This window comes from Tauraco erythrolophus, chromosome 17, assembly GCF_009769465.1.
Source record: "Tauraco erythrolophus isolate bTauEry1 chromosome 17, bTauEry1.pri, whole genome shotgun sequence".
NCBI classification, from domain to species: domain Eukaryota; kingdom Metazoa; phylum Chordata; class Aves; order Musophagiformes; family Musophagidae; genus Tauraco; species Tauraco erythrolophus.
Genome location: NC_141481.1, coordinates 2939914 through 3228271, shown reverse-complemented (window position 1 = coordinate 3228271; position 288358 = coordinate 2939914). Strand labels below are relative to the sequence as shown.

The 288358-nt window shown below is 38.8% G+C and overlaps 2 protein-coding genes across 2 annotated transcripts; both read left to right on the top strand.

Annotated features, from left to right (window-relative positions):
* Window positions 1-25790: 25790 nt before the first annotated feature.
* Window positions 25791-30300, top strand: EMP2 (epithelial membrane protein 2). The gene is made up of 4 exons (XM_009984505.2): window positions 25791-25868; window positions 27947-28040; window positions 29388-29534; window positions 30116-30300. The coding sequence occupies exons 1-4, from the start codon at window positions 25791-25793 to the stop codon at window positions 30298-30300; spliced, it is 504 nt and encodes a 167-aa protein (XP_009982807.1).
* Window positions 30301-78603: 48303 nt separating this feature from the next.
* On the top strand, window positions 78604-252607 carry GRIN2A (glutamate ionotropic receptor NMDA type subunit 2A). The gene is made up of 12 exons (XM_086622012.1): window positions 78604-79008; window positions 176820-177412; window positions 190832-190946; window positions 203421-203626; window positions 205067-205235; window positions 205358-205511; window positions 209901-210026; window positions 212647-212876; window positions 219405-219565; window positions 236690-236877; window positions 249020-249258; window positions 250820-252607. Exons 1-12 carry the CDS (start codon window positions 78604-78606, stop codon window positions 252605-252607), a joined length of 4374 nt encoding a protein of 1457 aa, XP_086478138.1.
* The last annotated feature ends 35751 nt before the right edge of the window (window positions 252608-288358 follow it).

The following is a 288358-nucleotide window of genomic DNA, read 5'->3' as shown; positions in this document are numbered from 1 at the left end:
TTAGACAAATACATCTCCTTTCTCAACACAAGTATGCGCAGATCAGGTTGAAACACCAAGTCCCGAACACAGCTACTACACAAGTCACGAGTCACGCAGATCAGTCCACTGAAATCTTTCTGCTTCTACTCAAAACACCAGATTATGCCCTTAGCTGTTGCCCTCCCCATCTTTTGTAGGCACGTATCTGATGCCTCTTCAGTTATCTGAAAATCATTTGCATAGATTCCATACTCTGCCCCATCCCACTTCCTGAACATCCTAATGATACCCTCTCTTACAAATTAAAAATAAAAATACAGCTTTAATAATTACTACTTCAAATTTCTAATGCTACTCCTGCCTTCAACAAGTCCGTCGTCTTGATCTGAATCCTACCACTGTCCAGTTACTCCTAATGATGCTGTTCCAATTGCCCAACTAATTCATTACCTATAATGAGGGGCAGTGTTAGTCCTGGACAACTGACCAGCCTGGTGGAGCACACTTAGATTTCTTTTTGACTTACGTGTATGTATTTCCTTCCTGTGGAAACAGGGAGTGGGTCAGAGGGAAAGGGAGGAGAGCTGTACACATGCAGCTCTGCAAGCCCAGTACAGACAGACCTAACTCTCCTATTAGTACTTTCCTTCTCAGCTTCAAATCTTCTTCCACTCATTAACAGTCTCTTTGTTTGAACTAATCAGTATCTCTTGCTCATTCTCTTTATATCAACCTGGTTTTTAGAGCCTGTTGCAACACTGCAACATTTTCTTTCTTCGCAAAGTTTACTTAAAATTAGAATACAGATACAGGTCCCAGCTATTACAATCTAGCTTCACCTGCTTTGTGGAATTATTAGTATTTTTTTTATTTGGACAAAGATCCATATGATAACATCTTAGTTTGGCAAATATCTACATTCAAAAAAACATGATTCAGGTCACAATACATTTTATGATTGGCTTAAAAAATTATAGATTTAAAAAAATGAATTTTAGGCTTCCTATAGATGACAAATATATTTTCTTCCTTTTTTTAAATACGAGGGTAAAAGGCTTTCTCATATTCCTAAGACTGTCTTTGAAAAAACATTAAATGCCTTGAGACTCCTAATGTTGCAAGAGTTACAACACACTGCTGTTTCCTGATACCCTTATACACTGTTTATGTAGTAGGATATGTAAAATTTGTAAGATTGGTTAATACTTCTAATTTATGGTTTTTATTTAAATGGCCTGTAATTCACCAAAAACTTTGCTCTTATTTATGGCAGGGCTAATGCTGTGCCCATTTAGAATTAACGCTTGCAATTACTATGAAAACAATTTCCACTTTAAGAGTACACAGGGCCAAATCCTGCCCGTGGCAACATCTGCTTAAGTCAATGAGATTGAAAAATGCATATCTGCAGGCAGAATCTGGTTCATTGCCATGTCTGTGTCTCATGCAGCATCCCAATGCTCCCATGAAGAGTTAAATGCATATTCCACTGACTTTAGCGAGTGCTAAAATCTGTAGAGGCTGAGTTTTCTTCCTTTTCTGTAACACTTTTTCTGTGAGATTTAGTTAAATGATAATCAAAATACTTAAACTTATGTAAGAATTCAGTAGGAAAAAAAAAATATTGTGTTCTTCTAGTGGATAGCCTTAGAAGGAGCTAACACTTACATGCATGGAGACATATCATAACAATAAAAAAAGACAATGAATTTCCAAATGGTGTACAGAATAAGAGCCTTTGTACTGTGTGTTAGTCCTCAGAAAACACGCTAATCCAAAAATTCTTTTCAGACGACCCAGTTCCTGGAGTTGAATTTTTATGTGTACATATTTGGAAGCGCACATGTGTACGTGTGCACAAATTTACATGGAGAGAGGCGTATCTGCACAGCAGGCTTGCTATGTAAGTGAGAGAGCTGCAGGAATGCTGTGGTTTGCTCCACGGGGAGGGCAGCACGACCATCTTACAGATAGGTCAGAGTCTAGAGCTGGTTATTTACATGTGTGTTTTGCAGAACAGGTTCACGCACAAAGACAACGTCCTCACTGCTGGAACTGTTTGTCACTCATGTTTTGCTGCAAAAGGGTGACTCTCCTTACATGTTTGGACAGTAATAAGAAATAAAAATGCTAAGTCACTTACTTCCTTTTACAGATCAGATGAAAATGTGATTTATTGCTTTCTTACATTCTCAATGTTTGATGTTATTTGAGATGTGTTGAGAGTGAGGTCTCCTGGGGGAGGAAATAAGCACATTTTCTAATTAACTCTTACTGATTTGTGAGTGATTAAAGATTTGTGCTTTTTTTGGATGACAAGTAACAAAACATACTATTCCTCTAAGCAGTACAAGTGGCCACTTTCAAAATAGTGTCTTCCTGTAGGGCACTTTGACCTTGTTTTGGATTTTGTTTGTACAATGAAATCCTAGTCCTACCGTTTTAACCACACACTCCCGTGGATTTCAAACAATGGTAAGTTTTCTGTGGCCAAGTCCTTATTACCTCTCTTTAATAACAAGATTTAGTCTCCTGTGTTCATATCTCTAGCAGAGTGACCGGTTAGAAGTTGTTTTCTTATGTATTTGATTTGTAAAGCTATATTGTTTTGGCAGGATGGTAAGCAAGGTACAGGTTTATTTGCAATGTATTAAGCCCTTGACATACTGTACTGTACTTCAGAGGCTCCACAATTTATTTTTTGTTGCAGCTTGCCTTTAGTCCTTGCCAATTTATTTCCTTTCGTTTTCCAAGCAAAGCTAGGTTTGTCAAATCCTAATGTTAAAGAACTTTAATAGCTAGATCCAGTTACGGAGCTAATTTTTAATTTACCATTGTCCATACAACTTTTGACTAAATAGAAATGGGCTGCATATGGGCTAAAGAGACGTGACCAACTAGCCAACAGCATCAAAACACTCTCCTGACTTAAAGGCTCAATGCTTTTGCTACCACCATCCACAACCATTTTATGAAATACTGCTTTTGAGAAGTTCTCATAATGAGATCACTGCACTGGAAAACAGCTTTGTCTGATCCAGTAATAACTTTTCCAGGGGCAGCAATACAGTTTGTCTTGGCTAGTTTTTGCCAGAAATTTTTATTAGTTTTCTTACAGTAATTACAAAGTTAATACAAAAAAAAAGCATTTTCCAAGAGAATCCACAAGTGTGGGGAAGACACAAGGAGAGAGAAGAAAGGAAGGGTAAGGTCTTCCTTTTCATTTATTGTCTTCTCCATAGATTTGCAGGTCCTGCAGAACAGCAGGGTAAACAAAAATTTGAATTAATATATCCTATGTATGTTTGCTCTATAAACCATGGAACGTAGCTCCCTGACATGGCGTGCTGTTTATGCCCAAGTCTTTCACTTGTTTCAGCAAAGCCTTACTGCAGCTAACCAAAGGCATTCATTTTCAGGGATGTTTTTTGATCTGGGCATCTTTTGGTTTGGAAGATGACAGCGAGATAACAGGCAGTGGAGAAGTATGCTAACTGAGATGGAAGCGGGCAGTAAGAAAAAGGAACTATCTTCAGATCCCTCAAGATTCTGTAAGTTTGCCAGAACTCCTTCTAATCTCTTTGATCTAGGCTCGGCTAGCCTAAGCAAGGCCTTCAGTTCTGAAGGAGTTAAGGATTGCTGGGAAGCTGCTGCTCTTACTTAACCTCATCATGTTCCTTTAAGGGGGAGAAGGAAACGTTCCCAAGGCTGGAGTGGGAAGGGGTGTGTGAGTAAGGCTGTTTACCAAGGACACACTAAGGTTCGTAAAGATCAGGGACACTTTTTATGAGTATACCAGAGATGAAAGCAAAGAACCCTGCAGAGGGGAAGGAGAAGAGAGACAAAGCTGTGAGAACTTTCCTGTGCCTCAGTGGTTTTTATGGTGAATAATGAAATGATGTTCTACATTGGGCATGGCAGCTCCCTTTGTATGGACTTTTAAAGAACCATGAGAGAAGAAAAGTACATTTAGCTCTACTTTCTCACTGTTTTCTCCATTCCTCCCTTCACAGAGCTGTCCAACAGCGGAGTTGTTCTACAGCATACTTTCTAAGGTCCACAGGGAGGAGGAAATCATGTTCATCTGGATTTTGAGCTTTAGCAGAGTGTGAATTTGCTCCAAAAGAAATTATATATATTTAGGCAAATTGAACGGTATTCCTGTCTCTCTGTCCTTAACACTATGTGCATCACATGATAAGGCATGGATGCTTCCCAAGCAAGCAGTTCAGGAATCTCAGCTCCAGATTTCCAAAATATCCAATGCTGAGCATTTACTGTTATGTTTCATGTTACCTTTGAACTCTCCAGGCCCTGTTTTATAGAATTTCCTGTAAGAATTTTTAACTTTAAATAAACAAAATATAAGTCTCACTTTAGTATTTCTGCAAAGCTTTTTTGCTTGTCAGACCTTATGTTAAGAAAAAGTGATGGACAGTGGAAGGATAAAAGCTGCAGCATGGGAAGCTCAGTGGACAACAGCTCTATAAATTGTGCGCAACATTTTGCGTTTCACAAGAACTACTAGACAAAGTATTACAAATGATTGTTCTTTTAAAACAGACACATTTATAATTTGACCTTTCAATTACCTACAGTAGGATGCTAATTTTCCCCATGCTACTGTGCCTGGTAGGTACTGATGGAAGAAACACATGACATTTCTTTCATCAGTGCTCTTTCATGAATGCTTTGAAGTCCATTCTATTCCTCCTTAAGTATTTGGCAACTACTCTCTCTCCATGTGAAAAACTAATAGGGAAAAAACACAGCTCAAACAGGAGTACCTTCAGTCGCAAACAGTGGGGTTTTTTGCAGCCAGAGGAAGCAATGACTGGGGTAACTCAGCATCTATCCTGCTGGAAGACAGAAACAAAGAGAAATTTAGCAACCTACAATCTACATTTTAGATAACCACTTCCAAAAAAATATAATGGCCAAATTACAACAAAAGGGTTATTCTCTCACTCATCTGAGTGATTGTTGCCCAAAGAAGTGGTAGAATCTACCTTACTGGTAATACTCAAGACTCAACGGGACAGGATCTTGGATAACCTAATCTCAGATCCTGCTTCCAATAGAAGGCTACCCCAGGTGATCTCCAGAGGTATCTTTCAACCTAGACTTTTCTGTCATTCTGTATGTGTAAACTTCATGGGTGAAAATGAAAAAGATTCATAATACTGTTCATACATGTCATGGAATCATAGAATGGTTTGGGTTAGAAGGGACCTTAAAGATCATCTAGTTCCAGCCCCTCTGCCATGGGCAAGGACACCTTCCACTAGATCAGGCTGCTCAAAGCCTCATCCAAACTGGCCTTGAACACTTCCAGGAATATCATGGAAAGTATATTATTTATCCCTTCACACTGCCCTTAAATTATTAAGGAAATTTTTCCATAAACCAATGAAAAAGACAAGCTATTTTTAAAGAAGAAATAACATTGGTATTTTATTACAGTGGAAAACTGAGCAATTTAAACTTCCAGTCCCATTTCTTTTATTAATAATGCATTATGTCTGAAAGGCCTTATGGAAGTTACTTCAGCTTCCTATCTGAATGCTAAATTAAGGCTTCTATGCCCTTGTTCTAATCCCTAGATTGAAATCAGTTGTGCCTGCAACTAGTCCTGTTTTTTTTTCAGAAGTGTGTAGTTTTGGGGCCTTCAGCTTGCGAGCCTCATTTCCTGATCAGTGGCAATGAGCAAAATCAAGGCCTCAACTTTCAATCTTGCTTACAGAATACATACATCCATATCTCTCTTCCTAGCAGATTAAGAACAATTTATTAAATAATAGAAACGGCAGCACAGCCATACAAGTCTACATTTGAACTCAGTTTCATTGACGAGACCTCTTACCATTCAGCACTAGCCTTCTTGGAGTCACTGGCAATCATGAGGTTCCTTTCTTGCAGGTTTCCTCTTATTTCTGTTCAGATAAATCACATAAATGTGTTTTTACTTACAACCCCTTACTGCACAGCAGAAAGCATGCCCTGATGCCTTGTAGCTGCATAAATACTGAACTTGTTTGCTAATTTTGATAGATACATGATAAGGCATAAACGGTAGCTATGTAATCACTAAATGTAGGGAAAAAAAAAGACTTACTATTCCACTCCTGCTTTTACAAATTAATGAGACCAACACTTATACCACTGTCCTATTTTGCACATCTGCAAATTGTCTATACGCTGTTCCACATTGAACTTTCAACATTCAATGCACACACATATGTCACTAAGATCAACATTTGTGCCTATATTTCAATTATACAGTCTCTCTTGGTCATGATGGCTACTTAACCTGCACTTGCAGACCTTGCTCTGAAAGCTCCTCATGTATAAAAGGGAATTATAATACTGGAAAAAAGGCTTATCTCAAATAGACAGGCAAATTGTGTCCACTGTATCACAGCTGGTAGTGGGAAGTAGGAGAGAGACATCTGTTCATCTATGAATTCCATCTGGTTTCAAAGATACAGTCTAGGATATGGCAAAACAAGCAGGAAGAGCTGGCATGGAACGGTTGTCTTGTGTTTGCCCACTATGAATTCTGTTGTCAGGAACTTGGTAACTCTGCTTATCTCTCAAGATAAGCTTGCTGAGGTAGAACCAGGTACTTGGATATGCCACCTTTTCCTTCACTCCGTCATTCTTCACGCAAATGAGTGAAGGAGGAGGCAGGAAAAAGGTCAACACCACTTTCAGACACTTAGCATTGCATTAAAAATCCCCTACCCTCACTGAAAGCACATCAGTTCAACACAACTCTGAAAAGCAGAACCTGGATAATTTGTTTCCAGGAAAAGCTTGAAGTCATCTGGCAGTGTTGATAAAGCTTTAAAAATATTTACTCTTGGCTTCTAGCTAAGATAAAATATGGATGACAACTATACGACAATTAAAAACACAAGTAAGAGAAATTGACGGAGAAGAAAGGAGACTATTTTTACCAGTAAATGGTTTCTTATAGGGACAATATTATACACTTATTAGCAAGCAGTGCCTTTAATGCAGTACATGATGAAGTAGAACAGTCAATTTTCCTCTTTCTAGTCACTTAAGTTATGAGCAACAACCTCTTTTGTTTAAAAATTAACTGCTCTGTTTCATATCACAATTCCACTGGCAAACGGAGCTCTGTCTGAGGGGAATGTTTTAAGTGACTTCAGCTCTAGTGCTTCAGCCCAGTGGAAGCCAGGCTGCTCGTGCTTACAGTGGCTGGCGCAGCCTGAGGTACCACTTTCTTTCCTGAAACGCCTGGAATTGTCAAGCAGGGCTGCCTCCACCACCGATACTCCCCGATACTCCCAAGCTTCTCACTTGTGCTCCTTCAGCCCCAAAGCTATGAGCATCTCCGCTGAGAGCCACTTTGAATTCCTGTTCCAGTCTAACCATGAGGCAACTACCAGAAAATAGGTGATGTACAAATGAAGCAGCTGCTAGAGGTCTTTGCCAGTCCCTCCTGCCCAGAAACTTGGAATGTATGAGCATACAGAAACCTAAAGTTTTAGTGAACAGTGGTGACTGTTTATGGCACTGGATATTCTTGTGTATGATTCCAAAGTGATTTATGAACACAGGATTTTTTTGACATTTGATAGTTGTAACAGAGCTAAAGCTAGTATCAAATAGAGTGAAAATGACACTGTACGAGGGATTATCATGACACCAAATGCCACTTACTCCAGTTGCATTGCTTGTAGTGTTTGGTGGAATTGGTGGCGCTTAGACTGCCAAAGCAACTCTTTCAGTGTTTCTGTAATTTTGCTTTTTAGCAACACAGGAGATTCCTAACAGCTGACATGGCCATAATGCTGCACTTCAGAAGGCGTGAAGGTGCGATGAAGTGAGGTCATACTACTAGTTTTTGAGTAGTAACCAACACGGTGTTTTGCTCAACAAAATAGCAGCTATTTGTGCAAAGACTTTAGGAATAGGGAAGGTGTTGCTGGAATTCACTACAGTTCTTATAGGACAGGTAACCTCTGGGATTGGGAAACACTTCTCATAAACTTGCATGTATGGTCTGAATCCAAAGATTCATGGCCCAGTTGATTTTTCGCTAACATCCAGACCAAATGTTAACAGCAACTTATAGAATCATAGAATCATAGAATGGTTAGGATTGGAAAGGACCTCAAAGATCATTTAGTTCCAACCCACCTGCCATGGGCAGGGACACCCTCCTCCACTATACCAGGTTGCTCAAAGCCTCATGCAACCTGGCCTTGAATACTTCCACGGATGGGACATCCACAACTTTCCTGGGCAACCTGTTCCACTGCCTCACCACCCTCAGAGTGAAGAATTTCTTCCTTATGTCTAATCTAAATCTACAGAAGATAAGACACAAAAGAAAAGAAACATAAAACAGGCAGCTTGACAGTCCCACCAGAACAGCCAGATTTCCTCGCTGACTTTACGCAGTGGTAAGAGCTACTCCTGAACAGCAGGCGAGACCTTTTGGCCCTCTGAGCAAGTGAAAAGGCTGTACCAACACTAAAACCTGCCAGGCAGCCAAAAACCTGAATCATAGTCTTCACTCTGCTTGCAAGTAGGAGTAAATAGCATCACCCAGCTGGTGGTGGCCCTTATTTCAACTACTTCGTCACGTATTTTGTAAAAACTGAGCTGAAAACGGACACGGTTTATTACTGATGCTCGCTGGCAGTGATGGTGGTCAGGAGAGACGGCTCGTGAGGCGCGAGCAGCCACCCCCGGGGCTCACCTGGGTGCGTGGAGATGGCTTTAGAAACACCGCTGTCCGCAGCTCGCCACGCACCGGTTGTTCTCCCTACGGAAAAGCACCGAGCTGCAGGGCGCCGCCGCGGACCGGAGCCGCGCACACCGTCCCACGGGGGCGGAGGAACCCACCGCTCCCCCGCCGGCCGCCGACCCCCGGCGCTGAGGGAGGGGAGGCGGCGCGGAGAGGCGCGTTGCCTCCCGCGGCGGGCGGGTGACGCCATCCGCGGCGGCAGGAGCGCAGCCGGGAAATGGCGCCTTTCCTCCGCCGCCCCCCGCCCGCCCGGCACAGCGCGGCGCCGTCCTCCTCGCCGCTCGCTCCGGGCCCGCGGTGCCGGGACAGGGGCGTTGGGAACGCTCCTTTCCCCACAGAGGGCTCCTATGGGGGCTCCGCCCTGGGCTTCCCTCGTCTTTCCCGAGGAAGACCCTCGCCCTGCACCGTCCCCTCGCCCTCGGTGACAGGAGGCTGGCAGGCGGCTGGCGGGGCACCGCCGCCCCTCGCGGCTCTCCGGGACGGGTGCGCTGAGGCGGGACGAGCCCGCGGCGCCTCACGCGCTCCGCTGCCGGGTGCGGAGCGGTCACTCCTCCGGCGGGGCCAGCGCCCGGCCCGCGCCCGCCTCAGCCGCCCGAAGGGAGGGCGGGGGCCGCCCGGGGAGCGGGACAAGCGCCCGCCTGCTGGCATCCCGTGCGGCCGGGGCTCAGCCCGCCCTGCCCAGGCGCCGCGACCCAGGGGCGCCGCCGGGGCAGCTCTTAGGGGACCAGCCCCGGCCGCAGGGGGCGGCGGGCCGAGCGCCCCCGGGGAGGGCCGGGCAGCGGCGCGCCTGGATGCCCGCCCGCCGCCGAGTGGGAACGGGCGGGGAAAAGTTTCTCCCGTCCTCGCGCCGTCCCTCTCTCCCCGCGCACGCACACGCACACTCGCACTCACGCACTCACACTCACGCACTCACACTCACACTCACGCACTCACACTCACTCGCGCACCCACCACCCCCCCCGCCGTCGCGGGCGGCCGAGGGGCACTTTTGAGAATTATTTTCTTTCCACACCCAGTTCGTTTCTGACATCATTTCGGCAGGAGGGCGGGCGGGACGCAGCCGCCGCCAGACGGTCGCAGCCCGCGCGGAGTGCTGCTCGCCGGCCGCGCGCCCGCCCCGCGCCCGTGAGTAGCCTCGGCCGGGCGGGGGGCGCGGGCTGAGCGGGGCGGGGGCCGCCGCGGCGGGAAGGGGGATGCTTTGCCGGGGGGGGGGGGGAGGAAGAAACCGCAAAAAAGGGGGAAAAAGTAAAATCAAGGGTTTTGTTTACAAAACAAACTTTATTTCGGCACGTCGGCGACCGCTGTGCCGAGCCGTCTCCCGGGGCTGGGGGACTCGCTCTGAGGCCGGCCGGGGAGGGCGCCGCCGCCCCCGGGAGAGCCGCCGTCCCGGCCCCGCTCCCTCGCCCCGCCGCCCCGGGCGCCCGGGCGGTGCGCTCGGCATCGGGGGAGCAGGACGGGGCGGCGAACTGGGCTCATCGCGGGTCGCTCAAAGGCCGGAACAAACCAGCAGCAAGTTCGTTGTCTCCGCAGGATAGTTTGTTGGTTGTTTCAGCGTACTCTAAGCGGGGGGTGCCCGTGCTGCCGTAACGTGCGGTTGGTTTTGGCGGCTGACCCCCCCCGGTGGAGGGACAATACACTTACGTGTAATTCGGTGCAGATTTCGGTTTATGAAGTTATTGCCAGTGTTAAACGTTTTCCCACTTGAGTTGAACTACAGTTTTAATAAGCCGGTCTGTCTTTCTCATTGGTGTTTTTTTTTATTATGTGTAATGTCCGACTTACACCCGGAGGTTATGTGCCAGATACCAGAGAGGCAGCTTTCAGTGGCACCGGTTGCTTTCAATACTGAGTATTGAATTTCAGAGGCCAGCTCCTTGTTTGGACATCCCTAGGAGAATAGTGCACTGCTGTCCATGCAGACGTACCCAGGGCTTGCTCCTACTCCACATGCTGCCACCAAGAAACCTGCAGTTTGGCCTGTCCATTAGTTTCTTGGCAGAAATACTTTATTCACATGATGCAGGAAGATCTTTTTTTCCTCCAGCACCTGGGAATAATATGTAAATGATCAGTAATTATTGCAGTTCAGCATTGTAGCAGTATCTTCTGACTTGATACAGAGCTGTGAAGAAACCCACTGAATAGCTGTAAAATACACACTGGATTTTCTTAGAGTTTTCTTTAAGAACTTTGGAAATAAACAGCTGCAGTTGACTTATCTCCATCAAAAAAGAAAAAGTAGCACTTTCTCTTCGCTTACTTTCAGACTCTGTACATACAGTGCTGATATGTTAACTATGTAAAATAGGTCTTGCCTGCCTGAGCAGATGTTTTTTGTGTCATAAAAAATAGTCTGTAATGACTCTTCCATCCAGACCTGCTCTCTGATGTTGATGTTGAAGGTTTTTCTGTCCAGTCAGGGTAGAGTAGTTCAGGAAAGGAACTATGAGGCTGGACTGCCAGGACTGAGATGGCAGGTGGCTGCAGATGTGGACGGTCAGGAACCTACGTGAAAGGTGGAGGAGTACTGGGCATGAGTTTCAGTGAGGGGAGAAATGTTTATTGCAGTTTACTGGAGAGTCCGGCTATTTTTTAGTAAGAGAGTGTGTGATGAATTAAATGTCATGCTAAGGAATGCAGCTGGAGCATAGGTACTTAACCACAGCTGGTAAAATCAAAGTAGGAGTAGAAACAAAGGTATAAGGAAAACACATTCACCAGAAGCTGATGTGAGTTTATTCAGTGTAAGATGCAAAGGCTTGACCGGTTACCTTTGCTTCAAAGACATTGAAAGAAAGAACTCTTGCTATCCTCCGCATCCCTTTGTGAACTTGTAGAATAAAGAATAGACTGTTGGGGTACCTGAAGGAAGATTCATCCTCCATGCTGAATAAAAATGTGTACAGATTTTATCATGTCAGGTGCATAGCTGACAAGGATGATACCTGGCCAGCTGTCTGCCCAGCCAGGAAACCAGGAGTTACTCTGCTGATAGTCATCAACAGTAACTTGAAGTGAAGTGCAGTAATACCATGAAAACTCTTAGAAGGTGATCAGTTTCTTGTTAGTGTGCTTGTTTGGGAAAGAAAGGAGTCTGTTAATATCATTTAAAATAAAACAACATAGTGTCAGTAGACAAGACACTACTGGTGTTGTAGTCTTTATTTGTGGTCTCTGGAAAGACTTCTATCATAAGCAACCAAACAGTGTTGATTATGCTGTGGATGTGCCAGTGAGGAAAAACAGTGTATTCTATTTGCTTACACAGATTTGAAACCTTGTTAATAAAGGAAGTGGTTCAACAGACTGAGCAGGTCAAGACTGAAGGCTGCTGCAACATCATTCCCTTAGACAAGTGTTCTGTCTCAATTCTTAGGTGCTGTAGTTATTGTTTCTGGCCAACATTGCTTAAAAGAAATTAACGTCTCTACCTTCATCTTATACCTGCTTTCAGTTAACACACTCTTCACCCCTTGATTTATTAGCATCTCTTGCTTCCTGGTTGCCTTGTATTTTTCTCTTACGTCCATCATCATGGCCTTTCTTTTGTTGCTTTGTTTGTCTCAAGGTTGTTTCCCATCTTAAGTTGGACGTTGCTACAATGATGAGAAGAATGTTTTACTGATGAGTCCCATATGGATATTTAGAGGAGCAAGACCTTCCTGCACTTTCGCTAAGTATATTAGTCGTAGTCTGTCTCCTTTCATAATGCTGTTTCCTTGTCCATTTGAAAATGAGATGGATGGCAACACAAGGAGACTCTTCCCTTTTCACCTCAGTGGTTTGTGTGTATTTGGGTTTTCCACTTCATGTTCTATTTGTGTCTTGAGCATCATTTAAGACATGACACCACCACATAAATCAGTAGAAGAATGTCTTTAATTAAAGAGATAAGTCGGTCTCTGGGGACAAGATCTTTTATATTGCTAGCTGGCAGAAGATGTACTTTCCAGGTCCTACTGCCCTGTTCTGATTGGAAGAAGACCCAGCAGAATGAAGCACTGTGTTATACAGAAACTAGTAAGAGAGATTTACTCTGAAGTGTACTAAACGCTTGATATGAAATCCATGTGATACTTTAGTACAGCCAAATTTGAAAGTAGAAAGGAATGCACAGCTGTAATTGAAATCGGACTGGTCTCAGAGGGAAAACAGGGGAAACATAAGGCCTGCACTAAGGAATTCCATTCATGGAGCTGTTCAATGTTTGTTAGGGTTTGTTTTTCGGAAGCTCAAAGCAAACCAGTGATCTTTGTGGTGGGGTCTCAGTCTTCACTATTTTCGTTTAAAGCTTTACTATTTTAAAGAGAAGATAGTTTTGTAAAATATATCTCAGTATGTCAGGTGATGCTCATGACTTCATCAGGAAGATAAGCATCTCAATTTTTTGAAAATAGGTTTTGCTGGGTGGGTTTCAAGAGAAAGCCTGATGGCCTGAATTCGTCCATCAAAGGAATTATTATTTCTTCACTGAATGGGGAGAATGTAATTACGCCTTTTTATTTTGCCTATGAAGTTTCATGGGCAAGTTTAATGACGGTATGTGCATGCCAGGTGAAGCCTTATAATTTGGGTGTGACCTTAAAATACAACCCTCTGGCTGTGCAGAGATGTTCACAGGAGTCTGCAGGTGGGGCAGAAAGTGGACTGACTTAAAGACCCCTTAGAGATGGCTATAGGATATATATTTGTGGTTTACTTCAGTAATTCTTAAACACTGTGCTGTGTTTGGAATTGCACAGGCTGCACACAGCCGAGGTGGGCAGTATCAACACTCCCTCCGGTGTTTAACGCAGGTATTGTGTCCTCAAATACACCAAAATTATGGCTTTCTTCCAGGCAGAAAGCGACCTTCCAAGGTCCCCAGATATCGGTGTTGAGATGCACGTGCTGATGGTGGTCTCTGCAGTCAGTCTTCAGGTTCATCTGGTCTGTAAGGCTGACGGTTCTCAATCCACAGAAGCACTTCAGCAGCTGCTTAATTCAGACACAGAAACAAACCGCAGTCTCAGGTCTGCAGGAAGAGTCTAACATAGAGCTGAAGAGAGTGGGCTGAGCCTGCCCGTTTGTCACGTGCCAGCATGCTTGATGGGGCCTTTACCTGGCACTGCGGCTGGCATGAAGAGCTGTGGCTCTGCAGTGACCCAAGCGTTACACGGGTCAAGGTGGAGCCATAGGGTAGGGCAACGTTGGCACAGGTAGTAGCAGGAGGTGACAGGGCTCTGTTTCCATGGAGCAGCCAGAGCGTAGAAGAGCAGTGCAACTAGGGTGCTCGACTGCGCGATGAAACAACTGTGGGAAGTCCTTCTGCCTGAACTGGTAAAGTTCACGTGGCGACCTTTTAAGTTTCACTTTAATTGCTCCAATTGCAAATTAGAATGTAAAAATGACATTCTGAAGGTAGGCTGCATATGAAGTCCAATCATATGCTACAGTATTCCTGTGAAACAAAATAGTAGTAGTTGTGGACAAGTTTGCTCTTTTTATTTTGTAGCTAACTGTTGTGCTGTCAATGGAGATGTATTTTCACACTCGTGATAGATGATGTGTAAACTCTGAAATAACTAAACCCTAAATTTCTGAATACAGAGCTAGTCAAAGCCAAATCAAAACAAGCAGTTTGAAAATTTTACAACAGTGAATGTAACACATTTAATTGCTAGCAATTTCCATAGAGCATCTGCCAAAGTTAAAACGGTATCAGCTTTCATTTCTACTGAATTAAACGCGCTGCTTTCAATCTGGAAAGACAGACCTTTTCTGCCTTTGTTTGTTGGTTAATCACGTGGAACAACATAAATCACTCGAGCTGTTCTGTTGTATCTGGAATAATCTCTGAATAAGCAGCAGTCTGTAGTCAGTAGAGCTCAGGGTCTGAGATTTGCTCTCAGAACTATACCGATGTCTAGAGTTAATGCTGCAGGTGTGCTTTTTTTTCGCTTTTCATTAGGTCAGACTGAGGACACATTTAATCTGTCAACCTGGTTAGAAGGTCTGGTATACTTGGTCCCTGCCCTTGCGAAGTATTGAATGGGAACAACTCTGACACCAAAATGTGGCCACACAGTGATTGAGCAGGGGTGAGGCCAGGCCACACCTCAGTTCAGTTATTTGCTTCAGAAGCAGGTTCCCAGGAGGCTTCTCATAGCTTGAATAGCTTACTGGTACACCTCCATGTCATTGTCCCTGCTCCATGAAACGTCTGTCTGATTCTCTGAGCCAGAGGCAGGGCTGTGCCAGTAGGCTGCTGTGAGCTCTGCGGTTCCTGACCACTGCTCTTGAATGTTGGGAGGCAATGGTGGCCCTTAGGTCACCTTCAGAAAAGGGGACAGGCCTTGCTCGCCCTTTGTAGCTTTATCACCTGAGAAGTTAATCCTTCCTTAAAGCTGATTGTGTGTCATCAGTCCTATGATCACCACTGGTACTACTCCACTGTACAGATCAACAGTCGGCTTTGCTCTCAGCATTACCTAAAGTCTTTGAAAGATAGGAGGGAATTCAGCAGAGTGCCAAGGGCATGGGCATCATGCAAAAACATGTTGCAAAACGTGTGGAGACCTCAAAGAAACTGCTGGGATAATCTTCACAGGAATGCAGAACTGGAGGGACCTCTTGGGTCGCCAGGTCTACTGCCCTGCTAGCACAACCACTGGATCACATAATCTCTTTTTTGTGGAGGCAAGTCTTTTTTCCTCTGCTATGGTGATTGTAAGGTTGTTCCAGAACCTGACAACTCGTAAGAGTTGTAATTTCCATCCTAAATGTGCTCACACCTGATTTATAGCCATTTATTTTCATCTTTAGGTTAAGCAGTTCTTCCTGCCATGTGTTTGCCTTGACCTTGCCTTTGCAAGCAAGTGTATCCCCAGTTCTGTCTTCATCTTTGAAAATTAACAAGTCAGAACGAGAAGTTCTTGTCTTGTTTAGCTTAAGAAAACAAGCTTTCAGTACTTCTAGGCCAGCTTGGTTGTTAAGAAGGTTTTAATGTATACCACAACTTTGTTTATACTGAGGTGGTGTACAACTTAAAGCAAACTGGCTGAACAGAGAGGATGCATTGAACGCCTGAAACGATGTGTGCTTTTTTTCAGTTTCTAAGTGTATAATTAAGCTCTATGCATACATACTTCAAGTTGCAAACGTTTTGTAACATGTTTTGCAGATGCCTCTGTGAAAGCTGAGAAATACATTCAAGTTTTGTAAGAAACTAGAAACTACCAGATGCAAGCAGTTTCTTCTTTCAAATTACTGCTCAATCTTCTCAAACAATATGTGCCCTTTGAGAACTAATCTCTTGAACAGATTGCTTCCGTGGGGTATCTTTCAGTAAAGACCAGGTTTTGTTAGTGTTTTTCCAAAGCTGTGTGAGTCTCAGCATAAACTGAAGGTGGACGAGCAGACGATGGAGGGCACAAACAATAACTGTGATGGGAATTAGAGATGAATTGTAACCATTTCAGGTGTTATTTAGTAATGAGGCAGTCTACCTTACACCAGTGTGGCTTGTGTTGGGATTTAGCAGCAGACATAGAACAGGTTAAATGTGAGATTATGATTATCTAGTGCAAAAGTGCAGATACAAGAAAAAGTGCGTTAGGGAAATAGAAGGATATATAAAAGATTTACTTCTGAGGAGGATGCTGGTTTGTGCTGCTAGAGGAGGACAAACATTGTCTTTCTGCTGAACACACAAAAATCTCTAAGGAGCAGTTTTGAAAAGATGAAGGCTTAAAGACTGTTACTGAAATATGCCTGTAGTCAAGGGTCTGTCGGTGTAGGTAGCTGGCTTCTGCACCCTCTAAACTGTCTTGTCAACATATAGTGGCTGTTAAGCTTCTCTTCCAGGTTTTGCTGAAGTATTTCAATACAGCTGTCTTGAATCTTTTACGCTTGAGACTGTTTTTTAGGGTTTTCAGGTAAGACATCACAAGGTTCATTTTCCCTGTAAGTGCCGCTTCCCCACCCCGCGACAGGGCATTGTGTTCATGTTTTCCTATAGGTCCTGCCTGTTTTCTTTTGCTCAGTCTGCCCACAAAGGCTTCATGGCAGAGTGACTTCCCTCTGCAGTGCACACAGTAGGGCCATAGTGAAAGGAGTGGTAGGACAAGTCCAAACCCAGCCCGAACTTGTTTGCAAATAAATGACCAACAGAGTTACAGAAGTGGCAGCAATGCTGGCATGCCTAGGTCAAAACTTTTAATATTAAAAGTGTTCCTATGAAATTAGAAACATCACCTTCTTTGGGTCCCAATGCTCAAAGCTATCACTTTGCATTTTTGGTGCAAATTTTTTTCTTGTTTTTGTTTGGAAATGTATGGGATAGGGTGATAATTTCCCTAACTTCGGAGTTCTGGTTTAGTAGCATAGATCTAATGAGGAGGACAGGGTGAGAAAGAATGGAGGAAGTCCAGGGAAGATCTGCAAGTCCTAACTGTAAGCATGATCTGTTCTACTTTTGGTAACTAGGTAGGATTTCTGAGCAGGAGCTAAGATTCAATGTTTGTGAAATAGATTCAGAAAGATCCGAAAGGGTGCTTCAGTATGCTCTGACACATAGGTGATAGGTAGGCAAAGCACTTGAACTTACTCACTGTAAGTTTACTATTGTTCAGGCAGTCCCACACAGTACCAACAAGATGGACAAACACCCAACCGCCATATGTCTTTATCTTCATGCACACAAAAAGCAGACCTCAGGGCTCTGGTTGAAGGCAAGATTTTCTGAAAGAAGCTGGATAAAAACTAGGTCGTACCATATCTTGCCATTTTGTCTCCAAGCCCCTGTATTTCACTATCAGAATATATCAAGTGAACTGCTTTAATTGTGCTGGAGTTTGCTGGGTCTTAACAGGCTGCTGCAAGGGCACCAACAAATCTGCATAAGGCAGAATGATCATACTTTAATTTTCTGAGGTTGAGTTAAAAAAGCATAAACATTGTAATTCAAATAGAGCTCTAGAAAATACTGTGGATTAATTTTTGCTATATTGTTGAGGGTTTTTTGCCTACATATAGTGCTTGTATGCAGGGAACATTGTTTCATTTCCTTCTGATTTCCTTGCTTTGTGATAAAGGACTTTGAAAAGCAGATGGAAGTGTAAGTGAGAAGCTCCCTCCCTTCCACATAAAATAGGTAGCATAAAGAGCTATGGGCTTGAGTGTGTTCTTAATTAACCGATTGCTTATAAGCAAAAAGAGCTGATGGTGTCTGTGCCATCTAGGGGCTGGCAGGACACTTAGCCCTCTTGATTCTCAGTCCAGTGTCAAGCAGGGGCCTGAAATTTTATTTCTTGAAGAGAAATAGAGCATTGTTCTTTCATTCTAATGTTCTAAGCATTGTTCTTCATGCTTAGCTTCATACCTGGAAAAAATTGGGTGGGAGCCTGTCTGCTGTGTACTTTTATTTTGCACTTGCCTCCTGGGTGCCCATGCAATATTGTAGAGGTCTAGTCAGAACCGACTGGCCCTTCTTAGAGGTTTGCTAGCTGGCTAGAGAGATTACTGGGTGAAGAAGAACATACTGGTTCTGCATTGACTGTTAGCTCTGTAGTACCTGAGCATGAGAAGAGGTCAGAATTTGAATCTACACCTGAACACGAAGAACAGGTCAGCTAGGGTCTAGTTCTACAATATATTAGATTCCCTGAAAACAAAGAATATGTGAGCATAAATGCAGAGACTTCCACATCTGTTGGTAGACCTATATTTTCAATTACTGAAGACTTAAATATAAAAGGGAGAACTCAGTTTCTGTGTAGTACACCTGTGAGCTTTACGAGTAGCAGCTCACTTCATGCACCAGAGAATTATTAATACATTTTTCAGGGATTACTGGCAGCAAAACCTTTGCATACAGTCTATAAATCTACATGCAATGTTAGCTTCAACATTAGCACTCCTGTCCTATGAAATGTTTAAAGGCTCGTTCCTTAAAGTAAGGCTCCCAAGTCATCATCTAAAATAGAACTAGATTCCTTCCCTTCCCCTTCCCCTTCCCCTTCCCCTTCCCCTTCCCCTTCCCCTTCCCCTTCCCCTTCCCCTTCCCCTTCCCCTTCCCCTTCCCCTTCCCCTTCCCCTTCCCCTTCCTTCGTTTATGCATTGATGACACATGAAAAAGTAAGAAAGGAAGGTACAAGGATGTGCTTATCCTTTCCAGACTCCTTGCATGATAGAAGAATTTTAGCTGATGTGGAAAGGATCCAAATGTGTCACAGCTGGGGCATGTGCACAGCAACACACAGGGGTTTGCAGAAACACTGAGGACAGTGCGGAAGGGCTGCTGCGCTGGGCACATGTGTCAGGCCAGCCCTGCAGCTCGGGCACGCGGCCAGGTTAACCCTGCAGCATCAAAAATGACAGGCAGGTGATCCAATGGAAATTACTGGAATGATGGATTGATGCACAGATACCACAGACTGTGAATAGGGTCAGAGCAATAGTCAGCTTGGAGAACACTGGAAGGGCAAAGTGCAGAAAGAAAGCGTAAGAGTTTGGATATTATCCGCCTCATTTTAAGCAATATCACTCAGTAAATTGTATCTTATAATGTTGGTGTTCCCAACTGTTAAATTAACTCAGACAGAAGGAGTAATGTAATTGAATTAAGTTGTTTCAACTAGTATAATTATTCTCTTGGTGTTAAATTTCCTGATTTTCTTGTCCTTCATTTAGTCATTACAGGATTGTTGAAATCCTCAAAGCTTTTGCTAGTTTGGGAGAAACTCTGCTGTCTGAACTTACTTCACTTTTGGTTCCAGTTCAGAGAATCACATGAGAAAAACAGAACCCTTCATGTTGGGTGAAAAAAAAAAAAAAGAAAAAAAAAAGAAAAAAAGAAAAAGTAGCGGTATCGCTCTCTTCCTTATAAACCAGGGAATTTTATGCAAGCTTAGAGACAATGATATGGGCAAAACATAAGCCAACTCCTGAGTTCTCTGTCATGAGACACCATGAGATGTGGCACAAGAACGCTGAGCAAAACTAAGTCATTATCATGTAAATCCAAACATCTTATGATGCATCACAAGATGACAGACTTCTCATGCCACCAGTATACAAGCTTTTTTCTAACTTCACATAGGCAGAGTTAATTATAGCACCAAGGGGCAGAAGAATTGATAATGAAGAAGGCTTACTTTGATTCAGTTTTATGTCAGTGACCTCAAGAAAGTTCAGCTGAATTGAATCTTTATTGATGGCCCAAAGACCTGCTCTTCTAGTCGCAGTGAAAAATCTCAGTGCAGAGAGCTGCCGGTATGGCAACTTGTTTAGCAGGATCCTCTACGCCTTCTTTTGGGTGTGTCTTTTCAGCACACCAGATGTGGGTGTCGAGCAGTCTGCACACCTCCAGCCTTGGTCTGTACAGAGCAGGAGCTGTTCTGCGGTGTTTTCTGCGTGTTTCTGGGAGTATAGACCAGGATTGTCTGTGTTGAGGTTTTCCTCATACGTGGACTCAGATGAAGATGATACAAAAAACTGACTTATCTTAGGAAGTGAGAGCAGCAGACACTGTTGCAGGATAAGCTTTAGCCTTCTCGATGCAAATGAGCACAGGATAAACATACTGTACTATGTACATGTTTCTCTGGTTGCAAAAATCAAGTATGCACAAACATGAGAAATAGCCTGGCAGAAGAATTTAACTGCACAGGAAGAAATGAAAGCATGGGTTGCGGAGATGACATCTGGGCTGGAGAGTAGTGATAAACCTGCTAACAACTGACAAGAGTTTTCCTTTTTGCTTGCTAGCTGCACTAAACAACAGAAAAAAATCACATAGGCATGTTTCTTTGTACTGCTGGACATTAAAGATAAAATTTATCTTAAACTGAGTGGTTTTTTGCGGGGTGTTGTGGAGTTTGACATAGGGAGGGAATCCAGTTTTGTAACGTGTTTGCTTCCTGCTGTACAGAAATGTGCGGAACTCTGGACTGGATACTTTTTTTTTTTACAGTGCAGTTCTGTGATTGTCCTACTGTTCTGTCTTGTGAAAAAGGTACTTGCCTCTGCATGTCTGGACGATTATAGCAGAGGCCCTTCTTAGCCACCTCTTGTAAAGCTCATCAGGCTCTCATAACGAAAGTGCAGATTACTGCTTCCAATGGTCTGTGTTACTGAAAGAATTAGAGATAAGTGTGTCTGCTGCATTTATCTTCCCTGTGCAAAATAAGGTAGCGCTGGAGGATTACCCAGAAACGGTTCTTCTGCACTAATTGAAAAAATCTTTGTTGTTAATATAACTGGCCTTCTGTTTTCAATGTGTTTTTTTAAGTGTCCTGCAACTTAACAGCAGTTGTGGGAAACCCTATTACCACAACAAATCTGGATGTGTTCAGTAGGATTCTCATAGCTTACTCTTTCTGAATTTAGTGGCAGTCTGCACTTCTAACTTAGCCTACCTGTACATTTCTGCCTTACAACATACTTTGTAAAGTGATATTAAGTGATGAGGCTTGCAATTGAAGAATTCATGTTGACATCCCATGTCATTCTTACTATAACCCGAAAATCTTAGTTTTAATGTCAGGTGATGAGCTAAGTAAAGTTTTATGTTACTTTTTGTCAGAATTTAGCTGGAGATTAGTACAGGGAAGTTCCTGAAACAGCTACAGATTGACAGGAGAGCAGAGCTGGAAGGGGCTTCTGGAGGTCTCCAGTCCAGACTCCTGCTCCAAGCAGGGAGTTAGTTCGGGATGCTCTGGGCCTTGCTTCGGTCAAGTTATGAAGATGCCCAAGAATGGAGATCCCATAGCCTCTTGGGCCCTGTTCCAGTGCTTAATCATGCTCATTGAATATAATGAATACATTTTTCACAATTGGAATATTCCTTGTTGTAACTTATGACTGTTGCCTCTAGTCTTTTCATCACGTACTTGTGAGAAGAGTTGCTCCATCATTTCCATTAAAAGGCTACTATAATGTGTCCAGAAAGCTTTGCTTTTCTTTTGTGTATGTGTGTGTAAAAACTATTGAAAGAATTCAAACCACTTTGGGGAATGATGCACAGTATCTGCTGCATCATCCCAGTCTTCATCTGTGCCTGAAGGCAGTGTACTTAAAAATCATAAACACCTTGACTTGGAAGCATAATGCATATTACTTCAAATTATAGAAGGTAAAAAATGACTCTGCCCAGGAATCTGTTTTTTGATCGATACAAATATTCTTACCTATAATCAAGAGACTAAAACAGAGGAGTTGAACAATGGCTCCTTTAAGAGCAAGGCTCCTGTAAGAGCAAGAAACCTTTTCATAGCAGCATGTATTAGCACTGATAACAGGGCAGTGCTTCCAAAGCTGCAAAACAGCACAGAAAAAAATACTACAGAATCATCGCATCACATCACATCACATCACATCGCACATTGATACCAAAGTTTTACTTGAAGAGTCTGATCATTTCTATACATCTTAATATAGTTGTTTTCAGACTCTTGTTCAGTGCAGTAGTACGAAGTACCAGAGTACCAAATATATGTGATTTAAAATTGCATTTTCTGTTCTTGTTAACAAGCCCTTTTAAGCAATATTTTCTTGTGGCTGCATACATTAATTATGAGAAATGATAGGACTTTAATCTAACCCAAATTGCTGGTTGTTCTGTTGAGCAGAATTAGTTCAGCCAGGTTAAACAGTAGTGCTAGCTTACTTGTTCTTGCACGTACCCTCCATTTTGAGAGAGCGAAGCAAAAGCTGCTGCCAGGTGGCACGCTGTTGGTTTGGCAAGCTTTGGCAGGGGCTTCAGCTGCTGCTGAAACAACCAGGAACTACTGTGAACCTGAAGAGAGCCCTTCAGAAACAGTTCATATTGAATAAGAAACAAAGAGGACTATAGCTAGTATGCAGAACAGGATATTAGCAAAGTGTTTGGTTAGTAATAAATTATTAAAGTAAGAACTCTGAGTGTTAATGCAAACACTGTTCTCAGAAATCTCCACATGAAAACGTAACTGAGTCCTTCCCTTGCTTATAGAGAGGAAAGGAGCTGCCTGCTGCTAGAAGAGTTATCTAGGCAGGCTGTCCTCATTATTGCGGAAGGAAGACCTTCTTGCTGAGAGAGTGAAAGGATCTTGAGTCTCTAAAATAAAACTTTTGAATTCCAGCATTGTCTGCAGTGGAGGAGGACAGGTTGCTAAGAGTCCCCGCTAAGAAATGAAGTCCATAATTTCTGCCTTGAGAGGGATGCAGATACTGTGGGAGCTTCTGTGTCATTGCTGGCTGCATCTTAGAAGAAGGGAGCTGCAATTTGCTTCCTGCGCACAGATGGAGTTTAGCTGGAAGACCCTCCTCCTCCTATTAGTCCTTGTGCAGCCTCGGATGAACCAGAGACACTCCTTGGTCTCCCCAGGGAGAGAAAGTTGCTAGGAGTGATCAAAGACCACAGATCTTTCTGTGCACTTCTGGGATCCCTGCTCAGGCATGACAGATTGGGTAACAAGTTCGTGTTGTCTTTTCCTGGTATTAATTACTTGGAATTGATCTGTCTCCTTCCTTTCCCCCAGCGTGTTTAATTCCCATGCCTGTGTATAGCTGTTGTAGCACTGTGTGCACAGAAGTTGTAGCAGCTCATGAAGGGAGCCATTGCCAGCAAGTCAGGAGGAAGTATCTGAAAACGGCTGTTACGAAGGTTCTTCAGAACAGAGACATTGAACTGTTGTTACTGTCCTTAATTTTTTTGTAAAGACAAAACAAAAAACTCTTTCATTTAATCTTGGCTTTATTTGGGTAAAACATAAAATATCTTCTCCTTGTCACCCATACACGTTTCTCCATCCTGTTTGAAACACTTCTGTTTGTGGCTGAGAGCAGTAAAACAAAAACATTCACTTGATTGAAGATTAAGTGAATTTTTCTGTGCTGGCAAGTCTTGATTTTGCAGGATTGGTTTTAATTAGGTTACATTTTTCTGTCTCTCTTACTTTATGATGCTTCATGTAATAAGATGAAATTGTATTGTTATTCTTAAAATAATACCGAGTACAATTTGATTCTCTTTCCTTATATGGCAGCTGCCTGTTGCATTGTCTGCTTAGATACCATCTGTGCAACAAATGAAACTCAGAAAAAAACCCAACCACAAGACAAGAAAGTGCTGTGTGAAGACTGGTACATTTCACAATGAAAATATTTTGATGTGGCATTATACAAACCCACAAAATATCTTCTTTTCCTTCTTCCTCCCTTTCATTCAAGAAAGGCTCGATAGAGAGCCATGAATGGCATTTCTAGAAGGAGAACTAGGTTCAGAGGATCTTGAGTCACACAGCAGAATCACCTCTTTGGAGGAAATTACTACTTGTGTTCACTGTTGTGGCTGAGAAGGCAAAGTTTAACAGTGAGAAAATGGGAAGGAATAAAAACTTGAGTAACTGCTTTCCTTATTTTAGGATTCGACTTAGCTTACCCATACAGTCATTCCAATTAGATAGAGATGTAAGGTTATCTGATCATTTTTCATTTTCTCAAAAGCACTTTAATACTGTTTGGCTTTGTGCTTGTTGTAACTCTGTACTGCAGTGAAACACTATACTGCGATGTAGATGTAAAGGATTAATCTGGAACTTCTAGTCCCTATTCAGCATGTTCATATGCTGTCTGTTACCTTTTTGTTGAAGTTTTGCAGAGTAGTTGTGTTTTGGCCTGATGAGAATGCTAGTGGAGCTGCTCTAAAAATGCTGTCGAAGTAGTCCTTTTATTTTGTTGAATTCTCCATGTGGTTCATGATTCTAGTAAATGACAGTAAGAGACTAGTAGCTAGACATGAAAAAAATCACCAAAGTCTTAAAAAAAATCATAACTTCCTTTTCTTCTGGGTATTTGCTGTGCTACTTGAGTGGGATCATTTGACATAAGAGAATGTGTCCAAAGCAAAGGAAGTGGAGAAACATACATTAATGTACTGATGAGTGGTAACAGGCAGATAATGCTACAGATTGGTGCAGATTAAATGCAAAGAAAATATCTGCAAGACTGCAGATTCCTTATAGAATGTAGTATATATTAATTGGCAAGCATTTTTACAAAACAAGAAGAAAAAGATAATAGATATACCAAGCAATTGTACATTTCTATGGATTAGTAACAGTAGTTTTAACTAAACTATTTCTTCTGTGCCCACATAAGATTTCCTGGGGGTTCCAGTTCAAATACAGTTTGTGGTTCCGTTGTACATAAGAATTTTCTCTTTTTTTCATTTGAGATGTGAAATGATAATAAATGCATTGGTAAGGTATGAAGATAATAGGTAGACCATACAGGGTATTAAGTGACTGAACATAACTAACTGGATTATTACATGACTAATGGGTTTATGCAACCCTATAGAGAGCAGTATATTGGAGAAAATGGTAGCCTTAAGACATTCATCAATAGATAAAACTTGGAACTATATGCACAAAGGACAACCTATATGAAACCTAAAGTACAACATAGCTGTTACTAAATCTAGGAGGTAGTTCTTGATGCATTTACTTTTGTTCTACAAGCATCCTTTTGAATTCTGCATTTCTTCCTACTTTGAAAGCATAGTTGAAACAAGACCTTACCAAAGCCAGTGGAAATTCTAGCATCACATGCAAATGAAGCTGTAATTTGAAAAGTACTCTCAAAGTCAACACGAATGAGTGTTTTATATCCATGCTGGAGAAGCACACAGAATGGACTGCAGCCATCCCACTGGCAGGTTGCAAAATGCACCTCTTGGCTTCCTTTCAAGTTGTGATTCAACACCAGTGATGCTAGTTACGTATCACATATAACAAACAGAAAGCTGTTATGCTGATGCAAAATCTGATTACATGAAATCTTTTCTCTCCAGAGAAAGAACGTGTGCTGTGGACTCGAACTGTGAATGATTTTCCTGACTCTTAACACCACATCGCTCTGAAATACGCTTGCGCTGACCTTGACTACTCACTGCTACAGTGAAATAGAGTAATGATGGTGGATCAGCTTTTAAAAACTGATCATGTATACTTGTATTTTTAACAGGTTTATCTCAGACTAAAGCCTCCACAGATCAAGGATGTTGATTCTTCTGGCTTTCATTATTGTGTTTCACATAACCTCAGCAGCACTGCTGTTCATCTCAACTATTGACAATGTAAGTATCATTTATTCTGTTTTTCTCTCAAAACACACCAGTGTTTCTTTGCTTCATGAAAATGAATTTGATCTTATCTAGTTGTCTTCAACTTGCTTATTGAAAGCATGTAACTTTGTTAGGCACACTGGTCTGCTTTATACCTTTTTGTAACAAAAATCCCTTGAATATACATGTTGCTGGTATACCTGGATAAGGCTATAGGAGTACATGCCATACATTTGTATGGCATCATGTTATAAGCCCACGTTATGCAGCTGATCTTCTTCCCTGTGAGATACTTGGCCAGGGAGTATATTTACAAATACTGCAATGCTTGCAGGGTGGAGCTATGGGACTTGGTTCTGCTAGATATGAGGGAGGGGGATCCATCATCCCTTTGTGTCAAGTACATGAAGTCAAATAGCTCATGGTTAATGCGTGGGATAGTTTCAGTCAAGGTGTGCTTTGCCTCAGAAGTGGTTGTCCAAGATGCCAAGCAAATCATGAAAAGAGACACCATAAATTTGTCTGTTTCCATTCAGTTAAGCAGTTTCAGCACAGTCAGAATAATTTATGTTGCATTCTTTTCAAATTTCCTTTTTATTTTTGAGATGAGAAAGAATTTACCTTTCAGTATTTACATCTAGATCTTAATTGAATTTGCTCCTTCCAGAAGAGCCCACTATCCAGATTGGTAATCTTAACTGTGCATTGGAGTCTTTCTTTCTCTAATAGATTCGGTGTATGTATAGGCTTTTAGGATTATAAAAATTGTCTGCTGAAAATACTTTACTGTACTCAGTGAAGCTGGTTTGTATCCCATAGTCTTTTCCAACACTGTGCTCCAAATGAAATGATGTGTTACCCACAACCTCTCACTGCAAAATTGTACAAACTCAGATGTTATTTCTCAGTCAGCTGGTTGATTTGTTCCACTGAAGTAGGTCATTAACTGAGCACTAAAGCAGGTTGGCTTACCCCGCTCCTTTTAATATTTATATTTAATATTTAGAGAGCTAGAACAGTGGACAAAGCAACTTATTCTTAGTTCAGATCTGCTATATAAATATCAAATTATTATAGAAATAAAACCCCATACTCTGATTTGTGTCATTAGCTACTTTTAAGCAACTATGAACTTAAACTGTGTACTCACCTTCTATTAGATTTTATCATCTTCACAGGCTTTTTATAGTCATGAAAATAACTATGCCTACTAACATAATATGTTATAGTTTTTATTGCAGTATTGTTCGCAAAGCTGTACAGTGAGCTGTGAGGTTTCTGGAACGTCTGTTTAAGCAGCAGATGCTACCAGGAGCCATATTTAGAAGTCGTATTTTTCCGACTTCAGTCAAAACAAAGGCCTGGGTAGCGATTGGAATGGGAATGGGTTTCCTGAGGAAATGCCACTTGTGTGGAGTGCTTGCAGCATTTCCCAGGCTACCGTAAAAATCTGTTCGGTCACTGTAGAACTGTTCTGCATTGAATGTCAAAATATCAAAACGGAAATACTACAGGAGGATCTTAATTTGTTGCTAGGTGCTTCCAGTCAGATGCCATAGTGTATGTACTGCATTTACACATGGACAGCACGGCTACATTAAGTTGAGATTAATTCAATTCAGTGTCAGAAACCGGAAAATTTATAAAGGGCTTCTGTTTCATAGATGTATACCCTGCTGTTTCCTGCAAATTAAAAAATGCTGTGCCTTGAAAGAGTTGTGCAGGCTAAACAGAGTCTGGATGAGCAAAGCAGATACTGTCTAGGTATCTTAAGGAGTGAGCAATCAATGACTATCCAAAATTTCTGCCGGAACATTGGAAAATCCCTTGTGCTTTGGGATGTTTAAGATTGCCAATTATTCCCTTTTCTACTTTACACAGGCTTAAAATGAAAATAACATGTGAATAATGATATACCCTTTATTCCAAAATGCCATTAGATCTCAAATTTAGTCTGAATGGTTAATTAGCAAAACCGAACAGAAATTTGTTCCAGCTGATGTATCTAATCAGGAGACACTAAGGAGTTTTGTGGTTTTGGTGTGTTTTTTTTTTTTTTCCTTTAAAAGCCCTTTACTTTTATTTTGCAGGCCTGGTGGGTGGGAGATAATTTTTCTACAGATGTCTGGAGAATGTGCGCCACGAATACGAGCACCTGTACAGCTATTACTGATCAGTTCAGAGGTGAGTCTGCGTCCGTGCCTATGTCTCAGTTCCTTTAGCAGGAGATCTGGTGAAATCACTACAAATTTGCAGGGGCAATAATATATTTGTTCAAAGAGCTGCATGCTCTAACTGCTCAGGTCTTCTAAAAACTTTAATACTAGAACAATACTGTTCCAACAGTTTCTGTGAGGAAAACGAGGGAACTGTCAGGCGCACTAGAAAGCCCAGTGCAAGAGAGTAAATGCAAACAACTAATGAAGGGTGCTAAAGAGTTCTTAAAAAATTAGATCAGGTAAAAACAGTGAAGTCATCTGAAAGTGTGGCTGAAGTGATAAAATTTGTCTCAGAATTGAACTTTAACTTCCGAAGAAGGACTTAAAAATACTGGCTGCGTTCAGGGATGGGGAATAAAGTGGAAGAAAGTCAGAACACAAGCTTAAGTTTTAACAAAGAGGACTTAATAGACAGCACAGCCTAACATCCTGCTTTACGAAAACTAAAAAAAAATTCCAAATGTTGCATTTACTTTATTGCTATACTTTCTGTCTTTGTGTATATCAAAGAGGTAGATGATTTGAAGAGCCATGTATCCATAAAGTAACTTTGCTTTCCAAGCATCAGGTTGGTTTGGAGCATACCTATGCTGCAGGGAGATGATCCATTTAGACACAGGCATATGTAAGCTAACACGAATTTAACGAATTTGCATTGGATATCTGCGTCTCTATGCATTCATTAAATTAGGTACCCACTAGCTAGATGGTGAGTAGCTCAGGTGTGTCTGTTGTTCACAGACCTACTAACTGCAGTCTAGCCATGCTAGGGAGAGGTCCTGTGAGGAGGTCACCTATGTACCTTAGCTTGGCCATATCATTGCCGCAGTTACACAAAGCAGCTAGCTACATGTAGCTTCAAATTTATTGGTTGCTTTAGCTCCTAGTTATACAGAAGTAATCCATAGGATGAAAAAACCTGGATCAAAAGAAATCTTGTGTGGAGTGTGGATGTCCTGTCTGGTTACATCTTACTGGATAGAGCTGTCTCCAGGTCTGGTGAGAAGCTTGGGCCTGCATTTCCAAGTCTTTTGGGACACCTAGCAGTTTCATTGTGCTTCTAGTATGTAGATGGCAGCAAAGGATGTGGTGTGGGAGAAATAGTCTCTTCAGTCTTTTTATTCAGTTTTATGAAAAGCTTTTAAAAGTCCTTAAACCACTGGCTGTATTAATACTAAGGAAGCAGAGAACCACCGTGGGCGACGCATGCACAACTGGTTTGCTGACTCCTGCCTACAGAACATAGCTCATTGCAGGAGTAGGCAAAGAGAGAAACTGTATTTTTTAATCAAGGTTGCTTTTGTTTTTGCAGAATATCAATCAATTCAGGCTGTTCAGGCCACCATGATCCTATCTACTATTTTCTGTTGTGTGGCATTTCTGATTTTCATTCTTCAACTCTTCCGTCTAAAGCAAGGAGAAAGATTTGTGTTAACGTCTATTATCCAGCTCCTGTCATGTGAGTGATTTTCAACACTTGTGACTTTAATGGTTTACATGGAAGTAGGAAAGGGAAGGGGAAAAAGGTCTCGAAAAGAATGAGTTGCATGAGAAATTTGTAGGGCTCTTTAGGTCATAGCTTATCCTTCATGTTTGTTTAAACAGTAAACTGCTCCTTTCTATGCTATTTAGGCAGTTAAAACATGGATGACATCACTGCTCTGAAAAAAGTAATTTAAACTTTAAAGGGATAGAATCTGAGATTCTGAACTGCTTGAACAAATTAAATAACTCTGTAATTGTTACAGGCAGGTACTTCTTTAATTTTTTGTTAGTGTTTAAAACTATCCAGATGTGTAGAATCATTTTGTGTTCATTGCAAATGACATAAATACACAACAGCACTTCAGATTGAATCCATGCCAAAGAAACTGAAAACATGTCCTGAAGTGCTCCCAGTTTAGTTTGAGGGTGGAAAATGAGTGTCTGCAAAAAAGGACATTGATGGAAGCAGCTGACAGAAGACAGAGAGTGAACAGTCGTTATGCATATTGCTAATACTTTAAGATGCTAAACTTTACTATTTTCTTCCTCCTCCAGGTCTGTGTGTTATGATTGCAGCTTCCATTTACACAGACAGGCATGAAGAACTACACAAGAGCAATGAATATAGCTTTGAAGTTTCTGAAGGCCGATATGGCTATTCCTTCGTCTTAGCCTGGATTGCATTTGCCTTTACTCTGATCAGTGGTGTTATGTACCTAATATTAAGGAAGCGTAAATAAATGTCAGTTATTTCTGTCACTACAGTACAAAACCAAATTCCAGTAACCATTTTGTATATAATCATTTACATGGTTTTGTAGTAAAGGTATTGTTTCTCTAAAAATGTACTGTGTTCTTGATATGAAAAAGAATTTAAAAAAAAAAGGCAGGTTTTAAGGAATGCCTGGCACCTACAAGTCCGGGGTCTGAGCAGGAAAGAGCCAAATTGTTTCTTTTACATATTTCATCATCATAAATGGTTTTCCCTTTACTAGACATTAACCTGGCCTCTAGCAGATGACAAAGCCCGTGCAGATTGATTTGTAAGCAATATGCTAACTCTGTTTCTGGACCAGATGTATCCCTTTGGGATGGAATAAATACAGGGGGAATAAAAAATGAAGCCCAGATCACAGTGAAAAAGTGAACAATTGTAAGAGCCCAAAGCTGCACTCAGTGTGTCTGTTCTGGCAGAGGACTAGTGTTCTGCTATTTATACTGTGCAGTAAGTGTCATCAAGCTTTTATTAAAACCACTTGCTTTGCAAAAGTAAACAACTCCTTTTTGTGTTCCAGCAAATGATTCTCTTGATTCTCTTTCACATTTAATTGAGGCATACAGAGCCTTTGGCAGGAGAATTTCCAGCAAATTTGCTGCACAACTTGGGACCAGAACAGTCTGAGCAGTAAGAAATACCCCCCTCAAGTCCTCTATCTCTTTATTTTTGCATTGTGCATAGTCTTTCTGGAAGGAAGGGCAAGGGAAAAAAAATACATTACCTTGTCTACACCTGCAAATTTCTAAGCAAATTAGTGATCAAGCAATGCCAAATTTAGGTTTTTACAGCCAAACTCAACATGTTTATTACACTGGGCTTTTATTATATAGTGATTTCACAACTAATATATCATTTACAAAAGCATCTCCTGAGTCTGCCCGTTAGGAAATTGGCCTTTAAAAAATTAATTCTAAATTCCTTTGTGGATTTTACTTGCACTAAACACTCTACTAAATAATGAATTCCAGGATAGTTTTTCACGATAAAATGACTTGATAATTTTTATTTTTCAGTAACTCTGTGAGATAAATCTGTACTGTAATACCAGGCATAACTGCTCAGCAGTGTTGTACTGGCTTTGGCTGATGGTGATTCTGGAGTTGGGTGATCAGTGTGGAGGATCAATGAAGCGTCTTTTTCTGGTTAGTCACAGCTTTGATGCTTAAATATAGATTTGACTTTGTAAAAGCACTAACCATGCGTTTATTTCGGTATATTCACTACAGCTGGCCCAATACACAGGGAATAAAAAGGTAAATAGGTTTTGAATGAGGTTTTACACTTAATGTAGGACAAATTCATTTTTACAAAGTAGCTCTACTAAAGTTGATACTGCATTATACATCAGCTGATGGTCTGACCCATTCCTTCAGATAATTCATCCTTGATTTCTCCCAGAGTGAAAGTTCAGGTGCATAACTGTATAGGAACTGTCTCCAACAAGAGTAATAAGTCGTGTAGTTCTGTCTCCATTCCTTGAACATCCTAAAATGCTTTGGCATGTACTACTTGTCTTTTGAGAGCAAAGAAAGCCCAACAAGACTCAAGAAATTAGACAAGTAAGCAGGACAACACATTAGCAGTAATAATTAGAAGTAAACCCCCAAATCAGTGTGAGTAAAAAGCATTCTCACCAGTCCAGCATGATGCTAGTATTTTGCCAGTTTTTTTTTCCTCTTAGTGGGAATACTCTGAATTTCAAGAATTATTACCCTACTTTCTAAAAAAGTGTTTCTGCATTTTGCTGAATACAGTTCAGATTCAAAACCTGAATTTTACTAGTAAGCAGAATTTGTCTTAAGCAGATGCAGGTTTAAGGTTGAAAGCAGATAAGACTACTAGCTAGGAATTTTGCTAGTTTTATTCAAACATGAAGTAGTAAGGGAAATTCTTAGGCAAATATAGATTAAGGCTATCTTATATCTAGAAGACAGTCCTGTAAAATTGTAAGTTAAGCTGTTATGCCACTGACTTGAAGAGATGCTTCTTCAGTTACTTGCCTTGATGATGCTCAGGCTATTTATAGAGCAAATATTTAAAATAAAGATGTAAATATACATGAACACACAGCTTAGTTCCACAGTAAAAGATCTGTCCCTTTAATTAAAAGTGAAAAGCACGCACACCACAGTGTACAAATCGCAGCATACACATGATGCCACATAGAACAGAACAGATGGGAATGTTCTGCGTACCAAGAAAAGAAATGCCGAAACAGTTTGAACTAGAGTTTTAACAGGACAAACATATTTTAGGATATTCTTTCTACCTGATATGCCTTTAAAATATACCATTTTCTATGTTCTATATATTCTGAAAATGTACATGAAAATAAAGTTAAAACAAATTCTTGTACTGTAATAGAAAGCTCAATACATTTAGCGATCTGACCTTGTCTATAAGCTTGGGTTATATTTACACAATGTTGGATGAGAAATAGTTGAGTATTTGTGTGAACAGGTAAAATTAAATTCTTCCTGCCTGTACTAGAACCACAAGCTGGTTATTTTTGTCCTTTGTTGAAGACCTCTCAGGGTAAGCAGATAAAATACTAGTGTATTGAACATTTAAGTGTGTGGTGTCAGAAGAATAGCTGCTGAGTAATGCAAGATCCACAGATGCTCTGACAAGTAGTTTACTTGTAAGGTGTTTTTTTTCATCATTCACAGAAACAGCTGGGTATTTAAGATTAGGTTGAGTGCCTTGACTGTGTCAGAAAATAATGTTAGGAACAGGCCAGTGACTTCTATGTCTGCTCCAGTCCAAGCTTCAGGTTTACACTGAGATGATAAAAATACAGATGGTGTTGTATGGATTGATCCAAAACTACCCCATCAAGTCCTCAGAAACAATTTCCCAAATCCCATAAAACTTCTGCCTTCTAATCATAGCAAACAAGAAGTCCAAACTATTAAAATATTCACTAGCAGCTGTGATCTACCTTGACACTTTTTTTATGTGGCAATAAGCATCTGAAAGGAAGTACAGGAAACAATCTTGGAAAACAAATATAGAATATTTATGTCAATATATTTAAAAAAAAAATAAAATGTGTATTATTTAATGTATTCCATCCAGGACGAGAGAGTGAAGTTCTGCACTACTTTGCTGTAAGATATCTTTAAAAAAGTAATGCATTGTAGGTGATAGGAAATGTGCTGCTTAGGCATTAGCTATTTCATTACCGCAGCCACATCAACAATTCATTTTACATGGATCTTAATGGCTTCAAAATAATGGAGGGACTACAGCAGCGTTGTCTTATCTTGAGCATTGTGGAAGCTTGTGCCATTTCACTTAACAGACAAAACAAAAGAATCTTTCCTATGATTTCTAAAAATAGAAGTGAGATTTGACACTACCTTTCCAAACACGAAAGAGAGCTAATATCCCTAAAATCACGGTTCATCAATACCACTGAAATTAAAAAAAAAAAGCTGAAGATTTTATTATGTTTTTCGCTTCTTTCATGTAGGCACTAATCCCGTCAGAAGTAATAAAATGGAAGAAAGTGAAATGTGGAAGTAAATTATTTTTAAAAAGACCTAGTTTTCAAGGCTGTAGAAACAAGCTGACAAAATTAACGGAATAAAGTTCATAACAGACTGTAACAAGTAGGAAACAAGGAAATTTATACTGTCTGCAGTACAAATAATGCTTTGACTGGGAACTCACTGCAAGTAACAATATAGTACTTAATAGTGGAACAATAGTAGACCACTTGTTAAGGTAGTCTGGGTCATCTAAAGAGTTTTTTAAGGAGTTAAAGATTGTATATCGCAAAATGGTCTGTAACATCCACATACATCTTTTCATTGAATGACAAAGTAGTACTTCTTTGGGATGATAACCTGTGATAAAGAGCAAGCCATCGAAAGTGGCAAAGCTCTTATTTGTGGCTTATGTGGTGCAGATTTTGGCCTATTTTACTCCTGTTTCTTGGAGAAGCAAGCTCTTGTTTCATTTCTTTTCAAAAAAAAAAAAAAACAAACCCAAACCAAACAAACAGTGAAAAACTATTTTTCTAGAATAGCAGTTGTGTTGCTGTCATAAATGCTAAGGTTCAGAAATTTCCATTTAAATTAGATATGCACACATTGCTACAAAGGAAGGGTGGGAATATAACATGTACATTGCTTCACAGACTCAACCTTCTTAATACATTATCAGCAAGAAGTAAAAGTGCCATACTCTCTTTTTCTTGAGAGGATGTTTTTATATTACTTTATATATTTTTGTTTACTTTTTAGTAAAATATTTTCAGCAGGAAAAACCTTACTTATGCTTAGAGTATCTGTATTCAAGAATTAAAACTGGTTTGGAACGTAAGAGCTCATAGGGTAGAAGTTTAAATCCTGTTAGCAAATGATGTTTTCACACGTTTTTAGGCATGACAAATTTGGAGGGGGAGGGAGAGAAAGGAAGGAAAAAGACAAAGTAGAGGACAAAGAAAGGAAAGGACGACTGGGAAAAGTTTTGGGGTTAGGTTTTTTGTGTGTTTATTTCTAACAACGGTACCTCCTTGCAGTACTTACTGTCTGTCTTCTATAGAAAAATGTTTTGCTGTTCCAATCCTGTTGCAATGGAGCCTCCCCGTGGCGAAAGAAAGCTCTACTGTTTAAACACTGTTCTTTTCCCAGTCGAAAAGGTCTTTAAAAAGTCTAACTTTCCATCCAGTTCCAAAACATCCTGCAATATGCAAATCCACAATATGAAAACTGTTGTCGTACAAAAATTGAATAGAAGAGTACCTCATCTGATGTTTCTTCTCTCAGTGTTAGGAACCCTTAATTGAGGTACGCTGGCTTTGAATTCTGTTTGTTCGATAAATATTTCTGATATTTTTCTGTTCTGCCTGCAAACAAGATGAAAGCTTTAAATATTATTTTTCTACCTATCAAAAGACAGCTTTGTTAAAATCCTTACTTCGTATATGAATGATTTTTCTTCTCATGCTGTGGATTTTTTCCCTATTGTGAAGTTTGTTAAGTTCTGGCTAACACTCTTAGCTTTACAAAACAATCCACCAAGTGAAATTCTCTTGAAACTGGAAGACTGCTTCGGTTTAGTCCAGCTGGATTAGCATTAAGTGAAACTCGAACAGAATGAGTCCATCTTGAATTCTTGTAACCACTGATTTTCATCTTTAAGTCACATAGACAACAGAAGGATAATAATTCATCCCACACAGAATTAGCAGCAAATTTCTTTCACTGACAAAAGAGCTTTTAAATTTCTCTCAAAGCTACATACCTGTTATTAAAACTGTGAAACCAACTGAATGGCACAATACTAATGGGGCAGTTGATAAAAATGATAACTAATTTCAAGTAATGTAGTAATTATCAGATGGATTTAGTAACATTTCTTCAAATCAGATATTTCATGTCACTGGATTAAAAAATTGATAAGAAATGTGACCAGTAGTGATTACAAAGAATCAGGACTCAATTTTAAGGACATTAACTACATTTTATGATTCAACTCTAGATACATACCTTATATATTCTGAAATGTGCTGAAATGAAACCAGTGTAAGGTGATAGCAAAAGTGTATTTGAGGAACTTGTTGGTATATTTACGATATCAGGACAGAAAGCAGAGGGTCCAAGCTGGTTTAGTACTGTATTTTGATAGTCTGCGCTTGGAAGCATTGTCTGACAAAGGAGGAAACAAATACTTCATTGTCATAAAACCTACGGTATAAACCTGGTCATATTTGCAAAAAGTGCTAAAGTAATCAAGCTGTACTTAAACACAGTAACAAAAGAAAATCACATTAAATCCACAGTAATACCAAACGACTTTTTCTTTTATTTTTTTTTTTCCCTTGAAGCTTAACTTGTTTTTAGAAACCCCAAACACTAGTTTAAATTTTGAGGCTTGTAAGCATCTTTCTTGACCTTATGCTGTTGTATGCTTTTTTAAAGTTTTTGGGAGAAGGCCAAGACGATATGAAACTAATTTTCTAAAACATGCAAAAGCCTTTAACAAAAAGACAAGATTGCCTGTTTGTCACATGCAATTCTTTTATACTGTTAGATATGAAAGAGCAAAAAGACTTAAGACTCCAAAGACTTCTTTTAAACAAGGATATTTCTGTAAAAGTAAGTGAGATTTTTTCATGAAATATACAGTCAGCGTGAAACAGGAGGCTGACAGTTCACAGAACTCCTATAAGATTAGCTAAAAGAATTTCAGCACAACAAAATATGATGATGCTAAAGACATAAGAAATTCCTGTTCTTCATAAGAATCAAACATCCCCACCAAAACCAGATGTTTTCTGATCTTATCATTTTAGTACTAATGTATCAATACCTCCCATGAAGAATGCTTATGGATTAATAGCTATGTTACTAATGTTTTCATTTACTCTATCATATTTTCAATTTCATTGCGTACGGAAGAGGTTTTCAACTTGCAGTTCATGGACCCTATGCAACTGGTGGACTATAGCTAAATGCCTGATGAAAGGTAACTCAAAGAGGCAAGTATGCTGTAAGAACATCTTGTAATAAAGAAGTCTGACCCTTCACTAGAAAAATCCCAGTGGCTCTCCAATAGGACGGCATAAAGCAAAAGTTGTCTACACATGGTTGTTTCTACTCCCTGTTTTGAGTTTGTTTGATCATGATGACTGAGAACTCTGTTGTACTCTGAAACTGAAAAAAAAATTCTCAGAAGATCAACGATCTTAGGAGCTCTACATAGATTTTTTTCTTCCGTAGTGCAAGCATCAGCAATGTAGCTGTCGAAGTTGCCAGGTTTCAGTGTAAACATCCACAGTCATCTATTATTTTACAAATAGGCATTAATGCCTATATTAGCATCTGCATCTGCATCATACCTGATGAACAGCCATTTTTGAGAACCCTTCCTCTTGAAATGCTATCACAGCATTAATAGATCTCAAGTTTTGATACTTTCTTCTGCAACAGAAAAGAAGGACAGCATGGATTAAGAAACAGAGTTCACCAGAATAGGGAAGTTATATATTATTATCATATGAAGAGTAGACAGCGAAACAATTTCAATGAGCAAAGGCTAAAAATAGAACTATTACTAACTTATCTTTATGTTACACAAGATGAAAAGATTGCATACTTTTGGGGTCTTTCTCCAAAGTACCATGATGGTCATATGTGATGCACATGCAAAATACAGAGTTATGCGAAGAAACTTAATAAGAATGTTTCAGCTATTTCTTTGTGGGTTTTTTTTTTGTGTATGGTACTTCTTCAACTCTTCTATTTAAACTTTCTAGTTTCTGATTAAAGAAGCCATTATTTAAAATATCCATCCGCTTACAAATCATGTTTGATGTATAATAAAGAAAAGCTGTATTTCAAATCTAAAAATCTGAAAACATTGAAATGACTATATAGACACAGTGCTAATTTTAAAATTTAGGAAAGTTTCAAGAGAGTAGGGTCATTTTCTTTCTATTGTCTATATGGCATTTCTGGCAGGTACAAAACAGAATTTTGTACCTTGGCACTCTCAATAGGACTTAACTTATTTTGCATACAGGTGTCAAAACTTACCTTACTTCTAAGGTGGCCCATTAATCTGATTGTAGATGTCACAATGATGTTATTGACTTCACAAGAAAATATTAGCTTTTAGGGTGACACGGATTTTTGGTGTGCCATCCTATGTGCAATGCAGCGTAAACTAGGATGAATAGTTACAATTTGTATAAAATTTTGCTGAACTTGTTTCCTTCCTTGTATATATACGAGGAAGTATGTAACTGTAAATGTATGTAAAAGATGTAACTTTTTCAGATTTGGGAGTCTCTCTATGAAGGAAGTTTGGGGATTTTTTTTCCCCGATGATAAAAGTAATTGTCAAACGTTTCAAACCTAGGTCCTGAAGTTAGGATTTAAAGTCATTTTTATGAAGTTAAACTGATTCTCAAAGGCCCCAAGACCAGCAGTTCATTCCAGAATTGTGACACATTTATAATGGTCTGCCCTGCTCTATAGGGAAAAATAGAAACAATAACAGGGTCAATTCTTACTGCATGAATTTGATGGAAAGAACACTTCAAATAAAATTGAGTGCAGTTTCTGAATGCTACTATAATTCACCTATGCTGAAAAAAAAATCCTGAAACAAAGAAAATTAATTTTACAATAGTAATCACAGGTAGTTTTTAACATTTTCCAAATCAGTATTAAAAATATGAAGTGGTACTCGAGGTTGTATTCAATTACTTTTCATCCGGAAAGACACTTGCAGGTTGCCTGCAGAACAGACTTACATAGAAGGAAAATGTATGATTCTGGCTCCCAATCGTAGACAGCTGTGGTGTCTGTCTGGGTGACTCTGAATGGCCACTGATAACAGTAGTTACGGAAGGCTCCTGAATGACTTAGGCTTCATAACTGAAGTTTCTGAAGTAAATATTTATTTTAAAATTGAATCTTGCAAATTTGGCTGTCCTGTCATTTTCTGACTAATGCTGACTGTGGTACTGGCACTTTTGGATTAAGTTCTTTGCTCTTGTCAGAAAATGGAAATTTTTATCCTCCCCCTTCCTCACTCTTGGATTTTGATGTTAGTTGCTTCAGATTCAGGAGGTTGCTTGCAATACTGTTGACATTGGATAATTGATTTAATTCTTAGTTTGTGAAGAGGTTACAGTCTGAGGACCTAATTTAATTTTGGTTAATTTACTGTGGAAATAGATAAGCAAGATATGGCTGATATGCTTGGGTCCACAATACTTCAAAATGTTACTGCTTTTTGAACAGAAAAAAACAGCTACACAGGAGTGGTTGTCTGCTGTGGCTTCAGTTATATGGCTTTTCCTTCTTTGTCTTTGACAGCAGAAACAGACTTGGTTTGCAACAGGGAAGAGCAGATGAACACTGTGTGGATATCTGGAGTAGTGCTGTGATGTGGTATTTACACACAGATCTGGAAAATTTTCCTTTACATCACATGAACTTTCTATTCATAAATCAGGATATAGGATGTCTGTTCTTCTTGACTTTTACTTTTTAAATGCAGGTCATGGTATTGTCTTGTCTTGTGCATGCCTTAATACACAGAACTTCCGTACTGCATCTTTTCATGTGGCAGAACACGTGTGCTGTGCTTCAAATTCAAGTTAATTGACTACCAAATGTAATGACAAACTGGACATCAAGAGTATAAGCAGTATCGGCTACATGCTATTCTGTACATATCCTTCTATTCTTAAGTTAAGTTTAGTTCAAAAATTTTCTGAAGCCATGTTTAGCCAGGCTAATAATTGGAGGTAAGTTCTGACCTGCTCTTAGGAAAAATCTGCAGAATAATTGGGATTCCACTAATAGATCCATCAGGTGGTGCAATTGCTGCATGGGTTGGATACAAGACTTTTATTCAAAGGCTGGGAGCAGGGAGTAACAGAGTGATCCTCTTATTTTAATGAAAAACAGCTGAAAATAAATGCCACCTTGCAAAGAGTAAAATACATTTAATCTCTCATATTGGAAGCACTAGTTCTGAAACAATATTTATAGCAAAAGATGATCTTAACAATCAGGAATGCACTGGCCAAATGGCCCCAAGATTGAAAGTAACTAATAAGTGCCCTGTTTCAGGACTGAAGACAGCATTCAGCATCCTGAAAGAAATACAATCACTCAGATGAACCTTTATGTCTTACTTTTCCCAATTCTTGTGCTGAAATTAAAAATACTGAGGTGTTTTCTTGTGTGGGAGGAAATAGATAAAATGGTAATAGAATAGTTTTTTTATAGAGGTTATAATTTTGTGTAGCTTTCATTTAAAAAAGACACTCAAAAAGATACATGAAATAGCCTAGTATCATTTGAGACTTTTTCAAAATTATCCTAAAGAAGTTCTCAGAGCTACATTATGCTAAAATTTGTCATTGTCCAAAAGATTTAAATAACCCCTGGAACTAAGTAAAATATTCCTAAGACCTAGAGAAAAACTTATTCCTCTGCAGCACAGGGCGATAAACAACCAGCAGAAAATAAAAGCCTTTCATGCAGGAAATTTGGGAACTCTTCTTCCCCACAACTCCGCATCTCTAGGAGAGGGCATGACATGCACTTCTGCTTTTAACTGTCATGAAGTGGAGACTTTGGTGTAGTAGTAGAGAGGGTGATCAGCCATTGATTCTGAGTGCTACCATATGAGCTGCACAAGCGTGGATGACACACAAATCAGATTAATCACATCCACTTACGGCTTGTGTTTTTTAGCACTTTACTACATAGTGTCTGTACGAAGAGTCTATGTGGCTGCCAGCATCTATATGTCAGAGCAAAAGTAGATGCTTAAATATGACTAATAACCGTGTATCTACCCAAACTGTAAAGAGCTAGCGGATATAAGACAAATATATGCAGATTTATTTGGGAATATAGTCTCGTTCTAAAATTAGGAGACATTTGAACTATTGCTAAAAAGAAAATATCCAGCTGTTCTCCTTAACTGTAACAAATAATTGCACTGACTGCAAAAGTCCAGTTCAATGTACTGTGAATCTTTGATAAGAAAATGTATTTGATTTTTCCTCCTTACCTCTTGGGGAGAGGAAGATGGAGAAAGAAATTAAACTTTAAATGTTAAGTAGAGAAGTAGAACTTGAATTGCGCAGTAGCCCAGCACAGACCTTTACATAACGCTTTTGCCTATCAAGTATCTAAGTTAGAATTAGTGCTGCTGTTTCTAAACAAGTAGTAAGTGTGCTATAGTAAGCTGAGAGGTGGGAAATGAAAAGGAAATAAGTCAAGAGGAGGTGGCAGAGTGCTGATAAATAATTTAACTTAGCTACCAACTCTTAACTTTTCTGTGTGAATTCTTAACATAGGTCTGGATACTACAAGTAGATCTAAGGGAGATCTAATTGAGAAAACTATATTGATTAGCCGATTAAAAAGTGAAAATAATTCTTTTTAATAATTAAATTTCCTATATAAATCTGTAGAGTATAGAGTATTTGTTTCAAAACTTTGGAAAACTTACTGAATTAGAAAGTTATCGGTCATATTAAGCAACCTTCCTTGAAACTGTCCTATTTCATAAACGCTCAACACTAAACTTCTCTCCAGTTTCCTTCTGGAAATAATCTGGAACTTCCCTAGTTTTTTCAAGAATATAAATAGTTCATGGAGCTCTCCAACATATTCTTTAGATGTTCTGTGGTGCATACTATCTCATTTGGCACATTAAAGTCTTTAATGCCTTGGTATTTTTTTATCCTTCTTGTCATGAATATTGTGTGCCGTTATCATGCTAAAATATGAACTTCTTGCATGAAAGGGGCTTCAAGAACTATCAGTTCTCATGTGGAAACTTGGATATACTCTGTAACTGCTGTATTAATCTGCTTCTTTTGCCTCATGCTAGCTGCAGACAGCAGCCAGACTTAACCAAATAAACATCAGTAGTTTTTACAGTAAATTTACACCGTAATTTTAAATGCAAAGTGACTCTTGGATCTCACTGCTATTTTTTTTTTTAAAAAAAGACTAGTTCATTGGTTAAACATAGTATGGAGTATTTGACAATTACTTTTATTATCAGGGGAAAAAATCCCCAAACTTCCTTCATAGAGAGACTCCCAAATCTGAAAAAGTTACATCTTTTACATACATTTACAGTTACATACTTCCTCGTATATATACAAGGAAGGAAACAAGTTCAGCAAAATTTTATACAAATTGTAACTATTCATCCTAGTTTACGCTGCATTGCACATAGGATGGCACACCAAAAATCCGTGTCACCCTAAAAGCTAATATTTTCTTGTGAAGTCAATAACATCACTGTGACATCTACAATCAGATTAATGGGCCACATTTTCCTGATGCCACAAAAGGCATTGTGCTGGGTTCCTGCATTACAACATACTGTGGACATGCTTTCATTCTTTTGTGCATGTGAGAAACAAACAAAAATACCTTTTCAGACCTATTCCAGTAAAACATGTGTGTTTGTTTTTAATGCCAGGAATCAAAATATCATGGAAGAGGGATTTTGGAACTGTAGTATTGCATAGTCAGAATTAACTGTGCCTTAAAATTGGTGCTGTCTGAACCACAAACTTGGGATCTCAGTATAAAAATAGCTGAGAGCTCATTGTGCTGTTTTTGTTGACCACGTGCCCTTCCTTGAACTGCAGTAATGAACTGCACTGTGCTAAGACTGAATGACTATAAAGAATACTAATGAAAATTATGCAAGTGTCTCATGATGCTATTATGTCAATTTAAAAAAAAAAAAAGTTTTATTCTCTCTATATAATTCTGACTCCTTCATGTTCTATTTGGGCACTCCTTGCCTATAATATGATAAATTATTTTCCTCATCTGTGTAAGTGCACTTGCATCACTTTTTGTACATCTTCCCAAATGATGCCCTGAGAGCTGTTGTTATACCAGTAGTGGATGCTGGCATGCTCCAAGGTATACTTGTTTCTACAAATCTGTCATTCTTCTAGGGACCAGCTTCCAAGCTTTTCCATATGTTTTGTTCATTTGTTTTGTCTTCTTGCAACATCTGTTAGTGTTGTGATAGAAGCAGATCAGAGTATGTTTGCCTTCGTTTTGGAAGTATCAGTAGGCTGTGATAAAGACACATGCTACTCAGGTGCATAGATTTCAAAACAGCTATACCTTTTCCATCTACACTGGAGTATAATCAGTAAAAGTGTTTTAAAATATGAAGTTTGGGATTGTTTGGCCACCTTCAATTGGAGGCTGGGTATGCTATCTTTATACAGTAGAGGTGAGAAATAACCACTGAGAAGTGGCAGCTTTATTATGGAGAGGACTTGACACTGTTCCTCAAAACCACCTGCCCAGTGTCTTGCTTAAACATCTCGGTTCATGAGGATGTTGGCAGACTGGGGAAAAGGCACCAGCTTTTGAGGTCCTAGCAAGTCTTCAAATCATTTTGGCTTAAATGGTCACAGTAAGAATTTGAGTCTTATGGTCTCTGTCTTAGGTTTTTATGGCTGTCTTCCTTGGGGAAACCTAACACTATCCGATGTACTCCAGGCTGAAGAACTTCTCCTGATCCTCTCATCATTTTCTCAAGTTTTCATATCTTTGATTTATTGCTGTAGCTGTTTCCTCTGGGTCATCTAATCTTTCAGTCATTAACTTGCTTCCTCTGGCAATAATATCTGATAGCCATTTAAAACTTGGGGCTTCTGGTTTGGGAAATAGCAGAAAAAACACACTTTTCTTTAAAATAAAGGCCTGAACTGAAAGACTTGTGCCTCCTCTAGAAAGCACAGTGTAGCTTGTCCTTAATACTGTAAGTTAGGTAACATGAAACACCAAGCCTGAGGGCAGCCTAAGTGCATGTTGAGATCGTCTGTGCAATTTTTGTGTATGCATCTGGTCTGACAGAATCCGATACATTCAAGTCTTTACTTTCTAATCACTTTAAGCTATTAAATAAGTAGTTATACGTGCTGTTACACAACAGCTTAAACTAATTCAAGTCAACACTGCTGCGGTTCTGCCTTTCCCCATCCCTCCATATGACGCAGTCTCATCGTCTTTTTACAGGGCATCTGTATAATCCATGCAGAGCTCATTCAAGGAGCTCACTAACAGGATGTGCATTGTGCTTTTTTTTCCAAGTCAGCTTTGTTGGGTCATTGTAGAGCCAGCGCCCATGTGATGGACAGACCGATAATTTAGGCTGTGGTCGTGCTGACTTACTTTATCATAGCTGTTTTGGAAATGCATGACTGGCTAAGCTGATCTAATAGCTTGCTGCGGCTAGGAGGAATGAAGGAGTAGTAGTTCTCCTTTCCTGTTCCTCAACTAGACAAAAACTTGGCTATGTTCCTTCTCTGATTTCAGTGTTAGTTCTGGAGTCAGTCTGATGGTGTGATGTGCTGATGAATTTGCTCACAAGGCAGAAAAGTAACCTAAGATGTTAAATAGTTTGCTCTGTGTTAGCAGGGTGACATGGTTCACCATACATTTGGATTAACTCCAGAGGCAGTGCAAAAAGGGAGGAAGAAATGGAGGCAACAAGATCATACCTCTGAACGAGAATGATTTAATAGGTAGAGTGTAGTTAAGAAATGTATCTGAACTTGAGTATGGCTGGTCACATCAGTGACATTTGGCCTGTGGCTTTACAAAGCAGTTCAGAGTAAGTCTCAAAGCAAGCGAAAAGATCTGTTAAGCAACATGAGCAAAACCAATGTGTTACTGTGAAGTCGAATCTCAAGGCAATAGTCTCACACAGTGTTATTAGATGGGACTACTTGCTGCTCAAAAAAAGTCACTCTGTCCTTTGTAGGATACATGTGATTTAGGCCCCTTTTTTTCTCCTGTTTGCCTTATTTGCTTTGACCTTGTGCAATTTAGGGCGAAATAAATTTCTAGCATCTGAAGGCTGGGCCTTGCATGATGGGGAAAAGGCAATGTGTGATTCTAGAGCAGTTAACTTGGTACTTTATACTCTGTGTTCAAATAGGTTCAGACTTGTATTCTGTCTGTTTATTATGTTTAGGGTGTTCCATTTTTTGTGTCTTGGATCCCATGTCTTTTCCTCTTGACTAGACATTCATGCCAGAAGTTGCAGGTTGTGGAGATGTCGGTCCGTCTTTCCTTGTGTAGGCTTCCTGAGCAAAGTAGAACCACTTTGTGTGTGTGGGACCTTAAAACAGGGATGACTTTATGGGCATAAGCCTCAGGATTTATGCTGGAGTCTGCCTCAGGTATAATTTGAACCCATTCAAACTAGGATGTTATTATATGAGATAATTGTCAAATTATGTCTGTTGAATTTATATAGATTGAAATAGCATTGAGGCTTTCAAAACTGCTTGAGCAGTAAGTTTAAGAAAAGGTGAAATGTGAATTCACTCAGTTACTATTTAGCAGCATCTTTCGTTTCTTGGAATATAGTATAATGTATCTCAGACTTGGAAATGAGAGAAACTAACTTATGTTAACAATTGGTTATTTTAAATAGTGAGAAAAAAATCCACCTACTGTGTATTTAGCATCTGAATTGGTATTCAGTACTAAGAATCAGTGGTGCAGGTCGCTCTTAGGGGTATTATTAAGAGTGTCCCTGAAAAAGGCTATTTTTAAGAAGAGGCAAAACCAAACTGTATTTCACCTGTGCATTAAGAAGGTCATTTTCCTATTCAGCAGATATATTATTAGGGAGGATGGGGTAAGAAGAGAAAGATGGAGGTAGCTGTAGGCAACAACAGCAATGGACAAAAATATACATGTAGGGGAAAATAGAAGATCAGAAAAGGATAACAGGTTTTGATAGATGAAGAGTGAGTAAATTATTGGCAAATAAAGTGCAAAATGGAGCAAGCAAACAGTATCCAGGACAAACTTAAATGCAGATGAGTCAGAACAAGCTGACACACCAGAGTATGCCATAGCTGCAATATCAAAGGCAAAATAAGATTCCTATCTTTGCCTTATTTTAGAAGGCATGCATTCTTCAAAAGGAAACAAGTAAACCAGAAAAGAGGAAAGCACAGGTTTTAGAATTGCTATTTTAATTGTTGTTGTCGGGGCCCTGAGGGCACTAATAAGTCTTAATGGCCCTGACCAGCTTCACCTGGGACCTCCACGAACACCCATGGGCCCAGACCCCATTTAAACTCAGCCTTCAGCCCATGCTTTGGTTGTACTGTTGGGAGTGCTGCTCTGTAGCTTAGCCATGATTGTGCCCTGCCTGGCTGTTACTGACCTTGGGTGCTGTCACCAGGCCTGATCTTGATGTGTGGACTGACTTCTTGTTTGACCTGAGACCTGTATTGTCACCCTGGATTTGCCTGATGATCTGGGCTCTTGGCTGAGCCTGCCCTGCTCCCTTGCTTGCGTGCTGGTCTTGACTGGCAAGGCCCTTGTCCTGTTGGCTGTGCTGCTGTGCTTGGCTCCCTGTCCTGTGGGAAACAACCAGCCCTTGCTGTGCCTTGACAATTGCTTTTTTGGCTGGAATATGGGGGGCTCAAGGGAAATTGCTGATTTCCATTTTATTTACTCTTTCAAAGTACTAGGTTGGCAGAGGGGAATCTATCCATTTCTAGAAGCGAACTGCTTTAATGGATTTTTATCTTTCCAGTAATTCCCTGTATAATTAGGGAAAAATCATATTTGAACATGGTAATTTTCACAAATACTGGTATTCATTTAAAATAATCACCTGTTCTAGGTCTACAGTTCTGCTAAAATGAGCCATTTTTTTAATGACAATTTATATGACTTGGTATGTTGTTGCGATAGCTGGAGGAATCTAATGGTAGATGTTTGTAGAGCAGTAAGCAGAAATGGTACTGTAGCCCATGATCTTGGATCAGAGTTTTCAAATATTGAGCTTTATGACAGCTTACTTGGTATTTTAAACTGTGTTCTTAATGTTCTTAGAGCTTTCAGCTGCAACTGTATAACATATTATTAACATGTTAAGTCTTTAAGCACAAGTTACATTAATTTGGAGTAACTTTAGATCTTGAGACATAGTTCATTCGACACTTAAGTTATACAGAACTCTTCTTGCCAATGATTCACTGCTATAGTCTGATCTATTGTTGTAGTAACATGTCTTTTCAGCAAGGAAGACTTCAGCCTTTGTAAGTACTGTTACCTTGTAAAAATCTTATTGTATTCATTTATTCTTTATTTCATTAAAAGAGCTAGCCTTGATATTACATCCCATTTCCTTCCCTGCATTTACAGTGTATCTCCTTTCTAAAGGAAGTGTGCCTGACTTTAAGTTACATGCTTAACGAAATACTTCAGTTGATTAAGATATGTTCAGTGTATTGTCTATTGCTTCTAATTACACAACACAAAAACCATTTCCATTCCCCAGAATAGTTTTTTCTGCTCAGCTTCTTCTGTCCAAATGATACATCAAGCTGTTCCATTAGCTAGCCTGCATTAAAGTAAAGATAAATGGTAAAGCAATAGCAGAGGCATCAGCCATGACCCTAGCCTTTTGCTGGGTGTGCAGGCTTTGCCTTGCAAGTCCTCTATTTAGGAGACTAGGATAGAGCACGGGATTGCAAATATGATAGCTAATACATGTTCTTAAGCATTTGTTTTCTATATAGGCATTGGTTAAATTGCTTTTACTAATTGCCACCGTTTCTGACTTCGCAAGTGCCAGTACTTCAGAATATCACTTCTAGAATTCAGCTTGCTTTCTAGCTCGGTTGCTATTAGCTATTGCTTAGATCTAATGGTAGCTTTATCTGTAGTCTGACCTTGGCAGTTGATCTTGCCCGTCCTCCATTCGAAGGTGCAGTGTGTGCTTCAGTTGTTATGAACACGCTGCCGAGATGAGCAATTACTTAAATTATTTGACTTTAGCTGCACGCTCACTCATGAAACTGTTTTAATCATCTTCCTGTGAGATATGGGAGGGTGGTCTGAGTTATATAGAACTTCAGATCTCCAATAGAGAATGTCAGAAAGTGAAATAACACTATAAATGACTTGGTCTTGTGCTGGTTTGGGAGGCCCTTTAAAAAAAATAAGCCAATACAAGGGATCGTTTTCTTTCAGTTGTGTAGATGCAATAAGCATTTCCACTTTCCAAACCTCTTTGCTTAGTTTTTCTGAATAATAAACCATATGTACTCATATTTACCAATGAGTATTACAGTGGAGGGGGGGAAAAAACATAGAGCAATAACAAGGTTGTCAGCTGTAGCAGAAAAGAACTTGCCTTGTGCAAGTTAGAATTAGCTGGAAGTGATCAATAACGTATTTTATCAAAACCAGAGCTCAAAAAGTCAAAATAGAAACAGACTACCTGGGAACTGTGCTACTACCTGGGGAATTTAGCCTTGTATCTTAAGGATTCTACAGGAAGCAATAATGAAGATAGTCTAGTTAATTGACTTTTGGGCTGCCAACCTACAAGAAGAAAACCAGAGCCAAACTAATACACCATGGTCTTAGTATTCTTCTGGGATTACTGTCCTGGTACAAGACCTTGAGCTCAGATTGGCTTTTGTGCTTGTTTTGGCTGAGATGAAGTTAATTTTCTTCACAGTAGCTACTCTAGGGCTGTGTTTTGGATTTGCGCTGGAAACAGTCTTCATAACACAGGGATGTTTTAGTTACTGCTGAGCAGTGCTTATACCACCTCAAGGCCTTTTCTGTTCCTCACCCCACCTCACCAGCGAGTAGGCTGGGGGGGCACAAGAAGCTGGGAGGGGACACAGCTGGGACAGCTGACCCCGACTGACCAAAGGGATATTCCACACCATATGATGTCATGCTCAGCGTATAAGGCTGGGGGAGGAAGGAGGACACATTCACAGTGATGGCATTTGTCTTCCCAAGTCACTGTTAGGTGTGATGGAGCCCTGCTTTCCTGGAGATGGCTGAACACCTGCCTGCTATGGGAAGTAGTGAACAGATTCCTTGTTTTGCTTTGCTTTGCATGCGGCTTTTGCTTTACTTATTAAACTGTCTTTATCTCAACCCATGAGTTTTCTCACTTTTACTCTTCTGATTCTCTCCCCCATCCCACCGCAGGGAGGGAGTGAGCGAGTGACTGGGTGGTGCTTAGTTGCCATCTGGGGTTCAACCATGACAGCTTTCCTTATCGATGCTTTAGTGGTTTAAGTAACTTGCAAACTTGTTCTTAGCCTTCCTATGTTCTTCCTTGTATTCGCTGCCCTTTGTGAGTACAGTTGTTTCTTAAACCTTTAGATTAACAGTGGAGAGTTTAAGTTTGCAACCTTGCTCTCTTTGTGCTGCTGAGGAACAGGGAGCCTTTTGTGTTGCTTTCTAGCGTTCTAGATTTTCAAGTAGTACTGGATCATGATCTTTTGTAGGAAGTTACCACCTTAAAGTCTTTTTACAATGTACTAGTTTCATATTGCAGAGAATGGAGAGTTGTGAGCAGAATTACATTAAATACAATAATTTCAGTCACTCTGGAACAAACAGCTCCTAAAGAAGATCCATGTGGAGTGAAGGATGGAAAATGTTTTCAAAACTCAGTATTTTGGTCAGTTGCAATGGAGACACAACCACACTAAGATTACTGTGAAAAATTTACCATTTTTCTCCCTGTGAGATGAAGCATAGCAAAGACTGAAAACCAGATCCCAATTTTACTGAAATGTTGTAACATTGATAATGTAGCTTAAAAACTTGAAGTGTCAGTTCATTACATATCATCTGCTGATAAATAAAAGCTACTTCAGATGTGATTGCAGGGATGTAGTGACTTGCCACTGAATAGTTGGCTGATTATAACCTCTCTAAAATACTTAAATTAACTTGGTCATGAATTATTGAAAGTATATGATAACGAAACATATTTCAGTAATATTTTCAATGTTCTTTCCTCCCCTCATTTAATCATGTCACCTTTTTACTGTGGCTGTTCTCCATAGAGCTAGGGAATAATGCAATTTTGTTGTTTTCTTGTAGATCTCAGGGTGAAGTATTCCATTATCACAACAGCTGATCTAAAAGCTTGATGTCCCTGATAAAAGGATGTTCTCCCTCCACCTACCACCTCTTCCAGGTATGCAGTTCCTTTTTTTTTCCCAGAGTTGTGCTTTTAGACCCCTTGCTGAGCCAAATCAACTAACTGCTGCACAGTCAAGAGAGGTGAAATATTTTTGCTGGGATAGGGAGTTGTATCAATTCAGCAAAGAATCTTGGGAGCAGAAACAAGAGGAGCTGAGATCATTTGCTTTTGGCTGTGATGATGTTAGTTTCATCCTCAGTCATCAGTCTTCAGAGTCCTTATATGATTTGCTGTTGCAAAGAATATCTGGCTGGCTTTCTTTTGTTGACTATTGCAGTTTTCCTAATTTTTAAAAAAGTCATAGTCAAGATTGGCGTTGTGTTACTTGGAGTGAGAATCCAAAATATGGAGGCTGGCAGCTTCAAAGGCAGTGAGTGAAACTTTATTTTTGTCTTCAAAGTAAGGATTTAATTGTTTCTGCTTATTCCTGAAATTGATATGAGTCAAGAGCTGCTGCTTTGGCCACTTGTGAGGTGCTACATTGCTGATCCAGGTAGTGAGCAGCATCTTTATAAGGGATGGCAGCTCTCGGTTCTTCTGTATTGGCAAGCTTGGAATTCAGGGGGAACAGGAAGCAAGAAGCAGTTACCTCTCTCAAAAAGATGCTGCTTCCAACTTCTGGCATTGTTACATGAGCATTGTCCTCTAATTCTGTCCTTTTCCCATAAGTTTTAGCAACCATGTCTTGGGGGTTTTTTGTCTATACCTTGCTATGCTTATTCATCATTCTTCATTACTGCCCTTCCTGGTCTTTTTTCCTATTAACAGTGTTTTCATTTATTACTTTCCCTATTTTTACTTATCATTCCTGTTCCCATAGCTTTGGTTGCTGAAGAACATTGTGTGTGAGTTGTCATGTTACTAAAAATACAGTTTACCTGTCCTGCTTAATGGCTGTAGCTTTTGGAGAATGTGCAGTAGTTTCCAGAGATTCAGGTGAAACTTAGCAGCTACTCTATTAACTGCAAATTATAAAGAAGTTTAACAGACTCTTTACTACTGTGTAGCTTGTAGTTTAGTAGATGAAACATTTGCAGACAGTGAAGATGATTTTGACTGTGCTAGTCAGATTGACTTCCGTTATAACAACAGTTAAAGTAAAAAGGGTTAATAAAACTCCATTAGTATGGATTTGTCACAGCCCTTTTTTACATTAATATAAGACCCAGCACAGAGTAATCTAGTTCTTTACATAATGCAGTTGTCTTAAACAAAGATTTATGAATCCTTCCTCAATATACAAACATATAAGTTTGACATGGCATTTTTTCTGTCAAAATAGTTTGGTCTGTCCTAAATTTGGACTTAATGTCTGTGGGTGAAAAGAGAGGAGCCCTCCTTCCTTTCTCAAAACCTCAGGCTGTGTGGCAGCTCCTGTACTATAAGACAACATTGTGCAGTCTGTCATTCATCTAGGGTCTGTATTTGCACTTGTTTGCTTTGTTTTTCAGCAGGTTAAACTTGAACGTTAGTCTGTGTCAGGAGAAGTTAAAGGTGATTGCCTTCTCATCCTACTTTCAGATGCTTACAGATATATATACTTACTGTTCTAGGCAAAAAAAAAGCTTTTCTATATGGAACAATTACAGAGCTATGGGATTATAGCTATATGTATGTATACGTATGATCCTGTCACAATGTTCTTAAGGCTTAGGCGTTTTTGTCTTTTTTTCTGTTTCTGGTCAAATTATCTCATAGCATCAAGATAGTGAATACTTTTAAAACATTTGTTCAAATGTATTGGTGGTGCTACCTTGCTTGCAATTGCTGCACCTTGGGTTTTTGTGATCTATGCTGCAGTAGCACCAAAACAAGAAAATCCTTCTGTACTTATTGTACTCATAGGATTTATTCTTATTTCTGAATCTGTCTCTGGGCTTAATCGAGTATTATAAGGGATAGGATTTCCTGAAGTATAATTGGACTCAGTACCTTGCTCGGACAGTGGTGGTGGTGAAGGTGTAAACCAGGATTGTGGCAGGTGAGAGAAAAATTCAGTAAACAAAAATAAATGAGTAGTCATTTGTGAGATAAGGGAACATCTTGAACACTGACTAGTAGGACCTCTGCTACTTAGGGTGTTCATTAACGTTGATATTTAAATTTTAGTACAATTTAGAGTGGGAAAAAAAACCCACAACAAAACAGATGAATGTAATTTGAACTTTCTTATATATCTTTTCTACCCTCCTCTGTTTTGCCCTTTTTCCTTACTGGTTTTTTATGAAATCTTGGATGGTAAGGTAAGGTTTCTGGAAAAAGAATCACTGAATTGCAGAACATTTACATCTTAATCAGAGAGTGGGTAAGTTAAGAGATCTCTACTGTCTCTGATCAGGAATCCTGAACTGCAGGATTACCACTGTAAACTACCCAACTATGTTTTGTTCTGTGCACTGCAGTGTCTGGGGAGATTCAGGATGTCTTTGGATTTTGCAGGATCCCAGTATACTCTTGAAATCTCTCATCAAAAGGCAATACACTGATTTCTCAATTGCAACTAGGCAGGGGCTATGGTGAGAAGGATATCTTTGTGCTGCATTTCATGGCTTCAGATGGTGACAATAGATTTAAGGAAATCTGTTCTTTAGGATTTTGTATGTTTTGAGCCTTACCTCTCCCTTTCAGTTCTCAGCTAAGAATATGTTGACCAGTAGATGTGATTGAATTGGTCTGAAGTCAGGCTTTAATGATGCTGGCAGAGGGCAGGTGCCGCAGCATTTCAGTTGTTACTGCCTATTCAATGATTTTTATGCAGGAAAGAGTTCAAAATAGTTATACATAAATAGCAAATTCTGTAGCATCGTATATAGATCTTTCTAAAAAATTTATTGTTCTTTTTGGTAAGGGCAAATTCAGGGACGTTTTTTTGGTTTGTATAATTTTCTTAATGCTATTTAAACAAGAGTGCTGAATACTAGAGTCCTGCTATGGCCATCCAGTTCTTTTATCCACATTTTTAAATCTCAGTGATTTTGTGGTAGGGAGTATCTTGACTCTGTCAGCAGCTTTCATGGACTAAATCCTCCTTGCATTTGACAGTAGTTCCTGTTTTGGTTAAATCTGTATGGTTTTCTTGACTGTCTCTGCTGTGGTCTTGTGAGTCTCTAAAATGAGATTAGAGCTTGTTTTTCTGGAGAATTTGAAAGGCTACATTGCACAAAGAATGCCTCTGTGATGCATAAGATACACTGAAATGTCTGTGTTATCCAGGTAGTTTGTTACTGATATTTGAACAGCATAAAATAAATATAAAATTGTTGCTTATCATTCTTGTATTTCATTTTTATGCTTGGTAGTATAAATACTCACGTCAGCACAAACTCATATGTATGCTGATCACTTCACTATTATATCTCAAACAGTAGGGACGCCTACTCAAAGGCAGAAGACAGAACAATTTTGCTAGGTATTTCAGCAAAAGCTCTGTGTGTTTTTTCAAGGATGGTGTTACTATTCATTACCCACTTTTCAGATATCAGTAAGTCACTGGTTTTCTGAGAACTTTTTGGGAGGGTAAGAAACTCAAGAGTTACTTAAGTGTAGCTCCAAAATGAGTACTTTATAGACATGTGGCTAGGGAAGTAAATTAACATCAATTTTTCAGTGTCTTCACTTCTTCACTGCACAGCTGGTATCAGATTTTTTCATTTAGAGATAAATAAATGTTAAATCAGTTTAATTTTTGTGATAAGCAGTTTCTTTACTTTTTCTTGAGTAATAAGAATACAGCTCTTTAATAACTACTTTTAGATACCTCATTCATATGCAGAAAAACCTTGAAATTAAAACATTTATTACCAGTGATACAACTGTTTATGAAGTTATCTCTTTTTTGTTTATGACAGCTTAACTTGAAATTTATGAGCAGGCTTTGAAATAGGAGCTGGCACTCAGGGGTTTCCCCTTTTGAAATTGTTTCTTCTGGTGTGCTTTTCCTCTGGCTGCATGAATTGTTATACTGCACCTTGTGCAGCTTGTGGGCTGAAGAAACACTTCATATGTAAAGTCAAAGCCAGGAGTTTATTGTTAGCCTAATTAAAGTCTTAACAGTCTAATGGAAGAGTTATTATTAGTCTAGAAATAATTATTGCAGAGAAAGAAATAGTACTGTTGTAGAAAAGGTCTCAGTCATCATACAGTTAAATTTATTATTCACATACACCCTAGTGTCTACCCTTCTTTCTTCCTTGGTGTTATATTCATCTATTTGCCACCTTTCTGTGCCCTAAAGTCAACAGTTGCAGCCTTCCTCAACAAGGAATGGGGAGGGAGTTACAGCCTGGAAACTTTTCACAAAGAAGACACTGATGGTGATTTTTTTTGTCTTCTAGAGCCCACTTGAGACTATTTTTTTTTTCATACCTTACTCTTTCTTCATATGTCTGGAATTCCATGCTACAGCTGAATTTCCCAAATGTAAAAGATACTGTATACATAGGTATATTGAATGCTATTTCTTTTTTCTGTTATATCTGGTTTTATCCAGCTCCCAAATTTGCATGCATTTAATGACCAGTAATCAAGTATTCATGAGTTGAATATAGCTGAGAGCTCTCTTACTTTCCTGTTCTTGTACTTTCAAGCCCTTTGCTGTCATCCTACACCTGAAGTACTCTACCTTACATTGTTATTCTAGGGTTGTAAATAGTTTATTCTGTGCAGAATAACTACTTGTTGTTACACTACATTAATCACAAGTATCTCGTGATTACTAACAGTAGGTTGTGCACCACACAATTGCACAAAGCTAAGCTGAAACTAAACCAAGGTGAGCAATAGCCGCCTCCTGTTTGATCTGCAGATAGACCAAGACAAGTCCAGACAAGGACTGACAGTTCCTGAGGTTTGCAAGGGTGAGTTAATACAAACCCTGTGACTAGCAATGGCAATAGTGTGCTGCTTTTGCTACAGGCCTACAGAATCTTGCTGAATAATGTTTTGAGTTCAGACCAGCCTACAGCCTGGTAGTGAAGTGCTCCCATGGCAGGTAGGAGATGGGGACTTCATCCTCACAGCTTCTATTTGCTGACTGACTGCTCTGGTGGGTGCTTTTCTCTACCTGTCTGGGGCTGGTTGAAGAGGAAGCACCTAAACTTAGAGGTTAATTTAAGTTTTGATGCATATGTCCATAATAGGAAAAAAACCCAAACATTCTCTAATGTGGGATACAGGACACAGTAAAAGTATCTTTCCCCTCAACTTCTGCAGGGAAAAGACAGTCTGTAAATGGTTTTTGCATCCTCTTGTTCATGCTTTTGGTTTTCTTGACATCTCCATTCTGATCTCTCTGTTCATTTAGTCTGGACACACTACAAGCTTTTTGAAAAACAAGTTGTGATTCTTCAGTGTGTTTGTTTCTTTGGAGCCTGTTTGCAGAAGCACTAAAAGGGATCTCAATTTTAGGAGAAATCCTGGATATCTTATTTTTCATCTCTCATTACAAAAACGCTAACCACTTTTGAAGATCTTGGCTGTGCTTTTGATATAAAGTTAATTATATGCTTTCTCAATATGCTGTGAGAGGCGAACAATGATTTAATGTTTGTGGAAGAAATGCAGATACTGTCTGAAAAACTAGTAGTGAGGCAGTTTTCCAAAAATGTTCAGTATTACAGCTTGGTGTTTGTAATAGGCTAATATAATAAAAGATAAACTTCTTTATAGGATTTAAAGCTGCAATTAGTAAGTGCACTGTTGAAGATTGGGTCAGCTAAATGAGTAAAGTGGGTATTAAAATTCCTGTTGTGTTTATGGGCCAATGAGAAACTGACTGCCTGCCAACCTCCTTGACTCATCTTAATGGCTCAGAATTAACATAAAGCCATTAATTTGTAGATTAACTTGCTCAAAGATTGAAGCTAAGGGTTGAGGGACTGATGGAAGATTAGACTGAAGCTTTGTGGTGAAAATAGAGAGTTGCCATGCATCAGGAATAACCAGTTCATGTTTCCACAGTTCTGCTTGGACTTGAGTGTACTAAAGATGGGATTGATTGCTACATCTACTTCAGAGCATGGGAGCATTAGAGCTGATTTGATTTATCAATGAAATTTTCTCCCATCCATTTTATTTTCTGGGCAGAGGGTTTCAAAGCATTGAGACGTCAATCTCCAGCATTTTTTTACACTTGGAAGTTGTTCAAAGCATTGAGAGTTCAGCTTTTGGCCATTTTTTTCCCTACTACTGTCCTTTGCCTGAGTTCTGATTTTGCTATAAAGACGTGGATGTTATTGGCAGTGGTTGTGGAGTTCACTATTTTAATATAAGTGCTTTTGAGATTAAATAAGAACTGAGGCTTTACTGTTGCACAACTTGTGATGGTTTTATTGAGGATTCTGTATACCAAATGCCACTGAGGCTTTCTACTTCTGGATACACTATGCGCCATCAGATGTTGGAAGCTTACTAGAAGTATCTGGGGCTTTTAGGTATTTTTCCACTTTTTTAAAAAACAAAAAGTACCAAGGAAATTTACCCTATCCAAGTAAAGGAAATCTAATCCCCAAAATCTGTGTGGTGCACCTTTTTCCCTTGGTAAGAGAGCTGCTTTTATGGTATTTACAGACTCCAGAGAGTTTCTTGAAACTGTGGGCACAGGGACAAGAGGAGGAGGTTTGTGAAAGATGACAATTTCTACCCTTTAGTACAGGTGACTGAATTTCAGAGCAATTAGCTAAATATTTATTTTAATGTATCCTAAATTACGTCCCTTTTCATAGTAATATAAAGCATCTGATTAGTTCTGGTATACAGAAATCCATTGCTTTTGTCTTGTGTAAATCTCATGAATGTTTTAGATGAGGCACTCATTTCTGACATGCTTCTTAAAGGTCTCTAGATACAGCATTTGGAAGAATGTCAATTTGTAATTAATACTTAAATGTTGAAAATTGCTAAGCTGTAACTTGCAACAGAATGAAGCATGTGGAAAAAGGTAATACACATTAGAATGAGGCAAATTACTAAATTTAGATCAGCCCTCAAATTTGAGGGCCTAGCCATAAATATGAATTATTACTTAATTTCTTTGATTTTGCATGGGTATATAATCATTGTCTCTTGAATATCGGAGTTCTTAACTGATTGTGAATCCAAGCTTAGTTAATTCTTGAATATGCAGTGGTGGAAATCCTCACTGTTCCCTTTATTGGAGTAGGTGAAGGTCAAAACTCCAAACCACATCTAACCCTTACCCCAGGCCAAAAACAATTAAAAAACATCACAAATCTAATAATGATCGAAGTAGGATATGGGCTGAAAAACATAAAATCCTATCTAGTGAAAATACAAGTTGTGTTTCCTAGAAAGGGTACACAGGAATGTCAAGGTGTCACATTTCAATTGTTACTTCTTCAGGTGAAATTATATTGAATTTGAGAATCTCTGATTTGAAATGTTGAGCTCTACTGCCTCAAATGGTACATGGCAAAAATATAAATGCTCTGTTAAGTGCAATTCCTAACATGTCTTTGTCTGGATGGGTATGGGGCTGAGATGTGTACTCAGATGTCTTTTGCTTTATCAGTTATTGTAGAGCAGCTTAACTGTGGAAGCAGTAAAATTCATTAACCTTTTTCAGTGAGCTTGCTTTATTGGTACCTCTCTGTATAGGTAACCGTATCCAAGTGAGAGGGAGAGTTAGCTAGGGAGTAAAATCCTTGGGCAATGTGAATCAATTTCCTTTGCTTTATTACTTGTCCTGCAAATAAAATAGAGAAACCGCCCATTAGTCAGTGGTGGTTTACTACACGTCCCTCCCATTGCAAGGAAGTAATGTGAATTCAGACGGAGCGTGGTCTGTGATGTGAATCATGCACAACTGAGACACTCAGCACCATCTTTTATTGAAGGTCATTATCCATTTTTTATTGTAAAACATAATTTCAGCTATGACCATAAGGACAGGATATTGGATATAGGTTGGAAATTACCTTTTAAATTAATATAGAAAAGCTAAAGAAACCATTAAAAAGAACTCCTATAGACCTGGAAAATAAACATCTGAAAATGTTTTATCTACCTTGTAGTGATGAATAAGTGTTAATTAAAATGGTTCACTATAGCTGTTTCACAACTGCTTTAGTGGTAAATAAATGTGTTCTACTGCTGCTGGATCAGTACCTATCAGAAATGTCTAAAGCAATCACGATTATCTGAACTGACTTCTAACCATGACGTTCATGCCCTGCAGTTCTGAAGATCTGAGCATTTAAATTTTTAATATAATAATTAATCAATTTAGAGAGACAGGATGATTTTTTGATAACAGAACAGTAACCTTTTTCATTTCTTACATGAAACTGTTTAAGGTAAAACATTTTACTCTTTGCTCGAACAATTAAGCAGAAAAATCAAGCTCATATTTTGCAGTATAGGGTATTACTATTGATCTCAGATCAAAATTCAGCCGGAATTCCTTGCTTGATGAAGAGCATTAGTCTGTGAATCTGAGTTTATTGGTCTAATGCCAGTGTTAGTGGTGTGAATGAATGTGTGCTGGCTATTTTTAAACTTAGTCTTAAGGGGTTTAGTTGCATGTCGTTTAATATTGCATGGAATTGGGCTGACAGCCCAAACAATGACAGTAATGACTTTGGTTCTAAGTGGGTGACAGATTTGTTTGAGGGCAGCTTCTGATGCAAAATGCTAGAGTTGGGAAGCAAACATGGAACTAGTGGTCTGCGGTTTGTTTAGTATATTATATATATTTATATTTGTATATTAACTTCAGAGATGTGTGTTAGAAAATAAGTTTCTGCTTAGGAAAATTCGTAAAATACACGGAAGAAATAAATACAGTGCATAGAGTAATAGGAGAATAAAGTAGGCAAGAGTGGGATTATAGGGAGACTCACATGAGTCATTAGTGAATTCTAAATTCTTTATGGCTGTATTGGTTACGAAGAATGCGCATTTTGATTACATGCACCCCACCCCCCGTGCCCTGGTCTCCTTTTCTCTTTTCTTTTTGAATGACAGTTAACTGTTAGTATAACAAGATAAACAGCTTTTCTCATTTTGTGTAATTTGGTTTCAGACTTTGGTACGTACTTTTTTCTTGTTCCGCATGGAGGTAAACCAACTTCTTCCGAAGATCTAGAATTGGGAGCCAGTCTCTTCAGCATTGTGTGAATTGAGAGTTTTGAGTCAGGAGTTTTGTATTTTGGGTGAGTGTCAGTAAACTGTTTTCTTTCCTGGGCCAGTTTCTGTTTCTGACTGGAAATTCAGCAGTGGTTTTTTTTGTTGTTAGAGCTCATACTCCCTGTGGAAACATTTATTTTCTAGAAAGCAGCCTGTTGAGAAATTTTTTGATGTGTTCTCTCTGTTATGAAGTGAGAGGGGTAGGTAGATCCTGAGAATACCTAGGAGAGGAAAACAAACTAGAAAAGAAATGAAATTGCGATTACCTCATAATGAAAACAAGGAATGGTAAGTGGTGGTAGGGAGACTGAAAGAAACGTGTCTAAGGAAAACATAGCAAAAAGATGGTGTTCAAGTGGCAGATAAGGTATTTGAAGAAGCTGGACTGATGAATTATGAGGTTGCACATCTTGAGAGGAAGAGTTATTTCATCTAGAACTGCAAAGAAGGTGCAAATAGTTGGAATAAAAGAAATACAAAAACATAGAAACCGCTCTTGACAGATAGTGCTGGCTGGTTTTCTGCATTGCGAAAGACTATTGCCTCTTGGCTTTTATTCTTGGACAATTCAGCTGTGGGACCTGCATAGCTGAAACAGTCTCTTCAGTCACATCTGTGTTGAGTGACAGAAATCTCTTCCTCTCCTCTGTTTGCCTGTGCTCAGTGGATTTCAGGTGCTCTTTCACTTAATGCTGGTACATTTCAGAAAGATGAGTGAGTTGGTTGGAACTGAACAAATGATGAGATCCTAATGACTCCTGAGAGAGCAGGTTGCGCTACCAGCTTGCTTGTGTCCACAACAGAAGGCCACAGTTGCCTTTGGCAGATCCATCAGAAATTATCCGTCTTCTCGCCCTAGAGGATGGCTGCTATAGGTTTTTTGTTGAGAAGAAATGAATGAATTGGCCAGAGTCACTCTCCAATTTTTTTTGCAGCATGACATTTTCTGACTTAAACAGATTTAAAAAGCAAACCAAGTAACATTTAGTAGAATAAACATGCATACTTGAAGGATAAGTAGCAGTTTTGTAGTGATTTCAGTGCAATTCCCAGAAAGCGAGTCTGTGAAATAAAAATAAAATAAAACCCCATGATTAATTCCCTCAGTGTGTTTAATTTGCGAGATGGTGAGTAGTTTTCAGTCAAGTGAATGGATGGCACCTGCTGTTTGCCAGTTGTGCTGAGGCTGCAGTGGCAAAACATGTGCTGTCTTGGCAAGGGAAAAGTTTTATAGCTTAATTCTGTTTTATCCCTTTTTATCCTTATCCATAATGAACAAGATAAACTAGAAGAGAATAGACGCATTTCTACTACATTGCCAAGAAGCAGGTGTCTCTACTCAGTTATTTATAGACCACAAGAATGCATGTCATGGAAATGGGCTGTGAATGGCCAGTTACCCATCTGTTTTATCTGCTGGGTATCGTAACTGATTGTGTGGAAACTGACTTATTTCAGCTTATGATGACTCTGTTTCTGCTATCCTGTTAGCCTTGGAAATTAGTCATATGTGATTTAGGTTTAGAAAACAAAGAAAAGGCCCTTACTGTAGTCCTTTTCTCATTCCTGCTGAACAAAGAGGTTTCTTGTATCTGGCCTTGAATGAAACATTCTAGATTGTAGCCATTTAGTACAATTGGTTTATTAACTGATTTCTCCCATTGCTTCATTATGGTTCTAGTGGTTTTTGTGTTTGCTTGTTGCCCCTTTCAGTTTCAGACTTTTAGTGGAAAGAAATGTCAATACCCACTTTCCAATACTTCCCTTCCTCCCTGCATTAATCTAAGCTTGTGTCCTGGAATTGTGGCTGTCACTGAGAATACGTAAGCTCTGAATTCTAGCTTGGAAATATCCTGTTTCTTCAGATCTAGGTCAGAAGCCGATTCAAACCTAATAATTTATAATAATGAAACTAGGGCAAACCAAAAAAAAAAATAAATGCAGCTTTTCATGTATGGAGAGAGGGGAATAATCCATTACAAACAAAAGAGCCAGCACCTCATGAGTTGAAAAAACAAATTAGTGCTAGTGCTTTTTACCAAATGAAGCTGTACAGACCCACTCAAGCAGTTTTCTTTAGTAACCATTGTTAGTTCCTTACTGCTTAGTCTTTCACTTTCAATTTGTGCACAACAGTGACATCTACAAATATTGCTGTAACTTTCAAAGAGCAGAAATGAACTTGGCAAAGAGAAACTATCTGACTTCCTTTAATGCACAGTGGTCTACACTATAAACAGTGAAAATCTGCTTGTCGGTAGATTAATTTCTTGTGATTATGCATTAAAACAGGTAAATATTTTTAAATGTGTTGATAATATCCATGATAACATTAATAAATCAATTCTGTGCCCCCTCTGTAATGACTAGATTATTACATCTTAGAGTTGCTGATATTATCAGGTCTGTATTTAAAGTATAGCTATTCTGGGTAAAATAAAATGCTGCAGAATTTCTTTTTGCTTTGCACACTTGTTTAAAAATTTGAGCTTGTGGCAGTGATGTTGCTTCTGTTGCTCTGAAGTTATAATGTAGATCTTGTCTTCTATTGAAATTCTGTACAAGTTATGCATTCCCTCTGTGGGACATGGGATCTGTCATATTAACTTGAATTGAATTTATTGGGGAATATTTTTATGATTTAAAGTGTAAGTTCGTTCTACAACTAATATATGTGTGCAATTTTGTTTATTTATTCTCTCTGATACCAGAGGCAGTGTTCACAGGGCATATTATGGGTTAACATTCCCAAAAATGCCCTGGTGGAGAAAAACTTATTTGATAGTTGGTGCATAAAAAGCTGCCCTCCCAGCAAGTAAGACTGTAAGGTAGGTACTATGGTGTACTTCTAGTGCTTAACAGCCATTAAACCCCTCTCTGATCTGCTCAAAATACTTCATGAGGAAGACGCAAGAGCCTTTACTGGAGGTGCTGGGTTTCTATAGGACCAGCAGTTCTTTTGAGGGGTTAGGATGGATAAAGGGGCACACAAAGTGAAAAGTTTCTAATGTGTTCTACTTATGGGTAGAACTGGGCCATGTTTTTCTGGCCACTTATTTTTTTCAGTAGAAAATACGGTTTTGGGTAAGCCAAAGGTATGATATTGCTGTGTAATCCTATTGAATTTGTCCAGTTGTTACAGAAATAGTTTTGACCTAGTCGTTTTGAAACAATGTTATCTATCTTAGATATCCAATTAAAAGGTTAATATGCCAGCATTTCCTTCAAAGTAAAGTTTTGATTTAAAGTCAACAAAATTGTTTTTCTGTCTTGGATTAACCAGTGAACTGAAAATATCTTTCATTCACACAGCAATATTTCAACGCTTCTGCTGGAGGAAGCTGCAAACAATTCAAAGCTTCAAAGTAAATCTGCTTTAATGTGTTTAAAAAACATGTGAGATATTCCTTGATGGGAAACAGAGCACTTCTATATTATTATGTAATATTATGTAAAGATAAAGAAGCTGAGGAAAAAAGGGACTAAATGACTCATCACCAAGAAAGCTGATGGAAAAATATTTGCCCTGTTTTCTCCCTCATAAGTGTGCTGTGGATAACCATATTAAGAGATTGTGAGATGCTGAAATACAACAGGTGGGGGATATATCTCTAGTTAGAGAAAATCCCACACATTATTTTCTCTTCCAGCCTGACTTTTCTGCAGAGGTCACTTAGGTTATTTGAGCAACAAATTTTTCAAGTTTTTGAAAGGCAGTATAGATTTGATTCACAATGATTGCATATACGGAAATGTTAGTATGCTGGGAAGAGAAACAGAAAGGTTAGTATGCTGGGAAGAGAAATATGTGATGTGGAAGAGTTAGGATTTATAGGCCAGTTATGTTCCTGGATGTGCTGCAGCATTTCTTTCCCTTCCATTTAGTGCCTTTTCACCTATTTAAAGTGATGGGAACAGTCACGACTGAGATACAAACTCAGACCCATTGAAGCGAATACATGGTCCCAGTGCTGAAGCAGTGGGAGGAATGTTGGGATAGAAGTGATTAGTAAAACCATTCTTCTGTCTGTCCTGGCATACAAAGCAGACAGAGTTGGTTTTTCACAAGTGATGGTACTAACGCTTGACAAAAAGTTGTGAAATAGTTGAAGCCTGTGCTTCAATGAGACCCAGCTTGCTTTGCCTATACCTTAGGTTCCCTTCCAAGTCTTTCTTCAAAATCTTGTAAAGGGAGAAACACCTGAATTTAAAACTTGTTTAGTGGAATGAAAGTACAAACTCAGTTATGATTTGGGAATGACAGCCAAAACCCAAATAATCTGATCTGAGCTCTGTGTGTGTCTAGAGGAGGGAAAAGGGATACAAAGAGTGGTATCTGCTTTCTGTCCTTTGTTTTGTTTCCCCTCCAGACATTTCCAGGCAGGCTGGAGCAGAGATGTAGCTGTAAACTTTTAAAGGGAAAGAAGCTATGGTTCCACTTATAAATTTGGCATGCTCTTAAGTAGATGACCAGGGTCAGAGTATGTGCCCACAGCCTTCACAAACTAATTAGAAGAGCATCAGGAGAAATAAAGCAACCCCAGTGCTGTGTTTGACAAAGCAAAAACCCTCAAATCTCCAGGCAGTGAACTGAAATGTTGGTCTCTATTCAGAAAGGTTTTGAGACTTGTTTTTTTACCTGGGTCAGGGAAGAAGGGACATATCATCTGTAATTTGTTTCGCCTGTGTTTATGCTCCGGAGTAGCTGAAGGCACTGCACATGCACATATGCTGTGCCTGCATGTTTGTTGTGTTCTATAAATGTTCCCATGCCCCAAGCAGGTTAGTCTGGTCAAGACCTAAATAAGGGAATTTCTTCAGTGGCAGCTATGCTCTGGCTAATTTATGTTTGCTTTTGCTATTTGTTGTGACCATGTCTGAAGAGTTAAATGTGCTATTCTTAGCTCTATCTCTTTCTTTGCCTCCTTGTTTCACCTCTGATGCAATGCAGTGCTGGAACTGCAATGCATTGTCAGTTTACATCACATTACACCAGTAACAATTTTTAAATCAGCACAAGGTTACATGATTTGTTTTCCTTTACTGTGGTTAGATGCCTACTAAGTAATCGGGGCTGCATGCTAACAACTCAAGTGTAGTTACAGATCATACCTTGAGAAAGTAATTTGATGTGGACAGTATGTGGATAGGCTCTCAAACAGTTTTTGTGTAAACAATATAAATATAGCTGTGCACTGGAAATGTTCAACCCAGTTTTGAATGTAGTTTCCGTGCAGAAACAAACTAAAATAACTTGCGCTGTTTCATGCAGGATGAACTTTATTTTGCAAAACAATGCAGTTGGCTGGAATCAACTGTTTTGCTCTGTGTTCTGTCCAACTGATACTCTGCAAATATTAGTACAGCCTGGGGGAATTCTTCTACTTAGTAGCTATAATTTTGCTGTGGGAGCAAATATGCCCCAATCATATGTTTGCTATCCTTCTGGACTTGACTTTTTGGACAGTTGGACAGGACCACAGGAATTTTTGCTTAGCTGTGCAACAGGAATTATAATGAAGTATCCAACCAGGAAGCTGTATGGACTAGAGTCTTCTAGATCCAACTGAGCAAACTGCAACACAGTTGCAGGCCTGGATTTTAAACCTAGTCTGAGACAATTTTAAGCATTTGGTTTGAGCACAATTTAAGCTTTTCAATACATCATTTCACTGCTGCCTGCACAAGTGTAAGAAACTTGAAGACTGGCATTCACACCACATAAGAACAGGAGTTATCACTGAGCGGAATTAGTACCAATGACTCTACAAGCAGCCTGAACAGTGCACAGTTTTAACAAGCTTAGTCATGCTTCTGCTGCAGTTGGAAGGCATGGTAACTGCTGAAATAGCTGTTTTCATGTTCTAAGTTTACCTTTCCTATAGAACAACGTGCAGCATGCAGTTACTTTGTACTTATGCAAGACTGCTGTACGCCAGTGACGTGCAGCATTCGTTAGGTAATTGCCATTCAAGACAATGTAGGGAGTTGGTTTTTGTCCCTCTGAGTAGTTCTAATGTCCTTTAACTTTTAGGCCATCTTTCTCTCCCTTTTAAGGAGTGGATTATATCCTGCTGTTCCCTTTTCTTTTCTCAGAGGGAGGTTGAACACTGAGATGCTGTTCAGCTTGATAAGAGTAGTCGTAGTGAAATTTTGGGATTTAGCCAGAGCTTTAACTATTCAGAAGCCCTTGCAAATGAAGTAAATTATTCTGAGCATATGACACTTTAAGAGGAGCACTTATACAGTCGTATACTTGATACTAAAAATAGACATGGTTTCATGTACTTAGATTAACAATTGCATGCTCTGAAGGCGATACATACAGAATCTGTTTCAGTCTGCACGTGCTTCTTGACGAGATGCAGTGGGCTCAGTGTTCTCTGTAGTCACTGGAGCGCGTCTTTGCGTGACACTTGTTAGTGGGTTTCTTTAGCTGCAGCAGGGCATGGTTTGTTGAGATATGGCTGTATAGGCTGCATCTTGGGACAAGTGAGCAAGTGTCAGGTCAGACCTTATTTTAAATGGTAAATCAGGTTATTATGGTCCATAGTCGTCTTTTACAGGAACACACGAAAAATAATTTGAATATAAGAAATATAAGGGAAACAATTTCTTTCTGCAGCAATCCCTTTGGTGCAGTTTCTTAGTAAAATACCTATGGTTTATAGAGGATTAATCACTTTGCTCTTTAGAGAAGAAATTATTGATTACCTTTTTAGTCTGTCTTCTAGAAATTGAGTGTTTCATTCTATAATGTTTATAAGTTCAGTTAGAATTTTGACTTAATGGTTCCTCCTATCATAAGCTAGTGTCTTTTGTGGATCTCTATACAAAATCGAAGGTTCTGGATCTGTGCTGATTTGTCAGATCAAGTGTGTGTTTATTATTTGTACTTAGAAAATTAACTTATTTGGAAAACAGTGTGAATAAGAAGATACTATTCACTTATCCCTAGAAACTGAGCTTTATTCCTGCCCATGCTCTTCACTCTCAGCAATCTAAGTGTCTTAATTGATCATCTTGAGATGAGGTTTAACTCAGCAGTTAATTGAGCTTCAGGGAGCAGAATACACTTTTGTTTACAAAAGTGCTATTGTACCTGTGAAAGTATTGGACCTGCCGCTCCTCTGCTGCATTGAGTTAACAATTCACAGGCAAAATATAAACCAAGGTAAGAGGCATATTATCTCAAAGCTTATAAGAAGAAAGAAATACAAAATCTGAACATGTACTTCATGGACCTATTATGATTGACTGGAGAAAAGAAAAATTGTCAGTTATTCAGCAATCTTGCCTGGTGTGATGTGATATATTTACACTATATATTATATACTGTACATGAAAAGATGAATTTTGAAATGATGTATAGCTGTTTTATATATGGATTATGTAGGTGATTTCTTAAGGAACCAAAAGTCTCTGTCATTAAGAGGATAGCTGAGTGTGGGTTGGTTGTGTTTTTTTCTTCAGAATATGCCCCACTAAGATTCTTGGAGGACATCTCTTTAGGATCAGAATTGTACATTGTTCTCAAAGGGGGGGAAAAAGATTTTATTGGCTACTTTCTTATAAATTATACAGTCATTATTTGTGTTCCTTATTGCCATACACATTGCTCTGTTTTGTGATTTTTCAGACTGACTCCAGACTTTCAAAAAGGAGATGTAATAGAAGGCAAATCTGTTTCTTACCTTGCCCTGGGAAGGTGACTTATTGCAGAAATATAAGTCAGATGGTCTTCAGGTTTTCATTGCTTCTCTTAACTAATGTACTTGCTAATAAGATGAGTGGAAGGTTGTAGGTTTTTAATTTGAGGCTAATTTGGTTATTCTTCTACAGATACAAAGATGACAATGTTCACTTTGTTGTAGAATAGTTAAGATCTAAGAAATAATAATCCTCTGAAGAACAAGAAACCAGAGAGATAGTGCAGACTTGAGGCACCACTTCAGTGTGGCAAGAAGTGACAATGGTTTGAAGTTACACTGCACGATATTAGTGAGAATGTTTATGACATTTCTGTATTTGATTGGCATAATCTAAATAAATCATAATTACGTGAGGCAGCTGATGATAGAGGGAAGGGCAAAAGTATATCGCTTGGAATGGTAGTAGGTAAAAACCAGGATGCTTGGTTTACATCAGAAAGCATATTGAAACAGTCTCTTCCCTGTTACCTTTGAACTTGTTTTTGTCACTGATATTAAAAACTTTTATTCTGGAAAATCTTTCTCTCCATCCTCCTGTACTCTCTTGAGTAACACTGCTCTTGTAAATTCTATCTTTATCTTTCTGAGTGCCTGTGTAGTTCATGGTGGTGATGTTTTAATGACACTGAATCCAAAGGAACTGGCTATGTCAAACATCAAAGTTCTCATGATCGTCAACATCAGGGAATTATGTCAACTGTGAGCATGTTTCAAATGCCATAATGTTAGCAAGGGCAAAGCAACTCGAGTGAGTGAAACAGATGTCCTAAATGAGCTCAGATGAACATCCGTAAGTCTGTTCTTGTGCATGTATACATGCTGATGGCTAGTGGAGCTGATGAAGGCTTGAAGAAGGTAAAAGACACTAAACAAACCCTTGTAAATGGTAGGAAGACATTTTCATGATAATGAAGGGTTAAAATGAATTGCTTAAAAAACCCACTCCATGTGTCCTGTTTAAAAACTGAGCCAACTCCTACTTCAGAGCATTAAGAGGTTCCTCTCCCATCCCCTACATGGGGTTATTGAGGAAAAATTTCCTGCCTATCAACTTTATAATTCACTCCTGGAATAAACAGCCAGTCTATGAATTAGGGTTATTGAAAAGATCATTTTGTTCAACTGGGCTAAAAATGAAGGCTGGAAAATCTGCAAAGACTAAACATGGAGTCTATCTTTCAAAACTTTTGGTTTTGAACCTTAAAGTGTTTGTCTAGGATGAACAGCTTTTACACCTGCATTCAAGGATGAATGTTGGTAACCAGTGAAGATGAAAAGTCAATTGGTAGAAAATATGGTGTTTAAAGTTTTTCAGACTTGAATCAAGGAGAACTTGGAACCATGAAATAAATCTGTGAGGGAATAGGACAACAGTGATATCAGTGAGGTCAAGCTTTAACACTTGCATAGGAGTGAATATAAGTCCAATGTGGTTTGCAATTTCTTAAAGAATACAGCTATTTTATATTAAGTATCTTTAACTTGGCATGCTGCAGAAGGACAGGCTGTTTCTCCTGCAATTACTCGCATATTCTGTGGATTTTGATATGGGAGTATAATCAAATATGCCAAGATAAACACAACAGCAGGTAAATACAGATGGATCTCATGAACCCTTGCCCAGTGTTCTGCACCTTGGAAGAGTGCATTGTTCCCCACTAGCAAGAAGGTCTAAGAATAAAGTCTTATCTTTTGGGTTATCATCTTCCAGCATTTTAGCATTCTGGCTAAAATCAAGAAAGTGAGAAATCTGTTTGGTTTTTGCAGATGAAAGATAAGATCTGGCAGGCTTTAACAAGAAAAATACTCTTGTTCCTACATATATCACAGTTATTTTGGAATCTGTGTTATAGAAGGGACTGATGGGAACAGAAATAGTTGTGTGAAAGCAGATAGCATACAACTGTCTGTCAAGTGAGATTCCAGGTAATTGGCTTATAAAAATTAAGTGATTATATATTAATTTCATAAAGCAGATCTGGGTCCATTTTTTTCAATAGATTAGTGAAATACCTTCAGATGTTATATTTGTCTAGATGATTCCACATCTGTAATCGTTGCCAGAAAAAACCCAACACTGCCTGTATTTTAACATGATTGAACGCGTGCACAGTATATAGATGTCAGGTAAAACAGAACTGAGGATATTTACAGTTCAAAATATATACTTGAGTCTATCTTATGAGTTCAAAAAGAGGCTTAATACTTGTGTTTGTGTATCAGTGCTATTGTTTAGCAGATGGTATTTCAAAGAGTAGTTGAGCTCAATTTAACGAATGTAACATAAGCAAAGATTTCAGTCATATCCATTTAAGTTGCTACAATGAGGTCATGATCATGAAGTCATTCCAGTAAATCATGGAAGGCTCCTTATTTGGAAAAACTTACTTTAGTTTTGCTTTCAGTTTCTGTATTTCTTAATGCCTATCATAATAAAATTTATCAGAAAGGAGGCACCTATGTGTATTTTAAATAAAAAATGCATTTGGGCAGATAGGTTCAAGTATGAAAACAACACAAATCTTTGTGCAAGTGATTTATGTCATTGAATGTGAACAGAGCTATGTCTTGAACATTGAACCAACTTGGAAAGATCAGATCATAGCAGTACTGCAAGCAAAGTCTGCAGTCAGCAGTATTCTCCCTTGTGTAACTGAGGCTCCCAAGTATTGGATTCACATAAATCTCAACCTCTGAACTCCACTTCCTTTTCAAAGCAACATAGAACTGTATTGTGTGATGTCTGGAGAACTAGGAGCTTCCCATCTCCAGTCAAGTGTTTAAAGCAATAGCGTGACCTTTGAGGTTTAGAAGTAATGATGTATAAAAACTAGAAATGAGCCTGTACAGTCCTTGACCTCTCTTTGCAGAATTCATACAGAAGTGAATTATTTTTCTTTTGTCTCCTTAGTGCAGGAGAGGAGGAAAGAATAAGAGTGTCAACAGTAACTTTTCTGGGAAAAAGACCTATTTAAACCTGTAACTTTTGACAATACAGAAAGCACCATAAGCAAAAGCCATGTCTCCTCAAAGTTAATTCCATATGAGTTACCTTGCAGGTAATTGTCTGCAAGAAAGCAGACAATTCCTGTACTTCTAGCAATCTGAAAATATTCCTTGAATGCTTCCTTCTTCCATCCAACTTGACCTCCCTTGCCTTAAGAAGCAGAAGCCAGTTCTTTCAGGCTTAAGAGCTACTATCAGTCAGAAAAAATTTTAGAAGTAGGTGAAATAACATTTGCTTTTCTCTGGGGAGATTCCAGAACTATAGGAATGATCAATTTGGATATCAGTTCCTAGAAATGTGGTCATCTGGGTAAGCTAAGTCTCCATTTTAGGTAGGAGACAAATGTGTTCTAATATGTTATTTTATTTAAAGCCCTTTTGTCTTATTCGTTGTTCCCACCAGTGAGGTTAAGCCATTCAAGTTTTGAAAATGCAATGGAATGAAACTAATTAAATCTACTAATAATCACAGTTGGTGTAGAGAGCACTGCAGCCCAGAATTCTCCCTGGGCAGGAAAAAGCAAGAGGCTTCATTTCTATAGGAAGCAAGTAATGGGGTTGCTTAGACTGAAGCAGGAGCAGACTAAATGCAAAACCTAGAAGAATCGTGACAGTCGCACTTTAAAGAAAACTAATATTCAAGTGGCTCAGTAGTGTTCCTGTGTATGAACAAAAGCCATGTAACACGTATGGCAGAAATAGGTAACAGAAGGCTCTGACTCATCCTGTGGAACTGTAATTTAAATCCAAGGGGGATTTTTCTATCTTGGATCTATTCCTACTGGCTCAGATGTCTCATAAGCCTTTAGCACCTAGTTTTAATAGAGCTAGTGCCTACAATCGAGAAATAGGTTGGATGCAAGGACCAAAATACTACTCATCTTAAAAATATCTTCCAGCTAGAGCTGAGGTAACTTTGTGTTGGTAAGAAGCTTCCATCGAACTTTACTAAATTTGATTTTCTGGATTTAGAAAAGTCTCAACTCCCTAAGCAAAAATTTGCTTACTGAAGCACTGAGAAGCAGATGCAGTGTAGGCATCTTGGTGCTTCCCACTCAGTAGAGCTTTCTTTTAGCAAACAAGTACCACCAATGAACAATGCGTGAGAGGTCCCTGCTATCTCTTACCAGTCATAAGGAGTAATTTGCTTTGTGTTAAATTAAGTTTTAAGCAAAATAACTTCAAAATATTCCGTGAAAGCTTGTTTTACAAGTAATACTAATATTGGTTAGACTAGTAGCTAAGATTCATAAGGTATTTTTGAGTGATGTTTTCAAACCTAATAAGTCTTTCCAGTCCCTTGAATATGTAATACATATGTACTTAGGGACTAGACTTTAGAACTATGTATTGTTTCCTCAGAAGGTCAGAATGATAGTGATCTGTGACTTAAAACAGATTTTTGGTAAGACTTTTGAAAATATACATCAGGTATATACGTAGGGGCTTTTTTAGGTATATAAAATCTGTATAAACGTAGATTATCGCAAATGTAGAGACACACAGAATGTTCCATGTAAGGCAAGAGCAAAACTACTGTCCTTATAGGTTTCAAGAATCTGAGCATCTTTTAGACAGACTAATACAAGCTAGTAACTACTTGGCTAGGAGGCCCGCCATCCTGTCCAGAAATAGGTACACAAGAGAGATTTGTATGGTTCAGGGGGTGAGTGAAAAGAAGACTTATAGTAGTATTTTAAAAAATTCTGATTCATAAATGCCTGTCACTCACTGAATTCAGTGGGGATTAGGAGATCATATTTTGCCCCTAAATAAATAATGGCAATTTTTAACTGCTCTTCTGCTGAAGCTGTACTGGCTATGCAGTGGTCAGGTGTTTTCTTGGGTGTTCCTAGAAATCTTTACTAGAAATATACTGATATTTCACAATTTCTTATTGGGAGAAGAGCAGAGAGGGAAGAAGTCTTAAACTAGGTATTTACACCTGATGCAATTCTCTGAAGCCCAGACCTCGCGCAGGCAGCTGGATGTGTAACGGGATTGTTACTGATACAGGACTGTGTTGCTGTGACACAGATTTCTTTGTTAATAGGGCAGCTTTAATTAAAAAGTACAGAGTTCACGACGAAATTTTGGCTTGACCCTCAGAGTTAGATTTGACTAATTGAGTGATTTCCCAGAGAAAGATAATTCCTCTTGGGAACTGCATAGCAGTTTGGAAATAAAGCTAAAGTTTTGTTTGATATGGGAAATTGCTTACCAAAGAGGCAAAGACACAATCCTGGTGAATCTCAAATAACTATGGTAATCGCAGGTGTGGTGGGAAGGAGGAACTCCAGCTGGACTGTCCCTGGGGTGTTCCTTCCCTGCCAGGGGTTGTTTGTAGAGAAGCTGAAGTGCTGTAACAGCCTCAAGCTCGGTTCAGTGATGTTGTCTCCTTTTTTTTTTTTTCCTGTGGCAGCCAGCTCATGTCCTTTGCAAAACTGAGAGTAGCTTAAGGCCATCATTTCATGCATGACTTGGTAAATTGTGCAAGAAAGGACACTGCCAAATGAGGAGCTAAGCCAGTTTTCAATAAGAGGGCCATCTGTGACCAAATATTTCAGTAAATTTGAAAACAATTGAGTTCTTTCCCACTTTTACTTTGAGTTCATTTAACATGTACATAACTTTGCTGCCCCCCTGCCCCCCCCAAGAGTAAGTTTATGTTACTGTATTGTTTGCTATGCACTAAGTTTTTGTTGAGTCAAGTGGTTTCATTTCAGACTTGATCCTGTGTGGTACTGAAAAAGTGCTTTGCATCAATGTTGCTTTCGATTCTTGCTGGAGAGTTTTCTCAGAGTAGATGAAATTCAGATATTTGTGACAGATAAGATGCATGTAAATATCTTGCTACTTGTTACAGCAATATTTCCTAAATGTAAGAGGAGTTTATTGCTGGAACTAGAAACATTTTAAAAGTTGGAATGATTTCTAAGTAAGCCTCTCTCCCTTGAACTAGCCAGTTACCTGTAATCTCTCGTCACCGTTTTGTTTCACAAAACATATGAAGTCTTGTGTAACGGTGTTCCCATGTAGCAAGGATTACTGACTCCGTCTGCAATTTCTTTCAGAGATCTCTTGAATCATGGCTTAGACTTTGGCAACAAAGACTACCTCTGTTGAAAGCACAGTGGCAATAATTTGACTTCTAATACGTTAAAGTATTTCTCTTGGCTATCTCTGGTGTCATGACATGAGAACGAGTTCTTTTTAAAAAGGGTGATTGTACTTAACACTGCTCTTTCTAAGAGCAAGAGGAAAATAATGGAGTTTTCCTGAATCTGAGAGTTAAATCTGGCTTTTAATTCAGCTGTCTAACATGTCTCAGGTGAGCATTTTACAGCTGGTAAAGTAAAGCAAAGGGAGAGAAAGTAACAGACACAAGTGTCACTGATTGGTCAGCATCAGAGACAGAAATCCACCTTGTGCCAGACCATGAGACCCCGCTGCTGCTCTTGCCTCCTTTGGAAACATTTCTTGTACCTGATAATTTGGCTACTTGTTTCTCTTGACAAGTGTGCTCTGCAACAGGTAATTTTCAGAAAAGGGAAACCTTCCTGTAGTTTGATGTTGCTCTGGAAAGGAACTGAGTAAGAAGCAAGTTTCTGACCTTTAACTGTGGTTTTATGTAGCAGGCAGGAGGTAGGGAAACCCCAGCTGGAAAATACTCTCAGAAGAGCAGGATTCCAATCTTCTTGAAGTTATCTTGTAGCTTCTTCTAGATAAGTGCGCAGCTGTTTGTGTGGAGAAGGCAATCAGTTACGTATCAATCCATCTGCCTTTCAGAAGAAATGTTCTCCAGGAAAATATTAAATTTGTAACTTAATCTCCCAAGTGCAGGCGTGGTAGTGTTTGCTACATTGCTTTTGAAGTAAGTGTTCCCTTTTTACACAGAAGTTACAAAGATAGGTTAAAGACACTTAAATGCAAATTTTATTTTCTTGTTTCTGCTGAGTGAAGTTGGTTTCTTACGATGTTTGCAGCTCTTCTCTTTAATCTTAAATTAAACTGTGCAAATATACCTAGAAAGGGACTATGGATGTCAATTAAAATAGCAGTCTAGTTTTGTAGTGTTTAATCAGCTCTGTAGGCAGTGATCTGCTTGAATTTCGTGAGGCTGTTGAGAAGACTGTGTATGTACTACCAAGATTTGGGCAAACTTTTAATAATATGCTTTATTTTAATTCTAATTCATAAATTAATTTCGTCTAAGTTTTAATGTGATATTTCACAAAATTTGTAAGAGTAATCGAGGAAAGAATATTGAAATAATGTTAAAGTATGTCTAAATTAATGAAAATCATACAGGTCTATTAAAGCTAGAAAACGTGGCTATTGCTTGTATTGGTCTTTCAAACCATTAAATTCAGTCAATGTATCATACACAGCATATTGTATACTAAGTATTTTCCAAAGACACCATGTCACTTTTAATATTTTAAATATATGCTCATATTAAAGCCAATTTTTTTTGCCATTGTAAATTTAACTTGCATTTGAGGATCTTGAATCCCTGGCTTTGCTGCTGTTCCAATAAATCTACTGCACGAAAACACTGAAGTAACCCTTACATGAGGATGGATATGCAACCTCATCTCTGGTAACTGTGACAAACATCGCTGTAATACTTATGGGAGAAAAATGTGCATCAAGGGTGAAATGCAAAGATGCATTAAAACATCAAACTTTTTTAAAAAATGGCACAGTTGTAGCTGCTTAATTGCTTTCCTTAGGAAGACTAATGCAATATCTAAGGAAGTAATCTCTAAATAAGTTAGGAGATGAGATCTGTCAAAGGTAAAAAAAAAAAAAGGCATAGACCTATTAGGGAATTTTATGAAGAGACTGTCAAGAGCAGTAAAGCTGATGCAGTGTTAAATGTCTTAGGGAGTGAGTTGTCAGTGTTTCGTGTCTTAACGTGGTAAAAAGCAAACTTCAGCGAGTGGACACTTGACATTATCCTATTTGAACCCAAAGGTTTCCTCTGGCATAGGTGCCTTGTTGAGTGGGTCTGTCAAAATGTGTGAATTTGCCTTAATCTGAAGTATTCGGTGTAGAAATACATATGACTGTAAAGGATCGAGGACAAAAGAGGACATCACCTATGTGGTAGTTAGCTGGTACATTCATTCGTGCAAAACCAAATAAGTTGTGGCAGCTGGAGCAGGATGGTGGAAAGGGGAAAGCAGAAAAGAGAGGGAGGAGGTGCGGCAGTGTGCGGTGAAGGAAGGTAGTGGTGGTGTGGGGTGTGGGCAAGGAGGAAAGAGCTACTCGCCAGCAAGGTGGGTCTGACACCGGGGCTGTGCCAGATGAGTGGGAGGTGGAGAAAAGGGCACAATGCTTTGAAATGCGGGATGTCGAATGGGGGGGATGGAGCAGCGGGGATGCCCAGATGGAGCTAATTTCTGCAGAGTATTTTGTGATATTTGCCTGCGGTCTGGAGCTTTTAGAGCTACTTTTAGTGTGGAAGCTGCTGCTCCACATTTGTTCCCCTGAGCCCATGGCAGGGATTTCTGGTTGACAGCCCCTGCATCAAGAGGAAGGAGAACACTGGGGTTTCCCGGGCTACCAGCCTTTCGCTGGGGCTGTTAACGTGGGAAGACTGCTCAAGTTTGCCACTCTTCTGCCCCAAACCCGGCGCTTTCACCGTTCCCCCAGATCTGACACCCCCTCCCCGATCGCCTGGGTCTGACTCATTCGCTGGTGCCTGTGGAAGCGGAACGGGGCGGGTGGGGGTGGGATGGGGTGGGGGGAGCCTTCAGATCAGCCGCGATTGGTCTCGGCTTGACAAGGCGCCCGTGAGCTTCGCCCCTGCAAGGGCGGCGGGGCCGGGGGCGGCGGAGCGGAGCGGGCCGGGCCGGCAGGCGGCCCCCGCGCGGCGGCGCCGGGTGGATCCCGCCGCACCTCCAGGCACCGGCGCTGCCAGTCCCTGCCGCTTCCAAGGAGCTGAGAGGAGCGCGGGGGCTCTGAGGCTGCCGTCCTGGGGAACTGCTCCAGCGATATTGCAATTGCCCTTTAAACAACGACAAACAAGGAGGGATAAAAAAGAATGAAGACGCTTAGATGCCTCCTGCCGAGAGTGAAGAGCGAAGCTCAGTTGCAATGGCTCTGCTAAAACTTGATCATGCGGGATTTCAAGCGGTAAAGGGCTGCCGGGCTTGTGTTTACTGCGGTGGGAACAAGTTGCAGGATGAAATCCAGGCGTTAGGGGACCTATTTTCCACTTCGTTGTTTGCAAAGGAATCTACTGAAATGACTTTGAGGGTCTTAAAACTGGAACTATGTGGAGGGAGAATGCAGTAAGTATTGCCTTTCCGGCGAGCGCTAATACGCGCCCAGTAGTTGGGGATGGGCTCGGAGGCACCGGGCGCCGCGCAGGGATGGCAGCGGCGCCGGATCCCGCGGTTTGATGCTTGGCTCTTAGTTTCCAGGCAGCACCGAGGACCGGTCAGGGAATGCCGGTTGCCTTTGCCTGACGAGCCAGCGTCCTACATTTAACTGTGATTGCTTGAAGAAGTATCTTTATACGTATTTACTGGAAATAGTGAACGAAAAATCGAAGCAATCCGAGCTTTTCATGGAGGGATGTGCCAGAGTGTGTCTCCCTGGGTTTGTTTATGATAAATTGAGAATGAATCTGTTCCGTTACAAGATAAAGAGCTTTATCCCAGACCAATTTAGCTGTTTTCGAGATTATGCTTGTTTTGAACCTGTCAAGAAAACTCCTGGCCTTGATCATGTGAATTAGTTTGCTTCTGGCTGCTCTTTCCAGGTTGGATGTCTCTTCCCTTAGAGCTCAAACCCGTGCGTTTCTCTTGGAAGCAAACGGGCAGTTAGGAGCCCGGGATTTTCCTGACCTGAATAGGACGAGGGACGTTTCCCGGACGGCTGCGGGCTCACGGGCACTGCTGTTAGGAAGGAGCTTAAATTTATTTCTAAGTGAACGAGGGGGCGCGGAACTTTTGAGTCTAGTAACTTTATTTAGGTTCACATGCCTCATGAGGTGGAAATATGGTTGTATGTTTGTTTTCTTCCCCCACCCTGTTAAATCTGCAGCCTGACTAACGGCTTTTCATCGTCTCCTTTCTTCCCCTCCGTTGTCCCGTCCCGTCCCACCCGCCTCTCCGTGTCCAGCCCCCCTTTGCCTGTCTCCATGTCCGCTTAGCTGCCCTCCCGGGATGCCATGTTGCTCGCAGGCTGCGGCGGCGATCACGCGTGCGGCCAGCGGCGCGGAGGCCGCCCCTGAGCCCGGGCACCGAGGGGCGAGACATGCCCGCGGCCGCGGCATGCCCTGCACCAGCACCGGCACCACCAGCACCGGCACCACCGGCAGCCGCCGCCGCTCCGTCTCCTGAGGCGCTGGGTACGTGGGACGGCGCCAGGGGGCGCCATCGCGCCGCCGCGGCGGGGGAGCCGGGGGCGCTCCCGGTGCGGTACCGCCGGTTACGGGGACCGAGCTGTGCCCGGGGGGGTGGGGGGTGGGGGGGGTGTGGTGTTTCGGGCTATAATCGTTACTTTCTGGGGTCCGAAGGAAGCGGGAGCTGCCTGGGGTTTGCGGGCGTTTGGGTGTCTTCCCGCCGCTGTCCGTGCTACCTCTGGCGCTGCGGCGGTGGGAACCTGGCCCGCGGCGCAGTGGCTCGGGAAGCACTGGGGCACTAATTTGCAATTAAATGGTCTCTCAAGTGCTCGTCTCCTTGTCTGCCCCGACAGGAGGTGATGATACAGCGAGCACTCGTCTTGGTGTGTGTTTCAGCAGCAGATGATTCTGATTGATGATGGAGATAGGGCTGGCAGGACGAGAGGGGAGATCTGAAAAATGCCACCCCTGATTGGACAGCCCTGCTCGTGTTTTCTGTGTGACGCTTTGCAACAAGCTTGGCTTTATGTGGCACAGGGACTCCCTTCTTGCAGCTAGCAGAGCGCCAGCTATGGGGGTGGAAATCCCCCGGGGCACAGAAACGGAGGGAGATCTTGCAGAGTCAGACCTGCTCTCCCTCTTCTCCCTCCTTCAGATAGTTCGGATCACTTATATGGCTCATCTCTCTCCCCATCCTACTCTGTCTATATTCAGCCCCCTACAGAGATTCAGTGAAGACATAAAATAAACCAATGCAGTGATGCTCGGTTATGGAACACCCTCTCCTTCGACACCAGTGACAACTTTGTGCCTGAGATCAGCAGTTCTGAGATGCTCAAGTAAATGTCACGTAAGAGGAGGGAGAAGAACTAAGATAGAATATTGTGCTTCTGAATTTGTTCCAGAAATGCAGTAGACTCTGCTTGAGCAGCAGCTGCCTAGGAGAGATCTTCAGAAATGAAACAGCATGGTTCTGGGATACTGTGAGATGTGGAGAATGTGGATGAGGGTTTTCAGCAGACCTCTGGCTCGCCTCTCTCATTTTGAGCTAAAGCACCTCTTCCTGTTAGACTGTGACTAAATTATAAATAGACGTTCAGGACTGCAGAAAATAGATTTCCGTGGTTTACCTGTTTTAGGATGGCAAGGATAAAGAGAAGGATGATAATGTCTTTTTTTTTTTTTTTCATGATGTCAGTCATTTTAATTTTGTTGGCCATCCAGGAAGAAATTTAATGGGTCTTTCCTCTGAACTTGTGCTATGTTTTTTTGCCTTGCTTGCAGGAGACCAATTGTAATACTGTCATTGGCAAGCCAACTTTTCGAGGGGGTATTAGAAGCTTGTATTGAAACTGAGTTGAAGAATGCATTATAAAATGCTGCTAAAGTTTGCATTGTGTCTAGAAGCTTTCTGTTTAAAACCTCCATTGGGCACGTACAGTATATATTTTTTCCTCTCTGTCGTTTTTCTCATACAATGTGATCGCTTTTACAGGGGATAAAGCTGGCAAAGATGAGGAAAATTGGCTGTGCTCTCCTGGTACTTCAAGCTCTTCTGGCACCTTTGGATCTTGTTCATGGAGCAGAGAAAAATTATCCCATCCTGAACATTGCAGTGATTCTGGGAAGGACCAAGTATATCACAGAGAGAGATATCAGAGCTCTGTGGACCAGGGAAATGTCAGCAGACCTGACTGTTGATGTCAATGTAGTGACCCTTCTGGTGAACCAGACTGACCCTAAAAGCATCATAACACATGTTTGCGACTTGATGTCAGGCACCAAGATCCATGGAGTGGTTTTTGGAGATGACACTGATCAGGAGGCAGTAGCTCAGATTTTGGATTTTATTTCATCTCAGACTTCTATTCCAATTCTTGGAATTCATGGCGGGGCCTCCATGATAATGGCGGATAAGGTAGGAAAATTTATTAAGAGCTTTTGCTAGTCTAATATACTTCACTGTGTTTGTCTCTATTGTGAGTAGTTCAAAAAGGATGCTTCTATTTGTCTTTCTGTACTTTAAAACTGAAAAAAATATACTGAGCAGTGTCCTCATTGATCACTCATTGAATATTTTGAAATATTTTGGGGTTCATGCCTGAAACTTAACTTTTTGTCCATTATAAAAGCAGTCCTTATGAAATTTTACTCTGCAGCATGCTGGATGCTGGTCAGTTTAGAAATTTACTAGCAAGTATGACATATGACTGTAAACGCCTCAAAATAGTAGGTCAATAAAATGATTTTAAGCGTAAGATGTAAAATTATAAGTAGGTATTCTGCAGTACTTATAAGAAATAGCAAGCGATAGATGTGAATGTATTTGAGGACAATAGTAGCAATAAGACAACCATATTAAGCTGGACTTTTGTGATCCACTACAGTCTATAAATTAAGTAGTCTTGCAAACTTGAACCAGCTCTTGTATTCACTGTAATTATTAAATTAGATTTTTGCTAACCAGATACTTCTAATTTCCTACTATAGTTCATGAAAATCCACAGTGGGATTGTCTGAACTCTGGAGATAATGACCAGTTATTTTGTTGGAAAACATCTCTTTGTAGTCTGTTGTGAGATTGTGGAATGACAAAAGTGACTCAAGTACCCAGCTCATCTTCCTTAACATTGTAACAATTCCCCAAAAAAATCCTTCCTGGCACAGCAGCATGATCTTGTAAAGTGATGGCTGTGGTCTCTGAACCAGTGGGTGCTTAGCACCTCGCAGGACTCAGCTCTCTGGCACCGACTGCTGCTTGGCCTGAAAGTCCGAGAGGAGCTCCCACTGCGGTGTGAAACAGGATAGCTGAGGAGGCAGTTTGAGTGTGGGAAGTCGTTTACTGGTTTTCCAGCACACGAGCCTTTTCAGTGTTAATCGTAATGTACTGATATTTGTACCATTTAGAGTTTCTTATTCGTTAAATCTTGTTGTTCCTTTTAAGTGGCTTTTGATTAGTAAAGAGCTCTTGGAATTCATCTAAAAGTGAAGCAGTCCAGATATGTTGTTTCATAACTTGAGGGAGGGGAAAAGAAGCAGGAAAGAGGCAACGATTAGTTACAATAGAGGAATGGGCTTTGAACTTTTGAAACTTTTTACCTCTGGGAAAGTCTTTTTCCACTGGGATAAGAGATCTGTCTCTTGGCATTTTCAATGGCTTTCCTTTAAAACTTATATCATACAAGGGGAGGACAGTAAGTGCTGAATTATAGCAGAAATTCCATAACAATGGGTTTGACATCTTGATTTCTATGGAAAGATCATTGCAGTCAATGCTACTATCTTAAATGTAATTGCAGTGAACAAGTTGCAGAGGCAGTTATTCCAGGTGCTTTTAAATTACTGTACAGATTTACCTGCCTTTGTAAAGCTGGCTTTATGCATAGTTAGCAATTTTATTTGATACATATTTCACTCAACTTTCTATGCCGGTATAAGAACATTTGAAGATCCCAGTGAGAGCTGAGTGATGAAACACTGGCAGAAATCCTTACGGAATCAACTTCACGCTCAGCAGCAGATGCAGGGTGTTACAGATACAGATTTATTTTTTACTCTTATGTAGGAGCCTCTAGAAAATGAAATAGATTGTATTTTTCTTGTCTCAGTAAGTTAATTCTGTTTTCATTGTATGCTAATATTGTCATTATTATATCACTGTCTTTGATTTAAGGGGTTATCACAGTTTGCTAATAAAACGTTTTTGTGCTGAAACTTGGCTTCTAAGATTTCCACTTGGGAAATCAAAACTGTTCTTTTGTGTATTAAGGCAATCTAACAGAACTGTCTTCGGTAGCTTGAATTGGCTGAAGGAATTGTTTATTCGTGTAACTAAAATTGCCTTAATTTTTGACTTGCCTTTTGCAATGTGCAATGTCTTGCGACTGGGTTTGGGACATCGCGGTAAAGACTTGCATGTGTCACTCAATTAATCCTTTGCTTAGGAATGTATTCCTGGGAGTTGAAGGTGAAATTCACAGTGACGTCATTAAGGCAGAGGAGACAAAGTCTGAGGGAGAAGGACTGCAAATGTAAAATCTGCCTTCCAAGTCGGTGTCAGAATTTTAGCTGAAACACATGGGTGTTGGCTAAGTTGTGAGGTTGATCAGTGTTGGAAGCCCTCTGTTTTGTCTCCTACGTTATGATGGCTGGATATGCAAAGAAGGTGTTTGGTCCCACTCCTGCTTGTGGATGTAGTTCTCTGGCACTCTAATAAGGCCATTTCATTTATATCCTTATTGTGTGGCTCTAACAGATATTTCCTCTGTGGCTTTATGCTGGCACTGTGTTTTAGATGACTTTTACTTCAAAATGTGTGTGTGTGTGTAGTACCTGCTTGTTTGCAGTCTACCAAGCATGGCTGACACAAAGGCGGCACAACAGTTCAGTGAATTCTGTGCCAGGTAGTTGTTCTGTGGTGCTTAACTGTCCTAAACATGAACTGAACTGAAGGCACGCAATAAGAATTCATCTATACTGCTAAAGACTTTACTGGAGTGACTCAGAGTAGATAAGCTTACCATATTCTTTATGGCTAATAAATATTATGCCAATGTGAATCTCACATGAAGAGCCATCTTTTTAAAAAGAAAAAAGGTTGTTCTGGGTTTCTAAATATGAGATATGTACACATTTGGAGTATGCGTGATTAATGCAGGACATAGAGCTTTTGAAGTACTGAGTCCCAGTGCGAACATCTGCTGCGAACAGTGCGTAGTTTAGACTGCCTCCTCCGTTGGCCCAGCTGGCTCTACTCTCCTGCAGTTTGGTTAAAGTTTGCCCGCACCAGCTGAGGAGATATGTTACTTGGTATAGACTCTGAAAATTGGCAGACGTGCGAAGCCAACAAAACTGACATGTTTTCTGAACCTAGCTGATCTGCCTTCACCTGACACCTGCTGTCAAAACCCTACCAATAAACCAATATGACACTTAGGATGTATGGTACCTACCCAATCCCAACTGCACTGTAGAGATACCCTTTGGACAGTGCCACATGCTCTGCCTCCAGCTGATTTTATCACCTGCTGTTGGCAGGAGCTCTCCTGCCAATGAACTGCTCCTTGGCGTTGGTTCCCAGTGCTGCCACGGACTGAAAACATACTCAGATGTGGGATAGTGTACTGAGACAAGATGAGAATTGTGTCTGGGGCATCTGTGCCAACCTGCTGTGTGTCAGCATCCCTTGGAGGATGCTGAAAACAGACTGGCTGTTTATTCATCTTGTATCTGTTGACATTCAAGAGATCTCAAACCAAACATTACTTAGGAACTGTTTCCCAACTTGAGCATTTGGTTTTAAACTTAGTTAAGCTTGTTTCACTACATGCTGTCATTATAACGTTAGTATTTATGATACCTTTCTAAAACAGAACATCATGGTTAGTTCTGTGGCAATAATAAAATATTTATTTCCTTCACAAGTGGGGAAAGGCCCCTACGTATTCTAAATACATCCAGGAATACTTAGTGTCTTTGAACCACACCGCTTTGGCATATCGCAAAATTAAGTCTTTCTAACTTCTCATTAGAAACCTTTCTGAAAGACATAACCTGAAGTGTTATTGTTGAGGAAGTACTGACAGTTTCAATGCACAGCCAAACAGCGTTAAAGGCTAGTGTAGTTTTCCAGAAGGGCTATTACAAAGTGATGCTCCTTTAAACAGCTCTGGAAATGTTATGCAAAATAAATCTTTGCTTTTCCAAAATTAAGTATTATATATGGTTAAATTATTGTTCTTCATTATTCTTTCTGCTGATAATATTGGCAATAAACATTTTTCTTAATTGTTTAGTGTAAAATCCTTTTTGCATCTACCACTACCTTCAGCTTTCCTTTTTTACCTCCATCCTCCTCCAAGATAGTAAACATAAAATCATAGAGCAATTGAGGTTAGAAAGGATGTCTGGAGGTTGTCTAACCCAACACTAGCTCAATGATGAGCTGCCATCATAGTCAAATAAGATCATCCAGTCAAGTTTTGAATGTTTCCACGGATGTAGATACCACAGCCTCTCTGGGCAATCTGTTATAGTACTTAACCTTTCTCACCATGCAAATATTTTCATCATATCTCATTAGAATTTCCCTCTGTACTGTAACCACAGGCTCTTGTTCTTTTGCTGTGAGTCGCTGAGTCTGTCTCTGTGTAGTTGTAGACTGCAATTATTCCCGTCCTTGCCTGACCCTTTTCTGGGCAAGAGAGTCTACTTAGTCTTTTCTCGCACCTCCTGCGCTCCCGTCCTTTGGACTCACTTGAGTATACTGGTGTCTTGTATGGGAAAACGCAGAATTGGACAGAGGGCTGCAGACATGGCCTCGCAGTTCCAGAGAGGGGAACAATCCCTCCTCTCGAGCAGCTGGCTGTGCTCTGGCTAAGGCAGCCTGGAGAGGCTCTGTCACCGGAAGGGTGCACTGCTGGCTCATGTTCAACTCACCCGCCAGCCCCCGCCTCCTGGAGTGCTGCTGGGATACTTATTAAGACATCTAACTGTGAATAAGTAGTGAGAGAAACTGTACTTTTAAATCTTGTTCATTCTTTTGGTGGATATTTTGCAGGTATTTTACTGAAATACTTGCAGATGTTTGCATTACCTGTCATTTTGAGCTCATTATAGACACGGCTGGAATTGCTCTGTTTTTCCTTCTTCCTGAGGTACAAAAACGATACTGCACTTGTGCAAACTAGAACTGGAAACCCAGTCTTGTAACTACGATTGGAGCACACTCAGACTTCTGGCTCTGGTACTGAGAATTTACACTCCCTTATCCATGTGCAGCTTTGTATGCTGCTCTTAAGGTTCCTCTACTCATCTGATAACTTCTTTGCCATGTGTCCTCATAGTGCAGTAATCATATAAAAAAAAAAAGGAAAAAAACCAGTTCAAAAGCCATACTTCACATTTACACTATACATAAGCGTGCTTCAATTCTTATGCTTTAAAAATTGTTGTGATGGGTGTTGGGTTGTTTTTTATTGTAGAATCTTTTCTGGAGATCATACTTCATGGAGTGTGCTCATCAATTTGCATGTCTTCCATATGCTTTTTGTAGATTTCTGTCCAGCTCATCTAGTTGGCTCATAAAAGCAGTCCTGTATTTTTACAGAAAATCTTTAGTTTTTGTAACTTTTGATTCCTTCCCTTACTGCTAACTGATATTACATGTGTACGGCACTATACACCTGAGCATGATACTAACTTTGGCTTTGGTTGGTTCTGCAAAAGACTGGAAGATTAAACTGTAGTTTAATAAATGCTTTAGTGCAAAAATACCTGTATTCATGTAACTGGTGTTTTGGGTCTAGATACAGTAGCTTGCACTATTCCATTTGCAATATTTCCAGCTTCTGCCTCTTTTAAAGAAGCAGGTGAATTTGACTTTCTTTCCTTCTGGCTGTACTAATGCTGCTATAAGAAGCATAACTTTCAGATATTCTCACTTTTATTTTGAACTTCAAGAAAAATGTAGCATTGACCTTCTCTTGCAAATCTGTGTTTACTTGACCATATCCATAAAAGTCCATCCACGTGTAATTTTTAAAACTAAAGTTGTTTTGCACGTCGATAAAGATTTTTAAAACTAGGCTCATGATCTGCAGTCGCACCTCATGCACACGTGCCACAATCACTGTTATTAAATGGTTAAAGACATGCTTGGAATGTCTTACCGAAGTGAATGGATACAATATCTTGTGCTTTTCTTCAACAGGAGGCAGTGCTGTGGGAGCGTGAGGTGGTGATGCTACAGCGTGCTGGTTGGCACTGCTATTCCTGTCCTGTCATTGCTGTGAGAAAGCAAAGCTTTAACAGTGAGAGCTGCAGCGTTTGCTGCTTTGAGCTGTGTCTCAGAACTTGAAGGAGCATTATATTAGTGACATGAGCCTTGCTTTCTTGCTCTCTCATTTCCTAAAGGATTTTTCTAGCTGGTTCTCAGATTATTGTATTATTCCTCATTCCCTTGTCCACACAAAAGTTTCCCCTCTTAATTTAGCTAAGGAAAGCATGGGGAATTTTCTGGAATATCATGAGAGTAGACTTGAGCTGTCACTCTTGTGGGTTTGGAGGGAGGAATATTCGGTTTAATTTTCGTTAGTAGAAGGAAGATAGTTTTGAGGAGATTGGAAATTTCTGTAACTGATAAGCAAATTGTAGGAAATGGAAATCTCCTAGAGTTACTTGATTTTGATGTAGCTCAGGTGTGGGTAAGTTACTATGTTATTTTTTTAGCTTACTTGAGCTGACACAGCTGCAGCTGAGCCCAGGGTGCAGGATGGGATCCTATAAACCACTCTTATTTAGGAGACAGGAGCGTTTGGCTTCACTTGGGTCTATCTGTTTGCAGTAAGAGCAATGTATTTTCATCTCAAAGGTACTGTTTTCATTCTCTTCAAACTGTCTGTTCTTATAGTTCTTGAAAACAGAAATACATAAGTGTCTTTGTTTTGAGCAACAACATTTTAAAAATGCTAATAAGTTACTGTTGTGGATCATCCATGCAATTTCTCCAAACTATTGCCTGCCTATAGGTAATTATAACACAGTGTATTCCTGAGCTGTAAGAGTAGAATGCCAGACCTTCAGTGTAATTTTCTGCTCACAGACATTCCTGGTGGCACCTTTAGAATTTTTTTCCCAAGTACATTCTCAAATATAAAATCCAATATTATTCCCTTTAAGCTACGAAATAATGATAGACTATTATAAAGCACATAAGGCGTTTCTGGCAATCAGGATATATCCAGAAAACATACCTGAAAATATTCATCCTAATAAAATTACGCAGTGAAGAGAACAGAAGGGCCTTGATATCATGTCAGACACATTTTTCATGTTTCATCTATTATTTTGGAGAGGATGCTTAGATTATTTGAACAGACAGTTTAATAGTATGTTCTAATTGTCACTTATTTGAAATAACAATTTAATTTGAAAAATTTCTTTATAAATTTTTTGGATTTGCGTGGAAGATATCTGGGGTAGATCTGCCTACGTTAGTGATGGTACAAAGAGCTTCGTATAGATGAACAGAGACTTTTCAGTCTGCAGTTGTTGTTATTTGTTAGAAATCTGTGATCATCTGGGCCAGCTTTGCATGTACTCTTTTCTGTCCCTCTTCCTCTTCCTCCTCTGCTTCCCCTCTTTCCTGGAGCTATGAAGTTGTGTAGATTTTACTGAGGGAGCCTGGCCTGGATTGTCTCCACACCATCTGTCACCATATTGTTTGTTTAAATCCTTGTGATATTTTCTTCTGTACTTCACTGAAATAAATAAATAAACCTGTAGCAGCATCACTGCCTATTTATATTAGATTTAGACTTAATGTCCTTAGGAGAAAAACCCTGTGCTTGCAATTGAGGTGCATAAGCTAGCTGCACAGTTTGTAACAATGGATGTGGTTTAATTTTCCCAGTGCAGAGCTCCAGACATGCTGCACTTTCACCCTCCAACTGAGGGCCTCTCTGGTTTCTTGAGATGGAGACCTAGCTGGGGGTCACATGGCCCTGGAGAGGCAGGGCTGCCTATGGATTATGCTTGGGTCTCCCTCTTGTTTCCATGGAAAGGTTTTGCACTCTTGTATAACTGCATAGCAGCTAGCAAGCATTTCTTTTTTAGTATTTGTACTCAAAGAAGCTGTGATAGAAGTCCCATGGTGAATTTTCTATCCTGAGACTTGATATATTGGGTCAGGGAAATGTTGAGACTCACAGTAAAACCAGAACTGGAAGTAAGATGAGTTAGAAGGGGGAATGTTTCAGAGAGAAATTAAAGTGTGTAGAAGAAATGAAATATAAAAGCTGAAGAACCAACAGGAAAACAAGCTGGTTTCCTGATACAGAAATGTGACATTCTAAGTTGCAGATGGAGGTTAACTGGTGTCCAGCAGCTGTAAGTTTGTGGTAGACAGTTAATGTTGTCTCACTTTTCCCAACAGCAATTTCCCTTGTACTTTCCATACACATGAAGCTTAAGTGATCAAAAGCCTGAGTGTTTGAAAGAAGGAGGTCCTAGATGTATGAGTTATCTTTTATTAGGGAAGAGCAAAATTCCTCTAGAGAAAGGTCTGTACCTTCTGGGACTCAGGCATGAGGAGACTATTGCTGCCTAGTGGAGTGGGCTGAGGAGTACACAGGGTTCCCTGATCAACCTTTGTGATGGATTTAAACCTCCTGATAAGGAACAGTTTCTAGTCCAAATTTGTGACTAAGGTTTTGTTTAAACTTCACCTACAGATTAAAGAAATTCATAAATGTATCTATCTAGACAGTTTGTGTGATCTATTCCTACTCCACTCATGTCCTCAACAGCCACAGAAGCTGAACTAAAACTGAACTAGGAAATTCAGCAACACTTCTGAGGTCATAAACTAGTTGTAAACTTTTAGAGTATGGGCAACACTGAAACATCTCCATTTGATCATGCATTTATAGAACAGAGAATACTTAGCAAGATTTACCTATACTTGGACAGGGGCAAATTCAAAACAAAAGTGCAGTCCCTTTTGGCCGTAATACACTAAGCAGCATATTGGAGGGCTGTGGATATTTGATTAAAACACTGTAATATTCTGCATACAGCTCCAAAATGACTTCAGTTTCTTTTGAAAGTCATCTTTTGTTTCACATTTAGGCATGATCAGGTCTGATAGAGCAAGGTCTGAGGTCTGTTCTTCTGGTATATGTGCAGGTTCTTCTCCCTGCTTTCCTCCAGATTCCCTTGCTGAAGGCAGAGAGGAAGGGTGGGAGAATAAAAGGTTGTCATTTTCATGCTTTTGCTATTTTTCTTCAAGTTCATTGATTTACCTGCTCCTCAGGATGGAGCCTACAAGTAATAGTGGCTTGGTGTGTTGAATTGGCTGAAGGCAGTGTAATTCACAGTAGGATCAGGTACATCTTGGAGTAGCCTGGATAAAGTAGGTTTTTCCAGATCGAGACCATGTGCCTTTCAACTCTAAAATTATGTATTCCTTTATCTAGTTTTTGACTAAGCTCCCTTGGGGAGTTGCTTGATTATCAGATGACTCTTCAGTCAGTGTTTTAAGCTTTCTGTCTCCATCATAGGTTTGGGAAAGCAATTTCCTTTTAGGCTTTTAATGAAGACAGGCTGGACTGTTTCTTTGTCACGAGTTACCTGCTGCAATGTGACTGAGAACACCATTGCTAGTCTTACCCTATGGCCTCCGCTCAGTGTGTGTAACTATAGCCTGCTTTTGTGCATCTCGGAGCAAGATATTTCTATAAACATGTTTCATTCAAGGGATTGCTAGGTGGGAAGCTGCTTATCTTTTCCTTTTCTTGACAGTGGTGGTGGTGGTTGTTTTTTTTAGTGTCCCGACTTTTGATGCAAGATTTCTGCCTGTAATTTTGTTGATGCAAAGTTTTGTCTATTTACACTGACCAGCTTGCCTCTCCACATGACTGGAATTAACAATAGGGCTGCTTTGTTTTCACTACATTGATCTCGTGTCTAGCGGAAACACACTGCATATGTAGAACCACTATGACAGAGGAAAGAGCAGGGATTTTATAAGCACCTTTCAGCTCAACACAATTTACAATACAATTACGAATGACAGTTATAATTGGATAAACAGAAAATAAAATTAACGTAATCCATTCTAAGTGCATGACATTCCTATAATGAGTTGCTTTTAGGAGTTACAGAAACATGTAATTACCAGACAAATTACATGTTATTTTTTGGGTGTGAGGCTAATTAAGAGTTCTGGGTAAATTGTGTTGGCAGAGTTATCAGAGCTATATGAAGTACTTAACCGGGACTAGATAAGGTTTGTGAATTCATCGTAAGAAAACAGATGCAAAAACCCTGGAAAGTGTCTGTATTCTGGTCAAATACTGTTTAGGATGGTCTGGTTTATTTTCAATAGTCGTATTACCTTTGTAGTAAATACCTTTGTTTCATTTTGATCTGTTTACCATCCCCTCCACTCTGCTTTCTCCATCTGCATTTTAACTATTGTTATCTGAGAAAAGGCTGTGGAATCCGATTTCTAGCTAAAAATGTTGTGGATGGCTCCAATGCTTAGAATGCAAAACATTGAGCTCTATTGCTTAACTATGTAACAGCAAATCAGTTTAGAAATTGTAAAAAGAAACACTTGCTTCCTTCGCGTTCTCTTAGACTGCGTTTTTCTTATCCAGTCCATTCTATATGCAAATCTCCTTCCACCAAGCAGCTGCCTCCAAACAACCTCCTGTTATTCTGTCTTCATCTGCATGACATCTATTTGCTATTTCTACTTTATACTTGAGTGTCACCCTAGTGCTAGAGTCAGGGTAGGTTTGGTGGTGGTTTTTTTTTCTATTTATTGTCTTAGTTCACTTCTAGCAGAAGCAAGGTTGGCTAGGAGAGAATATATCAGCTTAAAGTTATGTATCCCTTAACGTTAGGAGTACTGGGACTCTTTGAGCTTACATAAAGCACAGATAATAGTTGTGCTAAAATAAGATTAATTGGAGCAAATAAAAATTCTCTGGAATCCCAAGAAGAAAGTAAAAACTGTTATGACTTTAAGCCAAGCATGTTTATATTTAGTAAGCAGAAAATAGGGAAACGATGAGAAAGTAAACCAGGTGAGCTAGGGTGATGTAGGTGGAGAGCTGAGGTGGTGATAAACCAGCAATAGGAATTGCTGATGAAAGCGATCTATTTGTGAAGAAAGAAATATGAGAAAAACAAAAGTATTCAAAACTCCAAACAGTTTCCATCTCAGTATCTCTTCAGGGTTCATGGCCTTGGGATTTTGGGCAATTCTTCCTCTGTTCCAAGTAATATCTTCTGCATTCATTGACCAGCTTTATGTACAGGGGGACATTTGGTTTTCCTGATGCGATGTAGAGAGTCTGGGCTGTAGTTAAGTATCTGGAAATTGATGTATTGGAGTCTGCATGTTTCTCTTCTAGTTCTATTTAAAATTTCCCTACTGCTTTTACTTTTTTCTTTAGTATAACCTCTGGGACAAGGTCAGTTTATAGGCTTTCCTAAGTATACAGCCCTCCCTTTATTTTGCTATGCATTTGGCTGGCTACTATGTCCAGCACTGATGTCCTGCTATGTAAACATCCATTTCTATAGACAATGGAAATGTATTTTAATAGTTCTCTGATTTGTAGTAATACGTGTACTTTTTTCTATGTATGTTCACTTTATTGAGGTGCTTTGTGGGGGTCCTTGGATTTTTAGGAACTTTCATTTGAAAATATGTTTATGATTTCCTTTTATAATTGATTTTCAATTCAGTTACTCTGAACTTCAGATCTCCCATTATGGGCTTCAGTATACCTGGAAACAGGACAGACTGACAGTTATAATATATTGAAATAAATTGCTTTCCACAGTGTTAGGTGGCTCACTGAGTCTGCAGTCTCCTCTGTATGTGAATGTGTTTTGCTATTGCTTTAAACTATTATTCTGCGACTCAGGTTTACTGGCACTTATAGCTTAAATTGTAGTTATGCGCACCGAACAAAGTTATGGATCGTGAATTCCGTAAATGCTGATGTCGTCTAAATGACTGGTTGTGTCATGAGGTTGAAAATGAGCAATGTCTTCAGAGAGTAGAGCGTAGGAAAGTGTCAGATAAGGATAGCTATGACTCTTTGCAGAGTAAACTCACTTGGAGAGAGAAAAATACAAGTTTACATTATTTTTATCACACAATCACCCCAGGCTGGCTAAAGTCAACAAATGGTCTTCATAGCCATTTCCAGGTGTACTCATCCTGTCATTTTTCCAGTCTTAACAGTTTAAAAAGTTGTGTCACATGCTTTCCTTTTTCTAACCTTTTCCAGGATACAGGCTTCTGGCTACAATCTTTTTCACTTTCCCATTGTTGTTCTTTACTATCTATCACCATTTTATAGCATAAGAGTTACTAGAATATTTCTGATGGTCAGTGCATAAGTGAAATGACACTAAATAGCTGATTTAGGACAGGCGTAAATAATAAAAAATCTTCACATTTAAAATATTCTGAACAATTGCTCAGTAACTTCTCACTATATACAAGTATTTTCAGATTTGCAGTTTCTCATAAAAACACATTTCGTGGTCTCTGTATTAAAATTTAAATGAACATGTGGCAAGTCAGCTGTCACCTGTAGCATGTGTGCCTTTAGTGGTCATTGAAAGACTTACCAGTCTTTTCTGTGTGCTTGCTTAAGTTGTTTTCTTTGTGTTTAAGTGTGGGCTGGTTCTCCTCTTCCTTGTAGATGACTGTTGGCTTGAGAGGAGCTGTTTTGTGGTTTACCTTTTTCACAAGGTAGAGGTCGAGACCTCAAATAGTGAGTTACTCCATCGCATAATAAAATGTAACAGTCCAGCTCATTAATCCTTATTCCAATATAAGTCCTATTAAGCTGCAGTGAACACCTCGGTGGACACTGCCTGAAAGCAGTGAAAAACTTAAGCCAAAATAAGAATTAACTTTGCTCATTTCCCACCCTCTAATGCTTTTTTTACTGTCTGATAAGTAAGTTATAGGCATGCAAAAATCTTTGTTCTAAACTTATGCTGAAAACAATTCTCTAGGTCAGCAAAGGCATTTCTAAATGCCGAGGAGTGTGCTGCTTCTAGGAAAGGATAGCATCCACGCTTACAGCATCCAGATCATGCGTGAGTCCCACACGGAAGGCAGAAATCCTGCTTGTGGGATCCCAACTGCGGCATGATTGATTTCATTGTGAAGTAGAGGACCAGGAGCAAGTGCAAAATAAGCAAATACTTCAAACATATAGTCCTTTAGTGCCTACTTAAATGCTTTACCTGAAGATTTGAATGCTGCAATGTAAAGAGAAGATGGAGGGTTTTTTGCCTTTCTAATAAGGGGCTTAATATGTTCTTTATATAAAAGGCATAAAGATGCAGACGTAGCCTCTTAATATCCAAGGTGGAATGATTTGATATGTTAAGGGCTGTAATGCTATTTGGGTCTTTCAGATGACATACTGGACTGCTGGTAAAATATCTTGTTGACATGCTACCTGCCTTTGCTAAAGTTAAACCTGATATTCTATTTAAACTCCATTTTGGTAGTTAGATTTTTGTCTTACCAGGTCACCTTAAGGTTTCATTTGCATGTTTGACCCAGTTAAAAACTCTGTTATTAAAACAGTTTTTCTGATTGAGCTCAGACAGTGGTATATTTTCCTTCTTAACAAACATTCCAATGTTGTACTGAAAAAAAAATTCTCCCTCCCTTAGCTTCTTTTTAAATCAAGTATGTACAATAAGTCTGACTCCCTATTGAGCTGGTTTAATCATTTGTTTTTCCATCTGCAGAGAGCCAGTTTCTAAAGTAACTTCAAAGAGCCTTGCCTGAGTAAAAGCTTCCAGCTTTGGAGCAACAAAGATTACAGAAATATGCTTATGCAATAGCTTGAAACCTCTGGCTATGTTGGCACGGAGGCTAAAGCTGAATATTTGCCTCTATTATTCTGTTACTATAAACCTTTAATGTTTGTAACTGAAAGTTTTAGTGCCACTTTGCTTTTGCCTCCCATGGTAACTGTGCACAGTGTGATGTGTTACACAAGTACGCAGACGTGGCATTTGTAGGCTCAAGGGGAGCACTGGCTTTCTGGGTCTTGAGGTGATCGCATGTAACTTCATCAGAAAAACAACTGTAAACTTCAGGCTTGACATAAATTGTCTATAGACAAGACTGAAGACTTGCAGCAGTAAATACAGAATATTTGTTATATTTTAGACTTAATCCAGCCTGATCCGTGCAGGCTTTAATCAAATGATGAAGATGCTCCAAGGGAAATGGCTCCTGGGAGAGTGGTATCTTCTCTTCTTCATTTTTAAAATTTTCCATGCTGACATGTGTAATCTCTCAGCTTGCTAAAAATAAAAACAGTCCCCTGCCCAATACAGATAAATAGATACAAGATAAATATTTTATATCTGGTGTGTATGCCATGTTTTTAAGTACAGTAACAAATACAAAGTAGTTAAAGTTGCCACTAGGGTGTTTGTGAGAATCTGCTTCATAAAATTGCAATATAAGTAATTGTCTTTCTACGGTCTTCCTAACTGAAGGCTGGGTCTTATTCACATTCCAGTCTAGCAGTTGTCATTATCATTTTTGACAAATGCTGATTTTTTTTTTTTCTTTTTTGACAAAACACCTATCTGAAAATCAGGGTGTCTGAGATTTGTCCCAAATAAATTTCCTGTGAAAGAAGGGCTATGAGTTTGGTCTCAGTGCAATGAGACTTCTGGATTATAATATCTGTCAGTAGAAATGCACTACTTTGATTCTAGCTGAAACTATTTCAGACTGTGGACAAGATCTTTATTTTTGGCTTAATCGAATCCTTACCACAAGCGAATCTAATTCTGGCATACTATTTCAATTGCACGAACTTTCAATTCTGACTAAGGATTGGAAGGATTAACCCAGATTTTAGCAGTTCTCTCCGTGACCGGGTGCATACGATTAAAATGTCCATGCTGCTCGTTTTGGCTGTTTATTTCAGTTTTTTAATATCAGAGTTATGTGTGCTGACCAGGACTGGAAATCATGGAAATTTTCTAAGAGCAAGAGTACAGCTAAAGAACAGTATGTTGAATTCACTGAATTGCGTCATATTTCAATTTAAAACCCTCATGCTTTGCCTATTTACAGGAATGCAATATATAGCATTGATTGTACTCTAGATTCAGTTTGCAATATTAGTGCATTTATCAGCTTTGAGACATTGTAAAAATGGATATTTTAGAAAAAAATAGAGGGATAGAACAAGAATGGGATTAAGTATAATAGGACCAAATTGCAATATCTTGCTAAGAACTGGTTGCATGCAGCAAATTTTCTGTGCTGATGAGGGCCAGAAGCTGGCAGGATTTTTTTTCTGTTAGTGCTGCTATTAGAAGTAGGCATAATTTCCCTCCACTGTGCAGGAAATTGAGGAACTTCTGGAATATTGTTTGCAATTAGTCTCCCACATTCTAAAAAGCCCTGACTAATCTTGTAATGGGATAAAACATTGGTTACTTCAGTGACTGGGGAATGGAAAGGCTCACCTGCAGGAGGTGAGGTGAGTTGGTTTTGTTTAATCTAGTGAAAATGAGCCTGGGAGGGGAATATGGTAGCTGGACACAGAGTGAAGAAGAACTGATTAAACAACATAAAATAAGTTGACAGGAGGACTGAAACTAAGGTGGGCATCATTTGGATGGGAAATTGAAAGTGCTAACTAGTATCTAGAGGAAAATTAAGATGTTCAGGAATGGCAAGAAGCCAGCTAGTGTTATGACAGAAAGTGGTCAATGAATGAAGAAGGATGAGGACTTGCAGCATGAGGTTCTTTTTAATCCTACATTCATCTTTAGATTTATAAAAACCTTGAGATAACCATATGATACCATAATAAGATTGTCTCCAAATCTAGCCAGGCTTATATAAATGCTAGATTTGGTGAAGATAAAGTAGGATACGTAGAATCCTGATGTACAGGTGATCATAAAGTCAAGGACTCTGCTTAACAGCCTTGGAAAGATGGAATGGCCTTGGTATCCTTATAGGAATACAGTAAACTATGTTCCAATAATTTCTCAGCTCCCAAAAAAGAATATACTTTTTATTTTGTGGGGAAAAGTTAATTTTACCTTTTTATTTTAAGATGGAGAATTTATGGCTATTCTTTGGGGTTTTCTGCCTTTTTGTATCTTATTCTCTTGTGCCTCAAGTGGCAGCAAAATTCTCGAGAGATGTGAAGAAGACATACTCTTGACTTGGAAAAACAGCGCTATTTGCCACATATCATCTTGCTGTATTAGGGGAGAAAGAGGACCTGTTAACAGCTATGGAGCTGCATGATTGGAAGCTTACAGCATTCATAACGGTGAAAACTTTGTGAGTTCTGTGGCCTAATCTCACCATAATCTACACTTGTTGGCTGCATGTCAGACATGCTATGTAGTAGTTTGGATTGCATAAATTTATGGGCAGTCTGGGTTGCAGTTGCAGCTGGACACCCAAAATTCTATAGTTTTTAATGGGTGTGTTGGACATTGATTGCCATTCTGTGGATTGATGACACAAGTGGGACAAGCATGAAAAAATCTGGTATTTTACTTGATGGCAATATGTATATGATTATGTAAAAATCAGATACCCATTGTGTTTTCTTGCAGTAGATGAGAATTATTTTCCTTTGGAAAATCAAGCTATTAGTACCCTGTTTGCATGAATTTGTTTCACAGGATGCTTTAAATTTTGTTCTGTTTGGTTTCTGTGTTACATAGGCATATAGAAGCCAATCATAAACTGTTAGTTTTTCATGTTCTTGCAGATCACCAGATTTAACAAGTTCCTCACCCCTATCCAATTGCTTCTGCCTGTTATCAGTTACTATGATAATTTCTTCCAAATATCTTAATTCTGTGACTTCCAAATACTAGAAAGATTTAAAACCTCTTCATGCTCAAATAAGTGTTTTCAGGGTCAAGTTTGTGGTAGTATTTCTTTCTCTTTAAATAATCAAGAGTTCTAGACTAACCAACTGCCCTTAGTACTGAAAATTGACTTGCTGAATTTGCTGACTCTCTTTCAAAAGTTTGATTTATAGAGCAAAATCCATTAGTTCTTTCTTGTGCTCTAGAGAAAGGGTTTCTAGTGAGTGCCGTGACACTCAGGGCATGTGTTATGCGCCATAAGCTAATTTGTAAGTAGTGAATATAGAGAGATGATGATAGTGTGATTATTCTAAGTAACCAGGTCAAGGAAGTAGAAACTGCTGTGTAAGTACAATGATTATTATTTTTTTTTAGTGAGGGAGAAAAGCTGATGGAACAGTGTCTGTGAAGAGACGTAGAAGAACTGGATTTCTTCGTATCTGGGGAAGGATATACTTTTAAAAAAAAAATCTAGATGAATGTGCAGATCAGCATTTTCCTGGATTTTAGACACTTTGTCATTTCATGTCAGGGTCCTGGTACCCGCTCCCTTGTCTGGCTATGCTTTGTTGGTGTAATGTCACTCCTGAGACTGTACCTGGAACAAATTAACTAATGCCTTCCAGGTGGAAACCTGAGCATGAAAGGTAGGATAGGTTGCTTAGGGTGCGCTCCTTGCAGGTGACGTGTGTGTAGCAGATGTGCTCCCCTGGGCATGATGGTGAGCACAGCCCTGGGCCTGGAGGCCAGCATTTGCCCTGTGGTCCAAGAGCAGCAGTAATGCAGGTGGTGCCACTTCTGTGGCTGACTTAAGCTGTGAGAAAGAGTTTCAAAGACTCAGTGAGGCAGAGAATGAGAGCTAGAGATATTGATATATATCCTTTTAAACTTTGAAAATATCTCCTGGCTGTTTCCCCTGGGCTACTGTGATTTTCTGCATAGCTGTCCTGAGGAACTGATTATTTCAGGTGTTTGCTCACAGAGCTTGCGAAGTCTTCAGCTGTGAAGGGTTCCTCAGAGACAACATACTTCATCTGGCCTTGTTAAGCAATTGGAAATGAGTGTTACTATCACTGGGAATTTGATTTTATTATTGAATAGCTCTTAAAAAAGGCTACAGAAGGTGATACATTTCAGAATCCATAAATTTTGTGCAGATTCAAGCTGGGTGAAGATGTAATCTCAGTACCCAAGATAGGCTCTGCTCCGAGGGCAGGACATGATATATACATATACAGCAGAACATTAATGAAGGAAGACTGTGAAAACATTAGTTATGCTGCATTATTTGTTTACCATTCTGTGCGGCTGTGTTTAAAGAACTGAAATGGTTTCCTTGCAGGAACGAAATATTCTTCATAAAATACTTTAATGAAACAGTCAAGGTCTTTACTGATAATTTACTGTGGCTGGAGAGGAAGGTTAAAGCGATGTGCTAATGAATGCTACGTATGGTCTGCAACACATGGCTAATAGTGTATATAAATAATTTTTTGCACCAAAAGAGGCTGAACAGCAACTTGGATAAAATTCTGATTCAAAGTGACCAAGCCTGTTTCTTCCCTGAAGCAATTCAGACTTCTTCCAGACTTCATTAATACTGGAATTATCATAATCTGTTTACTAGTTACAGCTGTTTCTTTTCCAGGGACCTGCAGAAGCCAATTATTTTGTGATAAAGTGCTTATTAATGAAAATACATGGCCATGTGGAAAGAAAAGGCCAGTGCAGGTGTAAAAAAAGTGCTTCAAAAAGTTTAAGGCACTCCTAGCTGTGCTTTTGGGAGAGAAGGAGGAAAAAGTTAGTGCAGCATCCTTGGTTTTAGTGTCGTTTTGTTGTTTGTGTGATTACCCTTGCTTTCTTGCAGTGAGAGTGAGGTAAAAAGAAGGATACACCTCAGTTTGAAAAGAACACAGATGTGTGTTCTGTTTGTTTGTACTTATGTCATTAAATAAGGCAGTATGAAGTGCTGAAAAGTTAGTGTAGTTTTGTGAATTCCTTGTCGAGGCACAAGTTCGTGGATTTCTTTTTGAAGTACATGGCTTAATCTCTGGGTTAGTGAACCCAGTATCACTTAGCATTTCCATTTTTACTGACTTACCTAACAGAAGAGAGTCATGAAACAAAGATGTGATACTAGCACAGCCAAAACTCCTGGAACTGCCTCTGTGTGCACCAGCAAAGCCAGTTCCTCTGAGCACCCAGGGCTTCATTCCCTGACTCTGCAGGGCGGTTGATGTCTTTCTGCTATGGGCATTTCTGTTCTACCTCCCCACAAAAGCATCTGCTTCATGAACTTGAGCCCACATGTGATTTTCCTCATAAATGTAGTTCTAATGGCACAGTAATTATTTGTGTAATGTTATAGTTCCCCTGGTTCTTATAAACAAGGTATTGGGAATGCTTTCACCATTTTGGATATTTTTTTTTCTCCACTTCTTTCCTTAATCAGTCGAGGCTTAGGTTTTTGATTTTGAGATAACCACCATCTACTTTCAGCTTTATGTTCATATTAGTGGTGCCTTGATTCCCCTCTTCCTCCCCCATGCTGCCACTGTCTTTGTGTTCTAGACCTACTTCTGCTGCAGATACATGGAGAACTTTGGAAAGGTATTTTGAGTTTAAGTTGTCTTTTACATTCCTTTGCTCCATTGCTGTATCTGATTTAGTCTGACTGGCACACAGAAGCCCTCAGGGCCTCAGCTGAGTTGCCTATGGCCTGCCTCTGCTAAAAGTGAGAGTTGGCCTCCTGCCTCAGTTTCATTGGAAATGCCTTGGAATGGCAGCTGTGCTTTGTGTGCTATTTTGGACAAAACATTTGCAGAATTCACCATGTGCTTTTTCCAAAGTGATGATCAAGATGCTGCAAAGAGAGCAAAAAGTAAGAAACATCTAGCAAGTCAGCAAATGAACAGTCTAATCTCTTTTGTTCAATGGCATTTTTGGAAAAAACCCATGCATACATAGTTTCTGATTTTAGTCATAGTAAAATATGCACTCAAAATCAGACCCTGATTTTCAAACTTGACTGCTCCTGAGTAAGCATTTAAGTTTATAAGTAAGTACCTAAGTGCCCAAATAGACATGCAGGAAAGTTTGTAATCCTCAAAGGACATAAATACAATACAAAGGCAGATACTAGTGTGCAAATAATTGTTGCTCATGTATGAACAACTGATAAATGAGTTGCCTTCTGTGATGTCTTCTTCTATTGATGTATTTATTTTCTGTTGCTTTTCTCTAAGAGGTGATTAACGAGTCCTGATAAGTGCAAAACTTGCAAAGTGCTGCTGCTAATGAAGAAATATTTCTGTGAGGAGGAAGGAATGGGAAAGACTGCAGGCATGATTCCTAGAGAAGGGTATGTGGGTCAGGTTCCTTCGCTCATGTAGGTACTGAGAGCTCTGAAGTTCAGGCTGGCACTTTGTCCGAGGATTGGTAGATCTGTTTTCCCAAACTTCATCTGTGTGTTGGGAATAGCAGCAATTTTTGGTTGTTACGTTAAACTTGGACTGTTGAACTGTGCCGCAGTGTTACCCTATTCCATGTACTCTCTGCTCACAGACAATTTTTGTGTGTATTTGTAATATCTTAGGGTTGAAGTAGTAGACATTAGCAGACACACAGATTTGGAAGTGATGAGCCAAAGCATTATGACAGAATGAAGCAGAAGATCCTATTATTCACAAGTAATTTCTGCCAATTTTGTGATCTTAGTCTTTTCTGGGGGGAGGCAGGGGGGAAATCAATAACCCAACATACTTTCCCTCTCTGGCACTTGCTGTTCTAACTTTTCCCGTTTTCTCCAAGTTAGTCTTGTGAGCACAGTCTCTTATTGATTCCACCAGGTAGGTGAAAATCTGTATTTTCCTCTGACATTTAGAATACCTGCCATGTTGATTAAAATCCTGCTGATCTGTTTCTCCTTGGGAACTGCCTTGGTGAAGTTTTAAGTGATCAACTAAGAACTGCCTGATGCTGCAAAAAGAGCATCACGTAACTAAGCTGGAAATCCCGACTGAGAACAAGTGCCCTAGTAGGATACTGGGTCTGAATATTAATTTTGCATTGTCAGGTATTCCCAGTAGACATGTAATCCACTAGCTGTTTGAGTAACCTGATTTTCATGTCTGAATAACCAGTAAGACAACAAGTACCTATGAAATAACGTGTGGGTAATGAAATGCTCCCCGGCTATAATGTTTGATTGGGCCTTTCATTGTGGACAACATAGCTTTTGATTACTGGAAAAGACAAACAAAACAACAAACCAAACTACTGTTTATTTCTGCTTAGCTTAACTTAGCATTTACATGGTTGCATGTGCATTGAGAAGAAATCTAGAAAATCTAGACGCACCTTACTATGGTAGATCAATTCAACTAGAGGTACCTAGAGGTATATGCTGAAACATATTGAAATATTATACCAGTATTGATACTGTAAGCTATTAAGCAAGTGTTAGCATGCTCTTCTGTGAAAATACTCTTGATGTGTGGCTGCATTAATCCACTGCAAGTTAAGTTACGGATATGCCATATGTCATATGGTAAAAGAAGAATAGTACCTGGAATCTTGAATTATACTTTTCCATTTAAAGAGTTTATTCCTTTGTATTTGTAAGAGTATTTATCTCTGTGCCACTGACCTATGAAAGACTATAAATATATCCTGTCCTTGATCTTCAGTTATCATTATTGTTCTTGCATAACACCAAAAATTTACTGAATTGTTTAGGGCAAGTTCATAACATTGTGTGTGACACTAGCTAACGTTAATCAGAAAATTTTACATGTTAATACCATGCAGACTCTAACACAGTACCAAAACACTCAGGTTTTGCATTGTATCATTGAATCTTTTTCTGTTAGTTACTTTTTTGGGAAGGGTAAGCACAGCACAAGAGAACCACTGGGCAAAACACAGTGTGAGGAAAGATCAACTCTGCTTTGAAATCTGAAACAAAGCAAACAGCCTTGAAAGGCTTAATGAACTGAAGTTGGCTGATGCAAGAGTGGATGACTGCAGTACTAAAAAGCAAGCAGAGCTGTTTGTGCGCTGGCCGTGTCTCTCAAGGAGAGACAATTTGTGTCCCATCTGTGAATAATACCATAGTGTATCTGTAGAAGATACCCAAAACCGAGGATTTTTGCAATGTGACAGTGTGCAAAATGATTTAGTCAAGAAATAGATATCTTGTTGACTCTTTTTATTGTCTGAATTATACTTTTCTCTTAAACTTGCTATACCTTATTCATGATAATTATTATTAGTTCACTCTATCAAATCAAAGTTAAAATGGTAGCATTGGTGAGATGTGAAAATATTTGGCTATGGGGCAAAAAAAGTGGGTATGTGAGGTAGTGTTGTAGAGGGAGAAAAAACACTGACATTGTCATATACATAAATGCATTTTCTGCTTAACACATGAATAGATGTTATAAATACTAAGAGAAATGTGCTTTATATAGTTCATGCAATGAAATCTTATTTAACGTAGCTGCACAGTGTATGCAAAAACATTACAACACAAGCAGTGCTTCTTATTTTAAAGGAGTTTTCCTCTGTGTCATGTTAGAAGAAGGTGAAAATGGACCGTATCTACATAAAAGAGCAATCAACAACTTCTTACCAAATAAGTTTCTAAACAGGGATCTCAACTGATCCCTCCCATTTGTGTGCTTGTAGCAGATAATTAAGGACTTTACAAAAGATTGTTCTTGTTTGGGATACCCTTGAAGGGGTAGGTAGAAGAAACTGTCCCTCTCTTGGAATATGGAATATTTTCTTTCTTAAAAGAAAGAGGAACAGTTCTCTGTTTAAAGATAACTGATAGCTTGCCTCCTTCAAATTGTGAATAATGTCAGGATCCCCATCTTGGCATGCACTACCAAGCTATTTTCAGGAAAGTGCAAATAAAAGCTATAATTCCCCCTGGCACATCAGGGGTATAATGGAGGTGTCTGGCAGCATTTCAGTAAAGCAATTAGGTTTAGTGAAAAGGATTCCCTCTTGGCATGACTGTCAGTCAAAGTATAAATAGATGGTGAGAACCTACTACCCAGCCTTGGTAGCTCCTGGACAGAAAGTTTCATGCCCTTGCCAGGTAGCACAGGTGATATATAACTCTTAGCCTAACATTTTTGGATTTATGACTACTTATGTATTGACAAGCAAGATTGAACACGCTTGAAAATTAGATAACATGTACAGTGTCTGAGATGGGGCAGGACCTCAGACATTTCATTGTTCTTAATTTGTAACAAGGTGTACGTCAAGGGAAGGCAGCTGAGATGTGGCTAAATCTCTGGAAACGCTTCCAGAATGATTTATTAAAAATAAGTTTTAGGAAGAGATCTGAAACAATAAACTCTATTTGGCTTTGGCCGTGCATGCGCATGATAGCACGATGATTCAAATGCTTTGTGTAAGTTGAAAAAAGTAAAAGCACTTGACGTTTGTCGTTTGCACATCCAGAGCTCACTGCAGGGAAGGTAAGGAGTGTTAAAATGACGTGCAAACAGGTATTTGAACGCTTCTTTGAGGAGACACCACTAGGAACAAAGTAACAACAGGCCAGCGGTTGTTTTGTTTCAAAGCTTTTACAATAAAGTGTTCTTCTGTGAACATAGTGAAATTTGCTTTCTTTAACTTTCATTTCTGGCGATTCAAATTGGTGACACGCCGGAAGTGCACCTTACAGTGACATGAATGGTGACAGTCCCTCCAGAGTGGTTGTCACCTTTAACAGAGTGCAGACAGGGCTGGTCTACCTGGGGCTGGCCTTGGCGCAGCTGTGCACAAGCTGCTGCTTTGTACTTGTGATGGGTATCGTGGTGACTTCCATTGCTTAATTATTTAAAACATGTAACAAAAAAGGGAGATTATTACATTCCTAATTTAACTTGTAAAATATAATATGCGAGACCATCCTCTTCGTACTTTGTGCGTGGGAGATAGCTTTTCAGATAGGATGTATAGAACAGGGCATGAAAATGTGGGATGACTTTTTCTTCTTTTCATGTTAGAGTGACTTTCCTTAAAATACTTCTTTTGCATTTCTTGTTGCAGCATTAGAAGTTTTCATCTCCCCTACAACATGGAGAGCCTCAGGGCTCTGCACTTCACTAGATTTCTCTGCCAAAGCGCTTCAAAGTGGTGAAAATTCAGATATTATTTCCTTGCAGTTAGATTCCACCTTTATCTCTGACTCCAGTATTTTTGTTTGCCATCAGTCATGTTTGTGCCTGCCTCCTGGTTACACCAAGGCTGCACCTGAGGAGGTTATCTGGGCAAGGGGTTCCACTTCATTATCTCCTTGTAGTCTCCTGCAACTGACCCTCACAACATGGGGGTTTTACCCTCTTGCTCCCTCCTCCCAGGAGTTTGCAATGACAGCTCTCTTGGGTGTAGATCTTCTGCAGCAACATCTCCAAAATTCAAGCTGATCTTCATGACTATGTGAACAACTGGTTGAAGCTTCAGGGTCCCAAATCCAGAATGTGGCATGCTGTTTCATTCTGGACAGTTACAGATTGTAGAATATTTAGCTGATGTCTTGAAGACAGACTCTGTGAGAAAGCTCTTGCATCCTTTAGATCACTGCTAGAGATTACTGAGTGAGATTGCTTTAAGCATGTTGTAGTCAAGTGTTTTACGTAATGGTGAGTAGAGGGAAGACACGCAAGCATCAGGAAAATAAAACTTTGGATTGGAGCTTTTTCTGGTTCCTGTTTCTTGGAAATTTCAACCTGTTTTTTAATTCCAGAAGCCCATTTTGGAGCAACTTGTCTGTGATGTATGGGACAATTTCTCTGGGTGCTCTGTTTTTCTGTTAAGATATGTAAACAAATCTTGCTTTTTTCATATGTGGCTACCCTGAAGATTAGCCAGGTATATTCTGTGGCAGGTGTAGTGTTTCACTTTTAATTTTAATGTGAATTAAAAGCTCAGAGAGGTAAAAATAGACCTTTTTTTCCTGGTGCATCCTACAAATTTTCCTAGCTGCACTGTGTGGTAACAAGCCTGTTTTCTCCACTATCATCTGTTTCCAGAGTTTGGTTAAATGCTGATATAAAGTAAGCACGTTTCACCTGCAGTCAAGGCTGGCTGAACAGAAGAAGGTTTTTTATAAAGTATGCAAGTTCCTTTACAGACATGTTCAAGGTTTGGGGCAATCTATCAAGGTGTACTAAGGTTTGCATTCAAGGGGAGAGAGCGGATTTCTGCAAGAAAGTAAATAATGCTTTAATTCAGAGGAAGTACTTTTGATTTAATAAGTATCTTCCTTTTGTCACATTTAATGTACATCCTGTACACTTAAACAATTGAAATGGATATTGAGGCTGTGGAAAACTAACATTAAAAATAACTAAACATTATGGATCAATTTTAAATTTATTTTAAAATAGGCATTTTAAAATTGGAAGTGGCTATGACTTTACATTTAATGTCATAATTTCATGCTTTACCTCATATAAACTATTTTGGTATGAATAAATCTCATTTATTTGATGTTTTCCATAATTTTGGTTTTCTTTGTGCCATAAATATTTATGTTCAGGCATAACTGCACCACTGAGGAAATAACAAGTGAAACTGGAAGCTGCAACAGTCATCTGGGAGATTACTTAAGCTGTGGGATAAGCCTAATAGTTGGGTATATTTGCTAGAATGATCAGTAGTGATTGGAAGTTACAATTCGAAAATGGGAACTGCACTTCCGAATGATCCCTCCGAGATAAGTAGTTTTGATTAACTGATCTTCTGAATATTCAAGAAGGTATTACTATATCATTTTACATCTGCTTGATGTATGTAAGGATGGCTTCACTGGTATGATGCTAGCCATAAAACTCCTTACAAAAATTGAAATCTGGAACTTGGGTTCAGTATTTTGCAGAAGATGATTTTTTTCTGTGCAGAAGAGTTCCTTTTGCTCTCTGTTTTGCATCCTTTTTTACACTGAAGGTGAACAAAAGGAATTCCCTGGTTTATTACAGTGAGGACTTATCTTACATGTCTTACAGTTAATTCTTTCGCAAATTGCCTGAGAGCTCGCAGGTGTGTGACCATGATGTTGCAGGAGTGCTACATCTGCGTTTCCTGCTTCTAAAGACGCTGACTTAGCAGCCACCATTTCTCTGCTGTAGCATCATTTGCTGCCTGCGTGGGGCTTTGAGATACAAACCTCAGGGACTGTCAGAACTGCTTGTCTCGTGGAAAAACTAAAGCACTATCCAGTAGAAACATCTGAATTAGCCTGTCTGTATGAAGTTGTTCCTACTGCAACCATAGCTGCTCTGTACACTTAGGAGCCACTGTGCACCGTTGCTGTGCAGTTGATCTGGTATGTGGGTCTCGTGTGCATGTGTACGAATAACACTAAAACAGTTGTCTCCAGGTGTGGGACCTGTACTGGTACTGGGCAGAGACACGAGGCTTCAGTGTTGAGTAGGCTGGATCCATCCACCACTGGAGTCTTAATGATAATAACTTAAGTGCGTGTTGGGGTAGGAACTCTGTCCCTGACAGCAGGGCTAAAAGGGAAACTTGTTGATTGGTGTGTGTACCAACTCTTGAGGGTCTCCCAGTTGTTTCTAAAACTGTGTGATTCATAACTTCATTGGATCTGTACCCACAGGATTAGGAATTCTCTTGTGTGGGAGTGTGCAGAATAACCTTGGGAGGAATTGCAGAGGTTTTTCATTTGTTTGCTATGAGTAATGAAGTAAGAGGAAAAAGGAGTTGTAATCATAAGTTATGTCTGCTGGTTTGCTTTGCAATTCATGGCCAGTAAAGTGCACCTTTGTTATATAGGGCAAACTATGGGTTGTGAAAGGACAATGCACTCCCTCGTAGCATTGGTTGTTCTAGGTCAGCATTGATGTGCATTGGATTTCAGCATCTATGAATGTCAATCTGCCACATCAATAATGTTTGGGTTTATTTTTAGGTTTTCTAGTTGAGTAAACTTAGAGCTTGTGGAGGTGCTATAGACTTCAAATGCCCAGGGGACAGAATGTCAGCAGTTGCAATCTTGTGCCTCACTAAATAAGTATCTTTCTTGGCAGAGTGTCGTGACTGTATCAAATGTTTCTGCTCAGAATTTGTTGCTGCTGAATATCCTTTTGTCCTAAGATCATGAATGCAGTTCCTGCAGACTATTACAGCAATGCTGTTTGGTGCAGAGTACATGTGGACATCCCACTGACAGAGTCACTGAAAAATAGTAGTACTAAATGATGCCTGAAGGTACAGGGGTTTTGCTGAGAAGGAGTTAATTAACTGAGTATGTATCCCTACTTGTTCAGTTGCTGGGATACTTGCCAACTGAGGTCATGGATCTAAAAAAAAGAAAAGGTCAACTGTGTCCATCCCAGAGTAAATCACCAGCACCATGAATCTTAGCTGGATTCGCTTTCCATAAGCCTACCAAACCTGGGATGTACATGATTCTCCAGTATTATTTCAATGTTTTCTACCACACATGCTTGGATCCATAGTCCCTTCTTGAAAGTTCTCTGGCAACCATGTAAGTGGCATAACATTTTACTTTGTGAAGGTGGGAGACAAGACAACCTGAAGAGAGCTGTGGGGATTTTGGATTGGGTTTATTCTGCAAGCTATTTCGGTGTGGACTGCCACAGGAGAGCCCCACATCCTTGGTTTTCCTCCACCCTGGGTAGCAGTGAGCTCAGGGAGGAAACGTGCTGTGTGAGCTGCAGTGAACCTGCAGTGGATGCTGGGACTGGGATAGAGAGGAGAAAGCCTCATTGCAAGGCTTTTGGGAAGATTGCAGGGGACTAGATAATGAACAGCATGAAGGAAGTGTCTGCTGATAGTTGGGACTGAGACTTTTTTGGAGTGGGGCAGAAACAGAGGAGATGGTTAGGGTTGCTGCGTATGATGAGAGGAGTGCTGTTTGAGACAGCCCACACAGTGGAGTTATATGTTCATACAGGATGAAGGGAATGAGATAGGTAAGGAGAAGAGGAATTAAATTGCTTTTTTTTAAAAAAAAAAGAGTTCCTGGACTGCTGAACAAATGCTTTTCTTCTGTCCTCCTCCTGCTTTCTTCATTCAGATCCATTGCAGTTCATACCTAGAGTCTTTTTTTCCCCCAGCTCCATCAGTAGCTCTTCTCCTCAGTGACCCTTTTCCCATGAGAGGAGGGAGAGCAGCTTGCTGCTGCGGGAGGAGAGCATCTGTGAATAACGTTTAGTCACGTTCCATTCTGAAAAATCCATACAACTGGGACATTTCAATCTGAGGCAGTATGCTTGTTTTCATCCACAGTTCGCATGAAACCTAAAATTTATGTGCATATTTCCCACACAAGTTCCCATCTGCTACCTTAGATTGAGTTTTCATATGTATAAATAAACTTAATTTGCAGTTGAGAGAACATAAACAATTACCTATAGGCTCTGTAGGTATCTCGAGGGTTGCCTTCTGCAGTAATGTGATGAAATGAAGACTGTTCAAGAATTAGTATTAATGTTAAATAGTAACTCTTGTGATCAAGGATTGACTTAGATTAAGCATTTCCCTTTGGAGGCATGTTTTCATTTTTCAGAGAAAAGTTTGATTTTAATTTAGCCTGTTAAAATGGCTGAAAAAAAGATACTTGAAAAGCAAAACTTTTTAAAATTACTTTTTTGGTACTTTAATACTATATATAACAACCCAAAGTTTGCAGAAGAGGAAACATTGCAGCATTATAGTCAGCTATATAAAAAATAGGTTACACCTTGTTTCGAGTGTAAATTATTATTGGTGTTTCCTAAGTACCTCATTGAAAGCTTCATTGCTGTCATATTTCGAGACGAGAAGGCAAATGGAGCAAGTCTAAATCAATTCAAATAAGATGTTTATTAAATGGATCACCAGAGAGGTTTTGTTTTGAAGCTTAAATTAAGAACAAGATTTTTAAGAACATCTTAGTAACTGTGGCTTTTGCTGAGAGATTGGAACCAATGCAAGCTGATCTTCCTTGGCTTTAACTTCCTATCTGGCCACACAAATGTATAGATACCTATTCGATTACTACAGTTGTGCTTTTCATGTGCAATTTAGATTGCAGGTGAAGAGGATCCATAGCTTTAAAGGACTGACTGCAATTCCTTATTAAATTTTTGTTTTACAAACTCCAAATCAGTATGATGTCATGCATGAGAAGTCACCTCCCTTCAGTTCTCTCACAAAGCTTTCCTGCATTTTCCTGAAAGATTCTCACATTATTCTTCTGTTCAATATCAGTGACTTTTGACCAATAACCAAGGGCCTGGGATACTCACCTGGCATGCAGGAAAGCGAATTGGGAACTAACTCTACTTGTTTTTCAGAAAGGCATCAGCTCCAGGCTAGGGGCAGGGCTGGGTGGGCTTCAATTAATCACCTTTTCCGGTAAACTCTTTAATTGAGCTATTTCTACAAGCAGATATGTTTTCCCTGTCACTAAAGGTTTATGCAGTACTAGTCCTCAAAGCCTCTTCTGTTCCATTTGGATGGCTCAAAGAGTCTTGTCTATGAAAAAAACCCTGGTCATCTTTATGTTACTTTTAACAACAGTAGGTAGTATTTTTCTGAAGTAATGTCATGGTAAAGAAGACACCCTGTTTTGCTTACTACTCTGACTTCAGCTGTGCTTGACAAACTTGTGACTGTATCAGCTATAATCAGGCAATATCCCAAATGCTGTACCGCACACGCCTGTACCCACCTGAACTAGAAAGTAGTTCACTTGGAAAACTTACTGGGATTGAGAAATAATGACCCATTTTGCATGAGAGAACAAGTAATGAAAATTAATGTGCAGTGAATTTGTCAAAACACATTAATAGGGGAAGATTGTGTGTGTTGGGAAGCAATTAAACCTGAGATGATGAAAGTTCACTGTACTGTGAGTGAGACTACCTGCCAAATATGCTTATGCAAACAAAATGTACATTGTAGAGAACGTTTCATGTCATAGCCATGACCTTGAGTGATATTTTTAAAGGGTGTTTAATAATAAAACTCATTAGTTTGTGCAAGTTACTCCTGAGTTTTATAAAGATGGTTGGCTTTGCAAGCTTTGTTGAGAACTAACAGAGAAGTGACACAACCAGGTTGAAAACATCCCTTTCCAATAATGTCACTGAACATGTAGGGTCCTATTGTATAATGAGTGATCTAGATTAAAGTTGCTGACATTCAAATAAATGCACCCAGAGAGAAAATCCCAACAGTTCTCTCACTGGTTCTTCTCACACTTCTAGAATGTATTTTACACTTTCTTGAACAGATGAGTTTGAGATTTCTCATAGTGTTTTCTTTACTGTATCAAGAAGTGTGAAGCAGCCATCTGTAGAGAAATAGGCCGGAGTCACTAGAGGTTCTTTGACACATTCTCACAATCTTCTCAATTTTCATGACTACAACAAGAACTCCCATCTGATGCCTATTTTAATAAATACGAGCTATGCATTTTAATTTTAAGTAATGGCTTCTTGCAGATGAAATACACAAGCAACTTCATAAATATAGCAAAGTGTTATTTAAACATCCATCAAAATTGCCACCTGGTCCTGCATAGTTTCTTAATGTAGACAGGAAAAAAGATATGAAGACTGCTAGCTGTGAGGCTGCTACAATAGGTATTGAACCCATGGCTCTTCTGATTATTTGTTGCCTCGTAAGCCTCTGCAGTTGTTTGTGGGATTGTGCAGTATAAACTGGATACTAGTCAATGGTGAAATGGTCAGGGAAGAAAAGCTCCGAGTTCCTTGAATAGCTTTTTTTTTTCCTTGAACTGCTGTCTAAAAATAGACAGGAAAGTATGCTACATAGTGGTGTTTTTTTTTGTCTGAACCTAAATTCCCCATGTTTTAGTTTTCAGTGCAAAATTTCAGCATGATCATTTGAAGAGAGTGTTAGGCTTCTATATTTATGCAATGACTGAGGAAAAAGAATTTCTGACAAAGAAAGGCTCATATCTTTGTAGCAAAGGAGCTTATGAAAGTCTATCTAGGAAATTAGTTTAGATCTTGCCTGTAAATAGAAATTGGATTTTTCCATGAAGTTTTGTTTGTTCTTCCCTTTGCTCCCTACTTTTGAATGAGACGTGAGTCAACCATTAATCCACTTCTGCTTCTGAGTTCTGAAGATAAAAGAATACGGGAATAATTTGAGTGGTGCAAGGAACATTATTTATTCTGCTATTGGATCTACTGCTAAAGGTAGTTTATCTAAGTAGGTCATCTCAACTGGTACACATAAAAATCCCATTTCTGTCTATAAACCTCATCAGTGATACACACTTCCATCTACAGAATATGGTTTAGTAAGCTAGGTAGAGATGCTACTTTCAGACTGAAATTTGCTGGATCCTGTGTGTGTGTATGCAAATATATTTGGGAATGTGTGAATAAGTGTCACTTGTCCCATGTTATTCTAAGGAACCTGCCTGTATCCAGAGAAACAGAATTGCCCAGCATTTTGATGTTTGAAATACCACCCGTATTTCTGATAAATCCTGTATGAAGAAAGGATCTTTTCAAGCTTCTCAGAAGCCTTTCTTTTCCTTCTGTCTTGCAATTCCTGCTTATAATCCCTTCTAGTCCTTATGCCTTAGACTGGCTTTGTACTCACCAATTCACGTATCTGCACAATGAAGGCAAGAGATCTTGAAATCAAGTAAGCCTTCAGTACTAAAAAAAGATGATCTAATTAATATATACTATTTGCAGTTCCTTTAGTTATTTTGCTTGTGCTTAAGTTAAGAATTCATGTTTCCCAAAGAGGTATTGAAGAGTAGTAGGTCATTTGGTGGACTTAAGTCAGATTTTGTGCAGTGTCCATGTAGGAAATGCAGCTACTTAATGTAGACGTTTAAAATGGTTATGTAAATACCTTTCTGTCCTGACCCATTTTACTAGAAAATGTGCATATCATTTCTACTTTGTATTATGAGTTTAGCTTTTAATTCTGTAACTGCATATAAATGCAAACCATTTCCTTTCAAATTTGAGTCCTTAAATGATGTTTTTCCAATTCAAATATCATGATAAAATATATTCCCTCGGAGGCTTGGTTCTGTGTGAAAATGTGCGAGTAATGGATGCGTGTGCATTGTACATCTTCCTACCAGATGGTACTGCTCAAATTTATAGTGTGTTGCATAATCACTTTAGGGGAGGCTGAACGAATATGGTTAATTTTAAAATTACTTTTGTAAATGTTAAAGGATTTTTTGAGCAATGTCTGATGCTAGTTTCATCTCCAATTTTGCCACAGCACTGATCTAGGCCACAGAAACCTGAGTTAAAAGAAAAGTCAGTATTGTTTCTGCTACCAGTTGGAGGGCAGGCAGCTTTTGATTGTTGAAGAACTAGTTTAGCTATTGATTTTGGCATATTGGTAAAATAAGACTTTTTGCCTATAGAGCTACAATTCGCATGAGACTATGCATTAGTATAAGGAATGATTTTGATTCATTATTGAGAACAGATTTAAATTAGATCTTAGGAAGTAATTCTTCAGTACGAGGGTGGTAAGACTCTGAAATAAATTGCCCAGAGAAGTTGTGGATGCCCGCTCCCTGGAGGTGTTCAAGGCCAGGTTGGACGGAGCCTTGAGTAGCCTGATCTAGTTGAGAGGTGTCCCTGCCCATGACAGGGAGGTTGGATTAGATGATCTCTAAGGTCCCTTCCAGCCTGTGCCATTCTATGATTCTATTATAAGAAAGCTTGGTAAGGTTCTTTTGATTACTGCTTCCCTTGCCCCCAACCTTTACATTTCTGTTAGGACACATACTGAATGTCCAAGCTGTGACCTTGCATACCAATTGTTAGAGTACAGTATTTAGTTATTTTGGTGCATGTATTTCCTCATGTGTCAGAAATTACTGTGGAAACTGAATGATGTTAGTGTTGGCTTCAGATGCTGTCTTAATGAAACATACACTCTTTCAAATGCGCTTAATGAATTCAGAAAAATTCTTATGTTTCTTAACACTATGTTAAATGTAAAGAAAACCAGTGCAGCGATCTGATAAAAGATGCTTGCAAAAGTGTGCTGGTTGAGTCATTTTGTATAAGCAGATATCTTCACTGCTAAAAGAGAAGGCCATTTGTAAAATATGCCTTTGTAGAGATGGGAATTACCAGGCTTCTGCCAAACTTGACCTTGGACAGAATTCTATATACGACCAAAAATCTGTTTGCAAATATGTCTGTGTGTAAATTCTGTTTAAGAGCAGTTTACTTTGGAGGAGGACAGAAGCAAACCTGAAAGGCTTAAGGTGCAAGCAAAACGTTTGTATCTTGATTTTCTGTGTGACTCTATCTGCTGTCTTCTAGTGGAGTAGAACAAAATAAGACCTTATTTCACCACCTGTTTCTGTCCAGCTTTTAACTCAATTTTGATTTTAACAAGAAATTTCTTAAACATAGTGAAATATTGTCTTTGGATTAAAGCCTTCTGCCTTTTACTTGTGTTTCAGGTTATTGTGCAAAATTTTTAAATTTTCAGCCTTGTGTTTAGTATACTTTCCTCTCATTGAACTTGTAATCCATTTTGGTTTTGCTTTTCTGTATATTTCTAGTATCACTGCCACCACTTGTCTGAGACTGAGTCAGATGATCTATTTAAAATTCAAGTAGAAAATTCTAATATCTAAGCATTAGATAGTGTCCATCTGGTTTGAAATCTAAACATGATAGCACAACATAGTGCTAGACTAGCTGTCCTGAAATTCTGCTTGCTGCTGAATGTTTTGAGAAGCTCACAGCATCTTTTTAAGTTTCCTCTTCAGATGAGAACAGGATGTTTTGGTTGGTCTGGAAAACCTTTGCACAATGACCACGCAGTCATGGTCAGCTATGAGCTTGTTTCCAAGTGGACTGTGACTCACCAAGAACCTCTTTGCAAAGTTAGCTCTTTGCATTTCACCCTTAGTAGCTTTTGTCAGGAAACTTCCTCTGCTGTTGAAAAACTCCACTCGGCTTCCATCTCAAGAACTGCGTAACAAAATCCCTGTCATAAACTGTGCAAATATGACATTAAAGATCACTTGGTGTGCACAATATTTCTTTTAAAAGGACGATGTTTGCTAGCCTCTTTATTCTCATAGTTAGACGCCTGCCTTTATTTTTGAACCTAAATTTATTCAGGGTTACCTCATATCCACTGTGACTGCAGAAGCTGCATTCTTAAATTTAGACATCTCTTACACCTTTCTAATGTTCCTCACACTTTTCTAATGCTCCTCTTTCATCCCATTCACACAGCAGACAAGAGTCTCTCTGTCAGTCTTCACGTTGCCAGGCTGTACCAGCCTGTGATGTGTTCTTGATTTACCCTGTTATCACTATAGCCTTTCTCTCTACTTGTACAGTTTCAGGTGTCTTTCCTGAATGTGGGTTACAAGAATTGTACAAAATAATAGTATTTTGGATGATGGTTCACCAGTGCTTTGTCAGCTAGCACTAGTAGTTCTGTAGCTGTGCTGCAGACACTGTCCGATGCATCCTGAGACGAACTTTTCTTTCTCAGGACCATGTTACATCATGATCAGTGATTAATAAAATTCATGACAGCATATACCTTTTGGGGATAAAATAGTGCACTATTTCAGTGATAGGTATGTGAGGTATCTTAATATATTTTAACCTTGTCTACAAAGACAAATACTGTATATTTATTTCTGCAATAAATGTTATTTACCAAGAGCAGCTTTTTTATCACTTAAAGCGTGGTTTTTCAAGGTTAGAGAGTGCTGAATGCACAGCTCTCCTCTGAATTCAACATATTCTACAGGAAAATGCTCATTGTAAGAGCCCGTGATTTCTTTTATTTGCAGGGAGCAAAGGTGGGATCCAGGTTCTGCTTCAGATTGTCCTCCTTTTTCTTTGCTTACAGCACAGTTCCCACACTTAATTTGAAAAACCGAACATAACTTGTTTCTGTGCATTCAGAGTGCTATCCTGAAAACTCAGTGTTTAAGGTAAAGGCAGCCTGCTTTCCCCAATTAAGATGAAGTAGCTTCATGGTACCTTCATGGTTCTAGCTGAACATCTGCAATAGGACAGTGATTTAAAAGTGTTAAATGGTTTGAGAGCAATGAAGTTTTTTTTATCAGTTTCTTATTATAACTTCTGAAAAATTTCTGGGACATTCTCTTTTCCATAAGACCCGTGGGCTTGTGCAGCAGAGAATGGTCAGGGCTATATAAAATAGAAGTCTTGTTTCTGTCCTCCCTTTTCTAGATGATGAGGGATAAGTTCATATTATTAAAAAAAATAGAGAAAATGTATCAAAAACAATGGACTGTTTTGTTCATTAGAAAAATAGCAATCTATTTTTAAAGTGATATAAAAATTATTTAAACTTTATCAATTTTAGTGTGTCTTATCAACAGTGTGCACTGAAGTAAAATATAATTGTTTAAAAGGATAATGCTGACAATTTTAGTTCTAAAATATTAACACAAAAATAATAATAACTACCACTGAAAGGGGCGAAATATGAATTTCATTAAAAACACAGTGATGACAGCACTGATTACAACCACCACCTTGCTGCAACTAATTTTATGACTTTTTAATACAACAGTTTCTTATTTTCAAAGATTTCCTAGAGAAATCTTGAAATTTCAAAAAAAAAAAATCTAGGACAGTGTAAACGCAACAAGGAAGAAAGAATAAAAATGGATATAGCTGCTTTAATAAGCCACCATTCATATTCTGGTACAGACAAGATCTGTGAAATTAAACAGTCATTAACACCAAATTAACCTTTATGTTAATAAGTCTCTCTTTTGGTCAAACTGTGTCATTGGCAGTCGAAATGCTACTAATGACTGTTTACTAAGAATGGGACTATCTATCTTAGAACAGTTCTGCAAGTGCCAAGACATTTTTCCTTGGTCTTTCCTGCACTCTGCCAGTTGCAATTATACCTGTCATTCAATTTGTCTGTATTTTGGTAATTGCGAAGCTTGCTGAACTTTGTTCTGAATCTGTAATTATCTATTTCTAGGAGAAAAATGAGTTGCTATTCTAGTCTACTCAAGATTTGTAATAGACTAAATTTGGATCTTCCAGGAGTCAGTATGTCTGTCTGTATTTTAGCCCCATTTATAATAACTTCATGGAAGACTGATCTTTGCTTTGTACTTCATGGCCCATTGTGCTCCCATAAGGTTAAACGTAGCCTACTTTGTGTAACTCTTATAGATCTAAAATAATACAGTTGTTTTACTGATGGTTAACTTTTAAAAGTTTCAGATATACTTCTTCCTGTACTTACAGCATATGGGTTTCAGACTAAAAGGTTCACACTTAATTATATTCCATTTAATAAATCTTGCAATCAAACCATGCCAAGTATAATCGATGTGCTGGCAGTGCAGCCAGACTGTCTACAATACAAAGTGTTTTAGAGAGAATAGCAGGACCTTGGGGGGGGGAAGTCTGTACCATAACTTTTAAGCTTTCAGATGCAAGATTTATATTTTCACTTTTTTTTTCCTTTTTCAGTAGAGGGGAAAAGGAATGATGTTTTGTTAGTAGAATAAGAGGTAATGGGTTTAGAGGAAATATTTTACAGCTGCACAAGAAGAGTAGGTTACGTGTATTAGTTCTAGTAGCAACAAGACCATGCTGGATTTCTGTATGGCCCTGGATATTTGTGCCTAAATTTCCTATCTGTAAAACAGATATTGAGAAAAATAACTTTTTAAATGGATTTTTCTCTTGCAGCAGTGTATAATACTGTTAATTTTTTGTGTCTCCTGCTCAAAATTGTATGGTTGGATGGTTCTTCTGAATGACAGAACCTTCACTGAGTTTTATCCTTCAGAATATTACAAAATCCCCTTGTTAGTACAGAGGTGCTATAGTCTAATCTAAGAGCAGTAAAAACTAAATAAAGTCACAAGGAAAAGCATGTACTAAGAATGTGACAGTTTCCTAGTGAAATAATTCACCAATTTAGTAACCTGAAGTTGTGCACTGTTTTGATGAGCTCTTGTTCACAAGTTGAAGAATGTCTTGAAGTAGTAGAAGAAAGGGCTTGGCACCATTTGTTCTTTCTTCCAGACAGTACTGGTGACAGTACAGGTTACATCTGTTTGTATGGACGTGTGATGCTGACTAGTGATGACTTTTTGAAGTCTGGCATATGTGTTAAAGCAAAGTGGTGAAGTACTGAACAAGGCCAAACTATTTAAGGACTTTGGTGTAACCTGGAACAAGTCCTGGAGTATTTTGCCTCTTGGCCTGTGATAGATCTGTTGAGTAGATCTGCATCTCGATCAGCATTACTGAATTATGAGAGATCCAAGAATAAAATAATAAAAACCTGATCTCTGTAAAAGGCTATAGGCAAAGCTATTTTGATGGAGAAGCATTTAGAGCAGCTGTGATGAAGGGAGAAGCATGGGGTGGGATTGCAAGTAATGCTGTGTACAGTGTGGGGAGGCAGATGGCTGTGAGAAGCTTCTGCCCTTCCTCTGCTGCAGACTGACGTATGAGTCATAGAATATGAGGTTGGAAGGGACCTCAAGCATCATCTAGTTCAACCTTTCTTGGCAAAAGCATGGTCTAGACATGATGGCCCAGCACTCTGTCCTTCTGAATCCTAAAAGTGTCCAATGTTGGGGAATCCATCACTTCCCTGGAGAAATTATTCCAATGGCTGATTATTCTCATTGTGAAAAATTTTCCTTTTGTGTCCACTCAGAATCTCCCCAGGTGTAATTTGTACCCATTACCCCTTGTTTTTTCCATGTGACTCCTTCTAAAGACGGAGTCTCCATCTTCTTTGTAGCCACCCTTTAAATACTGGAACATGGTGATCAGGTGTCCCCTAAGCCTTCTTTTCTCAAGGCAAAACAAACCCAGCTCTCTCAGCCTTTCGTCATATCGCAGACTTCCCAGTCCTTTGATCATTTTTGTGGCCCTTCTCTGGACCCTCTCCAGCCTGTTTGTTGGCTACTGAATGCTAGGCATGCTGCAGTCCCCAGCCTGATGCTGAACCTCCTTATAGGGAAACGGGCATGAAGGCAGAATGAAGTGTTGCTGGAAAGTATGTACAAATATATGCATGTAGATACACACACATATGCACCTAAAAAACCCAAAACATGACTTTATGACAAGACATCCAGAAATGTGACTGTTTCCTTTGGAACTTCCCACTATAACTCTGCCAGATTTACAGAGGGAATATCCAAGTCAACCTGAGGCAGAAAAATCAAGAGCAGTTAGTTTCTGGCTCAGTGGAGCATACTTCACCTCTTCCCCAAGGGGAAATGTAGAACATTTCCTTATAATTCAGGTGTGTAAATGAGAAGCACTCCGGGTGCATTACATCAGTCTTCTCTCGAGGCTGCAGCTTACAGAATTGTTTTTTGAACAGTGGTATTTATTCTGTGGTCACTCTTATTATAAAAATAATTTGGTGGTTGTGATTCATTTGGAGCTGATTTAGATGTCAAATAAGGAATGTAGGTTATAGCATGCTCATTTGCATAGTTTCACACATTACAGGAGCATGACCATCAGCATATAAAAGACATTTTTGCAGAAGAATATCCTGTCTATGAATGCACCAGCTCTTTGTTTAGACCACTGCACTGTTTAGTTAAATTAACAAAGATACCTAATTTATTAGATAACAAAATACTGTTGTTGCTTACATTTATAAAGAATCCTGTAAGGTATATAAAATGTGAGTTTTGATCCAAGTTGAAATGACAGCACTGTCCTTCCCTTTTATTCATTAGATGCTTTGAGGAAATAGCCTCTGACACATACACCTCCGAACAAATGTATTTTACCATATTATTGACAGACTAACAGCCCTGTATAAATCAGTGTTTTCTGCAGTTCAGCTGTTAGCTTAATTTGCCCTATGAAGTTGCCCATGGGCTGAGATTGCTATACAGAGCACTGATGATTCCTCGTTCTGTTCTCTTAACATGGCTTTCATCAGTCATAGTTTTGTTATTTCAATACTGCTGCACCATTAACCACAGGGCATTCATGGAGATGCACATGGGTATTTGAAGGATTTGCTGGATCAGTGAAACAAAATCACAGAATAGTTGAGGTTGCAAGGAAACTCTGGAGGTCATCTGGTTCAGCCCCCCTGCCCCAGCAGGGCCACCTAAAGCAGATTGCCCAGGACTGTGTCCAGACAGCTTTTGAATATCTTCAAGGATGGAGACTCCACACCCTCTCAGTGAGAAGTGTTTCCTGATGTTCAGAGGGAACCTCCTGTGTTTCCATTTGTGCGTGTCACCTCTAGTGCTGTCACTGGGCACCACTGAAAGGAGCCTGGCTCCATTCTTGCACCCTCCCTTCAGGTGTTTATATGCATTAATAAAAAACAATAGGAAACTTTAATAAGAAATGCTTGGAAACAAAGGTGGAAAGACAGATGAAGCTGGATAGTGCTGTCATACCACTCGCAGCTAATTCAGAATGGGCGTGGGAAGGTTTTCAGCATTTCAAGTGATATAAACATTGCCTGCCTTGAGGTCTTTATCTGTTTTTTTTTAGTATTTGGTATTTGATACATACAGATGGCAACACCTTCCTTAGAATTTAACATAAGAACTGAATGTATTTTTATCTTTTCCCTGTTCTGTTTATATGGAGATTATGATATGGGAATGATCAAGTGTTACAGTTGTCCTAGTTTCCTTGTCTGAGCATTTTCAAGAATGATAAGCTTTCAATGATAGACAGAAAAACAAAGCAAGGATTGAAATACAGTGAGTGCTGCAAATCTATTTACTTAAAAGTCACACAACTGAACGCAATATTAACAAGGAATGAGTCCCCCATGCCTGGAATAAGGCATGTGCATTCACTTGCTACTGTTGCCTGAAACAATCTTTCCTCCCTTTGTCTTTCAAGCAGTTTTCTTTGAAAATGGTTTTATAGAGAGCAGAAATGTCAATATGTTGGGCTGCAGGTGACTTTGAATAAGAATTGTATGAGTCCTGCAGATATTTGCTTATTTATTTATTTACTTTTGAGTTTTTTAATAGACTTTTTATCCATTTGAATTCTGAGAACCTTAAATTGGCCAGAAAACTTTTCTTAAATTCAGTGTCCAAGACAAAGTTAGACAAAACTGATTTATATAACAGTATAGACTGGGTCTTGTTTTCATGTCCTGTGACAAAAAGTGAAGAATTACAATGCCACAGGGGATAAGCTTATAGTTTAAAATTTGAGGCTCTAGAGCATGAAATTAAAAAGACTGAACAAAAAGTGCAAGACTATCTGATATTTTACTAATAACTTAATCTAAGTATATTTTTAAATTTTAATCTTACAAGTGCTAGAAAATAAAAATTCTAGGTGAAGATTATATAATCTCTGAGAAAAAATGAAGATATAATAACAGGTAGCCGCTCAGGCCAACTCACTACTCCAGCTGGCTCTGCAGGATATTTCAAGGAAAGATGGTCTGCATGTATGTGAGTTCTTGTAAACAGAAACATTAAATAAAACGCTACTTCCTTTGACTCCATAAAGACCTTAAACCCCCTTTTTGGTATGGTAAGAAATTGCTCCAATACAGCCTGTGAACTTTCCTCCTTTCTCTCTGACCTCATGTACAAGGTGATATAGAAGTTTCCTAAGCTGTAAAAATCCATGGGTTCTGGATATATCTGGTATGTTTTTAATAATTTGGAATGTGTGAAAAGGTAAATGTATAAATAATCTGAATCCCAAACATATCTCTAAATTTTTTGAAAGCAGTACATAATAGGAACTCAGTGACTGACGTGTGTATGAGTGTACTTGATTACTGAAGCACAAAGAAAATCTAATAATCTATTAGTGTCTAATTCAGTGTTGTAAAGTTTTATTATCTGCTAATTTTAATATGACTTCAATTAAATTAGTAGTGGAGGTCTTAATATCTTCATTTCTCTGTTTATGATATAAATGCTTTTCTGCTTTCCATTGGTGTATATGCTGCTTGAAATTATTTTTCTCTTGCTAGCCAGGATTGTTTTTTGTGACAGAAGGATGTGTTTTTGCAGCATTGATTATGATCAGAACATATTCAGAGAAGATCCGTTCGATTCTGTAATGTAGTACGTGAAGCACACAGATCTGAAAAGCGGTTAATCAAATTTTATTTCACCCTCAGCCTTTTTATTAACTACAGAAGTATAAATGTGTTTCTTTAATATATTCCTCATAATTTAATTTCTTTAACCATTTAAGTAATTTTCTGTCCTTTTTTTTGTCTGACACTTCTACCACTGAGTTTTGAAATGGCAGACAGTTTTATAGGTGAAATTTTAGCAGTGCCTCACAGATTTTCTTGATTTGTGCCATGTCTATAAAAGTGGCACAAAATGATAATGGCTTTCTCCTACCTTTGGTACATTCCTTTATAGCTGATTGAAAAATAGAAAGATGTTTAAGCAAGAACTTATCTCTGACTGTCATTAATATTCAGATAATTCCTTTTTTGACATGTTCAGTGATAGTTTTCTGATGGGCCACCATTCAAAATGGCTTAAAGCTTCTTATTATGACAATCCAAGCTCAGTATCTTGTTTTCTATTGCCTACTGAATTACTCTGTTTTATGTTTTAATCTCACTGCTGTCATTGACATTTGACTGGATTGCTCTGTAGCTGTGGTCTAGCCTCTACTGTTCTGTTACTGCCTTTTAATGTTAGATCTACAAGGTTCCTTGAAAGGCAAGGCTTGAGACTCTACTGTTGACTCTGGATCTAATGTTAAATGGCTACTGAAATATTTCCATGTTCAAAAAGCCAAGATTGTTTAATCTTCTTGTAGTGCTGAGAAAGCAAGTGGTTCAATGCATAGCTGTTGGAATAATAATCAGGATCAACATTTGAGTCCTAGACCTTAAACAAAAGACACATCCATTCTCTCTATGGAGCTTTTTTACCTATCTCGTTGTCCATTCTGTAAATTTCTCTCTATCTTGTTGGTCAAAAAATATAATGAAGTCCATAGAAAAGTTTCAGTGGCATATCCCTGAAGAGTCCTTTGCTTAAAAACGGTGACCTTCTAGCCCAAGAGCTATGTTGAAACTTTTGTGACTGGAAATGCATCAGAAGGTCTTTGGTCTGATGTGAAACTTGGAAAAAAGCTACGTTCTTAAAAGTTAAATAGTCCTTAAAATGCATAATAAAATGCTGAGACTCCTGACTATACTCAAGTCATTGTAAAAATTTGACCTTTTTTTTGTTGTTGTTGAGGCTAACGTAAAGAGCTTTTTTTAGCACTGGCAAAAATGTATTTGATCATTTTGGATGTAGCATAAGATTTGCTTTTGTCATCAACTGCAGAAATACCGGCCAATGTAAAACCAACGCTGGCAGAAGCCAAATCTCTAGATGGTTTTCCAGGACATTGTCCGACATGAGAACTCAATAATCAGCTGTCAAAAAAACCTCCCAGTTCTAGTAACTCAAAAAGTTTGCAATTCATTTTAGGGAATTTATGTAAGTTTGTTTCCCAGTGCTGGTAATCCCATGATTCTGCAGTGTTCTCATTTAACTTGCAAGTTTGCAATCTGCCAAAGACTAACCTCTCTGCAACAAAGGTAACAACATCTGCCAATATTTACATTAAGAATTGGGAGAAAATTCTAAATGTACAGATAAAATCATTTTTCAGTCGCAGAAAGGACAACCATCACACGTACACAAGCACACGTGTATGTGCACATGCAGCCAGTTATGCAGAAGTGTAGTCTCCATTTATGAAGATGTCATTACCCAAAGTACTTCCCAATGCAATTTTGCTTAATATTTAAATGTTCTCTTGAAATTGAAACATTTAACCTCTAAAGCCGCTTTCACGTGGAGCAATTCAGTAGAGATTTACCTAATTGTTCACAAATGTTAGTCATTACGTTTAGCAATGCCCTTTAAAGACATGGAAAAGGATATGATTTATTCTGAAGCAGATGCAGTTCTCTTACCATCCTTTTCTGATAGCTTCTAACTTTTTTTCATTTTCTCTGTTGAGAGCTTTGTCCATCCCAAAGAGAATTCTGACAGGAAAGATTTCCCTCTTCTGGATGTACTCATTGATATTGAATTTTTAAAGTGTTGTCCATTTTCATGGTACCTGGGCAAGCCATGACAATTGACATGTCAAATATGAGTGCAACACCTGCTGTGTGTCTAGAGCACCTGCCACAGATGGAAGCACACTGAGAGTACCTAGTGATAGGTTGAGGAAAATATCATACATTTCATCACAGAATTTAGAGAAATCTCTGACCCTTCCGTAGAAAGATATTGCTGCAACGTCTCCTGACAAGGGAGGAATCTGGCTCAAGATATCTGCAGCTCCAAGGAAATTCAGTAATACTTCAAAATAATGATAAATTAAATATGACATATGAAATGGAATAAATTCCAATTTGTATTTGAGTTGGAAGATCTGTGGGCTGTAGTCTGTGGTCTGTTCACACACACAGGAAACACGATGAGATAGGTATGGTCCGTGGTGAGATAGGCACGGGAAACATCCAGTGATCCTTTCTTGTTGGACATGAATGTGCTTTCTATTGGAGAATGCATCGTTTCAGACACATTGGTGGCTTTTAATAGCCTTGTGTATAAACCCTAGGTGATAGGATATACGCTGTATGGTAATCCATACAAAAATCCTTAGGGCAGAGGAGTATTTCCACAGCCCCTGACTACTGGCTGAGAAAAAGAAGCATCAGCAGTGAAAGGTTTCTGTCTGCTTCTGTCATATGACAACCTTGTGACCCATATGCTGGGTGGCAGCGAGATTGTGGGGCTCGCAAGGGGTCTGGGGGACATGTTCTGTGTCACAGGCTGTTGTAGCTGTATCTGCTGTACCATTTTTCTCTGAAAAACAAATGGAGTCTCTATGGAATCAGAAGGAGGAAGCAGAATTTTTTTTTCTGCTTTCAAGTCACGCAAGACAGCAGGCAGCCATCACTGCATATAGATAAGCCTTCTTTGGAAAACCTTTGCTGCTTTCTGGTTTGGGTTTTGTTTTGTATTGACACTGCTCACTCCACCCTTGCCTCTCATGCCTTTGAGTGTCCGGTATAGTTCGATTTCTAAGTAATAATGAATCAAAGGCTTAGCATTCGACTAGCAGAGAAATACAGGAGGTGTTTAAGACTGAAGGGTTTTGCAGATTTTTAATCTGGTTCAGGAATTCAGTGATATGATTTTCATATTTCAAGACTGAACAGTAGGAACAAACTTGTCCTCATATTATTCTGAACCTGTTGCCTGCCCGGGCAGTAGAGGTGGATGATTAAGCCTCATCCACAGTGCTAACTTGTGGCTCTCTGCCATGTGTTAATATACAGTGCACGCGCTCGGTGATGAAATATGAAAACGTTTTGATGGTACTTAGGAACAGGACAGAGCAGTAAAATTTGCTTTCCATTGTGGTTTACTGCTGTCTCTCGAGCAGCATATGCTAGTGCTTTGCTTGTTTGCTTCATCACTGCCTGTGTTGTTGGGCAAACAGGTTGTCACAGGTAAATCTGCAGATGGTTTTCTTAGCTTTGATCCAATTTATCTAATTTGTAGGTTCCCTGTGACTTCCTGCTTCTCCCCTAACTGTGAGGCGTAGCAATATTAGAGCCACACAAAAACACTGTGCAGCTCATTTTCAAGTAAATTACCCCGAGCATGTAATTATAGCTATTAGTGAAGCTCCCTCTGTCTTTCAGCATTCTCCAAAAAGCACCTTCTTGGGCAAGTTAGGTAAAAAGCCCACAGAGGTTAGTAGCTAGACAGTTAGACAAGTCACTCATTTAAGAAATCTCTTGATGTGACCAGGACAGTTTATTGCATGCAATAAAATCATGTCTTGGCTGGGCAAAAGATCTGCTTAACGATACTGTTTGGAATTCACAACTGGAGAAAAATGAACTCTTTGATTTACAGTTTTTATAGTTACCTCTTTGCAGTGTACTCATCCATTTCAGTAGCGGGGGGATTTCATAAACACCACTGGGGAGCATTCAGGATGTTACAGAAAATATCTTTCCAGAAGACAGCCTCGTTCCAGGTGTGGGTTTTTTTGTTTGTTTGTTTGATGGGTTTTTTGTTGTGTGTTTTTTCAGGCTTAATTTAATTTAACTGCCAAAAAGCAGAATACTTAAAAAGAATTAAATATATGAACCACTGGGGTTTAAATTCTGTAAGGAAACAAGGCTTTTAAAGCAAAATTTATCTTTCTTTTTAAAGCAAAATTTATCTTTCTTTATGATTGATTCCATAGTGCAGTGGGATCCTTCTCACTGTTGGCTTAGCTGACAGTCCACATGGCTGTGTCAGAGTTCAGCGCTATTGAGAAGTGGCTCGATCAAGCATTCTCAAGAAGACCACTCTGTGCCCCAGGAAAAATCTGTCCAGCACTGGGGAGAAAGCTGAGAACACCAGAAAATGCAGCCATGTAAATTACTTCAGCTGAAGACATTTGTGTTATTTTCAGCTTTGCCTCCATGATGGCATGATATAAATGGTGTACTCAACTCTTTTGAACCAAATCTGTAAGCTGTGGGCATTGTGGTGCGCTTGTGAAGTGGCTGCTCTGCAGCATGCTTCTTGTGGAATTCAAAGGTTTGAAAGTGTTGCAGAGGTTACTGGATGGAGAAGTGGTGACTTTCTCTCACATTTGTACCTCGGCCTTCCCACCTACTTCCAAAGGATTTCAAGCAGAGGTTTATACTGAAGCAGATTTCTTCCAAACTCTTGCCTTGCCTTATGTGTCTTTGCATGAGATGATAGGGAGTGGGCAATTATCTTCTGAGGGATATTTATATAGATACTAGCTCTGTTGCTGCATGTACGCTAGTATATATTAGTTCTTTCTTTTTATAGGCTGGTGATCTGAAATAGAAGTGACTGGCAAAGAGAAATGTCTTAAGGCACTTGGGCATCTTAGCAGAATACAAAATGCTTCATGATATGTATTTACCTACTTAACAAAAAACCCTTTTACATGATTCCTCTCTTAGGTATAAGTGGAATTATTAGTCGTTCACACTGGTCTTCTCTCTCCTGATTTTACTTTTCTAATAATTTTTTGCTTGTAAGTGTTCTCAAGACAATCACTACATAGCACAGTTTCTTTAGTATATCCAGTATTTCAAGAAGTGTTTCTGCAGTCTACCAAGCCGTTTGTTGTCCTCTGCACTTGGGCTGGTGTTTATTCATGATTCTTACTTTTTGAGCTCAATCTTATAATAGCAAAGGTGCTAGTCTCTGGAGGTGCAGAGGTTCACTTCCCTCAATGGTAGCAGGGTGGTGGTCATCATAGCACACTTGCTACTCTGGAGTATGGTGTGGAATATGAGCATGTGGCTTTTCCAGAGGGGATTCTTCGTGTGGTTTAAAGAACCAGAAAAGAATATTAAGCAGAAAATAGAATCAGCTACTTAGGTTAAAAAAATGTTGTCTGTTTAACAGTTAGAACAAAGTTGGCCATGCTTTGTGTATGCAAATAACAACTGTGTGCAAGGAGCTTAGGAACCAGACTTTTTAGTTTGTAGAATAGTGAAATTAAGATGATGTCAGTGTGGAACAAGCTTTTCTGGAGCAGTGCACTTGCTCACAAGTTATGAGCAAAGTCTTTCCAAACTATCATTTTTTTTTTTTTTATTATAATTTTGGTCTGTGAGGTATCTGAATTCAACACAAAATTGAAGTATGTACTTCATACGTAGTGATGTTAAAATGTGAAATGTTAAAATAAGGACCATGTTTGAGCTGGAATTAACTAAATTAATCCCATGAATGAATGATGGATAGCAGGAGAGCAATGAACTACTCTGAACAAACTTTCACAGCATCTAGAGTGCCAAGTAACATTTATCAATAACCAGATTAGTTTCCTACCAGGTGCACTGTAAATCTTACTTGTTGCAGCAAGACCCCTTGTGAATCCTGCAGCTGGAAAGGCAGAGTTAATATGAAAATCTTGCAATTGCTTGAGAGGTTTGAGTCTAGTAAAATCAGATACGATAAATAAAAGTCTGTTTCCGTGCAGACTGTGTAATTTCTTCTTTTGCATAAGAACTACACAGGAAATACTGCATTTTTACATTTCTCAAAAGTACTGCTAAGCCTTCTGTGAGTGATCAGAGCCATATACAATTACTTCTTTCATGGATCTTTTTAATTTTTAAAAACATTTGTTTCTGGTAAAAACAAAAGGGACTTGATTCAGGGGAAAGGGGAACGTGGAACTAATTTTTGAGTCCTTACTTTGAATCCTAACAAGAACAGTCTTCACCTGCACTTTTCTCTTGTTGGGTGGCTTGAGGTTTCCATCACAGTTGCTAGTCACAGGGGAAAAAAAAATCTTCCTGCAGTTCAGATGAAGGTGGCGTACTGTTTATTTTTAACTCTAAGAATGGTTTCCACACTCAGATGTGTTGCAAAAAATGGCAGAAATATAAGTCTAGAAACCAGACTTCTGTGGTTTAGCTGCTATATATGTGCACATAGCACAAAACCCTGGAGTGTTGCATTGGTCAGGCTGTGGCAATTTTAGAATAGAACAGAAGAGACAGTTTCAGTTGGAAGGGTCCTACAACGATCATGTAGTTCAACTGCCTGACTGATTCAGGGCTGACCAAGTTAAAACATGTTATTAAGGGCATTATTGAAATGCCTCTTAAACACTGACAAACTTGGGACATCAGCCACCTCCCTAGGAAGCCTGTTCCAGTGTTTGACCACCTTCTTGGTAAAGAAACGCTTCCTGATGTCCAGTCTGAACCTCCCATGGTGCAGCTTTGAACCATTCCCACGCATCCTGTCAATAGATACCAGGGAGATGAGCTCAGCATCTCCTTTGCCACTTCGCCTCCTCAGGAAGCTGTAGAGAGCAATGAGGTCACCCCTCAGCCTTCTTTTGTCTGAACTAGAGAAGCCCAAAGTCCTTAGCCACTCCTCATAGGACATTCCTTCCAGCCTTTTCACCAGCTTTGTTGCTCTCCTCTGGACATGTTCAAGGACCGTCACGTCCTTCTTAAATTGTGAGGCCCACAACTGCACATGGTATTCAAGGTGAGGCCACACCAATGCTGAATACAGTGGGATAATCACCTCTTTTGCCCGGCTGGTTATCCTGTGTTTGATGCACCCCAGGATGTGGTTTGCCCTCTTGGCTTCCAGGGCACACTGCTGACTCACATTAAGGCTGCTCTCAACCAGCACCCCCAGATCCCTTTCTGCAGGTTGCTTTTGGTTGTCTGACTTCAGTGAAACCATGTGGTTAATGTTTGACTGATCTGCTAAGAACTGGCTTTTCTTATTTGCCCAGGCATGGCCCCTCACCCTGTGTGTTAGTCGCAGCTTTGTTTGCCTGTGGATTGTTTCCCCTGCTTCTTGACCTTGAATGAGAATTGTGCTTCTGCTGTCATCATGAATGTTTTTGAGGGAGTACACATAACCGTTTCCTCAGTGTACTCGACCACGGGCAGATGCTTCTTTAGTGTAAACCTTAGTGACCTCACCAGATCTCTGTCTTTTTGAATTCTGTTTACAGTTGATTGTTTTGGTCTGTATTAACATTCTCTGTATCAAAATAATAGTAGGATCAAGTTATTCAATAGCTGCAGTGTACTTGTCTTATACAAACAGATGAGAACTGCACAGAGGGCCATACAGAATGTTACACAGATAATACAAAAGAGGTGGAACAAGAATGAATCCTCTGGATGCTTCTTCCTCTGGTCAAACCTGTAAGTACTTCACTAAAATGCTGGTGCTTAATCTGCTGATTAAACACATAGAATGTACTGTAAGAGTAATTAGCAAGAGATTGCTGGTCCAAAGTTACCATAGTTATTATTTTACATGTTACTGTCAGAAGTTAAGGTGTTTGTATTTTAAGACTTGAATAGAGCTGAGCAGATGGAATCTTTAAAAAAAAATAGGAATTTAATAACAACATGAGTTTGTTTTTAATGTCACCACTTACTGTGCCAAGTCCTATGGCTTTGTTACATACATATCAGCTGCTGTGACAAATCATTTTCTTTGAATATAGAGTTATCCCAGGGCCGTTTGTCATCTGGCCAGAATCCACCTGTGACAATATAACTAAAGAATTCTTTGAGTGGCTGATCATTTATATTATTGCTTTCCTCCTGGAAAAAGTTTCTGTTCTGCAATGCAGGTTTCCATGTAGGGCTGCAGCAAAGTTTTCCTGTTCAGGGTGATGACATCCACACTAGTGCAAATGATGCTGTTGTGTTTTTTTTTTTAATGTAGTTTACTGGTGTGACCTCTGTTAGAAGACCAAAACTAGTCATGCTGTGTTTGATTCATTGCAAATGTAGTGACAGAATTATAACTGTATGATTTCTTACTTTATAAAAAATGGGTTGCTATTATATATATGAGTATGACTGTGCTTTGTGTTGTGACTCCAGATCTTTAAAATCGTCAGAGAAGACATCAAGGTTTGTGCTCAATTTTGTCACCTGACAGAGGTGAGAGAGATCTTTATGTTGATGTATCAGTTTGTGTATGTAGGAGAAAGTGAAGGGGATGATATCAAGGAAGGCAGGGAGGGAAGAGGGCAGAGTGTTCATTGAGACTAAAACCAGAACTCTACTGATTGGAGTTTTCTTCCTTTGTGAACATGAGCAAGTCGTTCAGCTGTTGTGTATAACTGCAGTTGTACGAGTCCAAGTTATTCCCAACCTTTGCAGCAGACCATGACTTGCTGGATCTGTTGTTCAGTAATCAGTTTGAGCCAAGGATGTTGAAAGAAGTCTGCTTCGTTTAGTGTCCGCTTCTCACAGATCAATATTGTAGATCATGAGCTTCTGTATCACCTATCAGTCAGGAGAGATTCTTCTGTCAGTGAGCGCTCTCACTGGCTTTAAAAATGCCTTATAAATGCTCAAGGCTTTAAAAATGCCTTATAAAAATGCAGCTGCTGGACATAGATTTGTGGATTATTAACTTGAAATTGGAAATATGAATCTGATACAAAACAGAGATATCATTGCCAAACATCAAAATACATTGAAATAATTAAAGTAGTAGAATAGTAGTATTAAAGTAGCAAGAAAAATTTATGGAGCTTCTCTCCCAAAAATCCATGGCATGTTTGTACAATAAACTAGAAAGTTTGTAACAGGAATAAATTAATGATTAAACATTTAACATTAGAAAAATTTCTGCTTTAATAGAGACTCTTTTAAAAATACCTATAATTAGGACTACTTTACATACAGGTTTTCGATGTCTTGTTTTAATCCATAAATCTTATCTTGCTAGAATTGGAGCATCCAGGATGTTTGCCCAGGCCAGCTGGAAATCCTTGTTATATCCACTGAATTGGGCAGATGACCTGTTCCTATACAGTAAATTAATCATATTTTGATGTGTTAGATTTCCTGTCCAGATGAGTAACCTGTATAACACATGTACAAGTTTCTCTGGGAAATTCTAGAAAATAGTATCATCTCTATGTTGAAAAAATACTGTAAAAGGTTAGTGGATGTTATTATCCCTTTTTGCTAAACTGGGAGATGACTGTCTCTCATTTCAAAGATAGGGTTGCATAGGAGTTGTTTTTCTGGCTGCTCTCAGTTCATTCTCACATTTTCTGAGATACATTAAAGATCTGTTCAAACAACTGTGCAGATAAAAATGCACAAGAGCTATTATACAAACTAAATGTGGTATTTAACTATGGTCTATTACCATTATACAAAAAAAGATACCATTAAATCTTCTATTTTCAATGAATTCATACAAAGGTGAAACACTGGAAATTTCTTAAAAGTCAACACGAAAAATGAGGGCAAATTTTTATTAAGTAACCAAATATTGGGGAGAATACCCAGAGTTATTAATTATGAAGCACTTCTGATAACCTTGAAAGTTGGGAGTTTTGTTTTGTTTTGTTTTTTTTCTCCTTGTGATAGAAAGACAGAGAACATGGTTATCTCAGAAAAAAGAAATGATTAGACAGGCATGATCAGAGATGAGGGAGCACCCAAGGGACAACTTCACAAGCTTTTCCCGTTCAACCCTGCAATGAAGTGCAACCTTGTGGAACAAAAGTCTCCCGAGAGGCAGAGTCAAGGCATGTCCCAAACTTGAAAGTCTCTAAGTCTTCTGTAGGTGCAGCTCCATGCTAAAACACTTAAACATTACCTTAGATGCAAACTGTGATTTGTTGCTGAACTTGCCAAAGCATATAAATTCTGCATGAAATCAAATGCATTTTTATTATAGCACAAAGATGCAAATATATATATATACAAGTAAGATAATTGCATTTCATTGCTCTGGCAAATGAAAGCAGGCAAGGACTGGTCACTTGTCTGAGTTTACGTTATCTCTGACAGCTTACACGGATCACTTTATACAGTAAAAAATTAAAAGATCACTTATAGAAGATGAAACATACTTGATTTGGCTATTTTCTTTCTCTCTTAAAATAAATTCTTACTAATATTTAAGGAGCTGGAGACTAGATCAAATAGTCTTTTTTTGGTTAATGTTTCACATAAACCCCCTCAAACTATTTTCTGATCAGAAAGCCTACTAATATTGTATCTATTTAAATAAATGAAAGGCTAGTGCATTGATAAGATCTGTGGAAATATGACTGAATACTGGCAAGTGTATTTTTATAGTCTTTGGGGAAGTGGGTAACATGAATGTGACAATGACTTACAGACTTGGAGAAGTGGTGGTTCAGTGATTACTAGTGGGATCAGACTGAGTGATTCAAGTGTTAGTTTCATAGATCTCAAGGGTGCAAGGGCTGCTCACTCACTGCAGTGAAACAAACGGGTCTGCTGCTTTTTGTGTGGGCAGTGATCCTAAAGTGAGTCTTTGCTTAGGTGCCTGTATGTGTGGAGACCTTGAAGGAGTTTACAAAAAAGTGAGAAGGATTCAGTCTTACCGAACTGATGGGCAGTGATCCCACAGTCAGAAGGAGAACTGGGACACGTCCGGCTCCAAGGAAAAGTTTCAGTGAGTATCAGAAATGAGAGGGAAAGTATTTGTCATAATGCAGTGATTGCGTTACAGATCCTGGGTTATGACTGAGCAATTATAGGTGTTTTGCACTGGATGTCACACTGAATCCAGCAGCCAGCCTCAAATGGCAGCAAGTAGCCAGCTTCCCACTGAAACAGTCATGATGTTACCCAGGGAGCTACAGAGGCTTTTCTGCAGCTGGCATCCCATGCACGCTGAGGGAACGGAGCGCCTCGTGGTGTTGGATGCTCACCTCACTGTGCGTTAGCCATTTCTGTGTAGACTTTATCTCTGCAGGCAGATGGTAATTCAGTGGTGTCAGAGAATTCACTCATTACTTGGTGCTGATACTTAGTTTCCTGAAAAAATGACCATTTAAATTTATTTTTAAAAATAATTATGTGCAGATTTTTGCTACCTGCTTGACATGTAGTGGGTTGTTTGATGGTATGTATATCCCATACAGGTTTGGGATTTTGGAAATGTTTAATAATACATTTTAACTACATTTTATAATGTATTCTGTTCCTGGCTCCTGCATTGACTAGTGTACCCAAAATGCCATTGGAAATAAAACTAAGGCTCAGTAAGCAGATCAGAGTAACATTCAGTCCAGACATAGATTTCCGTAACTGTTGGGTGGTTCTTCTGTTCCAGAGCTTCAGCAAAAACATCCGCTTTTGCAGCTTCCTTCCCAATTTTAGTCTGGCATACAGATGGAGCTAACTGACTAGACTTTGTGTTGTAAGGCTGTTAGTAACTTTTTAAATTCATGTACTCAGACCCTTTTAAAGGTTAAGAAAGATTGCACGTGTACTTGCATGGAGGGGTTGGTGTTTGCTCAGAGGGATGAACTGCCAGAGGGCATCGTTTGCAGTAAAAGTGAACAAATGGATATGATAAGGCATACTTTACCAGTGGCTTGGGTAGTTAGATCTATCATTTTGTTGTCCATTGTAGTTGGAGAATATAAGGAAAAGGAAAGCTGCTTCCCCTTGGGCTGAGTATATAGAACAGTGCCTGAATGGTTTTCATTAGACACTCTCACTTTTAACATTCGTGCAAGGAGGCAAGTATGTAAGAACACAAGGAAAAATTACATGAAGGCCAATAAAAAAAGATGGAGTGAATTTTTACCTAGAAGTTTCTTCTAGCAGTCTGTTGTGTATGTAACCATCTTTGCTTATGGAGTTGGCAGCAAACTTCACTACTTGTCATGACCTTTTTAAAACATTTGGCCCTTTCATCCAAGTGATGGCTGCATGCCTGATGAAAAGTTCTGACAGCTTTTCTTCTTACATTGATTTTTTTTTAGGCAGGTACTTGCTGTCTACGAGAACCTGCTGGTGAAAACCTTCTAATTAAAGCATATCCTCCGTGCGGGTAATTTCAGAGCTGGCCTAGCCGGTTTTGCTTTCAACAGATTTTGTATTTTCAGGCTTAAGATAGGCTGCCTAAATCTTCGGCTTCTAGATAACTGTCGTCTTAAAAATAAAACTAAGTATTTGAAATTCATATGAAGTTAGAATAGAAACAACTTATCTCCAAACTATGATTTGTACAAAACTTTATGTATAAAATTAAAGCAAACACATGTTTGCTCGTTTAAGCTTACTGACACGTTTTCCACATGGTGCCCAATACATGCACAAGGGAGAACATTTTCTGTGCTCCACAGTTGCTTGTGTTCTCACAACCTTCCATGGCCTGGTACATCATGAATGCAGGGGAATGAACTAGAAATGGAGGTCGAAAGGGCCTTTATTATCTTTCCCCTTCCCTGAATTTCTTTCTCCAATTTTTCTGTAAAATGGGCAGGTTGTTAACTTCTGTTCAGAGCTTGCTCCATGTTGTGGTAAAGTGGAAATACATCTGTGCATATCAGCTGGGTAAGTGTTTATGTGTACCTGCACTGTGCTCTGCAGAAGCATCTTCTGCACAACCTCAGGTTTGTGATGCTACAGCCAAATGGTAGAAAAAAATCAGCTGGTAGACGTTGTAAGTATTATTTTTGCTAGAAACAGCGGGATGATATTGATGTCCAGTGGCTCAGCATGTGTGACAGCAGCATTATATTTTCATGAGTATGTGTACCTCAGGTCTCTAATCTACAGCAACATCTCATTGCTGTACCAAAGTGACTGGAACATTACTGCCCAGTGGCTGAATTTTGTGAATTACTGAGCATGAGCTTTGAAAGTGTACAGTTGTTAATGCCACCCTTTAATTGACAAGTTCTATTTTTGAGTGTAATTTACTGGAAATGCTGGCCACTGTCAGAGGGCATATGTGAGCCTGTGAAACCCACTGTGGAGATCATGCACCTGCATGCTGGGTTCACTAATGTCATATGTTGTAGATACTTCGCTTACATTTTCGTAAAATAAGGTACATGTGCTCATGGCAGCACCCTGATGACTCCCCTCTCGGAATGGGTTGATGCTCTGTATGGAAATCAGGAGCTTCAGCCATGTATGCAATAAATCCTATGGGTATGCTTACAAATGATTGCTATCAGATCGTCGTCTACTTAAGATGCCAGTCAGAAGAGTATGAACTTGCTGGAATTAAAAAATATATGAGTGAGGAGCAGGCATGATGCCCAGGATTTGGCTGAGACTTTTGGCAGATCCAGTATGATCCTGTGAATATGCATCGCGATGATCGCGTTAGATCTTGAATGCAAATATCCCTCATGGTGGATGTGTGGGAGGTGGTTGGTCTGGGAAGAGCTGGGAACAGGGAGAGGGCTTGGAAAAGGCAGGGCCATTTTTCCAGAGGGATCTTCTGGGCAGGAGGAGCCATTGGTGGGAGAGGACAGATGGCCGTGCCGCAGGGGAAGCGGAAGCTGTGGAAACAGCTCCGCCAGCACCAAGCTCTTGTGGTTGTGCTCTCCCAGCAACCTTCAGAAATGCTCTGTGACAAAGGCTTCATTTTCTTTCCTGTTTTTTGACCTGTTGTGGCAATGTGTGCAGCTTGAATAGCCAAATACACTTTATCAGGAATCTCACACACAGAAGAAAATGAGTCCTCTCTGCGTTCGGTTACCGTGTCTGTAATGGATTGGCAAGGTGTTGGAGCAGGGCCAGCTCTCTCTGCCAGAAGAAGCAATATTTCTGGTCCTGTGGAGCTAACCTGGCACTGTATATTTTGTTAAAGGTTTAGCACTGGAAATGCATGAACAATTATGACTTCATTTCCTAACTGGAGTGCATTTTGTGATTGCAGAAGAGAGCACACTGAATGGGATTGAATGTATTTGGGGCTGAAACGTGATCTTACACAGTGAAACCTGCTGTTCACAGAAGAGCTGACAGGAGACAAGACAAAGCAAAGTTTTCACCATAATTGTACCTTCTAGAGTGAGATTTATCTATACTAAAGAAAGCTGCCTGTGTTTGTAGTACATATAATTCAAAACATCCTTTCAAATTGTATAGGTTATTGTCTCTATTTTAAAGCAAGATAAAATGTTATTGCAGAGATAATTTTATCTACTTTCATTTGTACTTATATATTATTTTTTGTCATATTTTTCACTTAGCTTTTTCTGTGTAGAGATTTGCTTGTACCTTCTGAAAGTTGGAAATGGTGGCATTAAGCATTTGTAGTGGTAGAAGAAATAGAAATGTTATATTTTGAGATAGAATGCATTTATCAGAATGAATTATTTTATTCATATTTATTTACTTATCTCTTTTTCATGGATAAACAAAAGAAAGGTGGAAATGTTTCTGGATACACTGAAGACTTTTTTAGTTCAGCTATTTACGTGCAAATATTTCACTGCTCTTGCTTGGTTTTTATATTCCCTATAAACTGTTGGAGTGAATGGTGCATTACTAGTGCAGGTGACATTAGCCACAGCAGCGTGAGTGGATGTGACTGTCTCTGAAATTGTTTGCAAACCATTGTTATCCCTTTGCTCTTCCTCCTTCCCCCTGCTACCCCGAGATAAAAAATGCATAGAATATAACTCTATTTCGGACTGCTGCAAGTAGAAACTGAGATGGTGTACATTTGGTTTCCAAGCAGTTTATTATCAGGCAATGCAAAATCTCAAGGTCTTAATTAAAAAAAAAAAAAAAGAAATTCTTTTGATATGGAGAAGCGCTCTGTAGATGGCAGCATTGATGAGGCCTTACTTGTTTTTGCTCTCAAATGAAAAGCAGCACAAGAGTGGTTAACTGAAGGCGTTTTCTTAGTAGCTTTTTAATACAAATATAGAAGTAGCACTTGGCATTTTGCTTACATAATAAATTGAAGTTGCTTCATAGTCCAGTGACTTAAGGTTGATTTCAAAGCTATAACTAGTGTAGGTAGAAGTTTTTTGATAATTTACAACCTCCACTTTTAGTGGGACACATTTTTCTCAAACTGCACGTGGTCATTTTATTTGTGAGACTGGAAGCAGACATTAGCCAGATTAGTTCTTGGTCCTCTTATTTGGTTAGATATTTTATAAAAGATTTTCTGGCTTAAACTCTTTGACCAGTTCTACATACTGTAGATGATCACAGGCATCATTATTGTTATAACAACAATTATGTACACTGAAATTACAGGTCCTTGCAGCAATCCTAGTTTCTTAACTCCTTGCCTGCCTGCATTGAACCTCAGCGTCTATCTCTGCTGGTGTTTCATGAAGCAGCCACAGGTTTTGTAAAAGCACAAGGAAAGTGAGGTTTTAAAAGAAGTTGCTTAAAATATGTTGACTAATTAAATAGATATTTATTTAAAAGGTATATGACACTGTGAGATGTCTTCTTTGTATCAGTCGTATTGGCTTTTTCATTCATCTCAAAATCCATACTCAGGACTCCGCTTGGGTACAATGTCAGTGGGGCATCCAGCATTTAGTGCTGGCAGTGATGAACAGCAGACTGAATTTAGTCAGTTTTCCTGTTATCTGCTTGTAAGAAACAGTTATATTCTTGCTTAGTGTCATCCATTTCTGTCTATAGGGTAGGGAATGTTCGATGTTTTTTGAGTCATCTGAATGCTACTGTGTTCTTAATAGTATTTCTGGACTTAGTGAGATTATCAAAAACTATAGCTGCCTCTGTTCTTTTGGATGCTTATAACTCCAGAAAGTTGCACCCTGAACTGAGTGTTGGAAAAAATACAAATGCTGAAAAGATGAAGCTAATTTTTTTTGTGGTTGCAAGCTTCAAAATATGCAACTGCTTATATTCACACAGTTTTATTTTCAAGAGAGTCTTAATTCTTGTGCCTTGGCAGTTACACTTGCTATAAAGTGTCAGAGTTGAGAATGCAAATGAAATAGTACTTAATGGAGTTGGAGGTAGGAAAGTGGTCAGGGTTTTATGATTAAAAAATTGTCCCTTGGCTGTAAAATCTTATATGCATTTGTAATTAATTTGATTGTTTTTCTCAATAATTTCTGAAAACTGCATGCAAAGTCTAAACCGTAGCTGGAAGTTAAGTATTCTGTCAGTTCTCCACGTCTGCAGTCTGGACTTTAGGCCAGTTTTGAACATGATTGCATGTTGTTCAGTACATCGCTTTTCCTCCTTGAAAAACAAAGATACTTCTTATCTTGCAGGGTCTTGAGAATTAATTTATTCATATTGGTAAATTACTCTGAAATCCTAAATAGAAGTGTCAGAAGACTTTCAGAAAATTGAAAAGTATTAATTGTTTTTGCAATATAAGCTTTAATACTTTGATCACTGATTAAAATGCTTAGTGTGAGACTCCCTGAGAATGAAGTAGGAATGTTCTTGGCTTGCTAGCGTATTAACATGCTAAACAGTCTGCTTATACCTTCATTTACAAGTGAGGCAGCCTAGATGTTAGCTTCAAATAAGCATAAACTTATCTGTATGACTTTTCAATCAATGAGACAAAATATAGATATGAAGGTAAAATCAGTATAGTAGCAGCTGCTCTGCCGCAGAATGGACTGAGTGTAGTGGTGATGTACAGAGATTAAAAATGAAAAGAATTTTCTTCAGATATGTAGAAATCACTACTACAAAAGGTGTTAATGAAGTAGTATTAATAACAAAACAGGATTTAGGATTTCATCCTAGTACTGCTTTGATGCCTACATGGACTTTCTGACAGTAATTTTGAGGAAAGATTTAACTTAGAGTGACTTTTTTTTTGCCAAATTAGATCTAACATGATTTGGTAAGTCATAATATCTTCCAGTTGAGAGCAGATATTGGATGGATACTTCATTCGCTGTTCCATTTCTATCAACTGCAATGAAGTCATATTATAGACTCTGCTTAGTTTCTGCTGTTAGTTTCTGAATTATGCAAACTACTAAAAAGCCATATGAATTAGGGAAGAACCTTTTATGTACAGTTGAAGTGACACAAAAGCACAATCCAAAAATAAATGAACTTCGGTTGCTTATTGTCATGTTAACTTTTTAATTTTTACATGCTAAAATCTAAAATGTTTTATAAATAAACTCTATTTTTTGTTAGTCTGTTGTGTTCATTTTAGTTAGCATAAGCCTTCCTGGCTTGGACAGCAGAGGTTTTTTAGGTGATGGCATGCATGTTGAAGGAGAACATTTGCATTCCTGGCCTCTTCCTCTGAGACTGTGTGTTACCCTGAGTATGTTTTGGAGCGTACGTTGGGAGCTGGATTTGTCAGCTTAAAAAAGAGCTAGCATCACGCACTCTGAGTACTGAAGTCCTCTTGGTATACTGTACAAATACAGAAGACACATTAACAGGCCATATTTTCTTATCCAACCCTGTATATTCCCCTGAAGTCTGACCCACAGGACCCTTTCCTAAAATTTCTGAGATAATAGTATCTGGTAATAGGTCCTTCAGTTTTGGACCTTGTATCTCTTGGCAAGAGGTGTTCAGCCCAAGGGATTAGGTGCTTGGAAGTGCATTGAGAACTTCAAATTTTTCCAGTGGAAAGTTCTGCTTTAACTGGTTGTCATCAAAAATGGTTTATTTTTTTGTGCAATGGGCTAGTGATTGCCTTTTTCTCAGACAGTTTTTATAGTGTGACTTTCTGCCATGGTTTCCTTAGTGCTGTATCAGTATTATGCGTGCAAACAAAGCCCCTTTCACTGTGGTGATGCTTGCCCTTTGCAGTTTGAGCAATGTGCAGGGGCTGTGAATCACCTGTGTTCTGTGGGGCAGCTTTCGCAGTTTCAGTTTGCCTCTCCCGAGTTGGACCTGCATTATTTCTTTTTTCATATTTCCTTTCTAATCTTTCTACTCTGACCATGTTTTACATCATATGCTTCCATGTTACTTTAGATATTTTACCATCACAGTGATTTAATGGACTGCAGTAGAGACCAGGACCAAGAGGCATTACTCTAAGTGACACGGCATTAGGATTTAGATCTAGATTTTCAGCTCAATACTCAGTCTTTTGAGTCACTGCTTCTTCTTGAAATATGGCTTAAAACTGCTATCAAACAGGGAACAAGGCAGTTAATGTAGATATTTAAATTCCCTGTGGAATGATGGAGAAAGAGGAAAAAGGAACTTGGGGCTCTGTGATGGTGCGTCGCTCAGTGTGCCACATTTCCCATGGGTAAGTTCCAGCAAAGGGCGGCTGACGCCCCAGTGAAGGACTGTTTTGTCACAGGGCATGTGACTACCATGACAGAGCAAAGGTTTTCTCCATCTCTTTGTTGTTGTCTCTGAAATAAATTGGAAGATTATGGACTTTTACACTGGATAGGGAAAGAGGTATAAGAGAAAAACTAAATTTTCATTTGTGTTTCATATTACTTTTTTGTCACAATACAGAGGAGGACTTTTATGCCAGAAAGCCAGACAGCCATTTCTCAGACTACACAGCTTCTCTCAATATAAAATGATGCATGAAAATGTTATATCTTGATAATGGACTCTACTTAAATGTGAAATGTGTCCTTGGAGCTCATTTTTATAGTGCTGTATTCTTTCTGTGCAAGAAATCCTTTTGTAAAATAGCTCAGGTTTCCATTAGTGCTTCTGGACCTTCTCTTCTGGAACAATTTTTTTATATATATTAAGCCCTACTTCTATGGGATGAGGGAGATGTGGGATACCTTCACTTTTAAGTAAATGCCTTAATACACTGACTCTTGAGTTTAGAAGTTGATTGAGGTTTAAGTTGTTGTTTTGCATCCTGCTTAGTAGTTTTCCTGAGCACTACCTATTGGCATCTGTTGGAAAAAACCCCTGAAATACTCAGTCTTCTATTTGAACAGCCAATACAGGAAGGTAGGCATTGCCATGTTTATGCCACAGCACAGAGAGCTGAAGGATGTGTGGGTTTATGTGAAGGTCTAAGTCTTTTGTGTGTCGTTTAGAACAAACCCGCTAAAAATTGTGTCTGATAGCGAGGAAGGGATAATATAATATGATATAATAAGTTGGTCATAGTGAGTATTTTATGTTGTTAGTTTCCATCATCCCTTTCTGTTCAGCTGGATAGCAGTAATGTGTAGAAGATACACAGTAAGAAACTACTGAAGCTCATTTGTTTTTAAAGGCCTCATTTTTCTTTTCTTACTTTGGCTATATCCTTGATGCCCACACTTAAGACAAAGACACTCATCAGAACTCATCTTTAATTAGCTTGTCAAATCAATGGGGTTCTCACTACTCACAGCAGTGCAAAGAAGTAGGTCAGAGTTTGCATGGCCTGTCAAATGCCAGCATGAATTGTATCTTCATTAAAAGAATTAAAATTTTGATGGGTATTACTCTGTAAGAAATGGACAGTTGATTTTATATGTGTCTTAGATTGCAGATTGCATGAAGTAACTTGGAAAGAAGAGAGGACCTCTGAGCACTGAAGGAGCTGAGGTTCTGATCTTGTCCCTGTTCTGGATGTCCTGAGAAAGAGAGAGATGCTTTAGCCTGCCCATGTAGTTCTGTGTGCTTGCAACAACATGTTTGAATAACATAACAGGAAGGCAAATAGCAACACAGTGGCTGGGTTCTCTCTTGCTGGTGCCTTCAGACCACTCTCCAGTGAACAATTACTATATCTCTTTCTTCTGGGATTTGAGAGCTAGATAACGATGCACTTCTTGATGTCAGTACTAGACTTTCACGTTAGTGAGTCTCGAAAGGACTTCTACTGCAAAGCTGAGACTGGTGAATCGCTTCCAATTAGAGCTGATATGATGTTAATTAGCCTGATGCTGCTTGGTAAGCTGTTTAGCACTTTTGTCTCACCTATAATATGTGCTAGGGAACTGTGACTTTTTCCTTTAAGTAAGACAGTGAGTTTCTTGAAGTAGTAGAACTGCCTTGAGATTGTCTGATTACATGAGGACTGATTTCAGACAGGCAAAACTTCTCCTCATTGGGTATTTTGCTTGTAAAGCCCTGTAATCCATAGCAAAACAGCCCATTGTTTATAATCCAAGTAAAAATTTTCTGTGAAATTGTCACAAAACACTAATGCATTTACCTACATGTTCAGTCTAGAAAAAAATGAATATGGAACCGTGTATGCAAAGTAGCTGAATTAATGCTGTTTTCATTCCAGGTTTGCTGTGCTTTTAGCTAGGTGAGCTCAAGATAGCTTTAATTGTTCTATGTGCAATTTTGCATATATTCATTCTTTTATAGAGGTGGTGGAGATCTTGGAGTTGGCACTGGCACTTAAGATGTTGTTACCTACTGGAAAAAAAAGTGAAGTGTCTTAAATATTAATAGCGTAAGAGAAGCTTAAACACTTACACTGGTTGAAACTTTCCATGGTGCAGGGTTTTAAGGCAAATAAATTACTAAGTGCTTGGATGGCTGTTCTGTCAACTTTAAAGTGCTACTGTTTGGCCTGAGCGAAGTCATAAGATTACTCCAAACAGAGAGCACGTGCTTATTCACTTATGATTGCCTAGAATGAATCTAGGAAAATAATGTGTATATTATGCTGTGTGAGCCTGCTGTCTGAAACTAGACTGATACATTGACACACATTCCCTAACTGAAGAAAAGAAACAAACTTGAATTCCAACTGTGGCTATTAAAAAAATGAAAGTTTCCCCATCCTCATCTGTAAAATAATAAATGTCTGTTTTTATATTCTCTGTGCATAATAGCCAATAGCTATTCCCTATCTTTAATAGGCAATATGTGTTTTGTTTGGCTCTTATATAGGTATTATTAACAAGGCAGCTTCGATAGTTCACCTGTTCTCTTCATCTTTCTGGGAAAGTGTTTGACCATACTGTCTTCTGAACTTTTTGAAATGATGCTGGAGTTTTGCTCGGAAGTTCAGATAAACTTACACATGAAGCAGAAACCTCATGTGACATGTCAGCCCTGGAATGGCACTGTTATATATATTTTTAGAAAGTCGTGCATGTCTGAGGAAATGTGGTTTAAATATTGGAAATTTTTTTCTGGTCATCAGCTAAATCAGTACTATTTTATTTTTAATAGATAGATGTATACAAATCAAGGAGTACCTGTTCATTTGTTAATTCATGTCAGTTTGTATATTTACATGTACTTTTAAAAAGTTTGGTAGCACGTTATTGGAAAAGGTTCAGTAACTAAGCACGGAAGCAGCATCCTCAGCTGAGCACTGAGTACAGTAAATGTGGTGGTTTCTATTTAATTAGCCTTAAAAAGTCTTTGCCTTGAGGGAGCTGTGTAAGATCCAATAAAGATACGTACTTAGATTAATAGAGCTCATGAATTTTGAAAGAGAAGACATTGGTCCTAGGGTGCCTTTTTTCTTAAAAAACTTTATTAAATACCCAGGAATGGTTTTGTAGCACTGACAAAGTAATTCAGTCAGTTTATCCTCAGTAGAAATGTTTGTTTGGATTGGTGTGTGTCTTAGTTTAGGCCTGTCACAAAATCTCCTGGTGAAAATGAGAACTGACATGTCACACAACCGTACTGATAACTGTGACTATAACAAAACATAGATCTTGGCATTGCCTCCTTTTGAAAAAAGAAATAATAATAATTAAAAAACCCACTCTAAAAGTCTTAGAGGAGTATGCCCTGCTATTCAGCAGTCTAAGATTATAATTTTCACAAACATTCATGCTGGTGATCAAAACTCTTAAATTGCAGGCATCCAGGAGAATGCTGTGGGAAACAGTGTCAAAGGCTTTACTAAAGTCTGGGAAGACAACATCCACAGGCTCGTTCTCATCCACTGAGTGGGTCACCTTGTCATACAAGAAGATCAGGTTAATTAAGCAGGACCTGCCTTTCATAAACGCATGCTGACTGGGCCTGATCGCCTGGTTATCCTGTACATCCCGTGTGATGGCACTCAGGATGATCTGCTCCATAACCTTCCCTGGCGCCAAGGTCAGACTGACAAGCCTGTAGCTCCCTGGATCTTCCTTCCAGCCCTCCTTGTAGATGGGTGTCGCATTTGCTAACTTCCAGTAAACTGGGACCTCCCCAGTTAGCCAGGGCTGCTGATAAATGAAGGAAAGCGGCTTGTTGAGAACTTCTGTCAGCTCCTCAGTACCATTGTGTGGATCCCATCCAGCCCCGTATATCTACCCTTGGGTGGATCCCATCCAGCCCCATAGACTTGTGTGTGTATAAGTGGTGCAGCAGGTCACTAACCATTTCCCCGTGGATTATGGGGCTTCATTCTGCTCCCTGTCTTCCAGCTCAGGGACTGGGTACCCAGAGCACAACTGGTCTTGCTGTTAACGACTGAGGCAAAGAAGGCATTAAGTACCTCAGCCTTTTCCTCGTCCTTTGTCACTACATATCCGCATGCATCCAATGAAGGATGGAGATTCTCCTTAGCCTTTCTTTTGTTGCTAATGCATTTATAGAAACATTTTTACTGTCTTTTACAGTGCCCTTCCTGCATGCCCTTATGCACCAACTGCCACACCACGTGCTTGCTGATGTGCCACACCGTTTGCCTGCCCTGGTCACTAGTGCTCCCCAGGGGATTCGTTTAAAGGGGGGCAGCTTGGCCACCGACGCTCCCGGCCCTGCCCAGGTCTTGTTGGTTGCTGTGGCATGAGCTGCAATAGAGTGATTTTGTTAAAACAGCCTAAAGGGTGTTACTCATGTTTCTGTAAAAATCTTGAATAATTGGGAGTCTGTAGATAAATAAATACTATAAGTAAACTTTGTGGCGTGGCAACAGCTAAATGTGCTACAGGCCTGGTATACCTGCGTTGAGGATGGGCGCTCAGTCTCCAAGCTTTATTAAAAGGGAAGCCTGTGTAATGGGGAGATGCTGACTACTGCTGTCAGATTTGATGGCCACTGCTGTAAAGAGCCAGCCGGCACGGAGCAAGGAATGGTTAAAAATGTGGCGCTTTGGGGAGCTCCTGTTTTCAAGCAGTCTTTGTTGTTGGCTGGGCAATTCTCTAACTGGCATGGCAGTTTTTAGTAGCAGAGTAGAAAGTGAGATTTGTATCATATCAAGTCACATCAGACTCTTCTGCTCAGACGAAGTTGGGGAAGACTCCAGCATGACAGGTGTTGCACAGATTTTATCAGGGTCTCGGTATAAATAAGCTGGCATTTGCTGGTAGGTAGAGACAAGGAATAAATAAGGATAGCGAATGCCCAGAAATACTCTTCTCAAATTAAATGAAGTGAACAGTATTTACTAACTGAAGATGCTGAGAAGCACAGAAGGATATCTGTTTTAATCGCCTGTTTTCACCCAGGCGTGGTTCTGTAGGTCTCCTGCTGTCGTGTATGAAACATTCGAGTGGAGCCTGAACGCTGTCAGCGGATGTGTCCTGTCCGGACCTCGCGTACGCTGTGCTGTGGAAGCATCATCTCTGCACCAACTGCAATCACAAGATCGGTGGCTGAGAGAGGGACATGTCTTAGTGCAAAAAAGGCACAGCAGAAAAGAGGAAAATGCGAGATGAGCATAAAAGGCCCATTCTGATAATTTGCCTAAGAAATCATGTCTGATCTTCATCTGTGTTTGTAGCCAGAGCAGGTGTCTTTTCAGAGCATTGAGGTGTTCAGGTATTTTTGCAAAAACTTGTTAATAGTTTACAAGTTGACTAAAAGGAATTTTTTTTCAATTAATTTTAGGCTTGAATGAGTTTGGATGTAATTTCTCTCAGTCCTATTATTCTTCTTTTCTATATTAAGAAGTGAGAAAGTCAATGTCTGGTTGTTTTATACCGGATACTTGCCACGACACCATCTATTCAGCATCTCCAAGACTTTTTAATTACAGCAACACTTTTAGACATCTTTTATTACAGTATGCAGCCAACTATTTTTCTGAACAAATTGCTGTCAGTCTTTCTGGAGACAATTAAATGTGTAATTAGCAGAACCTGGCTTACAGGCTGCTATACAAGAGCTGCACAGTACTCTGCACCAAAATGATTTGTTAAAATTAGGAGTTTTGGTGTATTTTCTTTATTAGGAAAAAAAAAAGTGCTGCTTTTTCTTTTGGGAAATTTCAGTTGTGAGTAGCAGAAGCTGAGGATGGAAAACCCAAACACTACAATAATGGGTTTATATTCTTGATTCACCACACAATACGAGAACAGTGAGAATTCTCAGGTCAGGTCTGAATGAATCACTCGCAACCCCTGAAATAATGAAAAATTAAACACTTGATGTACTGTATAACAACTTTATTAATGGACAAAGGTGCTGAAAGGATAGGAGGAAGAGAAACACAGGATTGAACTTCAAGATGTTTTCTGCTCCTAGTTAGGTATTGGCCCAAAAATGAATATCTGGGCAAAATAAAGAAGTTATTTGTACTTCAGAGGAAACTTTGTCTTAAAGATGATAAAGCAGTAGTAAAAGTAGCAGTATGGCAGGTGTAAGTAGAGACTACAAAAAAACCCACATAAAGAAGGGAAGTGATAGCTATTTCTCCCCACCTTCCATCCTCTAAATTCCACTGAAAATGGCAAAGTCCATCTCTGTGCTGACGGTGTGGCAATGCTGTGAGCTGGGATAGCTGACAGTGCTTTGTCTCAACAGGTTTCCTGAGGCAATTATGAACGTTTCAGAAATATCCAGACAGACCATTTATGCACTTTCTGCATAAATATGGTTCAGTTTAAATAACTTTTATGAATATTAGTTATATAAAAATGGAATGTGTGACAATTATGAAAACAGAGCACTTCTCCTTAACTGTGTTTTTCGGTTGGAGTGCTCTGGAATTTTGAGATTAGTTTTCCATCCCAATTTTAAATTGGGTTTTTTCCTCCCCTCAAGTTTTTGATGGACTGGGAAAAGTGTTTCTCACTCATCTGTATGTTTTCAGCATGTATTTTATTAGTCTAGGACCAGCTGTTTTCTGGGCATGTCTGCATAGTGCAGTACCACAACATGAAGAGAGACCCTGGCTAATGTGTCAGGCGAGTAAAACTACTTCAAAAACTTTCCTGCCCCTCCTTGACAAGGTCTTCCAGGCAGGGACTCTACTATGTTTATTCCTCCTCCTTCAGAAGCTGCTTTTGATTTATTTACCCTTACAACTGCTGTAGTAATTACAGTCAAGAAGATATGGAATATTTTTAGAGTCTTCTATCATTAGGAATCAAACACATGGTTTACAAGACATGGTTATTCTCTTAGTGGCTACTTATAATTTACATGTATTTTGCAGAAAATAGGTAAGAAGTTAAAACCAGAAGCTTTCATGGTGTAAAGCTGTAGTCAGCCAGTACAGTCAGGAAATTATCAAAAGAGAATAAAAAGCACTTTGTGTAAACAACACGTTTTATGCTTGAGGGCGCAGAATAATTAAATAAAGGCATGAAGTTTGATAACTGAAAAATATTTGCACTTTCTGGATCTATCAGAGGTCCGATTGTATATAACTAGCACCTGAAGCAAAGCAGAGCAATGAGTTTCCTGCCATTTGACAGTGCAAAAATCCTGTGCCATGTTCACTGAAATACAGGAGTGTTTTTATGTAGTGAAATAGTTTACATAAGAGACAGGACCCTAGTCATGAGGGTGGTGTTAGTGTATATAAAATACATCTAAGTTTTATGAGTGGAAATCATTCTTAGTTTTTCTTGTGATCAGTGCATGTATGGGGTCCAATCAGTTGCTTCTGGTGGACTTTGCTTCCAAGAGATTCACCAATATTTCATTTATGTATTTCAAGTTTGGGCATTTAAGCATTCCAGAAATAGAAGTACAACACTTTATGTTTTAGGTTAAGGAGAAAGTAATTTGCACCAAACTTTCTGCTGGAGCTGATTTCTCTGTAGATGGTTGTTTTCTTCTTTTTCACTTAGCTTGTCATTGTAGGCAGGCTGGATAAGTGGGCTGTGTTTCTTTTTTCCCCTCCAGAGTAATTTTTTCTCTTTTGTGGTCAGCAGTCCGTGTATCAGTAATAAGCAGTTTTAAGCCATAGCTGATTAACAGTATGTTTACCATTATATGTGTATACTTTTCAGGGAATGGACTATGTCAGCAATGTGTTTTGATGCTGGGGAAATTCACAGCAGCTAAACCGTTCCCTGAGCTGCTTCTGCACCCTGTGAACAGTGGCAAGTTGACAGCAAAAAGATACATGCTTTTCTATACCTTTTATCCACAGAAATTTGTCTTTGAGATGATCATACATTGTAGTTAGCCCTACATTTGGAGTAATTGCACAGAAGACTGATAAAAATGCATCTTTTATATAAATCAATCTCAGCGTAATCAAAATAATTAGGTTATGAGTACAATTGTAGTATTTTAGGGGCACTCCTCTGTCTGAAAGTTGGGACATGCAGTCTGAAGGAGAAATGGCAGAAGTATTCAGAAAATTTTTCTCTGATTTTGAAAAATAAAATAATCAGGTGAACTAATTCGCATAATGATAATGAATTACTTACCAACAGCTATTCACAAGCTACATAGCAGTTAATAAGAAAATATTTAAAAATATGTAGCTCCACATATCTGACACTTAGGAAGTGAGAAAGGAGTTTTCTCTAGTGTTAAAGCTGAGGGATTTTTTTGTTTGTTTGTTTGGTTTTGTTTGTTTGTTTTTAATAAATTGTGGAGAACTAAATATGTACTAGAGAGGGCAAGAAGAATGACCTGGGGATTTCTTGTCTCAGACCTACATCAGTTCCATGTGAAATAGTGGAACAGCTGATATGCGACTTGATTAATAGAAATTAGGAGAGTAACATAATTAGTGTCAATTACAGTGAAAAATAAGCTACTTTTTATTTGTAATGAGATTAGAGGTAATAGTATTGATTAAATATATTTCTGCAAGACCTTTAATTTGGTTATGCTTATTGAGTTTTTGATAAAAGTTACACAGTATCCAGCAGTCATATGTTCAGTTGACTACAATATTGATATCCTACAGACATCCATGACAAAATATAATTCCAAATGAAAATCCATGTTCAGTAGATGTACTTCTAGCAGGCCTGGGACTAAATATTAAGCTGGACATCTAGAACAAAATTATACGCACGTGTTCAGAATGGTGACTTTTTCACTCTTAAGACAGTTTACTTTTGTTGATTATCCAATGTTATGGGTGAAAGAACAAATACAATCTTACGGATGAGGGAGTTCTGAGTAGGAATAGTGAAGCTGTTCCTGGCCAAGGATAGCTGCTGTAAAATATGACTGTCCAGTTCTGGCGATAGTAATGAGGAAATCTGTTGATGGAAAAAAGCAACTAGCCAACACCTTTCCCCCCCACAAGAACCATGAGAAGACTTACAAAAATTGGAAACATTGCTTCAGCAAGAAATTAAAGGATGTTATTTTATTTGCCAAGATAAAGCGAGTTGGTGTCTTGACCACTGTAAGTAATTAAATGGACAACAGAGCCTTTTGACTAACAAAGATTTGGGATGAGAGGTATTTGAGCTTAAACTTACAGATGATAGGCAATTTTTCAACCCATAGTGATTAATTATTGGAAGATTTTACTAATCTGATGGATCAACTGAGATGGATACTCCTTCACTGAGAGTCTAGGTTCATCTCCGTCCAAAGTAAGTAATGTAGTCACAGTAGGATTAAATTCAAGGAAGGACTATGCCTGCCAGAGAAAGCCTGCTAGGTACCAGTGGCCTTTTCTGGGCTTCAGATTGATGTGTCTTTTACAAAACAAAAATAGCACATTCTTTGGTCCAGTTTTAGAACCCTGCTTACTATCAGTGTTATATAATAGATCTGTAGTCAAATCACTTATGTGCAACGTTGTCAAATTTTTTGGTATCATGTCTATGGCAGTGCTTTTTCTTTTGACTGTAATGATAGGATAGCATTTGGATTTTTTTTTTTTTTTGGTAGTGTAGCTTCTTTTCATTTAACCTAATATTTGGAATCTTCTTAACTGTCAGTTTATTATCATTGAACAATAAAGTCTTTGCAGAAAATGGAAGCTATTAGAGAACTTTTGTTTTACTTCTTTGTGTCTGTAGGGTGTTGCAAATTTGTCAGATGACTTCATCTTGGGTTTATTTGTATATTGTTTGTAGATGGAGGCTATGGCTTCGTGGTAAGTTGGTTTTGATAGCAATACAACATGAAGCATGCCTGTTTCCTCACCTTCCCCCAGACATCTGTTGTGCCAGCACAATGTTTGTACGACTGTGCTGTGAACCAGATCAAGGAACTGATCTAGCTTTTAAAACAACCTTATAAAGACTGTATGATATTTGGCCTTTTTCCAAAATGTGAATGAATTTCAAAAGGCAATGACTGTGGAAGAATGTGCCTATATAGGTATTTCCTGTGTACGGAATGAACTTGTTCAGGATCAAAATGAAACCACAAGTTCTTCTCTTCCAGAAGCATTTCAGACCTCTGCTTTAACTTCCTGGGAGAATTGGTTAACGTTGGATGAGGATGCAACTGTCGATGAATTCATTCACTTTTACAAGAGGCTGCTAGATGATTTTGAGATGAGAAGAGCGAAGATGACCCCATGATTTTGAGAAAATTTCTTGGAACATTTTTACGCTCGCAAAAATAGATGTTCACAAAACCCTAATGCCAAAACCCACTGATGTCACAGGGTACTGCCAGTTCCTAAATTATCTGTGCGGGAAATAGTTTAATTTTAGATCTTTGAGTAGATCAGTAGATTTTGACACTCCCCCCCAATCCCTCAACTAATCTAGGTTTCATAGCTGAAGATATTATAGACAGAACTGTTGTTGGAGGTTCTTGGTTTGTGTAACTTTCGGGGTATGGGACAGTCATGGAGTTTTTTGTGTTGTGTTTTTTTTTAATATATAGCTAATATGGGAATTGATCATAGACGCAGTGTAATACTCTTGTAAATACAGCCCTTAATTTATCAGAATATGCTGGAGGCTTCCCCTCACTTTCTCATCTGTTTAAGTTTTTACTTCATTTTCCACTATAATGGATATTTTCTTTGTAAGAAACGTATTGAAGTCCTTAGGTGTCCTCCCACACACCTAAAAACTCATTTGGCAGACCGAAAACACTTTGACAGTTGGCTTTTTGGGTCAATTAAAAGTCATGCTACATTGCTAATGGTAATTTCCTCTTTACCATGCCTGGTAGGATCCAACAATCCTGAGGGGGCTGGTGTCTGAATGCTACATTTGATTTTTCGTAGTGGGTTGTTAGATACCATTGCAAGTCAAATCGACTGTGTTTGATCCAGCCCATGTTTTACTTGGTTTAGAAATAGCATTTTCCTACCACTTCTTTCTCTACCACTGACTCTCCTCAATGCTATTAAAGCGTTGCTGCCTTGTAGCTCTTTGCTAGAGACAGTCTCCTTCTGTACTCCAAAAAGACCTGCTTAGACTTTTAAAATCAGCCAGACAATGCTTGCTTCTTGGAGTCCGCAACTGCTCTGCTGTCACTGAAACGAGTTTGATTTCTGTTTTCACATGCTGTTTTTCAGTTGACACCAATGCAAGGGAGAGCCCGTGGGCAGCCTCTGGGCTGCCCGGGTGCGCTGGGCTAGAACAGTTCAGTCTACTGAGCTGGAAGGGGTGAGGCTGGGTTTAAGGACCTGTCACTGAAACGTTCACTCGTGTGCGGCTCACGTGGGTAAAATCCTGTGAGAAAGGATCCCGAATGCATCAGGTTGTTCGCTGCTTTGATCTATGCCTGTGTTTCTGTGCCTCTGCGTCTGTAGGAATATTTTAAGAAAAAGTAATTGGTTTTGAACACGATTGATATTGATACAATGTATTCAACAGTTATGGGCTGTCTTTGCAGATCTAAGAACCGTATTTTAATCCATTTTGCATTCTCAGCTAAGTTGTGTGGATTTTTTTTCTGTTTTGCCTTATGAGACCTGTCTCAGGTATGGTTCTATTTTTCCTTTCAGTGATTTTTGGATGTGTTAAGCCATTTCTATCATCTGCTGATGGGTGAAATACTGTGGGCTAGACACCATTCAATAATTAAGAGGTATCTGTGCATTTCATTGCTGTCCTGGGGAGTTGAGCAGCCATTTTTATTATAATTGCTAGACTTTTTAAGTAATTCTCCTGATGGTGCCTCAAAACTAACTGGGACTAAGGCTGGAAGAATAGAGCTTTGGAAGCTATGGAGGCACATATCTGTAAAAACTGCATGAGGAAATCTAGTATTTTTCAGCCAAATGTAATAGCCTTAGTCTGTAGGGACTAATCATCTTTCAAGCTTCATTCTGTGTTGGCATTGCAGATGATTGCTGTATCGCTGTGAAATGAGACAGGAGCACCAACCCTCTCAGAGTTGTGGAGGCTCGTGTGTCACCTTAGTGACAGGAAATTTCTGCAGAGAGCTTGCATGCTGCTATAATTTTAATTTAAATTTCTGTGCCCTGAAAAGACTTTTACACATTTAACTTGACAAACTAGCTCAACTCATAGGAGTTATGGATGATGCCTCACTTCTTGTTGGTACACACTCCCTTTGTTAAAATAATTTGAAATTTGAGTGTAACATAACGACTACTTAGGAATTATTCTGAAGTTGATTAAGAACTGATCTTTCTTGTACCATCTGCTGAATGGTTCTGTGTAAGCACGCTGCAGTTAGCCACCTCTCTTCTATGACATAAATGTAAAACTGCATCAGGTGTCAAAACAGGGCAGCATTCCAATATTTTGAAACAGACTACCGTGATGACTCAAGACATTTGTATATAAGCCTCCAAGTTTAACAAAATTCCGTTAATCACGAAGGGTTTTCTTAGTCATTAGGGAGCTTAATATATAGATTGAACAATCAAAGAAAAATTCAGCTTCAAAAGGGCCTCTGGGTGTCATCTGGTCTGATCACCTGTTCAAAGCAATGCTGACTTGGGAGATCAGGTGGTGTGTGCAGCCTTACGTGGCTTTACTGTTTTATCAGGTTCTCTTTGATCTTCTCCATCTCGATAGTTACCCAGGCTGTGCTTCCCTTTAAATATCTGCTTCCCTGCAATCTGTCCATGGCTCTGACTGCAGTGATCTCAGTGTTGTGACATTTTTCCTTCTTGCATAAACGAGGACGATTGAGGCTAAATTGTTCACTGAAGGTTTAGCAGAAGAAGCAGGATAAACACTTCTGCTCTAAGCATCCAGCTGTTAGAAAGACAGACATTGGGCAGATGAGCTCGATTTTGTGACACTTGTAATATCAACTTTTTATTCCACTGCAAAATGGTCTATTTAAGACTATTTATAATCACAAATGCTCCTTTTATGCACAATTTATCTTATTGAGGATAATTCAATTTAACATCTTGAAATATATGTGAAGAATAGAGGGAAAATTTACACCTTGTGCAGTCAGCAAACATTTGTACACTGCATGACAGTAAATCAGATGCATCGTACTATTTCTCCTTTTCTGGTAAGTTATGAAGAAACAGGTTAAGAAGCGTTGACAGCCAGCATTGCCTTTTAGACCTACCCGTAGCTGGTAATGTAGTGCCTGGATTCTTCAGTTCTTGCCAGGGGAAAGAAGTAAGATTTGGTACTGTATTTGATTTGTGCTGCTTTAAGTTCTCCACTTTCTGCTGAGGGAGCGGGATCTCCTCTTTGTTGTACATCCTGCAGCCTGGTAACAGCTGCTGCCCCAAGGATCTAGAAGTTTGAGATTTTAATGTTTTATTCTCCCATAAGTTTCATGAAATATTAACCTCCTTGTGTGCTGCCTTGTGAAAATACTGATTATCTAGATTAATGTAACCACATAACCTCAGAACCTTTTAAATACCAGCACTAATAAAAGTTAAGCAGAGATGAGGTGACTGACTGCGACGTTTGTTCAGGTAATGTTCTTCTACCTTGCTGTTCTTAAGCACTCCTGCATCTGACTCTTTTCAGACATACATTATCTCCTGCTTAGGAGAGAAGTCCTAAAGTGGCAGGTTCAAAGTTGTTTCCCCCTCAGCCATATGCTGCTTTAATGGTGGCAAGTGGGAGTGAGGAAATATGCCTCTGTTGCAGTGTTAGAAAATGCATTAGTTTTGGGTGTTATGGGCTTTTGTTTCAAAATGTGCTTAGCAAAAAGAATTAGAAAATCCAAGAAACGGGACACATGGATGATCCACGTTTTGGTATCTCTTTCATCTTTAAGACTCCAGGGAACTGCAATGAGATAATAAAAGCTTCAAGTTGTTTATATTGCTTCCAGAGGATTTATTCTGCCTGGTTGGAAAAGGTGTAATTTAAAGGTCTACTTTGTGGTCCTGGCTATTTAGTCAGTAATGTCTATTCTGCCTCTTTTCCGATGAGTCTTTGCACATGCTCAGAAATGTGTGTATCTAGTGACTTGATTCACCTTTAAATTGAAAGGTTACCTTTCCATTTAAAATTTAGCTTATAATTGTTGTTTCAAGCATTTCCTTTATTTGAACAGGAAATACTTCTTTTTTCTTTTGATTTTCTTGCAAGAGAAATTTCTGGTTTTTATTGGGAATGATTTTTAGTAAGATTCTTAGAGAGAAATCCATTTATAACATTTTGGAGCCCCTTTTCCTTTGCCTTGTCTTACAAAATGGAGTCTTTCATCCTAAAACTCTTTTAGGATACCGATGAACAGATTGTGCATTACGGCATACTTAAATCTGTCCCTTTAGTGGCAGTAACACTGAAGCCATAGGGCAGTAACGGTGGTGGATTTGGCTGAGGGTGAGACATGCCTGTATGTCTAATTCAAACGAGTAACCTCCAAGGAGAGTGTAGAAGCCTCTCTAAGATGATGTAGATACTGAGTTAGCCATTTCTGAACTTTCACAGAGATTTTTTGTTTAGGTTTATTCCAGGTTTTCCCTAGGGTTTAGTCAGTGCAGAGGGTGGGGGAAGGAGGATGAGGCTATAAATACAGGTGTTAAGGACTCTCTGATGGGGTGGACTGAGAGATCTCAATATGTGTTTAGGATACAGATCTGTGACAGTGGTAGTGGAGGAGACTAAGCAACGGTTTTCCAAAGTATAAACTGCTATTAAGGTTCAGAAGCTTGTGATTCCTGCTTGTTGGCAAAATTTCCAAGTGTTCAGATGGGTGTGGAGCGGTGGTGTGCTCACAGAACTGCATTTAGAACAGCCGATACTTAAGGTAAACTTGAAAACTTAGTGTTCCTGGTGTCCCTCCTCTCTTTTCCTTTTTTACTCCTACTCCCCCACAAACTCCTGTGCTTTTTGTACACGTTAGTGATTATTTTTCTATACAATTTTCATGGTAGTCTTTTGGAGGTTGCTTGGCAACTACTAATTCACATTTCTGAGGAGTTTGCATACAACAGTCCTGGGCTTTAAAGTGTTTATAACAGTCTTGGAAGAAGAGAGTTGTGTCCAGGAAAGAATCCTGACTTTCATACCGGCAGGCTTACGCACTGGTTAGAAAGGCTCTTCCGTGAGGATTCCCTTTAGGATAACCTCTGCTGACCAAAATGGTTCTTGCGAAGATGAGGATACGTTTTCAGTGTTTAAAATAATGATTGCAATGAAATCACAGGAGTTGGTAAGACTCCTTGCATAATATGGGGAATACTTGCATTCTACTCTCTCACTCTTCAGTCCGGTAGCACAAGGAAATGATAGAGATTTGGCCAGCACAGCCATGACTCAATCTTCTCTTCAGTAGGGGCTTTGCTGACTGCTGGGAAGAGACTATGCCCTGCCTCTGGCTTAATTCCAACCTTCTGCTGAAATGTTTCTCCCTGTGAACAGCTCTTATGCTTATTCTGTTCCTATAAGAGCAAGAAATGCTACTTGCCACTTGTTTTAATAGTGAAGGATTTAATATGAATTCAGTCTTGACATCAAAACACTATACTATCAGTTTCCTTGGTGGAGGTAGGAGGTCTTGGTACATCAGTTGTCTGTTCTCATTTACATCCATCCCTCTCTGCAAGTGGTCTGACTTCCACCCAAGTAGGCAATGATGAACTAAGATGATAGGATTTTTGGTGGTCTTTGGAGACATCTGCACAACACATGAATGTTGTTTGCTCTCTATACACACCTATTAATTGTGTCAGCTTATGACTGCTGTAATTCTGAAGCTTGTGCTTCCTTGTCTTGCAGCTATACTCTGTCATATTTGAAATTGGTTTGAAAGTTCCTTGGGGCAGTACAAAACCACCTATAATTAATCATGTCAAGCATCTAGCACATATCCAGTACAAGACAAATGGCAATGGATGGTATCAGTTGGCACTCATGGATGTCATGATCTGCAAAGCTATGTGTGTGAGAGTGTGAGAGTAAAGAATAGGCTGGGGGCGGTCAAAAGCAAAGTCTACAGATACTGATTCTGCTTATATCAGTCTCTCTTCTGAAGTTTCTAAGGACCTTAGTTCTTAGTCTTCAACTTAGTTCTGCAGTTGCCATTTGGCAACTTTCAGAAATGCTTTCTCCACTACAAAAGCAGCCAGCTCTGGGATTCACCTAGGAATACGAATATTCACCTTTATGTGCTTAATTCCTTGGATGCTGCAATGAAATCCATAGGATGTACAAGCTGTCACAGTTATTGTGTTTTGTTGGCTCTGTTGAAATTATATGCGTAGATGATTCTAAATAACTGTGATATTTCTCCCAGAGGAATACTAACAATTTTTAAACAGAGACCACTTTTTGAAAATACCATCTGTGTTAGGAATATACTAAGGCATGGATTCCAAAGGAATTTGGGCTCTCATCTCCCTTTGAACTTAACCAAACTGGGCACCTGCCTAAATATCTTCAAGAATTTGAGCCTTGAGCCCACAGGACGTTTTCCTCCTGCAGTTCATGTAGCCTTGGGAACAGCATTTATCTTTCAGAGGAATTCCAGTCATGTAGAGTGAATTAAACTGAATAATGTTTTGTTCTTGTAAGACACTCTTGTTTCCTAAAGGAGAAAGAATTTAAAGCTTTTAGCAGTGCACAGAGTTAGAAGTATCAAAGGAAAAAGATAAGGTAGATGGTTTCTTTGACAGTTTTGTCTCCCTGCTGTGCCAAGTGACAGCCAACATCTTATTTTAGAGGAAAGCTTTCCATGCTGAAAATGGTAGCACAGAAATTCTTTTATTTGGTCTAATCCAAACTATGGCTGATCCTGGTGAGGTGTCATGCTGATGGCAATTTAAAGCATTGTGGATCCAAAGATAATAGGATTTATTCAAAGGCCATCATAGCCAAGTGGGGCCAATGTGACATTTCCCTTAACACTTTAAGTAAATAATGCTTTGAATTATTTATTTACATGCTTGTTATTTTGAATGGTATTTTGTGAAACAGAAAGTGAATATGGTCTTAACCTGATTCTGATGGACAGTTTGGCTCTAACACTTGCTGTCTAAAATTACAAAGCTGTTTTAATGGCTGCATTTATTCATGGAAAAGTTAGATGTAGTTTTAGAAGAGCACAGCAAAAAGCACGCCTAATGAAATTAAATCTCTGGTCTCATCTGGCTGTGTATCTGGAAAAACTGCTAAATTCAGCGTTTAGTCATGAGACAGTAAATTATTCTAATTTTATTTATTGATTGGAGCAATGCTAGGTTAAACTAATATCATATTAAATTCTTGCGCTGTTCAGCATTCATGTAGCATTTTGCAAAAGCACAGATAAATACGTAGGTGTCTTCTGAAAATCTGAGAGATCGATTTTTAGACTGTTTTACAGACTTTGCAAAATTAATTTATGCAGTCATAAAAAATGTTCGCAGGTGCACTATTCTTTAGGACTATCGTAGAAGGTTTCAAAGTTATAAAAGGATACTTACTACCTGTTTTTAAAATCTATCCTCTGTCATTAGAATTTTTTTCATAACGAGTATGTGCAGGGAAGGATTATGTATGCTTTGAAGTAGGCAATATTTGCTAGGGGACTGTTAGAAAAGTCCATTGCTGAGTACCGTGATTGAGACCCTGAGAGAGAAATGGAGAGAGCATTACAGAATAGCTGTTTCCCACATGTGACAATGTGGCAAATCAATAACTCTCCAACTGGGTTTGAATAAAGATATGTGCTCATAATGAAAGTTTGATGCAACCTAATTGTTTTTGTGTGCCTGTTTCCACTTCTTTTTTCAAGCTGATGTACAGAATCTTGAATGTTAAATTGAGAGACCAATTTGTCAGTCACAGTTTTGAAGAGGCATGTACATTCATAAAATTGTGTTTTCTTTGTAGGGTTTACTTTGCTAAGTGGCAACATCTGCTTATTTACTTGGACAACCATATTCAAATACACAGAATCATAGAATTATTTAGGTTGGAAAAGACCTTTAAGATCATTGAGTCCAACCGTAATCCTAATGCTGCCAAGATCACCACTAAACCATGCCCCTAAGTGCCACATACTCACATCTTTTAAATATCTCCAGGGATGATGACTCAGCCACTTCCCTGGGCAGTCTGTTCCAATGCTTGATAGCCCTTCCAGTGAAGAAATATTTCCTAATATCCAATCTAAACCTTCCCTGCTGTGACTTGAGGCAGTTTCCCCTCATCCTATCACTTGTTACTTGGGAAAAGAGACTGGTACTCAAAAAAAAAAAATGGGGAAAAAACCCCACCAAACCCCGAAACAACCAGCAAACCCTGAAAACTTGCTTTTTTTTTTTTTCCTATTTATGTCTTTTCCACTACTACAGAAAGCAGCAGAGAACTAAAGAGAGCAATGACCAAAGTGTAGGATGCCAGGAAGAGAACAGGATTACAAGTTGGTTTTTTTTTAGCAAGAGATCCCTTCCATTCTGCCTGCAGTCCTGGTGACTTCTGGTGACTTCTTAGGCATTGAGTGTGTGTCTTTCTTTTGGCTTGATGTGCCAGCTAGAACGGTTGTGTTATTGAATTGTTGGACAGCCAAAACAAAGGTGCGATGATACAGTAACACTGTAGTTAAAAACTCAGTGCACAGCAAAGGTAGTAAATCACACCGATTGATTCTGTTAATAGTAGTAATTCTATAATAAATAATACATTCTTATTACTTTTTAGTCAGTACTATACTAAAGTACTAAATAATAATAATTTAAAGTAAATAGAAATAAATAACCTAAAGTTTAAAACTGCAGGTTCATGAAAAGAGTATACATTTTCCTTGGTAGTAAACCAGTGGCAAATCTGACTGATGCTGAAATTGCTGAGCTCTTTTTCTTGAATTTGAGTAGGACCTGGAGTTGAAACCTAGCTACGTACTATTTAGTCCCTGTGAAAACTGAGAGTCGAGTTTTCCAATACACGATTTGGATCTGTCAACACATTTATTTTTATAAACTGAAAATAGCAGGAATTGGTGGTGAACTGAAAGGAGCAGAGAAGATCTAAATAATCTCTTTGCTCCTTTGGTTTGCATTTTAAATGAAATAAATCCATGAAATTTGGGCGGCAATTCTCTGAATTGTCTTCACTGGGGTTATACTAAGGCTGATGCTGCACAGAGTGCTGTGATCATGACCATGACTGAGATATCTCTGAAGGTGAGAGATAATGTGCCACATGGGTAAGTTGTGCTCTCATGGGGAGGAGGTGGGCTGAGCAGCGGCTGCTCGAGTCCTGGTGTGCTTTATACTCCCTCTAGTTGCTGCCTTTCAGTCAAAGAGCTGCCTTGTGCAGCTTAGACATCTGCACTCTGAATTTAAATACCTGGTTAGTGAGGAGTAGGGTGGGAGTTAGAGGACTCTCATCTTTAACTGAGAAATTGCTTCGTCTTTCTTGATCCATTAGGCAGCCCGGCGAGCCTGGGAGCAGGCTGATCGGCAGCCTGGTGTAATAAATTCTGAGATGAGTTTTCCATATATCCGCAACACCGCAACAAGCACTGCATCTCTGGCTGAGCCACTTTATAATCACTGCCATCTAATCAGTGCCGCTTTTCTAATCGAGAAATGAAGGTTTCCTGTTTGCTAAAAAAAAAATTAGTGATTCTAGTCAGACATTTTATCTTAACCTACAAGAAGCAGATAACACGTGCCATTCGTTGGTCAAGCAGAAGCAATCGTGGAACATGTGTGACATGGATTCTGGTTCAAGCTGATTGTTAAGGTGGATGTGCTTAGCTAGATCTTTCCCTGTGCAATGAGCTTCCCCAAAAAACTCAAATAGTTTTAAACTTAAAGCAAGGATTTATTGTAATAAGTAGAGGTTTTTAAAAATGTATTAAGTAACAAAAGTTTGAAACGGCTTTTCAAGAGAGGACAGAAATAGGAAAGATTTATATGCTATTTTTCCAGGAATCACTTTTCTAAGATGTGATTACTCTGTCTGCTTTGCTTTCCTTCAACAGGACAATTACAATCAGATGTGTTGGGATAAACTCCTCTATGTTTAGGAATAATTCGAACACTATAATGCTATGTTTATGGAAAGCCTGTAAATTAGCTGTGAGCACTCCAGAAATCATCACCATGGCTTAGCACATGTGGGGTTCAACACCCACAGTCTTTTCTTGCTGCAAATGACATTTTTGTTTGTCTCAAATGAGGATCCATGCACTATAGGTCACTTGGGAGCTATGTCTCTCTTCCCCTTCTAATTAAAACCACTCATTTAGAAGAGGAGGAATTTAATTTTCTCTTCATTATTTGTAAAAAGCCCAAAAGTGATTTCTATCATAGCCTTTTAATGACAGAAGAAAATGCCTTCAATAAAACAGCAAGGTCCTTCACCCGAGAAAGCATCATGCCATGAGATTTTAAGGAGGTCCCTCACAGATCTGGAAATTAAGGATTCACCTTTTCAAAAGTCTTATGGAAGAGGTTTGCACTCTTTTTGGTACAAAGAAATAGACACTTGATTTCCTTTAGCAAAAGTGAATGCTTTCTGTTCCTGAGTGTCAACCAGATAAGGACTCAGGTATTGCAAGGCTTTAAACTTAAATTTGGAATCTCAAATGTTCCTAATCTGAGATTTGTCATGTGTGGAAAACAGGGCATGCCAGATCTGCACAGGTGAAGAACAAGTGGGGGTTTTTTCCACTTATTGTTTATATATACCAATTTGCAAGTTTTCATATGTGTTTGTAAAATCTGGAAAAAAAAAAAGGCTTGTCTGTAGTTTAATCCAGTAAATGAATCATAATATGGCATTTACTGGTCAAGAAGCTTTAGAACGTGTTTATGTTCGGAAGTTGTTAGGAACATATACCAGTTCTGGGATAATCCAGTAATCCCCACCTCTGCCGCCTTCTAGTGACACACTGTGGTCTTTTGGATCATTTTTTACTGAGACAAGTTTGAGTAGTTGAACGTCTCTGTTATCATTAGTGGTGATGAATATGGTATATTGATCATAAGAAAAAGACCTCTGCATTTTGGAGAAACATACTCCTAATGTGATAACAACTCTACTGGGATCCTTCATAGATCTAGAAATTAAAAAATAATTTAGGTTAAAATATTATGGAAAAAGCTTGAATAATTTGTAACAGATGAGTATTTGCTTTCCTTTTATTATTATTAGAAGTGCAGGTTTTACAGCCATGAATGTTGACCAGCTGTAGAACTGTTCAAAATTTTTTTGGATCAAGCCTTCTGGAAAACTGCTAGAAATATTATTCTGGAAATTGATAAAGTCTTTAATTTCTCACCAGTGCTAAAGGAAGGAACACCTCTGCAATCTTATGTGTGCATTTGTATGCCTGACCTGCATGATGTGTTATGAAATTTGCTACTCCTTTCTGTAGTATTTCATCAGTCTGCCTATGTGCAAGTGTAGTAAAGCTAAGTTAAATTTCTGTCAGTACATAGAGTATTACTGACATGAGAGACACGGATGAAAGCACTGTGGAGGAATTGTAGCCTGAAGAAAATTTCAGCCAGTCCACCTTCATTAACTTTAAATGAAGCCTTGGCAAGTCTGAGGTGTAATCTGGAAAGAAACCTGGAAGGCAGCAGAATTGTGAAAATGGAATTGGGATATGAAGAGGATTTGCAGCCCATGTTGGAGAGGGAGTACATACAAAGCTCAGAACATGACCTAGGTTCTGAAAAAAAACAACAAGCAAGCAACAAAATGTTTTATCACTGCTTACCTTCATCATAAGTCTTCAAAATATCCATTTAGATTAATATTGCTATTCTAGTGCTTAATTTGGCTGGTGGGTAAATTATAGGTAATGTTCTTCTGGTAGTAAATGAACTAGAAATCACTGTTCTTGCCCTCGACTGGAAAATAACTGAAATAGTTTTGGCATTATAAAACTTGCTTGATTAAAATAAAGTCTGATACTTAAGCTTTTAATGACTAAAGTAGTAAATATCTTTCGTTCTGCAGTGGTTTCATAGTTCCTTCAAATTACTCATCAACTGTTAAGGCACCACTAGGTATGATGGTGTCAGTACGACAGGAGGAGTATGTTGTTGCTCTCTTTATATGCATGTATAAAAACACATGGGTATTTATGAAGAGAGGATGTCATATCTATATACTGGTCAGGAAGACCAAAAATGAAATAATTATTTGTTGATGTCAAGGTCTTAATAAGAGTGCAAAACAGAATGAAGCTAAACAGCTGATGTGCAATATACCTGCAAAAACTGCATCAAATAAATGCAAAGTTTGCTTAAATTTAAAGTGTTAGCATATGTTTAATATTTCCAGATAGTTCCTTGATGCTACAGCTCAGAGATAGTGAATATAAATCCTGAATATGAGTTTAAATATTCGGGCATGTGATTTTGAGATAGTCTGCCTGATCTGATTTTTTTTTTTTTATTGTAATATGATATAATTTTGCTTTCTTGTGCAGTTAGTAATTTATATCATTAGAAATGTCAGTGAGATTCTAATCACTATTGATTTTTTCGTAATGTCAATACAATCTCTGAATCTAACTTAAACTTTAGAGGTGTAATTAATGTAATAAATTTCAATAATAGGAGACTAAGTCCATGGTCAGATAATAATTGCAGGAATAAATTATTGCTTAAGCTCGCATTCCTTGCTCCAGTCCCTGCAGTGTTCAAAATCATCCCTCTCCTTCGAGCTTACTGCTCTGGCAGCACTGAAAATCACTGCACACCTTCATCATCTTCAGAGCAGGGATGGCCATTTTTAAGATGAATGAGGCACAAGAGCTTGTTTAAGACAACCTGACTGATTTTGCACTGAAGCAACCAAGGAGTATTCACATGAATCTTTCTTCCAGCTGCACCATGAGGGTGACAGCTGACAATGGGAGGTAACAAATTAGAGGTCAATAAAAGGGCAGGGTTGGGACACATCAGTTAAATAATTTTACATGTAGCTGGCTTTAATATTGATTATCATTCATTGGCTTGAGAAATCTGAGCAAAGTCTGCCAAGCTATCTGTTCTCATGATTTACAAGATTTCCCAGTCTGTAGTTCTAGGAGTACAGAACTTGTGTTACAGCAAAACATGTTAATGAGGTGGTCTTGGGGCAGTGTGCTCTCCCAGACTTTGAGTAGAAGCTAAAGTACTTGTTCTGATGGCCTAGTGGTCGCATACCTTGCCAACAAAGTGACAGTAATTCAAATAATAAGACTAATATAATTTGTAGAAAGTTTCATTCAAGCAAGATGTCCTACGATTAGCTATAAGTTGATAATGGTGTGACTGCTTCACCTTCCCACAGTGGTTATTTAAAGATCATGGCTTACTTGTAATGATTTAGATTTGTCATCTGTCTGTCCTCATCCCTATCCTCCCCTCTCAGTTCTTTATAGTACTCCAGTACATAGAAATTCGTCAACGCACCCTTTCGAAAAATGTACATTCAGTTCTTGGTGAGTATAGGACCACGTACTAGTCTGTGTGAGAGTGTATATATATATATTTTATGAGTATACAGCCAATTGAATCACATTTGTTAACTAACCTCAAATACACTGAATCTGGAGATCCTGTAGAGTTTAAGTGCATGGGCCCCATCTTTCCGAATTTGGCAGGAACAGGTCCTAAGCTTTACAGTAAATAAAGTTGCTTCTGTTTTCATATAAATGCATTCTTCAACCGCTGCTTAGTGGGGGTGGGAAGAGATCTGTGTTAAAGATGTTAAGAAACTGTGAAAATGTTTAAATAGTTTGGGAAATTACCCCTTATCTATGAGAAGGAATATGCACCTAGCTGTGGGCTTTGTGATGCACCTGTATGCATTTTAATAGTTCTCTGAAAGCCACTGAAAAGATGACAAAGTCTTCCCCCATGGTGGCATTAGCAATCAGGCCCCGTTTGTGTCGCTTCTGCTTCTTTGCTGACTGAAAAAGCTACTATCACTTTTAGCATTGTCTTCTCAAATTCTTCTGCTCATTGCGTATCAATTTATATGAATGAGTTAGTAAGGATATCCCTTATGCATCCATTTAATTTCCAAACATACCAATGTGTGTACAATTATCATTGCTCAGTCGAGCTCCCATTTTGATTTAGTAGTCCCATTTTCAAGTAATGATTTGAGTCCTTCCTTGTAAGCAGACAATACTTTTCTATATATGCTTATTTCTTCCATAGCACCAAGAATCCGTATATTATTTTAATGATGTTATTTGTATTTATACTTAATTCTGTGCTTTGTGTTCCATTTTGCTTATGAATACTCCATAAAATCTCTTCTTTCTTGGGGGTTTAGGTGAGGTTGTATGAAAAACAATTTTTCACAGAAAAAAGAAATTGAATATTTTAACTGATCACCATAAGCTGTTTGATATTTTCATAGTAAGGAAGAAAATGTTAGCGTCTCTTGTTTCTATGGAGTGACTGTATAACAATAAATGTAACTCCTTTAGGAGATTGATTGGGCAAAAAAATCAAAGGAAAATGTGCTGCTTAATCTCCTGGAGAGGGATGAAGCACCAGAAGTCTTTCAGTGTACATAATTCTATGCATAGTATATTTTACAGGTTTGAATTTTTTATAAGACTACAATAGAAGTTACAATTTTTTCAGCTTGAATTTTTATTCTGCGGTTGAGACACACTGAGATAAAATAAGTACAGTTATATCCTGTATTATGGATATGTATACCAGCACATTTTCATCCATATGTAGTAGTAAAACTACCTTCAGACCACACGTAAGGTCACTTGGAGACTAGAAACTTTCTGCATGGATGGTTTCAAGACGTTTCATGAGGTGTAGCATTGGAACATGTCTTGTGTCAAATTATTCTACGTATCATTGGGGAAGTGCATTATATTTGCTTATTCTAAGGCTGTTCTTATTGCAAAGGAAACCTGTTATATGTTTAAAAATTGAGAGCTGTTGAATTGCAGCTTTTATGAAAATGCCTTTTCATGACATGGTCATTGTGCAAATACAGTCTGAAGTGACGACGTTGTTGTTGGATAAACTACATTACTAAGAACATTGGATCATTACTGCTGTAATTTAGTGAGTTAAACTTTTACTGGCCATCACTGATTTTATTTAAAATCATGTTGTTATTAGTATTTGTTTAATGATAAGGACGATTAAGAGAATGGGCTTTTGTAAATGGCATTCCAGAACTGTTTGTCATTAGTGTCCAGTCACCTGTCAGTGTCACAGTATCACTTCTGCTCTGTGCTTTTTTATATTTTCTGAAAGAGAGTATGAATTCAACTGAGAGAGGATTTCGTGTTTATATTTTCAAAATAGGGTGTTTAATTTAAAATTGGGTAAAGCTTTCATACTTAATATTTTTATCAAGAACCAGTGGTTGTCCAAATATTTATTAATAATATGTGATCCACAAATAGTGAAACAAAATATTTGCCGCTACCCTTGAGGCAGTTAATTTGTTTTGCACTATTCATCTGTTTCTAATGGTGACTCCAACATGCTGAATGTTTGTCTCTGACTCTGTGTCAGCTCTGGACAGCAGAACTGGTATAGGATGTGTTGCAAATAGTGAGCTGTCACCAGAAATGGCTTTCAGAGGCAGTGTTGTAGAGGGAATTTTTACTGTGGGATGCCTAGCAAGGTGTCTGTCAGGAGCAGGAAGCTCAGCCCATGGGTCAGTAGGTACTTGCATACCCAACTCCTCCTCACTTGTGCTTTCAAAAATCTGTCCTTGTCTAGGCTTATGCTGAGGACCTGCTCACTTTTCAATGGATGGGATTTTGCTCCTCTCCTCCACTCCTTTTATCCAAGGCCCTTTGCAGTAGCTCAGTGATTCTGAATTCCTTGCCAGTGGTTTTGAAGTCTGTGCCAGGCTGCCCTGTGCAAGGCAAGCTGAGTAAAGAAACAAAGATGCACGTTGAGGGACATTGACTCATTCCCTGCAGTGTGTGTTTTGTAATACAAACATGGTCATTTGTTCTTTGCATGTTTTGTAGTGACACTTTCGTTCTTAGTACCTGCTCCTGTCCTGATCTTCAGCAACCAGGTTTACTCCCATAGAAATCAGGGAGAATCAGAACGGAGTTTTGTCTACATGAGCTTTTTTCTGCTTATTTCTCTGAGATTTCTAATGAACTGACAGACTGTTCCAATTGTAGCAACAAATGTCTGTCTACTGAGAAGAATCATGGCTCTTGTGAACTTCTAACCAGCCAGGTATCCATCTCCTGAAAAGCTTCATGTGGGGAACAATTCTACTTTCTGTAGAATGCAGCACGTCAAGCAACATGGCATAGTTTTTACATATCACTTTTTCTTTTCTTTCCTAATTTTCAATTCACACTGTGCAGGAAGACTGCCTTATTTAGTAGAGATTTGAAAAATCAACACCTTTCTCCCTAAAATGAGCTGTATCTGCTCCTGAACACAGGACAATTCCTGCTCGCTCCACAGATCCATCTTCCTTGCACAAAACGGGGAGATTTGGTTCAGCTTCATTATTCATCTGCGTGTAATTATCTGTTAATGCAACATGAAATATCATCATCTAGCAAACTCAGTCGTATTGCTTTTACATAGAGAATTATGATTCATGGAAAAGAGTGCCAGAACTGCCTAGTGAGAGCTGTGCAGTGAAGTCTTCCTCTGTTCTTCCATGTTTCACCATATTCCAGGAGTTTTGGTGGAATATATTCCAAAGAATCAGGTCACGGCTTTTTCTTTTCATTCTTGATAGCACATCATGTCACAGTAAGCCTTGGCAAGTTTGAGGATCAATCCTAAATATTTATTTTAATAAGATGTTTAATCATAGTGAAACATTAGACCTGCTGTGAACAGCAAGTATCAGATGGAAATGGCCAGGATGCTTCTTTCAAGTCTCAGTATTTTTCAGACTGGATTTTAGACACCAGAAGGTCCATGGGTTATTTCTAAAGGACCTGCAAAAGAAGAGCAATCTTGTAGTCTGTAAACTTAAAATTGCTATTGGAGGCTGTTGAGCACCGTGAGCCCCCATTGAATTTCGGTGTGAGGGTACTTACCTTTTAGTTACATTATGGATATTTGAAGAAATCTATGAACTGTTGTAGTCTATACTGGAATTAGTTAAAAATCTCTTGTTTCCTACTTAGGTTAGAAAAACTCTGAAGTTTATTTTTATATTTTCATAGGAATCTGTAGAAGTAACCGATTTGCGTGGTGTTGCACCTGTTTAGGAAAGAGCTATATGCATAGTGTTGTCAAATGCAGCTAATAAAAATTTCTGGCATCAAAAACATCAACCCAAATAATATGTTTTATTACTTATTTGTATTCAGTACAAGGGTTATTATGGTTCTCTTTTCAAAGTCTAAAGATATTGTGCAGATTAAGGAAGATCGCTTCAATCTTCTTCACACTGTACTGAACATTGTGCAAACATGTTTTTTTTATAGCTGGAAATGAGATACTCAATATGCTACAGGAGTGCAGTATTTACTGTATCTAGTATAACTCTCATATCTGTAATAATTTCTAGAAAGAATTACTATGCCTTGCAAGGACCTAAACTTAGCATTTTGAATGTTGCCTTTCTTGAAGTTATGTTTTCCCTCTGATATTTACTGTAAATCAGAACCATACTTAAAGATATGTTGCCTCTACTTAACTAAGGAATAGTAATTTGAGCTAAGCTATTTCATAGAAGAAATAGTTTTACTGCCCATATAAAAATCTCAGTAATTTGAATATATGTTGGTAAAGCTTTTCTGTCCAGAATATTATTTGCTCATGGGAATAATGCTTAGCAAATCTCTTGATGTGTGATATTCTTGCAACTAAGTGAGTCGATGCATCCTTAAACAGCATGCCAAAAGGAAAATGTAGATTTAAGTCAAAGACATGGAACAGTGTGGGCAGAGTCAGAAAAAGCAGGTGCAACAGAGTTTTTTGTCTGCAAATCTCAGTTATGCTACCTTACTTACTATCCATCACAGAATGCACTGTTAAGTGCTCGTGTCCTTATCTGGTTAGCACATTGATACTGCAAACCTGTTGTATCTGCCTACAGCTGAATTCCACAGTCTTCCTCATTCCACAGTCTTCCTGTGTTCCTTCTCACATGGATGCAACAGCTCAGAGTACTGGAGACTTTGCAACTACTTTTACACAAATGTGTTTTGTTTTGTGATTCCCGCTGTGGTTATTGAAGGGCTCTGCAATGAATGCCAGTGAAACATCATCCATTGTTGGTGTACTTCGGGCTGTGTTCTTATCAGTAGGGTTCATTCTAAGATATGCAGTTAGCCACCCTCTTGGCTTGAGCTAGGGTGATGTGTAAGTACTGATACAGATTGTACATATCAGCAATTTTCTAACTGAATTTGCTTCTGACCTGATGCTATTAAATGTACAAAGGAAAAGGATATTCATTGCTAGACTGATGGGCTGATCACTCACTTTGAGAAAGCATGTAATTTCTATTAGCATAACAGAAGAGCAGCTGTAGCTTTGCCCAGAGGCAGAAGATGATGCCTAAAGAGGAGAATACAGAGAATAAGCATTGCATACTCTTTCTTCTTCATGTCTGCTCATTGTACATAAGAGCAGAGGAGCATACTGAGTATTTTGAAACACTTTCTTCTAGAAGAATTTAAAAGCAGCATGCATGCTTTGGTGAAGTTACGATGCTTTTGTGACTTTGCCTTCCAAAGGCAGGTGAGTCAGGTTTGCACCTCTTCTTGTTTTGCACCCAAACTACCTGGGGAACCGAAATGCATATGTCTTCTTGAAGAGATCAGGAATCTTGAATCTCTCATCATCGTCTTCCACTGCTACTTGAATATATCCCACAAATCACTGTTGCCATGGAAAGCGTCTCTGAATGGCTCCTTGAACTCTGTTTAACCTTCCTCTTAAGAGGTTCCCTTTCCATTTGTCTATCTGTCCTCCCCAGCTACCCTCTTGCTGTTGGATTTCTCTCCTCCGTCTGATGGCCCTGAAGCTGACTAGGTCCACAGAGGTGGCTAGTCCTGGCTCAGAAAGGAAAATCACACAGTTACAAGCACACAGTAAAAAAATTAAATCTGCTTCATTTTTCTTTTATTTGGTTAATATTTTATACTCACCATTTGGTGAAAGGGGGCGGAGGGGGAGGTTGTTTGTTGCCTTCATTTTTACTTGTTAAATGTAGATGTATGGAAATGACTTAGTTAATGATTTTCTGGCTTCTCAACCCAAAACAAGTGAGAAGTATTTTAGCATTCAATTGAGACCAAATGTTTTCTGATAAGGAGATGATGTCTTAAGACATTTTTATTGATATTTAATTATGCATATCTTTCTATAGAGTGTATGGCATTTATGTACACATGCAACACATACTATAAGTAATCAGCCTATTTGGCTTGATTCAGCTGCCATCAAATGATAAATTGTTACTGATTCTGGATTTAATGCTGGATTCTTGGCTTTAGCATATTTAAATGTTATTGTGGGTAAGTAATTTCTGATTCTGTTTACAGGATTAAGGAATTTGGATGGTGTTGGTTTTATAGCTCCCAATGGTAAAAACTGTATGAAAATCCTTTCACAAATTTCATTGGTGCATGAGCTGTAAGGAATTTGCTATTGCAGGATTTTCTTGTGCAATACTTGTACTAGATAAGATAGAAAATTTGAACAGAGAATCGTACTTGTCCTCCACCACTCAAAATCCTTGTTCTGAATAACTTTTCCTATAGGTTGGAGGTATCTGATACATATCTACATTACTCTGTGAAGCCATCTTACAGTTAAGTGAAGTGGTTACTGTGTTAGATACCAAATAGCTGGAATGAAAATTTGTCCCAGGAATGAATTATTGCATAGCATTGATTCTTGAAAATATGCATAAGCTATCTAAGCTTATTTTTTGATTCCACAGCAATAGTAGTATAAACACATGAAATCATGCTTAGCTAAAATATTACCATTAACATCACCAAATCTGCATATTTTAATTTAGCAGGTACCCAAAAACATGTCAAGTTAATTGGATTCTAACATATTCTGTGGATGGCTCACAGCAATTTGTGTACATGTTTAAAATTATGGCTAAGGTAGAGCAAAAATTGTTTAGGTTGACTGATTTTGAAAAAAAAAAAAAGAATTATCACAGTGCTGTAAAAAGGTGTTAATAAGAAAAAATGTACTTCTTAAAGCCATTGTGCTTCTTAAAGACTAAAGATATAACCCTTTGGAGCAGTAAAATCTGTAAGACTTAAAGGACTAGAATGAAATTTACTGAAAATTTAAAAATACAAATTAGCATGCTTCACTTTTTATTGAAAAAGGAAGATAAACCGCTGATTTTTCATTTGTTTCTCTTTCTGGAGTTCCTTGGAAATTTTGGAATCTTCCTTTGTGTCAAAAATCTATCTGCCTGTACTTAAACCTGGCTATTGGGGACTCATTTTGGAATTGGATGGTCGAACCCTGTGTACAATGTTGTTTTCAGTAAGCATAGCTGTTAACAGCAGGATTGTTTTCAAGATTTATAATTACAACTAGCTGTCTGCTCCAAGAAATAGTATAACTCACTTTAAACTGAATACTTTGATTTTAGATCCATTGAAGTTCCCCAAATTGTCCATGAATCAAGAGAAGTTCATCCCTGACAGACTTACGGGAGCAGATGTGGTTCAAAGTAAATTAAATAATTGATTTAATAGATAATTCTTTACAGTCACAGACTGAAACTTGAGGAAGGTGAGAAATTCCACATGGCCCAGCATGCTCTTTTGGTAGTAAAATATGTAGTATCTCAATATTGATTCAAACCTGTGAACATTGGTAAATAATGCCCCAGTGGGAATATAGGAGAGTGGGATAGTGGGGATGGATAGTCTGTATACCAAGATTTTTATTTGTTTTCCAAATACCTATCCGGCCCATTTGACTGGTATCCTTTGTTCATCCTATGTCTTTATGGTATTTTATTTCTAGAGGTACTTCCAATGAAATGCCAGTGCTAGAAGAGAAAAGTTATCCAGACTTTTCCTTTCCTTGGACATCTGTGTCTATCCCTGCTGGATTTCCTGAGTCTTGGCCTTTCACCATGCTAACTCATAAGCTCACTGATGCCCTCTGTTAATGTTTTGTATTTCTGTTGCCTGGTGATAAGCTTTCTATGATTCTGCAAAATGAATTTTTGTATTTCTGAAAATAAGTCTAGGCTTTTGTCTTTCCAGCATGCAGATTTTGAAAGTCTTGCAGTAAAATCGTGGTTTGAGTTTGGGTTTCTTTCTACCTCATTTCATAGCATTGTTTCATTGTTTATTTTTCTCATCCAGGTAGGTAGCTTGTACAGAATAGATCGTCATCTGTTTGTTCTAAACTTTTCATGTTGCTGTGGGGAGAACAGGAACAGGACCCCATATTCTTCTAATACTGTCACCACAACTTTGTTGTGATGTATCAAATGTTAATTGCTGACAGATCAATGTTTCCATACAGCAAAAAGTCAGTTACTTTCACTGGTATTGTTGGGGTATCTTCACAGCAATTGTATTCTCTGTCTTTGAAAGGTCATTAACTTTCCTGATTGCTCTCCAATCATTCATAACAACTGTTTGAAGAGTTTTCACTGAAAGGACAGACTCAAGAGCTCTCCATGTGAATTCAGGTGTTCCTTGAGGTGAAAGATGTGCTTCATGGCTAATTTAAAGTCATTTTTCCATGAAAAATGAAGTCTTTTTGGACTCTTCAAGAGACTATTTACTTCCATTGGATTAGTGCTGACTAATTACATGAATAAAGCAGAGGACACTGCTTGTACAAACTGTGAGAAAATCAGACACCTAAATTTAAAAAAACGGCAAAATGTTTATCAGCAGTCATGACAAGGGACATAAGAGAAATCATACTCAGCTATAATCTATGACATAAAATCTGTTCTTCTTGCAAACTAATTGATAATTAGGTCACACACATTTTTCAATATTTATTTTCATGGTAAAATACTTCTAGGAAATGGGAAACTTTTGTAAAAATCTCATCTTCTCCATAAAGGAATAATGCTAACACTTTACACTGATGTACAATACCACATGATCCTGTGTAGGTTAAAGAGTGATTGATATACATTTAAGAAATATTTGAACACACAAATAAAATATGATTTGTCTGAAAATACTCTTTAATTCTCCCTTATCTTCCTTGCAGGCATCAATACTCCTTCTTACATAGTGGGATTCTCTTTCACCCCAAAAGCTGTGCTGTTGTACAGCTCCTCTCTGCCTTTTTGTAGAACCACAATTTTGCCCTTCCTCATGGAAATACTCACAGTGTAAGACGTTTCTGTAATAGTGGAAGTTGAAATTTATCTAGAAAGGAGGCATGTTGTGAATAAACCTTTCAACAAATGACCACACAAAAATCACTTCTGGTTTGCATGAAGCTTTTCAGGATTTTATCAAGTCGAGTCACAGGCTTGTTGATATCATTTCAGCCTTTGAAAATGTTTTTCACATGTGTGTCCTGGTTGAGTAGGAGGTCAGACTGAGACATCACGATTTCTAAGGTCTGAACAATTCATAAATGAAAAAACAGATGTGTTGAAAACCCAGATGGTGCGTTCCAGCCCAGGGAATTGTTCATGAGCTCTGTGGTAAACTAGTCATCTTCCATAATTAAGTTACGTTGTTTCACTGTGATGGCATGTTGGTTTACTCTAATTCATTAGACATGACACTGTATTGTTCAGAGAATGTAAAGGGTCAAAAACCAGTGGACTCTGTGATGATCTGTAGAAACTCTGCTCTCATTCTTTGTATTTGTTTATTTGCTCTTCTGGTGTAGAAAAAATGGTGACACAGCTCAACTCTTGTAGCAGGCCCAGATAAGCCAAGCAGGTAGTATAAAATTGAAGTGATATATTAAAGAAGAAAAAAAAAAAAAAAGAAAACTGAAAAACCCTATCTGTTATCTAGCAAAATTCTTAAGATAAAACCTTGACCTGAAAATATAGAAGCCTCTGCAAAATGAATCCCTGCAGGCTCCCTCTGGAAATGGGAAAGAACATGCTTGATTAAGCTGGTGCTAACCTTTCAAAATCATGTTTCTCTGATATTTATTCCTTGAAATAATAAAAGGGGACATGTCAGATGGTAGAAAGCCATAGTGTACTCCCTTGCTTGCTACTGCCCTTTTCTAGCTTGAGTGTTCCTCTCTCAGAGCAAACTTTTAAAATAAAAAGTAAGGCCTCTGTTCGTCCTTTTTGTTGACCTTTATATGTTTTGTGGCTCTGCATTTGCACCAGTTAAATTACAGAGTAAGAAAATTTCCATCCTTTTTCTAGCTCTGCTAGAAGGCTGTAGTCTTCTCAGTGACAAATCGTGAAACACGTTCACAGGCCCATGTGGGCAGATTTGGAGAACTTAAAAATCTATTGCGTGGCAGCTGCTGGAGCCCACGTGCCCTCGTCTGCAGAGCCCATGCCTCCGGATTGCTGGCACCGCGCTCCAGGCCTTGCTGGACAAGGACAGGAGGACGGGTCAGGCTCCAGGTGGAGTCCAGGGAACAAGTCCGTGTCCGCTGGGGCTGGGCATGGGCAGCAGCAGCAGCAGAGGAACCTGGTGGTGGGCGTCGTGTGGTTTTGCCATGTGTGGGGCCAGAGAGGTGGCAGGTCCTTGGGAAGCCAGGCTTTTCTGCTGTTTGTAATAGTCAGTAAATCATTTCCACCCTCACATGTTGCTCTGCTTTGCCTGAAAGTACATAATTTTGTATAATTTCCCCCAAATTGCTCCCGTGGTGATAATGGGGGCGTTTTCTCTCTGGGCGCCTCAGTGAGATGTTTGTGTTGGGAATTACATGTTCTATACTCTTAACGAATAGAGGCAGGAATTTATTAACTTAAGAGTTTAGAAAGGTATCTTGGGAGGAAAGGTTTTCCTTTCAGCTCCTCCACTTCAGTGTTTGCATTTAGTGAAAGTCTGTACGGTACCACAAAGGAAGTTCGTAGGGCTGAAACCCAGATATTCGGGACAGCTAAACACAATTTGCTTCACGTTTACCTGGGGATCATTACATCAGTTTGAGTAATCCAAGAAAAATGATACCAAGTTAACAGACTGCAAGATAGCTTATTTACCTACATTTGAGATTGATACAAATAATTTCCTTCACTGTATTTTTGATGTGATGCTAAATTATTCAGCCTAAATTCATGACTAATTTCTGGCTTTCCATTTTTTCAGTCTCCATAAAAATGCCAAATAACTACTATAATTTATTAAACAGGAAACAGCTGGCACTGTCTATATAGACCTAGCACCACATGCCTCAAATCTGTTAAAAAATGGAATATCTAAGTTACAGTGGTGTAAAATAGGAGAAAAATAATTTTTACTGGATTTCTGTGGAAGATTCAGCATAAGTAAGAATGAAGTAATTAAGATAACCTTAAAGTCCTACTTGTAGTCACGTCATTATAATCTTATTTCTAGCTGAACAAAATCCTCTGGATTGCTTTTTAAACCGTATTTCATGTTTTTTTCTTCTTGTCATAATGTTGTCTTACTAGCAAAACAACTGTCCTTGACAAGTCTGCCAAGTGGAAAATCGATTCGGTCTTATGTTGACCCCTACTTTGTTCTGGTTTAGCATTTCATTTAATTTAATAAAAGGTGTACTGTTTTAGAGAAATGTTTCTTTCTTTAACTAACCAACTATTGCAGCTTTTCCCCTAGTAGGCATAAACTACTGTCAGGGCTTACCTCAGCTGTTACAGCAGCTGTGAATATGCCCTGCTGATCTCACGGAAAAGCTGGAGCTAGGAAACTAAGATGTCACAAAAATAGCTGAGGATGAGATTTTGAGAGAAATATTCCTGTGATTTGTTGGAATTGGGAAAGTGAAATGTGCAATTCTGACAACAGTGACAGATTTGTGAACTCAATGCACTAATTAAAAAGCAAAATACTCTAATATATTAATCTATGAAATGACAGAGAAAGCTGCTCTGTTTTGTGCAGAAGCATGGGAACGCTGAAGTGCCCTTCTCCTGTAATGATGGAATTTCAAGTTGTGTACAAAATTCAAGAATAACATTAAACAAGAACCAATTGAAGGATTACTTCCTTCTAGTGTGAAACATATGGGGAGATATTTTGCTATAAAGTGTATGTTCATGTGCAAGACAGAAAGAAAGAAAAAGTTTTCCTTTGTTCTTTTCCTTCTCTTTTCATTGATGTTTTTTGTTTACATGGCTGTGGTAGAATCCAGCTAAGAAGCTGGAAGAGATAAATCAAATAAAGCATTACTTAATCATTTCCACAACTACTTCTAACTAATTTTTTTTGCGCATGTCAGTGTAATATCTTGGGATTTTCATGCTTGGAGATTTGTCTTCCGTTGTATAAAAGTTTATTGTATTGGATAAGTGGTACAGCTTCCTCCACCAATAATCTCAATAGATGAGGCCATGAGGAAAGAAAAAGTATGTATTTCTGATGTGCATTTAAAGCACCTCCCATATTACGTATGTATTCTTACTTCAGCAATGACTTAGACAGATGTCTTGATAGATGACAAGATGACAGTTAAATGAAAATAACTGAATAATTTTGGTTTTTTGCAAACATCACTTTAATGATTTTAGGTTTTGCTTTTAAAGATAGAAAAATAGAACTTAAATTCTCTGTGTATAACATAATACTAGGTCTGTATAAATCAAAGGAATAATAATGATGATCTTCAGGAAGAATTTGAAGCTTTAAAATCCCCAAAATGAACAGTTCTGTAGATGTTTAAGGATACAATAGTTGGATCCCATATAGTTTTATTTATTTATTTGCTGTTTCTTCACTAGACTTTCTTTTATTTTTTCCACTAAACTTAATGGATAACATGTCCTTGAATATTCTCCTTATAGGCATTTAAATATCTGCTGAAGTTCCTGAGGCTGCAATTTGCTTGTAATCTTCCATCTGTTTCAAATTCATTGTAAACACATACAATCAGATCTTCAGTTCTATAAAAGCATCGCATGAAGTCAGTGGAGTTACACAGAATTTCTTCAGCTGAGAATCTTGCTTGTGATATTTGTATCTCCACTTTTCCTGAACCCAAACTTGTTTTCACCATATAATTACATTTTTTCACCATTCTGATCACAATTTGGTATTAATTGCCTGATTTTGACTAAAGTTCACATTCACAGTTATGTGAAAAGGATTAATGTAATATGAGTGTGAACTTTACAAAAATGCTTACTCAAAACTCCTTTCATGAACTATTTTTCTAACAAAATGTTTACAAAAGGAAAGGATTTATTTTTAGTACTTTTGTTGTGTTGTCAGACTCCTGTAATGGTGACACAGGCTGTTGTGCACAAGACTGTTGTTCGTGGCCAGGGAAGATGACAAGGACGGCTCTAGGTTAAAAATTTGTATTTACTAGTTAGAAAGGTCAAACTTGGAAATGTCCATGTGCGTTGCTTCTTGCCCTCAAAGACTTAATCTTCAGTTGCCTTACTGGATAAGTTCCTTGTGACGCACAAGGGACCAAAGTGTATGTATTGTTTGAAAGAATTATTTTACCGCCTTAGTAGCCATAAACCATATCTAGAAATGGGGTAGAGTGAGAGGATATGATGGAAATAATTTATTTAATTTACTGTAAATTGTTTTACTTATTTTAACTGTTATTTAGCATAATCTGAAGTAAAAACCAGAGTAAGGTAAGAGCTGGAGAAGAAAGCTGAGGTGATTGACTTTACATTACAGTATTTTTTATGTTCAATTAGGAAGCTACTGCAAACTTAGATTCACAGCATTGTATCCAGATATCTAATTTACTTTGTAATAGTAAATCAGTAGTTAAGCCATTAAATGCTGACTCCGATCAGATTTTCTGTGTGCTGAATTTCTTTAGCTATAAGATTCCGCAGATGAAAAGCTTGTTTATTTGTTTATTTTTAAGTATAGAGTGCAGGTCACTAGGAAATAGCTCCTAGAAACGCTCAGCAATCAAATCTTCCTAATTCAGTTCTCCCAAATATATTTTATAACATCTGTAATTAACCTAAAACTACTGCAAATCTGGCACTTTGAGGTACCAAAGAAGCCATGGCAGATGATTCATTACCACCAGTACTGTGTACTTTCTACCTTCAATATTAGTCTTTATGGTCTGACACAAGTTGTAAGACCTTCATTCCTGTCAAGCTATATAAAATCCCGGTGTCAGGTTCTTAACACTTGGAATGTAATAACACTCCTCATCTTCCACTAAAAAAAAAATTAGACACTCAGTTTGCTCTGAATAGATTTCCATAGATAAAATACAGAACTTGTAGAGCTGAGTTACTGTTCTCGCTAATAATTGTATGTTTAACACCAACTTGCTATGAAACCTGAGTCAATTAATCTGTTTCTGTTCCCCACAAGTGTAAAATAGGATAGCAGTTCACAATCACATTCATAAAACTCTTTAAATTAAAACCACCGTGTGTGTCTTTCCTGTAAAGGCTGCATAAGAAATCTTGAATGGTTAATGTCTTATTTTTAAATCATAAGCTTTTCTTTCAGCAGGAGTTCATGCTTTCTGTATCTGAAAATGAGGAATATAAGTTGCCACTACTGATGAGGAATAAATACTGAAGTGAAATGAAAGTAAAGAATTATATAGCTTCCTGTGTATAGTTTTTGGTACTCTAATAATTGTGCTGTATATACAGCTAGAATTTAAAATTCAAAATAGAATTTAGATCTTACAGCAACCTGGTAAAACTACACCAATGAAAATGTTTGTAAATTTAGTACCAACAAAGCATATTATTGTGTCGCCTGTTTCTGATAGATGTTAAAATAAGAGGTACCTGCCCTTATGCTGTATAAAATGGTATGAATACTGTAAAAGCCTAAGACAAATATTAGAAACAAGTCTAGCAAACTGGCAGAAGAGCTGATTCAGGCAATGCAGCTGCTAGTCACAGACTATGAGGCCATTGTTTGAATGTAAGGCCATTTCAGTCCTTTAAGTAGGACATCAGCAGCTTGCTGACTGTCCCTGGAGTCCCATCCTGTTAATTCTACATCAGGTGTCAACGGACCATGTGCTCCGAACGGAGCATGATCGGTAGTGAGCCCACGATCAGTAGTGAACTCAGTATGTAGGGACAATAAATCTACTTCTGCAGAGTTTCACAGCTTCCCCCAAGGCCCAATGAACCTGTGGAAATGAAGTATCCCTCAGACATTAGGTCTGGAAGTACAGAGCTTCTTCATTTATATACAGAATGTGCATTGCAATTTATTTGTATTGTAACTAAAACTAGGTATGGATTTATTGGGTCACATTCTTAATAGGTTTGATGAATCTAAAGCTACTTGCTAGAGATGAGTTAACAGTGGGTGGCTGTCTCTAGGGAGCTTCCTCAGTGAGTGCTGATTTGAGTAGCTGTCTTCAAGTGATCAAGCACTCAGAAATTTCCTACGTAAATATCTGTTTGTTACTTTTTAGCAAATATTTTAATTAGCTGTGGTACTTTCCTACAATCAGTGTTGCTTGTTAATCACGAATATGATAAGGATGTTATTCGAATGCAATGAAAATTTGGTAGTCATGGTGGACCAAAGAGATCAGAAGAATTAGAGATTCTATTCCCTACAGACTTGTACAAAATTAGTAATCTTTCACTGTTTTTGATATTCTAGGATGTGATGTCCACATTCTTCCAGTTTGGGGCTTCCATCCAGCAAGAAGCCATCGTCATGCTGAAAATCATGCAGGATTATGACTGGCATGTGTTTTCTCTGGTGACCACCACCTTTCCTGGATATCGAGACTTCATCAATGTCATTAAGACCACAGTGGAAAATAGTTTTGTGGGCTGGGACATGCAGAACGTCATCATACTTGATACAGCCTTTGGAGATGCCAAGACCCAAATTCAGCTGAAGAAAATTCATTCATCTGTCATTCTGCTATATTGTTCCAAGGATGAAGCTGTCTACATACTGGATGAGGCTCGTTCCCTGGGCCTTACTGGTTATGATTTCTTTTGGATAGTTCCCAGCCTGGTTAGTGGTAACACAGAAATCACTCCCAAGGAGTTTCCTTCAGGACTCATTTCAGCATCTTATGATGAATGGGACTACAGTTTAGAAGCTCGGGTACGGGATGGCCTTGGGATTATTGCCACTGCTGCATCAGCCATGCTGGAAAAATACTCCTTCATTCCTGAAGCAAAAACTAGCTGCTATGGACAACTGGAGAAAAATGACCGGCCATCTCATACCTTGCACAAGTAAGGCTTATTGCTTTGGGTTTTTTTCCCTGCATAACCTTGGTAATTTTCTGTTTTATTGCCATTATGTGTTTCTTGAAGGAGAATACTGGTTTTTGTTAATCCCATCATGTGCTTTTTAAGCAATGATTTTTAGATATTCCAAGGGAACATACAAGAGGACTTGCTGCACTGGTAACTGGAAATAGAAATGATGTTATATGCTATGGAGAATAAATACTACTCTGGATCTGGTTATAAGATGACTGATATTGGTCTTAGAGGGTATGAGGCTGAGTTAATAAAATCGTGCCGTTGTTCACTTCAACCATGAGGTAAAATTGCCAAAACGTTCTGAAGGCCATGCCTGAATCATTTGCATCGACAGGAACCTGCTAATGTTTTAGAAAACAGGAGATGTGCAGCATTAAAGGGATGTCCCTGGAAATTATAGAAGTATTAGAAGCTGCCTAACCAATCATCTAATAACTGAAATCTGTTACTTCTGCGTGTTAGGATTTTATTTTTGTCACCTGTACAAGAATAACTCTAAAAATTAATCTGCATTACTCTAAGTTGCTATGGATGTTTTCTCAAAACAGTTTGTCATATAGGAACTGCCAAGGTTTAAATCAGGATTTTCTGGCTTTTGGTTTTTTTTGCGCCTTTTAATTATCTCTTTTAGACATGGAACTCCTGATTACTTCTATCCAAAATGTTGCATAATACATGCCACACAGTAATATATTTCTTTATCTGTTTTGTGAGGGGAAGTAAAGGGAATCTTGTATGTTTTTTGGTAGCTCTTTACAGTATCTCATATGGAAGCTACTAAGTAGTATTTGTGAAACTTGTTCTGACCAAATATTGCAGATTAAGCGCTTTCTACAGAAAAACAGGATGGAATTGGCACAAGAAGCAAAGTCAGTGTTGATTTCATATAGGAGACTGTAGAACATTTTTAATCTTGTGAGATATATGTGCATGTTTAGATGAGGGGCTGATTGCCATATGATGTCCTGGAACAGTTACTGTTTTCCATAAAAATAGCATCTTTGTGCACAGCATTCTTCAGAAGCTCTCTTAAAAGCCAAATACTGCTAAGTGAATGGATTTTAACATTTCATGCATGTATTTTATAAACAATGTGACCAAAGTTCAGAAACGTGCACAGTTCTCCTTAGAGAGGACTTGCCTTTAGTATGACACTGATTTTTTTTGATCTCCCCTTTCCTAGTTCTAAGCCTCTGCCTCTAAAACTGCAAATTTACCAGAGGTGGTGTAGAAAATCTGTGATTCTTTTCCTGCTGCCCCAGTTGTCCCTGGGGAGTGACAGGAGGCAGCACTGGGGTGACTCTCCGGTCCAGCATGGCTCTGGGAAAGCCATCGCCCTGTCATCCGTGTCAGGGCAGAGCTGCTGGAAGGCACTACCGGGACGACTGTCCTACCCGCACCCAGTGTGTGATCCACACCAAATTCTGAGCCTTAACAGTGGGATCTGTACAAACAGAAAAGTTCACTACTAATATTTGAACACCAGTTTCTGTGGAGTTAAATTGTATTCTGTCAGAAGCGTTGGTGTTTAAAATATTGTGGCTCAATTGGATGGGCCACAAAAACTCGAACCTGTTTTGAAAAGGACTCCTACCTCATTGTTTTGATAATACACTAGTGTACACTTGAATTAGGTATTCAGTCTTCAGCATAAGTTGTCTTTCTTCAGACAATCATTTTTTTTCTCATTAAATCTGTATGACTACAGGAATAGGGCTTGTGAGTGTTAGGGCAGTGAGATTAGACTTCATCAGGAGATTCTGCAGCGTGCAGTGCATGATGCACATAGAAATTATTAATAGGAGAAGTTGTAATGTAGTGCACTGTGGTTAATAAAGTCACACTGCTCTATGAAGTGAGAAAATATTTTCTGTATCAGAGATTCTTTGAGCTTCTCCAACACCACAAGAACAAGAAGCAGGCTGTTTTTAATTTAGAAATGTCAGAATTACACTAAAATGAATAAACTTTAAATAGTCCTTCTTATGTAATAACTCCCCAAGACTATTCTTGTCACATATAATCTGCAAGAAAAGCAAGTATATACAAGCGTTTAGCAGTGCTAAGTAATCTCTGGGAGCTGACCAGTTTCTCCACGCCAAGGTGAATTACGTAAATTCATTGTACTTTCTTATCCTCATCACTAAATTGTAGCTTTCTTCCTTACATGACCAATGCCTAAATTGGGGTTTTATTCTGAAATGGAATCTTCACAGTTTCAGGTCACAGATAGTGCAGCTTTGTATTTTAAACTACAAGATGCTTTATTAAAGAGCTAACTTGAACAAAGGATTTTGGAGCATCCTCACAATGAAAAGGGCCAAAGTAATTATAAACAGATTATGGACCTGGAATCTACTGTACTGTGCCTCCCTGTTTGTGCTGGAAATCAATGTTGGAGAAGTAGGATTGCACAAAGGGACACTGCTTGCGAGCTCAGGAGCAGAGAACTCAGTGGAAAGCAGGGAAGAGGTTCTGGAAGATGGTGCTTGAGCAGAATCAAGCTCAAGCATAGAGAAAAAACCCATGATTTTTAAACTCCATCTATTATAATGACAGTCTAAATCAGCTTTAAACCCCATATAGTATTCTAAGGCTAGACATCATAGCTAATTTGCTTGCAAATGGAGGTTGGTAATGCTTTATGTGTGACTTCCCGCATCTAGATAGTGATTTTCATCTCCATTTTTGAAGAAATTCTATGTAAAGAAAGCCATGAAGTAAAAGCTCCTCCTCCCTCTTTCTTAAATCCTTTGAGTATTAAATTGCTTTGAAAATATATATGTTTTGAAGCATACAATTTATCCTTCCCTTGTCACTGTGATTTTAAGATGCTTTTATTGGCTTTCTGGACCCGAAAAAAAATGAGGTTTGCTTTAGTTTTTGAAATGATTTGATCAATGTTCATTTCTGATACACATGGGAAAACTAGTTTTTCCCTATGAATAAAAGATTTAAAATAAAACACAGGGATCATTTTCAATGCATTGGAAACCATACACACATATATAAATGTATTGATTCAGATCGTCTTTTTCCATCTGTGTAGGACCCAGCATTTCCCCAGACAGAAAAATACAATTATGTGAAATACTGGCACTAGCGCAGCAGGATAGATAGAATTACCAGCTCGTTAATGCAACATCGGTTGAACAAATGCTTGCTCTCTCTCAAAAAAAGGAAACCATGTAAGCAAACAAACAGCAAAACAAAATAACCCTGCCAGTCGTCATGGAAAACGCTGCAGCTTTGTGAATAGAAATGCATCTACTTTGCCTAGAAGAGTATTCATGTTGTGCGTAAAAGTCATAACCCTGAGAGACACATTTCACAACATTTCCAACCACTCTGATCCGTACCGTGATGGATGGGGATGACAAAGCTGGTGCTCTGTTGCCATTACCCTGAAAAGCAAAATGTTGTCTATCCGTAGATAGTCAGGCGTTCACCACGTGGTGTCTACATTTAGTTACATTCAGTTTCAAAATACAACCAAATAATATGCAGAATTTAGAGACTCATCTTACTTTCAGTAGTGAAGGTGTAGGGCTAGAAAGCTGTCCAAACTGCTCTGGGCAGGCTGTCCCTTCACAGCCTTCCCAAGCAGAGTTTCCTTTATTCGTCATCACTGAGCCAGGGAGCAGGAGCAACGTGAAGTCCAAAGCACCAGGTACAAATGCATTAGTCGATCCTGCCCCGAGTCACCCTACTTTAAAACTTCAGGAACTCAGCGGGAGCAGTGTTTTGAAATGTGCTACCCAACGTTGCTCTCCTTCCATGGACAACCACACTGCACCTTTTCTTGTCCCTGCTGTTGTGCAGCTGTTGGCTTACAGCATGGCTACGACACAGTGTCTTCTTCAGAGGACAAGGGTGCGCTGTCTTTCTAGTTCTGATATTCATTCATCAACTTTAATGTTTTGATTCCAGCTTTTAGCAATGACAGATAAATTTTCTTCTTTTTCTTTTGAGCAAAATTAAGGCTTAAATGGACACAATGGTTTGATGAATAATCCAGCAAATCTGTTTAATCTTTTCCTGCGTACAGATCAACAGCCAATTTACAGAGGATTTGTTCATTTAAGTTCTGTCAAAAGAAAAGAAATATAATAATTTCTGAAAAAAAAATATCCTCTGCTTTATTGTATGATTAAAGATGCATTGTTATTTAACTAATTATATATGAAGCAAAATGCTTTTTCATTAGTAGCATACTTGCTGTGCAGAAAACCAAATGTTATTTACATTCATCTAAGACTCTCCAGGATATTTTGTTTGCCTTTCACATTTTGTGATCCCACTTGCAGTTTTATTAGAGCCACTGTGTGCTCACAGGAGTGCATTGCACGCAGGGTGATGATCTGAGACTGTGCACCAAAGTTTCAGTAGTCACATACATTCCTTATGTGTTCTGAGGGGAAGCAGCTAATTTGAGTATATTTCAAATTTAGTACTTCATTTTTGGTGACTTTAAAGCTTGAAGAAGTTTGCACGCTGCTAGATTTGCTCGTTCTTCTCCTTCGCTACTGTGAATGCTGCTCTACGGAAACTAGTCCAAACGAGGATGATGCACCCAAATGGCTGAAGGCATGGACCGAGCTGTGAGCCTTCATGGAGCGCTGATAACAACTAATTTCAGACATCCTGAATGATGAGAAATTATTATTGTCAGCATGAAAAAATGAATGAGAAAAGATACTCATGAAAAGATTTGGTCAATGGCAGGATCCTGCTTAGCCTCGTTCATTTGTGTGGGGATGCTTTCTGATCAGAAGACCGAGTAGCAGATTATTGTAGCAATTGGATTGATACACAGGGATACTCTAAGTCTAATTTACTGCTGATGAGCAGATTTTAAATAGTAACAACTAGATATTTGCACTTGTTTAAATTCATGTGCTATAATCACCCTCTTCTATAGTATGAGGGCATTTTCCATATAGTTGCATTAAACAGCAGGAACTGAATTGATGAAACTGTTGTCACATTCCTCCGAAAGTAAAACTAAACTTCACTGGCAACAAAAGAGGAAAATGCTCCACCCAGAGATCCTGATGTGGTGCTGGTTTACTGACAGAGTGATTCAAGAAATTATGGAAAATCTGTATCAGATTTTTTTCCCAGGTTACGTCAGTTTAGGAAGCAGAAGGTACCAAACAGTTACCAGATTAGGAGCTTTTAGAACATTTCCCCCTTTTTGTGGTGCTTACTAACATTTTAAAACAAGAGAACAAGCATGGCTGCTGTTCTGGAGTTGAGCAGAGCCAGCCTTCAGGGCTGAAAGCAGGCTTTGAAATTCAAAATGTAAGTGAAGGTTCCTGGAGACGGAGCAGGCACTATCCCCTCACAGGAAGCCAGGCAGGCTTCCCAGGAAGGAGTTTGGGATGCTTCTGAGGTGGTGCAGCAAAATGTAACTGTATTAGGGCTTTTTATGAAACGCTATTGCCAACAATAACATTAACTCACTAAACCTTCTAGTGTTTAGTCACACTGGTCAGTGGCACCCTCCCAGGGCCCTTTCTAAGTTAGCTCCCTCCCCGTGCCCCCCTTTCGTAACAGCTCCCCAAGAGCTTTGTTGCTTGTCTGGCAGAATTGGGGCAAAATGACTTTTCCAGACCTAGTGGCAGCTAATGCTTTAAGGAGCAGCTGGCAGGAGGTACAAGTAGTTGGCGTGCCATTGCTTCTTCACAGTCACTGAGCATATTGTTCCCAAAATTTTATTCATCCATGCTGGCTCAAGGCCTAGGGAGATACAGCTCCAAAGCAGAGTATCGTCCTGGAGTTATATTAAGGAGAGCGAGGGCTGCAGGAAGTGGAGGAGGAGGCACGAAGAGGAAGAAGAGGGTCTTTGCATCACTGTGAATGATTTGAATTTAGAAAAATAAAATCCTTCATAGCCTAAGCTATAAAATTGTCTTTGAAAAAGCTTCACTGTTTGAAAAATGCATCGCTACCTTGTTTAATAGTGATCTATTTCAAACCTATTTCTATATGTACTTCAGACTACACATTATATATTCTACATTCAGTGTTTCTTGATTTAATTTTATATGTGTTTAGGAAATCTGTTTCTTAGTGATATGTAATTTGTCTTGGGGTTTCTATTGATAAGTATCTTTCAAATTTCACAGTAGAATCATAGTAAGGAGGTTCAGCAGTTCAGAACCTCAAAAAGGTAAAGAAGAAAAGACAAAATTTGGATTCAGTCCTGTTTTTTTTAGGTATGATGCTGGGCGAATGCCAAGCCCAGACAGGCTGGCTGTCTAGATTATTAAAATGGTTGGTTCATACTATTTGGAGGAAAGAGAAATATCACCAGATGACACATTGGTTGTCAGGCATTTCATTTGCTTTAAATCTCAGTTTGGAAATTCCTTCTTTGGGAGAGGAGGGGGAGAGTTTATTTTATGAAACCTCTATTTCCCTGAGTCTCTGCTGTTTCTCTTCACTGCCTGTGGTTGTCACAGATTTGAAAAACTGTCCCATGGGGAAGAAGGCACTAAATAAAAAATGGTAGTCCCCAGTGATGGCACCTGAGGAATTTATCAAGTTTGATTACCTGATCTGGGCTGCAGGATGAGGGCAGGAAATGTGGGTCTGAACTCGTGCAGGGAGAAGTCCTGTGGCTTTCTGCTCCCTGCAGCTATCAGGCCACGTGCTTTATTTTACGGGTCTAGTAACCAAGTTCTCTTCTTTGGAGGTAGCTTAGGAGTGATAAGTTTTCATTAATGCCGCTGCCTTACCTGTTTTGTTTTTCCCAGCCAGTGATCTGTTTGGGAGCTGGATATTAGATGGATTTCACACTAATTGTAATCCAGCCTGTTATCCCAGGGCTGACTCTATTCCTGAGCCTGATAAGTCCTGACTTTCTACTTTTGAAAGTCTGAATCTGTAAAAAATTATCATTACAAAACAAAAAAGGAAGGAGCAAATATCAGAGCTACGAAAAGAAAGGGCATGTGAGACAGTCTGCGCTTCCTGTCTCTGAACTTGCTTCTAAATCCACAGGATGTTTGCTGAGGGTGCTTGCACAAGCCGTTCGGTTTCTAAAGGTGTAATTCCCGTGTGGTGTGTAACCCTCTGTCATGCAGCCCCCCGGCCAGCTCTCCCCCTACACCCCACTGCCCTTCATGGGTGCCCCGGGATGCCCCTGGTGCTTTGCCGGGCTGGAGCTTGGAGCAGTTTCTCCTGTAATCACAGTCGCACCTGCCGGAGTGAAGGTTTTGAAGGTAACCCTGGGAATTCAACACGCTTCCCTCCCCCCCATCTAGCAATTTATTTATTGGTAGATTCTGTGTTATGAAAAGAGGTTAGTGAAGAAGGCTTACATCTTGGCAGGGGAGAAAGCAAAGGATCCTTTCTGTAGGAAAGGAAGCTGCTGTTACACATTGTGTTCAGGTACACAACTTGATCCTAGCACAGGCAGTTTCACATTCATATTTCAGTGGAAAGAAAATAAACATGAAGTAGACAAAAATGGAGAAAACATCAAAACACAGTTTGGAGTGGAGAAGAAATTTTTTTACTGTATTACTTTTGGTGAGACTTTTTTTAGTCATAGGTATAATAATTATCACAACTCCACTGTATGCATTTATTTTAAAGAGATCTATTAATTTAAACATTTTAATTTATTGCATTGTTCTAAGGACATCTTGGGTCAGTGTAGGTACATGCATACAATTGCTGACTTTTAGAATTCAGGTCTTTTCTAGGTGCCCTAAATTTTTACAAATTTATAAAAATATTTTCTTTTGTATGACATCTTTTTCATGCTGTGATCCTTGCATCTTTCTAGAAAAAATATTTCAGTTTTATTTTAAGCATATGTAGACCTGCCTGGCCTCAGCAAGCACAGGGTGCTGCTGCTTCAATGCACACACGAGTTTTATCCTGTCTACAGCAGCCCTTCCTCCTCTCTGTGCAATGCTTTTGAGGGATGGTTCCTGATTGTATTCCGTATTTTTTACTTATTTCTAGTCCCATGAATCTCAAAAATCTGCATTTTCCGTACCTTCTTGCCAGGGTTTCCCCTCACATTTGCTTTCCCTTGGAGAAGCCAGTTGATTCAGTGACTGATTCACATGCTCTTGCCCATGGCAAAAGTTACCCTGAAAAGCAGAAACACGGGGCTAGGTCTCTTGGCTCACTACTCTTCATGAGTCATCAGGAGTAAGCTCAGCTTGCTCTAAGGGAGAAATAAATTGTAAAGTAGTGCTGCAGGATCTTCTGAGACACAGGTGGGTGGTATGAGAGTGCCTATCCCGAGGACATGAATATTTGGGAGGAGGCTCCCTGCCTGGCATCCCAGAGATGCAGCCTGTGGAGGGTGCTGCCAGGTGGGGACTTCTCTGATCACTGTCACTGGTGAGGTTCCAGAGGCGACGTTGCATCTGCTTTCCTGTGCAGCATTGCGCTTTCATTCTGTTGCTGTGTTTTTTCTCACATCCCCCAAAGAAGTTTATGAAGCTGAGACTAGGATTGATCTTTGTTTGAGACAAAGTCATCTTTATAATTTACATAGGTGCTTTTTCCTTAAAAAATGCACACCACAGAATCTGCTAAACCTTCTTGCTGTTGCTCTCAAATACTTGCATCTGTTAGGTGAACACTTGCGTATCTTGCATATACGTATATGCATATATATGGTAAACATCAAAAGAAATCCCATAGCTTGCAAACATGTTTCCTGTTGCATAACATAGAAGCAGAAAGTCTCAAAGATTCTGTTCCAGGAGTTGTTGCAGCTTTGCTGCGGTTTCAGCTGGTTTCACACAGTATAGGAAATCCTTACTAAACACCTTATGGGCAAAAAAGGTTCATGTCTTCTGTAAGGAGACTGGCCAGAAAGGTGCTTCTGCTTCAGCAATATTGTCCTTTAGCAAATGGTCTTCTGAAAACTGAGGTCTGCTAAAGACTGAGGTCTGATCCTTTTGGCAAAATCTTCCCCCATTTGTTAATGGAAATGAGAGTGAGTGAAGTTGTGATATGACACTTACAGGGTAGGAAAACCCACCTTATTCAAATGTGTTCTGTCTTTCTGGATAGTCAGGATTTTGACATGGATAAATATTGCATAGTTTTGGCATTAATTTGAAGCTTTAACTGAATTACTTGATCTTTCTGAGTCTACAAAAAGTAAGTTGGAAGCCTTAAGAGCAGTTTGTAACCTTGGTGCCTCAAAGGCTTGCTGTAAATACAACGGGAAGAATGTTCTGCTGTAGTGTTTCAACACTTCTCTTTTAAGTTTTGTTGGGGAAGGTGACAAACAAAAACTAATTGTATAAATGTTTAAAAGTGTTTGAAATATATAGTACAAGCTTGGTTAAACATTGCATGTTAAAAACCTGTTTTGGATTCAGTGTGAGAATAGCTTAACTTCTGCCCCCCGAAATCCCATTTTTCATACATCTATCACCTGGGGAATCTTAAAAACTTCCATTGGCAAAAGTTAATTAAGACTTCAGTGTCATAATACCATCACAAGGCCTCCTGCTCTCATGTTTTTGCAAAGGTTATTGCATTAATGAGGTATAAAAACAGATTAACTACTAATCCAAGGTGTATGCTGAATTGCTCCCTTAAAGTAAGGAGTTCAAATAATCAAGCACCTCATTTAGTTAAGAACAGGAATATGCAATTCCGAAACTACTTCAGAAATATATTTTGGTCAATTCAGAAGCCAAAGACGTCTTGCACAGAATTCATTTTGGACAAGCTTAAAACTCTGTAAGAATAGCTTATAATATAAATACTTTATTTTCCTCATTCTTCCTAACGAGGAACAGAAAAGCACACATTTGATTTTTGTAGAGACAAGCAGTTTAGGATCTTTCTTTTTTAGGATTTTGGCCAGTAAAAGCAGAGCAGGACTTTTGTCCTTTGTGGAAGAAAAATGACAATTCAAAAGGGAATGTAGATTGTAGGCATTGGTTTCTGAAGAACAGAGGCAACTGATGAATTTCATACAGAAGAGTGTGCTTGGGAAAATAATCTCTTTGAAGTTCTTTTTTATTGCTGCAATTTGAGAAACTAGAGCAGCTCAGACTGCATCACTCACAGATACGTTTGTATATGACTCAGGCAATTCAATTTTAAGCGACTTTTGCCGATTAGCAACTTTTTTTTAACTTGCAAAATGCATTTCACTACTAAATGGCTGGTGAATTCATAGTTTAAAAATATATATCAAATTCAGTTTTTCAGTTTAGGTTTGTGGTTCCTCTTTCTTTTTGGAGCACTTGAGCATCACTGCAGCTACAGCACTGCATAGTGTGGTGGTCCTTGACTAGTTTCTAGACTAGGGCATTTGCATAGTAATCCTAAAATACGGTGAACGGTGTTTGGAATCTTTGGTAGTGATCCTACCAAACTACATAAAAAAAGATTCTGCTCAAATCCATCACGAATGGCTACATCATTAAAAACCCAACTGGACACAAAAGCCTGATGTAGTACAGCATGCGTGTTTGTGGTCCAGCCCTTAGGAGGAGACAAAATGCTTGGCTTCCTGTTTTATTGAAATTAGGTGATTTCTGCCTGGCCCCGTAAGATGATGTGTTCATTGCGGGGGGTGTTATTTCATGTGTATGAATTGGGAGGGAACCTGTGAGGGAGGGTGCAGAATTACGAGTACAAGTAGTGCGTGTTGTCACATTACATCCTTGTTTTCCCCTTGAGGTGGCTTCCTGGGCATTTTATTCCTTGGGTGTCTTTGATTTTCAGCAGTGAGTGAACGTTATGCTGGTTTCTTAAACGTATGCACAAGCAAATTCTGTCTGGTGGTTTGATACTTCTTCTCAAGGTGGCACGCAAGCTTTTTATTCCCAAGAAAGCTCTTTCAGTGCTGGATGAAAAATGTAATATATGGGAAATTAGTTCAACTGAAAAACAAAGTTCTGCCAAGAGGAAAATTTTCACACCGAAAGTCTGTCACGAAATATGAGTTATTACGATTGCTGAGTTTACAAATTACTGTCAAACCATTGTTAATATGGCTGTTTAGGGCAGTCCACACTTAATTATTAGCTACTGCGATACTATGCCATTATTTCTTCTGGGTCTATATACTTTTATTTACAGTGCTTCTGCTATTGGGATTTTCAGGCAGCTGTGTCAATAGCAAACCTTCCCCTTTGAATGTGGAGCTGAAGAGTTTTGTCTGTCAGATTCACTAGGAGAAAACGCTACTGTTACAGCTACAAAATCAAACAAACATATAAACCAGTGTTTATATCAGTTTCTTGTGGGTAAAACATTAAAAAGCAATGTATGAAGTATAGTTAGAGTAACTTTAACAACCTTCAGAACACGTGTCTGAGGGATGAAATGGTATTGGTGTCGAGTTGAACTTCAGAAGGAGAGCATCTGGGTGAAAACTTGGACTGAATTGCATTCAATGAAATACTTTGAGAATTTAAATGCACTTCAACTTCAGATCATGCATATGGAGTGGAGAGCACACTATCTTCTGGAAGTGCCATGGGATGTCCAAGATCTACCTCTCACCCATGGGATAGCCCTGTCTGGCTCACATCGATAGTCTGGAGTTTTGATTTTTTTCGACATGACCAAAGAACACGAGTGCCAATACCAGCCTTTTACAATTTCGCTTTCATGCCTGATTTTCTTAGAGGAGGGAATTTCAGATAATGTATAAAATGATAGCTTTTTGCAATATCACAGTCTAGGGAGCTTGACCTGTGTGCTGTGGTAGTTCAGACACTTGGCAGTAAGTTCCCTGTATTTGTGCTTTAAATAAAACCTGCAATTTCTCATCCCTCTTTCTGACCCTGGAGCAGTGGAAACAATCTGTTCTCATTGAGAAACACTGAAGCTATGTGGAACCGGAGCAAATATAAATATGGGTTTCTGTTAGAAATCTGTGAAAAATTCTGAGAGAAAATTATTTTTGAGGAAAGTCAAGTTTGTTAGATGGCCAGAATCTGGCGTTTCTGAATCAAAAAAGGAAAATGCTTTGAAAAAGAGGGTACATGGTTCAATGATGAACGGAAAGCAACAGTTATAAATTCAAAACTATACATACTAATCAGGAAATGGACAACCAAGGTAGACTATATTAGAAGTGGTATAAACTCAATAAGGAATTTAAGACCTTCAGGGGCAAATCTATGGCTAGAAAAGCTATAGGACACTGTGGAGTTGAAGGATATCTCTAAGGTGATGAGTAGAGTACCAGGATCCCTACCCCAGGGCAGATCAGGTCCACTGCAGTATCTGGCTGCCGAGCGCTTCTGGCCATGGCTGGTGTTCATGGAGCCGCCTGCAGTGTCATTCACCAGAGTTCATGAGTGTTCCTCGATGGCATAGTCCAGGTCAGAGCAGTGACTTAGTTGAGAAGATGCAATCATTGATAATGACAGGATTGCTTTTAAGAAGTAGTATTCTGTCCTTAGGACATGCAGGTTAACATGACAATATGGGAGAACGGAGAAAGCAAACAACAGTACTGTGGCACATCTTTGAAGAGGTACCTCTTGTTGTAGCACTCAGTAATTTTCTTCTGTTGACATAAATTAATACAAAATTTTAAGATGAGTAAGTCTTCTCCTTTGTAGCTGAACAAAGAGCCTATGGTAAATAGTTTTATTGATTCAATGCCCAAACTGGTAAGTCTAAAGGAAGGAAATTTGGGATTGAACATTTTCAACAAAATTTTTTAAATCCTCCTTCTTCCTTTATGTTTTATTCTGAGTCCCTCTATTTTTTTTCTATTCAAAGTGATAATTAGTTTAAATATCTTTTTAAAACCATTGAAAATTAACCTAAATTAAAAATGTTTAAAACATTTTTCTTTTTTCTTTTTGAGATTACTGCACTGAAATATTACTGACCCCTTCAAAGTTTTTGTGACTGTTTTTGGTTGAAGGAACTAGTGAAATTTATCCAAGCGTTACAAAGACGCTGTGTGTGGCTACAGTGTTGGGAAGGGCTGACAGGACTCTTGGAGGTCTAAACAGGTGAAGCCAGCACGCACTTCTGAGTATTACTCTAGTGAGACAATAGTATGATGTTATGTACAGAGCTGGTGTAGACATGTTTAAAAGGGTCCTGAAAAACTGGTGAGGTTGCACAAAGTGCCAGAAAGATTATTCATGGAGTGTACAGGTCATGCATAATGTGGAAGCTGCTTTACAAATGATGTATGTGTTAGAAATCATATGTAAACAATATTTTGCTTTGTCTTGTGCTAAGGACTGCCTGGAAATGCTCAGACTCCCCGTGCTGCAAATGTAGGCTTTTCACAGCGTTACCAGGAGTTGGTGCGTGTGTTTCATCACTGGTGCTGATGACTGAACTAACTTGCTCATTAACTGCTGGACAGCTCATTAATTTTTCAATGAACTTTTTTTCCTTGCCTTCTAGGTTTATGATGAATGTGACTTGGGAAGGTAAAGATTTGTCCTTCACAGCAGATGGTTATCAGGCACATCCCAGGCTGGTGGTGATAGTATTGAACAACAATCGCGAATGGGAAAAGGTGAGCATTACCTCTGGGTGAAAAACGTGACAGGAGGTAGGAGAGACTTAGGTAGAACCCTATTAATGACAAGTAGACAGATTAATGTCATGGATGTCAATGATTATGTTCTGCTGTAGCAGGTTTGTCACAACAGTTCAGAAAAGATAATTTTACCTTATTCTGAGTAGGTCTAAGGAGTTTTAACAGGGAAAGCAACATATCAGGGAAGATAAGCCACGTGGATTTCAGAAGTTTTCTGTGAAATGCACCTTGCATTTCTTCTTACACTTTAGTAAAATAAAATGTATAACTCAAAAAGCTCCAGAAACTTGGGCCTTAACTACTTATATTTGGGTGAATTTGTATATCTTCACAACTCTAGTCCTTTTATTTGCTTGGTGTTGTACTCTCTGACAGATTTTAAAGTACTCTTTTAAAAAAAAAAAAAAACAAACCTGTGAAATTTCTGTTGAATTGACGGATAATCCCTATAACGTTTGCCTAAAAAAAAAATCAGAATCTTGATTTGTGTTGTCCTGGTAGGCAAGTGATCTCCATAAACCTCTATATAGACTAGAAGGAGAAGTGTTAATATCAGAGTTAATTGTATATGCAAGTATTAAAAGAAAAAGCTTATCATGAGAATTTTTTCTTTAAAACTGCTACCTCAGCCTGTGATTGTTTTGGCTCTGAGTTTTGCAGGTTATCTGTGGTCCCATATTTTAAAACAGAGGCCCTTAGAAACTGTTTACAATATGGAACTGTAGGAAAAAGTACATCTGTATCATCCACCAGTTTTATTTCAAATTCAGAAAGCATGATCCTGCATTATCTAAATTGCTGACAAAAATCTACAAACTCTTTTTCTTATAGTTTTAGGATCCCACAAAATCAACTTAAAACTCCAGTTTGTAAGACTGCAAGACTCTTCATGATGTTGAATAATAACGACAAAATAAGAATTACTGAAGGACATCTCAGTAAATATGCTAGTCACGCAAAAACACAGAGGACACTACAGAGAGTAGTCCTAGATTATGTTATGTATTTCTTTATGTTCATTTGATGCAAATTTAATTCTCTGGATAAATTTAATCCTATTCAAATGTGTCAATCTGAATCTTTGGAGGAATCTTTTGCTCAGTAACCATTATGAAAATTTCTTACCCTATTTTAAAATTCTTCAACAGTCTGCATATCATATATAATATTCTGCAAAAAAATATTATACCACTCAGGGAATATTAGTATGAGGCATCAAAGGGAGAAAATGTTTAGAGAGGCAGCCAACAATGCTTATGGTATAATAATTTCATATATTTTATGTCTTGAAACTTCTCTGAAGAGACCATTCAAAGGATAAGGGGAGATAAATTTGATGTTTTTGAAAAATGAGCTAACAGCAGAAAGAAATGCTGCCTGTATGAACCGACATTATTTCTAAGAAGTAACTTCAGCCTGTTTTAACCTTCAGGTGACTCCCCTATGAGAGAGTGGAACATTTGGTGCAGGTTTTGCTGTATCTAACTGTGTATGTTGTATGGCAGCAGTGCATGCTCCACCTACTGCGCGGGACTACAAGATTCTCTGTAGGCTGATGCTTATGTTGCCTCTGCACATTTTTCCGGCTGGTAAATCCCTTCCTGCTCATTGTTGTGTGTGAGGGGCTTCTAGGAGGATAAAAAGAGTGACTGAAGGGAGGCTCCTGCCCAGAAAAAAATTTATACATCTGCTTCTAGCTGCCCCTTTGCTTTAGAGCCCTTTTGGTAGCAGGCCAGATGAGTTATTTGGTAGAGACAGCGTGCCCCTAGCTGCAGCTTTCATGTCTGCTTCTCTGTCGTAGGACTGTGGGAAGGGGGCCAGGTTTAATTATGTCAGAGGGGAGAAGTGAAAGGCGGCCAAGAACGGGCTGTCACCACCAGAATTATTCTTCTGACCACAAGCTGATCCATGCCTCTGTGGATGAAGACAAATAAACTGACTAATCAATTATCCTGGCAAGCTGGATGTAGCTCCGGGCCATCTCAGAGCACCCCACGTTTATATCAGCAGAGCATCGCTGTGCGCTTCAGAAATAATAGGACAGTTCCTCTGACTTAGAGACGTGAGAAGACCCATGCCCACCCCCTGGTTTATTTGAACATCTCTCTAGTGTTGTCTTGACGTCCTTTCCAAGTTGCATTTCTAACTCCATATCTCTTAGCCAATTTCTTTCTCCTTTTTCCTTTCTCTTTGCACTGTTTTGCTCAATTTCAAAACTGTCAAAGTTACTCATCTGAGATCTAACATTTCCTGCTCTGTTTCCAGACAGGCGCATGCTTTTACTTCCAATTACAGTATTGCAATGAGTATCACAGAATTGTTTTATTGAAGTCTTATTAAATATTCTCAATCCTATATGGAAAACATCAGGTCCTAGAATCTAATTAAATGATTTACTCATGTGAAAAACTGACAATGCAACAGCCTGCTAATCCTTGTAATGTAACTGATGTACATAGAAATTGTGAGTAGCTACTTTATTATTTATGTAAGAAAGAGTAATTGTGTTTTATGGAAGATTTTTTATCCAGTATTCTCCTGAAAACTTAAGATTTAATATTAAAACTCAATTTTATTTGGTCTTAGGATAATAATCTGCTTTTACTTAAATACAATATTTCCTTGGTCTCAAAATTGATATACTTGACTCGAGGCTTGAGGTTATAGAAAATCCATTCAACCATAGTTGAAGAGCATATATCTTACCCCTAGGAAAATAAGTTCCTTTTCCTTTACAAACCACTCATTATCAAAACTTTGAAGTGGTAACTTCACATATAAGTGGGGTTGACTGAGGGATTTGTCCCATATCAGATTCTGAAAGAAGCTGGTTGGATGATAATAGTTTGAAAACTGAAAATCACTTTTGGGCATGTTCAGCAGGCATCCAGCAGGGATATTTTGACAGATCCTAAAGCAGCTACTCAAACTTCTGACATCAACATTCATATTCTTGCTGCTAATCTTGACAAGGAAAGGGGCTGCTGTTCTCAGGCAAGAGATTTTTCAGAAGACAAGCTTAATGTGCTTGTTTCAGTGAGACTTGATAAATTTGCCAGAGTTAACAGTATTGCCCAAATAACACCAAAGCGCTGCAGGAACATTGTGCTAATGCTGAAAAAACCTGAGAGATCCAGCAGTACCAGCTGCAACTCCCTCATCAAGCTTATCTCAGGGAGGTGTGACCTGAGTGTCTCACCCAGTCCATTAACTTCACTGAGTTGCAAACTTCACAGTCTATTAGTCTGTCTTTTTTTTTTTTTTAATATAGAAATAAAACTGATCAATCCAATATTAAAACCCATACTAGAATGTTATTAGCAGTGGAAAAATTAGGTAATTTAATTAGCTGTACTTATCGTATATGGTAAGTAAGGTAGGGAGGACTGTGTTGCATTTAAAGATGAGTGTATTCCATGTGTAAAGATGAGTCCAGGGTAAAAACAATTTTTACTGGTGCTCCCAGATCAGTACAGATAAAATTACCATGGTAGGTCTGTATGCTGGGAGAATCTGTGAGATATAAAAGTCCTACATTTTTGTAGTCAATGAATTTTTACAAGAAGCAAGAGTAGCAGGTACTACATGGCACAATTGCTAGTTAAATGCCATTGCAAGAACCATTACTTACATCCAGTTTTATTCTAAATGTAACCAATCATCTCTAACTTCCTATTACTGTGGAATTTAATGTAGAGCTTGATTTTGCTCTGATTAGCTAGCATATGCCAGACTTACCAGCTCTGTGTGAGGCTGTACACATTTGTATCTAAGTAGGAATGAGTGGGCAGAGGGTGCGTGATTCCTGCCTGGAATAAATGAACCAAGGTCTTCACAGAGAGCTCCATCTGGCTACTAACATCCACCGTCACGTAGCCGAGAACAGAGGGCCATCATATCTGACGGTCTAGCTCAAACTTCACTGGGCAAGAACTGAAAAACCTAACACTCGGTCAGATTTCTGACAACTTTTTGTCTGAGTACTGTGATAACAAAAAGTCACTGAGGTGGTACAGGGTAGTAACTGATTTCAGAGCAGGAGTCATGACAGCTGAAGGATCCTGATGCCTCATGATAGACATTCCCTAAAAGTTGTGAAGAAATGCATGTATTTTAACTAGAACAGATGAAATTGCTTTATCTAGTCATCCATTTGCTGGTATAGCTTTTGTCAGTAGCTCTGCGGCCCAACACGATGCATTATCTCTGCCCGTTGCAGGGACAGTGTGCTCTTCAACATCTGTTGTCGTTTTCTTTGTTCCATCCTTGTTGCTTAGTGTATTTAGTGTATGTGAATATGCCTGTGCTGACACTTACTGTCGAGTGCAAATTGCATATTGTTTCTGTATCAGTGAGCTTTTGCTCAGCCTTAAGGCCTTTCCTTTGACCTTCACTGTACTGAATTGTTTGAATTGCACCAATTATTATGCGGCATTTCTTAAATCCTGTGTTCCCAAGGAGGATGATTCCCTCCTCTCTACTGCTGTAAAGGAATCACAGCTACTGTGGACAGGAGTGATGAAGTGTGTTTTGCTCATGTTCTTCACAGCTAATATTAGAAAGGAAATTAAAGTGTAGGAAGACTTTCAGAGCAGTTCTTCCTCTCTGAAGGTAAAGGTACGGCCATCTGGATGCTTCTGGAGAGCTGCAAGATCTTCACTGGGTGCAGAGGATGACAACAAGTGTTCCCTCACTGGGAGGTTGAGGAAGGGGCTGTCAGTTTGTTTAGCTTTTCCTTTCTAATGACACGATCAACTTATAAAACGGCTTCTCAGGCACGAGTGTGAACTCATGCTACGTAGAGTTATTTGGGACATTTCCCAGTACCAAAACTATACCAACCACTGAGGATTTGGTAAGTGCTAATTACTAATTCTGTATTGAAAAATGAGGCTGCAGGAGGTGGTAGCTTTTCTTTCTTCCCATTTGTTTATGTTCGCTCTGGGCACTGTTTTCCTTCGAGCCCGGCTGGTCGCAGTGTCGGAGCCTTCCTGGCAGCGTAGGGAGCAGCCATGAGGGACGAGCGATACATTTGCATACCCCACATGAGATTTTGCAGCAAATTTTGAAAACTTCAAAGTCTTTAAATGGACATCTTCAAACCACCCAGGACTGTGGTGTACTGTAAACCACTCCCTATTAATAAGACATGAATATGCTTGCATCATACTTTTTGTTTAAATTTAGACCGCCATTGTGAAATACAGACCTTCAGAAACGCGGAGCAGCACGAAGGTTTGCAGCAGCAGGTGCACAACAGATGCTGGTTCTGGAGGAAGGGTTTTGCTGCAGTGCTTTGTTCCGCAACTGCCTGTTATTGCTAACCCGACAAACTCAATTTATGCTTTCTAGTTATGGACTTAAAACTTGCCACAGTAGCTCTTCCTTGTACGTGGGAAAGTGTGATGAAATAAAAGTAATAAATAATTTTTCTATAAAGCAAGATCAGTTAGATTTTGCATTTGCTGAGCATTAACTTCTTCACAAAAGTGAGATATGCATGTGTGTTTAACGTAGAAAGAACATCCCTGAAAATTTTTCTCTTTTCAGAGGTTTAGTCGTGTAGTCCTGGGAGTGCATTTAGTGCCCATGTTGTTATGTAACATTCCTTCTTACAAAAGGATGATGACTGTGTCTTGTGTACAGCTCCCATCTGCTGGGAAGAGGGTGATAGGACCGAGTTATTTGTTTGTTTTCCGTGCGATATGCCGGTGTGACAGACTTTCTTTCTGTGCCAGCTTTGGCACGCAAGGGAGAACATACTCTGCTCTTTTCTTTCTCTGCTCAGGATCTGGCCTTGCTCTTTTTCTCTCATTCAGTGGTCTCTGTGAGGGTGTGTGATTAGGCTTATGTCAATCATCCTCATATTATTTAGAGATTGCTTTAGGGTGCAGTGGGAGAGGGGTCTCTCTGAGGTACAGCAGTGCATAACTTTGCAAGTTGTCTGTCTGTCTTAGGCCAGCTGTATTTATCTAGCTGTTACACAGAAACACACCAAATTCTTCATTATCACTCTCCTCACTACAATCTTCAGAAACTAAATAGGCATGCATGAGGTAGTCCAACCCTGTATGTAATACAGTGAGTTTGTAAGGTGCTTTAGACAAGAGTGGATGAGACGAGGATCGCATAATTGTTAATTCAATCCAACGTCGAACAAGGTCTTCCATGTTCTCAGCTACTTTCTGCTTTCCTTCTTGTATCCTGTAGAGATTAAACCAAAGGGAATATTCCAGGCTGCGTATCAAGATGGAGAAGATAGGAAGGAATGTGCAAGTCCATACATGAAGCTGGGTTTTGCACCTACAATAGTGAATCAAGGGTTTGATTTGTTATTGAAACTGTATTTTTAAAGTCCTTTTGGCCATAAATAAGGATTTTTATAATTTGAGGTAGGATCTTTCCCAAAAATTACACTATTGCCCTTTTTTCAAGTGAGGGACATTTGTATTTCTCTGGTATCACATCATGATTGGTCTGACTAGAAATGACAGAAATTTATCATAAATGTCTGGATATTTTGTGGCATTTCCACACAGGAGAGTGTGTGGAATGCACAAATGCACACTACTGTGTTTATGACTTTAAAATATTTCTTAATGCAGTTTTACCTTCCCCTTCCATTTTTTAATCTGGCAGCACAGGTATTTCATTGTATATGTTGAGAATCAGCTGATTTTCACTTTTAATTTCTCTAGTAATGTTAATTGCATTCTTAGGAGGTCGAAGCAGGAGAGCTCTCTTTCTAGACATACTTTTGTGCTCTTTACACTCTAAGCATGCAATTGTCTTCTCCATTGTTTGATGTGCTATAAACTGTAACTAAATGTAGTTAATTGGGTTTAAGGTTGGAGCATAAATCAAATTTTCAGACCTGTCTTTGAACTATTCAGTAGTTTCATCTTTCAGGTTGCGTAATCCAGAAGTCTAAACGTTCTTCCTGTACTTTATTTAATGCTCTATTAAATGATTGTCATTTTTAAAAAGTCATTTTAGCTGAATGGAAAAGAGATTTTACCTAACACATTTTACAAAAATAGCTATATTTTTCCCATGTTCTACGTATGCCTAGAGGTGCTAAGGAAATGATTCTTCAGCACATGAGATTTTGTAACAGCACACGGTTGCAGGTGAAGATGACTGTGTGTTACAGCAAAATGGGGATTGATGGGGATCTTGAATATTCTTAATCTTCCAGGAAAGAGGCAAGGCATAGGTGAGGAAAGGGATGCAGGTAAGACTGAGCAAACTGCACTGATTCATCTACAGGAAGAGGAGGAGTTGGGGACAGCAGGAGGCATAGGAGAAGGTGACAGGAGGCGAGAGGAGGAGGGAAAGACAACAGGAGGCAAGAACAGTAGGAAGAGTTTGAAGAAAAGGAGGAGGAACTGAATGAGAAGGAGACAGGAAAAGAGGAACAGGGGGAAGCACAAGGAAGGTGAAAGAGGAAAGAGAAAGAACAAAGATGAACAAAAGCAAGAGGAAGGAATCGTTTAGCAAAAGAATAAAAGAAATAAAAGCTGGAAGAAAAAGAGGAAGAGGAGGAGGAAAGGGGTGAAATGTAGTAAAAGAAGGAATAGGAGGAAGAAGAACAGAGAGACTGGAAGAAGTGCTTGGATTTGATGATCTTAAGGGTCTTTTCCAACCTAAATGATTCTATTATTCTACAGCTAAATTTCCTGTCATTAGGGACTGGCTACGCCAAGTATAAATGTTTTTCTTATATTGGCTTCATTTTAAATTCAGCATGACTGGGCCTGCCACACCAACTCATATACCTGAGGTTCTTCTTGATGCAGCTGGAATGTGTCTCTGGCTGCCTACTGTTCATGAGCTGTGCTTTCAGCCGAGTTCTCAGAGGCAGCAGTCTTGCTTTCAGGAGCTAGAGGAAATGTTTATCCTGATCAACGCAAAGTTTTGAAATCTTCAAAATGTTTCCATTCTATTTCAGAGAAAAAAAAGTTGAAATTTCATGTTCTATGAATCAGTAACCTAAACAAAACAAAACAAAATAATAGAGTAGTCGAAATTCTTTCACCTCGAATTTATCTCTGCATATTCTGATAAATTAGCCTGTATTTCTAGATAGCAAGTCCAGAACTGTTAAGTGTGGTGTCTTTATTAGAACATCTTTACTTCTATTTAAAATATATTTCTAATGATGGTTTTATGTTTTGAAGCCTACTTTCTGAACTATTTTCTTTCAAGAAATTAGGGCAATGTAAGCTATCTTCATAAAAGTTCTCTTCTACCTATTGCCCGCCCTATCAAAATATAGTTTTGGCAACCTGGCAGGCCTGTGTAGTATTTTAACTCCCTATTGTGCTCTGGCTACCCATTTCCAAGCAGTGATGGCTTGCAGAGTCAGGAGATAAGAAAAAGCTTCTGAATGTCAGAGTTCTCTTAAGATTGATCAAGTACAAGTAGGAAGTTTTGGGCTGCAGAGGGAAAGAATGAGATAGTAATTCTTCACTGCAGTGATAACATTTCCACAGTAGAGGCAGTGTGTTTCTGTCCTACATGTGAGTTTACTACTGTTTTATTTTTGTAGACCTGTTAGTCTTTGATAAACTGACTACGAAAATTGTTTCTGCTGTCTGCTAAGAATATGTAGAGTTACCATTCACTACTGTTCTGTGTTGAGATTTGTAGTTCAACCTGTAGATTCATGTGTCCTAGTGTTCAAATCATTTGTCATTAAAATTAAAAAATATTGCCTAAAGAATATCTGTATCAGGGATACCAATATTAGTAGGTAAGCATGCTAAGTTATACAGAAGACCTTTCTACCTTGAATCTAGATGCTTGGACTTGGTTGGAGGATGCCATGTTTAGCTGATTTCATCAGTAGCTATAATGATCATGAAGCAGCACACTCTGAAAATGAGTGCTGCAAAACACTGGAGGCAATTGAATTCTGAAGCTGTCTAGGTTGGTGTACTATTTTGCTGTAAAATGGTTTATTCATATATCATCACCGTTGTCTCCTGCTGAGAGCAGTAACTGAACTTTTCATATTCTACTTTTCATATTTTACATATGAACTTTTTCATATTCTTCAGCATTTATAATGACCTTCACAGGTGAAACCAGGACTTGCGTGCTTTTTTTAACTCAGATGTTTTGCTTTGTTATCATAGCTAAGCCACTTTAACAGTCAGTGTTGAATAAGGACTTACCGTTTGGGTTTGCACACAAATTCTTACACTTTATAAGCAGACCTCTTTATGTTCTGAAATAAAATGAGCATCTGTGGTTGTTATAACCTGTTGTTTTTTTCCCTAAGCATTTGGAAGTTTTAAAGGCATTCAGAATGTATGTCAACTGGATCTAATACTAGATCTGATTCCCATAAGTGGTATAAATGCTGATCCTGCAGAACACCAATATATGGATGCAATTTCATAAATTCTCTTTATTTTGATGGTAACCTGCTCATGTTTTAATTTTACTTATTATACATCTTTTCTGTGCCATTTCAACCCTTCACCCTGTAAAAAAGGGATACTGTCAATTGCACAAGGATGTCAAAAAAACTAAATAATACATGAAGATATAAAACATTGTGTAAATAATTAATATTATTCATATTCTTAATAACAATGCTATAATTAGTTCTGCAGAAGCTAAAAGGCTTGTAATACAGTTATAAAAATCCTCCTATATTTTGACTTTGTGCTTTAATTGTATAAAACTAAATTCTTACCCTCCACTTAAAATAAATGAAAAAGAAAAAAGTGTTTTGATGGTTCGAAACTGTAGCAGAATGATAAAAGTGCAACATGTAATCCTCAACGGTATAGCTGTTTTAAAATCAAAATACGAAATAAACATGGAACCTGTTCACTCATGAGTCCAGCATCAGCAGCAGAGCAAATCCAATGCCTGTGCTAATCGTTTATCAATTAGAACAAGGAAATCCAACAGAAACATTTCCCTAACAAAAAGAGTGACCTACAGACTCTTTCTAATTACTGCCCTTCCTCATTAGCCAGTCTTAGCCCACCAGCAAGATTCTCAGAGCTTTTCTGCCTTTTGCTTTTCTATTGTTCTTCATGACATTGATACCTTTCTCTTACACTTTTTTTCATTGTGCTTTCTGACACTGTGGTTTACTCTTTGTACTGGTGGTAGCAGGGTAGACCTGCAATGGACACGTGATTTGTGCAGCATGTAAAGCCCAGATGAAGACATTGTGAATCCCTGGGACTGCAGCAGTACACCTCTTTGGACAGGGAAGTAGAGTGCCCCTAAGACCCAACACAAGGTCTTAATTTTTAATTATTTTTTTAAAAAATAAGGTTACGAGGAGTAAATATTGAGATAAATCTATGGAATGCAACAGATAGAAAAATTTTGAGCTAACATTAGAGATTCACTCAACACGTAACACTTCAACACAGGTGCAACTGTCGAAAGAAATTAACATTTCCACAAATTCATCCATTTAAAAATATCACTGGTTATATCCTCCTTGGAACAATAAAACGGCAGTTACTCCGGTTGAAGTATGAGAGAGTATCATGGTTCCTCTGTTAACAGCATCAAAACAGCCATTACACTTTTGATAGGTTTAGATGAACTCCTGTTGTCGTGGGCAGCTCGTCCCTGTAGGTGCACGTGTTGGTGATGCGAGTGCGGGGGGACTTGCAGAGGGGAGTGCTCCAGGGTCAGGCAGAGCTGCCTCCTCCCGGGATCCTCCGGTGAGTGATTTAGAGGGGCAGGTGCTGCCACCTCTTTAGTCCTGAATGTGCAAAAGCAGCCGACTCTCAGTCACGTTTCCTTCCTTCTTGCTGGTGGGAATAGGCAGACGGTCGGGCACATTTCCACTTCTGAAATTCATCGCATTACTTGGCACCCTTGCTGTTGGACGGAAGTACTGAGCTGGCTGGAATTCTTCCTGTTTCAGATGGCTGACTTCATGGCATGCTTAGGGCATAGATATAAAAACACTGTGTAACCTAACGTAAACCAGCACAGACTCTGCTGTGAATGCAATTATATAACGTAACCTGATGATTAAACTATTTTTGCAATATAACTGTCTCAAACAGAGTAAAATAGATTTGTTTCTCCGTGTATGAAATGTTTATTTTTCTCACAAAGGCTTCATCATCCATTGTATTGTGGTTAAACTTCATACTAGAACTGTATGTAATATAAATCCTGTGCCTGGCTCCCATTGATTAAGGTGTGAATTCCTAATTCCCTTGAGATATTTTGAATTTCCTGATTTAACTGTATAGAGATTTGACATTTCTGCCTCCTACGTTAAAGTTCAGCAAAATATCTTGTCTTATAAACAGGATGGAAAGAAAACTGCAAAGGGCATGTGCTTATATGCTTCCCTAAATAGCAATGGATATAAATCATGTTCTTCAGGAATTTTTGTGATTAGTTTTTAAGTCTTGTACTGTCAATTCCCGCCATTTTCCTGCAAAACAAATGTTTTAGCAGTCTTGTGATTATGTTGTAATTTCTTCAGCTTAAGCAACAGAAAAATTATTAAAATGCATTAGGTTATAAATTTTGTGGATTGCTAACTCATTTATGTTATCTGTCATCGCTATTCGGATAAAACATGCAATTAGATTTATGGATACAAAGTAGTTACACAGAATTTGAGGAAAAAAATGCTAGAGTTTTCAAAATATTTAAATCGTGCTCATTTCTGGTGTTCTGGAAGTGGAAAGAAATATAGGTTAATTTAGAAGGGATAATTTAGAATAGTAAATAAATAGACAATTTTAATGTGGAGCGGAGTATGCTTTCTGCAACTCCCCCAACAGTTTGCTTTAAGTAAAGCAGAACAAAATACGCTACGTTTAATAAGAACTCAGTCAGGCACAATTCAGCTTGTGTGTACTGAAAACAGGCTTTGGCCTGGCTCAGGTGTGATGGAGCCCGAGGTAAAGGCTTTCACGATGGCTTTTCAAACTATAGGAATAGAAGAATCTTCCCTTTTGAGAAGATACAGAGATTATATTATGATACTTTGGTTATCAATTTGAAGTGTACGTGTGCGGGGAGATAGTTTTCTTTTTCTTTTTTTTTCTTTTCTTCTTTTTTTGAGAACTGTTTTCTTATTGCAAATTGGTCTTGATTAAAAATGGAATATCTGGTTGCTGTTATGGCTCAAATGGAACTGATACATGCCAAATTTCAGTGCAGCTATAGCCAGGTGATATATAGTGCTAACTGATATCACCCAGTCTTTATAAAGCTGTTACGTCTTGAAGTACCATTACCTTATTTATTTTTACCACAGTGCTTTTGCTTACTTCATGCAATTACTACAAAGTTCTAAACTGTTTTTGATAACAATAACCCAAGACAACTGTCTTTGCAATGTAATTTCCTGTACCTGTATCCCAGCACATTTAATATTAGATCTCATTTGTCAAAAACAAGCAAGCAGATATCAGCAGCCTGTGTGTCTCGGCATTTCAGGTGGGGAAATGGGAGAACAACTCGCTGAGCCTGAAGTACTCTGTCTGGCCACGGTACAGCTCCTTCGCAGACAGCGACCCAGACGATAACCATTTAAGTATTGTCACCCTGGAGGAGGCTCCCTTTGTCGTTGTTGAGGATGTGGATCCTTTGATGGAAAGTTGCCAAAAAAACACCGTGCCATGTCGTAAATTTGTCAAAATTAAGTAAGTAAATATACAGCATTCCTTTCTTTTTTTTTTTTTGGGTGCAAATACATTCCTCTACTTTCTCATTCTTTCCCTTACTTCTTTCAGTGTATAATTGTTTTCTTATACTTTGCTGTTCTTTTCCTCATGCTTCCAATATTTGCTTTTCCTTCTGTATTTCATTTCCTTTATATCTTTCCCTTTCCCACACAATATGCTCTTGTTTGCACATTTTCCTTTTTAATAAGTAGGAAGGTTCTGTTTTATATACATGTAAGTCGCATTGAATTAACAAGATAGTAAGTTTATAGTAAATTCAAAGTAAAATATAATTAGCCCTATTCAGTCACATGAATGAAGATTGCATTTTAAAATTGGATCGTTTTACTGAGTGCTCTTTGAATTGTTTCCGGTTATGTTGAAATATGCCTGTTTTAATTAGTCTTTAACAATTTAAGAATGTCTCCTCTTGAAAACGTATGTCTTGGTACAGGATGAACTACACCAGCATAAAATACCACCACGACACATAGTTTATAGAAAAGTCCCCTGCTTTGATTGCTCTGTAACTTTGGAGAAGTCATTAGAAATCAGTGGAAAATTTCTCCTTATGCGTTTATTGGTGTTGTTTCACCTGTTCTGTGCTTCAGTCTACGTATTTATGAACTGAATATAGTAATAACATTTTTTTACTGAGCGTATGTTAGGGAATATAATGCATGTTTCTGAAGATTCCAGAGACAGCTAAATGGTAGTGCACATACTTCCGAAGACCAGAGAAACTTTTTTTTTTTTTCACATAGCACTACTTAGTCAGGTTCTGAATTTTTTTTTATTTCAGTTTTCAATTCTTTCAAAGCCCATAAAATGTTGTGTTGGCTTCTGAAGATACTTGTACTGGAAAATTCCAGAAGCCATGAAATGAACATTTCACAAAAAAATAAAGGAAAAGTCCTCATCTTTGCACTCAAAGATGGCCTGAAATTCACCTTCTCAAAGTGCAGAAAAAGGTGCAGCATCCATTTTCAATATGGTGAACTTCTGTGCCTTTGTACAGCTTACATGTTGGGGAGTTCTCTAATTACTAAATGGCATGTAGTCTTATGTCTTGAGAGTAAAAGTAATAAATGTTTAATCTAAGCCTAAGAGAGAGATTAGTAAAAGGAGACTATGTCTTGATGGAGAAGTGAAGCGCAGTAGGCTGGATACTGCAGCAGAGAGTACGTCATACAAAGTGTACCACTATCATCTATTTATCTCTTGCCAAGCAACTGCATTACATTTAGTAAGAGCTACAAACACCATATAAAGCATCCTGTGGATTATTTTTCCATTGATGCAGAAAAACATGGTCACTCACAAGTATGACAAAATGTTGTTTCACATTATGCTGAATCTTGCTGTTGTGATTCTATTTTTCCCAGTAGAAATGTTTATGTCTCTCTGCTCTGTTGACAGCAACTCAACTAACGAGGGAACTAATGTAAAGAAGTGCTGCAAAGGGTTCTGCATCGATATCTTAAAGAAGTTGTCTAAAACTGTCAAGTTCACATATGACCTGTATTTGGTGACTAATGGGAAACATGGCAAAAAAGTCAATAATGTGTGGAATGGAATGATTGGTGAAGTAAGTTCTGTTAGGTAAAAGCTCTTAAGTAAGAACTAAGCAATGTTTGTTTTTAATTCTTTTGGAGAAATGAGGTGTTCTCTACTGAGTAATATTGGTGGTGTCTTCTCTTTGTGGATCAGGTGGTATATCATCGTGCAGTTATGGCTGTGGGGTCTCTCACTATTAATGAAGAGCGCTCTGAAGTGGTTGACTTTTCAGTGCCATTTGTTGAGACTGGGATTAGTGTCATGGTGTCACGGAGCAATGGCACAGTTTCACCATCTGCTTTTCTAGGTATGATTCTCCAACCCCTCCAGATAATTCAATTGCATTTCTATAGAGTTGGGTAGGTTTCGTTGTTCGTTAAGCTATATAGTGCATTGACGTGTTTCTGTCGAGTTTTGAATTTTTCATTAGGAAGTTTGTAACATGTTGACCTGCTGATTAGCATGAAGATAGTGCTGTTGGTTTCAGATCCAGTAAGTGACAACCAAGGACAGTGATTTTAATATGAAAAAGAATTCCCCAAAATCTTCAGTTGGGAAAATTACTTCCTGGAAACCTGCTTCTTTACAAACTAATTTATGCTTGTTTAGCCCATTATAAATGGCTTCATATCTTTTTAACATTCACATTGAGAAAATAATTTTAAAACTCCTGTAGAATAGCTAGGAAAAAGATACTTCCTTATGTTTAGAAGAGAGATGACAGCTAATTTGATAACAGAACTGGCTTCTGAACACCATACTACTGCACTGGAGAATTTATGAATGTTTTCTCCGTTGACGCAGTTGAGCAGTGGAGTTGTGATGATGCAGCTGAACACTGGAAATATAGCAAAGATATGAAAGTCTGGACAGAAAGGAGGTGGGATTTAAAGAAACAAAGACTTCCGTCTCCTTTCCTTGTTTACTTCTTGTTTCAATTGTTCATGTCTCCTTTCGTTATTTCCCTTTCCTTCTCTTTTAGTGCTTATTGTTTACTTCTGTGTTTGATGATTAGCCTGAATTTACCCAAAGCTGAAAAGAGAATGAGCCATGAGATGGATCAAAAGTGCTCAGAACACTGTTACATTCCTCATAGTGTATTTGGACCCAGTATTTTTAAAGATATTTTGCACAGGATAATAGTGCTAGTAACACTGAAATAATTTAAGTGAAATTGGAAAAAAAAAAAATCAATATTTTCCAGATATCTTAAGAAACAGTTCAGTATGTTCAAGTCCATTGGGTCAGCAGTGGTGTCATTTTTGCATCACTGATTGTATGGTTTCTTTTTAGATTACTGAGTGTCAGTGGAGCAAATTGTTGGTGCAGTGTCAGCTACAAATGAGCAAATAATTGGGTTTTCTTGCACAGGAATTATCATTTAGCCACAGAGCTTATTTTTCATACCTGTTCCATAAAGGCACATTACAGAGATGTTGCAAATAACTCTAACACAGTGAGTAATCAAATAACTTCCCAAACGTGGTGATACCTAAACAGATTTTGTTGATGGTTTGTTTAGTGAATGAAAGACTTTTTAATGAAATTAATAGAGGCTTTACTTTCAATGAAAATAGTCAGATAGTATCTTTTCATTTCTATAAGTCATTGACTTGTAAAGTTAATTCCTTTTTTAAATTGCAGTTGCAGCATGTTGAAATTATCGTTTGAAATATAAGTACTGGGGTGTTTCCTAAATGTACTGCAAGTGCAGTTGATTTTTACTATGAACTGTGCTTACCTCTTAAAAACCTGCTTACAACTACCATCAAAAGAGAGGCTGCTTTTGCATTTTTCACAACAATGTAGTTATTAGAGTTCTAAAATGCATTCAATGTTATTAGTTTAGTTGGGTGTACATATAATTAAAAAAGTAAAAATAATCCCTTCTTATAAAGCTCCATAGAATAGCATTACTTTTGAAGAAATCTGATTTACTGCACCAGTAAATCAAGTCTGTACTCTCAGAAGTATGTTCTGTTTTTTCAGATGTAGACGAAATTGCCACTTTACTGGAATTGACTGTGTATTTTGGTGAGGTGTGCATAGTAGTAAAATGCTTTGCTATACAAAACACTCTCAGGCAGATAACTGAATTTATTCACGGACTGATTTTGTTTCAGTTAAGTGAACGTCTAAGAATAGAGTCATCTTTCATAATTCTTTTAAAAGATTTTCAAAAAATCAAATACAGTATTTTTTTTTAATAGCACTTAAATTCATGAAATATCTGGTTTTGTGATTTGTTACTATGAATGTAGGCAACTACAGCATTTTGTCTGGACTAGATTTTCCTTTCAGTGGTTGTGTCCAATAGATCTAAGTAACTGATGGGCTGACAGCCTCTTCCTCATTATCTGCTGTGTTCTGTTTCTGATGTATGTCTCCTTCAAATGAGAATTTTATCCACATTCAACCATTTTCGTATCATACTAAAATTCGTATATACTAGATCCACAAATGATTTTTGTAAAGATTCTGTGGAGATTTGATTCAACTTTATTTGAACAAACAAAATAAGGGAAACCTCAAATCCAGATTTCTGTATTTTTAAGAGGGAGAGAGTTCATAAATGAGGTCACTTCTCTTTTTCGAAGGCATTGGTGGAATAGGAAATCTATGCCCCTGTTAATTTTATGTATTGTTTAAGTATTGGTTTTGATGGTGGGAGGTAAAACTTGAAGTTGGTGCGTAAGATATCTTTGTCATTGCTCAATATTCTCCATTGCCAATCATTTGAAACATGCACGGACAAGTCATAGCTTAGTATTTTTCTGCCATATCATACCGTTACTGAAAATTATTATAAAACCTGCTGCTTGCCTGCGGGAAGTTCTCCTTCTGTCCTTTGAGAATCAAAGAACAGTGCTGAGTGTGTAATTTGATCTCTAATATGACAGGAAGATCGACTCTGTTATGCAATTGATTTTGTACTTGTTCAATCTTAGTGCTTAGTATTCTAAACAGCTTTTTATTTTTCTATTGCTTCTTTTAATCCTCCACCTCATTACCAGGCTGCTTAAATTATTAAAGAGCATTCTGCTTAAAGTGTTGTTTACAGCTTGCTTTTTCACATCGACTTGTTTTGCCCTTTGCCTTATTTAGATTTTGACAAATTACTATTGCTGTTTCTACACTGTTGCTTTTGATAAGAATTTTATCAGGCTTGCTTTCTTCTATGAGAATTCTGTCAAAATTGTATGATAGTTTTATATGAATTCCAATTTATTCCAGTTAATATGTGATTTCATACAATATTATCTGTATTTGGCTACATAATGTCCTTTACCTGTCTGCATCTGAATGGATCTTTCTCTGCCCTTTAAGAATTCTGTTAACTTATTATTCTCTTCCATGCAAATAATTATAGTAATGGAAAAAACCTCATAACGTCTCTTAAAAATAAAATAACTTGAAAAAAACCCGACAAAACTGTTCCTTAACCTTATCTTAAAAATAAAAAATAACAGTTTGTCTTAAAATTTCCCTGCTTTGCCTTTTTAGTTTGCATCCAAAATCACCAGTAAGACTATTTGGAATTTGGTCTTTTCTTGTTCCAAATTTCCGAAGAAATTGTAGCAAAGACAAATGATCTCATGAGATTTCCACGCTTGGGCCCAAATTGTTAGATTTCGTTCTAGTTCTAGGTGAATCACTCATACTACCTCAGGCAAGGTTTCAGATTGGGTTTAGCACATCTCAACTCTCTTGCCTTTTCTGCCAAAATTAGGATATAAGATGTCTCCAAATAAACTGACCTAACGAAGAGATATTATTTTGCCATACAAAACTTGTCTTACGTATATCCTTATACCGTAACTGCTACCACAGAGACTCCTGAGATGACAGGGAATTTGTGATTGGGCAAAGGTGATATTTAAGAACTTTGTGTTATCACATACTATTACCATATCCAATCCTTTCAAAAAGTTGGTGCTTAGTCTGTTTATTTGAAACTGCTTTTAGTTTTCTGTTCCAATCTCCTTCTTTTACTTAATCATATTCTTTCAGTCTTTCAAACTGACATTCAGTTTTCCTTAAAAAACATTTGATTTCAGAAATTTGCTCCCAAATGAGAATGAGACTTTCAAAATGATTTGTTTGCAATTGGTAAAAACATCATCCTCATTGCAGGTAGACGAAAGTGAAGACAGAAAGAAAAAAAATCTGAAACAAAAAAATTTACTCTGAATGCCAGTATTTAGCTTTGTTCTCTAATATTTTTTCTTGAATAGAAAACGAGAGAGAAATCTACTTCACTGAATTACCAGAGATATTAAACATATGCTTAATTGCTTTTGCTCTGCAGAAACACCGTCATAATAGTTGGACCATTCTGTTGATAAATGCATATAACACAGGATAAATAGAAATGAGCAACCTGATTGTAGACTGAATAAGCAGCGAGTCAAACCAATTATTTGCCGGTCTGTGTCGGTTAAGACTTTGCTGAAGAAAAATGTGCAGCCTTTGTTTTTGAATTGCAGCTTACATTTAAGATTCTAAATGTATGAATTTTGTGTATAGTAACAGCAGTTCTTCACATATTGCTACTGAGTTATTTGCAAGCATTTTGCTTGATAAAAACTAATTTAAAGAAAGCCGCTGGGCTTGCCTGGCCGAAGACATTACAATTCTTGTGCTGCAACTGGTTTAATGAACTGTGTTTCTGTTTCTCTTGTCTGTTTTGCTGCAGAGCCTTTTAGTGCTTCTGTCTGGGTGATGATGTTTGTGATGCTTCTCATTGTGTCCGCCATGGCTGTCTTTATATTTGAGTACTTTAGTCCAGTAGGATATAACAGGAACTTAGCACAAGGGAGAGGTAAGATTTGCTTTTTACACAACTCTAGAGCTATAAAAAAAAATTCATGTATTTCCCATCTCTTGCCCTCCGTCTTTTAAAATAACCATAACATTAACATAAAAAAGTAGTTATAAATACTGTTTATAACATAAAAAAGTAGTTATAAAAGAGTAAAAGCAGCTATGAAAATACATTTGCTCTTAATTTAAAATATGATTTCTAGAGGGATTATATGCTAATGTTTGTATTCTAATTATTGGAATAAAGATGTACAGAAGGGTAAGTGATATCAGAGAGAGTTGCATTCAGGCAGAGTTTGGTTAGTATTCTGTATCAGTTGTAGAGTGTCATCTTAAAAAGGCTTTGAAATAAGGTCTACAGACTCCTGACTTATGAATTCATGTTTAGTTCAGAGATAATGATCTAAACTGGTGTAGTTTGATGGGTCATCTGGAAAAATAGCAGTTATGTTGTATGTAGTTTTATATAGTCCCTATAAAAATTCTGATGAACTCAGCCTTGAAATGAGGCCAGTGGCAGAAGGGCATCACTTCTTTCTGTGTAGCATCCGTGATTATAGAAACTTTATTTTTAGAATATACCAGCACAACAAATTTAATATAGAGCTTGCCTGTCTCAGTGAAAGCTGCAGTTGTATATTATTAGCACTTTGACCTGAGAATGAGGATTCCATGTATTGTGGTGCCCTCATCCTTCCCTTTCTTTGCTTACAGTTCAAAGCGCAGCCTGTTTTTAATTTCTAAATCATACTTGCCTCATTTTATAACGAGAGATCTTCCAGCTTGATGAAGACAGTTCTGAAGACTATCACAAGTTAGTGGTTCCTTGTAGATTATGATTGGCTTGTTCCCTGAAATAGGGGATTATTGTAATATTCAGATGATGTTTTCATTTCAGTAAGATGGTAAATATGTAACCTCTGTCCAAAGTAAACACTGTGTTTATGAAGAGGAAATCAAAGGTAAATATAGACACTTGGGATCTAGGGGCTATGCTGTTCTTTTTCATCCCATCTCACGTGCTGGAATTGATTATTTAGTGTACTTACGGCTACAAAAGCATTAGACCGTCCTAACTTAGCTCTAGAGACTTGCCGCAAATCCAGGTGCTGTCCACTCAAAACACGGGAAGCATAAAATAAATGGGAATCTTTGTGTAGATTACTCCTTTCCCTAAACATTTTTGGTAGGATGAAGTTCAATGGTAATAAAATCTCCAGTAGCATAAACAGAACTTCAGACTGCTTTCTTGGCATGTGCTTTCCTTATCATTGTTGCTCAGAAAATACATAGTATGCCTGTATCAGCTCAATCTTAAATGGCTCTAGAAGGTAGTTTCATAAACCAACAGTCAGCTCCATTGTGTTTAATTTACTGCACTCTCTCTTCTGAGCACTGCTGCAGAATAGAAAGAGGATAATCTAAGATGATGTACTTGATTGCATTGTGAAAAATTTGCCCTGTATTAAAAGAGCATGCACAGAGTATACCCAGTCTGGGGTTTATTATATAATAATAATTAAATTATTATTAAAATAAATTAATAACTAAATCTGCGTTTGTAATGTACATCCTCTTGGATAGAGGGACAGGGCAGGAAAGGACGTAATATTGCAGGTGTCTCCATCAGAGCTTATTGTCTTATTGCCATTTAATTGAAAAATTGAGTCACAGTCAGGGGAGATCTGTTTCTCTCCATTGACGATAAAGGGAGTCTGGATGATGAGCAATATTCGATGAATGCACTGAACTTGCCTAGAACTGGGTAAAAACAAACTTCCCTTTATCCTCATAGGGCTCTACAAATAGGGTCTTTTAGGTAGACAACAGCATTGCCAATCCACTTCTGCCACTACGTGGGCATAAGGGCATCGTACTGACCACTGCTTCTTACTTTGGGGTGAATTAAAAGCTGACTGAAACACGACTAACAATTACAGAACAGATGAGCTGGGACAGGTTTTTACTGTAATGCCAACAGATTTGAAGCCACAGGAAGGTGTGAGGTAGCCAGAGCCTGATTCCCTCTAAGTTACATATCTATACAGGTAGCTCCTTTGTGTTGGCTTACTGATTTATCCTCAGTGTAAAGTTCCTTAAACGTAGCAACGTAGGTGACATATTCACCCATTTTGATCTTGAACATGCTTACACAAAGTTCAAAAAGCATAATCTTGAAAGACTGGAGAGGGTACAAAATAATTTGGGTGAGAAAAGTACTAGAATTGAATCTTTAAGACTTAAACCCACAGTTTTCCATTTTACATGTGTGTGGGCACAGAAGATTGAAAGGGGCAGTACTGTGGCACATACGTGACTGCTAGAGACATACCAGTTTTCTTCTCCTCCAAACCTATGCTTTCCATTTTCATTTTAAAAATTTTGAAGTAAATGACACATAGAAAAGTGTTTAAATATTTTTTTACAAATAAGGAAATAAATGTCATTACAATAGAGAATATCTATGGTAAATCTTGTGATTCCATTGGGAGTACAGTGACTATGTATTGAGATATTTTTTAACTATATCTTTCCAAGTACTTTGTTGTTATCCTGTAGGGTATCTTGCCAAGGTTTAATTTAATTGCAATGAAAATAATTGCTCTTTGCAATTACAGATCCCCATGGACCATCCTTTACCATTGGAAAGGCGGTGTGGTTACTGTGGGGCTTGGTATTCAACAACTCTGTGCCTGTGCAAAACCCTAAAGGGACAACCAGTAAAATAATGGTGTCGGTTTGGGCTTTCTTTGCTGTCATTTTTCTGGCCAGTTATACTGCCAACTTAGCTGCATTTATGATTCAAGAAGAATTTGTTGACCAAGTGACTGGACTGAGTGATAAAAAGGTAGGTCTTCAGCTCAAAAGAGGGGTATGTGTCTGTTATTCATAATCCTACAAATTTGTACTTTGTGCAAAAAAAACCTCTGAGCAAGATAATAAACTAAAACTGATTATTTCATTCTGAGTGTAACCCTTTGGTAACAAACCTAAGACCCAAAATGTGAAAATATCAGACTGTTTTCAAAGTCTTTGGGTTGCCTTTTCAAAAGTAACTACATTGAAAAGTACCTTTATTTTGTGATGCAAATCAATTCTCATTTGATTAAAAGGAATACCTCACTAATATACAAAAGTTTGAAAAATGACAATGTCAATTTGAACATAGGGAAGGCCTATTTAAAATTATCTGAACATCTCTGTGTGAAACGTCAATAATATATGAATTGACAAAATATTCATAAAATCAGCAACTGTCCAGTAATTATTGGAAGCTGGTTAATCCTCCTGAAAAAATATCTTTTTGCATTTTGTGTAGTGTGCAAGAAGTTATAGAAAGAGTTCAGGTTTAAAGTGCTGCCAGCACAAACAAGCAAAGAGAAATGATAAAAAATGATGCATATTGTCTGTGAATGTTTGAATGTTTTCTCTGTATAAAATGGCAAGAGTAAATACGAAGAATAAACAGATCAGACAATTGGGGGTTTGTGTTATCACATTGGAGAGAGATTTAAATTACATAGGATAAGGCACAGAATTTTGATGAGTTTGTGTAAGACGCTTTCCTAATTCAAGAACTTTTGTGAGAAATGCACTTTGAGCAGTAGACTCTGATAGTGCACTGAAACCCTACTCAAGTTTCACACAAATTGACAAATAATAAATATGCTTAATTTCATACTGTTCTGGCTTGACTGAACTTTCTTCTGCTGAAAGTGTACTTTCCAGATCTTTGTACTTTTGAGTTTTAATCAGTAGTCGTACAAATCAGAAACCTAGCAATTACTACTTTTTCATTTCATTCGTGTGACTGCTTCGTAATAGTGGTATTGCATGGAAGGGTTGAAGTCCACTTGCAAAATTATTGTTGTGTTGGATATGCACAAAATACATGAAGGGCATGCCATTATCAAGTTTGCGCCCAGTTATTTTAAAATGAAACTAAATATTGACATTAAGAAGTAATATTTAAATATCATATAGCACAGGGGAGAACTTCACAAGGGATTTATCCCAAAGGACAAAAAGTAAAGGAAATTGTTATTCAAGAGAAAGCAACAGCTCAGATTGCTTTGTGTCTGTTTTTTGTTTTAACTGCTTTTTATGACCAGCCTTTGATTGATCTCCTGAAGTACCAAAGCATGAATTGCAGGCACGGCTAGAGGAAAGACAGATAAAAAGAAACAAAAAAAATTATAGTAGTTTTGTTTTCATTTAGTTGTGTTGTTGCAAACATTTTGAAAGGGTATGAAGACTGTTAAATATACCTCTATTTTAGGATAATATTCCTTGTAAGAGATAGATAAAAGGTATTCTTCTCTTGAGGATAAAAAAAATGGATTTGAGAAATGTCTTTCTGCTGCTTGTGAGAAAGTACAGAGCGTTTTCCTGGGAAGTCTCAGTTTTGGCAGGATTTGGCTTGCACCTGGCACAGCACTAGTGTTTGGGTGTGCCAGTGCACCCTTATTTTCCTCTCTTTGCTGACTGTTTGCCACTCTCACCTATGGGCTGGGAAAATGTCAGTATTTGTTCTGTAGCTTTTGGCTAATAACTTCCTTATTTTTGTCATTTTTCTATTCTCTCTGCTAAGTAAGATTTTATTTCCACAAGAAGCAAAATAAAAATAGAAAAATACTTGAATCGGAAAATACCATCTGCTTTTGTGTGGTCTTTCATCATTTACTTGATCTGCGACCTTTGTTTTTATTTTACATTTCTTCAAATTTTGCCTGAAGCATATAGAAGTAAATCAGGGGAGCCATGCCTTTTCTGATTAAATTAAACAAACCAGAAGTCCAGAAAAGCAATGATCTATTTCAAAACATTTTTCTTGTCATACATGGGTTTTGCCTCCTCCACAATTCTGAAACTTTTTGGATTTTGAAAATTCAAATAATTAAGGATAATTTATGGGAATATAATCGGATTCGTGTTAAATTATTTTTCTCCCTTCTTTCCCTTGTTGCTGCAATGTTGTTAGCAGGGGAAAAGTTCAGGAATTTGAAAGAATTTTACTGTTTTTCTGTAAAAAACTCTGATCCTTGCTGCAAGCAAAGTCGTAATAGGCAAAGGCCAGTGAGAAGGGACAGAAATATGAGTAAAATTAATTGTAAATAAGTAATGTCTAGAAGTCCAATAAATTTTTGAAAAAACTTCTGGGCTGATAAATCAGTTCACTGTTCCGTCCTCTCCTCTTTTTCCTACTGCCACAACTGAAGAGACAAGCTCTTTTGTCAATGCTCTATTGTCAATGCAATGAAGTATTCCCAACTAGAGATACAGCTCCATGTGTGATAGACTATAGAGAAGAGAAGCCAGAGAAAAACCCTTCTCTCTCTCTGAGCAGTCATCCCTTACCCTCAGCATTCAATACCTTTCCATTCAGGAAATGTGTTACATTCCAGCAGCTGGTTCACTAGGTTTGCTGAACACATGACAACGTGCTCTCTACCCTTCTGGGCTTCAAGACCTCTTGATAGTTTCCTCAACCTTCCTAATGTTGCTAATGAATTTCTGAATGCCATGCCATCTATGTGTCACCCAGAAATACATGGCACAGCATGTACTGGAGTTACTAAGGGTGGGTGTTCATAAACTCAAATGATTCAGCAGATGAGAAGAAAATTATATTTTGACATCCTTGTGTATGTAGAAGATTTTTAAAAGCTTTGTGTTCGTAAAAAGGTACAGAAAATTAGTCCAAAAGCATGCAGCAAAGCTGCCATTCGTAGCAGTAGTTACTTTTGAGAGCATTTATTCTTTTCATGTGATGAGAGAGAGACAAGATTACTAAGAGTGAGTAGATAGCAATGGATGAAATTGTCTTGCAAAGCTTTGTCTGCTGTGATTCCTCCATGCTGTCGCATTTTAAGAGATGCCCCACATGCATATGGTCTAGGGGATTCTCTTCAACTTCAATAGGAACCCTTAGTTATGCCATTTACAAATTCCTTGGTTTTGCAAGAGTCACAATATTTGTGTAATGTTGGCTTTATATTTTTGTACAGTAAGATGGCACAAGTTCTGTAGTTACCTAGAGATACGTCTGTGTCAGAGCAGACTGAGGGCTAGAGGCAGCATGGATGACGGGGGAGTTAGGGTGACCCTCGTACTCCAGTCCGTCTTTTCACTTCAATATTAGACCTTTACAGTGCTTTTTGAGAGTTGTCACACATAGATATCAACTGTGTTTCAGTAACTGATGATTATAATAATAGTCTTGGAATTACTAAACATAGTAGCTGTATTTTTCAACGATCAGAAATCAGATTGTCAGTGTTTTCCAACTATAAAGAAGAAAGAACTATTAAAGAGTTCAAATATAGGTGTTTTTCTATCACTTCAAACCAGCCATAATTCTCATTAAAATCTGTGTTAGCAGAGGGAGAATATTTACTATTTTCTACTCTTTTAGTAATTTTTCTACAGTTCCTTAAAATACTCCACAACAATAACAAACAACTGCTCTGAATACCAACCTTTTCAGGCAACCATGCAAATCTTCAGATTAAGTCAGCATTTAATTTTTGTGAAAGATCACTTTACTGACTTTAACAAAATTGGCAGTTTTATTAGGGCATATAGGTAAAACAAAACAAAAGCAATAGGACAGTTTCCTTGGCTCAGCCATCCCGTTTGGGATTCCTAGATCAGTAGGGCTTTAGTTTTGTTACCCTGTGCTGCAGTTCTAGCAGCTGGCAGAGCGTGGGGAAACAAGAACAAATTGATTAGTCTTCTGAATAATAGTAGATCTCTCCACAATTATGATTCAAGCAGGGGGCTTGTGCATTCAATTAAAGGATTTTATTAGCGATTAAAAAAAATTAACATTTCAGAAAATGTCTAGGAAGAAAATTGCTTCCTAGCAGACATGATATATTTTATTTCCTCTCATGGGGCTTCAGGGAAAATGAGTGCATGTAGAGACTCGATGCTTCTTTCTTTCCTGTCTCATGCCTGCCACATAGATCTTTGCTGCAGTCACAGAGCCTATATGTTTCTCCATAAAAATTATTGAGGAGAACTTCATACGCTTTAGATATGAGTGTACCATTAGTAAAAGATTTTAAACTTTTTCTTTCTCCTTTATAAGTAGTCTGTGAGCAGGCAGTAGTAGCAGAGAATCAATTCCAAAGTATCATCTCCCTGTGATTGTCAAAATTTGTTGGTTAGGTGTCTTGTGCCAAGAAATTCCAGTCAATGGATGGTGTTTGGAACTACTTATGTCTCTGAATTTTCTGTCTTTAAATTCTTTGTATGAATTATTTCATCGCTTGAATTGCTTGTTATCCCCACGATCTTTGAATGAAATAGTACTTTTTATTAATCTTTGCTCTCCTGCAGAAATATTTGTGTGTTCCATGAATGTTCAATTGGGACAGATGCCTCGATTCCCACAACCATTCCTATAGGAGGAAACTCCTCCCAACAACCTAAACTCATATGAATGTTCTTCAAAAGTGAGCATATTCAGAACCAAACTCCATTTCTGAATTACCAGGACACTCCACCATAATCTTTGTGTTCCCTCAATTTCCCTGCCATACCCCAGGATTAGGAATTGAGCTTGCAGAATAATCATCACAGCTGAATTTCCAAAAAATGTCAGCAGCAGCAATTCTTACAATTCTTGAAGTCATCATTGTTTCTTTAACTATTTTTTTTCCAGTTCTGTTGATTGAAGAATTCGATACAGATTTTAGGAGATATTAGAAGCCATTTCACTACTTTGGGAATTAATTATGTGTAGATTTAAACAAGTTAATAGCAAGCTACATCTGTATCAGTAGAATCTCTGGACATAAATTTAAGTACAGGGTTTGTCTCAGTGTTGCATCATAAACACAAAAAGGAGATAGCAAATATAGACTAAGAACCATGACTAGTATACAGTGTAATTTTAGTGCATGGGTCAATTAGTATGTGTAAAGTAGTAGCAAAGTAATAATTTAAACAGTTAAGCTGTGAAAAGAGAAAATGAGAAAACTAAGACATCTGTTAGCTAAACGAATAGAGAAAAATAGAGTTCATTCCTTTATGCTTTGTCAAAATATGCTTAATTAAAATGAAGCGTTTAATTGTAGCTCTGTAACATGAAAATATTGTTGCAGCAATAATTTCACAGTCAAGGTTTGATGGAATTGAAAATACTCTCAGTTTTTGTGTAAGCCTATTTATATTTTCTTTGCAAATTGGCACTGAATCCTGAGAATTCTTGGTGCCCTGAGACCAAACTTTAAAAAGAGAGGTATTACATATGTAGCCCAAAGGAAGCAGCAGCTGTATAAATATTGGCTGTCTCTTGCAGCACAGGGTATATAGATTGCACTTCTAACTTCAGCAGTAAAACCAGAGTGCATTTTACCATGGAATTCATGGGTGACTGCTTTTATCAATGCTCAACAGAATTTCCTCATTAGCCAATAGTACCTCTAATTTGAGTGGCCTTTTTCTTAAAGAAACATTTTAACTTAATCATCAAGTGTCACTTGGTATTTAAAGGGAGATATTGAACAGGCGCATGTAAAACTTCCAGGTCTGTTAGCAAAAGTTTGCGTGAGATTATTTGAATGATTTCCAAATCCGAGACCTGAGTGTGCGCAGAGCTGTTGCTGTTCCTTTGCAGATATTCCCTGGCTTGTTTGTCTGTGCTGATGCAATAGTGATAGAGAGGGTAAAATGGTGGAATAAACCTATGTGCCATCAAGCAAATGGTTTGTAGCTCTGATTTGTAGGAATAAATAGGGACTAGGATTATAGGTGTGAGAGCTCCAGAAGCCCTTTTCATCTCAAGTAATGCAGCTGCTGAGCCCCTGGGGAAAGTGCAAGAACTTCTTTTCCCCTGGAATCACGGTGGTGGAAGGCAAGCCAGCCCTCCCCCTGCGCACAAGCTTGCTGCAGTTACCTGCACCCCTCCGGGAGCAGTGCGTTAGGCTCCCCAGCAAGTAGTGCAAATGGTCTTTTTGCCTTCTTTGTACGGGGTGCCACAATGTCTCAACTGAGATGAAGGTGTGAAATGGCTGTTTACCAGTACGCCTCCTTGTAGTTCGGGTTCTCTAGGGAGATGTTGGCAGACGAGGAACATCTTCCAGTATCAGTCTGCTCCAGTTTCTGTGGTGCTGCCATATTAAAATGCACGAGAGAAAGTCACATTAGAGTGATGAAATTGAGCTGGTTTTGCTTGGGATGTAGGTGTTTCTGTAAGTTTAGGCAGCGTGAAGACACACCTTCTCATATAATAGAGTTGAATGAACCCACAGCAGTTGCCTAGAAAAAATTTGAGGCAGCTTATGTGTCTTCTGTTTTTTCAACCTGAAATTGCCCTTCTTCACATTTTGAATGCCTGAAACACTTTGCTTTTCCCTTTTCTCTCTAGTTTCAAAGGCCGTATGATTATTCACCTCCTTTTCGATTTGGAACGGTCCCAAATGGAAGCACAGAGAGGAATATCAGAAACAACTACCCTGATATGCACCTTTACATGACGAAGTATAATCAGAAAGGAGTTGAAGATGCCTTGGTCAGCTTGAAAACTGGGTGAGCTTTTTCCATGAGTTTTGAAGAATACTGTAGACTTTGCAGAAACTGAGAAATATTGACCTGTACTTACTGTGATTCTGAACAGACTGTTGTCAGCCATGCTGTATAGTACATGGCTCTTTTTTTTTTCTTTTTCAACTGCTCTGTACAGATATCAGAAAGGAAAATGGTTGCCTGTGATTTGTATGACTTTTAAAATTGCATTCAAGCTTTGATGTCCTGTGCACAATAGATTCAAAGGGCAGAATTAGTATTTCTCAAATTTAAAGAGAGATGATACAGATGGTCCTGGAATTGAGTGGAGGCTCAACACAGAACATGATGTTTTGTGCAGTCCCTTGTTATCTTTGCAGAACTGTCTTTCACAGGAGTGTGGTTTCGCAGGCTAAATTTCTGACAAAGCTTGTTTGTCTGGCCAGTGTGCAACGAGTTATTTCTTTTCAACCTCCTATCCCTTTGGTATGCTTTTAGGTCCTCTAATGACCCTGTACCTTTACTGTTACATCTGAACTATTGACTTTGATCTTCGTAAAATCTGGTGACATGAGATAGTCTCAAATGTACTGTCTAATCCTGCTTCTGGAAATCTTGGTAAATATTCTGGCAAATATTATTGTCCTTCTTCCTTAAGATTTAGACTTGAGTGCCATCCATCCTTTTCTCTCTCTGAAGTAGCCCATTCTCATTCTACCTGGTTGGACAAAGAGACTGAATTTTTATTCTTTATCCTGAAAAGGCGTGAGAGTGGCTCACTGCTTGTGTCAGTACTCATCTGGGTGACAGGAATGTGTTACCTCTAGTAATCTTTTCTAAACATATAGACTTGATAATAGCATTTGTATTTTTTTAAATAATACTAGATTACAATAATCATAATTTATCAATATAGTTTGCTTACGTTTTTTTTGTTTTGAAGAGAGATTGAAGAGGATTTAAGCACATCTACTCTAGTGGCTGTTTCAAGGCACATCTCACCTGCTACTTACGGTGAACACAGGACACGTTTCTTCCTATATTAAATTAAGCTGTTACTTTTGGTCCTTTTAATTTTTACTGTCCTCCCAGACATGTCGGGGATTGTAACATATTTCTTATGCAAAAAACCCTGAAGTCATCAAGTTTTTCTTTAGAGTGGAGGTTCCCTTCTTTAAAAAGTTCTCCTTCCCACTGTTTCCTTCCCCACTGTCTCCATGTTGCTGCCTGGACTCCCTCTGTCGTAATTTCTCAAGGCATTCTTATCTGGCATTTTTCAAGCATGGTTTGTCCCATCCTAAGATAGGCGTGTAACGTAAAGTGAGATGAACTTTGCCCAAGGTCTTCCAAACTGGAGGCAGAGATCCTTCTGTGACCGAGCCTGTGCAAGTTCTATTTCCTGAGTGACAGCTAGGCTATGCATTATAGATAGTGGAATGCTGCCATTCCTGCTGTGACTTTTTAAAGAAGTAGCTATCCTTAATTTCAGCCATTGCTAGGGCTTATTCAGTTGGATGGGTAGGTTATTTAGAGGATGTATATTCCTTGTACTTTTCAGCAACTATTTGCGCTACTGAAAACCCTGGAAAACTGCTGTTAGCTTTAAAATCAGGCCACTTGTCAGACACTTAAGCATGAAAAGGGGGGGCTGCCTGACTGCAGGGGAGTTCAGGACATTCGCTAAAGCTCAGGCTGGCTGCTCTTGAGCCAGCTGCTGCTCTTCCTCAAAAGCTTTAGTCCTTTTGACAGCAGAAGCTACTCATTTTTTATAGATTTTTTTATTCCCCCACTGGAGTTTCTTTCCTCTTTAAGTGATTTCTCAGTGTGGACACCCCAGGTGTCTACCTTGCTCCCCGTGACTGGCATTTCTGTAGCAGATGGTGCAAATAAGCTGCCATGTGCGGCGTTTTCTGGATCAATATAAGTAACTGCTACATACAGCTGCGCTCCTCAGTATTTTGTCTGATGGCACCTACAGAAGGATTAAACAGCATGCCATCAGCTGCTGAAGTTTCCCACAATAGAAGTGTCACTTTGTGTTTGCTTATATCACAGGTTTGGACGTTCCAGCAGGAAAACAGTGTCAGGCAGGCTTACATATTTTCTGCCTTCACTTTCTGCAGAGCAAGAACTGTGCAAAGGCCCAATCGATGTGGTAGTTGTAGGCAGTAAACTCAGTTACAGATCAGGCAGCATGATTGTACCTTCTTTTTGCCTCAGAGTGGTTTCTCTCTGGGAAGATGATTTCATTTAGGTGACCAAACCAATCAGGCTCTGTCATCCTCACCTGTCACTTGCACCTTGATCCCACCCAGTTTTTCCTTTCATCCTTATCTAGCCTTCATCTTCCCTACTTTGCTCGTTCCCATGATTTTTAATACCTCTTGCCCCATGGAGCCTATGTTGCTACTGCTCTTTTGAGGATGACCTGTCTTTCCCTCCTCAAACTGCTTCTGCTTCTGAGCAAATGTAAAATTTCTATTTTCCACTTCAGTACATATGTGTTCTGTTTACCTTATTTCAGCTATTTTGTCTGTTTTCATCTTTATCTCTTGTCAAAGCTACCCCTGTACTTTTATCTTTGTCCATCCTCATCATTGGTAGCATACAAGAAGCAATTTTTTTTACATATGGTAAAGCTTGCTGCTTCTGCACAGCTTTTTGAAGATGGACTACTTGGTAATTATAGAGTCATAGACTATAGACCTGGGAAGGACTTGCAAAGATTGTCTACTTGATAACTGCTGTTGCGAGTCAAAATAAATAGTATCTGTGTTATTCCTGAAGAATGTTTGTATAACCTGTATATATTTCCAATCTCACTTTTAAAACTACTTTTGCTTAACTGAAGACATAAGATCTAGTCCCCTTTAATTCCTTACATATAGTATTTGATTCTCATTTTAAGGTGGAGCAAGAAATACCAGCGATCAGGCAATATTTAATGACTGAATAATGCTACACATATAGCTTCTGGTCTAAACAGAATCAGACTATCAAGTAGTCTGTTGTCACAGTTCAGTCTGGTTTTGCTGGTATCTGAAACTCTTAAGTCTTTCAATCAGCTTTGATTAGCATTAGCCTCTTGAGATGTATTGGGAATATCTTTATCTTTGAAATCATCATGTTTAATACATAATGTTACTAAGTTAAAATGACAGGAGAAAGCTGGAAGGAGACAAACATAAAGGTTCAGATGCACAGATTACTCTAAGATTTCTTTCTTTTGGAGACATGCTCATGTACCTTTCCTCACTCTTAAAACAAATTAAAAAACAAACTGGGGTTTTTATCTTGCTTTCTCGCAAGAAGGGAAAAATCAGCTGCTTCGGTCCAGTTGCTAATGTGTCCAGGAAAAACCTCATGGGCAGAAATGCAGATGGAAATGTGTATAAAATAAATTATGTTCCTGCCTTTATTTCCTGGTGTGGTGTAAGGGTTGGATAGGTCCTGTGTTGGGAGTATTGCTCTACAGGCAGAGATGAGTGTGCACACATCCATGTCTGGGAATCCTGGAACAAAATACCCAGCCCCTTTCTGTTTTCATCTTTGAGAGGTGAAGCTAATAACGTGTCAAATATTAACCTACAAGGAAAGCATCTGCATTTGGGTTTTTTAATTAGAACAAACCACTACATGGGCAATAGCTTGGACCTATCTTGTTCAATTAGCATTGAAAATGTTTAAGATCATTCTAGAAAAGAATCAACTGGGAAATGCTGCAAATCAAAACAGAAATGAGATTTTTGCTTTAGACTGACATTGACATTATACCTACTCCTTCAGGTGAATCCCCATGGGGAGGATTGCAGCTTACTCACAGAGGCTTGTTGCTATCAATGGTGAAGGCAAACTTATCAGCTATATTGGCTTTTTCCCCATTGATTCTGAAAATATATTAAAAAAAATAATCTGTAAAGTCTCAGTAATATCTACCTTGCATCAATAGCGTCTTATTTTTGAGATTCACAGATACAGTTCTCAGAAAGCTGCTAAAACACCATTTGAACAACAGCAGAACTTTCTGTATTTATTAATTAAAGGTATCGGTTTGCAACCAGGCCTGTTAAAAGGCAGCAAAATTCATGCATCTTGTTATAGAAATACTAAAGATTTTTCAAGATGGCAAAATGTTGCTCCTACTTCAAGGCAATTTAGTATTGAAAGTAATCATCATCTTACAAGCTTGTCAGAAAATGTACCAGTGTTTTTCCCTAAATTTCATGCATAGAAGGGACCAGCTGAACCACCCGTGCTGTGCTACCTGCAGAGCTTTCGGTTGCTCTTTAGGCAGGACTGAGCAGCTGATGAATTCTCCAGGTTTTTTTTTTTTCCTTTTCCTTGATGAAAACAGAAATGGCAGTTATTTTCCTAAGCATTATTCAGAAGAGTAAAGTCTGTAAGACATTAGCTAATGTATTCTTAGTGGGTGAAGTCCAGCTCTGTTAGAGCCGTGGTGGCTCCTCTGTGTTCTTTAGATGTTTATTAAGCAAATAAAGTTCTAAAAATGCATCACAAGCATTTCTATCTATGCTGCGTTTAATTAATCTACATTTCAAGAACCCTCTCTACCAGAGAGAGAGATCCTATTGATTTCGCTTCTTGAAGAGAGAATAAGTCTTCAAATAGGAAGTAATTATTTATTTTGTTAGTTATGTGTGTTATTTTTACCGTGGCCGTTTGGGTTGGTTTGCTTCTGTTTGCCTCACTATATTTTTCCAGAAGAGGTTATAGTTAAAAATGCTATTTGTTTTGCAAGCAAAACAACCTTACCTGTTGTAATTCTTTGGTGTGGGTTGTATCAGGTCATAGCTGTTGAGTTTGCAGGTAGTGTTTCTCCATGTGTGAGTGTTCTGCTACTGTAAAACTGTCAAGAGAAGAAAATGCTATGGCAATAAACTGGAAATGCATTTCGTGTTCTCACCTTTGCCCCAGCACATCTACACTGGAATATTGTCTGGGATTTAACTGCTAATGCCTGAAATTAGAAAATTTAATTGGCAGAGTCTCTTCTTAATATAGAGATAAAATGGGAAACTTTCACTTGCCTATTGCCCATCACTGATGAATCAATCTAGTTTTTTCTTTGCTTCCTTAATTTTCCTGGATGAGGAGTGCCGCTGAGTATCACGCAGGGTGTATCTTGTTTCAAGAAGAGATGGTCTAACTGATGCTGTGTTATGGCAGCATATTGGTGTGAGGACTTTATTTCAGTTTCATTGCAAAAAGCTGACAATATAACTCTTTTCAAGTAATGAATCCCTTGTGTTCCACAGGCAAGCAGCCCCTTGTTGTACAGCTGCAAACCTCCTTGCTGTCACGAGTGGTTTTCAGTTTTTATTTACAGCCACAGCTGTGACTATATATTCAGGGATTCGATGCTAAAGTCTACTTGGGACTCCATCTGCCTTCCTCTTAAAGATGGCTGTCCTTGGGAGGTTATACACATCAAGTTTAATACCTTATTCCCCTGTTGTCTGTGGCATACTGGTGGAAACACGAAGCTGCTTGGAAAAGACTGCGGTAGCGATAGCGTTTCTGCACTGCCGGAGGCTCAGCGGGTGCGACCTCAGCCGCAGTGTTATCAGACGTGAGCTGGCCCCCGAGAAGATGCTGTCGGCCTGCAGGCGTGTCCGGAGCTGCTGGTCGCTTCGATTGGAACATGCGATGATTCTGTTCCTCGGCATTTTTACTGACAAATAATAATGCTAGAAGAAACACCTGGAAGTATTTAACTGAACAGCGTGAATGGCGTGAGAAGTTATTTCCTCCCCACAAGCACACTCCCGTCTGAAAACAGCAATATGGTTGTTAATATTGTCTGAAGAGTCCAACGGTACTAAGCAAAGAAAGTGTGAGAGAAAACCCTAGAAGGCTCTGTTGCCCTTTTCACCCTCAGTCCCCAAGTTTATTGGCCTGGATTGGATTTTTGTTGTGCTTACAGTGCTTATGAATGGTATCCAGTTCACAGCTTTGCACACTCTGTTATTTGCTGAACAGATACAAACTGGTCAGAGGCTGTGCTGGCAGCTTCTGCAGCGTGGCACAGGCGTAACCAGGAGGCAAACATCTCCATTTCTGTCAGCTGGAACACAATTCACATCGTGCCCAGCAGGTCCTTCTGTTAATTAGATCTGTCAATTAAAGTGGTAGTGTGCCTCAAGTGGAAAACAAAACAAACTTGTCTTTTAGGCAGCCAGCTGACGTCTCCACTTGAATGCAAAACCAATATCAATATTTTCTGCAGTAGTTTCAATTTATTTTTACAGAAAAATTATCATCAAAATTTTCATCAAAGGAAAAATTTTCTAGTTTTTATTCTCTGTGGTTCATACTTCTTACCTAAAAAGAGGAGGGAAAGCTATGAGAGAAATTACCTGTTTGAGAGAAAAATTATATATTTTAATTTTTCATAAAAAGCACAAGTTCATCATTCTTGTGGGCAGATAATAACAGCTTGCAACGGGAACTCAAATAAATGTTCAGCAGACATGAATTTTTAAACTTTTAATCTTGTGGCTCAATATTTTTTGACTGTTTCTGATTGACAACACCTTACAATATTTGTAATTGAGAATGTTCACTTTTTTTCTTAGACTTTTAATGTTACAGTATATATAGCAATTCTTTTTCCAAATTTTTAAGAAATTGCCAGACATGGTGGACTCTGAAGTGTGTTTGAGGGAGAAAGGGAAAGGCTGGTGGGCAGCGTGAGATATGAGTAGTCTGTAGTAATTTATTGCTTGCGACCCTCCTGGATGCCTGTTATGATACATAAAGACAGAAACTGTGCTGGAGACAGCTTTAGCACAAGCACTACTTTATGCAACTGAATTTTAAAATAATGTATCAAATTCTTAATATCCAGCTATCATTCTAAGAACATGATGTTGTCCTGCCTTCTCATGGCCTACTTGTCAAAGCTCTCTATTCTGAGCCTGCTTGGGTTTTGTGTTTTTCACAAGCTTCAAAAACAGGATTAAAAAATCAACTATAGCAGCTGAAATAACTGGTTTTTAGATAGATGGTCCTTGCTTCAGTCACATTTTTAAGTTGTCACTGAAACAGCAGCCTGTAGTTGAAACATGCACTGAACTTAGTGAAGAGGGAATGATGTTCTCCTTCAAAATGTCTTTCGAAATATGAAAGCCTTAGAGATCTTTTGGGATACTCAAAATTCACCATTTTAAAGTACTGAATCTGAAATTTGTTTATTCACATGTGACTGGAAAAATATTTTCCTGACTCTACATCTGCTATTACTACAACAAAACTTGTAATAGGATAGAAATTATCCTTTTTTTTTAAAAAAAGAAAAGTACTGAGTGATGAATCCAGTTTGTATCTCTAAATGTTGTTTTGTTAAGGAGAAATGTTTAAGAAAATTACTGTCCATATTTTCATCAGATCTACATGATATTAATTTAAGAAGTTTTTGTCAGATCCTGAAAGGGCAAATTATTTATTGTTCCAGGTGATCATTCCTTTAAGGGGGTGATAAATCCAAAATGTGAATGTGTAAGATGAGAAATTAATATTTCGGATAATTCATTGTCAATGGTACTTATAACTAATGGTCAGGAATATAAAGTATCTTAGAGGACTGATTGAACTAGCTCCTGGATAGCTCTACTTCCATACAAAGGCACCCACTAGACCATTTTTCTGGATAAAATTTTTGGACATTTTGGAAGGCTGACACTTAGAAGCATCCATTTCTGCACTGGTCTGAAAGACAAAATAAAAAGTTAAATAGGGCTGTGATTCACAACCATGGGAACTCCTTAGAAGAAAGCTGAATTGAACTTTAATTTTCTCAGTCAAACAAAATCTGAAACCGACTCAGACCACATCTGAAGTATTGACAAGTTCAGGCGACTTTTGCCATAAATCGTATATGGAGTATCATATTTTATGCCTGTGTACTTTCTGCCTTGTAGCTGGGGTGGAAATAGAGATGTAAAATACTTTCAGACATTGTTGTTCTGTAGTATTTTTTAGTGCTGGCAAGTTGAAATAATCACAACTGTAGACCACTGAAGATTTTTTTTTTTGGTTTAAGTAAAAGCAAACATCAGTCAGTCTCTCCTCTCTCTCTTAGTATCTTGCTCTCTTTTGTCTTTTCCCTGTTTGACACTAGACCTTTATAAAGTTCAGTAGTGATTGATAGAATATTGCATTTGTGGAGTTAAATTGGCATAGTCACATTTTGGAGACCAAGTGTTATGAATACCAAAATTAAAACAAGCTCAGAAAGAAACCAAAGGATTTGCTGGAAGGTGAATACTTTGGCAGCTGTTAAACATGATGGGGCTTAATACAGCCTCTAGTGCATGAAATATCCATTCATCTGAAGCCAAGAAGATATATTCAGGGACAACAGCATCCATGCATATCTTGTTTCTTTTATTCCTCCTTAAGCATCTATTGTTTGCTAGTGTCATAAATTATCAGGACCTAAGTCTAAGACAGTGAGGATCTACTGCCCATATGTGGGTATTCCTAACCCTATATACCTCCAGGGAAACTTGTAAGTCAAACAGCACCGAACAAAGATCCAAAACTACCTGGGAGATCAAGATGTTTACCATGCTCCAGAATGTCTATTTATCCTTACCAATTTTGACAGTAACTACTAAATTATTGTGCAAATACAAATACACTTTCCTTAAAACCATCTGACAGAGCTAAAAACGTAAGTAATGATTTTCTTCCTGACATTCTGTAAAAAAAGAAATCTCTGCTGAACAGTTTGGCCTATTCAGTATTTTCTCTCCTAGTTGACCAGGTTCAGGCAACTTCTGCATCAATAGCTTCATTTAATTTGGCATCAGATGGCTGGGATAACTTATTTTCAATTTACATTATGATGCTTTCTTTTGGACTTCAGTCTAATATTTGTTTCAGTGTTCATTCTAATATTCATTTTGATATTACACTGCGAGGGGAATGATTTTCAATTGATGTTACAACATAGTCACCCAAGCTAGGATTTGGAAAGCTGGTTTGCAACTGGGAAACTGCTATTTGTACCAAAAAAATGCAGAGATGTGAAAATATTTAAATTTGCTGTTCCATCTAGGTGCATTTTTCAGAGGATCTGTTCACTAAAGTATCAATTCTGAAATCTAATAGCTTGAAAGAAATGTATGCCTGAATCAGCATAGCTTTCCTGCTTTTACTGCTGGTGTTACTGTTAAAGTGCCACCACACTGGCAACACAGAGATGAAATCTTGCTATGGCATTTCCATTTGTGGCAGGATTGTCTGGCATCAGTTTTTCTGATGGCTGATCACTGTTTCCCCATCACTTGCTGTGCTTTCAGGAAATGCAGTTATTCTCAATTCTTGTATTTCTTCCACATGTTAAAAAGTCTAAATGAATGATGGACTGGGTAAAACTTAATGTGCTGTTCCAGGAGACTTTCTGGGAGGTGTTGGTTCTTACAGGCTTTGAAGAACAGGCAAATACTAATATTGTCATTTAGAGGGTTATTGGGATCTAAGGCTGCAGTCTTTGAAATGTCTGGGGAAGCTCATACCTCAATAGTTTCAAGTTATTTATAAACAGAAGCAGACATCATCATGTCCTTTCAAGCTGGGTCACATTTTCAAAGATTTCTTCATAGCCATAAGATAAATGCATTGCCTTTTTAATTTTTTTTTTTTTTAAAGAGAAAAACCTGTCTCCCCTGTTCAGCTGATCCATAGCAACTTGCCTCTAGGAAAAAAAAAATATTTAAAGTAGTTTATTCCTAATGCCTTTACTCAGTACCTGAGTGCTCCTCTGATTTTTTTTGAAAAAAAAGTTATCTCCTCTGTATGTATTACCATTGTTTAGGTAATGCAGTTATCTATCTAGTGTTTTTAAATATTACAAAGTAACTATATCCCATCTAACCCCTCCTCTTTTGAGAAGAAGCTATTCTGAGTTTTAGTATTCATTTGATTTGGGGATGAGATCAGGTGCTTGGTGAAATGTGCTGAATTTATCCTTCATTATGCTATTGTAACTGGGACAAAACCTTTAATCTAAAAATACATTCCCCCTACTCGACTTTTCAAATTTTGTGTTTTGATAAACTGACACTTTACAAGTACTTCATTGCTTGGCTTCTGAGATTTGAAGTGGGACACTATTCCATAGTATAAATAAATCATAAAGGCACACTAAATTTTCCGTTATTTTGTTGCTGAGGGACTGGGAAGATGGGTGGACAGAGGGGTGAGGAAAGGGAGCTCCTATGAGTGAGGAGGGTGAATATGCCCATTCAGGTAATCACAGCCAAGTGATGCAGGAAGGTTCACAGTGGCTTTTCTGGCAGCCTGAGATTGCCCTGACAGGTGAGGTGAAGCCTCCACCATCTCTCACGATGGTGTTAATGTCTGTCAGAGCTTGCTCTTTTGAATTTTGTGCCTGCGTTTGAAGTGAGGACAGTTTGAGCTGGGAGAAAAGTTGAAAGCTCATTCCCTGCTAATGAGTTCATCATTTAACTGGGTTGAACTTTGCTAACTTGCATTGTTGCAGAGGAGTGGTTGTTAAATTTTCCCCTAATGAATTGGCAATGTCAAGATGTCAAGAAATCCATCTAGTGTATGTGAACTCGAGATCTGCATGGAGCTATCTGAATATGTGCTAAAAGATAAAGTCACTGCTGGTGATAAAGTGCCATCAGATAACCTAAAATGCATTTTAGTCAAAACCAGGAAGAAGAAATCATCAGTCCTTTATGCTAAAGGTTAAATATCTGCTTTTCTTGCTCCAGCAGTATCAAGGTGTCACTTTGGAACACTTTCATTGAAGCCTCATCTTCAGAGCAGCCTTCCTTCTTTGATTGCTGCGTCATTCCATCGTGACCTTTTGGTATTAGATCCCCTGGACACAGTTTTACAGATGCACAAATGACATTGTGTCTCTCATTGTGTGCTCTTGACATACTTTTCTTTATCCCTTCTGTGGATAAAGAAAGGATAAAATGTAAATTATTACATTTCTAATACATCTGTAAATCTGTAATGTAAATCCATCATATTTTAAAGTCAGTATTTTTGCACTTGCTGCCTTCCCAACAATAGTATTGATGATCTTTAAAACATATGCTTATATTTAATCCAGACTTAAGTGGATACCAGTTTTTTGCCTAATACCAAATTATAAATGCTACTTTAAGAGTCATGTAAGGCATCTATTCTACAGACTATGCAATTTATTTTTAAAAGCAAAAAAAGCTGAAAAGTAGTGAGTTTTTTGAGAATGTTTTGAAAATGAGCTGTGTGTCTCCAAAATTATGTTTAAAAGACAAGGTTTTAATAGGGAAAATTGTTCTTGATGATGGGGGTGGGGTAAAGAGGGGAGGGCAAAGGTGGTGTTAAAAGTATTGTTTGAGCAGTCAGTGACTTGCAGTCTGATATTTGTAATAAGACAGTAATTTCAAATATTGTACTTTCAAAAGACGCTGCTGGAGCCTTAGTAAACAGGTATAACACTTGTGTAATAATCTTTGTAGTCTCTTTTGCATTTATTTACAACCAAATTTGAGGAATAACATCTCTTAGTTTTTTAAGTCACCTAGGCAAATTTAAAAAATAGATCTGGTTTCATTAACTATCTTAACTATCTCAGAATAAAATTTATTTAGTTTATATTGAATAATTTTTCTTAAATATGTAATTGACCTTCAGTTTTTCAGAACAATCCCCAGAAGGTGCATGTTTGAGTTAAAAGGTACTCTTCATCAAAAATAATGTAGAAAAGTCATTGTGATACAGCTGGTTACAGCAAAATGCAGTGCAAGCAATTTGCCATGATGGTGCATTTCACATACCACATGCATTCTGGTTTTGTGTAAGTCAAATCTGTGTTAGTAATAACGCACAGCTTTTGTCTGGCGATGGAAAGAACATATTTGGAGTGTTAGAAAACATAAAGAAATGAGAGTGAGAAAAATTGATTCTGAAGTTAATGTTCTGGATCTGACAGATGAACACTGCACCAAATGGTACCCACTTTAGCAAGAAATTAATTCTGCTGTAGATATTGTATGTTTGGATTTACTGCGGTGCTTGAAAACTGGAAAGTGACTTCAGTCATGCTCTGGTTTCTCTGGTCCTCGATGGAAACATGGTATTATTTGTTCCATCGATTCCAGTGCTTGACAGTGAAATAAAAGTATGTGAATGAACAGGACTGCATTAAAACATCCTCATTTCTGAATACTATGATGCAGGTCATAGCAAACACAAAATATCTGAAAGAAATTTATTTCTTGTGTGCTGGATTACTGTTTGTGTCTCCAGAACTACTGAGGAGATCACCATTTTAGATTTTTCCTTCTTGTTCCATCAAGAAAACAAAATCTCTGACGGATCATATAGTTGGTTAAGGAAGCAAAGTAATATTTTCCAAGTGAGCTATACTTCTGTTGTTGAGGAAGAAGCTATGACTGATAAAGGAATATTTTCCTAAACCTGCTTTTCGGTTTTCGTCACAGGAGTTTGATGAAAAGTATGTGCCAATAATAAGGATGGGGAAAATTACAGGGAAGTGTTTTCAGCTTTTCTGAAATTACTTTTCTGTACCTTTTCCTCTAAGTTTAGTTTTCTTTACACAGGCATTTTTCAATGTGTACAGCAACACTTCAGAGAATGGGGTTTTGCTATAGCTATTCTGATTTTTCAGCTCTTACACTTCTCAGCAACTCCTGAATGTTTAGGTACAAGACTGTCCACATTTGGTTTTCACAGATCTCCTGCTTCAAGTTATTACATTTGGTAATGGTTTTTTGTTTTTTTTTTTAAGGACTATTCCAAATCATAATTTTATAACACCTGATGTTCTCCTATGCTTTGTGAGCTGAAATTCTCCCCCCACCTTCCTCTTTGTGCTTGCTAGGTAATGAAGGACATTTGCTATTGTAGTCTCTCTTATATAAAGATTCCAAAATGTTTATTTTCTCTTCTACCTAGGATTATTGCAGTAGTTTCGAGGAAGTTTACAAACCTGCCAGTTGCTCAGATGAGTCATAACACCATAGTCCTGTTCCTCTGCATCCATTGAAGATGCCTGGCACGTTTGGCTAGTTCTTGGCAGTTATAAATCTTGTTTCTTGCTGCATTTTGGTTTCTATAGTTCTCTTTCATCTTTCTAATAATTTTTAGCAGCTTATTTAAACCTACACAATGTGACAAAGCTTTTTGCCCCCTGAAGTGGCTGCACCGAAATGACAACTTAATTGATTCATTTTTACATGACTAAGGTTTGCAAGAGGCTTTGAGCCTTTCTTGATGTGGAGTGCTGCACTCAGTGCGTGTAAGCTGTTTTACAGTGAATACGTAACTTAAATAGCAGAGCGGGCAGCGCTCAGACCAATACAAAGCTTCTCAGCTGTGTAGCACAGTTGAATTTTGTTACCACAAGAACAAAGATCCTGGGGCTTGCCACTCCATCTGTGGAAAAAAAAAAGAAAGAGGAAAAGGGTGAGCTGGAGCACAGATCCAGGCTTGCCAGTCCTGTCTTGAGAAGGACAAGATAAGGATGGGCTACTGCATCCGGCACTCACTGCCACGCACGCAGCCAGGCTCTTCCATCAGTGCCAAGCAAAACAGCAGATGTGGCTTTCCCCACATAGACATAGCAGGAAGGAAAGTCCTCTGTGGCCCCAGCAGCTTGCTGCCTGCACAAGTGCCTGCTGCCTCCTCTTCCAGAGCTTATCACTGCCAACTTTGCAAACAACTTGAAAAGGGTCAAATTTTTGGGCTTGCCCAGATTTTGCTGTCTCAGTTTTTGGAAACTCATGTTGAGGAACATTTAAAGTTGTCTGAAAGTTCTTAAAAATTCAGAGTGTCAGGAAATTCACCTCCTAGCAATGGAGGAGTTGAGTGCCCTAACATCTGAGAGCTTCAGTCGTGGCTTGCTACTCCCTGCCCACGCTGCAGGGGTACGTCATGTTCTGAAGCTTTGCTTTGCAAGGAACAGTACTCCTGTAATCAGCACATGATGAAGAGGTAATTAAGCCTTGAGAAGTTATAGGATTTACATTGGAAATGGAGAAAATATATTCTGAATATGAGTTTGTACGTGTAGAAAGTAAGACTTTTTCAGGGCTATCAACTTTTTGATTCACAGTTCAGTCATTGGGCAGCAACTGATAGCAGAAACTTTCAGTGCTCAGCATCTGTCAAGAAAGTACATAATGTTTTTAAATCGATGTGCATAATGAGATTTATTGTGACCTTATAGAAGTAGTATAGAGAAAGCCCTCAAAAGTAAAGCCTGCTGTGTCTTCAGAACCTGCTTTCATTGCATGTACCCACTGCAGCCGATGACAGACTCTGGGAAGCTGGAAGGTGGATCCACAGCGAGTGAGTGAAACTGCGATTGTGCCTTGTCTTTCTGTCCCAAGGGTTAGCTACACTGCTCAGTAACTAAGGAGGCAAGCTGCGTGTGAATGTGATTTCTGAGGTAGCACAAGGCTTTTGCCCTGGAGTCCTTAGCAAAGAGATCTTTTTCCTCTGTATTTCTGACTGAGTCTGTTTTGACAGAGGAATAGCTGAGTCTCTATATTTCCTCTGTTTTTATCAGCATGTGTTTTATGTGCCTACATTGCAAAACTGTAAATCCCAGAATAAACAGATGACAAATTCTGAAGTGTATTTTAAATTAGGTCGGCTGGTTGCAGCAGTGTCTGTACCCACAGAGAGGAGCATTGCCTTCCAATCCCTCACCTGAGCTGAAGGCACCCACTGAGAGGGGAAGTATCCTTCCTTCCCCACAGATAACTGTGGAGATCTAAAAGCACGAGATTGGATTGTATGGGTTATGGTAATTGTCTGCTGTAGATCAGAAATGTTACAAATATCTTGAGGGTACAGCAAGCAGTTTTCTTCTTGTCCCTTGTGCACCTACCCAAAGGACGTGGATTTTTGTTCTTTCTCTGTACACAAAGCAAAGATTGTCTCCGAAGTGCTGAATCAAAACACGTCATTTAGAAAACTCTCTGATGTTGTGTTGAAGACTGCAGGCTTGGGAAGTACTCCAACACCCTCTTGGCTATTTCCAGTTTAGTTACCCTCAGTGCTAGGTAGCCATCCATATCTTATTTCTGGATTGAATTTGTGACACATCACCTACCAGATGTTTTGCAACTGTTTTCTCTGTATTAAGTTACCCATTTAAAGCAAGGAGAGAGTCAGACTTTTAGCATTGATGCTACTTCTTTTATTGGTTGCATGAGCCACCTATACTTTCTCTAAATTAACTACTTCACTAAACTCCAATTTGATGACTTGAATGGTGACTATTGGAGTAAGTGTCCTTGATGGGAAGCAATAAAGTACAGTAAGAACAGGAACTTTATTCTTCACTATTTCATGACAGCAGACAAAATCCAACAACCTCACTCTCTACTGGTATTTCTCTTGGTTTAATGTGAGATGGATAGGGATGTTTTTTAGTGCCCCATTTTTTCTATCTGATCTAGAGTTCTGCAAAAGTTAGGGTTCTGTATGAATCTGTTGATTGATTATTTAAAAACAAGCAGTGATTTATGTCGTGCTTGAAAGTATTATTTCTGTCAGTAGCCAAAATCAGATATGCCTAGGTCTTACTCTGTTCTGTGGATATAAATGAAAAGCTTTATCAACATAAACTGATTTAAGCTAGTGGCAAGTGTGGTTCCAAAACTTCAACAGCAGCAGAATTCACAACTGGTACATACTGATGTAATATAATTGGAGTTGATGCTCTTGTACCTGTTTATTTTTATAATTCCCTTTACATGAAGACGGGTCCTAACAGTTTACAAGCAGTATTTTGTCAGCCTCTGAAATTTGCATCCCGTCAGAAAATTTTAGCAGTGCTCCACAGTAATGCATTGTGGCTCTTCAAAGAGCTGACAGCGCCTGGGACCTGCGGTGCCAGTGAGGGCGGCAGGGTGAAGACTCCTCCTGCACCAACCTGTGAAGCTGATTGTGTAGCTGTGTCCTCCCCATTCCTCTGACTCCCATGGTATGGGCAAAAATGTTGGAAAGAGAGAGTGTGTTACTGGGGGCCGTAGTAACTTTATATTAGTGTGCCATTTAGGTGGGGTTTGGGCCAAGGTGATGGTTTTTCCTTGTTGCCTCTATATCTGCTAGTCTTGTGCAAGTGGTAGAAATCTTGAAATAAAGGGTTTGGCTGCAGTTGAGGGCAGCAATACAAAATAAACTTAAGTTTTACCTACTTCCTTTTAAAGATTGCGTAGGAATTTCTGTAGGTATAAGAATGTCTTTTCTTTGATTGAGGTCTACTGCTGGCAAGTGATTGTCCTTCGGAATGGCCTCCGCGTTTTGTATATACACTTTTACTGACTTCATGTGTGAGATATCCATGTCTCTTCTGACTCTTGCTTCACAGTGCTGCTTTAAAACTATCTGTGAAGGAAACTGCTTCTTTTCCTTTCCTTACCAAGAGAATGGGATTATCTCATTCTTACATTTTTAGGTAGATGGGCTGAAAGGCTTGAACTTTTCCACAAGTTCCTTTATGCCTGCAGTGCTCCCAGTACACAATTAATGTGTTTGGGACTGCGAATCATACATATTTTCCATAATTTTTAAGCAGGATTTAGATAGCTGTATCAGATATGCTCCAAAACCTTTCTCTGTCTTAGCAAGGACTTAACCTCACTTTCATCGTTCATTTTTGGAAAGAGACGTAAAATAAGAGAGTGTGGAAAACTGATGAAGCCATGTCTTTAGTCTCATTCAATATTTTAAAGAAGCTAGTTGATTATTGTTGTTTCAATTCTAAATTCTCTATTGGTTTTGTGCTGGTTTTGGAGATCATTTTGCATCTCAGTATGTTTATTATCCATTTTAAAAGCAAAGATACAAAGATAATAGGACAAGATATTTTGTAGCTTGGTTTCTTCTGCTCAGTACTTTTTAACTGCATCCCTTAAAATAGAAATGCAAAACTATATGTCCTACTTTCTCCTCACTAAAATAGATGCCTTTTGTTAATTTTAGATACAGCAGAGCAGGATATGTAATTAATGATATCAAAGAATCCATATGATATTCAACAGGGTCCTAACATCAAGGACAAAAGAAGCCTGACAACAGCTGTCCCTAATGATTTGGTTTGTAAAACGTTTTCTTTTATTTCAGGAAGTTGGATGCTTTCATCTATGATGCAGCGGTGCTGAATTACAAAGCTGGAAGAGATGAAGGCTGCAAACTTGTCACAATAGGGAGTGGATACATCTTTGCCACTACAGGCTATGGAATAGCACTTCAGAAAGGATCACCTTGGAAGAGACAAATTGATCTAGCCCTTCTGCAGTTTGTTGGAGATGGTAGGGATCAATCTTTTTTCCTTTCTTACAAATGAGTAAAATTATTTCTTGATGATGAGATAGGAATTCTCTTCCACTCTGTACTAACTCATCTCACCTCCAAGGACATTTACATCTATTTTTGGAAAGTGTTCTCATATACATCACGAAGTAACGCTGGTCTCTGTGTTAGAGAGCATTTCTAAATTTATTTATTTTCTTTTTTTATTTTTATCATTTAGCAATTCCTGAGTAGTTTTTACTTGGTAGACAAATTCTTTCAGCATGACTGTTTTGCTATTTAAAAGTGTTTGGCTCAGTTCTGAACTGGTGTGAGTGATCCCTAATCTGGGATGGATTAATTTAAACTTCTGGTAAAAGAATGTTTATGGAATCGAAGAAAGGTGACTGGTTTTATTCAATTTCAAACAGCTTCTTTTCATTCTAACACAAAAGTAGAAGAATTGTAGGTCCTCTTGACACTTCTGCCCTGCAGAAGAAAACTTACTTCACATCTTTGGTGTATTTGTAGACAGTTATAATGACTCGTTCTCCACATAGGACTTGAACTACATTTTGATTGTAGAAATGTTTCTTTGCTACAGTGAAACTTCAAGCTTTTCATATGTGCATGCAAATAAAAATATGGTGGCTAAAAAAATTTCCATGTTATGACTGACCAAAATCCTCCACCAGATTGGAATAGGGGGTGTGTTACATAATTTTTTTTTTATTTTTTTTTTTTTTACATAAATACATGTGTTAACATTGCATTTCTCTGCCAGTGAAAAAGAGGACCTTACTGAAAAATAAATATGCACTTAAGTCACCAATAGCATGCCATTGAGACTAAGAATGGTAACTTTCTGTACAATAGGACAGTTTAAACAGTAAAGTGCAGGACCTTAGCATAGTGGCCTCCTGTTCTGTAAAAAACAATAAATTAATTTTCATACTGGAGACAGTGAGTGTGTTAGTCTTCCAGCACATGGATTTTATTCCTGTTATAATACTAAATGACTGGAAGAGATCAATCATCGTGATTGATGCATTTTGTCTGGTGTACATATAGAGATAGTAGTTTCATCATTATTGATCTGTTGGATTTTAAGAGGCTTATGGAAGAAACATTGCTTACTTCTGCTAAGGAATGAATATGTGACCCATAATACTAGATTTCAAGCAATTATATCTTGTTTTAAACAGTTGCAACTAATTGGCTAAAATGTTTGCTTTATTTTTCTTTTTGTGATATTTTGTGAATAGAATATTTTTATATTTGTGTAACACTACTAAGAAGTATTAGGTGCTGTAATTCTGACCCATTTTTAGATGGGGAAGTTGAATCAGATAAGTTGAATTATTTGTCCAATACGAAAGGAGAAAATACTTCTGTAGTCTGAAGGAGGATCTGAGGTGCCATTCTCAGTTGTGGGCTAGCTCTTCTAGATGTTGCTAGAGCATTGCTGAGGTTTTCAGTCTTTTCACCTTGCATTTTCTTCATGCGTACTCTTTCATAATTTTTGATACATCTCATCCAACAAAAAGAAATGAAATCACAGGGAAATAAAATAAAAGAAATAGAAGGGAAGGTATTTGACACTGTTCAAGAAAAAGCTTGTCAAAATACCAAAGGTAGCGCGTTTTTATGCATCACTTTGTCCTGAATGTCAGGGAGAAAACAAAATGGATGGGAGGAAAGAAGAAAAAGTATTATGTATTTACACTTTGACCTGTGGATTCACATAGCATATGAATGCTTATATCTTTAACCCAATATCAGTAGCTGAAAATAATACAAATGAATCGTTTCTAGAACTCAGTATTAAAACTTCCATATGAATAATTTATAGAATTGCAATAGATACAGATAGCATCCAGGTGAATGAAACCTTGTCATGAAATGTCTGCTCCCATGTTTACCTTGCTCAGATGTTACTTCAGAGGATAAGCAAAAGTTTTGAATGCACAAACTGTGGGGATTGCGAATGTGTTTACAACATTTTTTCAGGGGTATTTTTTGGTACCTTTAGAAGGTACTCTGAACAGCCCACGAATGCTAAAACGTTCATTTTCTCTTCTAAAGGATCCTTAAATTTGTCCGGAAAATGGTATGGGCGCTATTAAAGAGAAAAGCAGTTGGACATATGTGATATGTAGGAATTATTATAGATATGTTTCCTTTAGTCCCAGAAATGTTTGCTGCCTTATCTTACTTCATTGTGTCACAGGAGTAGATGATAATTTTCAGAAAAAAAATCCAACCAAACAAACGGGGAAAAAAGAAAAGAAAAAAAAAAAACACAAATAACAACAAAAAAAAACCCTAAGAATAACATTGAGTTTGAAATTTCTTCTACTGATTTCTAAAGTACATTGCAGGTGAACTGGAACAGAGCACCAAGAAATTAAATGTAAAGAGTGATTGCCTGGAACTAGCATGACCTGATTTTGTAATCTACGTCTAACTTCAGTAGTTTGATGAGTAATCTTTTTAGCTATATGAACTTATGTAACTCTGTTTTGGTAGATTAGAAGGGATGAACCCAGAGTTCAGACTAACATCACTTTGTTGTATCACTAAAAGTCTTTTTGAAGTTATCTAGACTAAAAGCAAGTATGGTTGGGGGGAAAATTTCATCTTAAGATGATACTCCTCAGAAGACAATTTCTCAATCTTCTATTGAGAAATAGAAGCACCCAGGAGTTCAAAAGCAACTGAAATGATACGGCTGCTAAGAAGCAGCACCATCATTTTGTTTGGATCTTCCGCCCACAGCCACAGGAATGTGTCAGAACAGAAATGTTGTGCACTGAAGACTCACATGACACGTACTTTGATTTCTTTTATAAACCTCTGCAAGAGCAGCTGGGCAGGCTGCCATCCCCAGAATCCAGCATCTTACCCTAGCAGCTGTCAACTGCTTTTTTGTGCTGGCTTGCCATTTGATGAGTGTGATAAAGGCCCAGGCACATAGCCCATGTCATTTAGCAAGTCTATAACTGCTGGACTGCAACATTTGTGAAGGCACCCATGTTCCTCCAGCCTTCAATAGTAGGAACTTTTGGCCAGCTGTTGAAGGCCCAGGTATTGCTAATACTCCTCTGGCTTTGGCTGCACAGTGCCATTTGAAGCAGAGTGGTACTTTTCTAAAAATATCCTGCCAAGTAGTTTGAAAGACATTGCTCCTGAAACCTATAGCATCATGTCTTTGGGCTTTGGAGCCTAGTAAGTAAGGAGAATTTATTTTTCTTTCTCTCTTTCTCTCTTTTTTTTTGATTTGTGAGCAAATGAGATTATTGAACTGCAAATGGCAAAGCTGCTTAGGGATTAAGAGAGTAGGAGGGCTTTGGAGAGTGCATGGGATGGAGAGAAAGACAACAAGGAGCCTTTAGCTATGGGGGATGCAGCAGAAATAGAGGGATAAAAGATGCATGACAGCGGAAATAGATGGAAATGAGGAACAAAAAAATGCTGGGTAAAGAGAGCAAGTTTGGGGAGTGGGAGAATATCAGCCAGCTGGTCAGGTCAAGCATCTATCTACTTGCGTGAGGTTATTTGTAACCTATTGCACTACCTGCAGGTTATGGGCTCAGTTCAAATGAAGGTCTGGAAAGAGATCTCCAGGAAAAGAGGGCAGATGGTATCGCTTTATTAAGCCCTTAACCCTTAAAGCTTCAACCTTTAAAACAGAGACACAGAAATGTAAGGAAAACTGGGTTTGGTTTGAGTTTCCACAGCGAGTCTGTTATCCCCTTCCTAATAACTTTCATTTCTGGTTAATCTTTACGTGCTTTTGGGATGGCTTAGCACACTGAGAGTTATTTTCCTGGGTGGATAATTGCTTCCCGCTCCTTAGGGGTAATAGGTAACTCTGGAAATGAGATTTGCCCCCTTACATCTGGAAGAGGAAAGCTCTTTGCTATTTTTTTCATATTTTAGCATAAGCCTTCCAAATCACTGTCTAGATTATAAGGAAGTATGCCAGAGTGACTCACATGGGCTGTTAAAGACCCAGAAGGAAATACGTATGTGATTATAAGGACGTATCTTCAGTGCGTGCTGCTGAGGCAGAATACACCCACAATCCCAGTGATTTTCTGTTTATATATTTAGTGTCCTCCTTAAGCAGTGGGTGGAACAAATGTGACTGGAGAGCGTGAGTGTATAAGTGGAGGGTGTTTGTGTAGCTGAACAAGAGTTAGAGGGATTGTAACATTGAAAGTCGTGCTTAGCAGTTCTGTTAATTCATCCCTAACTAATGGGGGCATGCAGAGTGCAGTCATTAGCTCACAATAAGTTTATTGCTGTCAGTCATCTGTGTTCCTTTTGCTATTTTTACAGGGGGAAATAACTCAGAAAATAAGAGAGATTGTTTTGGAGGATCTGGATTGAATCCAAAAAGTTGCTGTACTTTTATATAATCTCTTATACGAAACATGTTGTATGGATCATATAACTAGGTCAAACTGAAATTGATGAGCTTATTGAACCAAACACACATCAACCCATCTGGCTTCTGACCCCTCTGTTCAGGGTAAAGAGCCTCTTATGTGAGGGTCTCCAAGCGATGGGGTGCTATCTTATTCCTCCATCACGTAGTGGGAGTTCTCACCCGAGAAGTGTGAAACAGTCTGTCCCTACATTTGAAAACTGCTGTTTGTCCAGTCTGAATAAGCAGATGATTCTGCTGGTGCAGCCACAATCTTTTGAAGATGATGCCCTACATCTGACCAATGGGAAAGTATATATTTAACCCTTTTATTCAGGATCTATAATTGGTATATGTCAGTTTTCTTTACTGGCTCCTCAGGCTGAACCTCAGGTTAGCGTTTTGCGCAGAAGTCACCACCCCTTATACCGTCAATACCAGCCTGTTTCCTTTTGCACCTTCTGCTCTGTTGCACACGCTGTGATCTCCTGCTGGGGTGGCCTCCTCCTGCCCTGCACTTTATACAAGTCATGGGGATGTGCTGACACTGGAGGTCTGTTGTACTTAACCAACAATAAAACAAAGACGTCAGGCTGCAGCTCGGCTTTCTCCACTCAGGCAGAGCATCCTTCCCTCGCTTGCCCTGGGCACGCTCCTGCGCAACACACAGGCTGCAGATAGGTACGGATGGTTGCAATGTGGGAGGCAGCACAATATAGGGGTGGATTAATTTTTCCAGACAACTCTCATTCATGCAAGGTGATGTTTTTTGGAATCAGAGGAGGATGACTTTCCATGAGTTGCCGGATATGCGGGCTGCAGGACCTGGCGTTGCTGCAGGTGTGTCCAGCACTGGTGATTTCCACAGCTCAGGAGGTTGCAAGTGCCTTTGTGCGGTGGATCTCACTGTGTAAATCCAGTCTCTCACCCTTACTCAAGAGAGCAGTAGCCCGTTTTAGAAATGCCACTGCCAGAGAAACCCCTATTAGATTATTTTTAACTCAGTTTGTTTTAGATTTGCCATTTCTCTTATGTTCTGCTGACACCTCAGTGCCAGATTTTGGCTTGCAGTGAGGTGAAGGTGCAGGCTGGCACTCTGAACCACCCTGAAATTGTCGTTTGCAAACAGCAAGTGAAGTGTTAAAAATATTTTTCTGAATCCAGAAGGGACATATAAAATAGATTTCTTCTCCCTTCATGTGTAAGAATAATTAAATAGGTTAAAATTAAGGTAAGAACTTAATGAAAATACTCCTCCAGAGTACCTAAGGAAGTAGTTGAGGCAGCCTGTGAACCATCAGTGATTATCCCCAGGAACCTATGGCTTTAACCCACATGGCTAAAGTAGGGCAAAAAAACACTTGTCTTTTAAAGAAGAAAAATAAAAACACAGTGAATGATAAGCTTTAGCACTTATAGAAATATAAAACCATATTATTTTGCAATTTCCTTCGATTGTTGGAGGATAATAAGAGAATCAGGTCAATTTTCCAATTACAAATCTTGTAAAATTAGTGTGATTACTCCTCTGATAGGATAACTGTTCTTGCAGAAAATGTAGATAACTGAAACAGAAGGAAATAGTAAATTCTTCCCAAGGACCATTTCTGTTTCCTTTTCCATTTAGTCAATGCTTTGACTGTAATCACTGTTTATATTTTGCTGCTTGTTCTTCCCTTCCATAACTTTTATTTAATGACTTCTTGACAAACATTTCTCACGTGTAGCTCTAATTCCAAAGTCATATCTCAGTCTGTCATTCTGTCTTCAATTGCCCTCCTTCAAACACTCGGTCCAAACTTCTGCTGGTGTTGTTCCCCCCGGGGCTGGCAGAACGCAGCACACCTTTAAAAAACAAACTATCTCAGACTTCTGACTGCTGTTTTGGACTACTATGAGCCTGTGCTTAATCTGGTTCTATTCCCAAATCACACTGAAACCCATCCCAGACTTGGCACACTTCCCAAAAGTGAAGATCAAAGGAGGTAAATCATGGTCTTTCTTTGATTTTGGGGCTGTTTTTCTACCAGAATGAAGCTTGACCCATAGCTGTACTGGCTAGGATGGTGCCCTTTGGGGCTTGTCAGTACCTATGGGGAGGAGAAGGATAAAAGCTCTATGGCTATGGACTTGGAGGAAGGGAGGTGGAGTCACTACCAGACATGCAGCAATTCTGATGCTTGTTACTTACCGGCTATTGACGCACGCTCTTGGTTTTGCCATCAGGAGGATACAGAGTTAGATTCTCCATCTCTGCCCCTTTTCCCCACTTTTGTATCCTCAGGGAGAGAGGGAGAAGATGCTCAGGTGCCACTCAAGCTTTAGAGGTCTTGCTTTCTTTCCTGGGAGGGAGCAGCAAGTTGATTTTATTATTTGCTTTTTAAATAAGCAGCAAAGAAGATTATCCTAGTCTGTCTGTTCTCTTTTTGAGTGTAATTATAAAACTTTGTGCTTGTTTATCTGGTAAATTTGTAACTAGGTACGTACTTGGGTGATAATGAAAGATTTAATTTTTTTTTGCTAATCATGAGGAAGGCATTGAACAAGTATTGAAAAATTGTTATTCCCTCTCAAAAAAAAAAAAAAACTTACCATAAACTTCTTTTCTATAAGTACATGTGGATAATGATGGATTATGTGGGTTTGGGGTTTCTCTTTTTTATAAATAACTTGTAAATTTCAGTCTGCATACATCTTCCTGGAGGCATGCATAGATGTAGAGGAAAAAACTGCATAGAAAACCAAATAACATCAGTGAAATGACCCGTAAGTTAGACAGCTTTAACCATCCATATCTCATGGCTAGCCCATCGTTTGGGAAGACACTGCCTCTTTCGGGAAGGTGGTTTAATGAACAAAGCTGAGAAGCGAGGGAGGATGCTCAGACCCTTACAAGATGCAGGGCCTAGGAAATGAAGCAAATCTGGGGATACCAGTAGCCCCCCCAACAGAAGCCCTGAGAGCTGACACATCTCCAAGAGAGACGATGTCAGAGACTGCAAAAGGGCAGCATGTTTTTCAGCTCCAAGGGGATGGTGACAGGGACAGATGACACTTGCCACAGCCTGGAAAGAATGCCAAGGGCTATGATGAGGAAAAGTGTGTAATTCTACCCTTTGATCTGTATCTTTTCTATGTCTGGATAATGATGTTTTTATAATGAAGAAATTGCTCAGGGAACATGCTGGACAGTTTATAGCTCCTTCCCAGAATGATAAAGTGTCAAATATGCTAGAGGTGTTGCACTAAAATGTAGAAGGAAAGAAAGGCACTTCTGGGCTAGTCCGAGTCCGAAGGGCCAACTGGCACGTTCCTGTGCCAATAGCCATCAGAGCAGAGAGCACAACTGCCATGGGAACAAACCCAGGAGAAGTACGAAGGCATGTGAGCACTGTTTGCGTTGTAACCTGAAAACATTGTAAATAGTCTCAAATTACCACTGAGAGAGCTAGAATTTTGCAATTTATTAGAGAAGACCATACTGTGTTTTGAGTGAATAGTGTAGAGGCTGAACACTGCTTGAAATATGGAACTTTGAAATTCTTGCTTATACTGATTCTGAAACTATAAATGAGGCAGAATTTTTATGATACAGCACTATAGAAATTTTAAAAATATCTTAATGTAGGCACCATACAGTTATTTGTGAATTTTATAGGCTAAATATACTGTGAACATATTAAATAGAAAATAAACACCTTTTTTTTTGTCAAATATATTGGAACTGTTCATTTTCTGATCTTGTGCTAGGGTCATGATGTACTTTGTTGCTGAAATCTGCAACTGTTCATTTAATCATTAATCTCGTCCACACATGGACAGATGTAGAAAATTATTGTGGCACTACATTCCCTTTAGTAAGCATCTGAAACGAAAACAGAAAGCCTTAAAATAAGTCTGATTAATATTTATGAGTAACTTAAGACTGCCCTATTAGATGCAAACTTGAACTCCATTAACCCTTAGTTCATTGAGGCCTGGAATTTGTATATATTGAGGTTGCAGACTTAAGATTTCCAGGGTCTTTCTATGGAAGATTTCGAGCTCTTACTTGCTAACTAGAATTACACACACATGGAGATGACTGAACTCTCCAGTGCCTAATAATTACAAATTTCTGGCCTTTCAAGTGCCAAGACTAGTATAGTGCTGTGGCTGTCATCACCCTACACGTTCACCTCACAAGTGAGGCCACCCAAAAGGATTTGAAAGACAACAATATTCCCCCAAAATGACTTGATTCTTTCAAATGTGGTTTTGTTTGTTGTTTTTTTTTTTCTGAACCAAAGTTTAACTAGCCTCAAAGTTCAATGTTTTGAATTCTTACTCCAGGCCAAGTTTGGAAGTGGATAATTTTTATAAGGAAGGAATCGACACCCTCGATAAAAAATTCCTCATACTTGAAGATTTTACAATAAAAATTATATCCTAATGCATTTAGAACACATGTATATTTTGATTTGAATTTCAAATTATAACAAAGGGTTAAACATGAAAAGTTATGCCTTCTGCAAATGTCTTGGACAAAAAGTAAAGAGCAGGAAGAGCACTAAATAGATTGGGGGTTTTTACCTGTTTTATAGGGTCAGCTGTGGTGAAGTGTTATTACAGCTACATTAGTAGCTGTTTTGTCTTTGTGTCTCTGTGTGTGTACACACGCACACACACACACACACACGTGCATAAACGTATACAGTAAATGGAAACTGATTTATAAAGATAGACAAGAATTACCAGCCTAATCTGTCCATTCCCAGATAAAATCATTTCGTTAATATGACAATCCGATGATTCACAGTGCTTTGCAATCTATAAAATCGTGGATTACTTTTGGGTATTAATTAACAGCGATTTCTGTCATTGTCAGATAGAGCGGAAGGGATATTGCAATAGCAGGATCTGCGAGACCCTGGGATGCTTTGTTCTTTGTAGCTTGCCAGGGAGCTGTCATTTATCTCGACACAAAACAAGCTTGCTTTGTTTCTGTAGTGACGTTTTTGGAAAGGTTAGTGGATTATCAATAGTTACTTTAGATGTACATGCCAAAGGGAACGAAACACAGAGGAAACAGTAATAAAAAAGAGGTTTAAATTCCTTTGTGAATTTTGTTATGAATTGTGAAAGGGCACAGCAGTCAAATCAAATTGATGTTTGACAATCTTGGGAGATGTGAGTTTTCCTGTGGGAAGTAATGAGGGCAGATTGTCAGAGCTTCGGCTACCGATGCAGAGACCAGAAACATCGCGCTCTCGTTGGACTTGGGTTCTTTTCTGTTCTGTAGCCTCTGTGAGTTTTATTCATAGACCTCAGGGAGGACTTGAAAGAGAGATGAGGGAAACAGTCCACTGAGGTTTAGCAGAAGAAAAGAAATCCGAATGTGCCAAGATATGGAAATGAAATAATGAACCCCGATTATCTATGTAGCGACAGTGTGCAATATCTATACTGTTACAATTAGTAATTTATTGTCCCTATGTCCTGGATTGGAAGACTTCTAAAGATTCATTACGATTTACTTTCTTCTTTGGGGATGCTCTTAGGTATTTTGAAGATTGAGCACTGTAATTTGGGAGAAGATATACTGCCTTTTTCAGATGTAGAGGTTCAATTCGTGTTTCAAGCACAAAACTAAACTCAGAATTAACTAGGAACCAAATAATCTCTTACAAATCTGTGAAATGCCTTTGCTAAGGAGCCTCGGTACTTGTCCTTTCTACTTCAATTTTTCCTTCACATTTTATGAGAAGCAGTTTCTCCATCAGTCTTGTGTTCCGCTTCCAACTCACACATCCAAATTATCCGTGGGCTGCAGCTTTCCTAGTGCCCTGGCACTCTATCCTGCAAAATGCTTTTGCACAGCAGGTCTTCTTCTAGTCTAGCTTGACGGTAGTTGAAATGGCAATATAGCTTCTAGCTATTTTTTTCTGATCTTTACTGCAATGATGTATGGATCATAATACTGAAAATGTGTTCTCTAATCACTGGGTAAGGATTAGGGACACAAAGGATGGGAACGGAATTCTTGCCACAAATCGAAGCCATATCCTAAATTGGGAAACTCACCAAGCCACCTAACACTATACTTCTTTCTGGCCCACTGTGTTGCCTGCTGTATTTTCTAGAAACATTGACATTTAGGTCATTAAAATAATAATAGAATTGCTCAGCTGACTATATCTCCAAGAGACCAAAAAGGCATGTATGCACATGCAATGCTTCAGTAAGAATAACACTAAACATTTGAAAATTAATATACCATGCAATATAAAAACAATCTCGGCAGGAACAATTACAGTTTCTTGCACACCTCTGTCCATATTGGCAGTAGCAACTACTGCTAAGTGACAGTGTCCTTTATCCGAGGCCAAACCTCATCAGTGAAATATGGACTCTAAGACTAAGAATATGCAACAGAAGGTGAGAGCAGGTCAGCTTCCTCAGCTTTAAATAAATGAAGCGTTTTCATGGCAGTAAGGATGTGGCATAGCCAGAACCGGACAGGTTCTGCCAGAACCAGGAGGCAGACAGTGGCAGCAGCAAAAGGAGGAAACACTGAGAAGAAAGGCTGGATGAACCAGAGGGCCAGGAGGGAGCAGAGGGAGGTGTCCAGGGCACCACAAAAGAGAAAGCTGAGAGTACATGACGTGGGAAGGGTTTGCAGTTACTGCATCACCCAGGTCTCTGGGGAAAAACAGAAAATGGAAAGAGACAGAAAGCCACGAGAACTGTATTGGAAAGATCCTGTTAATAACAATAAAAATTTAAAAAAAGAAACTTAACAGTAAAAGGGGCATACTGTATTCCGGCAGGTATCCAAGCATTAAGTGACAGTTATTTTCTGCAGAAAAGCAGGTGGTGTATGAAACACAATAGACTTTATTTTCCCACACTTGCTGCACGTGCTGTACAGGCAAAGCTAGTCGAGCTTTCCATGTCCAAGAGAACATTACTGTAACCTGCAGACATAATGTTTTGGGTGATTTTACATCCAGTGTTGGTGATTGTCATTGCTTTGCCATAAATAAAAAGTATTACTGGAAAGAAAACCAGAAAGTTTTGATAAATAATGTATTTTCTTTCTAAAGTGCCTGTCAATCAGACAGTGGTTAAAAACTACCTCTCTGAAGCAGTTCACCTGTTACTGAAATGCAGCCAACTATGAGAGGAAACGTGACTAATGACTGCTGCAGTGGTGGCCTGGTGCAGCATCTCGGGGCAGCCAACTGCTGGACCTGGTTGCTGCTGCTCCTGCTGAATTTTTAGACTTACCTTTTAATCTTTGTTTTTTGGATGGTCTTTTAGCATTCAATAACATCATCTTGGGCTGAGAAGCTGGAGTAAAAGTATGTTACAGGAGGCATATGTGGATGTAAAGCATATATAGATTCCTTGCTTTTAAGGTTGTTCCTGAGGTTATCTGTTTAGTTGCTGTTCAACAAAAAAAAATAAGAGACAAGAACATTGATAAATGAAGAAATTTTTACCCGAATCACAGATGCTGCTTTCTAGAGCAACCTGCTTCCCATATAATTTATGAAATCTGAGGACATCTGAAACTAGGGTGCTATGAGTTGAAATCTGCTGTATTTGCAAATCCTTAGTAGATGAGACTAAAGTGCTCCACAAATGAAGCATTAAATGGTGCTGTATTTTTAAACTTGCAGAGACTTTTGAATATTGTGAGCAGTAATTTTTGCATTCTAACTGGTTTGACTCCTTGCTCTCCCTAGGGGAAATGGAAGAGTTAGAAACCCTGTGGCTGACTGGTATTTGCCACAATGAGAAGAATGAAGTCATGAGCAGCCAGCTGGACATTGACAACATGGCAGGAGTGTTTTACATGCTTGCAGCAGCCATGGCACTCAGTTTAATAACCTTTGTCTGGGAGCACTTATTTTACTGGAAACTTAGATTCTGCTTCACTGGAGTCTGCTCCGATAGGCCAGGATTGTTGTTCTCAATCAGCAGGGTTAGTATTACTTTCATTTCCCCCCTACAGGCAACAGACAGAAAAATACGTGTCAGAGCATCAGTGTGATGCTCCAGAGTAATCGATGGGCTTAGGATGTACTTGCATTCCATGGGAAGTCTTTTCTCCATTGGATTATTCTAGGGTATGAGTTTTCATATGCCAGGATAATCAGTAATCAGATGCTGAAAACTAATACATCTAGGGGAAGTTTTAATGAAGAAATGGTAGAGCTGCTCTCTAGGAAATGGAAAATTCAGGAAATCGATTAATATCCTAAAAAAAATACAAACAGAATAAATACTAAATTGATGACAGACATTAGCTCCCAGGTTTGTATATTCCTTAAAAAAGTGGATTTTAAGTGATAAAAATATACTGAAATATTTTTATAAGCTTTTCCTGATAGCCAACTTGAATAAACCACATGAGAAAAGGTCAAACACAAGTGTCATTTATGTTTGGTTAGACACTAAGACAAATTTTAATGGCAACTTTACAAAACTTAAAGTGGATTTACTTACCTAAATAACTGATAATTGTTGTAAAATAAGGGAAGTATGTGCTTTTTTTTATACTTTTGACAAATGAGTTGATTTTTGTCTTTTTATTTTAAACACATAGTACTTTCAATAAGTAATTGATTTTGCTGGATTTTTTTAATATGACTGGGAAGAATTGAAAATGATGCTGAAATGCCTAATTGCTTTAAAATGTGCTGAAATTACCCTGTTGAGTAAATTGGACTGTATTGGAACTACATTAAAAATAGTCTGCCCTACCCTCTTGGGGATTGTCTAGAAAAGCACATACACTTTAACCTTCACATTTTACATTTGAATGTTACACTTTTGGCCTTTTACATGTGAAATTCTCCTAACCAGTGCTGTGAAAAAGAAGTTGTATATAAGGCAACTTTGTGAGAATTACAATTTCACAGGGTCCAAAATGTCAATTGAGCTCACAGGAGTGACTGAAGAGGTTGGAGTTAAAAGATGGGCTTCAGCCTTTTGCTCAAAATGAACTCAACTTTGGGTAAATTGGCTTTAGAAAGAGCAAGGATTTTTTTCATATGTACTAGGGCAGGAAACAGAAAAACTGAAATACCATGACTAGAAGCCTTTCTATTTCAGTGGAAGTGAAGAGTACCTTAACTTCCAATAAAATAACCTGACCGCAGGCTTGTTTAGAGGGATAGTTTAATCACTGGTTTAAAATAATAGAGTTTCCATTACTGAAAATTAGTTACATTTTGTGAAGGGACTAGGGAACCTTTTGAGGTACGTTCTCATCTTACTTTCTAGAATAAGCATTGGAGGCCAACAAAGACCATTGGTTTGTAAAATACTGACAATTTTTGTCCTTTACAGTGCTGACAGATACGGCAGAAATTATTCTCCCATATAGATGTAAGGAAATGCTAAAAAAATAGATACGTACATTTAATCTTTCCAGTCATTAGATAAGCAATGTTTAATTGTTCTTTATTGTTAATAAAAAATAGAATGGAAGCATTTAGAATTTGCACCTAGTGATTTGTTTTGTATTACTCCTATTACAGGGTATTTACAGCTGCATTCATGGAGTACACATTGAAGAAAAAAAGAAGTCTCCTGACTTTACTTTGACCAATTCCCAAACCAACATGTTAAAACTACTGCGAACAGCAAAAAATATGACCAACATCAATCCTTCAAGAATTAACTCCCCCAAAAGAACAGCCGATTTTATTCAGAGAGGTTCCTTGATTATGGATATGGTCATGGATAAGGGAAACTTGATATTCTCTGATAACAGGTCCTTTCAGACAAAGGACAACTTTTTTGGTGACAACGTGAGTGAACTGCAAACACTTCCTGGCAATCGACACAAGGACAATCTTAACAACTATGTTTTCCAAGGTCAGCATCCTCTCACACTGAATGAGTCCAATCCAAACACAGTAGAGGTTGCAGTAACAACAGAAGCAAAAGTGAACTCCAGGCCCAGGCAGCTTTGGAGGAAATCTGTCGAATCTTTACGTCAAGAATCTGTACGTCAGGGCCAAGGTTCCCAGAGAGAAAATGGGTCAGATGAAAACAGGCAGCTTTCAGTGAAAAGCCAAAGATACCTTCCTGAAGAGATTGTCCATTCAGATGTATCAGAGACATCAAGCCGAGCTACTTGCCATATGGAACCTGAAAACAATAACAAGCACCACAAAACCAAGGACAATTTTAAAAAAAGGACAGTAGCATCAAAATACCCAAAAGACTGTAGTGAAGTGGAACTGACATATCTGAAAACCAAACAGAGCTCTCCACGGGATAAAATCTACACGATTGATGCTGAGAAGGAGCCAGGATTCCGCTTGGACACACCTCAGTACATCGAAAACATTGTCCTTCCAGAAACTATAGAGTTTCCTGATGTTTATCAAGATCACAATGACAACTACAGGAAAGCAGAACATGCTAACAGAACTCCCTTGCATAATGAAGACAGTCTTCCAAATAACGACCAGTATAAACTTTATGCAAAGCACTACACTTTAAAAGATAAAAATGCTTCCCTAGGCGACATGAACGATAGATACAGACAGAATTCCACCCACTGCAGGAGCTGTCTTTCCAATGTGCCCACTTATGCGGGACACTATTCAAGCAGATCTCCCTATAAATGCGATGCATGCTTGCGGATGGGGAACCTCTATGATATTGAAGAAGATCAGATGCTGCAGGATACAACGAACTTATCACTTCCCGAAGAAATATATGAGCATAGTTGGTCACAAAATAATGCTCTGCAATATCATAAAAAAAATAAGTTGAGGATTAGCCGGCAACATTCTTTTGATAATATCGCTGATAAGTCTAGGGAAATTGGTATTGGAAGACCTTCTCGTAGTATAAGCTTGAAAGAGAGAGAGAAATTTCTACAAAGTAGTCCATATGCAAGCATGTTTAGTGTTCCCTCAAGCAAACTGTTGAGCAACAAGGCCTCACTTTTAACTCGTACGCTAGAGGACAGTAAGCGGAGCAAGTCCCTGTATCCTGTTCACTCAGATGATAATCCCTTCCTGCACTCGTATCGTGATGAACAGCACTTATCTCTTAGGCGAAGTCCAGCTGACCTTTATAAACATTCATTACCAACAAGAGGAAGAAATGATAATTATTTAAGGTCATCCATAAAGTCTACATCATACTGTTCCAGGGATGGTCGGATCCATAATGACATGTACATTTCAGAGCATGTTTTGCCTTACGTTGCAAATAGGAATAGCTTGTACTCAACTCCAAGGGTTTTAAATTCCTGTAGCAATAGGCGTGCGTGTAAGAAAATGCCTAGCATTGAATCAGATGTTTAAATTTTCCATGAACACTTCATCTATAGGGGAAAAGTAGTTGCCACCATCTTAGAGGGAGAATTTATCCTTTAACAGTATCCTGCTATGGTAAATGATATGTAAACCTCTCCCTTTCCCAGTGTACTTTTGTACATGAATAGGTAAACTAGTATGCTCTTAACCATCCTTTAAAAATACGTCTTGTTGAAAAGGATAAAAAATAGCCATTTATGTATGCTTTATATATAAATGGCAAACTGTACTGAAATAGCCCCAATATATGTTGGCAACTATGCTGTTTTGTATCTAATTATTTTACTATTTCGGTTATTCTCATTTGTGTTGCTAAGTATCATTCAATGTACTTTTGTCCTTAGAAATGTTTAATGATTTTCTAGTACTGGATAAGCAATATGGTATGCATGTAGTATGACACGGAAAAAAAGAATTAGGAATGCATTTGCACAGTTACAAAAGTAAGACTCTAAAAGAGAACAGAAAGCTAGACTTTCAAAAATATATTTTATCTTCATAATAATTTTCAAAGCCAAATAATGATAAAAAACCCCAAACCCTAGGACCTTAATAAATAAAATGCAGTGTGTTAGCACAAAATTAGTATGTCCATTCTAGGCTGACAGAAAATAAATGGAAAGACTGTAGGCCCAAACATGTGAACTGCTGTGTACCAAAAGGAAGCCCCATGATATTGGTTAATGTTATTGTACAAATGCTTTTCTTATATTTCACATGCACTTACCATTACAGACTAAGTTCATTGAAAAGTCTGCAGTCATCTTGTCAAAGATTTCACAGCTGCCTAATCCAGAGTATATATTTTTAGATATCACTATATGGCACTTACTATGGAGCTGTGGACTTTATTAGTAACCTCGAGGCCTAATGTGTACGTGAGTTTGCATTTGCCCCTTACTGGTGATTACTCAGGGCTGTATAGTATTTCTTTTATTCCTTCACTCCCCAAGCCAAATCCCAACCCACTGTAGTTCTTTGTCCATAGTGTATTAGCGACATCTAATTGTATGTTAATAGTATTAAAGCTGTTAATACAGTATCAAACACCGACAGCCATACATTCAGTGTAATCAGTGAGGAGCGCAGTACCCTTTATTTGCATACACAGCAGAAGATTAGCGCCTTTGGAGGGGCTTCTTCCTTCCAGAATATTGTGCATATTTGTTGAACATCACACCATTTTTTCTAACCTCTCTGATCAAGTCTGTTATATTAATTGAATATATGCACACGTAGCTAAGGAATAGTATCTTTATTATCACTTACTGTTATACAAAGATATTGACATAACAGGGATGCATTGTTATATGACTTATTTCTAGTAAAGATCAATCAGATTATTTCACAAATAAAATATTTGCTGCACACCTCTCCTTACTCCCACCGCGGGGGAAAAAAAAAAACCACACTAGATTTTAACCATAAAGGAGCATGGAAGGGAAGAGAGGAAGCTTTTCATGAGTAGAGTGTACAGCTGTAAAATTAATCTAAACTAAAGGAAATATAATTGCTAATGTATTTAAATACTAAAAGCATTCAACAGGTGGTGTCACCCATTCTCCTGCTACTCTGAGAACCATGCAAGGTTTTTTGTGAAGAGGAAGTTTAGATTATTCAAGCATTGTTTCTTACATTTCACTGAAGAATAGTGAGCAGGGAAACCATTACCACTGTGAACTGGAAAATGTGACTATTACCTTAACTTTTTTCTAAACTAAAACTCTTTTCAGTAAAATCTTGCCTGTCAGCTGTAGTTGTAGTATCCGCATGCCAGAGACACAGTATGCAAGTTGTTTAGTTCGGAATAGCATACTGCAGAGCAGAGCTGCAAATGGGAGGTTATATAAATGGTGTATAGGGATAGACAAAATATAGCTTCTTGAATTTTGTTTACAATTTTTTAATTAAGCAGATTTAAGCTGACTGTAACTACCAAACAGTCCAGAATAACTTCTTGGTATTTACAAATGTATTTGTATCTTCACTGTGATGGTGAAATACAATATTTTTGAAGGAACGAAATGTCATGAGATTTGGGCTTCCAAGTCCCTTTCCAGCTTCCAAAAATCTCAGTATACTTTATTACAAGCACGTTCAGAAAGCATATCTGTGAGTATCTGTATGCTGTCCAGAGCAAATATGTTCTGAGTATTCTTTATTCAACATTTGGTCACAATTATTGACCCTGATTCACATGGTGTGCTTTCTGGTCCCTCACTGTTATGTACTTTTTATATAAACAGAAGATCCTTACCTACCCTTAGAGAGATTCACATTTCTTAAGAATAGTTGTATTAGCAGAGGTAGGGTGTTTATGGGATGAACACTACTTTTCAGGAACCAAAACCGTTTCCCAAAGACATAGGTATGCTATTTGTCTTAGGTCTACAGGAGGGCAAATGCACTAAGGGCATAAGTATTGTTGTAATGAGTTTAATAAAACTATTTCAGGAAAACTTTAGTTTCCAATCCAAATCATAATACAGTAAGTAAAATCTGAAGTATTTTGAACAACCTGGTGTGTTTCAGCAGATACAGTGTTTGATGATATCACACCAAAATCTGCCATGCAAGTCACTAAGAATTTTACCAAGTGAATCGTAAAACTTAGTGGTGACTTTTGTCTTCCACGTATTCTTAAAGCTCTCAAAGTATTTGCTGATCGCTCCAAGTCTTTTGTATCATCATCTCTATCTAACTAGACACATAATTCAATATATAGACAAATACTGTACGTGAATTTGTGGGGAAGAAAAATTTCGATTTACAATATTTTCTAAGTAAACTGTTGAGATCCAAAAGTAAACATCCTAAACCCAGGTGGATTTATCCTTCTGTGAGATGTACAAGCAAATTATCTATAAAGAAATATTTTGCAGTGTTTGCTTTTTCTGATTTTGAGCAGATTTCTGGTGACTGTAGAGATTTATTATTATTAGCTGCAAATATGCAATACAACCACCTCCCCTAAACCAAAGCAAATTAAAGAGACAGAGGGAAGATTTGATAATGTTGCACAGCAGTTGTTCACATGGAAATAAAAGATTCTGCCTTAAAGGAGAAAAAAAAAACCCTAGATACTGAAAGTAGAGGGAATGGGAATCTGCATGCATTTGTTGTTTTAATCTTGGCATATAATATGAGTGGATAAAGGGGGAAGAGAAGCTAAAGTGTAGGGTTGTAGGCGAGTAGCTGGTGTGGTTGCAGATCTATATGTGTAAAGAAGAAGAAGCTGAGAAGTTGAAGAAAAATCTTCAACACTAGAGCCGCAAGCCACAGCTTGTGAGGCTCAGCCATAGAGCTTGTGGAATTCTGAATATTGCCTGAGCTTTGTTGATATATTTGCACTGACTTTCAATTCAACCGAGATCAAGACTTTCTGTATTTCCCTCTCTCTCACTCTAGCTGCTGCTATTCTTGAAGAGGAGAAAAGAATCTTCCTGCATAAGTGGCCATCCTTTCTGTACCTTTCTGGATGGTGCTGGTGACTTGTTACATTTTCCTGATTACAGCTCTAGCAGTTTGTTGGTCATTCCTATCACCAAGATTTCCTGTGACTCCAGCTGGAACTGAATCAGGCTGTAAATGATATGGGCCATTCGGGGTAGCATGTCCTGTAGTGTTACACTGCTCCTGGACGACAACTTTTATGGAGGCAGGATATTGAATTGCTGAGGAATGGAGTAGGTACATGGAGGTAAAACCAGCTACATAGACATATCTGCCTCTTACTTTTTTCCTCTTTTAAAGACATTGTAGAATTTCTTCATGTTTTTGTCTTTCTCTTTTCACCACAGTAAATTTTCCTTTTTCCTTTCAAATGGATTTTGTGTTCTGCTTGTGTTTTGTAGAGCAGTGTAGCCACCCACTAACTTAAACGCATGGAAATAAGATATTTAAATATATAAGATAAAATTAAGGAAAATTAAGAGTTTTGTATTTCTGGAAAATTTCATTTAATGTTTTTGTAGCTTTTGCTCAGAATTCATTATTCTGCTATCTAAGAAGCTCGGTTAGAAAGAGAGTGCTGTGGACAAACAGAAACCAAATCACCACCAGCTCACCGTGTTTTGGCAGCATCTCATAAATACATGTCTCTTTCTCTGTGATCTTTCAGGTACACTTAGGAGATGAAATAAGGCTCACAAGGGAAATCAGGAATAGATTTTTTTTTCCTAGTGAAAATAAATCATTTTAGTTTTAAAGGTAGCCAAAGCTGGAACTGTGTAGCGTTGGGTCTCTGTGCTGGAAGGCTTAGCTCTTTCTGGTGCCAGTGGAGAGAGGGGGAGAGAGAGAGAGAGAAAGCTCCCTTGGAATGGCAGCTCAGAGCACTGAAGGCTTTGAAGCAGTTGTGTGTGATGTGTCTTGAAAGATTTTAACTCTCTCTCTAGACCTTTTAGAAAATAGAGGCTCCTAACGTAAACATCTCAGTTAGGTGGGCTTAGAAAAGTAATGGCTATTTATCCCCAGCCTCAAAAATCTGCCAATTTTTAATCTGCAAGTGAGTACCAAGTGAAACCTTGCAGATGCATATAGGTTCCTGTGCTTATACAAGTAGTAACTAAGGTAGCCCCTCTCGTATGTTGGTTTTGCAGCACTCCCCTGCTCGATATCAGTGTTTTTTTTATATCATGTGACTATCTAGCATGAAATAAAAGTGACAAAATCTATTCCTTGTACAATAACTTGCTATTTTCATATTTCTGGAGTGCAGCATATGCATCTTAGTGTCTGGAAAGATTTTGGTACAATTCCTTCCCTTGCTGAGTTCATCAACGTAAACAGGAATTGAGGTATAAATCGAAGCGTCTAAGAGTCAGCTTGGATTTAGGAAACATTCAAGAGGTGCATCTTTTTGTTGTTTTACACTGCATTTAAGATGTTTGGTATACAAAACCTAGTGAGAACAGATCTTTTACGACAAAATCCTCTCTTAGTTAATGGAGATCAGTAACCATCCTGTGGCTTGGCTAGATTGTGTTAAGTGTTAATCATCACATCGTGTGCTTCTTCCAAGATGGAGCATCATGCATTCCCTTTCTAAACTCCCTTTCCCAGCTCTAGTCCTATTCTAGCTCAAAAGTCCTTTTAAGGTAGATAATTTTCCTGTAAAGGGCAAACTGGTTTGCAACGTAAAAACAATTTCCTGGTGATATACTTAAATTGTTTGTTTTACCAATGTTATTTTTTTAATCTAAACTTCCTTCCTATTGAGAGGTGAGCCTTCAAGGTGTAACAGTGCTGAAGGAACTTCTGAAAGAGCAGAAAGGCTTTTTAAAGTATGACTTTTATGATATGAACCATTTCCCTACCCAAACTTGCCTGGACTGTCTTATTTAAACGCCATAGCAACATGTTAGCATTTGCTCTCACAAGCAGGGAGCACAGTTTAATCATAGGTGTGCATTTATTTGTGGACATAAATGGTATGACAGGTATATGGTATGATGGAGGAAAGGCTCAGCCTGCCCTGGCTGGAGTCACCTGTGAAGCTGTGGTTAATTTAGGTGGGAGTAGCCTCAAGACCATCACGTCTCTTACATCGCTCTTTCCATGCAGGCTTTTCTGTCTGATGTGCACGTGTTGTACATAGTGTAAAATCCTCGTTGGCGCTCAGCTTTCATTGTGGAATTAATCCCATGCTCACCTTCATTACAGTGTAGCAGCGATGTTTGTGGGATGGAGAGGTGGTTGGTTGTGTTCTCTGGTGTCTGTTGCCCTGTTAAATGGGAGCAGAAATCCTGTCTTGCTTCTCTCTGCTCCGCTGGGGAGGGTTACTGCACTCTGTAAATAAGATCCTCATTTATTTCACCTCAGTCAAGTTTTTAATATTTTTTGCCTTTCTCCTCTCGACCTGTGTACAGAGTATGCTCTCTAAAAATATGTGCTCTTCCAATGTCCTGCAACTTTGGAAGTCAGGATTATAAGTGTGCATTGCCCTGCAATGCAGTGAAAATGCACTTCGCTCTTGCAGGTTCATGATCTTTTTTGTTACATACCGCAGAATATATCTGCTGTGGTTTAAATTGATTTTAAAATGAATGCCAGTCTAAACGGCTGTAAGAATCCACTGCTGACTTTGTGATAATTTTGTCATATCTATAATTTAAGAACCAGAAATAATATAAGTAAAATTAAGTTACCTCACTATTTAACGGGTTTTTATTGTTTTGCACTTAAATTACACTTTTTACTTCCTTTTGCTTAATTCTTTACCTGTATTGAAAACAATGCTAAATTAGTAGAGAATATAACCATGCTGTAACGTTGTCATGCAATACCTTTACTAGTAGATAGCCACACTAAATATAGTATTACATATTTAATAGAGATGGTTTTGACTCTCCGACTTAAAAACTAGTGGTGATAAGCAGTTATACTCCTAGATGTTTTGTCCTTTCCCTTTTGTATTAGTATTTGTTTTCACTAATATATTTCAAAAATTATATTTCTATGTGCACGTTATAAAACTGTGAAAATGAATACCAATAAATATTGTGATACTTATTCAGTGCACTGTAAAGTTCCAAGTGAGATGACACTTTGCTTGGGAGTTGATGAAGGTTTCCTCACTTCTCATAAATGGTACTAAGCTTTAATGCGGGCAAGTGGTAATATTTACAGTGACATGAAATTTTAATGGAGAATGTCTTGTTTTGCACTTCTAGTACTATTAGAAGAAATGGTATGTTTTTCTCAGCAAATGCATTATGAGAATACATTCTTTTAATTTGTTTTGTGCATTGCAGTGCATAAGAATAGCTGTTTTGAAGAGATTTATGTTACATTGCTACTAAAGGATTCTTTAGTCTGATAATTTTTTATTGAGCCTGTTTAATCATGGTGTTTAATGGCAAAAACCTTTTGGAAGTATGTTTTGGCTTCTGTTTCACGTTGCAAACGCTGTATTTGGACTCATAGTGATGCAGTTGAAGGCCCTCACGAGATTGCTGTGCCTTCCCGTGCTACTGAGGAAGGAGACCTTTCTTGTTCACTGTTGAGACAAGATTAGAGGAGTTGAGAAAAAATTTGGAGGATGTGTTGTGCAACATTTGAAGTGTAAATGATCTTCAAAAGTGAAAAAAAATTACATTGGAAGTTCACAGTTATCCACAGAAGCGGGTGGTCTGTGACAGGCTGTGGGGTATGTGGTTTCTGGAGGAAATGATAATTTTTAACTCAAGTGATTTGAATTCTACTTAAGTTTCTGAAAGTCACTGAAAAAATGGGAGTTTTCTTTTTTTTAAAGCCAAAGTCTTTATTTTATCATGCGAGGTTTCACAGGAAAATGGGCCAAAGAATACAATTAAATATGCAAAAGGTTAATCCTATGAAAAGGGGTATCCTGTCATCTTGATATGCACAAGCGTATCAATGGTAATAGGAACGACGTGTGTAATTTTTCTGTATATTGCTATGTAGGTTGCACTATTTTGAATGATACAAGCCTGATCTTTTAATTACCAAATACCATAAGAAGCTGTTTATTAATAGTTTAAACTTGTTAACCTAAATATATATACAGTATACACATGCGTGCGTGCATACACTTTCCAACCTAGTCATGTGTGAGTAATCTCCCAAAGCCATGGGACACATTTCAGCAGTGCTTTATTTTAAGTGATCCTCTTCTCTCCTTTCCAAACCGCCGAGATCCACAAAGCCTCTAGCAGCATTTACTGTAGTGTGTGATACCTGTTACAGAAGAGGCTAAAAGACTTGCCTTGTGCTAGGACACGTGAGAACGTGTCAGAGGAGAGTTCCTGTCCAAAAGAGCTGCAAGTGATTGATACTCACTATCAATAACAAAGCCATAGGAAAGGGATGTCTTCTCATACTGTTTTGAAGATCCACGGCCAGGGCGGGTCCATGGACCTGGTGACTGACTTTAAAATTCTATGTCAGTTTATGCCGTCTACACCTGGTCAGTAAACACGTTACTTAAGGTAACTGAGGAAGGATACCTAAAAAGCAAAAATTCCCCGGGAAGATCAGCTGGTGTGCGTACCAGTGGCTGCCCATGTATTCTTCCATGCAGACTGAGCGATCTTCAAAACTAGTTTTGCACACGGAGGCAGTTTTTAGCAGTGGTGTTTAAGTCAGACTCACTTTTCTCAGTGCACAGGCTTTTGAGCTTGCTGTTATATTGATGATGTGGAGATTTTGACCAAGAGATGATTGTGGTATTTGGCTTCTTTTCTAAATTTACAGTGTGCTAACCAAAACTGATGACAAAAAATACTCCAGAATCACTTGTTTGAAGTAATACCTGAGCGTTTTTTTCCAAAGGGAGAATTGGATAGTTATTAATTTTTCCACCTTAACCCAGAAACTTTTGTCTACAGTTCATTGAAAGTGTGTCTTGGAGAAGAACTTCGTTTTGAGTTGTTCATCTGCAAGAAGAAAATTTTTAGTTAACTCCGTTTTACCTGCCCTAGGTCTGGATTCCAAACTTAGGCAAAACACCTTTTGACTTAAATAGGGATGTGTGAGTGAGTGATGGGAGAGCAGATCCTTAGTGCAGTTCATGCTCAGAATTTAAAAAACCAAAACTAAACCTCATATTGCAAAGGTATGGAAGTTACATCGTGTAAAATTATGTGCAGCTAAGGAAGGAAACTAGTGCAATTTTTAATGAGAACTGTTTACAGTTTATACATTATATCAGCTACAATATTTTGAAATAGTCTTACTCATTTCAAAACGTCCATTTTGCACTGATGAAGAACAGCTTGATCTCTCTGTCTTCACACCTCGCACCCACATGCACATGCACAGTATATCTTGTGTCTTCCCTGTTGAAACCAGAAGGTACAAACAGAATTCATTAATGTGTTAGGCAAACTCCTACCTGATTCTTAGCTAAGTATGCTATTTTTATGCAAAATTTGCATCCATACATTTCAGGTTCTCTCAGAAGCACTTCACCTGTGAGTTAATAATGTTAATTCATCAGATTTAAATGTACACTAAACCTGAAGGGTATTTCATTCTTCCTTTCATCCTGTTTAAAGATTTTTACTGACTTAGATGAAACACTAATATTTCTGTGCTGCTAAACAAAAACCACCAGAATATTTTAAAATCTCAAATTACACTTTTAAAAACATTTTTACCTGTTTACTTGAATAATGTAAATTTAATGTGTTGTCCTGATTAGTCTTTGTCTACATACATGTATATATATAAGCTTTATATATATGTACATGTATAAAGTTTTTGTGGAGAATGAGGGGCAAGACAAAAATTCAGCATTGTGACAAAGATTCTATAACCATTTATTAACAGTTTCAAGTAATGTATTGCTATTTTGAGTTTGATTAGAAGTTATTTGCAGTTGAACTCTGAAAAATTAGATGTAACTGAAAATTAGTACTGGATCTTCAGACGTCATCCTAAGACTTTGGTTTAGATTTATTTTTATCTTGAGAAAATAAGAATTCACAATATTAACTTAGGATTTTGCTCAGAAAGAAAATTAGTTATTAGTACACTTGGAATAGTATTCTTGTTCTGATGGGGGGGAAAAATATGCGAGTGTACTAATTTTTACAGGTTACACAGGGCACTAATCTACATTGCAGTAGAAGAAATTTGCATTCCATAAATGACATCATACCAGAAATCTTGGAACTATTTGATTCCATACACAGTAAATGAAAAAGCCTATCACTTCTGTTATTTACTAGTGCAATTTCCTGTAACACTCTCAAGAGTGTAGTATTTCAAACCAAAGGGTAAGTCATAAATTTCCAATTGCTAGCAAAGAATAGTAGAGTTTTGAAGACCTCTTAACACCTGGGGAAATAAATCAGGATGTCAGAGTAGAAATAAAAGAATATTGGTGGAACGGAATCAAGCATACAATAACTAATTTTTAAGAGAATCCAGAATTTCATTATAAAATTCATAGTCTAATGGATTCTTCAAAAGAAAGGGTTTGGGGAAAAAAGAGAATAATGAAGTACTAGTTTTGACATTCCAATTACTGCCTGTTTTATTAGATAAGTTTAGCAAACTGAAATGAATTTTAACACACAAGTGTCTGTACACACACAGTTTTAACTGTCATGTTACAAGATATACGTGTATACCCAGCTACCACTGCACCCACCTGTCCCTGACTTTGAAATCCTGGTGGTAGTTGGGTCTCCCCAATAGCACACGTTGCCGCGTGAAGGAGCTGGGAGTCACACACTTCCTCCCATGTTGCGCATACCGTCTCACAGCAGTTCACCCCAACCATATTTGAACCCCGTGCATGACTGAGTGCTAATACTGTATAAATATTTTGAAACATATCTAAAAACTAAAATGTTTGCTTCAAACTTTTTACTATAGAGAAATATATAATTATTATGGTTGTCTTACAAATCGTATTGTGTTCTTCATTTTTGTTAAATATGTAGAAAAACATTAAGGGAACGGGGGACTCGAATGTCTGTGTGTACTGAAATGTATATAACTATTTGGGAAAAACACATGTGCCAAGTATAACATGATGTAAAAATTGTAAATATATGAAAAATTCATTTTTCTAATAAAGATAATTTCTGCCAATTGATATGAAAATGAACAATGGTATCATTCTTGTCTGTGTTCCTTGTTAAATGGTACAAGATGAAGTATTATCTATGCATAAGGCTTACTTTTGTTTTTTCATTAGTGGTTGATTTGATTTGAAAGGTGTTAACAGCCACATGTTTTGAGCCATCCTGTGCTGTTAGAAATTATCTAAGAGTGAAGACGCCTGAAGCGAAAGCTGACAGTATATGCTTGATGTTCCCCGTTTAATTTGTTTCATGAGAAGGATGGAGACAATTAACTTATGACAAATTCACTCAGTATGAGAAGTCTCCTGTGAACGATGCTCCCTCAGCAGAGGGAGCCGCAGGAGCTAAGTCAAGGATGGCCCATTGACCTGTGGCACCATTTTCCTGTATTCTGAAATACACCAGATGCACAAAACGCGATGTGCCTGCGTGAAGAGGTGTTCTTGGCTGCAGAAATGCAGGAATTCTTTGGGCGATGGTGGAGGCAGCACCCAGCCTGAGGAGGAGGAGGTGTCCTGCTGAGAGCGATGCTGCCCCTGAGAGGAGCTGGAGAGCCAACGCCGTGGAGCGCTCCTGGTGAGGCAACGCTTGCAGAGGTCGATCAGGTGAGGACGGGGCCAGCAAACCACGGGGTGAGAAAATGGTAGCGATGTCTCACATCTTCTATGACTTTGAGATCAGCAAGCTCGTTTAATGTTCTGGTCAATCAAGACATATCAAAATAGAGGTTTTAATGGAGCAATTAAAATCTTTCCTAAGATTTGACCATTTACTTGGCCAGGGGAGCTAAACAAGGTTCACACGGTGCTCCTAAGTGGTTCTGTAGGACCTCATTTTCCAGGATGTCTCATCAGCTAATGAAAGTCTTCCTTTATTCCATAAAATGGGCATAAACAAGCCCTTGGCAATTAGAATGATGTTCTTTGAGGCGGTAGGATGCAAGTCATTATATAAATCCAAAGCATCATTTGATAAATGTGCTTCATGTTGAATACAAAAATAACAGACAGGAGCGAAAGGTTGCTCACAGATGTCTCACAGCAGAACAGTCCCATCTATTTGTTCCCAAGATAAACATGACTACACAGATAATATGAGAGATATAAAATTGGAATTCTGTCCTTAATGAGGTTTTTAATGAGTTAAGGCTGCTGGGCCTATTATCCTTTGCTAGAAAGCTGCTTTAAAGCAATCCCGCTCTATTTTTGTTGAAACATCTCTGTTTCATGAAATAAAATGAAGTGTGCCCAGGTTATTGAATCTGTATTTTGTATTGATCTTGATTCTCTATTTTTATTCAATGGACAGGCTACTCTGTTCTGTACAATACCACATGGTGATCTAAATGGCTTTGGTTCACCTGCAGTGATGTCCACCAAAGGCCCCATTCAGGTCCTTCAGTCAGCTAAAAGAAACAGAAGGCTCTATAGGAGATGGGTGACGAAGGGGACAGCCCATGTGACTCTATAGGAGATGGGTGACGAAGGGGACAGCCCATGTGACTCTATCTGGAAACACCACTGTGACTCCTGTCTTCTGGCTGCAGAGCTGGACTGGTGTTTATATCCAGGCTGCTCCTCCCAGCTCAACCTGTCAGCGTAGCTGATCTCTCTCTGCATCCATGAGTCATCTCAGCTTCAGCTTTGATTCCCTTTGGGGTCTGGTTCAAAGATAGTCATATTTTCCCAGATCGTTCCTTTGAATCTTTGTTGATGCGTCTATGGCAACTACTAGTCCTCTAAGACTTTGCTTACTTAAAAAAAAAAAGTAAAATTAAAGTGGTGACTGTGAAACAGAAGCTTTTTAAGTCTGATATATTGTGCATAACACTGCCAGCAACGTTCTTAGCAAACAAAGCAGTTCACCTGGTATGAACACAAGTACCTTCCTGTAACTTGGATGCAAAAACACCTGTTTTAAGGCCAACTGCTGAAGTCTGCTCATCTCTATATACAGAAACATTATCCACCCTTCTTGTCGTGGTGAGTTTTTCCCATTGCTCACACTAGCCACTTGTCTCTGCTTCTTCCAACAGTTTACAAACAGCATTAGCTCCCCCTTGCAGATTTGTTGCTGTAAGAAAAAACAAACCATGGCTTCCACAAATTGCATCAGATCTATCATGTCATCCTCTGCCACTACTGTTCTCCCACTTGGCAGTCTGCTTCAGCAGGCACCTCCCCAGGTACAGCACAACTTGCAACTCGATCCTTCTTTACACTGAAGTTTCACACACTGAAGGTCCCCGCATTCATTTCCGTTATTTTTTTTCCTAGTTCTCCAAAAAGCTTTTTGTGGGGGTAATTTATTGAACATTTATTGTCACTAGTTAGCTTACAGGTAATGATCATCACAGAGGTTGACTGCATTCTGTTCAAACCAGTATGCTCAAATCTTACGTATTAAACATGTTTATAATGTAAGCGATGATCATGCCTTAACTCCGGCCATAACAATTTTAATGTGCTGAAGGTTCATAGTGTTGCAGTAGGCAACAGGGGTGGTAATGTAGAAGATAATCATGATTAACGTTGTTTACACAAGGTTACTGCAAGGTCAAAGATATTTTCCAGTGGTCTCCATGCAGCTCCAGGTGCAATTTAACAGCAATAATCCTTAAAAACACCTTTGTGCTGCAAAAGCACAGTGTCTCATGTTTTCTTTCTCTCTTTTTAGAGTGGACCTTAGCCTGCTAGTTAGAGGTGACACATCTAGTAAGATCATTGAACCTTTTCAAAGACCATGTATGCAGCACACTGACGGTCAGGCCGGTAACACGCCGTATAAAAAGAGCAAAATACAAAGAGCAGAAAGTCTGAGCACAGGACTCTAGAGAGAAAAAATACAATATTAACCAGGTTTGAAAGTCTAAGACCCTCTCATTATAGAAGTGTGTAGTTCTACTTATTACTTTTGGGACTGATGATGTTTGGCACTTCAGAGGCTTGGTTATGAGCAGTTCTCTCCCTCCGTTCTGCACAGGGAAAAGCAAATCAAGTAGGTTTTACTCCCAATATCCAAGACGGTGTAGTTTTATCAGTTGAGAGGTTTGCCAAATGCTGAAAAAGCTTCTACAGTGGTACCACAATACCATGATGTTGATTTTACCCTCCTCTTTGCCAGCAAAAGAAATATGGCAAATTGTATAATTCTCCTGGTAGCTGAAGTGCCTCTGAGTTCCTTTACTGCAGTTATAAAAGAAGAACCATTTGTGTACCTTGGAGAGGATAAAAGTGGTGGGCATGAGGATGACTAGAATAACTTTGATTTTCCTCTGAGAACAAAACTGCTGTTGCATTGATTTGGCCACAGTGAGTGTTTCCTAATATGGGCTTTGAAAACTGCAGTGCATGTTAATTCCCGGTACTCTTTTTATTTCGTACGTAAATGTGTGTGAAGAGCTTATGTTTAAAAATAGGGGTGGGGATGATGTGGGGGGGTTTTGCTATGGGAGAAGCTTTCAAATAGGACTAGACAACTCCAAGCATACTGCAAAAAATGGCACAAAACTCTTTGAACACGCCTCTCACCTGCAAGAGCTGTTTGCAGTAAGGCTTAACCAACCAAGAAAATAATTTATTTTTAGTGAAAAATCAAATCTCAAATTGTCACTCTATTTAGATTTTACCCTAAATAGAACTGCTGGAATGATAGTCAGGTCCTGTTTTGCTCCGCTTTAAATCCACTGCTGTTCTTTTCCGTGAGTGCACTATTACCTTAGCAAGTGGGAGCACCCAGTGTGACCTTAACTATATTTGTGCTTCTGTTTGCTTTCACTTATCTCTTCTCTGAACTAAGCAGCTCTGGTATTATCACCTTCCTTCTTATTTCCCATTCCCTCTGTCTACTTCTAACAGTTTTCTCCATTTCTGTCCCTGCTAGATCATCATGGACATGTGAGCTGCACCTTGAACCAGACCTGCATGGTCAGCACGTTTCCGTGTGTTAGTTAAAAGCACTGTAATCTCCAAGTTCTCTTCTATTTCTGCCTCTATAAAAGCTAACCTTTCATTTATTTCTGCACTGCCACTCTGCCATGAGAAGATGATTTCAGTATTCAGAGTGAAATGACATCCGTAACCTTCTTTTTTCAGATGTTATTTTTGCACTCAAAACATTTGGATAGCTTAAATTATTTCTCCTTGTGTATATTTGTTTTCTGGCATTTCTAAACACTAACATTTTTTCCCCTTGATGTTTGAGTCTGATAGGTCATTTTAGATCTCTTTCAAATCAATCTAGCTTGGAACAGCAAAGAAATGGTAGGTCATTTACAGACCTGGGCTAGGGCTAGCAGCTGTGTGTTTTAAGGGATGCTGGAGAGATTTAAAAACTTCTATGGCCCAAGTGCCTACGTGTTGTGGTGCTGCATTCCATGTGCTGAGGACTTTCTGAGTTAATGTTCGGCATAAAAGAAAACTTGATTACGTAATGTGATGTACGGGTTAGACCACTAAATGCTTTGAAGTCAGAGAATGAGAAAGCCACACTTTAGGTTATCAAGAAAGGTATTAAATATTGATGCCTTGAGAAAACAGCACGTCTTCAATCCTTTCACACTGCAGTCTAAAAAACCACAAGTTTACTTCTTTGAGGAGCTGTACACAGGTAGCAGAACAGGTTTCATAGGAGAAACTGAGTCAGTGGTGAAACTGGCACTACTTGGTTGTGGTATTTTTACATATTTCTCAGAGCAGTGGGTGGGTAGATTGGAGAGTGTATGAACCAGAGTTGCCAGCTCATCGCTCACATCGGTGTATTCCCCAGCTGCTTCTGCATGTTTCTGTGGAAACACTTCTTCTTCCTGAGGCTGAGAGGGAAAGTAGGATGTGAGGTTATTTGCAGTGTCATACTTGTACCCTCTTGCTGTCTGTGGGCTACTGCTTCAGACTGTAATGCTGTACCATGTTTGCCTCAATGCTTTAACAACAAAATCCTGTGATTTTAGATAGGAAGTTGAAATGCCGTTATTTACATATGGGCACCCCACAATGAATTAAATACAAATTAACTCAGAGTGAACTGCAGTCTGTTGCCCCGATGAGCGTGCTGAGTACCTCTGGTTCGGCAGCCTGTGCACAGATGGCTGTGTTGATGTGCACAAAGACCAGTTACAACTTGGGAACGCTTTGGTCCTCCTAATTGTGAAGTGTTTCCACTGGCTCCATCATACTGGTCTAACCTGGGGAAAAGTTGGTCCAGCTTTTCTAATCTTTGTCAGGCATTGAGGCCTTGAGCAGTCTAGAAATGTGACTGTTACTTGAGACTAAAACAAGGCTGCTGATATTTTGGTGACTGGTTCTGTGTGTGTCTGTAAACATGTGTGTGCACATACGTGTGTGTGTGCGTGCACATTCTAAAGAAACAGCCTCTCAAATCCTCTCTCGTGTGAATGCAATGCTCCCAACACAGACTTTTATTTACTGATTTTATCAGCAATCATATGAATGACTTTTAGGAGGACAGATGGCTCAGTGGTTGGTGAGTCCAGAAGAATATTGCCCATGTGTGTCGAACAGACTGCGGTAGTGCCAGGGATAGCTGGTCAGTTGGTACGCTGCTGGTATGTCCTGGATGAAGACATAAAATCTTGCACCTTCCTGACGGTAGGATTTTATGAAAGTCCTGCTTTATTTTCATTTGGGAGCAAAACAGATTGCTGGACCAGGAGTCTCAATTACTGGTTTCTAATGCTGGCCCCAGCACTACCATGCTATGAGATCTTCTGAGTCACTTCACCTTTGGTTTCCCTCCAGCTCCTCTTCAGTGTGGAAGTAAGGTGTTTGCTTACTTCAGTGTGGAAGTAAGGTGTTTGCTGGAGTTAATGTCTCTTGCTACTTTCTCATATGGAGCAGACACTAAAATAAGAAGTTTCCAGTCTTGGCAGAGGCCAATTGGCTTTGCAACAATAAAATAGTTAAAGATACTAAATCAGTAATTTTTCTCCTACCTTGAAGGCTATTGACATAACTTCACTGTATCCTACCATTTGTCAGCAGAAGCCAAATGTGCAGAGAGGTATAACGAAGCAGAGCACATCTCTGGAGCCACCAACGTTTAGGATGAAATATAACAATGGAGGTAAGCCTCTGAAGTGGTCTCATTCCGCAGCTACCTGCAAGACAAACTGCAAATCCTTGACAGGACTGACACCATGTTGCTCTTAACACTGAGGAGACATGAACACACAGAGGAAGTACCATTATTAAAGCTGCAGACCTGAAACTGACAGCAACACATGGAGAACGCTAGTCTTTTTGACCTTTGTTGGACTGTTTGTCTTGATCTTTCACAGAAATTTCATTTTCTTTTAACCTTCTATAAGTTATGTTGTTAGATCATTTTTGTTTAAAGACTTTCCCACACGGTATTTTCAGCAGACCACACTTGTGACATTTGCTGTGCATTAGACCCCTGTGAACTCAGTGAAGTGTCCTCAGGGACCCATGAATATGAAAGTTTTTCCTTTTTCAGCTTCCTTTTTCACTGGTTTTACTGGCTGATTGGTTATGTACAGTGCAGAGCAACCGTCCTGAACGTTACTGCTCTGTCCTCCTTACAAGGGGCACAAATTAAAAGCTTTTTGGAGGAAACAGCTTTGTTTCCCCTTAAGAGTGTCAGCATGAGAAAAACGATCGTAAAAGACGACTTAATAAGAGAATTTGAGCTAACTATAACAAGAGAGATCCAAATATTTTTTTAATGAGATAGGTTATAAAAAGAAGAGTCCTATAATAATGGTTTTGGAGATTTAATCAGAAGAGTTGATTCATATCCCAAAACCGATCTCTGTGCCAGTTATATTTTCAGGAAGGGCCTGCATTTTAATGGGCCACCAGTCACACTAAACATTTCTTTGTGGACATAGGATGATGGCAGTCCTATTTTAATATTGTGATGTCTTTTAATTGCCTTTCCTGCACAGCCTCAGCAGAAACTCTGATTTGGGAGTACTGAAGCTGTGAGTAAGAAGTTGTATTTGCTGCTGAGACTTGTTTCCTGGTGCAGAAAGAGGAGTGGTGGGAGCGTGACAGTGTTGGGGATGGGATGGAGCAGCTCCATGGTGGCTGCTACTAATGCAGCATCTAACCTGGCAGTGCCCCACTCAAATTTCTCCGTTAAATAGGGAAAACCGTCAGTATTAGCTCATATGGTTAGCAGAAGAAAGCCCTCCTTACGCTGGCAAATACTTTCAACTGCTGAATAAAATTATTTTATTTTGAATAAGAGATGCTGCAGAACGTGCTGTGCTATACAACAGCAATACTGGGTTAGGGTCTGAGCAGTGAGAGGTGCAGTGCTGTCCTGCTGCACACCACCTAATCCAACAGTGTTACCAATGATTCAGATGGATCTCCCGAGTGTGAGTGAGCCAGTTGTCTGTTTCCTGATGCAGTGGTGTGAGTGTTACACTTCCAAAAATTAATATAATGCTCCCAAATATTTGGCTTAATTATTTGAATTCTTGTATTTATTTACATTTTGATTGCTACACATGGAATAAATTGTCTACTTTGAAGTTTTATCACATTAATGAAGCTAGTTTAGTGCAGCCTAACTAATTTCAGAAATTCTCTTCAACTTTTCCAGCTCTGTGAAAGATAATTTTGGGTAAAATATGATGAGACCTGAGCAAGCTGTTTCAAACCCTCCTGTACTCAGATGTGTAGAGGGGAAGAAAAAGACATGTGGCAAATTTCTTAGTCAGCAAGAAGTTCAGCTCTCAGCAAAATTAAGTGTTTTTCTTCTGAAGAACAAAGTTTTAGAATAAGGAAAATTTGATTTTTCTTTAAGTTTTTTTTTTTTTTATTTTCCCCAGTACCCGTTGTCTCGTGATATCTTACCTCCTCCTGGGAATATGCACTGTGATGTATCCTGACAGACAGAGATGGCATCAGAAATTTTTAGGAGCCATATGTACACGGTGGACTCTGGCAACATTGTCTTCAGGTATGCCGTGGCTCTTCAAATGATTTGAAAATGTTGGCACCCATCTTCAAATAGGTATGTCTTCTATGACAAATCCCCAACAACAACTAATGAAACAAGGACCTGGTGAAACACTGGAGCATGGGGGCAGCAGGAACACCTCAGGGTTTGTCCACAGGTGACATGACATAGAATTCCAGCCTTGTGCGAAGGGTTGCGTGCTCTCACCTCTGGTTGTCTTATTGGCATCAGGTTTGTCCCAGTTGCGGTGAAGCGCTGGAGGGATCGGTTTCTGTTCAGCCATCCTTGATTTGATGTCCTTTCATACCTATGAGAGAAACTGTCTACGCAGGTGCCGGTGCAGAAATACGTCTGTTCAGCTGTGAATGATGAACTACTTTCTTTCTTCCAACACTGAATTCAGATCCTGGAAAAAAAAAAAAAAAATAGGACAGGTTGCACAGGGAACAAAAACTTTCAGTTCAGACAGTAGGTTGTAAGTGGTGGGTATGAAAGGCCTTGTCAGATTTTGTGTTCGGCTGGTGTGTGCAGCATGAGAAAAAAGCTGAAGTGCGTGTATTGCACAGGCAGGCACGGAGGATGCTGCTGACTCCATTGACTTCTGTGTCAGGCTGAAAAACTTTGAAAATCTGTTTTCCCCAGTGCAGATGTCATATCTGTTGGGTGTACCATGTACTCGATGTTTTAAAATCCTTGTATTTCCCCACATGATCACTTTTGGAATACAGTGCAGCTGCAAATGGATTTATACTCTCTGATTTCCTTCTCTTGCAATGTGGCAACTTCAAGCTCAGCAAATACAGTTTTTATAACCTATGAAAAATGTTCTCATAACCTTTTATTTTAACAGATGCTCACTATTCTTGCCGTAATCTGAAAAAACTGAAAATAAACACGCAGGCAGGGGAAACTGTTGAGACCATTGTCTGGTTGTTATAATAACTCTGATTAAGAACTTTGAATGACTAAAATGAAATTGAACATGATAGCATCTGTTTTGCACTGTCTGTATTTTCTACCAGCTTTTAATAATTTTTCATAGCAACTCTCCATTAACACCCCGTCCTGGAAACATGTTCCTCCATTGTTCTCTGGCATTATGAATTTTTTTTTTTTTTTTTCTAAATTATGTTTCTTGCTCTCATTCATCTGTGCTCTGTCTGTATCACAAGTTAGATTTGACGGATTTCTCATATTGAAAACAGTCTGCTTGGTTATTTTAGATGACATAAACCCATCCACCAAAACGCAAGCTGATAAAAATCCCTGCTTAACCAAAGCATTCATTTTGATCCTTCTTTCCAACACTCGCCCTACAGCCAGGCCTGCTCTGCTGAAACCTTCCAGACAGTGCTGGGACTCGAAATCCATTTTTGGAGCTGTCCAGTTGGCCATGACAAGAACTGATGGGACCAGTTTGGGGAGGCTGGTCTGAGTACATGGGAAGAGATGCATGAAGTATCTGAAGAGAGAAGGAGTCATGTACCCCCATAGTAGGTCATTGTGTCCTAAACAGAAGATATAGGAGAAACTGAGAGGGTAGCGTTCAGAGGAAGTGAGGAAAATTGGGCAGACAATGTGTGGGTAGACCCTGGGGAACTGCAGCATGGGTGCAGGAGACTGAAGAGGAGCAGCAGCATGAGAAGAGGCTCCTCTGCGATCAGACAAAGTTCAGCTCCTGCTCTTCTGCCACAAACACTTGTGCAGGCGATCGGAGACCTGAGTGCGCAGCTGATGGGCTTCACAAAAGAAACAAAAACTAACTAAAACTGATTATTTCTTTTAGCCAGGCTTTCCCCTGCCCCCCATTCACACTGTGCTTGCAAGGTGGAGAGCTGTTTGTGCAAAGGGCCGTGTCTGGGGCTGTGGCCCATCATCTGGGCTGTCAGATGGAAAATGCATCTGCCATCGAGACCTCAAGTTGTGGGAAAAGCCTGAAGGATTGTGAGACATTCCATCAAGTTTGTAAGAGCAACGTAGCGGGTCTGCCACACTCATGACTGAGCAGTTGTATTTCTGCTGTGTTTTGACTGGGGAGATTTTCTGTTTGACCTGCCCATGTGCAGAAGCACTCTGGCATGAACCAGATGGGCTGTGCTCAGGCTAAAAGGGAATATTTCCTTACGTGGGCTTTTTCCTCAGCTATTTCTCAGCGCAGTCAGTTATAGTTGCTCAGGTCACTGCTCGGCAGCACACGTGTTCGTGCCAGAGCAGCCCAAGGGGTGTTGGGGCAAGGTTGGTTCCTGGGCACAGTGGCGGGTGTCCCCATCAGGTGCCATGGGGGAGGCACAGCCGTAAGCATTGGTTCCTCATTTTTTCTCAGCCTGAAAGACACTGTGATATTACACAGAGCCCCAATGCTGGTGACTGCATCCAGCTGCATGAAAAAGTGTCTCCAGAGTTTGTGGCTTCTAAAGCATTGAAGTTGCGGTATGTGTAGCTCTTCACCACCTCCCACAGCGGGAGAGGTGGGATTTCTCACTCAGAGGGACGTGTGTTGTACTGACTCTGTAGACTGAATATGTGCCTCCAAGTGGAATTTCACAGCCCAGCCCTCCTCCTTGGAGCTCACAGGGCTTCTGTTTTCCTTCAGCAGGAGGTACCTCATGGAAACAGTCACTCCCGGAGGGAGCAAGTGTTACTTGGGATAGTTACCTTGCATTGTTTACAATCCTGGAAGTGCCTAAGTTGATCTGCAGAGTGCAAGAAAAGGAAAGTGGCTACAGCCTGTAATGTAACTTAATGCAAATTAATGAAAATTTAAATAAAAAGAAGCAAACGAGTCCCTAATGAGCTACCTGAGTCATAGTTCCACAAAATTTAATTAATCTCTCCTTGGTATTAAACATTACGATGCAGGGAAGAATCTACATCAAGGGCAGCAGTGACTAATTTCATAGCAAGGAGTGAACTTTTGTGTGTGATTGTATCTCACCACGTGCCTGGAAGAGTGTACAGAGGAACAGCAACTGAGGACCTCAGGTACAGAGATGGCAGAAACCAGCTGCTGGATGGGGCAAGTCACGAGCTGACATCGTTAGGTAAATATAGGCAGGAGGTGTTTGGCTTTTTCAGTCAAGAAATAAAGGAAAATGTTTTTAGTGCATGTTTGAAACACATCTGGGTGCTACACATGGTTTGTCATCGGCTTGGGCTGTGATGGAAGTCACGAATAAACTTGGTTCTACACAGCACTAATCCACAAGCTTGCAACCCTTTGAAAATACCTGGCCAAATGCCTCAGCAACGGCAAATATAGAGAGTTAAAGCTTTATATGTCACATTTTACCAAAATAAACCCTTCTTGAGGTTTAACACAACCATTTGGAGGGCAAGAATGCCTATTACATGCTCACAACAGTCAGAGGTTCCTCCCAAAGTAGCCTCTACTTACAGTTGCTGATCTATATACAACTGCAATGTGGAAGCAATTACTGGAGAGGTAAATATTTGTTTGCTCAGTCGATTCATGCCCATGCGTGGGAACTGGCTGAAGGTCTGAATTTCCTTCAGCGTGATCCTATTTTCCTAAGCGTGATCCGCTTTCAGACATCCTGCCCTGGCATTAGAGATAGCAAATATTCCCGGGATTCACTGAATTGCTACTTTATGTACCTCTGCCTCTGGAATCGGCTCGCTGTGCTGGCAGAAGCACTTGTCACGGAAGGAGGCAGCTCCTCCGTCCTGAAGGGAGAGGCTTTGGTCCGAGAGGTGAGCAGACAAGCGATGCTGGCAGCTGCACAGCTGCTGCTGCAGGTTTTCTCCGCACATTTCCTTCTGGCAGCAGCTGATGCTCTCTGCATCTTGTCTACCAATAAAAAAATCCCCTTCCCGTTGCTGAACGAATAGATTCCCTGTCCTGGAAAAAGAAAGCAGATCAAGACAATAACAGTCCTACTCATGATGCAGGCATTTTGGTGGGCATTTGGAGGGCTGGAGGGTGGTGCCTCAGCCTCGGCCATAGCCCCACGGTGGGCAGGTCACTGCCTGGGGTGAGGCAGCCCCATCGAGCAGGGAGTGAGGTCTCCTGCCGCACGGGGTTGCCTGCTTTGATGGGCACCATCTCACGCACATTGACAATGCTGGGAGAAAAGCAGTTTACCAAACCCAGACTCTTTCCACTGCCTTTCCCTCTGATATCCAATTTAATGTGTCGTTTATAATCTTAACCACTTTTGGCTATACCAGTAGTGTCTCTCCCCTTGAACATATTCCATGAATCACAAAATACCCAGCTTGTGGTGGAGGTCATGTCCCTGAAATCTGGTGGTCAGCCAGGAGAGCTGGATTTATTTATAGAGTCATTTTATATATAGATTATAGTTTTTATATAGAGAGTCTATTATAATAGAGTCATTATTTCTAGAGCTAAAAACTCAAAATGAGAATTAAGAAACGATGTGGCACATCTCATGACAAAAATGTTGTCTGAACTTCTCCGACCAGTTTCCTTTGCCACTGTCTGATGAGGCACTAACTTGACAAAAAGCAGGTGGTTGATTAAGTGTCACTTGGTAAGCAGACACCTCATTCATCTCATGCTGCAAGGGGTGCAAGGGCTGACTGGCAGCTCCGTGATGCTGTGTGACACCGACCCCGGACCACCGCAGGGGAGGACACTTTGACAGGGAGAAGCAGCTGTGTTTCATCCTGTGCATGTCTTGCATGTAATTTGTCATGCTTGCTGATGGCACGGTGAGAGATGAGCAGCTCATCACTCCTCAAGTCTGTCCCCTGCCTTTGCCCTCAGACGTTTAATTTAATGTATGGTGTGCATTCCTGACCGCTCCAATGCCAGCACATCTCTCGCTGTAGCATTTTGATTGAGTTTCATTTTTTTCACGTTTTGTTGAGAATATGATTTCACAAGAAATGCAGCATTGCTGCAAATCTTTTGTCACCTGTTGATTTCTGGCGCATCAGAAATTAGAATATTTACAGAGAAATCTAGAAGTATTAAAATAGGAAAATGAACAAACATATTTGTGAATTAATCCAGAGAAAAATACTTGTTGTTGTTGTTTTTTTGAACAGGGATGAGGAGCAGAAGAGCTGTCAATATTGTTTCATGATGTCTAAGTAGTGATAACAGGGTCAGTCTTTTGTTAACACCCTGTTTCTTCTGTTTGACTTGAACTTGACTTATTGAAGTCAAAGACCCACATTATTTTGTAAATGCATTGGACACAAATGCATTGTAAATGCACTGATGTGGGAGAAGCTAATTAGAATGAGGAGAGAAGCTGCGTTCCAGGTGCAGAGGCCATTAGAATTCTTCTGCTCTAGTTCCCTGAACCACTGCATTTATTAACCTTTAGCCAGATCAGAGCCAATTTCTCCTGTTTCTTACATAATGTCGGAATTATAATTGACAGTCCTGATGAAAGGGAGAAGTCTCCCTGCAACTCAAATATTTCTTGCTTTCATGTAGAGGGTTTTAGAACAAGAGTCTTATCAGCTGTGAATAATTGCATCTCATTAGCTGCGTACTGGAGATATGTGTATATGCATATTAGCTGGAGCAGCGTATATATTTGGCTGGAAAATGTTATGGCATGCTTCAAGCAGCATCAGCAATGGGAAATCCAGTGTGCACGGCATGTTTATGTAACCAGAGTGACATTGCTAAAGCGGTAGGAGAAGATGATAGTTGTAGATTTGGGTGCAGTTACAGAAGACTCCTTGCTAGCAGGCTTCAAAGAAAAAAGGCTTTCATCCTCATAGTTTGGTGGACATTTTCTCAACATTTGGTACGCTGTTAGTGAAAATAGAAGTGTTTTTTTAAGGCTTCCACTGCCCCCCTCACTACACCTGCAGCTTTGAGAGTGCAATATTGCCTGCAGGACTTGGAGTGTCCTGCTTCATCATCGAGAGCATTTGCAATGGTTTTCTCTGGTACCTCCATAGGTTTTGCTCATCTAGGAAAAGTTAGTTTTGTGCTGGTCTTGTCAATCCCAGATTTTGGAGTCCCTAATAGACAGAAAAGGCCATTCGTATGACAATGGTAAGTTGTCTTAGCCCTTAAATCCTTTTGAATATCAGGAAATTCAAATAATCCATTTACAATCTTCTGATTGCATCTCTCAATTCTATGCTTTTTCCATGTGGTTCAAAAGACAGTTCTTTTTAATAAAATCAGGCGATGTATTTCAAAGAGGGCAGGTCTCTACTCCTTAAAATGACTAAGCAGTTACCCCAGAGATGACTTTCCTTAGTGAGGAAGCTGCGGCTGCCACGTGGCTGTGTGATAGGGGCTTCCACCCATGAGATTAACCTGGCTGCAGTGCAATAATTAATTGCTTTCTGGCACAAGGAGTATCTTGTTATTGCTTGTAGTTCAGAGACAATTCAACTCACACATGTGTTTGCTGGCATGAAGAAAACGCCAACTGCTCTTATTTCCAGCAAAACAGTGATATAATTGTCAAGCTGATGAAAAACAAAAGCTTCCTCCTAATTCATTTGTTATTAAACGAAGAAACAAAAAATCTGCTGTTTGACTAAGGAACACTTTCCACATTTTGCTGCAAAACCAGCTAACATTTAACACTGGCACAATTCATGATGAAGTGGTTGAAATCTCACTAGGAGATGAATCCTCATGCTTTCTTTCCCAAATGCAAACTGCTGGTTTCTTCTTACTCCTATCAGATTAGAGCCGTTTAACCCAGGCAGAGCTTTTATGTATGGTTCATTTTATCTCATTGTTTTGCTAAGATTTCAGTCACTTTATGCAAAGCATAACATCAAATTATAGGAATATGTCCTACTTTATGTCTTCCTTTAAAGAGGAAAACAAAATACCAGCATTTTTTTCTTAAGATCACTTATGTTTGCCAGTTTCATCTTTGATTTGACCCTAGGATTTTAGCAGCTGGCCAGAAAGTGCTGGGAATCAAACTCTTGGTGAGTGGAACGGCAAGTGCAGCGCAGTGTAATACACAGCAAGGAGCCGAGGAGAGCAGAAAGCACATTTCCTCTGGTTGTGTTGAGATGAACACTTGAAGGATAGCGCTGCTACTGACTGTAAAGAGCAGAGCCTGCAGAACTGTTTCCAGAAACAAGTTGAAAAATGTTCAGCTATATATTAATTACCAGTTAGAAAAGAATATTGGTAGGATTGCTATAGTGATTAATTGTTTAGCTTATTGAATTATTTTCCTAGCATACGATTTTTTTCACAGAAATAAATTATTTTGAGGATTATAGCCTGTGCTCATGAGGGAAAAAAAAAAAAAAAAAAGGTATTTTCTAAGCCAGCAGAATTATTTTCTCCTGTATTTCTATGAAAAGTAATAGTGAGGATTCGTCAACACTTGTGACCCGCTTGGAAGAAAATAAATAATCAGAGACTTCAGTATGCTTTCAAACAGGCATGCAAAATTTTGAACGAGACCCTTACAATCAGTGAAGTGTGCAAATGTAGGGACAAATTTTGTGAAGAGCATCAGTTTTCTGATCAATCAACAAAATGTGACAAAAAAACAGAATTGTGTTATCTTTGAGGAAAGATAGAAGGAGCTTAGTGAAATAATTTTCCATCAAACTCAGCATTTTATTAAAGCGGAGATGGAAGTCCATGTATAAAACCTTCCAAACCACCAGTCATGACCAAACTCCAAGCTGGACATCATACCAAAAAGTTGTATGAAACTGAGGCACGAAGATCAGTGAAGAAGTGAAACAAAACTGGATAAAACTGCAGCTAATCCAAAGACTGACTTCTGAACAACGTCAGCCCCTTCACCTCCGTTTTGTAAGGCTGTTGCTAGCATGGACCAACCTATCCAAACCGGTTAGTTGGTCAGTAGATACCATCATTCAAACATGTAAGTGGATATTCTGTTGCTTCTTAGAGTTTTCTTCTAATGTTTCTTAGACATGTCATTATATTAAAGATTCCTCTTACTTGTGAAAACCAATGAGATTAAGGCTTTCTCATTAATCAAGACATAAGACTCTCCTGGTGAAGCAGATGATATTATGAGCAAGCAGCTTCTCATTACGGAAATTTGGATGTAGTTTGTTCTTTCAACTTTATAATACAATGTAGCAGGATGGATATATTAAATCTAACAACTTGCCATCTCCAAATGTTATCACCCTCAAACTTATGAAAACGGTCCTGCCACAGGGGGACATACTGCATCTTTACAAAGCCCAGATTATTGATTATTGTTATTTCACTGAGCTAGGTAATGTGACCCATGCTGTTCCCAGGCCATAGTGACTTGGGGACGCGCCTATCCTTGACCCCAGTGCAAGGATGGGTCCTGGCCATGCAAATCTTGGCCTTAATCCTCTGTAGTTGTATTTTCCCTTCATTCTGTGTTGAAGAAGAGTGACTCCCTTTTCAAGATGTGTTAAGAAATGGCCGTAATTTGGCTGAGGAGAGCCATAAAACATAATAATGTTTGGGCTTGCTGAGCTGGTCAGGAAGAGCTCACCATTACTGCAGCTTCATTTCAATGGCCAAGACACCCAAATGGGTTCAGAAGGATGAGTCACTGCCCATGCTAAGTGTTAGAGCATTAGAGTGCTACTTAGGCAACTGATCTGGAGGACATAGGAAATACAGCTGGGTTGATTCAGTGCTAGATTCAGTACACAACAGCTCTGTGGCAGAACACGTTTTTAATAGCCTTTACCTGCTTTATTATCCTGCTGAGGTGCAGTATTGGAAACAGTAGCCCACGCTTGCACTCTTTTCCTGTTGCTGTACTGAAAGGTGGAATATTGCCTTCGTGTTCCAGTGGGGATATCAAGTTAGATGAACTCTTATGCTGGGGTCCCTCCATCTGCTCACCTGTCCATGGGTGGAAACACTATAGGAGCCCATTCTTCGTCCAATTTTATCATGTACTGATTGGTGCAAGATAGGCCAAACAAAAAAACATTTAAAGTAAGTGTGTTCACACAGGTGGTGATACTGGTGTAATTATACTAGTTACTTTGATGGTCAATTTACCCACGTAAACAAGCTCAGAGGAACAAGCCCTATTGAATGATGGATTTAGATGACAGCTTAAGTGATGAGATTTATGCCTTTTTAAAATGTGTCTGAAACTAGTACGTTGTATCTGTTTCAATCTTCTTTAATGCTGCCTATAATCATGCCTCTATTAAAATGACACTTTCAGGGACTATTTATTTGATAGATTCTCAAGTATTCATTACCTTAATTACCCAGTATAAATTACCCAGGGTACTCTATCCTTGTTTGGCTCAAAAATAATTACTTGTTATTATTCAGGTGCTAATCACCAAATCTTAATCCTTTGCTAGTTTATTACGGATTTTCAGAGGAAAAATTAAAAGAGAGTCTTAAATATGTCTGTGTCCTAATTTGTTTAACAGCAACAGTGCCTCCATTCTGTCTCTGGAGAACTTCCACAGATCGTGTCAGGCTGCAGAGACAGGTAACTGTCCGCACATGGTGCTGGGAGGCGACAGGACGGGTGTCCCTGTTGTGGTGGGATGCTGTGTGCTTCGGCTCTTTGAGAGCTGCACATGAGCATTGCTTGATCTGTTCTGATGGGATTTCTTGTTGGCACTCGTAATGCGATTGTTCCCAGAATATGAGAACATGTGTGTGCAGAGTCGGAAAGTAGTACATTTTTAAATTAGAAGAGCACCTTATTCTTCCTTGTGGAGACCCTGCAAGCACAGTTACAGCATCCTGTGAACCAGACAGGACAACAGAGACTCTCTATTCCCAGTCTGCCTTCAACCAGAAGGTCACACCTTGTCATGCTATACCTTGACAGCATGCCACCCCGGCACTACAAAATCTACCTAGTGCTGATGCCACGTGTCCCTCACAATGGTGATTTTTGAGCAATTCTCAGTTGATCTCAAAGTCGTTTATAACAGGTAGTATCGCTGTCCTCGTGTTGCAAACTGATCGTAAAGACTTTTCATAAGGTCACCTATCAAATGTATCAAAGAGTAGAAATGAGACTGTAATTTAGGTCCTGGTCCTATGCTGCGTTCACTAGGCTGCAGTGCTTCACCTGCACACAAAACATGCAATGAACCGTACCCTGAAGATATACTGACTAATATCCTAAAATTATGGTGAATCTCTAGCTTGTAAGAACAGTGTTTTAGGAGGCTGTAGTGTCTGTAGACTGTTCATTGTAATCTAACGGCTTGGCACATGCCAGGAGAAGCCCACAGCATTTTATCTCATTAGTGTAATCACTGGAATTATTTATGAATGTTCTTGATTTATCTTGGTCTCTCTACTTTCAGCTCTAGTCTATAAGAAGAGTGATTTTTTAAAATCAGATTTAAGATATATTTACCAGTGTTATTTCCAGCTGATGTGATTTTTCATGGCAATTAGGCATGCAAACAATTACACAGTATGACGTTGAGGGTGTGAAAAATTTAATATAACCCATCTTGTCTATAATAATCAAAGTAATCCTGATCAAAAGATGGTGTGAATTGTGTGTGAATTAATATTATCATACAAATGTCTTAAAGTGTTGATACTCTTTGATGTGGCTGTGCAGAAAAGCCTTAGGAATCAGTGAAGATTAGGGGGAAAATGACTATTTATGATAACAGATTCTACCCGCTCATAGTAATACAGACAGATTGGCTGTGCTAAATCACTTTACCAAGCTTTCAGTGTCCTTTTTTTTCCCCAAACTTGTTTTTCTTTTTATATTTGGCTGTTGAGAGGAAGGAGGAAGAGAGAGAGTATTGTCTTCAAGGGAAATATATATTTTATTATTACTATAGGTAAACGGCACCTGATGTTGCACCCAGATTTGAATTTCCTTCTTCCAGAAATGCTAAAGAATTTTTCAAATCACCAGATGAAATGAAGGAAAGCTCTACACTATGGTTCATTTGGGCTTTACTCCTGTAAGAGTCTCAAATGGTTGACTTCTACATGCCTGACACCTCCAAGGAGCCTCTGCCTGTGTAGGTCTGTGCATTTTTTTTTCTCCAGAACATACTGCAGCCTCTCACAGCCTCTGGCTTCCATGGGATATTAATTGTACAAGCATGCAGTTTGCCAAGCACACCACACTTCCCGTCTGCTTTTTCTTCTTGAAACTAGTTCCAGTTTTCTTTTTTTTTCTAACTTCTGACAACCTTCTGGCCCCGAAAGAGACAACTGTCCATATCATACCTGTCAGTAAGGCTTGGCACTAAGCCTGTTGTAAATTGAATAATGATATTTACGTGGTTATATGCCGTGTTTATACACTTTAAAAGAAATCAGTTTGAAGTGCTTCCATTTGAACACGAAATTTCCAGTTTGTCACTGAAAACAGGAACCGACTTCAACTTAGAACTGGAATATATGATAATAAAATGCTGATCATTCTAAATTCTCAGGTGCATATCTGATTAACATTCTAACCTGACTTTTATGGCACCCAGGCCAAATGTAAATGTAAAAGAATATGATATGTGAAGGGAGACCCTTGTTTGAATTTCATTGTTTTCCAAATGTGGCAGGAAAAATCTGAAAAACTAGTGAAAAAGCAAGTAACTTTTTGCTCTGTGGGGTATATTTGCAAATGCCTTTTAATGATATGTGAGACTATACTCTGAAAAATTCGCTGATGAACTCTATTGATTCAATGAGCTGTATCTGTTTATTATATTCCCTTATGAACCTCGCATGCAGTACTGTTCTGCACTTCAGAATGTGCCTTTTCTTTTTAGTTGAAGCTTTTGCTTTTTACACTGAGAACCTTTTTGAACCAGCGCACCTGTTCTGACGCTGCACTATTAACTTTCTGCAGTAGTCGGTCATTTGCTGATAGTTGTCAATATGTGCACTGAAAATCAGTAGTGCTGGTGTTTAAACATGAGTACTACTTTAATTACATTTTAACTAGTAAGCCTTTGGAATCTCTGTTACCAATAAGTACCAGGAAAAAATAATTTCAAACTATAAACTTAATTTAAAATTCACTATGTGTCAGGGGTCCCCAACAAAAGACTCAGTGACAACACAGATATTGTTTAAACTTTTTTTGAATAAGTTTCCAGACTGATATCTCATTTGTTCGCTGCCCTCAAGAAGTAAAAATTTTTATCAGTTCATATATAAAATCCTGCAAAATGAAAAAGCTATGATTAATACAGTACATTGAACTGTGACAGAAGATCTGAATAGCAAGGTCTTATTAGGTTTGGCCTCCATCCCTATAATAAAATTCCTTTACTCTAGGAAGGGAAACTTCTCATAAATAGCACTCATTTCTGGCAAATTAAATTAAATGGAGTGGGTTTCCTTGGCACCAGCACTTGTGACTGCTGAGGCCAGTAGGAGCAGAAGTATCCTACGCCACACCTGAGCTGCATGTAAGGTATTTGTGCTGGAGCTCTTGTACACTTGCCAAGGCCTAAGAGAGATTGAATATGACTGAAGTTGATCGATGCCCTGCCAACTGCTGCACGTTTGTGTTTTATAAAGCATCCTCCATACTGTGGTCAGGCCAAGAAAACAGACTGAATTCTTATAAGCTATCTAATATGTCATGGCTTTATTAAAATAAATACAAGGCACTGTGAGTGAAGCACTTAAAGCTGCAAGATCATCAAGGTCTGTTTGCAGCCACTGATAAAGACAGGAGACTGAGCTAAATGGACCCTCGATCTAGCAAGTGTAACATCCTTATATGACTTTTACTTTTCATCTGTGCAGCTTGCTTAAACGACTTGATATTTATTAGTTAGTTGATTTTTTCAGGTGAAGCTATTTGCTAGATTTCTGTAAACCTGAAAAAGGCTTTAATGTGTGTGGAGCACACACAGTGTGTTTGGCTAGTGGTGGTGATGCTTAGTAGTCATCCCAATGGTTATAGCAGATCAGAAGAAAAAGTGAAAAACTCATTGATTTTTGGTTATAGCCATTATGTAAATATATGGCAGTGCATCACTGTGTGTTAATAGACAAAACAGGAGAAAAAAAAGTGGGTACTGTTCACATTTCTAGTCATCCTATAGTGTTTTTTTGTGTGCCCACTTGTATGTTCATATATTGTGTGTGGGTAGTGTGTGCAGGGTCTTAGCTTAATTCTTTACTAGTAGCTAAAACTAAGACATTGTTTTACTAGGGAAAGAGAGGGTTTGCTTTCTCATTTTCTAAATATTTTTTAAAAATGAAAAGGAAAAACAGTGACACTATTCGTATTGTGCACTCAGAGGAAGGAAAAGAATATTACCATTAAAAAATACATGTGAATGTACATCAGTGTTCCTGTATCATTCAAGCCACATGTAACTTAGTGCCTGTTTTGCTAATGTTATGCAGATTAGGTAGGACTTAGATGCTAAAGCTTCTAAAAGGGGTCTGCTAGCCCTAGGTGCAAGGCCAGCGAGATGAGGGTACATTTGAGGCCAGACAGCTAAGAATGCAAGGGTAACTTGCTGAAGAAATACTGTTAGAAAATGAGAAGGTGCATGCTGAGGCTGCTTAGTCCCAGCTTCTGGCCCTAGTTCCCAGGGCTGCCTAAGTATTTTGTGTGAATACATCATTGGATAATGTGCATAGTCACTACTCCTTTGCAGCTGTCAACATTTCTCTAGTTTCAAACACAAAGAAATTCCCTTAGATGACCTATTCATGTCTTCTAAGTTTCATTCCTTCAGGGCATACTTCCATGGAGTTATTAAAGATTGTTATTATCCTTTCATGAGTGCATAACATTTGAACCTTTAAGAGCAATCTGGAATTCAGTTCTGCTGGAAAGAATTATTTTTCCTCTGTCCTTTTATTCTGTTGTTGTAGCAAAGGAGAAAGTACTGCAGACAGTGCCATAAAATTTAAATAGTTAATGTAAAAATCTTTTCCCAACTGTGACAAGGTAATATCAAAATGTTCTGAAATGTTTATCTGTTTCTTAATGAGAAATAAGGAGTATTATAGATATTGAGAGATTCCCTAGGGCTAATGTGTTTGAGGCCCATGTACTGAAAGTTTCTAATGTTTAATAAACTACCAATGTACGATGATTTTAAAGGGTTTAAAAAAATATTTTTATTTGTGTTTTCATTTTTCCCCAGATTTTCTTTGGATATTGAATACAAATGCATTGCACCTTTGCAATTCATGTCTGTTCCCATATGAAATTCATGCTCACATAGAGAGGCCAGTGCACGTTTGGGAACGGTACTTGCACACAGGCAGCTAGGTTCATCGTCCTCTTGTGTCTGCAGAAAGCAATCAGGAAAACATCTGTGCTTAGCTAGAGCTGATTTTAATGGATTGGGTTCAAATGTTGGCAGAAGGCACATGCTCCAAGAGCAGCCAAAAGATGGTTAATTGGCTGTCAGCTTTGGAGCCTGACCATTAGCTGGGAGACACAATACTTATTTACAGAGACTCACAATACTTATTCACAAGGCAAGCAGAAAGCAGTGGGAGTCTGTATGGCTGGGAGGAATGGGAATGAAAAGCGACAGGGTAAGTGGCACTGAAATGCTAGTGTCGTCTTTGCCAAAGGGGATGAACAGAATAATGCCATCAGTTACAGCCCTCAATCCTTCTTCAGCTAAAAGTAAACAAAAATAAATTAAAAAAAAAAAAGAGGGGAAAAGAAGCCCTATAGTCATTAGGTGAGGGAGCTTTCTTCTGAAGTTTGTAGCAATAGTCATTGTACTTCAGGAGCAGGGATCGTGCCAGGTTTATTAAAATTGTGCTGCTAAGTGGCTAAATTATCAACTTTTCTTATTATGGATGTGTGGCTGCCTTGAAGGGAGTTCCACTTTAAAATACATTAATAAATAGAAATATTGGCAGCAGCTGGGTTTGCTGCTCCTTTAAAGTCCTGCCACACCCCTTCCTGGGAGAGAAGATAATGCTCTCTTTTATTTTTCTCTTGTCCTAGATTCAAAGCTAACTGAGTGTGGAGCCGAACGCTTGATGGGGTGAGTTATGGGTGCAAGTTTATCTCCTCAGTATACCTGGACTTGACTGTTTGGTAGTTCCTCCTCTCTTTATGTGGTATTCCTGAGCTTCTGTAAAACATTTCTAATAAAAAAGGGCTAGGAAAGGGGGAGATCTTCCCCCACACACTTCAGGAGAATAAGTATGCTCAAACTGCTTGTAGATCTTAAAGCGATGTATGAAAATGAAAGTAGGGTATTTTGTAACTGAAGACAATAGTTGGGTTTCGGCTTTCTGGAGGAGCAGATTCCTCTGTTTTAGAAAGGGCAGAGCTGCTGCCTGGATGAACTAGTCTGGGAGCTGGTTATTGGAAAACAGTCCCATGCTGTGCCCGTGAGTGAAATAAAGCCTCATAACAACCATTACTGTGGCATCTTCCGAGTCCTGTTGCTTCATGCTTACACAGTCATTTGCTTTTTGACCCCTTTCCCCATTGTTTTTTTGTATCTCTGTTCCTTAAGGAAAGGAGGCTTATGGTCTTTTGTTCTGTCTGCTCAGTGGCCCCTTGTCTCGCTGCAAGTTCAAGCTGCTGGCCATTTTGAACCAGTTAGCAAAGGATGTTAAGTTTTGTTGAAATGTAGCTGGGTGAAGGAGGAAAACCCTATAGTTGCCTACAGAGTGCATCTGACTCTTAGTTCAATGCCTATTAGACATAATAAAAATCATTCAGATGCTCAACTGCAAGATCTAGTCTAATACTCTAAGTAAATCTTAATTAATTTACCACAGTTGGTTTAAAAAAACCCACAACTTACATCAGAACACACACACAAAAGCCCCACTAGTCAGATTTAAAGAGTAACAGCCAACTGGACAGACATGCAAGTGTTTTATTATGCCAATTTTTGGCCCACGTATTTTTTTAATGTGTGGAGTCCTAAAAGGCTGCAGTTCTTCGGCTTTTGTTTCCATACAGTTAGACAATGGCAACAGGAGTTGGAAATGCTCGAATGAAGTATGTTTTTTTTCACAAGAAGCAATAAACTCCTGGGACCTGAAAAAACAGATCTCCCATTAGTTTGACGGTACAATATCTGCACTAAACTGATACGTTAATTGAATCTGGCAGCCTCCATTTAATTGTGACTCATTGCAAATGATCGAGTTAGTCAGCTCCTCAGTTGCAGTTCTGTTTTTGAAGTGAGAATAAAAGAAAATAGGTGGCACATAGTTTTACATTTTTTTCCTAAGAAGTTCTGTGGTTTTGAATATTTAAAGATTTTTGATTTTCTTTGTTTTTTTTCTTTGTCAATCCATTTTATACATTTTTGGCTGCAATAATTTTAGAATTTACCTGTGAAATTCAGTCTTACAATTTATTAGCTGTTATCACAACCGTCGCTAATTTAAATGCATATGAGAAACAATTAAGCACAAGGAAACTTACTTGGAATAGTTACGCTACAACAATAGCACCAGTGAATTTCAGTGCTGACTAGTAAAAAGAACAAGGCCTGTGACAATGAGTAGCCCCAGAATCTGAAACCAAATGCATCCCTCTGTAACACATGATGCTGTTGTTGAGTTAAAACAAAAACAAGTGCAATGACTGACTTCAACAAAGTAAGGAAGCTAGTACTGTGGATTAACCTCGTGAGAAATATCTATCCTCTAAATCTTTTTAGACTAAAGAATGGTGGTGGAATATAGGGAAATGATGCAGGAGATTAAACTCACCTTACCTGCATGTAGAAAGTAATCAGTCATTTTTATCTTCTGATTTGTATTCCACTTACTATTAAGAAAACTTAACTTAGGCTGAAGTCTTATTTTGCTAGGAGTCAAACACTTAGTTTAATTGTACCCATATCAAAAAGGCTTTTAGTCCAAGCTAACTGTCTAAGTTGAGAAAAGAGAGGGTGGATGGGAAAAGAGGGACAAATGAATAATGATACTTGCAAGGTCTTTACAGAACTAGAATAGACTGTTGGGACCACTGCTAAATCCATTTGGTTACTACCAATTACTTGCAGACCTAAAGAAATGTTCTCCTTCAAATTTGCCAATGTAGTCTGGTTTATAAATGCTATGATATGCAACTGCTTGATTAAATCCTCTGAAAGTATTTAAGTTTTAGAAGTTTCTTCCTGACCTCTGTAAACTGGAGTCCTAATGCACCTGTGAAATTTTGAGCATTGTGTAGCAACTCTTTTAATAACTGCATAATAATATCCTGTGCTGTTAAAATGTTTTCTAAACAGAGGATAAATTTTTTAAAAGTAAAATTTGCAAAAGACAGAGGAAAGAGCTTTAACTTAAAAAGGAGCATGGGAGAAACTGATGTCTTGGGTATCAGTTCACAGAAATCTG

What these genes read in the sequence shown, in the direction of transcription:
- EMP2 (XM_009984505.2), top strand. Translation starts at nt 25,791, where the DNA reads ATGTTGATTCTTCTGGCTTTCATTATTGTGTTTCACATAACCTCAGCA. An exon ending in TATTACTGATCAGTTCAGAG is followed by an intron (nt 28,041 to 29,387) that starts GTGAGTCTGCGT and finishes TTGTTTTTGCAG; the next exon opens with AATATCAATCAATTCAGGCT. An exon ending in TATTATCCAGCTCCTGTCAT is followed by an intron (nt 29,535 to 30,115) that starts GTGAGTGATTTT and finishes TTCCTCCTCCAG; the next exon opens with GTCTGTGTGTTATGATTGCA.
- GRIN2A (XM_086622012.1), top strand. Translation starts at nt 78,604, where the DNA reads ATGAGGAAAATTGGCTGTGCTCTCCTGGTACTTCAAGCTCTTCTGGCA. An exon ending in GAACTTAGCACAAGGGAGAG is followed by an intron (nt 210,027 to 212,646) that starts GTAAGATTTGCT and finishes TTGCAATTACAG; the next exon opens with ATCCCCATGGACCATCCTTT. An exon ending in TCTGCAGTTTGTTGGAGATG is followed by an intron (nt 236,878 to 249,019) that starts GTAGGGATCAAT and finishes TGCTCTCCCTAG; the next exon opens with GGGAAATGGAAGAGTTAGAA.